This window comes from Diadema antillarum, unplaced genomic scaffold, assembly GCF_040938485.1.
Source record: "Diadema antillarum isolate AM-2024a unplaced genomic scaffold, OU_Dant_1.0 scf00000039, whole genome shotgun sequence".
Lineage (NCBI taxonomy): Eukaryota > Metazoa > Echinodermata > Echinoidea > Diadematoida > Diadematidae > Diadema > Diadema antillarum.
This window is the reverse complement of record NW_027270928.1, coordinates 16,909-289,180: the sequence shown is the minus strand read 5'-3', so window position 1 is coordinate 289,180 and position 272,272 is coordinate 16,909. Positions and strand designations below refer to the sequence as shown.

The window sequence follows — 272,272 nt, the reverse complement described above, 5'->3', positions numbered from 1 at the left end:
GTAATGAGCACAATATTTTCTGGTTCCTTTTACGTAAAAGATGTAAGGGTAGCAATTCTTGCTAGAATTGCACTTTCTCATAGCAGCAACCAATCAGAAAGCAGGATTTTGGTCATTACCACGACACTTGCCATTTTAACGCGATTTGCGATCATTGCTGCAACATTTTCTTTTTTCTCTTTAATGAACTAGGGCTATGGTGTTGCTTGTAATTAGGTCATTTGATAAAGTCATGATCGTGTCTAAATCAAAGGGAATTTTTTTGTACCCCTCAGTCGGATTTACATCAAGGTTTGTATCATTCATTGATTAAATCGTTACCTATAGCTTTTTTTATCCAATAATGCACAGCACTGTACGCCTGTGCCCAGGCATCACTGAAGTCCTGTATGCACATTTTACACGCGAAACTATCGGTTTCGGATTTCTGAATTTATGCCTCAATTTTTCGAGTCAGGTCTTAAAAACAGTCAACCAGACCAGTCGATTACACGTCCCCTTTCATTCAAAGTGTTTGCCTTCATATTCAATGCATTTGCATAGCATACTGCATGGTCTGTGTATTCTTGTACATTATGATATGCCTGTATGTTTCTGTGTATATGTGTGTGTGTGTGTATGTGTGTGTGTGTGTGTGTGTGTTTGAATCATCAATGTAATGTCAGAAAGTACTACTGGTTGCTATGGTAACACAGTCTTGCCATGCATGTTTGTGTGTTTCACTTTGTGTGTGTGTGTTTGTTTGTTTTGGTGTTTGTTTGTTTGTTTTCAGTTGACATTATTTATAAAACAGCTGTGTAATTCAGTTGTTTGCCCAGCAAGATTCTGCAGAGCAAGAACAAGTCAACTTTATTTTGAAGTGAAATTTGATACATTTGTTATGTCTATTCAGTTTTGAAAATTGCTATTTTAAAGAGAGACATGCATATTCTGAGTCCATCATGAAAAAAGACCAACCATAGTGGTCGATCAGAAGGCAAAAGTTTTCCAAAGTAACAATGACAATGACGTAATGATGATAATTGATTCAAAATTAGTTGCCACATTTTCAATTGTTCAATATTCTCACCAAATTCCTGATGCTGAAACATGTGTTTAAGAATATGATAGGAAGTACCACTTGTGAAGTTCAGTGCATTATCCAAGCACAAGAACCAGCCTTTTATTGACTCTGAAGTCTTTTACCACATTCATGAAGAGTTTGCGTACCTAGGCTCCAAGCCACAGTTTGCCAAACATTTTCATTTGCATCTGCTAAACCGTTGAGAGCAGGCTGATTTTGCTTTAGCCTGCATTTTCCAAAGACACTCGCCCACATAAACACAAGACTAGTCTTCAACAGGTTACCCCCCAAAAAAAACAAACAAAAACAAATAATAATAATAATAATAAATAATCATAATAATAATAATAATAATGATAATAAAATGAAATAAAAGGATAATGATAATGAAAATAACTAAGTATTTAAGTAAATAAGTATAAGATAAAAACCAACCTAACTGTTAGTTAGCCAGCCCACTCAATTGTATCAATATGCCTCTGCTGTTCTCCGTGTAGATGTTTTTAATGTGCAAAAATGATATGTTAATAAGCAGTGTCATGTTAAAATTTTGTCAGCTATGTGAGATTTGTAATTTTGTTGCCTGTTTTTGCAAGCTTAAAGAAATATGGTGTTCAAGAAGCTGATACCACAATATTTATTGGGTGTCTAGTATAGCATTCATATTGTAGTAAGTCATTCCAACGGTGCTGTGTACATATTATATATTGATATATTTTACTTTTATTACTTAAAAAGGAGAGTTTTATTCTTGTATGTACGATAATCAGTTGATTTAAGACCATTGTGTTGATGTTGACTGAATTTATGACCTTGCATCACAAAACCAAAAGGATATCGCCATGTGAGTTTGTTAGTTTGTGGTCAAATTCAGGAAGTGGCAGTCCTATTACATCCAGTCATCACTTTTTGGAACAAAAGGGGAAATGTACAACTCTAGGTTTACTACGATCTCATGATATGATCGTAAAAACGGACAAAAAAAAAAACTTTTAAAGTGCTACCAAACTTTCCAAATTTGCAGGGCTGCCAACCTCGAGTGAGAGACTGAAGCGGAACACTGTGAGGGAGGGAGCGACCAAACCCGAGAGAATGAAGCTAAGGTGGTGGGGTTGGGGATGGTTTGGAAGGGGGAATGTCTCCCCTCTCCCCTCCCCCCTTTTTCCGATGGAGGGAGCTTTGACAATTTTACATTTTAAATGGTGCACTGTGGTGCATACTTCAGTGAATATGTCAAAATAGGTATAGAGAGAGTGCAAAAAATCTGGAAAGTTTGGGCTTGGGCATAGTATTGAATGTTAAGATTATCATGGGTTGGGGTGGACATTTGTTTGTTTGGGTTTTTTTTTATTGTTTTTGTGGTTTAGCATGAACATTCTTTCATCACAGTGAGACAGTTACAATTTGATATAATTGCTTTAGTCTCACGCTATTTGCTTGGGAGTTGGCAGCCCTGAACTTGACACAAAAATAAAGGTTGATCAGTCATGGAACAGCCATACCCCACCCCCAAACAAAACAAAACAAAACAAGAGAAGAAGATTACTATTTGAAAATCAGCAGAGTTTCAAAAATATCTATAGGCTTTAAATGCATTACATCAACTTAGGCAACACTTTGTGGTTTTGAGATTCATGGACACATTGATTTTTATGTTCCATTATATCCACTGCCTCTCCCTTACTTCACCAGGATGTATATTTGCCTTACAAAGTAATTTGAAAACCAGTGACTGGTATTGTAGGCTGTTTTTAAATTATTTTATGTTTACTACCTGGGCGTGTTTCATAAAGCTGTTCTTAAAGTCAAAAAACTTTTCAAGTTCTCTACCCTATATTATATTGTCTTGATTTTAATCCCTTGCAAGTCGAATTATCTGTAAGTCGAAGCTATTTCTTCAGTCCAAATAGATTCGACTTAGGCGAGTTTGACTGTATCTGCTGTTAATTCTCACAAGTCATGCAAGATGAGTTGTATAAAGCATAAGGAAGAGATTTTTGGCAGAGTTCCTCCATTTCAAAGGTCAGGTCTGACTGAGCTTTGGCTAAAAATGTCATTTTCTGGCAGTAGCCGGATTTGGGAATGTTCAGTATCATTAGTATTTGAGGGGAACAATAAGAAACACAAAAATGATATTCATTCGACTAAACTGCAAGATGTGTCAAGGGCTCTGAACATTGGCCAAAAAGTTTGTATTCAGCCGTTGCTTCATTTCATACAGTAAGGGTGGGGTCTAAGGGCAACAGGCAAGACTGTAGGCAGTATGTATTTTTTTCTTTATCTTTTGTTGATTTGTTTCTGAATTCAGCTGCACTATAATCTTTGCACATCGTATAATATTCAGATAGAAGCAACATGATGTGACTGTAAATAGAATCTATAGTGGTATAAAGTGAAATGTCATTTTACAAAATAATTACTACATGTATTACATGTATGTTTGCATGCAAACTGTGCAATAGTCATATTAAAATATAAATACACACATTTTCATTATTGTCATTGATTGTGTGTGTGTGTATATATATATATATATATATATATATATATATATATATATATATATATGTATATATATATAATTATTATTAATACTTTTTTTTTTTTTTTGGGGGGGGGGGTTTCATTCACTCTGACTTGTATAGAATATCCTGGACTGGATTTATATCCAGAAGTGTTCTTTTATCACATCATAACTCATTATGAAAACCAATGAACATAACACATTCCCCCATCAATCAATTATGCATATATTATTATAATATGCATATATATATATATATATATATATATATATATATAGAGAGAGAGAGAGAGAGAGAGAGATACTTACACTGTATATACACATTTGCACCAGCACAACAAATGAGTTATTGAAAAGTAAAATGGTACAAAGATAGATGAATGTCATCCACACATTCATATAATATGTATCTATAGATTCAGTTTATTTATTTTTTCATTATGTCATCTGTAGTAAAATACACACAATGGCATTACAACATTCAACTACAGCAGCATGCAGAACAGGATCATTACATTGACATGATTTAGTAAGCAATCTTGAAAAAAAAAATAAAGTGCAGAACTTCAGTAGTAGATAAATATGGCATACGGATACAGTGTACAAAATTAGTATAAAGGAATGGTACTGAAATGTGGATTGAGTTAAAAAATTGTAACTTTCATTCACTTTTATCTACATGATCTAGCAATTATCTGGTGATAGAGTAGCCATCCACATACAGTATAAGATCCTTTTAAAGTTTTTAACTCTCAATAGCAAATTTTGTTCTGAGGATTCCTTATTTTTCAGTTTTTTGAGATGGTACAGTCAACCTTGTTTAAGTCAAATCTATTTGGAGTGAAGAAATAGCTTTGACTTAGAGAAAATTCGACTTACGAGGGATTAAAATCAATAGAATATAAAGAGAAGAGCACTTGAAAAGACCTTCAACTTTGATGATTATTCGACTTCCGCGAGGTCGACATAAGCAAGGTTGACTGTATTTCTCACTGCTTTACAGCACATATGAATTTGCTACATGTACAACATGTGCCTACAACAGTCCTACAGATCTGTGAAACAAAACTGCTAGTCTCAACTCAAGTCCAATTAACAAAAAGACTCGTGTATTATATAGGGAACCTCATATCCAGGACCTAAAAACCACAATTACCTTTTTAAAATAGTTATATCATATCAGGGTACAAAAACAGGGAAGAAAAATAAAAAGCAGTTGGGATCCATAAAATTTAAATAAAAAAGGGTCTTGTATTGATAGCTGATTTCTTTATAACAATTCGTTCCATAATACCACTAATTCTGCAAATGCATTGAAGTTTGAGTTAAAATTATCTGTGGTGACTACAAACAAAAATTTGATGTTCAGAAGCAAGCAACAAATAGACCAAAGGCTTTTAGAACTTAATGAATAAGACATATCACACCAGAAAACCAATCTGAGAGCGCAGACCTCCGCCAAGCAGCTACTTTTCACCGATGATCTTAATCTTCCATAGAGATCAGTGATTCCCACCCATGCATATGCATACGGAAAAATCACCCGATTTCCCAATATGGAAACCTTTGTTACGTCATAAACTCTCAGCTGCGCAGCGCGCCTCGCCCTAGCAGAAACTAGAGCACACGCTTTTAATAGTGCGCGTATGAAAACCTAAAAAATGAGCAGCTTGAACTCCCAAGTTCATTGGCCATACCTGCTAAAATATTGAAAATCCTTCATAAAATCCCTAAAAATTTCCAGATCACTACCAAAATTTAATCATATGTTCCTTGTGTCATACTCAACCTTAAATGCAAGTTTCATCCAAGTCCGGGCACAACTTTTTGAGTTATTTTGCACACGGACAAACAAACAAAAAAGCAAACTAACTGAAACAAATAAACCAACAAACTAATGCCCATGAAAACATAACTTCCTCCCTTGGCAGAAGTAATTTAAAGATGCACCAATGCAGTTTCTGGTTACCTGGAGGGGAATTCTTCAGTAAATCAAGTAGCATTTAGCAAAATCTGTGTGCAAAGATCAATAGATACTGGGAATAATTATACAGCTATACATGTACTCTCACATACCAAGCTTCCTTCACAGTGGTTTAAACAATATTTAAGTTTAAACTGGATTTAATAAAATATTACATTAGAAAGACTGGCAGAGAGACTAGTAAACTAATTAGCATACCACCAAGGGTGACCCAACAGTCAGTGGCTGCTGGGCAAAGCAAATATCACCTACTGGGACAAAATACAGTCTGTAGGTGGCCACTGTACATAAAGGTCTGTAACTCTTTTGTGTTACTGTGTGAACAACTTTCATATGTGCTTGTTACATCTATGTGTTTTTGTTGTTCATGTTCTGTTCTTGTCTCAAAACTGTAAACACTCAGTGTGCCTCCATTATTCCAGTACTCATACATACCTGAGGGAACTTATTTCGTACAAGGCCTGAAGGCTTTTCTCTCGTTCTCTTTTTCATTTTCATGAACTGTTTGATTTGGTAAATATGTAAAACTATAACTTTGCTTGTCTGCATTATGTCATATACTTAATTTCGATTGATTATTATTTTGGGTGTTTTTGTAACCACTGATTTTCCATTGGAATGAATAAACAAACGAAACATCAAGTTTTGCACACGGTTGTGCACAAAAAAATCAACAAATGACTTCTCTGCGGGAGATTGTGTGGTCACACAAAGTATTTGCATTCACTGAAAGATGATTGACACATTTGGAAGCAATAACATGAATCATTGAAAGTGAAAGTATAAAATATTGCTTGAGACACATGAAAGCCCTATACACCACTCCCTCCTGTGTCAAGTTACTTGAACAACACTACTACCTTAAGGAGAAGGTCACCTTCATAAACATGTGGATTGAGGGAATGCACCAATATTAGTTGAACACACCAGTGAAAGTTTGAAGAAAATCTGACAATCCAATCAAAAGTGATGAATTTTTAAGTTTCTGTGAAGTCGTTGCTGGATGAGAAGGCTACTACTTGTACAATTTATGATATCACATGCATAGAATTACAACTGTATATAAGGAAAATATAAAAAGAACTTCACAAACTATCACTTCTTTTTTTTTAAAGTACACACACTTTTGAATTGTCACTGACATACACTGTATGTTAAAGGGTAATATTATTTCCCTTGCTGTTTAAAAGAGGCAATTCAAGTGCTCTTTTATCATGCAAGAAAAATGACAATATGTTGAATTATCTTTATATCTTTTATACAATTATCGTTATACACATGTGACATCACAAGCTTTAGTAGTCTTCTTATCCAGCAGTGACTTTGCCAAAACTTAAAAATCATAACTTTCCAAAAGTTTTGTTCCGATTTTCCTTAAAACTTTCACTGATGTGTTCTATCAAATTAAATTGCTGCATTCTCTAACTTGACATAAATATGAAGGTGGACTTGTTCTTCAAGGACAATAATCAAAAGTTCAAACTGCTCTTCCAAATCTAATGTGAATATTTTAGAACTTAATCTCATGAGGAATATTCCATCATATATAAACACTGTAAAAGTAAATATTTTCGTGTGACGAATTTTTCACGCTCGGCTGGGTAAGAAAATACTGTAAAAGTGGATATTTTCACGCAACTAATTTTTCCCGCTCGGCTGGGTAAGAAGAGATTTGCATGCTTTTAATTCCGCGGAATTAAGACATCAACTACTGAAAAATATGACAAGCAGAAATATTCGTGTGCTCTAACTTATTGTGCTACTTTCTGGTTTAGCAAAATGCACGAAAATTTCAACATCACAAGAAATTTCCACTTTTACAATAAGTAAGTTTCTCCTAGTCTTTGTACAGATTCTCACTTGCAATATTCTTCACACACACACAAGTAGTTGAGGTATCCAGACCTATACTCCCAAAATTTCATAAGACATGTATTTTGTGCATTATAAAACCTACAGCACACTGGGGCCTCCTTTGGGCCTTGCATAGATTGTTTTGTTGTTGTTGTTTTTATCTATTCATCGGTGAGCTTTCAATTTTGCATGAATGATGTGGTCCACGGCAGATCATGCAATTGCCATTGAGATTTTTTTTTTTTTTTTGTGCACCCCATCTGCTGAGGTTAATGACCCTGAAATCTCATTTGTGACAATTCTACTCTGCAAAGTGCACATAAAATGTTTAAAGATGGCGATCGTGGCCATCATGTTTATAGTATCTACATAAAATCATTGCATCTGCCTGTTCCATGGAGATGCCCATGGTCAGCAGATGACATCATTCACACAAACTGAAAGCTGTCAGTTGCACAAATCCAGCCAATAAGAGCACTCTAAATTCTAAATATTGCCGAGGTGCAGACGAGGAGGCGAGTGTTATTTCTGGCGCAGCTCTTCGTCCAGTTGGCACAGCTGCAGTAGAAATCCGTCGTTTGGTCCCACGTCCCGTTTCTTTCGCACCGCGCGGACCGCATCCCGCGCCCGCATCCCCCGCCTCATCATGAGGTAAGCCATCGCCACGGTAGCAGAACGACTGTAGCCAGCAACGCAGTGGACCAAGATTTTTCCTGATGACCAAATAATTAAAGAATACATCAAACAATTAAAAAAAGAAAAAAAAATCACTGATAGCTGGATACCACGGACTGTTTTTTGTTTTTTGTATATACATAGATGAACAGATATAGATGTGACCATGCATCACAAAACGAACACAAAGTCGCAGCCCTTGAGTTTGCGTGAGGACCTCAAAAGGGTGAAACAGGTCAACCAAGTCAATCTTGAGTTTTTCATACTTTCTGCAAAGGCTATACTTCATCCACATTATTCATAAGTTTCGGGTCATAAAACAAAGAGGAAAGTATGTTTTCAAGTGTTTCTACAACCCCTTTTTTGTATAGTGCAATTAGGTACGTCTTCAGAGGTCCCTTTTCATTTCTTTAAAATCCTTAACACACACCCTTCAGTTTCAACTCTAATATAAGCTTTTGAATATTAGATAGTGCTACCACCTTGAAAGTTGGTGGTATTATGGACAGAATTTGTTTATTGAGCATGCTTAATTTCAGCTTAAACTGATAATTCCTTCATTGTTGTTGTTGTTTTTTTCAGTGATCTTTTTATTAATTCCATTTCCTTTGAAAATTTTCAAAAAAATACAAATCTTATACATAACATTTGTCATGAATGTTCATGCGTGTATGAAACATATTCCATGAAAACAAGAATAATCATTGTTGTTACTCTGGTGGTTTACTTCCTGTTTTTTGTCCCATTCATCGCACAGCCAGCACGGTTTCTTTAAAGCGCTTGAATAGACACTGTACTTCAGAGCCTCTTTTCTCAGTTCACACTTTTCTCGAGTTTGTGCTTTCTTTCCAATATTTAGATAGGTTAGGAGAGTCCGTTTGAATCGAGTTATACATCATATTAACACTTAGAGCCTGCTCTTTCAATATCTGCCATTAACTAAAAATCCATATCCAGCGACTTTTTCTTGCTTTTGTCATGCAGGGTCACATATAAATGTATGTATGATTTCATATATATATATATATATATATATATATATACATATATATATATACACATTTATAATTCTTTTTTTTTTAATTATTTCTTTAAGGTACAAAAGGTTTAACATGTAACATACATCTTTTTTTTTCTTCTTCTTCTTTTCAGGAAAGTAAAATTCACATGCAGGCAAGTGTTTTGCAGTAATTTGAATATGTGTTTGCCCAACCTGGCAGGCTGTAATGGGCAAGCGGTAAAAAAAGTTATGTAGCACCCTGATATTCTGGGTCTTTCTTTACTTCAGGGCCACATGGGACCTGCAATATTATCTTGTTATATCAGGCACCTCGCTATATCCAACTTTGACTGTTATGACAAGGTTTCACAGAATGCATTATTTCCCCTACAGGGAGAGTGTGGTTATCTCCCAGGTGGCAAAAGGGATATTCTTACCGTTCTCTTCAGCGAGTGCTTCATCGATGAATCTCACAGCGGTGCCAAAATGTTCCTTGAGGTTGGCACCTTCGATGTCTGCAACCCTCAGGCCACAAAATTTGATCTTAACATCCTGAAATGAACAAACAAAACCAACATACTGATTTTTTTTAAAAGAAAGAAAGAAAGAAAGAAAGAAAGAAAGAAAGAAAGAAAGAAAGAAAGAAAGAAAGAAAGAAGGAAAGAAAAAAAGTTTGTAATGATTTCAGGGGCCTGTTACTATTATGGTAACTTTGCCATCCAATGGTAACTTCCATGGAATTCTTGATTTTGATTGGCTGTTGAGTATTGTTGCCACCAAGGGCGTACCGAGGGGGGGTGTTTTGGGTGTTCAAACACCCCCCTTTGCCAAAAGGGGGGTGTTTAAGGTGTTCAAACACCCCCCTTGGGCAAAAGGGAGGTGTTTGAGCTATTCAACACCCCTCTTCAGCAATGCTTAGATGTTGACAAATGAAACAAAAGCTGTCTTTACCGCTTTTATTTCCGTTTTTAATTCCGCCTTTCCTTTCTTTTGCGTTCACTCTCTCTCTCTCTTTCTCTTCCTTGAATGTTTGTGTGGATGATGATACATTATGGAGTTACATAATATCATACGCACTAAAGAACTCGTGTACAGTACGTGTTCATACTACGTTACTGCACCGCGCGCGAAGTTGACGCGCAAACAGTAGACATGCCCGATCCCTGCTTTGCTTTCTGACCGAATCGCGAAGATACATTGCGCATAATGTTCACCGTTTACCGGTATTATACCGTACGCGGTACCGTAAATTGTGTATGATGTGTGTACAATGCATGCTGCGCTGCAGACTATTATAGGCACATTGCATGCTAAGTCAGTAGTATCACTACCAACAGTGGCGTATCTGGGGGGGGGGGGGGGGCAAGGGGGCACGTGAAAAAAAAGAGAAAAAAGAAGAAGAAGAAGAAGAAAAAAAAAAAAACTCGCCCGGACGGGGGAAGGAGAATGGGGGGGGGGGGGGGCAGAAAACCAAATCAAACAAGATAAAAACAAAACATGAATTCCATGAATTCCATGTTTTGTAACGCTGAAATAGAAAAATTTTCGGCTCGCTCGCTGCGCCCGCTCGCCAAAATTTATCAAAAAAAAAAATAAGAAGAACAAAACGTAATGATGACGTGGAAATATAACAATTTCGGCTCACTCACTCGTAGAAAGTTAAAGTATTTTTCCAAGTCCTTAGTTTGTTGGCATAAATCGTTATCTATGAAGCCGTCACTATATCTTGATTAGAATTGTAAGATTTAATAACCAAAAAGTGACAAGAATTCCATGTTTTGTAAGGTGAAATACAAAAATTGTCGGCTCGCTCGCCAAAATTTATCAAAATTTATCAGATTTTATATCACCCTCAAAAAAAACCCCTTTTAAGTGCTCGAAAAAGCATATCAAGTGGACTTTTTAAAGTCCCTACCGGGATGGGATTGGGGTTGAACACTGTTGGTATAAATCGTTATCTATAAGACCGTCACTATATCTTGATTAGAATTGTCATTCGAAGATTTAATAACCAAAAATGACAAGAATTCCATGTTTTGTAAGCTGAAATACAAAAATTTTCGACTCGCTCGCTGCACTCGCTCGCCAAAATTCTTCAATATCTATTACATTTAAAACACCCTCAAAAGACCCCTTCTATAAGTGCTTGAAAAAGCACATCATGTGGACTTTTTAAGTCCCTACCGGGATGGGGTTGGACACTGTTGGTACAAATCGTTATCTATAAGGCCGTCACTATGATTAGAATTGTAATTCGAAGATTTAATAACCAAAAATAACAAGAATTCCATGTTATGTATAAAGCTGAAATATAAAAATTTTCGGCTCGCTTGCTGCGCTCACTCGCCAAAATATATCAAAATTTAGGGTTGCCTATTACATTTAAATCACCCTCAAAAGACCCCTCTTAAGTGCTTCAAAAAGCATATCATGAGGACTTTTTTTAAGTCCCTACCGGGATGGGGTTGGGGTTGAACACTTTTTCAGAAATTAGGGGCGCAATTTTCGCGCTTGCCACGGGCGCCGTTTTCCCTAGATACGCCACTGACTACCAAGTACAGTCAGTATAGTAGCCTACTGGAAGCAGCAAGCTCTGGAAGCTCTGGGAGTAGCAAGTTACTTGCTACTCAATGTAATTAGTAATAGGTCATGGACTTGGTAATCTTTAGTAATAGTAGATATGAATTTTTTCAATGACTGATAGTTAAAACTGAAAGATAACTGAGTGTGAGTCTACAAATTGTGGTTGGATGACTTTATTGCGCCTAAAATTCATTAGATATCTAGGTCTAGGAACAGTGGCGTAACTACGGGGGCATGGGGGGGGCACGTGCCCCCCCCCCCCCCCCATCCGCTCGTTAAAAAAAAAGAAAAAAAAAGAAAAAAGAAAGAAAAAAAAGGAAATGGTAATTCAAGGGTTAGTAAACTGCTTTTGAAATCGACATGAAAGGATGATCAAGAAAAAAAGATATTTTTCTAAGATTTCTTTTAACCATATAATTAAAGAGGTACACTGTATAACATTGTTTAAAAAGCCCGGAGACGACAAAAGATTGTGATTCAGCGTGATTCCTGGTTGGCATTTTGAATACAAGCAGGATGTGCGCAGCGTACTCAGAATATCGGAATGGCAAAAAGCTTGATCATTGATTTTGCAGTGTTGCTTTACATACTAGTCTATATTAAAATGCCTTGCATTGCCAATAATAAGACTTGACCTTGGCTATTTCCTAACTTTTCCATCTGTATGAAACACACACACTCACAAACACAAACAAATTAGGGGATGCTCTATATAAAGTGCAGATTTTGGACATCCTTCTCCCGCTTGGTCACTTCGACGCCCCGTCGCTGGTCATACCTCCCCCAATCATAAACATAAACCGACACCCTTGACTACCAGTGGCGGATCCAGGGGGCGCACCCGGCGCCCCCTCCCTCCAATGCGAAAAAATATACATGTAGCTACAAACGACAGTTTTTGGACGGTAAAATGTCAAAATTTTCAAGCTCGCTCGCTTCGCTCGCTCGCATTTAACCGTTATATGCCATTCTCCTGATGTTACTGTCAGTAATTGCCAGCAGTTGCACCCGGTGCGCCCCCCCCCCCGAATTTCAGAAGCGAAAAAAAATATAGCTTCAAACGGCAGTTTGGGGACTGTAAAATGTCAAAATTTTCAAGCTCGCTCGCTTCGCTCGCTCGCATTCAATCGTTATGCACTTCTCCTGATGTTGCTGTCAGTAATTGCCAGCAGTTGCGCCCGGTGCGCCCCCTCCCCATAATTTCTAAAGCGAAAAAATATAGCTACAAACGGCAGTTTGAGGACTGTAAAATGTCAAAAATTTCAAGCTCGCTCGCTTCGCTCGCTCGCATTTAATTGTTATGCAATTATCCTGATGTTGCTGTCAGTAAATGCCAGCACTTGCGCCCGGTGCGCCCCCTCCCCTTAATTTCTAAAGCGAAAAAATATAGCTACAAACGACAGTTTTTGGACGGTAAAATGTCAAAATTTTCAAGCTCGCTCGCTTCGCTCGCTCGCATTTAACCGTTATATGCCATTCTCCTGATGTTACTGCCAGTAATTGCCAGCAGTTGCGCCCGGTGCGCCCCCCCCCCCCCCCCCGAATTTCTAAAGCGAAAAAAATATAGCTTCAAACGGCAGTTTGGGGACTGTAAAATGTCAAAATTTTCAAGCTCGCTCGCTTCGCTCGCTCGCATTCAATCGTTATGCATTTCTCCTGATGTTGCTGTCAGTAATTGCCAGCAGTTGCGCCCGGTGCGCCCCCTCCCCATAATTTCTAAAGCGAAAAAATATAGCTACAAACGGCAGTTTGAGGACTGTAAAATGTCAAAAATTTCAAGCTCGCTCGCTTCGCTCGCTCGCATTTAATTGTTATGCAATTATCCTGATGTTGCTGTCAGTAAATGCCAGCACTTGCGCCCGGTGCGCCCCCTCCCCTTAATTTCTAAAGCGAAAAAATATAGCTACAAACGACAGTTTTTGGACGGTAAAATGTCAAAATTTTCAAGCTCGCTCGCTTCGCTCGCTCGCATTTAACCGTTATTTATTTATTTATTTATTAAAACATCTTTATTCAGGATTACATGATCAGCAAATGTACTGATTTTCATCAAGGTCCTGAGATACAAATGTTATATAAAATCATTTACGATATATACAGATACATACTGAAAAAGTTCCAAATCAGCTACAGTTTCATCAGAATAAGGAAAATGCGAATTGAATACATAATAAAAAAATTTCATTTTATTAATTTACAATTAAAAACAAATCAAAAATTTTTGCACTTGAAAGGGGAAACTCTTTTTCAGTTGAGATAAAAAATACCACACATACCTACATACAACACACGTACAAGCACTCATGTACACACACACACACACACACAACACACACATACGCACACACATACGCACACACACAGACACAACACAGACACACACACACACACACACAACACACATACGCATACACAGACATAACACACACACATACACACACAACACACATACCCATACACAGACATAACACACACACACATACACACACACACACAAACACACACACACAAATTGATACATAAAATTCAGAACATATACATACACTGAAAAAGAGGGGAAACCTTTCAAATAATCACCAAACAATGATTAATGCTATAAATAAGGCATATAAATTAAAAACAAGAATCAAAAAGAATAATTCCCTGTAGCTGAGATGTTTACATAGAGAATAATAACAAATCAAAACAATACTACGCGCACAAAAAATATAATCAGTCAAAGAAAAATGGTCAAATTATATATAATTCTGACCATACAGAGATAGTTAAATGTAACAGTCAGTAAGCTGACTATTCACCGAATGGTCAGTTAAGAACGCTAATTTGTTTGGGCAACTGATTAAAATATTTCTTTTTATATAACACTTTAAAACTGGTTAACGACTGAGCATTTTGTAAATCTTCAGATAAATTGTTCCAGACTTGTGCACCTGCATATCTAAAAGATCTTTTAAAACATTCCAGATTTGGTTTTGGAACCGTCACTTTTAAAGAATTTGCATAGCGAGTGTTCAGTTCATGTCGATCAAACACCATTTCAATGTCTTGACAAAGTCGATTAGGGGCAAGACCATGAATACACTTGAACATCAAAGTAGCCAAGAAATAATCCCGTCTTTGTTCAAAAGATTGCCAGAAAAGCTCTTTCACTAAATCTAAACCATGAGTAGTAAGAAAGTCAAAATTCCCGGTAACAAAACGGGCTGCTCTCTTTTGCAATCGAACAAGTCCGGATTTATAGCCAACACAACAATTTCCCCATACAGAGCAACAATAATCAGTACAAGACTGAATGATCGTTTTGTAAAGGATATTCAGCAATTGAGCATTCAGAAATTTACGTAACATACCAAGAGAATGAATCTTAAATGAAAGAGATTTACAAAGTTTGTTGACATGCTGTTTCCACGACAGGTTCTCGTCGACTTCAATACCCAAATATCTTATACTTTTAACTTGTTCAATCTGATGATTTTCAATTGATATATTAAGCTTTTCAGACGAAGAAGATTTCAATAGCATAACTTTAGTCTTATCAACATTAATTTTTAATCTATTATTTTCATACCACTTGCATAGTTCATCTAAACTATTTTGTAATGTAACAGTAACGTGATCAAGATTTTTGTGGGAAACGTACAATTATATACCGTTATATGCCATTCTCCTGATGTTACTGCCAGTAATTGCCAGCAGTTGCGCCCGGTGCGCCCCCCCCCCCCCCCCCGAATTTCTAAAGCGAAAAAAATATAGCTTCAAACGGCAGTTTGGGGACTGTAAAATGTCAAAATTTTCAAGCTCGCTCGCTTCGCTCGCTCGCATTCAATCGTTATGCACTTCTCCTGATGTTGCTGTCAGTAATTGCCGGCAGTTGCGCCCGGTGCGCCCCCTCCCCATAATTTCTAAAGCGAAAAAATATAGCTACAAACGGCAGTTTGGTGACTGTAAAATGTCAAAATTTTCAAGCTCGCTCGCTTCGCTCGCTCGCATTTAATCGTTATGCAATTATCCTGATGTTGCTGTCAGTAAATGCCAGCAGTTGCGCCCGGTGCGCCCCCTCCCCTTAATTTCTAAAGCGAAAAAATATAGCTACAAACGGCAGTTTGGGGACTGTAAAATGTCAAAATTTTCAAGCTCGTTCGCTTCGCTCGCTCGCATTTTATCGTTATGCACTTCTCCTGATGTTGCTGTCAGTAATTGCCAGCAGTTGCGCCCGGTGCGCCCCCTCCCTTTAATTTCTAAGGCGAAAAAAATATAGCTACAAACGGCAGTTTGGTGACTGTAAAATGTCAAAATTTTCAAGCTCGCTCGCTTCGCTCGCTCGCATTTAATCGTTATGCCATTCTCCTGATGTTGCTGTCAGTAATTACCAGCAGTTGCGCCCGGTGCGCCCCCTCCCCTTAATTTCTAAAGCGAAAAAATATAGCTGCCAACGGCATTTTGGGGACTTAAAATGTCAAAATTTTCAAGCTCGCTCGCTTCGCTCGCTCGCATTTAATCGTTATGCCATTCTCCTGATGTTACTGCCAGCAACTGCCAGCAGTTGCACCCGGTGCAACCCCCTTAATTTCCAAAGCAAATATATATGGGTAATTCCATGGGGTTGGGACTGAAATTGTGACATACAAGTTGAAAATTCAAGTTGGGTAAATTGAAATTTTCTTTTTCCCCCTGATTTGTTACTCCCATTCTTCAACTTATTCCACTAGAAATCTGTCTATTACTTTGCACACTTTCAGTCAGCATGGGTAAACAGGTATGACAAATACCTACGTTACATGGACTTCATTTTGTGACATCCTCAATAATTTTGTGTTCTGAAATGATAACAATGAACATATCCCAGTTTTTTTCCACCATAACACATCAACATGTTATCTGACAGGCACACGAGATCATTATTAGTAAGATTGTCCATTCTGATATCAACTGCAAGACACTTTTATTAACATGTTTTTTCTACAAACCATTTACAATTTTAACCAAAGGTTTAACTTTTTCCTCAAGAGTGACACAATAACAATATTCTTTAAAAAACTACAGTCGAGGCAAGTGAGTTGTATGGACATTCAAGTGAAAACATGATTTTATTGTTATCATCAGGGGTTTTCGTACTACAACCTTGTCCACAGTATACTACCTATGTTACACGGACAGTATGTCTTCGTAACATAGGTACATTACGACATATCAACTGATTTCCTTTGTTGTGGTGTCAGATGTTAAAACCTACACACATAGACTTTATGTACAGCCTGTATGTTTCCATGAATAACACTAATGTAACAGTTCTTTGGAATTATACCTGCTGTATACCTTTGGAACAACACCTATGTTACACAGACTTCAATTCTTTGTAACTCTGGTATGAAAGAAGGTAGACTTAATAATAAGAAGAAGAATGATGTCAAGCCTTACACAATTTGACCTTATATACTCTAACAACTTCATCAACTGTCAACTCAACTATGAAAACTAATAAAGAGAAATCATACAAGTTTTCTTGTCTTCTCCATGTTCTTTGTTTGAAGTTAATTTCTGCTCTTTTCTACAATGTCCATTTTCCCTCCGTGCAGTTTTCTTTTTGTCTAGTTTGTTATGTTCGCTCTTCTTTGGTGTTGCTTTGTCAGCTTCCTCTCTCTGTTTGTGGAGTGCTGTGGCTGAGCCCTTTTCACTCTTTCACGTAGTTTAATCACGTAGCGGCGGCAGAGGAGGATCCATGGCAGATTCATTGACAAACTGGACAAAAGGTGTGAAGAGAAATAAAATGAAAGAATTAACAGAAAATTTGTGTCTGTGTACTCTTTATATTCCTGTTGATGTATCTGTGTATATGAATGGAATTAAATAATTTGGACAATTTTGCTTACCTTTCTACCTCTTGTCATACCAGTTGGCTACAGTTCCATGTGTACTATCCACCAAAAAAAAAAAAAGAAAAAAATATGGGTTACGCTTAAAATGATGTACAGCAGTAATGTTAATAATATTAATAATAATATAGCATGTAAAAAATCATTTTCATATTCTACGCTAATTTTTTTTTTCACATCTATGTAAGCTAGCAAGGCCAAGGGCAGGGCGCTGCCCCCAGTGTCATGGCTAGGGTTAGGGATAGGGTTAGGTTTACGGTTACGGTCCTATTCCAAATAGACCTCAAACAAAATACTAGGCCCCCCTTTTTTTTTTACGGTACTCAATCCCCATCAAATTCAAAATTTTTGCCCTCTTTTTAGGATTATAGGATAGACCAATATTATGCCAATTTTGATTGCGGTACACATGGAACTATTTCCTACCAATTACCTACCCAAAATGAATACAAAACTGGCATTTTAGCTTTGAGACTTTACAGTGGGTGAACGTGGAATGGAAACAGTGAACCCATGTACTGCTTCATCAGAGCACCGTAAAGCCATCTAACACTATTAACAGGTCAGTGAAATCTTGAAAGGAAAACAGTGACATTGTAAATCTGTTCAAGAGAAAGAATCTAACAGCTCTTAATTCCCAAAATATCAACAACAAACTTGGGCAAACTCTTTCTTTAGCTCAGACGCAGACTGGACGTCTACGTATTCCAACTTCATAGTACCGTACTAACGTTCAGCACATCTACTTGGTAGATACGAATGACATAAGTAAGGTCCAAAATTCACAAGAATCGGGAGGTAAAATAATGTTATATTGCCTTAAAGATACACCGGACATACTTTTGTACGGTTTTCTAAGAGAGGAACACATGCTCCTTTTGCAGAGACGGGCATAAAAGGGGAAATTTAGCGATCACAATTACGAACATGAACAAGTAACAAATATCTCAGTATGTGGGACTACAGCGTGTTAACAGCATCATCATCCACCGTATATTTGGCCAGTTTAGTGGTTTTAATATCGTTTTTTTCCTCCAATACAGTTTACAAAATGTGACAAAAGTTATTTACTTCGTAAAATAGCGTACAAGCTTACTGATTGACATCGGAAACATTGAAATTCCCGATCGGAAACATCGAAATTCACGTACCGATGTAACACGGACTACAGCAGAAAAACGGGTCTTGCGCCGGCGTCCAGGTAGGTGTGAACGGGCTGTAAGTGGTCTTCCCGCCGTTGGGGAAGTACTGCCAGTGACGTAAATACGATTGCTGAAGTTAGTAGCTCTTCTTTTTGTCGCGAGCGCGACTTTCTTATCCGATGTTACACGAAGAGGCCGGACTTCGGACGGAAGTACGGTAATATGTTCTGTGTTTTCTCTTTTATTTGGAGCTTTTTGATGCTAATTTTTGGACAATAATACTCCTAAAATATGAGTCTAATTATAGAAATCAAGTTTCTGATCATATTATGATTATAAGTGTATGTAAAACCATGCAATACCGATGTTACAACAAAAATCGCCGCGGACTTCGTTTGTAACATCGGTATGAGGTTGCTTCAAGATGCTCTGGTGTTCTTATTTTGTGACACGTGTTTATGTGCCTTATATTCTTTGTAGAAGTCACCTTGCCTCTCTTAATTATGATAGGCATAATGCTGAAAGGTTGTGTATTTCTGTATTACATTGCCATGAAAATGGCATATATTTTTGTCACAACTGGTACCACAAAAAAACCATGAGACATCAACAATGAAACAGTCACAGACAAAATAAATTTGTACACAGGCTTGTTTTTTATTCATCAAATAATTCTTCACACATCTCTCTCCAAGAATAACCACAAACCACAAGCAATTGTTTGATAAAATTTTCAGAATATGACTTTTATTCCCTGCACAACATGAAAATCTAGAGCAGGCCCAACCCCATGGAATGACCCATATATATATATATATATACATATATTATTATATAGCTACAAACGGCAGTTTAGGGACTGTAAAATGTCAACATTTTCAAGCTCGCTCGCTCCACTCGCTCGCATTTAATTGTACAGTTATGCAATTCTGATGTTGCTTCCATGAGGTGCGCCCCCCCCCCCCCCCCCCCCCCAATGTCTTCACCCACGGTACGCCACTGAACACCCCCCTCTAAAAAATCCTGGGTACGCCTATGGTTGCCACGGTAGTTACCATTGGATGGCAAAGTTACCATAATAGTAATTTTTATGCAACGGGCCCCTGGTGTGAAATGTACTTCAGGATTTGAGTTCTCCTCTGCTGAGAAGACCACAGCTGTGAACCCATCATGGTCCTTGTATGATGCACTTTGAGGAACAGGATTGCAGTATAACTGTGTACCGGTACATATTCCTCATATGGCTGACTGCAGTGATTTTAAAAATATGTTCAAAATATCACATTTGATACATATGTGTAGGTCTGTTGTATCACGAAACATCCTACCATATAAAATTTTTGCAATAAAGCCCAAAAACATAAAGAGACATCAATATTTTTCTCATTAAACCATAACTGTAGATGGTTTAGTCTGGAAAGTATTTTCTTATGACTAGATTGTTCACATTTTGCATATTTAACAATCATTTATAATATTGATTATATGGATTCAAATTTTTACAGTGATTGTTTCATCCCTAACTGACATTTTAGAAAGTAAATTTTAAAGCACTTGTGCTGTTTTGTTTTTTTCTGCAAAATAATGGCAAATTATGCCTTTAAATCCTTACTTACACACTCCCTAGTCACTTCACCTCTTCATTTCCTTTTCCTAGGTCTTCTTTCAGGGAATAGCAGTCTTTTGAAGGACTACATACATGTGGTGTTAACATAAATTTCTCTTCCTTATTTAAGTATAACCACAGTCTAACTTTCACACAACACATTTAAAACTCTGCTTCGTTCACTGATTGGAACATCCTATGGAATACTTTCTTCACAAATACTGTAAGTGCCATACATTTATCAAGTCCAATTTTTCAAGAATTGGGACTTTCCGACAATTCTGTGAGTGGTTAAATTTGAGATTGTGGAGTACAGTACTCAGTTTGGAGAAATGTACGCCTGCATGTCACATTCACATCAAGATCACAGTCAATATTTTCACGTGTCTTTAAATTGGCGAATAGCACCTGACTCGCAAAATAAAAAAATAAAAAAACCCTCACAAAATATTTGCCGTTTACAGTAGATACTGACATCAGGAAAATGTTGTGAATGAATAAAGATTACCCAGGGCTGCATGCTAACCCATTTTTTTTTTTACTGGTCCGACAGTAATTTTTACTGGTCAGAGACCATCCGACCGGTGCCAGTGTGTAGCGTTGGATTACCTAATCCCTTTACGGCACTTTCTAAGGTTCCATCATAGTATTCCTGTTGAACTGAAGAACATTCCAACACCCAAATGGCTTTGCTAACGTTACTACTAGAATAAGTTCAGATGAATTAGTGAATACTGGTACTTAAAGAGTTTGGGAGGTTCGAAAGCTAAGGTCAAATATGCCAAACCATTTAAAGGCTAGTCCCTCGTATACTCAGGCAGGCGGCATCTCTACAGGAAATGCCTGATACATAGTAATATCAGATCATCCTCAACGGTTAATGATACTTTTAGTCCTTTTCAATATTAACCCGTTGAGGACGAGTCCCGACTATACTCCGGCAGGTGTCTATGGGAAATGCGTGTTGTAGCAAAATCAATCCATCTTCAACGAGTTAAACAACAGTACAGAAGAGTCACAAGATATTTACACAGTATGGTAACCATTGTCCACAATTCATCTACACGTACTTTAAAACAATTTCAGATATTCAAATCACCTTGAACAGTACTAAATGCAGAAAGACGTCTTGCCTGTCAACTCAATCCCTGGATATGATCACCATCATGCTTGGTACATATTCACATTATTTAGAATATCAATCATTATTCATTGAGTTACCTGGTATGAACATTTGGATTATTCACATGCTTTGTCATTGCTTAGGTCAGCATCCACATCTGTATGACCAATCACAGACCAGCTATTATGGTGTGCACATGAACCTAAAACCAATATTAACCAAAAATGCTTAAAAATAAATGTGGCTATCATCCATACATTTTCAGTTATTGTTCATAATCTGTATTAAAACTTCACACCAATATCATAATAACTGCATGATAAGTTTGGTGAGCAATCATTGTGAATCTACTGTCCAATCACATGCATTGCAACTCTTTGGCTCATGTCCCCTCAGTATAAACTTTGGACCAATCACAAACGTCATATTAACTTCCGACCAATCACATGCCTCTTATCAACTTTGGACCAATCACAAACCTCATAATAACTTTGGACCAATCACAAACCCCAAAATAACTCTGGACCAATCACATGCCTCATAATAACTTTGGACCAATCCCATACCTCATAATAACTTTGGACCAATCACAAACTTCATAATAACTTTGGACCAATCACAAACCTCGTAATAACTTTCATCTGTGTTGACATGGTAGGCTGCAGTCCCCTGCCCACAGTTCAAGACATGTGTGATACCAAGCTTGCCCAGTTTGTCCTTGTTCCTGGCAATACTCCTACAGAAGGAGGATGTGGTTTGAAACTGTCTGAGACTCTGGACACAGCAGAGATATGCCATGTAGTAAGCTAAAATTTTCATGGTGATTTTATTTTCTCAAACTTTGCAAATTTATTCAAATTTCCAAATGAAAACAAAAACTCTGGAGACATTTTCATGCAGGTATCATATGTGACCGTGCACCTCAAAACGAACATAAAGTAGCACACACTGATTTTGCGTGAGGACTGAAAATAAGTGAAGTGGCTCAACCTAGCCGAACTTGAATTTTTCATATTTTCTGAAAGAGAAGGTGTTCTTTCACATTTAATATGCCAGGGCTCGACACTAACGGTGGCCCGGTGGCCCAGGGCCACCAAAAATGAAAGTCGGGCCACCAAATTTCAAAAAAGGGCAAATTTGGTGGCCCACCTCGGGCCACCAAATTTTTTTGAAAAGTATGTCAATAAATTCGTAACTTTTTGCGCCGGAAATTAGCAGTTAAATTTGTTCAAAGGATGGATGAAAAGGACTGAATGAGTGCCTGAGAGTGAGTGTTGCAAGTTTGTTGAAGTTTATTTATGAGTAGATATGTCCAACTTCTAATTCTTACTATCATAAATCTTAAATATTTGACTCATTAAAAGAAAAGGACTTTTAATGTTTTTTATAGTTGTTTTTTTCGGGACACCAAATTTTTCTCTCGGGCCACCAAACAAAAAAGTTAGTGTCGAGCCATGACTATGCTAAAATTTTGTATCATAAAACGGGCAGGAAAGTGTATTTTTTAGCAATTTATCTCGAACATTTTTGGTAGAATAGTGTGATTAGGTGTGTCTTTAGAATCCCTTTTTCATTTCTGAAAAACCTTGTCCACACTCTTCACTTTCAACTCTGGAATAACTTTTGAAAGGATAGTGATACTGCTTTGAAAGTTGGCATTAATCATTGACAGAATGTGTTAATGAGGCAAGCTTGATTTCACTCTAATCTGATAATCCTTTCATTGTTGTTACTCTGGTGGTTTACTTCCTGTTTTTTGTCCCATTCATCGCACAGCCAGCACGGTTTTTCTCAGTTCACACTTTTCCTGAGTTTGTGCTTTCTTTCCAATATTTAGATAGGTTAGGAGAGTCCATTTGATTTGAGTTATACATCATTTTAAAGCTTAAAGTCTGCTTTTTCAGAATATGGTCTTAACTAAAAATTCATGTCTGGCGACTTTTTGTTTGTTTTGAGGTGCAGGGTCACATATACAAAATAAAATAAGGGACAAAGGAATTTTCTGTAGAACTGTTGAAATTTGAAGTTGCCTCTAATAAAAACCATCATATTAAATTGAATAGGAAAACCAATGGCATGGTACACAATAATTTTCAGGTGATCTTAAAATTCAAGATCAACTCTAAATTCTTTGTGAAACAGATTCATGGAGGAATTTAAACTCAAGCGGGAGAGGGGTGGTAGTATATGTTGGAGCGATGCTCAGCTGATGATATCGAAATAATACATTAGGATTAAGGTTAGAGTTTATTCAGTTTATCACCTTAGGACAACAAGATTAATGTTACCCTAACACTAACCCTAACCCTAACCTTCCTACACTGAGGAAACTCTAACCCTAATCCAAAAGCATATAATCCTCGGCTGAGCATCGTTCCAACATATGCTACCAAGAGGGACACGGTTTGCGAAAATTGTCTCACGGCGGGAGAGATGGGGTCACTGACCGAGGGAAGGGTTTCCTAATCTGGCTTGTACTCACTCGTCCCCCACATACACATTGGTGAAGACTTCATCACAGTCATTCCGGAGGCCTCCGAGCGATTCGTCTTCGGACAGCCACAAAAGCCCGTCAAGCTCCTCTACAGTGCAGGGATCAGAGTCAGCAGCCATGGCAACACGATTGAGGCAGGTAGTGTGTCCTATCTGTACAGACAAAAGGTACAAAAGGTGTGTGAATGATTATACAAATTTGTAGAGGGAGACAAACTGAAGAAACTCAAACCTGAGCCTTCACCCCTCTGAATAATATCTTTTTTTCATTTATTATACACATTGTTGGAATTATACATCCTAGAATATCAATTCATGGAGATTGATAGGAACTTTCTGTATTAAAGCGTTCAAATACTTTACGCCATATATGTCGCATGTCTATTTTTTCTTTTTTTTTAAATCAGAACTTGAGGGCAATTGCACAAGTGGTTAAATTCGCAATCGTGAGTACAGTGCTGAACAGAGAAATATATATGGGTGCACATTTATATCTGGATAATCAAGAGTTAACGTTTTAACAAATTTTAATAGCAGCTGACTCACAAAATTCCTGAAAATAAAAATCTTGCAAAATACTATGCTGTAGGGCCTACACTGTATGCTAAATACCAGCTCAACTGAATTCATGAACTGACTGAAATTACAAGACTGGTGCTTGATATATGACATAAATGGTATCCCGGGGTACCAAATAAAAATCAGCCATTTTGTTGAATTTTTTTTTTTTTTTAAAGGTTGTACCCAGGGTGCCAAAAAGTGGGAAAATATATTTTTGTGCTGGAGCTAGCACGCGCTGGCCACTGGCACTGCACTGCACTGCACTGCACTGAAGCACACGCTATATTGCCAGCGCAGCATACAGTACCATGCATGCACAGTATCACATGCAGTGGCATGGGAACGACTGTAGACGCACACACAGGGCAGTGCATGCATTTCTCCGCGGCTGTCCTCAAGTGGACGTGAGGTGGCGCTACACAACGTGGTACCCCGGGGTAACGCGTGATGCATCACATGCATATCATGAGAAAGACACGGAATGTGAATTTCCCCTGGCAGGCATGTAATGTACTATTGTATGTACATTGATCACACTCATCGTACTTTACCACTTCATACCACAAAATAAAGAACATGTAGATTGTTAACATTATTGTTAAGGTATTTTTGCATTCTAACTTCCTCATCAGTTGATAAGCCTATTCTGAACCTGAGCCAAACGTTCAAAGAATCGAACTTGTAACATCAAGGTGCAATGGCTCCGCCCCCTCCCCCTTCCCGGTTCTCCGACCCCTGACTGAGGATCCACATACTTCTCAAAATATAATCCCCATTTCTGATATTACAAAACAGCAATGAGAACATCTCTGTCTTGTGATGGCAGTGATGTTCTACAATTAAGATCCACACTCAGCTTGTACCGTTCCACTGTGAGGCTTTCATCACCAAATCCAGCCAGACCATCCAGAGGTATGAACTCCCAATGTTAACTTCTCCCTCAATTCCAGACTCAACAACACCAAAACTCATTCTTTCATGGAACGGTTAGTTTTCTTTCTTTCTTTTCTTGCATCTTTTTTTTTTTTTTTTTTTTTTTTTTTGAATGCCCTCCTCCTAGTCCCACTAACCAGACAATGTTGCCAGATTGTTGGGCAATGATGGCTTCCTCAGTCAATGCCTTTCGTCTTCGGCTGACGAAAAGCAGCAGGAGCAAATGTCGAGACAGTTTTTACTTGCACTTTGTAACTTCAATATTGGCACACGCACCCTTCCCCTTAGCCCCGGAGACCGCGCCGCCAGGCGCGGTCCTGGCGGCTTCCCCGCAGTTTCGCTTATGTTAGTTCCTAAGTATTCTGTGCGCTTGTGCAAGTGATTGTGAATTCTGTGAACATCGGTGAGCTGCTTATAAGACATCATTTTGTGCATCACAAGCAATGAAATGCATCAAACAGTCGCCGATGATAGTCATTTAGGTTTCATCGACCCATGTAAGTAATCCTAGTAGTTTCTGTTGAAAAATTAAGGAAATATAGCGCCGCAAAGGCACCCGTTTGTTCAACATGAAGATCTTTTATGGGAGCACGGCGCAGCCGCCACACGCAGGTGGCGGCTGTCGCAGTTACCTTCCCCTATGACACACACTGTTACCAAGTTCTGCAAGAATCTTCAACGTTGAAGGAAGCAGCACACTACCGACAGGAAGAAGAAAAACACAAACATCAACTAGCATGTATTGGACTAAGAAAAACACCACTGCCTACTGCCAATTGCTCGTAGTACGAGTCGTACAACGAGACATTTAAACTGCAATAAAGAATCTCTAGCTTCAAAGAAACACTTACCAACGCTGAATTAGATGTAGCTCGGTAAAGTACAGGTAAATGCTGCAGTTCACAGAGTCAAATGGGCGGGACCAGTTCCGTTTCCAGGGTGGGCGTGTATTAATTTGGTGGGCGTGCCTAAAGATTCGAGAGGTTTCACGTGCAACTCGTGAAAATGATTCGAATGAGCATAATTATTGTCGCGGATAACTGCAATGTTGTACTAGGCCTTACCTTGTAATGAAAGTACCAAAACGATGATGATGATGATAACATGACAGCAACATTTAATGCCGATAATAATACAGTAATAGCAATGATACACAATGGCAAAACAATTACCATTAAAAAAAACATATTTTAATTTTTGACCTTATTCTACTCTACTTCTCTTACTACTCTCATCTATTCTAATATGGTATGATTACATCAATAAAAGCGGGGGAAAAGTCAAATATTTTCAAATGTATAAGACATTCGGAACTATACTGAAATAAAAAGTGAATAAATAGGGCAGTTCTAATCATAGTGGGGGAAAAGGACAAAAATGGCCTCATACTCATGGTTGGATTTCACTTGTTTATTCTTTATTATGATTATTTTAGAACAATACGGATCACAGCATTTGCTGGACCATTGATTCTTTGACTGCTCAAAATACTGTAACTTAAGCACACACACACACACACACACACACACACACACAGAGTATCTTTGGAAAATGAAGCAAAGTATATTTTGTGGTTATGGATTGAGTGCAGCAATAGTAGAACACGTTAGTGAATGTTGATGAAAATTGGACAATCCATCGAAAAGTTTTGAAATAATGCAGATTTGGTGCCGCCGCCACTGGATGACAAGACTACAACATTTTGTGTCATGTACACGGTACCATGCATTGACATCGCAAAGCAAATGAATTTAGCAAGAAAATGAAACATACTTTTGATTTCTTAGCTTATTGGAAAGCATATAGGGAATACATGTTACCTTTGATATAATATGTCATTAGCAAGTTATGGGAAGGTGTACTTTTCATTGATAATGACATCTTGTGGAATTCTCTTTATATGATTTTCCATGAATGACGTCACAAACTGCAATAGTCTTCTCATCCAACGATGCCAGCATCAAACTTTCAAAAATCTGATACGTTTGAACAGATGGTCCGATCTTCCGCCAACATCACTGTGTTCTGCTATGTACAGTGAACGTGCTGCTGCATTCACTCAATTGACGCGCGTGCGCCAGTGTATTGTTATCAAAGAGATTATAATCTCTTTGATTGTTATGTAGACACATGTACAGGTAAGCCAGAGCGGGTTGAAACCCGCTCTGAGGTAAGCGCAATAGCGCCAACTAGTGTTCATTGCAATTTATCTGGGACTGGCACTACGGTTGATAATCACGAATAAAACCACTGTTTACATGATCGAAGATTATCATCCAGTATCCTCTTCATAATTGCGGTGAACATTTGGGTTGCATTCCCCTTTTAAAGCTGAACAATATCTTCCCCCATCATATAGCTTACATTTAATTAATGGTTGATATTGGTGTTTGAAGTACTGGAGGTATTCACAGTCAAACTTTAATACTAAAGCGTTTGGGTTGTAAGAACCTGCTCATCCGATAATTAAATGCCATTTTGTCATGTTTTTATCATTTTTGTTAAATTTAAATGATTACATGACTACAAGTATTACTACTACCACTGCTTCCACTACATCTAATGATGACAATAATGATGATGATGATATCGATGATTATGGTATTAATGATAGTAGTACCAATTATTTATATAGCCTATTTCCAATAAAATATCGGTTGATAAATCATACCAGAATCTATGTACTTTTGAGTATTTTTTTTTCCATTAAAGTAGATGCCAGAGTTGAGGGGAGTTCTTTTATTTCATAATACCATGAGTCCAAAAAGAAAATACTGTTTTGTTTAACTGTATTTTTTTTTTTTTTTTGGTCATTGAGACAAAAGAACTCCTCTCATCTTTGACATCTACTTAATGGGAAAAAATACTTTAAAAAAGTACATATGATTCTGGCATAATTGATTGTGTTCAGATATGTTGATTAATGCTTTATTGGACTCCATAGGCTATATGAATGACTGGTATTACTATCATTAATATCATTATCATCAATATCATCATTATCAAAATCATCATTAGTAGCAGTAGTAGCAGTAGTAGCTGTAGCTGTAGTAGTTTTAGTAGTAGTAGTAGTAGTAGTAGTAGCAGTAGTAGGAGTAGTAGCAGAAGTAGCACCTTGGTAGTAAAAGTAGTAGTAGTGTAATAATGAATTGGACAAATGTTAGAAATATGACAAAAGTCCATTTAGTTTTTCAGATGAGCAGTTTCTTACACCTTAGGCTGTTCTCCTTCAACCCAAACTCTTTAGTAGGTTTGACAGAGAATACCTCCAGTACTACTTCAAACACCAATATCAACCATTCATTAAATGTAAGCTGTAGGAAATAAGAGGCTTATTCAGCTTAGGGGATTGGAACTCAAATGTTTATGTTACAATTGTAATTGAGGGTATCACCAATACGTAGGTGCCGTGTGCAGAGCAGTGTTTTAGATGCATTATGGGATAGCTCATGGGGCAAACTTGCCCCGGTTTTGGCTGCACATGCACTTACAACACGCTCTGTCCTTATAAAGAGGTATTTTTTGTTGAAGATTTCTTTGCTTTCCATCATGTGACCAGCACATTGAAGCCATGCAGTAGTGAACCATGACTCTAGTGACCACAAATCAGTAAAGCATAGACACTTTCAACTCTTTTAAGCTGAATTATAGCCAAGAAAAAAAGGGTCAACAACGGAAAAGCAAACAAAGAACTCCATTGAATTGTATGGGAATTGCGACTCGCGTGAGACAACCGGAAGCAAACAATGGACAGAGGAATCCCACAGTGCACCTGTGACAGAGCTCTTTAACATGCACAGGAGTTTTTTTACATCATTGGCGATAGCGAGAATTGAGTCCAAGTAGATGATACTAGGTGTTTTTCTGTTTTTGCTGTATTTTGATGAAAGGAGGGGGTAGGGTCATTGATGGTCTGTCTCATCATTCACGACATGGTTAAAACATAACTTTGTACAATGTGTACACGCCTTTAGAATATTTCCTTCACACGTTTGATACACATACATATGTACATGTATTTCAATTCTGGGCTGTAAAATAAATTCTTAAGAAAACAACAAATTACTTTCATCTCTCATATACCACTTCTCTTTCATCCTTTTAAGACAGAACTCTGATAAAAATGTGAGACACATTAAATAATTTTTTCAGTTTCCAAATACTTATAAGTCACATTGATGCAAAAATACATATCAAAATAATTCACTTGATGATATTAATAACTACATCATATTTGCGCACATAGCATATTGCATACATACATACTTGTGAAATAAAATGTACAATTCTGTAATGTCCACCATGAGAATAAAAATGTAGAAGTTCTGTGCATGATTTCATGCAGACGGCTGTAGTTCAAGAAGAGAGGAATGAGATGTAAAATTTGCACAGAAGACTGACAAACATCAACAATACAATCCAAAACTGTGAAAGACGATGTTTTAGCAAATTTTCGCCCTAAGGGCTTTGTCAAGTCAATGATAGATTCTATTTTGAAAATGGTATGAATCAAAATAAAAGATGTGTCATTAGTGGTAGCATGTCCATAATGATATGTGCACATACCCAAGTAGTGCACTTTTAACACGAAGTCACGAAGAATACTACGAAGGCAGGGAGACTAGAAAACTCTGTGTAATTACATGTCACCAAGGCCGAACTCACAGTCAGGGGCTGCTGTGTAGACCAAAATATCACCTTTCAGGACAAAATATGTGGCCACTGTTAAAAACAGTGTTTAACTCTGTGTGCTACTGTGTCAAAGATCTTTTGTGTGCCACTTCGGTTTGTGCGTGTAGTTGTGCGTTTGAGCAAAACATTCACAGTTGGCAAGATGCCGTGGCCCACAAAGAATCAACAGACGACTTCTCTGCAGGGGATAGTGCAGTCACAAAAAAACAAAACACACATTTTATGTTTGGCAATGATGATTGTCATATGTTTGGAAGCAGTATCATTAGTCAGTCAAAGTCATAGCATAAATTATTACTTGAGACACGTGAAAGCCCTACACACAACATTCTCCTTCCTGTGGCCAAGTTGCTTGGACAATACTACTGACTGAAGGACAGTGATTAATAGCTGAAACTGCTCCAGACCTCCAAATCTGATGTGAAAATTTCAGAACTTAGTCTAGACAGATCTGACAGATATTAAGCATGGAATACAATTATGACAAACTGTCTTTTTTTTAGATCCCATGTGAAATATTCCCCTATTTTTCAATGACTTTGGTTATTTTGACAGGATGAAGTACCTGGCACAATAAAGAAAATTGACTGTTGCCAAGCCACTCTTCACTCTAAAATTCCATCAAACTTTCAATTTACATGAATCCATTTTCTGCCCTCCTTGTCTTTCTACTGGTTTCAACAAACAAGCAGTTGCGGTATCTCTATCAAGATTTCACTACACATACGTGTACATTTTATAAAGTACTTTATAATAGGTACACTGGGGCATCCTTTGAGCATTGCGTAGATTTTCTGGATCTATTCATGGTGAGCTTTCCATTTTGCATGAATGATGTGATCTGAGGTATGAAATGGACATTGAAACTTTTTGTGCACCCCATCTGGTGCCGAGGTCAATGACCCTGAGATCACATAATATGTGATGATTCTACTACGTATGAAATGCACACACAAAATTTTAAGACTGTGATTGTGGGATTGAGGCCATCATGTTACACTATCTCTACATCTTGTTACGTCAAATTAGGGTTCCCAGCATTACAAGAAAACAAAATTCCCTGATTTTTCCCTGATTTTTTCATGATGAAGTCTCAAAATTCCATGATAATTATTTCAACTCATTTCCAGTTTCACATGTTTTCTAGGTTGTTGCAGTGAACTATTTGCAGCATAAAGCACTGTAATGTAAAACTAATTAGTGCTATTACACAGGCATGTAATGACCTCCCTTCGCCCCTTACAGCCATCTTTTTCTCACCTTCTGCAGACAGAGTCTGACTAATTACTTTCGATTTTTGGGCCAATCAAAATTCACCGACTTTTCCCTGATTTGAGGCATTTTCGTCAAATTCCCTGACTTTTCCCTGACTGGGAAAAAGTAAAATAATTTTCTCTGATTTCCCTGCTGGGCTGGGAACCATGCGTCTGCCTGTTCCACGGAAATGCCCATGGTCAGCATATGACATTATTCACACAAACTGAAAGTTGTCAGCTGCACAAATCCAGCCAATAAGAGCACTCTACTAAAATATCGCTGAGGAGTAGACGAGTCGTAGCCCACAAGGCAAGTGTTATTTCTGGCGTAGTTCCTCGTCCAGTTGACAAAGCTGCAGGAGAAATCCGTCATTTGGTCCCACGTGCCGTTTCTCTTTCACCACGCGGACCGCATCGCGTGCCCGCATCCCCCGCCTCATCATGAGGTAAGCCATCGCCACGGTAGCAGAACGACTGTAGCCAGCAACGCAGTGGACCAAGATTTTTCCTGATGACCAAATGATCAAAAAATACATCAAACAATCAAAAAGTCATTGGTATCTAGACATCACTGTTTGAGGGATTTGTTTTTTCATATGACAAAAGGGTTAACCTATGGAAGATGAATAAAGATATAGTAATAATTATGATGTATCATTACATTTTTGGTTTGTGTGCAATTTAAAGACTTTTTGGTCAATTTCTTTATTTGGCAACTCCCATTCTTATTGAGGTGTGGTTTGTCGATACTAATAGTAGCTATTTCTTACTTTGCCACTATTTCCTTTTTTTCCCTTTATGCAAAAAAAAAAGTATGAGTAGATATGTCATTGAGGAGTAAATTCACACAAATTGTTTGATTGTTTGGCAAAAGGATTATCATTCCTAGATTTAACCTTCTCCTCAATCATTCAAAAGAATGCACAGTTGTAATTGCTTCTTCACAAATCAATGTAAAGCTCATTATAGCAGAATCAGGGGCGGGTCCAGGAATTCCGTAAAGAGGGGGCATGTTTACAAAATTAAAGGGGGGCGCACGCATCCCTCCCCCCATTTTTTTTCTTTTTATTTCTTTTGTTTCAACAAAAAAATGAAGGGGGGGGGGGCGTGCGCTGGTTGCGGTCCTCCCTGGATCCGCCCCTGAGAATGGATGTTGGTGCGTACACACTCGGAACCTCTTATCAAGAGGAGAGATAAAACAAAATCTTCTTTATATGTGACCGTGCACCTCAAAACGAACATAAAGTCGCACACACTGATTTTGCGTGAGGACTGAAAATAAGTGAAACGGGTCAACATAGCCGAACTTGACTTTTTCATATTTTCTGAAAGAGCGGGTCTTCTTTTACATTATGCTAAGATTTGGTATCATAAAATGGGCAGGAAAGTGTGTTTTTTAGCAGTTTATCTCAAACATTCTTGGTAGAATAGTGTGATTAGGTGTGTCTATAGAATCCCTTTTTTATTTCTGAAAAACCTTGTCCACACTCTTCACTTTCAACTCTAATAACTTTTGAAAAGATAGAGCTACTGCTTTGAAAGTTGGCATTAATTATGGACAGAATGTGTTAATGGGGCATGCTTAATTTCAGTTTAATCTGATAATCCCTTCATTGTTGTTAATCTGGTGGTTTACTTCCTGTTTTTTGTCCTATTCATCGCACAGCCAGCACAGTTTGGTAAAGATTAAAGGGTGTGTACAGTTCTGGTTGAGGTGTAGATCTAGCTTTTAACATTTTGCGAGATATTTAGAAACCACTCTATGAGCTGTCAAAGAGCATGCAGATCTAAGGGGCATCAAAAGTTTATTCGATGAAAATCGGTTTTGAAATGGCTGAGATATCCAAAAACAAGGTGAAACAAAGAGATCCTAATAAAGTTGGGGCATGTCGCCTTTTATTATTAGCACTTTTTTGGATATCTCAGCCATTTAAAAAGCAATTTTCATCAAATAAACGTTGAATCCTTTTAAAATTACATGCTCTTTCATATTTCGTAAGAGGCTTTTCATTATCTCACTTAGGAATGTTCAAAACATGAATCCCTACCTAAACCAGTACTGTACAGCCCCTTTAAGCTGTACTTCAGAGCCTCTTTTCTCAGTTCACACTTTTCCTGAGTTTGTGCTTTCTTTCTAATATTTAGATAGGTTAGGAGAGTCCATTTGATTTGAGCTATACATCATTTTAAAGCTTAAAGTCTGCTCTTTCAGAATATGGTCTTAATTAAAAATTCATGTCAAGCGACTTTTTGTTTGTTTTGAGGTGCAAGGTCACATATGGTCAGGTGTTTTTTGAATGTCCAACTTTTTATATTACTTTGTTTTTGTATCCTGACATAGTTAGAAACCAGACAGAACAAAGTAGTTGTCATGACCTTTTTTAGATCCTCCTTATGTGGTTCCCTAGGTTATATTCATGTTTCTCCTGGTAGGACAGGTGCAGGGAAACCTAGTTAAGACAAAGGTGCTTGTGATCACAGATTTCTTTCTATTATTCTGGGTATCTCATCATTTTGGGACTACATGGAACCTGCAATATCATCTCATTACATCCCTCACAAATTATTTCTTGTCCTCTGATTGGTCAACAGCATTGAGAGTCACAAATATATATTTCCACCATGAAAACCCTAGTCCAACTATTTCCCTTTAAGGAAAAAGTAATAAAAATTATATCACACTGCCATTGCGATAATAATTTGTTAAGCACATGCACACCACTGTTGTTACAAGCATGTACACAGTGTAGTGCATGAGACAGCACGGTACAATGTAGGCCATAGCTATGCTTCACAAAAAGACAGTAAAGGGTAGCAATGTGAACACTTTACATGTATAATTTTTGGCATGGAAAGAGAAGTAACCTTGGATCTGTCAACCACCCACTTTACTTTGCTGGTACTCTTAAAATTCATTGGGAGGGATGCAAAACAAATATATACCAGGCCATTGTTCAAGGTTCTGGTTAAACCACGAGCCTTCAGTGACTTCAATGCTACTATTTTCTTTGTGCTGTGCCCCTCAGTAGATAGTACTCCAGAAGTCACCTCATGCATGTACAGACTATAGTTTCAATCAGAACCCCTCAGGCCTGGTATATTTCTATTATTATATCAGGCATCTTGTTATATCCAACCTTGACTGTTACTTTTTTCCCCACATGTACATTTCTCCCACAGGGCAAGGGTGGTTATCTTTGAGGTAAGATAAAAGGATATTCTTACCGTTCTCTTCATCAAGTGCTTCATCGATGAATCTCACAGCGGTGCCAAAATGTTCCTTGAGGTTGGCACCTTCGATGTCTGCAACCTTCAGGCCACAAAATTTGATCTTCACATCCTGAAATGAAATAATCAAAGCCATGAAGTGATATAAAGACAAACATTTGCAATGATTTCTGGTGTGAAATGGGATTCAGAATTCCAGTGCCCATCTTCTGAGGAGACCACAGCTGTGAACACATTGAGGTTCGTAACCTGTTCCTCCCACAATTCTCTGACAGCCTTCAACGCCTCCAAATGAGATTCTTTTTGCAGGTCGACGGAGAATGGACAGGTTGGTAATCCACCTGTGTGAAAGCAGTCAAGTGGTACATATTTGTATATCCCCTTTCCACAGTCAACTTCATGTGCCATCACACAATGGAAATTGTTAATAGGGTGCGAGGTATGAATAGAGCGTGCATTGATGGGCTCACAGACTCTTTTGTCGTACACAAAAGAAGCACCTGAATGGGGTCACCATATGTCAGAATCTACTGAGCTCAGCCTTGATTGCTATGGACATCTTCATATGAGTTTTATAGCAAATCAAGTGCATATTTGATTGGAAAAAAAAGGTTTACTGCGATACATGCAGTTTTTTTACAAAACTAAAACAGAAAATGATCAAAGAAACTCTAATCTTTGGATCAATGTCCTTATTCTGGGCAACATTCCATGATCAATTAATATGACTTTAAGCCAGGAATGCAGGCACTCTGCGTACATTTTGGAAACCTGATGTACCAGGTTCCCATCTGGAACGGGTTAAATCTTAACTGTGCTATGAGGACGAGTTTTGCGGTAACACTCTGTATGTAGTCTCTGAAAGGGCAGTCGTAATACACTTTACACACTCCCTAGTTACTATCCTTCCTAACTCTCCTCTATCTAGGGACTTTCACCCAAAAAAAAAAAAAAAAAAAAAAAAAAACAGTCCTTTCAGGACCACATACAGTTGGTGTAACCGAAAAACTTCTCTTCCTTATTTACCATGCAAACTTTCAAACAACACATAAACTCTGCTTTGTTCACTGATTGGGACATCCACAGAAACTCTTTCTATGCAAATAGGCACAGATGTCTGGAAAATGTTTGTCAGTGGATAGAGATTACTAAATCTTAATCTCCACTGTGTCATCATGGATTTCCTGTTAAACTGAGGAACACTGTTATATGTGTACCTGAGTGGGCTTGCTAACTTTACAACTATATCAGGTTTGGATGGATTGGTTAATATGCTAAGGAAAGAGCTTGTCAGGCTCGAAAGCTAAATGCCTGGTCAGATACGTTTAACCAGCTGAAGACTATTCCAGAGTATACTAGGGCAGGTGTCTATAGGGAATGTGATTTATAGCAATATCAGTTTGTCTTCAACCATTTAATATGATGCTTTTACTCCTTTTGAATAACAAAATCCAATGTACAGAAGCTGCACAAGATATTTCCAAAGTTTGGTAGATCTCTCCCAAATGCACAAACATCTCCATTAAAGGGGAATACTAAAGAAATAGAATTATATTTGAAGTCAAAGAGTGGGACCCATAGAACATTTTGTCGTTTACATCGTTTAAAATGGCCTCTTTGAAGTGGAGTTAGAGGATTTTGAAAATTTACACCTGTCACCCCCCTGAAATCTAGGTCACAGCGTAAATTTCGAGGCTTTGCCGATGACGTCATGGGATGAAAGGAATCGCGCAAGGTCTCGAGCGCCGCAGGCCCCGCGCGTATAATGCATGCATTGTATCATACAAGTTGTTGTAGATAGTATTTGCATACAAAGTTTAAAAGTTTGTTTTTCGATAATGCACGACATCGTACGTTAAGGCCATGCAGTGATGATCAGGATGATTTCTTGGTGGAATTTGAATGTGGGAGCGATGATGAGCTGAGTGATACAGTACACTATAGTGATGATAACGATGATGAAACTAGTGATGATGACCCTGGTGAAGTTGGAGAGATAGATGTTGCTGACGAGCCGCACGGCGAGGCGCAAGAGGGAGACGCTACGGGCGAGCTAGTGGGGAAGGCCCAGGGCGGTCCGGTTGAAGCGGACGGACTTAGTGGAGATTGGCAATACGAGCCCTTGCCACACGGCAGGCCAGGGGACAATGTTGGTGACGCAGGACCAATACCAGGTAGACGTCAAAATTTAGATGGGTAAGAGTTTTTTTTAAAATTCTGAACTGAAAATGAACAGAGCTTAGTGCTGACTTGATCTCATACTTCAGAGCAGCAGTAGGCCTAACTGAACACAGCCCAGTTGCTGTAAGTAGCGCAGCGTCTGGTCGGGCTACGTATTATCAATCACATCACACTCACTCCTATACAGCCCAGTCGCTGTACGTATACGTCGCGACAGGTATTCGCACAGCGTACTTACAGCGTCTGGTCGGGCTAACTCACTCCGTACTCCCGTTCACAGCTCATTAGCATTCTATCTAGCAAGAGCTAGGTACTGCACGATCCATTCATTACTTCACCGAGTCCATCAAAGTTTTATCACTATCGATGAAAATCGCAGTGCTCTGTATCGTTTATTTTATCACCAGATAGGCCGGCCGGCCTAGTCAAGACTTCGACTTAGCCGATGCCCGCGCATTGATTGCGTGGTATCCAGCATTAGCGATCCACGTACGCCGAATGTTTCGCGATTTTTTTTTTTTTATTATTATTTTCGCCAATTTCGCGAACCTGGTGCTTTTTGCGAATTTAAAAACACGAGAAAATATAAACTCTCTTTCCGTATATATTTCCTTCTTCCGTGGTGTACTCCACAACCACGAATTTAAGCACTCGCGAAATTATTGGCAAGTCCCGATACGCGAAAAAATAGACTCGCTAAATACATGTAGGCCTACAATATGTATATGGCGTACACAGCTGTAGTACTACCGAGGAACTGCCAATATAATACATTGTACGTATCAAAGAGGTACGAAGCTCACAGGCTTCTCCGCTCTTTGATACACGGAGGCTACTGCACTGCGACATACTAGTACGCGGCCGGTGATGGGCGCATGCATGTGACTGATCGACTACGAAGCACCATCGTACAGGCACTAGGCCTGACAGCTTCTGTATTCGTGGCCTAAATAACACGTAACAGACTCTTTTTAAACGAGGAAATGTGTGATTTCACAGGAGACTTGAAGTAGAAAACGATTTTATTTCATTTTTTTGTGACATTCTGATTAAAAATGTCTTGGGATTTCGGGGTATGAGCCTCGACATCACGCTCTCATCGAGCATACATAGGTAAGCTTAGGCTGTTGTGTGATACTTCCGGGTTTGCCTTTCATCCCATGACGTCATGGACACGCCCCCAAAATAACCACAGATCTTCCGATTGAACATGATTCAGGATACAATTTTTCTAAGCAGCCGTTCTCCAAAACGCAATTTTCTAAATGAATGAATTAAAGGCCACTGTGTTTAACATGCTCTATGCTTGAAATGGGGGAATAATCCAACAAAATATGCGTTTCCTTTAGTATTCTGCTTTAAAACATTCTCAGATATTCCAAATCACCTTAGTAAGAAAATATGTGCACAGTGAACCTTGCTGAAGTCAACCTTTTTAGCTTGGATCAGTCCAATAATTGCCTTAAGTTGAAGGTCTCTTCAAGTCCTATACTCTTTATAATCTATTGATTTTAATCCCTCCTAAGTCAAATTTTCTCTATAAAGTCAAAGCTATTTCTTCAGTCCACATTAGATTCAACTTTGGCAAGGTTAACTGTATCTTGTGTGTCCATTCCATCCCTTGATCACCATTATGCTTTACCAATGGCGCATATTTATGACTTTTTGAGCATCAATCATAACTCATGTGAGTTACCCGGTACTTTAAGTTTGGATTAATCATATGCCTTGTGTTTTTTACTTCGGCTAGTGTCCACAATTTTGACCAATTATAAACCAGATAATAACTTCAATGGTGTGTATATGAACCTAAAACCATTACAATACTTCCAATCCCATGCATTGCCAGTCTTATGCTAATGTCCCCTCACTAACTTTGGACCAATTACATACCTCATGTCAAGAACTTTGGACGAGTTACATACCTAATAATAACTTTGGACCAATCACATACCTCATAATAACTTTGGGCCAATCACATACATTGTACCTCATAGTAACTTTAGACCAATCACAAACCTCATAATAACTTTCATCTGTGTTGACGTGGAAGGCTGCATTCCCCTGCCCACAGTTCAAGACATGGGTGATACCAAGCTTGCCCAATTTGTCCTTGTTCCTGGCAATACTCCTATAGAAGGAGGATATGGTTTGAAACTGCCAATGATTATAATGGGCACAACAGAGATAGAATGTACATTGTATTATACACTACGAGCTAAAACTTTCATGGTGATTTTGTTTTCTTGAACTTTGCGAATTGGTTTTGAATGGTGAAAATAGCAATGCTTGAATGTAAAAATGTGCAATAACAACATGCTAAAAATATCTTCAAAAAATGAAGCCAGCGCTGGACTTTGTGCAACAATAGTACCAGTAGCAACTAACGTAAGTATAGCAAGCTGTGTAGGCCATGATGTAGCGATATCTCGGGCATAACAACATGCTAGTACAGATTCAGATCACATGAGCACGCAAACAATATTATGTGTGTACATCACCAACTAGTCTGAGGGTTATATGTCCCTTGTGGCAGGGTCCAGTTCTGTGTAAGGATTGTAAAAGCTCCAAAGGTTTTATGTGTTCTGATTCTAACAGAAAGTGTTTTGTAAAATCAGAAATTTGGGGTGCTTGAAACTTAAATTGCCAATTCTGTGAGGAGCCAAATTTTGTCAAAGAAAGAGTAAACAAACGTAGTCACATCTTTTTTTTTCCTGCACAATGTACTGTATTAACTACCACTGGAAATAAGTTTCATGCACTGAAAAAGGCTGTCTGCTCAAATCTGTGAAAGTTTCATGGCGTGAATATTTCTGGTTCTACAGTATCTTAGCCTTTTCTGTGAACATTGAACAACATACAAATGTAGTTTGCCAGGAGAATTAAGCAAGATCACTAGTACATCTTTGATAAAGTGAGAGACTTACACCTAGAGCAGGAAAAATTCCAGCTCAAGTGGGAGATCCTAGTCAAAAGGAAGCTTTTGCAAATATCATCTTAAAGTGTGAGAGTTGGAGTCTCTGGCAAAGTGGAGGGTGTTCAAACTGTCTTTATTCAATTGTACTCACTCATCTCCGACATAAACATTGGGGAAGACTTCATCACAGTCGTTCCTCAGGACCCGAAGCAGCCCATCTTCGGAGGACCACAAAATCCTGTCGAGCTCCTCTACAGTGCAGGGATCGCAGTCAGCTGCCATGGCAACACAAATGAGGCAAGTAGTGAGTCTTATCTCTGCAGTCAAAAGATACAAAAACAGAGGCTTCAAAATGCGGCAGCACGCATCATTACACTATCCAAGAAGCATACTCACATCACCCCTATTTTGAGATCACTTCATTGGTTACCAGTCAAAGATCGCTTTATTTTTAAGATTTTACTTCTGACTTTTCATTGCATTCAGGGTGCTGCTCCTCAGTATAACATTGACTTACTCCATAATTACATCCCTGCTAGATCTCTACGTTCATCCAACTCCGGTTCTCTGATAATTCCAAGATTCACCACAATATGGGGCACACATGCCTTTGGCCATGCTGCTCCCACCTTATGGAATAATTTACCTTCAGCCGTAAAAGATTGTTCTTCATCAGACTCCTTTAAAAGCAGTCTAAAAACTCACTTGTTTAAAGCCTCAATTTGACTACTCATTACATGTAATTGATATTTGTATGTTCTTTATCTCCTTCACTTTCTCTTCTTTCCGCGCCTAGAGCACTCTGCAGAGTGGATTTGGCGCTATATAAATCATATCAATTACATGTATTATTAAATTAAAAAAAACGAAAAACAAACACACACTCAGAAAATAAGCTATATACGTGCATATACAGGACAAATAAACATTTTAGAACTATGTAAAATCGCTAATTGATATTCGAGAAGTTCTTGGTATTGAAGGAAGGTATGTGAACAATTCTGCACATTGTTAGAATCATAAGTCCAAGAATAATAATTCATCTGAAAGTGATCTGATAGGAATTTTTGCTATAAAGCATTCTAGCAATTATGCTGAGCACCAGCTAACCAGAAAAAGTTAAACAGACTGAATGAACTGACTGAATGATTGGTGCATGATATGGATGTTATGACAATAAATGACTTGTAAATATGATATTTGAATTTCCCAAGGCAGGACATGTACATCTGTAATGTATGAATGTGTACATTTTACACTAGACGCTCAACTACTGTACTTAACACCACAAAAAAAAAATGAATAGGTTCTAAATAAAATAAAATATTAAACTAGATTGTCAATGTTTTTAATGTTAAGATCTTATATTCAAACAGTATCCCAACTTCCTTTTCGTTTGATATGTGGTTGATAGGTCTACTATTTTCGGGCCTGAGCTGATTCCTACCGTTCTTATAGCAAGTTAAAGAAAACTTGTAACATCAAGGGGCAATTATCACCCCACCTCCCCAGGTCTCCAACCCACCGACTGAGGATCCATGGATCTGGAATTATATTCCTCACAACTTATTTCTGGTTCATTGATTGGTCAAGCATTGAAAGTTTCAAAGAATAGTTCCTTTATGAAAATCAAATTCTCACTATTTTCCCAAGGGAAATAGCACACAAAAGATAATTATATCCTGCTGCCATGGCAATGTTTGCTAAACGCATAGCCTGCTGCACTCATGTCACTAGCGTGTAGTGCATAGGATAATATCACATCACAGTACAATTTTCCACCAAACGCTCGGTATCTACACTTCTTTAAAGAGAAGATGGTACAGTTAAGGCCAAGTAAAAAAAGAAACCAGTTTCTCGTCCTCGCGCGCATCGATTTTGGCCGCCGCGTCGATTTTTTTACTATTTTCAAAATGGCGCTGAAAATACCAAGAAATTCATAATTCTCGTCCCAGCCCGCTCCCCGCTCGCATCGATTTTCAGTTGCCGCATCGACTTTTTTGATATTTTACTATTTTTTCGGCCGCCGAAAAAAAAATCGACAATTCACCTACCAATCGTGATGTCTCATTTCTAATTATGCCTTGCGTCCTCTACTTTATAGCTGTAGTACAGCTGTAGCTTCTGTAGTGCGTATGTAATACTGAGTAACGCATGCATTTCACACTGCGAGCTCGGCAAGAAGGAATGACCCACAAAGCGGTTGAACTGTAATTGGATGGGCGCGGGCGGGCGCGGCCTGGGCTGTGATGTACAGCGCACTCGGTACGTCGTGGTGTAGACAGGACGTTGAGCACCTTCTGTACATTTTTCTCGTGCTGTTGCCGCTTCATGTGCTGCTAGATTGATTGCGCGATGTAACCACATACTAGTCATAGAGGAGACCAGCCAGCCAGCATAGCATGCGCGCGTTCTGGAGCTGGAAAAAAAATCGTGGAGTGCAGTGATGGAGAGAACCGATCTCAAGCGCACGTGTGCACAGCGAACGGCTTTAATACCAGGGCCCCGTTTTATCAAAAGATATAAATCAATTTTAATTGTCCTTACTACACAGTCTGCCATAGACTTACAGTTGAAATCGACTTCATAATCAATTCTAACTCTTCATAAAACGGGGCCCAGAGCTGCCAACCTTTGGAAGCACAAATTAGTACTCAGCAGCTCCAAAATTCATATTTTTCCACCAGAATTCGTATTTTTTCAATCTCCCTCTTTTTGCTATTTTGAATTAAACTCGTCGACTTATGAGGCCTACAGGCTCTAAACATAACGTTATGACACATGCCGAAGCATCGAGCTGGTCACCAGCACGATAAAGATGCCAAACTACGCAATGTTCAGCGTTGATTGATTGCTTTCTCGCAGTGAATGTGTACAAGTGCAAGTATGTACCTCCAAAAACTTGCTGGGATGATTATGGAAGCTTCCACTATCTAGCAGGGGACGTGGAATGCTTTCATCTTCTCAAGAGAGCTTCTTTGTGAGCGGATGCGATACCGGTACTCTGTTCCGTGTTTCCAATTATCGTTTACTATGAAAACATAATCACGCGTTGTTTTCAGGCTTTTTTCATTTCATTAGATTTTAAACATCAGTCTTTTCCGAAGTATTCCAATTCCTTTTCCCCTGACTGGAATCGGAAAGTCTGCTATAACGATGATCGCAAAATGCCGCGCTGTGTGTGGAAGCGCCGATGTACAAACACGTGGCTTCACTTTCAAGTTTAAAGGAATGCGCCATGTGCTCCTGCCTATAAGAGGTTACTGCAAGTTCGATGAATCGAATGCGCCGTAGCTGAGCTGAGCTGAATGGCTTATTTACGGTAAACATGCAGTTTACGTTCGATACGAAGAAATCATTACGTCTTTCACGAGGGAAAAACACACAAAACAAACAAATAAAATACACCCACAAACGAATGTTAATAGCCAAAACTTTGAAAAGTAATAAGCAGTTTTGATGAGCGTGAACTGAAATTGTCATTACACGTTGTATTTTGCTGTTTATATCACTGCTGCTTCTTGGTATCACTGTAATGATGGCCATGGAAGAAATGAAGGGAGAATGTGACTTACCTGCACAGGTACATGTTTTACTACATTTATGTAGTTTTGGTATACAATAATTCATCATCCAAATGATGAGTGATTATCAAATGTCTTTTTAGAACATGAAGAAACATCTTTAAATGTTTAATGCTATAATGCCACATCAGTATCATTTTGACATCCATCTGCAATTGTACAAGCTAGTTTCCAGTTGAATGTGCTACAATTGTACTGTGAAGAACTATACATACCAGCTGTGTGGACTCAAAAAGTCATAAACACAAATGATAAATAAAGCAGTGTTTTGAATATCATGGAATTAATTTCAGTCGTACATTTGTTGAAAGACATGTTTTATACCTGTTTCAATTAATAGCACAATACATCAGAATTGCAAGTACACTGGTATCAGAAATACCCTTGATATCTGTAGTGGAAAGAAAAAGCAAATGCATTTCTGCATGCATGAAGTTTCGTTTCAAGTATGGTACATAATATATCTATTTGTTTGAAAATGCACAGAGTGCAGGCAAGACATACACTTGGGACCTGGTCTCTCATAACACAGCTACCAGAGTGATATTTCATTTCATAAATTGGATATAGAAAATAGTAAACCCTTCTCTCGTTACCTTTCTCAGAATTACCGGACGAGAAACACAGATTACTTTCATTTTGACAATCCTCGAAAAAATAGTAAGATATCAAATAGTAAGGACCTCCCTCATCGCCTTGCTCAAAAAACCCGGACGAGAAACTGCTTTCTTTTTTTACTTGGCCTAAGGGTATCGTGCAGTCAATGCATTCACTTTTACGTGTACATTTGTGCGTGGAAAAAAATAACTTTGAGATCGGTCAACCACCCTCTTTACTTCGCTGTTACTCTTAAAATTCATTGGGAGGGATATGAACCCAGGCCATTGTTCAAGGTTCTGGTTAAACTACAAGACAAGTCTTCAGTGACTTCAATGTACAATATAGTACCATACTTTCTGAGAGAATGTGCCTCTCAGAAAATAGTAATATTGAGTCACCTCATGCATATACATGTACATGTAGTTTCAACCAAAACCTCTCAGCTAGCTCAGGCCTGTGGCTATTTGTGTATTCAATAGACAAGACGATAGTTCCCATTTCCAAGAATATTCTAGCTAGAACTAGTCTTTGAGTCTCATCAAAATATCTTACAAGTTACGGATAAAAATTTTAGTACCGGTATCAAGAGAGGTCCAAAAAACAGTAGAAATTCTATTATCAAGCATCTCGAGCTCGACTTCCATTACTTCTAGAATAAATCTTTAGCGACTTTACGTTAGATCTAGACCTAGATTACACAACTTTTCAGAAATTTTGCTTGGGCATGGCAGTGACTACTAAGTACTACTATAACTAAGGAGCGCCCCAAGGTTATAAGGCAGTGACATGAACTGTTCACAAAAGAAACTCAGGGATCAGGATGCAGGACCACCACATCATAACGGAATAGAATGCCACTTTCGTCATTGCTTGCAAAACAAAACAGTCTGCCATGAAATAGCTTCTTTTTTTTTCTATTCATTGCCATTACTGACAGCGGAAATACTAACGCCGCAGTCCGCAGCTGAAAAAAAAAAAAGAAGAAGAGACAATTTACAAACATCAACGAGCATGTATCGGACTATTAAAGGACACCACTTGCGTGTACCTACTATGATATTTGCTCGTTCAAAGAGAGGAAAAGTTGATGATAAATTGCAACTATGAATCATTTACGACAAATAAACACTTACCGACACCGAATTAGGTAGTTACTAGTAGTACAAGGATCTAACAAGCGCGAGTTATGAGAACACAGCTCTTTCTTCGTCTGAGCTGCGAGCTCTTCCAATATAAGCGTCACTTGATTCGATCACACAATCCACAGTCTCCTAGAAATGGGCGTGGCTTATTCCGTTTCCAGGGTGGGCGTGTCCTGCACTACGATTCGACAGGTGGCACGTGCAACTGAGTGAAAATAAATACAATATCTCCGCGAATAACTGCAATACTGTATAACGAAAATAAAACGATGGTGATAAAACTTATAACAATGATAGTAATGTTAATAATAACAGCAATAGTAACAGTAATAGATAATGATAACATAAGCCACAATAATATCTTTTATCGTTACCACTACTCTCTTCTTCACTTCTGTTCACAGCTCTCATCTTCTAAAACTGAAATCTAATTTGGTATGATTACATCAATAAAAAGCGAGGGAAAATGCCAAATATGTTCAAATGTGTAAGACATTCAACACTATTGCAAAAATGGAAAAGACAATCATAATGTGGAAAAAGGACAAGCTGCCTCAAACTTATAATTGCATTTCACGTGTCTTTTTATTTTCTCTCTTCTCTATCATAATGATCTTTTATGCTTGTGAGATATAACATTTATGCTTGTAAAACAAAAGGAATAATTCCTTGTTTAATTCATGTAAAGATAACATAAGGGAATATTATGATAAGGAAATTTTATTGCAAGAAATAATCACAAGCTTCAAGTGCTTCAGAAAAAAAAAATGTTGTCTGTTTTAATAGTCACCTGTTCTCTTGATATGTATGATATGATGGTCTGAGTCACAATATTTCATTGCCTGTTTTTTCAAAGTACTTTGTTTGAAACATTATGATGTATCATGTATTTAGATGAATATATATGTTTGATGTAGAATAATAAATATCCCAGTGGGGGAAAAGTATTATTGTCCCCGCCGAACGAGTTCGAGCAGGGGACTATGAAACGGGCTCCGTACGTGTGTGTGTCCGTCCGTGTGTCCGTGTGTCCGTCCGTGTGTCCGTCCGTGTGTGCGTCCGTGTGTGATCAAAATGTTCAAAATGCTACTCCTTCGCCATTTCTAACCCGATTTTGATTCTGTTTGCTTTATATGATAGCACTACATGGGAGCTTTGAAACTTCTAAACAGAATTTCAATTGTGACCTTTGACCTTGACCTTTGACCTATATTGTACATTTTGCTTCAAAATGCTACTCCTTCGCCATTTCTAACCCGATTTTGATTCCGTTTGCTTTATATGATGGCACTAGGTGAGGGCTTCAAAACTTCTACACAGAATTTTGACCTTTGACTTCTTTGACCTTTGACCTTGATTTTTGACCTATATTGTACATTTTGCTACAAAATGCTACTCCTTCGCCATTTGTAACCCGATTTCAATTCCGTTTGCTTTAAGTGATGGCACTAGGTGAGGGCTTCAAAACTTCTACACAGAATTTTGACCTTTGACTTCTTTGACCTTTGACCTTGATTTTTGACCTATATTGTACATTGGCTACAAAATGCTACTCCTACGCCATTTCTAACCCGATTTCGATTCCGTTTGCTTTATGTGATGGCACTAGGTGAGGGCTTCAAAACTTCTACACAGAATTTTGACCTTTGACTTCTTTGACCTTTGACCTTGATTTTTGACCTATATTGTACATTTTGCTACAAAATGCTACTCCTTTGCCATTTGTAACCCGATTTCAATTCCGTTTGCTTTAAGTGATGGCACTAGGTGAGGGCTTCAAAACTTCTACACAGAATTTTGACCTTTGACTTCTTTGACCTTTGACCTTCATCTTTTTACCTATATTGTACATTTTGCTACTAAATGCTACTTCCGGCGGGGACATATATTACGCACCGCGTAATTTCTACTTTTCCTTGTTATTTTTTTAACAATAGGGATCACAGCATTTGCTGGACCATTGATTCTTTGACTCTGCTCTAAATACGTAACTTAAACACACACACACACACACACACACACACACATTAACTTAAGTATCTTTGGAGAATAAGGCCAAATATAATGTGTAGTTATGGATTGAGTGAATGCAGCAAGATCAGTAGAACATGTCGGTGAAGAGTTGAGGAAAACTGGACAATCCGTTGCAAGGTTTTGAAATTAATAAAATTTGTTCTTTGCTTTGGTTTGTTTTGTTTTGTCAATGATGGTCTGGTTCATTACTCGAAATGCAATAAAAACATATCTTTTTTTTTCAATCTTATAAAAGCTTTTAAAAATTATTCCTTCATAATCAAGACATGTACAAACATACAGATGATATGTCTTTCAATTCTGCCTAAAAATAAGAGCTACTTTATTTTCAGAGAGTAAAATTACTTTCCTCCCACAATAAACTTCTCTTTCATCCTTTTAACACAGAACTGTGATAGAAACGTGAGACACATTAGATAATTTTTCCACTTTGTGTATACTTATAAGTCATGTTTAATGCAAACATATATATCAAAATATACACATGACAATGTTTACAACACCAACTTTGTGCAGGCAGCATGTTGCATACATATGATATAAATAAATATGTACAATTTTGTAATGTCCATCTCTAGAATAAAACAAAGTTTTGTGCGTCTTTTCATGCAGCAAGCTCTTAATGCATAGTGGAATGAAATGTGAACTTTGCATCACGAATGTACACACATAAACAAGTGTGAAAATATGTTAACCATCATGTTTGTACAATTATTTAAAGACATTCAAATTTTGAAGGAACAAAGACATTTTGCCACGAAGGGAATCACAATAATGCAATAGACTGATTTACATTTCTTTTTCTTTCTTTTTTTAGTTTCATGTCTAAATTATCAAAAATGCTTGTTTTCTGACATCCCAAAATCACAACTGATGCTTGGAAAACACAGCAACATGAAGCAAACTGGACTTGTAAGTACTGAAATTCAGTTGAGAGGAATAAGTGATTAAATTAGCTTATTGTAAAACTTTTTAGGGAAAATAATATTCCAGTACGTATGAATACCCATAATTGCACAACATTAGCAAACTGACACACTACTAACGTGGAATATTACATGTCATGAGAGTTGTAGCGAAATGTATATTTTATTGAACAGCTCAAAAAAGATTGAATATTCAAAGATTCAAAAGGATATCTGAATGTGTACTGAAAATATAAATGCAATATATTAAAGTAGTTTCATCGACAACTTATGAACATGTTGACTTCACTGATATCGCCAAAATCAAACGAAGACATAATAACAATAATTGCACCACAGCTTGAATAGATACATTCAAGTAGATTAGAAATGATTTGTAATATTTCTTATGGCTGCTATGGAGAAAAAAAAGAATACTTGTTAGCAAGCAACCACATGATCAACACTTTAAAGCCCCCTTCAAAAGGACTATGCAATGAACACTTGGTTCTTTATCCTTTGCTCTTTGATCCACAGTCATTGACTGCATTATGTCTTCATACAACAAAAATTGATTTCCAATGACAAACTGCTAGTTATAGACCTATCGTCCTCGCAAAATGAGAGACAACAAATATTAAAAGTTATCAAAGACCATTACCTACAAACGTAGCTTTGTGACAATTATCTTCCATCTTTCATAAATGAAAGTAAGAGCAACAGCAGCAAAATACTTCCAGTGCATTGTTACACAAAAGCTGTAGCAATACAGTGTTTCATTAAAATCACATAATAGGAAATTTGTCATACTTGCTAATTGCATTATGTACAAAGGATGTATGTCTTAAAATTATTACTACACTACTACAGACTGTACTTCTAATTTTACCAATCATCATACTTCTGATCAGGATTTTATTTATAAATATCATAGCACCTTCCTATTGCACATGTGGAGTGGTGCAAATATCCTTTTTGTGCACTCTCTCTACTTCTAAAAACAAATACAGGCAAATATTTACTCTTAACCAATTCCTTAAGCAATATGCAGAGAAACTTGAACACCCTCAAAAGATATTCTGTTTGCCCATCTACAAAGAACAATCAGGTTAATAAATCCACCTGTTCGAAAGCAATCAAGCAGTACATGTTTCCCCTTTCCACGGTCAACTGCATGTGTCATCTAACAATGCACATGATCGATCGGATGTGAGATGTAAATAGAGCATGGGCTGAGGTCTTTTGTTGTACACTATAATGGCATCTGCATGGGATCAGCGAAAATCAAAATCAAGTGAGCTCAGGTTTGATCGCTATGTACATCTTCACACAACTTTTACAGCAAAACAAGTGCACTACCTTATTGGAAAAGGTTGGACAAATATACAGAGTTTTGATACAGAAAAATAACAGATATTGATAAAAGAAGCTATAATTTAAATTCTTTTATCAAAATCATTTTGCTTGTGAGCATAGCACAAATAAACATGAATCTAGGCCACAAAAGCAGGCACTCTTGCATAAGTCTCCACAAAGAATGGTAAAGAATGGTTAACATGTCACAGTTGCTAGTATGTACCAAGTGAGATACATTTATAACGTCAACAAGAGTATGATTCTTCTAGCATGATAATAACAGTTTAAATACATTCTACATGAGTTCTGGGTATAACAATATTGCTAGTGATCACGCAGACAATAATGTCCTGTCTACTCCACAAAGCAGATTAAGTGCATGATGACAATATGAACTATGAGTACACTGTAAACACACCGTGACGCCACCATGAATATTTGATAAATGAGCATGTTTGCAAGACATTCACATTGCACTATTTCAGGTACACCGACGAAGACAATCAAGATTTCAGAATACTATGCAAGATGTCAAGAGACACTTTCAAGAAGACTAAACCATAATCTTGTCTTTTTCTTTTGGCTCATTCCTTTTGTGGATTTTCAGATAACAGAACCAATTCATACAAGAGAATTAGTAAACCCATTACAATCTGTGGTATGAGATTTCTTCTATTTGTCTCCATCTGTACAGATGAACTTTGTAAGATCGCAACTGCTGATCCACATCTTTAACAAACGTGTTGGAACCAGCAGGAATCAAACCTGTCATCTACTGCTTTCCCGGCAGCGACACTTCTACCAGGCTATCCCTGTATGCCAGCAGTGACACAATGAACTTGGAGCAAATAGCCAAGCTCTGAAATTCCAACACTGCTACCCTTTCTACCCCGCTGCTTACTAGCCTGTTGCTTCCATTACGATCTTCTCTTCTTCTTTTTTTCAAATGCAAGGAATACAGCAGTCTTTCCACATAGCCTTTTGCAAGTAATGGAACTTAAAAGCAGCAGTTTACCATAAAAGAAATCATCATCTTTGAATCCCCTTTTAAATATATTAAAAGAAATAACTGTAGTAAATGTTAAAGGAAAAAAAAACTATATTCTCACATTACAGACGTTTTGTCACTACAAGAGAAAAATGAAACAATTGTGCGAATGCAGATATATGCTTTTGTCTCGGAATAGCTCAAAGCAAGAAGGAAAAGAATCGTCATCCCGCTGTGTCATCACTTGTTGTGGAGTTCGTCATTGAGGGCGCACAGCTGTTTCAGGAATCCACTGTTTGGTCCAATCTCCCTCCTCTCCCTGACTGTCTTCACCGCCTCCTGGACCGTCAGGCCGCGGCGGAGCATCAGATACGCCACGGCAACGGAGGCGGAGCGACTGAAGCCCTGCACGCAGTGGACAAGCACCTTCCCTGTGGGGAATCAATGAGGAATTAGCCTTCACAATCATTATTGCACATATCATGCAGTGATTTTAACCCACTGAGGACGGACTGATTTTGCCTCAACATGTATTTCCCATAGACACCTGAGTGAGTATACTCGGGACTCGTTCTCAACAGGTTAATACACCACAATCAGCTCATATTTGCTGATTCATTTTTTTACAAAGTAACTCACACATTCAGGATGAAAAAAAAAAAAAGTGATGAGGTAACACATTTACAGTTTTCTTATTTCTTCTTTTTTTTTCAAGCTCACAATAAATTTGTCAGGCATTTACAAAATGTATCAGTTCATACTTGCTGTGTTAGTTTTTTTACAAAGTGAATCATGCATTCAGGAGGAATAAGAAAATAGTGTTGAGGTAACACATTTCCTTCTTCCTCTTTTGTTTTTAAAGCTCTCAAAAAATTTACCAATCATTTACAAAATGTAATTACACATAATACATGCATTAAGAGTAATAGGAGTGTAGCCTGCTTCTTATTTTGACTCCACACAGGAAAAATTGAATGAAAAATAAGATAAAACGGCAGAAAATTAAAACGAGAACACAGTCATTAAAGGACGCTTTGCATGCTATGTATGCTGATTGACATCAGTGAACACACTGCCCAAAGTCTTGGACACAGAAGATTCCCTTACGTTTCATTGATATACTTTAACCTGTTGAGGATGGGATGATTTTGCTACAACACATATTTCCCATAGACACCTGCCCAAGTATACTCGGGACTCTTCTGCAACGGGTTAAGTTACACAAAGGAGGTACTAGGCAAGCACCTAAAGTACCTCCTTAGTTACACAAGTTCTTTTTTGTTTGCACATGGAACTGACTAGCACTTGGAAGCATTGCTTTTAGATGGTTTTATCATATTTCACACTTATTCACTCTAAATGTGAAATCTGTTTAAAAAAATTACTTTAACATCCCGATGAGTATGATGTACTGTCATATACTAGATTTGATTGTCAAATAAATTGTGTTTGTTTTTTTTCTTTCTTTGTTTTTGTTAGTTCCTGCCTCAACAATTGAAATACCACTGAAAGTCCCATTAACTGCAGTAAGACAGAGTTGGTCCAGGTGATGCTAGGCAGGTACGAGGGAACCATTCTTTATCATGTTGCTTGGGACCGCCAAATTTTCTCAAAATATCTAAGACTTCTCATTTTATCTGGGATAAAAACGAAAAAAAATAGAAAAGGAATGGAACCTTCAAACCTTCCAAAAACATACACTAACCCATTGAGGACGAGTATACCCGGCCATGATCTGAGTCTGGAAATGCGTATTGTAGCAAATCAGGCCATCCTCAACGGGTTAACCCATTCCATACGGGAACCTGGTGGCCTCTGTATTAACCCGTTGAGGATGAGACGGGTTAAGTCAATGGGGATTTTAGAATTTAGGATGGGACAGGGTATATGAGTTAACTAACTACATCCACCCTTGCTATAACAAGGCTCCACTGTGTAAATGTTAAAACATTTTTCTCATTACCATTTTCTTGGGCCAATGCTTCATCAATGAATGAAACAGCTGTGTCGAAATGCTGCTTAATGTCAGACGTAGGGAAGTCGGAGACCATGAGGCCGCAAAATTTGATGTCCACGTCCTGGTAAAAATGAATGATGTAGAGAATAATCTGAATCATTCAGCTCTGACGACCAGTGCTTTGCAATATATCTCTTTAGATAAAATACTAATTTTGTTTTTAAAAAAAACCCTAAACAAAACAATTTAAATCAATGACACTGAAAGACAAACAGCAAAGACTACCGTTTTTAATTTTTCAAAACTGACATCTTTACATAGCTCTGTTTATTGTTGTTGTTGTTTTTTCTCTCAAGCTGACACTTACCACAAGAAAGGATACTTTTGGAAAACAAATCATTAGAATACTTGAAGACAGAAAATAAACATGATTGCACATTCCTTTTGATTCATAATCAACAAGCATTCATCCATCCATCCATCCACTCATATATCCCCCTATCCATTTATTGATTTATTCTTTCATTTCACCAGTAACTCATGGTTCATTCAGTCAATCATCCTATAATCAATCAATTCATCCATCCAGTCATCTGATTTAATTTCAACCCATTCACAAAAAAATCATACAATCTTTTGATAGACTTTGCATCGACATTGCAAGATGTTTAAATTGCAATTGATTGACGTCCATGAAGGGTGAATTATTCTTCTTCTTGCCTCTCATGACGATATCAATATTTTGATGGAATTTTTAAACAAAAATCTTTTTCAAGTATATAATTGTTTTAAGTGCAATATGCTCACTTTGAATATAAGTAAAACGCAATGTGTATTTTTTAAACACGGAGGTGTGCAGTATATTACTGATGATATGATTTTGAAAATTGGTGACATACGTTTGAAATTTTATGAATCTGTAAATTTTTTAGGTGTTGTATAGAACAGTAAGTTGAGTTGGAATGATCATATTGATTCTGTCTGTACAAAAATTTCTCGTTTTATTGGAATTTTAAATTGACTAAAATATGATTTGCCAAGTTACATTTTGTTCGCTCTTTATAATGCTTATATTTTATCTGTTTTATTTGACTGCAATTCTATCTGAGGAAACACATATTCTTGCCAAAGTCAACGACTTTTTATACTACAAAATAAAGCAATTTGAATTTGTACAAAGTCAGATTATAGAGCATCAACATCTAAACTTTTTAAATCATTACACACTCTTAAATTGCAAGATTTGAATAAAATGCAAATATGTTCTTTTATGCAACATTTTCATGCTAAAACTGTCTCACCTTATTTACAAAATATGTTTTCTGTGAACTCTGATGTACATAATTATTATACAAGATCTTCAAATCATTTTCATCGATGGCGTTTTTGAACCGACATATCTAAATATTCATTGCGGCATACTGGTCCCGTTTTATGGAATACTTTAGAACTGAGCAAATTTAATATACAGTTTAATAATATTTTCAAAAAACAGTACAAGAAAATATTGATTAGTAAGTGTTGATACATATTATTCAAATGGGTATATTGGTCTTTCATCTATTTGTATTGTGGTGTTTAGTGGGCTTTTTTTATGATTAACTTGATTTTTTAAGTACTTTTAAAATGATTATAACGCAGGGTATGTGCAACATAACAAGCCTATTCTGGCTTTCTACGTGCATGCCTTTTTCCGATCAAACAAACACACAATGTTAATGAGTTCTGTTCTTTATGTACATTGTACTTGTGATATCTGTGATGCCCGTGTGTGGTTTTTTTTTTAATTCTTTTGTCTTTATCATAATCTCGCTTTGTTTTGTTGACATTTTGTTTTTAAACTCACTTTTTGGACAATTTGCATTATTCACATATATTTTTTATATATTTATATATATATTGAATCAGAAATAAAGATTTAATTGAATTGAACTGAATTAATCAGTGGCAATACACAACAGATTTATTTCATGGTTGACTGAATTATGACTTACGGCATAGTCTTCTGCACTGGTGTCGACGTGAAAGAACTTTGCTCCCTGGGCGCAGTTTAAGATGTGTGTGATCCCCAGCTCCTTAAGCTTGTCTTTGTCTGCTGCTGCAGTTCTGGCACACAAGGGGTTAAACAATGCAATATCAAGGTCCATTATACAATAATGCAATATCTACCTCATCAATTCATATACAGTAGATGATATAGCTGTATATATACCAGTACTTTTTAAATCCATCAACCCTCTGGAAAGGAGTCTGCATTGGCCTTTATCTGCACATGCTTAGATTTTATAAAGTAAAGTCTGTGAACTGGCTGACTGGTCCGAATCTACATAAGTACATGTACATGTTTATTGTTTAAATCAAATTTATTGTTTTTATTTGGTCCATGAACTAAAGAAGTGCAAGAGGTAGTATCTTTCACATGTGGGTGTCAGCTCATTATATAATACATCTGTTGGCAACAGTGTTGCCATACATGACTTGTCGCACACATTTAAGCCAACAAAAAATTTGCATTTAAAATAGTCCTTCTAATGGATCCAAGCAGCTGTTGATCACATAGTTACTGTAAAACAAGGAATGTTCGCGTGCATTTACATTTCGCGAATTTTGCAAGAGCCAAGATTCATGAAATTAAAATGCACATGAAAGTTCTTCTCTACACTATACGCATTGAATGTTAGAGACAACTCGCGAAAATTTCATGCCACAAAAAAGGCAGTCGGCTCCAATTCGCAAAAATTTCACGCGCGAAAATATGTTTTACAGTACTTGCTCTCATTGCTTCCTAAGCATCCATCACAAGTCTACGGCAATTACCCCCTGGGTAATTACCCCAGACCATTCTCCTCCCTGACCCTAACCCTAATCCTAATCCCAAACCTAATCCTAACCCTAATCTAAACTCTAACCCTAAACCTAACCCTAATGCTAATCTTTACTCTGACATTATCACTAACCAGTATTTAGCCGGGGGGGGGGGGGGGGGGGGGGGGGGGTATAACTACCACAAGTACCTCTGTGAATTCCTTTCATTGACTTTTAGCTACATGTTCCTACTGCCTACCAGTTTACTCACCGACATAGAAAGGATAAGGTGTCTTGGCCTAAAGACACAAGATCTGTGGCAAGACTTGAAACCCTGACCTTCCTGTCTCAAGAGCAGTTTGCTATCAACTAAACCAAACATAATTCCCCTCTACCGACTTAGAGAAATTATGCAAGGCAAATGCATCTAAGTGACTAATGATTTACAGTGTTGATACACTCAGCATCACTTCTGTAGCCAAATGAAAATCTGCATGTACCATATATTCTAAAATCAAGTTCTCTACTTTTTTTCTCCAGATTTCTTGGATACACAAACACAAAAAGAATAAATAACCTTCGTTACCAAGATTCTGTCAATGACATCATCTGTCAAATCACTGGCAAAGGTCGGATATGATTTTCAAAATTAAAAGTCTTTGCAATGCACCATCCCATAGACAGAGTATAACTTGCAAGTTTCCATGTAAGTTGTAATATCATGACGAACAAAAAACATCGAAGGAAACGCGTATCATGAATCAATATGAGAATACACTATCACAGTATAGTTTCTTATAACTTTGAAATTAGTTCAACAGGACAATCAGAACACAAACCACTTCAACAGAGAAACTTGGCACCAATCCAGAAGCAAAGGAATTTATGAAGATCATAAAACTCCATGCCATGGACAAATTTGTGGCCATCAATATTTTATTGATATGTGCAAAGTTCTTCTTGTATCAACAAGTTGGAAGCTGGCCTTATCTCCTGCCTGAATCTGGCAGAATAAACAAAGTTACAAAATTGACGGGCCCTAATTTTTCTTGTACATCATCAAAATATGTCATTAAAGGGGAATAAAACCACTATAAACATGTGGATTCAGCAGATCAGCAATAATAGTAGAACACATCAGGAAAGTTTGATATCAGACAATCTTTTTAAAAGTGTAATTTTGAAGTTTCTTTGCTGCCATCGCTGCACAAGGAGATTACAGCAGTTTTTTTTTAACTCTTTAAGTGCCACGTTCGCATGTCCGACTCGGTCGGTGGCGTGCCAGCTTCGCATATTCCGCTCAAACGCACAAACCCGCCCAAACCAATCGATAAATCGCCAACTGCCATAGTACGATGAAAGCGTTTCTCGCGATTCCATTCCTCTCGTCCATAGCTTGCATTTTATGTGGTGATCGACTAACAAGCAGTGTTTCATACTGGATCTGCGTGCAAATTCTAAGTTTCTGTCACTGCTTTGTGTGCAAAAATCATATATTTACAGTAATGTGGCTACTGGGCATTTGAAAGAAAAACGATTGTAAATTTGTCATAGAATTCACATCAATGCAAAGCTTAGCATTTTCTCTACAACTTTGCTCACTTCGTCTATAATTTAGTATAAATCTATAAAAGTTATATACGTTGTAGATGTTAAAAATAGAATGTGTTCTCAATGCATGACTACGTTGGTGTCTCAGAATAATGTGGCACACGGGGGTTTCCACCATGGCACATAAAGAGTTAATGTCTGTAGAACAACATACGATATCGTTTTTTGAATTCACGAAATCGTATTTTCTTCTTTTTACAAATGTATAGATTCCTTTGACTTGTTTCTGTATATGAAAAGGGTAGTATTCCCCTGCTTTCTAAAGAGGTATTTTAAAAGTCAATATGCTCTTTTATCATGCTAAAACGTTAAATTCTGCAGAATTCTCTTGATATTTTCTTTACATCATTGTCCACGCATGACGTTACAAAATGCCATTCTAGTCTTGACACCCTACGATTGGCAGCACTGACAACTTTTAAAACTTGTAACTTCTGAATGGATTGTCTGATTCCTTCATAAGCCACTGATATGTTCTGCTTGTCAGTTATAAAAGGCATACATGTTGTCAGCATTGAATTGAATAGGGAGTTTTAGATTTGCAGCGCGGACGTTTGAGACGACGCTTGAGCTGGACGTTCTCCTCTTTCCTGCGCCATGTTGAAAAGTAGCTTTAGATTAATTTAAATGTAATTGAAATAAAATGGCGCCACCATATGATCGGTGCATGAAGTAGCTCTCTACGTCGTGAATTGTGTGGATGTAAAAATGGTCCGGAACACATAGTGAAAACCCAGGCAAGCAAGCTATGTAGATCGACTTTGATAAGCGATTCTGCATGCTCAGACCAGGGCTTTTTTTCTCTCTGAACATCCCCATTGCGAAAATCTAAAGCTCCCTATTAGTACTTGTACTGCACATACTTTCCACCGACGTACACATTCTCGTAGACTTCATCTATCGGGTTTAGTGGGAGCGAAATGCTCTTTCCTCCTTTCTTCAGCAGCTCCTGCAGCTCTTCCACGTTGCACGAAGAGGATGGGGTGGAGGACTCTGTCGCCATGGTAACTAGATGATCTGTATGAGAAGACACCTGTGGATGCAGCAATGCAAATTTACAGCACAAGTATGAAATCACGAAAATCATTCCTCGAGTTTGTCCGAATGGACATTTTGGCAAAGGGCTATATTGTCACAGGGGTGACAAGACCATTTTAATGAAAATGACTTTTGTAGATTAATGGTCAAATAATGGGTTAAGTGATGTCCTGGCCAAATCCCAACTGTCTTACTCCAAAAATGAAGCCACCACAGCATGTCAAAGGAAAGGCTATCCCATTCACTATAGTACTTTGGCCGCCATGTTTTTTGGCTCTCCTGAACATTTGACATTTTGTAGATATACGAGGTCTTGTCGCCCCAGCGACGATATACACAAAACAGGATAGTGTCAATTCATTTTTTCCCCCAACAAGGAGTAATTTAGTTACCCCATCCAACAGCTATAAAATGGCAAAACATTTCTACATGTTTATACAGCCTCTTTTCCAGCAATGAGTTCAAAGATTTGCGAACTTACAACCCTTTTTATATTATTTGTTTATTTGTATATTTTCATGTTTTGCTTTTGGAGGACCAATAGAATCGCATCTTGAATGAAAATCAATTTCATTTGCTGAATAATTTGCATAAAGCAAAATATACATTGTCCTATCTTATACATGTTACATTGTATGAACATGGCTATTGAAAGCTATGGCTAGCTTTACATAATTTACAAAAGGTACCCGTGATTCAGTTGAAGAGTTAGCTTACAATTTAAACAAACAGAAATGTGTAACTATGTCAATTTTCCAAAAGTTTTGACATCTATTGTTTTGCCATCTCATCATGGCCACCAACTGACCAAGTGGGTACAAGTTTGTGGGTACAAGTTTGTGGCACTCAGATATCTTGGTTTTAAAATTTTGGCACATTTCTACATTTTTCTGCTTCATGAAAAGACAGTCAGTGAGTATAACACAAACACCAAATTATTCAATGCTACGCAGCTTACAGAAATTGACTTTCTATGTATTACCTATAACAGTTATTTGTTATCATGAAACAGCAAAAAAAAAAATGAAAACAAAGCAAATGGGCGTCTGCTTCTTCTTCATCACCCTCTTGTCAAATATCATTTTTAATCATCAATTCTGTGTATAATCATTCTTTGACTTTGTTTTGTTCTGTTTACAAAGTGCAATTCACTAAGTCATACCAAGTTTATGATTAAGAATCTATGCTTTAGGCTATAGCGTAGCAAGTGTGTTGAGAGTTTCAGGGCAGTGCCAGTGAGAGCATCATTCATGATGCTGCTGATGCCGATGATGGTCTAAACAGTAAAATCTCGAGTCAAGGCAAGAGTAAAACCAAGTAGAAGTTGAGAATGACAAGCTACAAGTCATGTTCTTTCTTCTTTACAATTCCCTCCTGCTTACGTACATGACATTCAAACTACGAAGTAGATACTACGTTAGCCATAACAATAATCAATCCCAATCAATACTTTACAAGTTTATGTATCATTCCATTAGGTAACACCGTTCACGGCACTCAGTACCTCGCAAAAACACAACGCGTGGGACTGCAGGTACTTTTAGTAATACATGTAATATTGACAGACCCCGTACAGTACAAAAGTAACTTCTTCGACGGGCTGGTTAATCCCATTCTATCCTCTAGAAGTGTGCATAAACTCGCCCGAGTACTCACACGTTGCAAAAGTCGATGTTTTCAGAGCTTCCGAGTTACCAACGTCGCTGGATGTAGGGTGTTGCACCAACAACAGGCAATGTACTAGTACGGTACTGATCACAACAACCCCAACATCGTCACGCAACACGTCATTCGCTCCACGGGGCAGCGGCGGCGGCGTCAGCTCAGATGAGTGTGCTCTAAAAAACAGGGTGGATTGCGCAACCAGGGCGGTGGGAGGAAACGGGGGGCGTGTCTTACGTACAACGTAATTCACTGAGGGCGGGGCGTTTAGACGTTGACTGTGCAGGTTAGTAGTAAAATAATTCCTTACAGCTGCAAAACTGTCTTCAATTCAATTCAATTCAATTCAATTCAATTCAAATGATTTTATTTTCATATAAAGTAATACAAAGAAAAATATGCATAACGCTTACATGAGTACATAATATTTTAAGGAACTTTGAATCACATAAGTTTCAACAAAACACAATGTATCAACTTTGGTTTTTAGGTACATAATGTAGATAAACAAGTAAGCAATAATATAGTCCTATTTTGTAACTCTATTGTGGAAAAGAGGAATTCGCAAGAGAAGCGTAGCTTGTAAAATTAGTAAATTTACTCTAGGAGATGAGGGCAACTCAACATCCGTTAAGAACTCCATGTGGGATAATTTTGATATCATGACGTCAGGCGAAACGAACAGAAAGAAAGGACTGTGACAAGGACAAGAACGAAAGCAGGGACGGAACAGGCAGGAAAACAAACTTAAGATAACAATAAGAAATAAAAAGAGAGAAACAAATACAAATGTATACAATTCAGTTTTTTGGAAGGGTTACCAAGGCATGAGTGAGAACTTGAAATTCCATACAAATTTACCTAATAATAAAACACAAACTCTTGATATTTTAAGAGTACATTTTTTAAAGAGTAAATCTTATTTGTACTTTTCAGAATACTGTATACTTTTGGTTGTTTTCCTGATAAAAGGTCTCACCTTTTGTTAGGATCATTTTGCTTTGGGATGTCTCCGCCATTTCAAAAGTAATAGATTTTCATCATATAAACTTTGAATTCCTCTTGGAATTGTATGATTGTTCATACCTTATGAGTGGTTTTGAAATGGCTGAGATGTCCCAAAACAAAATGGTCCTAATAAAAGATGGGCCCCGCCTTTTATTCGGACCACAACCAAAACTATACATCCCTTTAAGTTTGTTTCTTCATGTTTGTTTGTTTGTTTGTTTTGTTATTGTTGTTGTTGTTGTTTTGTTTTTATTTCGTTTTCGTCTTCGTTTCTTAGTTTTTTCCACTTTCTTCCTTGGAATTCTTTCATTCATTCTTTCTTCCTTCCTATATATCATATAAGGCTGGTTTAAATTCATTGTTGATGGTCAAGTAGACCCACTTGACTTGAAAACGATGGGCACTGATCTTTCTTGCGTAAAACATTATTGTCATGGCTGTTGTTATTACAGGTTTTCCCAGTCAATTTCACACTTTCGTCATTATGAGTTCATGAATGTGCATTCAAAATTTAATTCACACATAGCACACGCACGCGAAAATATGCGGGCATTCAAATTCAGAATCCGAGCGATCAATTTCATTTATGGGATATTTTTCGTTCCCGTCCTATCAATTTCCAAATGCGAGCATTGCATTTCCCACTCGTGTATTCATTTTATTTATATTTATGTTTTAATAATAATTAGAACAATCATAAAGAATCACATTGTTTACAACGATCTGAGTGATTTAAGTAACAAAATTACAGAAACAAAAAGAAGGGGAGTTAGCGGAGGAAAAATAAAGAAAAGTCCAAAATATTCCCAAATGAGCTTGTTTGGGGCGTTCAATTTCATTTTCATATGATCAAATTTCTACTTCATGCAATCAATAATAAAGGAAATGTAATATTTTTGTGTGTGTTTTTTTTAAAGAAAAGGGTGGGTGAGGATGGGGAGGGGCAGAAAGGGGCGACTATTTCATATAAATGGAACGAACCACGAATTATGTTCATATGAGTTATATGCAAGGCTTCTGTATTATTCTGGATTACTCTCTAAAAAAAATCGAGTGAAAATATTCACTCTTAAAGGAGTGAATTCAAAAAAGAGTGAATTTAGCATGAAATTGGAGTGAATTTTGAGTGAAAATGTTCATTTTCACTCATTTTGGAGTGACCTCAAGGATCACTCGAAGATTTTGGAGTGATCCCTGAGGTCACTCTAAAACGAGTGAAAATGAACATTTTCACTCAAAATTCACTCCAATCTCACTCTAAATTCACTCTTTTTTTAATTCACTCCTTTAAGAGTGAATATTTTCACTCGATTTTTTAAAGAGAGTAAGTATTATTCTTGTGGGGCTTTTTTAAGAGATTTTATATTACAACGCCCAATCAGCAGTGCATCCAAACAACACAACGACAATTAAGCATAAATTATACTCCTTGATGACAATGCATGCACTGAAAAGGACAACGTCCCAACACTAACCACACAATGCACAAGTCAGCTAATTTAAAGTCAAATGTTGCTGACACGCAACGATTTCACATAGTCCCGCAAAAGTAAACGAAAAAGAATCAATAAACAACACATTAAGATGTATATAATTTTCATGTTATCAGTTTCAGTGAAGTCGACATTGTTTTTCTAGAAGGTGCGATATTGTTTTTCTAGAAGGTGCCAATCAACCTCCCCTACTATGCGCTTTTGTATGCAGCGCCAGATATGCCTGTATAATTATGGCTGCATGCATTTCACCCTTGTCATGCACGTAATGTTTAAATTATAGAATAAACAGATGGACCTAATACGGCGAAATAAATGATCTACATCATGAGGCCCTATCCATTCAAAGCTAACTGAAATAGACACACATACACGTCGGCTGCACTCGCACGAATATGAATGACCGACGAGATTCCGTCGCCGGCTTGAAATAAATTTGATCATTGCTGAAATGCGGCGTGCTCCTATCTTTGATTTGGGACCTATCAACTCAGCCGGGTGCTCAGCACGCTCACAAGATACAAAGTTTTCGATGATGATAAGATAACAAAAGAAAAGTTACGAAAAAATGTGTTTTCTATTCGGCGCATTTCCAGTGAAATACTCATCTCTATACTATTTGTACTTTCATCACCATCACGATTTAGTCAGTAGAATGAGCTTTTGAATTTCTTCGTTAAAACTTCATATTGAGGGTATTCAGCTAAGCTAATACTTGATTATGCCTCGCTAAATATTCCACCCTTTTGATTCATAAGCTGTGAATTATTGTTTGCACGTGATGTTTGCACAGGGCGCATTTTTTTTTTTTCGACAATGAAATTTCGTAGCCTATCATTTTATGAAAGTCGATACCGATTTGGGCCGTTCAGTTGGTTAGATTTTACACTATAGGCTTATGTGTGTGTGTGTGTGTGTGTGTGTGTGTGTGTGTGTGTGTGTTTAATGTCAAATTGAAGGTAGGCCTCAACGCAATTTGATTTCAACTTACAAAAATGATTACAAATAAATACCAGCAGCAGCAACAACGAAAAATTAACATTGGACTTTACAATAATCAATGGATGAAATTCATATAATTTTGTAGGTGCTATACCGTAACTTGCGTTATCAAAATTAATGACACTTATAACAATTATCATTGCTGTCGAGTTCAATCTCAAATTTGGGTCAAGTCAGTGGGACTCGTTCCAAAGCAATTCAATGTAGATTTTCTATACCCCCCCCCAACACACACACATATCACGCTCCACTATCTACTAGTATTTGAAGAGTTTGTTAGCAAAAACCGATAAGTCCATTTTTGAAGATTTTGAAGTACGGTCTCTGTCATAAAGTACAAAATAATACCTTTTAAATGATTATATTGGTCACTACATCGATAAGGGTACATTTTTGAAGTTATGGTCAAAAGAAGCAAACATTTTCTTATTATTATCTTTATTTTTCTTGACCTTTAATCGCAAATATCTCCATTTGGCAAATATGGACTTATCGGTTTTTGTGAACAAACTCTTCATTTCACTTGATGAAAATTTAGGCCCGAAAAGAGGAAAGAGAATGATAAAATGCGGCGAGCGAGGGAGAAGCAGATTTTTTTTTTTTTTTTCATAGCGCCATCTATTGCCCAATGACCGTCTTCGTAACAGATTGAGAACGAGTCTTGGTAACATTTGCGGGGCGTCAAAGCGTTAAGGAGCCTAGCTAGATCGAACCCAATAAAGGATAACATTCTGCTCATCTGGGTCCGCATTTGACCTACATGGAATTTTCACAGTGAATGCAGACAGTGCTAATTAATCCTACTGAGGGACCTCCGCCTTCGAAGTCCCGAGGATTTAATATCATCTTGTCCCAAATTGGATTGTTTATATATCTGGATATTTCACATTGCTTGTGTGTGCTGCCAGCCAGTTGATTCTGAAAATGGCTGAAAATGGCTCGGAAGCATCGGACATTAGCCAAAGTTCGGATCCAATAAAGGAGGAAGACAATTCGAGCACGCAGCAGGAACGAGACGATCAGTCAGCGGGAAGCTGCGATCAAGCCGGCCTGCCCCGTCGGTCCAGCCTGATCAAGGATGTCGCTAAGAAGCGCTCTCGGAAGAAGACGGTGTCGTTCTCTAGTTTCCCCGAAGAAAAACCTATATCCAAAGGTAAGTTATCAGAATCTTTGCTGCCACTATGCACTGAATCTTTCCTAGCACATATGAAATGCATTCTCTGTTACGAGTTTGATGAACGGAAGGCGATGGAATGAAAGTAATGAAATGAAACTCATTGAAAGGGCGGACAGGAACTACATGTAAAAATAGACTACGTTGACGGTATTCGTCAGGTGAGCAGCTACAGCATTTACTGCATACGGGACACCGTCGTAATGCTACCCTGGTCCCGGGCCCTGCTCACTACACTACCCAGCATTACTAGGTAACAGGATCTAATGAGGAAAATTAGATACACCAGTGGTGTGGGCTATTTATGGTGTGTGCCTCGATATGTGCGGGTGGAACAGGAGCCTGTTGGCTGTATGTTTGTGCAGGATTACACAGTCTAGTATAAACCTGTGAGTGTGATGGTGTGTGTCTATTCGAACATCTATCTGTTCTATCAAGTGCTACAAACTATTTTGGTATTGTTGTTGTGTGGTGTTGTATCTTTTCCTTCATTTTTTATTCATGGTTTAGTGCATGTCATCAGAACAAAAACTTCTTTATTCATTTCAGATTTTGTTATTGATGAATCAGTTCAACAATTTTGAATTCAAATTCATCATTTGTATTAATGTAGATACATGTATACTTTTTCTGGACAGTTTCCATATTTTTTTTTTTTACATAAGTTCATCAATAGACCTGAAATGCATACAGTATATGGCGTCATAGTCTCATAGCGCCCTCGTTTTAGAGGATATAGGAATATACAGTATTTAATTTTAAACGCAGTTGTCAGAACTGCGGCAACTGCAGATCACTAATGTGTACAAGGCAATGGCTTTAGACTCTAGGATGGCAATGCAGTGACATCGGATTGTAGATCAATGCATAATTTGATAAGGTCTATTGTCCATTGATTCACTTCAGTTGCCAGTTACTTGTACAACAGTAACCCCTTCCCTACGGGAACCTGGCGGCCTGTGTAAATATTAAATCTACGGGGATTTCAGAATTCGGCATGGAACGGGTTAGTGTAAAAAAAAAAAATTCTCTTACCAATAATTCATATTGGAGATGGATTGATTTTCCTATAATAAAGGGATGGTACAGTATTGGTGGAGATGAGAATTGGGCTTTAAACTTTTTGCAAGGATACCAAGAAAACACAATAGTACACAGCATACCATTTTAAGAGGAATTCAAAGTTTATTTAATGAAAATCGGGTTTGGAATGACTGAAATATCCAAAAACAAAGTAAAACAAAGTGATCATAATAAAGTGTTGGTCCCTCTCAGCCATTTCAAAACCAATTTTCATCAAATAAACGTTGAATTCCTCATAGAATTACATGCTCTTTCATATCTCATAAGAGGTTTCTCGTTATCTCACCAAAAAATATCAGAAACCTGAAATTAGGTCTCAACCAAAACTGTACGGTCCCTTTAACATTCTCATTTACCCCAGCCAGAAAGTACAATGAGACTAGTATTGTATGCTGTAAATGCTACCAAGTACAATCCTATACCTTGATAGCTGACTCTTTGGCTGGTAACACACCATATCAAATTCTGAAATGATTGCGATTGTACAGTTCCTGCCTTTTCCTAAAATTAACAAATTTATGTCAACATTTCTCTGATTTTGCATTTTATTAATTTATTGAGTTTAGCCTGATGAATTCATAGACTAACCCCTTGAAGATTAGTCCCGAAAATTCTGTGGCAGGAGTCTATTATTATCATTATTATTATTATCATTTTTATCAGTATTATCATCACAATTATTCATTCGACCAGGTAAAGAATATAGGATACATATAACATTACAAACATGAAACAAAATCAGAATGAACATTATGCACTTGTCAATGTAATGACACACCCCACTACCCCCGGACATGGGTGCGTCATGGTCATTTTTTGACTGACCACACGGGGTTTTTGACGGACACCACAGTCACTTTTTTGACGGACATAACGCTGCAAGTGACGAACACCACAGTCACTTTTATGACGGACAACACGTTGAAAGTGACGCACACCTCGGTCACTTTTTTGACGGACCTCCTCGGTACATTTGACGCACCCCCGTAAATATTGAAATGATTTTTGCATACGTTTCATTCAAGCAATTTCATTTTCTTTCGGTTCGTACACATAATTTTCGGCAAGTTTCCCTTACTATGTAAGCACCGTACCGTCATTCACCGTACATCACGCTGCTGCTACGATATTCCGTACAGTAGTATGTATTCTGTGCATGCAATCCATACATGACAATCACATGTGTGCAGAATGCGCTGTATGTGCGCGGCCATTGCTAGTGCGGTGGATGCATACTGCTGCAGCGCAGGTAGGTACACACCACGCCACGGCATTCATATTCCCGCTCGAGTACTGCGTACTAGTAACTACATACAGCCTAGTCGCTGTACGTAGAGATTCGCACAGCTAACAGCGCGCGTCGCGCGTCTGGTCGGGCTATCCGATCCCGCGAGCAGAAAATGGCATGCGCCCATGCGGCACTCGGCGGCGGCAGGCAGTTCTTCTGCTGCCGTTTCGACAGGAAAGATTGAACTAAGTTGTTACATCGCTGAACAGTCCCTGGTTTGAGATTGAGTATGCATGATTTCATGGGTTTGTTGGAGGGAAAATGTGAGGAGAAAGGGTGGCTTTTAAATTCTTTGCTTGCCAGATTCTGGCAAGCATTTTTTCCTCTTATTCCAAAACGCTTCCCGACTTCGATTTTCACTTGCCGCGGGAAAGCGCTCACTGTAATTTCACTCGCGGTAGTGTGTGTCCGGGACCGGTAGTGTGCAAAAATGCGTGCAGTTTTCCATAGCCAAGTAACGTACCATGACGCACCCCTCGGTTAAAAATAATGCGTGTTATTTTCCATAGCCAAGTGACGTACCATGACGCACCCCTCGGTCAAAATTTTGACCGACAATGATGGGATTTTGACGCACCCCTCGGTCAAAAATTTGACGGACAAAGCTGGTAAAATGACGAACACCTGGGTCACAAATTTGACGGACCAAACGAGGAAATGACGCACCCATGTCCGGGGGTAGTGGGGTGAGTCATTACCTTGACAAGTGCATTACAAAGGGAAGCACTATACTGTCAATGTTATACGAAATAAAAAAATTAATTTAGTAACTTTAGGTCAGAGAATGTCAAATGTGGCGTTGTTAAAATCAAGTCATCTTCAGTTGGGTTATAGGTTTTTTTTTTCAACACTAGTATTATATTTCGATAAAGTTTTGAAAAGCATCAGAGTTACTGTGCAGGAGGCACAGGTAGACTTGTGTAGAGTGTGACATGTACAGTGTATGTGATTATGTGGTAACCTCATCTAATTTTTTCCTTATGACTAGAACCATTGTCTTTGAGCTTTACAATAGAAATGCATAATGTTAGAGCTTTAATAATTTTACACTGTTTCCTTCAAATGAGAAACAAGTCTCATGAATTTTTAAGCCATACTTTTAAATTGAATTAGGCACCCAAAGGGGAAAAATCTCTTCATTATGGAAGAGTGGAAAGAAGAGTTGTTAGTCTTTTTTTATTGCATATTTTCAAGCACTAATTAAAATGCAAATGTTTTAACTTTTTGCTGGAAATGGAGATGTACTCGAGTTTTGTTTTGATTGTGCTTGAACTCACACCATTAATGAGAAATTTAGCTTGGCACAATCATTCCAAGTATCAATTACTTTTCTGAATCATTAAAAAAAAATTATTATTGCTATTTCAAAGATACATGTACAAATGCTGCCAAATGGTATTATGCAAAGTAAACTTTGAACCCATGCTGGGTTTTTGCCCACTGTGTGCAAACATACTAGCGGTATACATTGGTCTGAAACAAGGATGTAAACCATGAAACAGGATGTTAGAGAATTCTGTTTTTGGCAATGTGGATGAATTCTTGGAAGTTGGGAGGTGATGTTTTAATAAACCCATTGATGTTTAATAGTCCTGAGCACACTCAAGCAGGTGTCTATGGGAAATGTAGCAAAATCAGTTCATCCCCAATGGGTTAACTACAAAATATCCTACCTCACCTTGAATTTTTAATTCTTGTATTGGGTACCTGGCATGGCTTTACAGACTCTTCTGTACTGTGCTGTGTTCACTGATTGACACGCCCACTGTTCCTCCATCTCTTAGCTGATTAGCATAGATGCCTGAAAACTAATGATGACAATGAATGGATAATCCCCTTAATCTTTGTTGTGTCACCATGGCCTTCCAGTTTACTGCAGGACAAATTGCTCTGACACCTGAGTTGGTTGGCTAAAAGATTGATGTAAACATGACTCCCTACTACAATGTAGTGTGAGTTTTCAGACTTCACTTTAAGAGACTGAAACAGTTAATGTTTTAAGCTGCAACGGTGTGATTCATTTTTGTTTCTGTTTATACTCAGAATGAAAACTGAATACATTGGATCTGTATAACAACTTGATGGAAACCTGCATTGTCAACTCTTATTGATGCTACATACATAGTAATCATGTTGACTACATGTACAGGTGTATCCCTTCAGTCATGTCTTTAAAATTTAAAGGGATGGTACCGTATCTTGGTGGAGATGAGAATTGGGCTGTTCAGTTTTTGCAAGATACCAAGAAAACACTTATGAAATAGTACAGAACATACCATTTTAAGAGGAATTCAAAGTTTATTTGATGAAAATTGGGTTTGGAATGGCTGAGACATCCAAAAACAAAGTAAAAAATTCATTGTAACACAGAGCAATATAAATATTCATTTTTTGTGAGCACCCCCCTTGCCTGGAATCACCTCCCAGCAACAGTAATCAACAGCCCATCTTCAGAAGTCTTCAGAAGCAAGATAGAAAAAAGTCACCTTCGTTACGATTAATTTAGTTCGCGCCCTCTCTCCCCACCTGGTCCAGCAGCGTATTGATCCAGACCAAGAAAAAAAAAGCGATCGTAATAAAATGTGGGTCCCACACTTCATTAGAATCGCTCTGTTTTGGATATTTCAGGCATTTCAAAGTTGGGCAATTCCGCGGTTAGTAACGTTACATTTGAACAAATTTAGATATTTGTTTTTACTACTAAATTACCATTTATTCATTTCAAGCCAAAATTATGTCAAAAACATGTTCATCATTCCCAGGTTTATGATACAGAAAAGAATGAATACAATCCAAGAAATATTAGAATTTCTATGGCAACTTAAAGGGCTGGTTAGTAACGTTACGAAAAAAGGACATGACAAAAAAATCAATGTCTTGTAACAAAAAGTGTGCAAAAGTTCAAGTTACTTCAAACAAAGTGTTGCATTAATTTCAATTATTGCATCATGACAAATGTTCACACAATGTTTTTTAGCAGTTCGACCAATAATTTCTTAGCTAGACCCCCAAAAGCATGGTTAGTAACGTTACGGTTAGTAACGTTACATTTGTCCGGAGTAATTCCGCAGGTCATTTCACCCTTTTGTAATTGACAAAATGTCACATGACTTCTGGAGTATTTAAATGTATTTATCTTTTACCCTTTAGCAAAACTTTGAGGAAAAAATTTCAAAGGAACCCACTGTAATTTGCATTTAAGTGAATTTCAGCATCCCCAGTCCCACATGTACATTTTAAATGATGGTTTTAGATCTCGCGAAATCAATCAATACGAAAGATAAAATCTACTGAATTTGGAAGACCTTAATGATTGGTGAACATCCATGGCATTAGTTGATACCTAGATTAAAGAGTAAGATAAAGAGGCACATTTCTTTTATCCATGTCATGTCCACCTAACTGCGGAATTGCCCAATTTTCATCAAATAAATGTTGAATTCCTCATGGAATTACATGCTCTTTCATATTTCATAATGAGGTTTCTCATTATCTCCCCCAAAATGTTAGAAACCTGAAATTAGGTCTCAACCACAACTGGGATCCCTTTAAGCTTTGTTTTATAATTTCGGTTACAGCTCGTTATTCCGAAGGTTCGTTATTCCGAAGGCTCTTTAGTCCGAAGATTCGTTATTCCGAATGTTCATTATTCTGAATTTCATTTTTGGATTAACAAATCTCCGGAATAACAAACCTTCGGAATAGCGCCACAAATGTTCGGATTAACGAACCCTTTTTCATTTTCAGATTAATGAACAGGCTCTAGGTATAGGGAATTTGTGTGTTTCGAATTAACGAACTGTCGGAATAACGAACTTTCGGAAAAGAGAATCTTCGGAATAACGAACAGCACCCATAATTTCAGCTCCCACAAGCGGAAATACATCCAAAATAGATCTAGTGCTTCTAAGTCATTCAGAGCCTTTTCACAGAGTTTATTATTTTGATACTTATTCCAAACACAATTTGTAAAATATGGACCCCAGTATACACACAAGGTACAGTATACTCCAGTTAGAACCCTTGCCACAGTTTCTTCCATGTGAAAGAGAGATTTGAGGTAATTGGGTATTTGAGGTTTGTGTGTGTGTGTGTGTGTGTGTGTTCACAATTGAAGATCTTACAATCCATAAATGCTATATTTTTTTCTAAGCTACTTATATGTGTACCCTCAAGTGAACCCAAAGCTGGACACATTTGATGCAAGTGCCCTTTTTTGGATTTTTCATGCAATACAAAAATTATGATTATTTGTTGGTCAGGAGTGAACTCGCACATCACTCTTCTGTATCCGTAAATACTGAAAAATTCAGGAATTGAATAATTCAGTGGGCTGCCTCAAGCAACAGAATTTGCCAGTAAAATCATCCGGTGGCCATCAGTGAGAAAAATATGCATACAAGTTTACAATTGGCATTTGATTCTTTGATAGCTGTTTAGTGTTTGCGATTTGTACTAAATGCTCAAAGCAAATTTGGTCAAATTGTTTCATACATGTACATTATGCTACATTTCTTCATCTAGATCAAAGCATACATTGTACATTGTACGACGAACATTCTTGGGTAGGTAAGCACATCGTACTGTATGCAAATGAAACTGTTATGGTGTACAACACAATTGACAGGGGCACAAAAATAAACAAGCAGACAACAAAGATGCATTTGATTGATCTGTTTGAAAAAACAATAGGCCCTATAGTATCTAAAATATTAAAGTCAATTCTGACATACATTTAAGCTAATACTCCCCCCCCCCCCACCTCTACAAAAAAAAGAAGATAATTCCGGTAACTCATTTATAAAGCTGCTGAAATGTTTATACATCTTGACACATAAATTTGATAATTAAATCTGAGCAGAGTATTAAAACTTGATCAATAGAAATAGGACACTCTACCTTGCCTCTTGACACAAGCAGAAATATTCGCGTGCTTTTATTTTCGCGCTAGTTTCTGATCGCGCGAAATGCGCGAAAATTTCAACACCGCGAAAATTTCCACTTTTACAGTAGTTTGATGAATGTCTACTTTCTTTGTTTGCAATCAGTACAGTGAGAAGGTCTTGCACAAAGGCTAATTCCAGAGATGGTTAACTTGTGGAACGTATCATTCAGTGCCATAATCACTTGAAGTAACCTAAAAATTCTCATCAGTTTTCCTGCCATGAGTATAAAGTCTTCTATCTCTCTACAGTCAAATTCCCTCAGGATGTCATCTGTTAACCTAAGTGATAAATGGTCTCCATGATCGATCTCAGTGAACAAAAGGTGTTTTACTGCATTTGCTCAGCTCTGCAACAATTTCTCCGCTCTCATTTTCTCCCAGGACTTAGGTTAGGGTTAGGGTTATGAAAGGGTTTAGGTTTAGTTTGATTTGAGGATTAGGATTAGGGTTAGGGTTAGGAACGTAGAATTTATGTTTGGCTCAGCGTGATTGGGTATTTGAGGTTTGTGTGTGTGTGTGTGTGTGTGTGTGTTCACAATTGAAGATCTATACAATCCATAAAGGCTATATTTTTTTCTAAGCTACATACATGTGTACCCTCAAGTGAACCCAAAGCTGGACACATCAATGCAAAGTGCCCTTTTTTGGATTTTTCATGCAATACAAAAATTATGATTATTTGTTGGTCAGGAGTGAACTCGCACATCACTCTTCTGTATCCGTAAATACTGAAAAATTCAGGAATTGAATAATTCAGTGGGCTGCCTCAAGCAACAGAATTTGCCAGTAAAATCATCCGGTGGCCATCAGTGAGAAAAATATGCATACAAGTTTACAATTGGCATTGTTGATTCTGTAATAGCTGTTCAGTGTTTGCGATTTGTACTACAAATGCTCAAAGCAAATTTGGTCAAATTGTTTCATACATTATGCTTTATTTCTTCATCTAGATCAAAGCATACATTGTACGATATGCACATGAACATTCTTGGGTTGGTAAGCACATCGTACTGTATGCAAATGAAACTGTTATGGTGTACAACACAATTGACAGGGGCACAAAAATAAACAAGCAGAAAACAAAGATGCATAACTGTTTGAAAAAACAATAGGCCCTATAGTATCTAGAATATTAAAGTCAATTCTGACATACATTTAAGCTAATACTCCCCCCCCCCCCCCCCCCCCACCTCTACAAAAAAAGAAGAAGATAATTCCGGTAACTCATTCATAAAGCTGCTGAAATGTTATACATGTACTCTTGACACATAAATTTGATAATTAAATCTGAGCAGAGTATTAAAACTTGATCAATAGAAATAGGACACACTACCTTGCCTCTTGACACTATTCTCTAATGATGAATCTGTACTTGCTTTGCTTGCAATTAATACAATGAGAAGGTCTCGGACAAAGGTTAATTCCAGAGCTGGCGTAAATATTCGTAGGGGAATGATACACACCAAATAAATTCAAATAACAACAACAACAACAACAACAACAACAACAACAACAACAACAAAAATGATGAATCTCTACTTGCTTTGCTTGCAATTAATACAATGATAACGTCTTGGACAAAGGCTAGTTCCAGAGATACTGTAAAAGTGGATATTTTCGCGCGACTAATTTTTCGCGCTCGTCCGGATAAGAAGAGTTTCGCATGTTTTTAATTCCGCATGTTTTTAATTCCGTGGTATCAAGACATCAACTAATAATACAGGAGCATATGGCAAGCAGAAATATTCGCGTGCTTTTATTTTCGCACTAGTTTCTGATCGCGCGAAATGCGCGAAAATTTCAACACCGCGAAAATGTCCACTTTTACAGTAGTTTGATGAATGTCTACTTTCTTTGTTTGCAATCAATACAGTGAGAAGGTCTTGCACAAAGGCTAATTCCAGAGATGGTTAACTTGTGGAACGTATCATTCAGTGTCATAATCACTTGAAGTAACCTAAAAATTCTCATCAATTTTCCTGCCATGAGTATAAAGTCTTCTATCTCTCTACAGTCAAATTCCCTCAGGATGTCATCTGTTAACCTAACTGTGCTCTAGCACAGTGATAAATGGTCTCCATGATCGATCTCAGTGAACAAAAGGTGTTTTACTGCAGTTGCTCAGCTCTGCAACAATTTCTCCGCTCTCATTTTCTCCCAGGACTTACATGTAGGTTACTTAGGGTTAGGGTTATGAAAGGGTTTAGGTTTAGTTTGATTTGAGGATTAGGATTAGGGTTAGGGTTAGGAACGTAGAATTTATGTTTGGCTCAGCGTGCAGATATTTTATGGGAGCAATGTACACAATTGTTGTAGTCCTGAGCAAATATCCTGGAAGTGAATAAAGAGGCCACTGCGAGAATTATGCAGTCCCAAGTTGAAAGACAAGTGATCCAAAGTTAAAAAAGGATGAGTTGAACAACTTTTATACTTATTATGAGAGTTTCAAAGTCTGAAAGACTGTACCAGATTGAAACCTTTTTAATATTTGACTCTTGGACCATGGCGCTATTCACCTTTCAGGGTTTGGATGCTCTCACCACCTGTAATTTTATGGCCTGTTTTCCTTATAATTGATTTTATGGCAAGTTGATTCTAAAAAAAGCAAAATATAAATTATTGGAAAGCTCTGGGTAGGAAACGTGGATAAACTGTACAATTGTACCTGCAGCTTTTATATCAGAATTTATGTTTTACAGTAGTGCCTCGCTCATTCTTTATAAGATGACAGGTTTATGTGTCATCATAAAAATGATCTAAAATGGCAGAAAAAGAGGGAACAAGTGTGTGTTCTTTGGTACTCTGATACCATTTTTTTTTCTTTTCCTTTCTTGTGTGCTAGAGAATTGATGATTAGCTTTGGTGCAGAATATGAGTTTATTTTGATGATCAATAAAAACCAAACCAAACCAAACCAAACCAAACCAAACCAAACCAAACCAAACCAAACCAAACCAAACCAAACCAAACCAAACCAAACCAAACCAAACCAAACCAAACCAAACCAAACCAAACCAAACCAAACCAAACCAAACCAAACCAAACCAAACCAAACCAAACCAAACCAAACCAAACCAAACCAAACCAAACCAATGTTTGTATGCCAGAGTATTTTGTACCATGCTGTTGACAGTACTGAACACAATCCTCTTTATACAGTGCTCGTTCAGCTCACTGAACAAAATTCAATCTCGAATATCTTAATAGTGAGAAGCTGCAATGTGAAAACAGTGTCATGAAGCATGTATACCATGTCCACTCCGGCGTGGTCAGGGTAAAATCTGGAAAATTGCTGGTACTTGGCAGTACCAGGGCCTTAACCCCTTACAAACTGGCATACCAAATCTTAACTTGATGAACCATTCAGTAAGATCTGGCTAAACTTGACCTAGTGGTAAGTTAGCAAGCCTGTTCAGATGTAGTAATGTTTTTCAGTCCAACAGGAGGCCACAATGACACTAATAGTCAATTAGATTTAATCTCTAGTCATTCGCAATTTGATTTCCAGACACTGATGCCAATTCATCACAGAAAGCATTCTATCATGATTGCCAATCAATGAATAAAGCACAGCATGGGTTAATGCAATATGAAAACGCCGTGGCCATTTTGGCAGATCCGACATATACAGTGTAACATGTTAACACGTATATCAATAGGCAGCTTTGTATAAAATTGCATTGAGTTCCCCCTCTGGTTTTTTGTTTTCTCTTTTCAAGGGCACTTTGGTAACTATATCTCATCGAGCAACATCTGATAACATTGTTTATCAATTCATTCTATGAGGATGGGTTTTGCAATTGAGTCTGTTTCAGGCTCTATTACATGCTTCACCATGTATTTCCATGAAAGAGAATATCACATGTACAATTTTAGTCAGTCTTTGCCTTGATCAAAGGCTAGATCATTTTCAGTCCATTGTTGTCGTGTCATTAGAGCTCTCTCTTTCTTCTTTCCTATAAATATTCACAACCTATGATGAAATTCACCAAGCCTTTTGGTGAAATATTCATATAAAAATTTATGCAACACGGCAGGCAATTTATTTATTTATTTCCTCCAGTTTTAGCAGAATGCGATCATTTTTTTTTTATATATATTAAAAAAAAATGATTGCATTCTGCTAAAACTGGAGGAACCAACAAAGGGTAACTCTGTACAAAATAGTAATCATTTGGAACATTGCCAGTTGGCATGCATTAGCAAGGAGATGGCAACATTTACATTTATGAACACTCAAAGTTGATGAATTTGTAGGTAGGGTTCTATGTGTTATAGGTTTATTTTCCATGATAAGGGAGGAGAACTGAGCATAATCTTCATAAACACTGTACTTCGTTCTCGATGAAGTCCCACTAATAGGATCTTGTTGTAGGTGACGTTCAAAAACAGCAAGATGCATCAATTGCAAACTAGTGCAAAGGCCCTTTGATTTGTAGATCTCAAAATCGTACAGATTTTCAATTACGTGTATTTGCATCAAGGCATTGATTGTTAAGAGAGTGGGCAATGTTGAATTTACTACCAATACCAGCCATGATAGAACCAGTCAGTCATGGGTAATGTGTACAGTTCTGGTTGAGGTGAGGATTTAGCTTTTAACATTTTGCGAGATATTCAGAAACCACTCTATATGAGATGTCAAAGAGCATGCAGTTCAAAGGGATATCAAAAGTTTATTTGATGAAAATCGGTTGTGAAATGGCTGAGATATCCAAAAACAAAGTGAAACAAAGAGATACTGATAAAGTTGGGGCATGTCGCCTTTTATTGTTAGCACTTTTTTGGATATCTCAGCCATTTGAAAACCAATTTTCATCAAATAAATGCTGAATCCTTCTTAAAATTACATGCTCTTTTATATTTCATAAGAGGCTTTTCATTATCTCACTTAGGAATGTTATAAACCTGAATCCCTACCTCAACCAGTACTGTACAGTCCCTCTAATATTGTCCCCAAAGTGTTTGAAGCTGCAACTCATTGCAAATTTTCAGAGTTATTTCCAAACCTTGACCCTTGAGGATGAAATGATTTTGCTTTAACCTGTTGAGGACGGTTTGATTTTGCTACAACACGCATTTCCCACAGACACTTGCCCGAGTATACTCGGGACTCGTCCTCAACGGGTTAACACACACTTCCCATCAACACCTGCGCGGTAACATTTGTATGTACTCAGGACTAGTCTCCAATGGGTTAAATTAATGTCATTGAGACCCAGCGGATAGGTTGCCTTTGCACTTTTTTCTTTTTCTCTAAGAATGTCAGAGATCAACCTGTGATATTTAGGAAGAATCCTGGATTAAGAGACTAATCATAATTCCATCTCAAGACAATAGAGCAATTACTTTTTTTGCTTATTTGTGTTTTGTCTGTCATATTGTTTTCTGCACGCACTCAGCCCTCAGCCCCTGTAGGTACATTTGTATAGGCACTGAAAACTCACTGTTGATGGCAATTATAAAGCAATTATTTCTGACAATGCTGCCAATTATGGAAATGGAGAAGTTAATTTTCCCCAGCCATGGACAACTCCGTCATATCGATAGAGTACATTGCAACCTTGTGCACTGAGTACAAAAGGAGGCAAATTTAGACTGTATGTTGTCTGAAATTTGTCTTGTGATATTGAACATCATTTGCAAACCATTGATCGACTGACAATGAATACGAATTGACAAAAAGGATAAAGGTCAATTCACTTGTAAAACCAGGTCTTTCATGACCACATGATATTGATAAGTGTATTCCATCCTTTACCATTTCTATGTTGTGGCTATCACACTGTGGAGCTGCTTTGTACTTTACATCTGTGGAGCTCATCAAATCCTGGGTATAACATTTTGCTGCAGAAATCATCTTCTTGCCATGATGGTATTAAATTGGCAACTCCAAGTTTTGTTGTTTCACTGCATATCCTCATTTCAAGGGGAGAAAGACTGGCTTGAGGTAGGAAAATTCCATTGAATCAGCACAGAATATTTTTGACAGATTGTCAATGTGTGGGAGAAACAGGGACTTCAGTATTTTGAAATATGTTGCCAATTTGAGAATCAGTTCTAGCCAGATGGCAAGCAAGAGCTTTCTCAAAATTATTCCTGATTTCTAGACAGTATGTTGTTATCTGAAACGGGTCATTCAATATCAATAATAAACTTTCGTTTCAGAGTATGCACACAAGAATGTATTGAAACAAGCTCCGGCACAGAAAGATTAAAGGGGCATAGTCCTGGTAGTGTAGAGGGCGCTGTTGATGATACTGCCGATCACTGTTAGCATTGATATGAAGATTACCGAAGATGAGCTGTCGTCAAGAATAAAGTGCGTAGGTGTTGCTAAGTAACGTTGCCTTCGTTGTCTTCTCTGCGCATCTCGCAGTCTGTAGTAATGCCAAGGTGCGTGCACTAAATGTGCTTGTTATTATGACATCACAAAAGAAGTTTACTAACGCGGTCATCCCCCTCAGCAGAGTCATGAGCCGAACTGTGATCGGACCACTGGCTACAGTGAATCGGACTTCTTCGGACTCGGGAAAATGGTTCACATCGTAAGCGCTAAAGAGGAGTCGATAGCGTAGGTCTCTATAGGAAACTTGCGCCGTGCGCCCGCGTACGCATTTGACTAAAACACCGGGACCATTACGGGGCTCTTATCAGTGCTTACTGACACAGAAAACCTTATAGCATAGTGCACACTGTCCAGAGTCCCTGGCACAGAAGGTGTTAAAGGAAACCAAAGAGCAATGTGGATTGAGTGAAAGCAGCTCTACATTTCAGTGGAACATATCAGTGAAAGTTTGAGGAAAATCGGACTACCGATGCAAAAGTTATGAATTTTTAAAGTTTTGGTGTTGGAACCGCTGGATGAGGAGACTACTGGAGGTTATGGTGTCATGTGTGGACAACAATATAAAGAAGATATAAAAGCAATACCAAAAAAAAAAAAAAACCATTTTTCATGAAAATCACATTGTGTTCTATCAACTGGATACAGTTGACAATATTTAGTTAAGGGTAGCAATTATTCCCCCTGCTTTCTGAAAGCGGTTTAATAGTCAGATGTTCTTTCGTTATGCTAGAAAAGTAAATGTAAAGTACAAGTTAAAACTAATTCTGAGCACAGAAAGTCAGTGAGGACAAATCTTTTTTGGCCAGAAAATCAAAAGTTTGACCTCGATGTGGGGATGGGGCATTACGTGTGACGTCTTTCGAGTCAGTTGTAGTATGGTCCGCATGGGTCATGACTCAACGATATCCTGCGGTGTGGCGGCCAGACAAGGGATGGAAAACACGCCCTGTCCCGTAGTCAACAACCATGGGAAGTGTGAAGTCATGGAGGTCATTGCTCTACGTTACCCACCCTCCTCAATGTAGCTCTTCTGTCTTTCATTAACCGTCAGTAGTCTGCTGTTTTTCGCTCTTAAAACTTTTTAACGATCAACACACATAAACTACAAATTGTCAGTGAATTAAATGGGCAGATCCTCTGAAAAGTTATGCTTGAAATCCCCTGACACAAAGACCCAAATTCACAGAGGTACGTCCAATCCATGGACTTGAGCATGAAATTGGCATAAATTTTTAATACATGGGGCATACAATGTGCATATCAGCGCGCATTCATCATCCGGGACATGTCTGTTGGCGTACGCGATCAATCACAAACATTTGAATGCAGACAAAATGTGTTCCATGGACTATAGATTTAAATTTCCTTCATGAATTTGGGTCATATTTTATTGTCAGAACTAATTCTAAAATGAATTCAATTGCAGTGAGCACTGTATTTTATGTGTGTGTGTGTGTGTGTGTGTGTGTGTGTGTAAAAGGCAATGTAGTTTTAAAGGAAAAAAAAAACAACAACTACCGGTACCCTGAAACAGAACGGAGTAGAAGTTTGCAAATTTGTTTTGATTCTATGTCACGATATGAAATCAAGGAAGTCTTGTACTTATCTTGTTTGTACTTACCTGTATCAACCCGTTGAAGACTAGTCCCGGGCAAGTGTTTAAGGGAAATACATGTTAAAGCAAAACCAGCTCATCCTCAATTTGTTAAATAATTGCTTTTATTGTAAAACTAGCAAAATTTTACCAGGCATTCTTTGTTTGAAATGGCTATGTACGTGTATTCAGTGAGGCATGTGGGCAATCGTTGATTCAAAACAACACACAGATTGTACAAGACCACATGATTCGTGATAATCAGTGTAGAATAGAGAATACACTCCACTCTGCAAAATTCCAGATGGTAGAAATGGGTGTCATGTTTAAAATTTTACTTTCAATACTTACATCGATAATGCCTTTTCGTTATATTAGATTACATTCTGCTCCACCAAGTTTTCAGATCGGTGATTCGATTACAAAAGTTTTAATGGTCTTGCATGCAATTCATGCGCACCTATGGCTTTGTACTTGAAGTTTGGAATATTTTTTTCCTTCTTTTTGAGAGTAAAATAGAGGAAAGAAAATTATGATAAAAGAAATATGTATTCGAGTGGTTTTCTGGATGGACATCAAGGCTTCTAGTGACAAAATATTGCTATGTGTTGCCAGATATACATTACTGCTTTACATCAATTGTGGCTTTGAGGAAAATATCCAGGGTTGTACGGTTAATCTAATGAAGGCGGAGCGGGAGATGTGCGCGGCATTGACAGGGAGTTGAACAATGCCAGAAATTGACGTGGACGATTTCGTGTCAATACCGGATCCTCGGGGGTACAGCAGCGATAGCGAGATTCCATAGTCATCGTCAGCCTTTGGAAGCACTGTGCAGTGGAGAATTCTGTACACATCTCTGAACGTGTTCACCATGGAGTGTATCATGATTGTATTGATTTCAATACACAGTTATTCAGCCAACTCATATATAGATAGAATAGTAAAATTTTGTCATTGAAATTCCAAAAGACATTTTGATATAGTGATGTTGCTTTGAATCAGTCCTTTTTTCCATGATGTGCTCAATTTCAAATAAAAAAAGTACCTTGTTAATAATTTGACTCCACAAAGACACCTATGGCATACCAACATGCGACCTAAAGTTCCTTGTGAATCTGATGTAAAACTGACAGTGGACAAGTACAATAATTCCTTGGGCACTCGCCCACAATGAATAGGGAGCCCTCTACAGCCCAATGTCACATTGGGGCAAGAGATACACTGTAGAAGTTTATCCTCTTTGATTAAAAAAAAAGAGAAAAAAATATATACTTTTGTCAATAGAATATAAACCCTGTTGAACTGGAAGGGTCTTTCCACACCTCTAGTACAAGTGTACGTTTCTAATTTGAAGCAAAATCTCCATTTTAAAGCCAAAGAATTTCACTCTGTCCCTTGTACTAGGTAGATGGCCATTTTACAAGTGAATTCAAATGTATGGATTTATTTTTCCCGAGAGAAACCAGTATTAAATGAAGAGTTATTCGCCCCCACCTCCCCTACTGTACATACTCATTTCAAGTACAGTTGAACCTCTCTTATCCGGCCTCCCTTTATCCGGATCTCTCTATTATACGGACGCAATCTCGCCGTGATTTTTTTTTTAATACAATGTAATTACGGGAGGAAAGGGGGATTCCCAACTCCTTGAGAACTCCTACACAAACACACATGAATTACATATATACTTGATACATTTCTTAATAATTATTTAGGTAAATCATCCCAAGAATTTATAAAAGAAAATGATTTCATTCTTGCAAATACGAACCTCTATTTTGGGGTCTGTTACTGAGTGTAACAATGACAAGGTTGCAGTATACACATTACTACATGTGGTACTACAATGGGCTACATCAGTACATGTGTATGTATGTACATGTATAAAGCATTGAGTCTCCCGTATCCGGCCAAATCCCTTATCTGGATGAGCCCCGGTCCCGACTTGTCCGGATACGAGAGGTTCAACTGTACTGCTCTATTGAATTTCAAGCTGATTTGACGGTAGTGATGTCCGACAAACATCAGACAAGCTGCCTCCAGCATGCCTTCTCTTGTCAGGGAAAGTCATTCTGATATATTAGGGTCTGACAAAATAATGAATATTTTTATGTCGGCAAACTTTATATTTGAGCCTCACATCAATCCAGTTCGTACCTCGAAAGCTATTCTTCATTCCACTTATGAAGTATAGCTGTGTGTAAGGTGTAGAATTCACAGTGTGAAAAGTTCTTCGTTGTCTAGATTCAAATAGACAGGCATTTTTCATATGCAGGATCAGTTGTGGAGGAGTTTACAAAGCATGGGTGATGTGTGTCTCTGTATCAAGTTGTAGTGTCATAATTTTTGCTAATGAGTTTTCCAACGTTCACCTGCACAGATTCTGAGCCTCTGCGTCTCCATATTTTTTTTTCTTTCGTCTGGTTTATTCGGTCTCTTTCCCTGTGATGTACATACCAGCTGGCCTCATTGAAAAGACACTTCCCGTTTAGATGAAGCCATGCATTTCCTTGATTGCCAGAAGGTCGTTAAAGGGTACGTTAACCCCTCCCCCCCCCCAAAAAAAAAGGAAAGAAAAACAAAATAAAGATTGTATATACTGTGTACACACAAACAACTGAGCAACACACCACAAACAACATTAAAACCAGAAGGTAACAATACTGTATTTATAAGCCGTTATTTTCGCATGTTACTAGTAATACTACATATATTTTTGTGAATGATCAAGGTCACAGACATTGTTACAAGATGTTGTTTTCACAAATTGACACCAAGACTATCGTAAAGTGCATAATTACCCTTGCGCATGGCTATATTTTTGTGTGTTGTTAAATTTGCGGTCTAACAATGATTTGTGAAATTTGTGAAAATTAAACCCTCTCAAATACATCGTATATAACAGCTTATAAGTACAGTAGTACCATTCTTATGGCATTCAGAATTATATGTTACTAGGATCGTGATCAGTATCGCAACGTAACGTTTGAAATTGTGTAGTATTGACAAGTTCAGAAACACGTTATTTTATGAGATTTGCATTGTGATCCAAATCCCAATAAACTTGCTTTGTGCAATTTTGTTTCCCTTTTGCGAAAAGAAGTGAGGTCATGAAGTGAAAATGGTGCAGTCCCCCTGCAAAAATTTGAAATTTTATATCCCACAATGCAATGCATGTGTCGCTCCTTGCTATTTTTATCAATCAGCTGTGGTGCGCTTTGATTGAATTGGCCTTGTCACATAGACTACTAAAAGCATACCATTCATAACATAATGTACAAATCTTGTATGTTTAGGACAGCTCTGTGCAAATAATCTCAACCCAAAAAGTTTCAACATCGTCCACAGTGAGAATGCTGCAAAATCAAAAAGATGTGACCTTGATTGTGAACCAAAATTCGAAATTTTGCAATAAGAGGGGTACTAGCATGGACAGAAACCATAACTCACATTCTTGAGAAAACTTAATAGTATATGTAAATGTAAATGTATATATATATATATATATATATAGAGAGAGAGAGAGAGAGACAGACAGAGAGACTTAGAGAGAGATGAAGAGAGGTATAAACACAGAGAAAGACCAAGAAAAAGGGAGGGAAGCATTTTTGCACTTTTTTTTTTTTTTTTTTGTACATCTGAAAGCTCTCATATCCATACACATGTATGTCCTACAAGTAGGCGGGGCTTATTTGCAACACAGGCTTAAGGCTCGACCTCTGCGACAGATGAGTCCAGCACAGATTATAAACATGAAGCGCAAAGCCTGTACAAAGTTCCTACTGCACAACAGAGAGACTCATACATTGTACATTATGAGCTTCCTATGAAAGTTCAACTGAGCTAGAGGTCTGAATGCTCCCAGATACGATTATCGGATAAACGGAGCGTTGCATATGAATGGGGTCATCATTTTGCAGGGAATAATTCTCCAACTCATGTTTGATTAGCAATTTCAGCTGATGAACAATATTTTAAATGGTATCCAGTACACGTCAGTGGAAGAAAACTGCTATACAAAAGTTAATTTGTGTAGCAGTGGTGTAAAAATGAATGGTAAATTGCGATGCGATACCAGGAAAAGACCATTTCCTGTGTTGTATTTCCACACACATGACTATCAACCGTAAGTCGGTACGTCTGAAAGTGCTATCTTGTCTCTATATCGGCTGCATTTTTTTTTTCTCTGTTTTATTGAAGAAAGGGGTTTGGGTGGGATGGGGAAGTGTCTTAGGTCCATATGGCCAAATTATCTTCATTTGTACAGATGGTGCTCTGATCTTTATCGCTGGTACCTGTTTGGCAGGATCTGGTGTACACATGTGTAATGGGATTCCATCCCCAGCTGGTTCAGGAATACTCTGGGTCATGTGGAGAGGGGTATAATTCATCACCAGAGAAATCCAGATATTATATGCTAATGATAGTATGTAGGCCTGTCATGTTCATCACTATATATATACTGCATATAAATAATAACTCTTGCATACAATTATGATAATAGTGTTTGATGGTTGTGATTTGTTGAATGGGTACCACTTGACATTCATTCATTTCATTAAAGTTCACAGTTGTGACGTACTTGTAAAATCAGAAATTTTTGTGGGCATCGTCATTACGTGAGTTTCGTGAGCATCTTAATTTCGCAAACTTTGTGCAAATTTTGTGAGTGCCACGATTTAACTTTCTTGTTTCCACTGTTTACATGCATTGAATGCCAGTGGCAATTTGTGAAAATTTTATGCTGTGAAAATATCTTGCTTTTACTGTATTAGGCTTTTGATTCTTTCATGGGAAAATTTAATACTCCAGCCTTGACAAAGTAATGTTATGAATTCATGCTAACTACGTATAACAACTGGTGTAAGCTGTTTCATGCACTATTCCAGCCAATACTGCATACACTCTAATTCATAATCAGCCCTCATTTAATTACATTTCACCTGGGCGTTTTGCTTTAAATGGTGAAATATACTGCGTGTGGGCTAATTAAATGCATTAATGTCATACATTCATCCTTCATTCAAGATTATGTGCACTTGGCATACTCTAATTTTTTTTTACATTTTATTGTACATGTAGCAGTTCAAAATATATTTTCTTTTTATTTAGTGTAGGTGTAATTTTAATATAGAACTCTGCTTTTGTTTGTAAGGAAAATGACCTTTTAAAGGGATGATACAGTTTCAGTTGAGATGGTGCTACAGGTTTCTATCGTTTGTTGGTGATGATTTTTTGAGAGATATTGAGAAACCTCTTGTGAAATATGAAAGAGCATATAATGCTAAGAGGAATTGGAAGTTTGTTTCATTATAATTGGTTTTGAAATGGCTGAGATATCCAAAACAAAGCAACCCTTTATAAAAGGTGGCACCCACATTTTATCAGGATCGCTTTGTTGTATACTGTTTTTGGATATCTTGGCCTTTTCAAAGTGGATTTTCATCAAGTAAACATTGAATTCTCCTTAGAACTGCTTGCTCTCCAACATTTCATAATTTGGTTTCAAACTCGTATCTTGCAAAAAGTTAAAGACTGAATCCTCACCTCAACCAATATCATACCATCCCTTTAAGTTGCTCTGATCCAGTTGGATCAATAGGCAATGAGCACGCTATCGTGAAAAAAATTTACCGACAGGAAGGAGAAGATATATTGCAAATTACCACATGCCACATTTCAGCCAGCCAATCAACATCACAGTTATTGTTTACCGCTTGCCCGTTAAAAACTTTGTGCGTGTGCACTTTTCCCCGCGACCGCTCAATCACCATGCCTGGAAGCCCGCATTTTACCTCCATTCTGTGTTTAAGGAGTCCCTTTTTTCACATGGGTGCTTTTAACTCACCGCAAGACACAAGTGGTTTTTATGTTTGGTTTTTATGCCTCCGCCACGAAGTGGTGCCGGAGGCATTATGTTTTCGGGTTGTCCGTCCGTCCGTCCGTCCGTCCGTCCGTCCGTCCGTCCTTCCGTCCGTCCGTAATGAATTTTGTGGACAGGGTAACTATCAAAACCTTTTGAGGTATCCTAATGAAACTTGGCATGTATGTGTATTAGGGGGTGAAGTTGTGCCTATCAACTTTTGGGTGCACATGCTCAAGGTCAAAGGTCAAAAGGTCAAGGTCAAATGCTTAAAATTGCACTATTTCCCCCATATCTATGCAATGCCTGAAGATATTTTCTTGAAACTTAGTGTATACATGTATTACCCAATTAAGATTCTTTGGTGAAAGTTTGGGGTCATGAGGTCAAAAGGTCAAAGGTCAAAAGGTCAAGTAAAATGTTAAAATTTTACTTTTTTCTCTGTATCTTGGAAATTGTTCAAAGTATCTTTATGGAACAAAGTATACATGCATGTACTGACTGGCAGTAGTTAGCTAGGGAATTTGGGGTTCATGGGGTCAAAGGTCAGGGGGTCAAAGGTCAAGGGCAATACTTCGAAATTTTACTATTTTCCTTATATTTATGCAATGCCGGCAGGATTATTTTTTTTAAACTTAATGTATGCATGTATATTACCCACTAGAGATTCTCTGGGATTTTTTTTTTGCCAAGAAGGTCAAAGGTCAAAAGGTCAAAGATCAAGCGAAAGTGCTGAACCTACTACTTTCTCCATATCTCGGAAGCAGCTCAAGTAATCTATTAAACTTTTAGTACATATTTATGTATGTTCTGCCTGACAGTGATTCTCTTATGAATCAAAGGCCAGATGAAAAAGGTAACAATTTACTGTTCAATACAGAAATTGCACTTTTTCTCCATACCTTGAAAATTACTCAAGTGCGTAAACTTATGAAAGGGTCAAAGTCGAAGTTAAAGTACATGCTCTCCTATTCATCCAATTAAACATAGGTCAAGGAAGGTAAACATTCGATACATTTGTGACAAACATGTCATTTTGATATTTTGCCAATTTTGTGAAAATGTAATCACACATTGTCCACATGTACTATAGACCTATTAGGAGAATCATGCATTATGGCGGAGGCATACCAGTCGCCATAGCGACATTTCTAGTTATGTTTTTTTTTTTTCAGGTCTTGTTTTATTCTGTATCTGGGAGTAGCTACACTTTATGGTTTACTTGAGATTGCCATACTAGAGTGCATACTTTATCCAGATGTATTTAGAAAGAAAGAGGGAGAGAGAGAGAGAGAGAGAGGTAAATAAAGATACAATCTATGCATTGGATAGAGAGAGAAAGAAAGATTCATAAAGCTATAAAAGTTATAAAGTTATAAAGAGAAAGTTTTATATAATTATATTACACACAGAGATATCTAGATGAAGAACAATATACGTATGGATTATTAAATATACAGTGTATATTATAGAGAGACAGAGAGAGAGAGAGAGATAGAGAAAGAGGAATATATGGAGACACAGAGATAGATAGAGAGGGAGAGAGAGAGAGAGAGAGAGAGATAGAGAAAGAGAAATATATGGAGACACAGAGATAGAAAGAGAGGGAGAGGGAGAGAGAGAATAAAAAGTGAGTTTTGATGACTTCCAGGTGGTTTTTGTGGCAGCCATTGATTGGCTGCCTAGGCTGTCCAACCATTCCTTTTTATAGCTCTCTGTTTGTGCTGTGGTACTAACCCTTTACCCACCAAAGCCTGGTGAATCCTGTGCCTTGTCTATAAGGATATAAGAGGGGATGGGTTAATTTGATGGAACCCTACATATGTTAAAGGGACTGAACAGTACTGGTTGAGGTGAGGAATCCAGTTTATATCATTTTTTGGTCAGATGAGAAACCTCTTGAAAATGAATTATGAAAGGGCATGTAATTTCATGAAGGATTCAATATTTATCTGATGAAAATTGGCTTTGAAATAGCTGAGATATCCTAATAAAGTTGAGCGGACACAGCTTTTATTAACTATCTCTTTGTTTTAACTTTTTTTTTAGAGATATCTCAGTAATTTCAAAACCGATATTCATCAAATAAACTTTTGATTCCCCTTTGATAGAACTGTATGCTCTTTAACATTGTGTGTATCTAGAGTGGTTTCTATTAGGTTAACATCACAAAAAATGTTACAAGCTGAATCCTCACCTCAATCAGTACTGTACAGTCCCTAACTCATACTACAAAAGTGACTATGGTGCTACAGACACTTAAATTGGAATAGATATCTGATTACAGAAACTATGTAAGACATGTTTACTATTTTAGACACATTAGAATAGGCATTAGTGAGATGATAATACCATACATATCATGTATTATTATCCCTTCAATAAAAAAACAGTTGATGACATGCCATTTGCAACCTCTTTTGATTATCTGCACTTTGAACAAAGAGTGTTGGTATTATTCCTTGATGCATTCGTGACATTTCTGGAAATGTATACATTTTTTTCCCTGCGTGTCCAAGGACAAACGGCGAACGCCTACGCTGTTTTAAAAGACAAACAACAGGATGGTATAAATTTCCAGCATTCAGACCAACTTAAGAGATCCAGACCAATCCACACCAGTCGAGATATTGCAATGCTGTACATAATACAGTTATGATTAAAATTATGATCAGAATTTCTGTCAGTACGCACAACAAATGAAAGCTTCGCGAACTCTTTGGTTTCGAATGTTGAAGTGAAGAGATGAGGTGTTACTTCTTTCTGATACCCCTTTCAGGTAATCGCGGTTCAATTATCCGCATCTAAATAATGCGGATGAAGTAATCAAAATCGCGTTCATATATCCCATGAAGTGCGCACTAATTTTACGAGCGCCCGTTCATATAACGGTGCGAAAGACGGGAGTATTTGTCATGGTTACTGCGCACGCCTCTATAATGACGTAATGTTTCCGGTGATATATACTCACGTGTATGCACAGCTCTCGCTCAAGCTCAACAATCAGTGGTTGTGCGGGAAATCGAGTGACCTTTGACCGAACTGTGGAATGTTGGTCCGCATAAGACGTAAAACGCATTCATGTATTCTCGATCAACTCCTCATGCTGCAATAATGCGGGTGTTAATAGCAGCATCAAAATAATGCGGACTTATTTACTCCTCTCCCGTTCATGTAATCAAAATTTTACGACTTAGTGCTCCTATTATCCGCATCCACGATTACCTGAAAGGGGTACGAGTTCCTCTCAATCACTCCTGAGCAGTATTGAAGTACTTAAACCCATCGAGGACAGACTGATTTTACTATCGAGATGTACAACACACATTTCCAATAGACAACTGCCTGCGTATACTTGGGACTCATCCTCAACGGGTTAATAGCGCGCATGTTGACTGTAGTGCAAGCATTTGAGGATTGCAGTTGTTCTGCAGAAGTGGTTGATACTTTACCGTAAGCTCCGCTCCCCAAAATAGGATTTGGAGGTTAATCCCTACACGCAACAACTGTAAAATATGATATTTTGGCAGCATGAAATTTTTGCGAGTTGCCTTTAATAACATTCATTGCGTATATAGTGTAGACAAGAACTTTCATATGCATTTCAATTTCGCAAATCTTGGCTCTCGCGAAATTCACAAAATTAACCCATTGAGGACGGGTTGATTTTGCTCCAACATGCATTTCCCATGGACACTTGCCCGAGGAGTATACTTGGGACTCGTCCTCAATGGGTTGAAATGCACGTGAACATTCCTTGTTTGACAGTATTTTGTTATGTAATCCTGGATAATTGTTATTGGAAAACACCTCCAGACCATGATTAGGATTCAATTAGGATTCAAATTAATGCAGCAAATGTGTTTATATGATTGAGGGAAAAAACAGATAGGAAAAAGCAATAAATGAATGTACATCCTATTTTACATATGATGTGCGGACTTTGAATAAAAAACTAGCCAAACACTCTGAAAGCGCAGACCTCTGCCAAGTTGCTATTAATTTCCACCAATGATCTTGTTCTTCCATAGAGATTATCTTTGTCTTCACTCATACGTATGTACATGCATGCTGAAAGTCAGCCAATTTCCCAATACAGAAGCCTTTTGTTATGTCATAAACTCGCAGCTGCACGGCTCACCTCGCCCTCACTGAAACTAGAGCACGCACTTTAGTGCGCGTATGAAAATCTCTAAAAATGCGTAGCGTGAACTCCCATGTTAATTGACCCAACCTGCCAAAATATCATAAATCCTTTATAAAATCTATAAAAAAATCTGGATCACAACTTAAATTTAATCATCTGTTCCTTGTGTCATTATCAATCTTTCCTGCAAGATTCATCCAAATCCGTGCACAACTTTTTGAGTTATTTTGCACATGGAAAAACCAATAAGCGGTAATGAAAACATTCACCTATTTCCTTGGTGGAGGTAACAACAAAGAAAAGAATATAATATACTCATGATTCATTTCTCATTTGAAGGCTATGAGTTTGTTGATTGTCAAAGTTTGGAATATAAAGAACCAGAAAAACAGAAACCCTTTCTGTGCACCTCTTTGATTTAATCAGCAAATGAACCATAAAGCAATACAGAAGGAGAAGTAGAGGAGGTGTTTCTAGTTACGCTGGCAAACTCGCTTGCAACAGATGTTTGAAATTTGATCAAAATCAGATACTCATAGTGTGACATTGCTGCCGTTCGAAATGCCACATAGTCGTCGGGGTAGTTGCCCGGTGGGTTGGATTGCTGAAAATAGCCGAGCTGAATGTGACATTACCGCCGTACAGGGAGCCCTCGTGTGTTTAAACATTCTCAGTGTGCTGGCTCTCTCTCCATGGATAAATTTTCCTCTTCCCACACTCTATCGAACATGCATACAAATCCACTTCCCACTTTACACACACACACACACACACACACACTCACAAGCACTACGCATGCTGTTGCTTCAATTTCTGTTTGTGCCGGAGTCGACTTCCGCTGTCTCAAAGATGCATAGTAAACAAGCCATTTAGAAAAAAAAAAGAAAAATGTTTTTCAGAAAGCAGAAAGCCATCATAAAACATAGCAAAAAATCAACCCCCCCCCCAATATTATTAAAATTTTACTTTTGGGATAGGATGCAACCACCCATTAAATCGGCAGTAGAATTTTGATTGTGTAATTTTTCTTAAAAATGAATGTTCTCAGAATTCTCCTTATATTTCTTTATATTGTTGTCCATGATGACATCATGAAATCTAATAGTCTTCTATGCTAGGGGATGCCAGTGCCAAAACTTTAAAAATTCCTCACTTTTGAATGGATTTTCCAATTGTGACCCGCTACAAGAAAAGGATGCGAAAGTCGGGGGAGTACAACTTTCTGAAAGTGGCATGATATCACTCCCTTCCTCTTGTACTTTAATTTCATATTTAGCACAACTCATAAAAGTACTCGGTTGCAGAGATATCAATGATTTTATTAGCGCATGTCAAGTGGTTGTGGAAATCAGAGTTTCAAGAAAAACGCCTTCAAAGTTTTCCTTCCGATGCTATCATGATCAAGGGGAGGCGAGACAGTTTTCACCGCTTGACAATAGAAGATATGCTCCTAGCAACCTCCATGATGTTCATTCAAGCTTTATAATAGTGCTGATGGTCTATGCACGACCAGTCAGTAATCAGGATGCCATGCACTGACCAATAAGATCACTCCCTCGTTGCTAGGGGCGGAGTCTAGCTGCGGCGCTAAATCCAAATCTTCGGACACGTTTCTGTTATGTTGAAAGTTGGAAAATCATGGCCCAGAAAAATGCTGATTTCTTGCCTTTCCTTTGATCATTTAGCTTCAAAATTTTGGCAGATGATAGACAAAACATTAGACTACAATATTATGCCAAAAACAGAAATCCATTTTTTTGGACCAATTTTGATGATGTGACTTCACACTCAATTTTCTCGGCTCAGCCGTCAGCAACTTTAGGGTCCTGCTGTTGTAGCGGGTCACAATTTTCCTCAAACTTTCACTGATGTGTTCTACTATGAATATTGCTGCATTTACTCAATCCACATGTATTTGAAGGTGAGGATGGGATTCAGTTGTTTAGAGTCTCCGCAATAGAAGAGGAATGCAATTTGTATCGTTAGGTGCACACACATTTCCCCTCTCACCCACCTGCGTTTGATAGCATACCTCTTCTTGTATGGTGCTTGAAGCAGTTGCCGCGGCAACCCTTTTATTCACGACCAGTCTCTCGGGAGGAAAGCTGCAACACGCGCCATGCGATGTCATGGAATTAGAGTGGTTCGGAGGAGTGAATTTATGATACATGCATGCATAGATCTTGTTGAAGGGGGAAGCAGCGATATGTGAATGCATCATTTGCGCTGAAATAACCAGACTTTCCTTATCATACATGCTAGCATTCCCATATCGAATTCAAATATCCACCTGCTTAGTTTGATGTTCTTTCCCTGATGTTTCACGATCGGTAAAGGTCAAAAGGTCAAAATCTACTTTTTCTTTGCCATATCCTATTGAAAGCATTGCAATAGGCCTGATATGAAAGATTGACACAGTACTGTCTACCCTTTTGTTCTCATTAGGACTTTGATAGAATGATGGAGGTAGAACCTTCTACCTCCATGATAGAATCAAGTCCTCTTCTGAATACTGTCATTATCATAGTTTTTTAAAAATGTATATTACATTTATTTGTTTTGATTATTTTTGTCAAATGAGAGTTTTTAGTAAATGGTGTTTCTGATCTAGCTATAGAAAGCTTACACAATTCTTTGCTACCTATCTAATCACTAACTACTGAAACATTTACAAGTGTCTGCTTTGTTTTGTTTTGTGTTTGTGTTTGTTACAGTGTTATCTGCAAGTGAGTCATTAGTGAACTTGCATTCTTACTTTTCTGTTGTGTCAAAATATGAAATCAGGCTTGAAGTGTAAAAACTTGCCTGGCACACCACACAAAGTATTTAAAAGTCCTAAATTGAGATGTGGGTCCTATAATGTGGCTTCATATAAGTGAGCAATTTGGCAGTCTGTCCTGTTTTGCTGCACTGTTACCAAACTTAATTTTTAATTCTTGTAGTCCAGCTTCTGTGGAAACTTGTTTTATTGCTATGTCAGACAAGTCTCATGCATGAAATCTGGTTACTGTATATGCCATATAGCGAGTCTAAATTTTCACAAATCGAGACTTCCCAACGAATTTGCGAGTGGTTAAATTTGCAATCGTGGAGTCCTGTACTGTACAGAGAAATTATATGTAGTCGTGTGCATCACATTCATATTGGGATGAGAGTCAATATTTTCACGTGTCTTTAATTTCGCAAATTGCAGCTGACTCGCAAAATTTGCTAAAATAATAAACTCACAAATTATTCGTGTATACAGTACGGTATAATAAGGATGGCCATAAAGGCATTATTAGCATAACTGACCCTGTAAATTTTCTGACATTCAAGTTAGTTATGTATACGAGCCTAGTGATTTCTTCCTTGGGTTAGAAATCGAAGAGAATTACAAGATATGTACATGTACCATGTTGCCCCTTTAGTAGTCTTTATTCAGGCTAATGCAAACTACTTTGATATTGATGGTAGTTTTTTTCTTCCTTGGGTTAGAAATCAAAGAGAATTAAAAAATATGTACATTGTACCATGTTGCCCCTTTAGTAGTCTTTATTCAGGCTAATGCAAACTACTTTGATATTGATGGTAGTTTTTTTCTTCCTTGGGTTAGAAATCAAAGAGAATTAAAAGATGCATACATTGTACCATGTTGCCCCTTTAGTAGTCTTTATTCAGGCTAATGCAAACTACTTTGATATTGATGGTAGTTTTTTTCTGCCTGTACCGTAAGGGGACTATTACAGTACTGGTTTAGGTGAGGATTCAGGTTTATAACATTTTTTTTTTTGGTGAGATAATGAGAAACCTCGTATGAAATATGAAAGAGTGTGTAATTTCAAGGAGGATTCTTTAGCATCCATGAATGGAAATCTGTGATCTCTTTCGAAGAACAAGATCAGTGGTGGAAATGAGCAGCAGGCTTGTTGGGGAGGTCTATGGTCCTAGAGTGCATGTCTTATTTATCTTTGAATATAATTCTTTATTCAGCACTGATATGGGACATGTATTTTGAAGAGAGCATTGCTGATAATGATTTCATTTCCACAAAAAAAAAAGAAAAGAAAATGCAGCAGGCTTGTTGGGGAGGTCTATAGTCTTTAGTAGAGTGCATAATTCTAATTCATTTAAAAATTCATTATTCAGCACTGATATACATGTATTTGAAGAGCGCATTGCTGATAATGATTTCATTTCCACAAAAAAAGAAAATAAAAGTTGATCTTCATAATAGCCGGGTTCACACGTACAAAATAGCGGGATGACGATCGCGCTCCATATCTCGAGATTTTTTGCAACCGTTCATACGCCCCAAATTAGCGGGATAGCGATCGCGCTCGGAATCTCGAGTTTTTTGCAAGCGTCCACACGTACAGAATTATCCCGCTAATTGCCGATCAAGATAACAGCAAAGCCTGCAAACTGGGTCACACAGCGCCCTTCTCTATCACTGCCTGTGTGCACTTCCCTTTGTTCTTCGCAGAGGCCTCGCTGTTGTGATGTGCGCATTGCATGATGGGATATAAAAACTTGAGATTCTAATCCCGACCATTCACACGTGCTCGTGCGGGGCGAGTTATCCCGCAAATTGAGGAACTAGCGCAAGATTTCTTGGGATTAGCATCGTGATGCTTATCGTGCTAATTTTTCGGTTTTTTTCATGTGCAAAAAACTCGAGATACCGATCGCGATGCAAATCTCAAGATTTGCATCCCGCTAATTGGTGTACGTGTGAACCCCCCTAATATTTTCAGTCTGTAACTGAATTGATCTTAATTTGCTACCCACTGCTGAGCATGCCAAAACATGCCTCATTGTACTTTTTTGGAATCCATGATAAGCAAAATGATTATGGGGAGCAAAGATTATTACGAGCAAATAGATCAGGCCTACATGACACATCATGGATACTAGTTAGGGAATGAGTTCTGATTGAACCCAGTCATAATTGAGCAGATAGGCACGAGATATGAATATGAAAACTACCATGTACATTGTAGGTACTAGCCCATGGTCTGTTGAAATTCAAATTTTGATTGAGCAAATGTGCATGACGTAAACTGTATGCGAATAAAAGGGGAAGGCATGCCTAACATACAGGGCATTAATAATACGTAAGGATCTATTTCATGTCTCTTGTAGTCCAAGGACTCTATCAAATTATTGATTTCATTCAAACTAGCTATCCAAATAAAGCAAGGGTACCCTGGTATAGTTGTGTTTTCTTTTATTGCCTATTAAAACCTAGCGACATGAATCATTTTCAGGGAGGGAAAAAAGATGAAGGTATGACATAGATGAAAGAGAGAAGGAAGAATCAGGAGATATATGGGATAGATCGAGTGAATAACATCTAGAGTAGAAAGAACAATGCTATTGAAGGAAATGGCAGATACAGAACAACAATAAATAAATGCAACTTTTATGAAAATTTGAGAAGAACAATTAAAGGACAATAAATGTAATGAGGGCACGACGATGGCGAGGAAAGAAGGAATGTGGAAAAAGAGATGAAAAGAAAAAAATTCAGTTGTTTATGAATTTTTAGTGAATTACTGTAAAACCAGAAATTTTTGTATGCTTGAAATCTTTGCGACTTCCTAGAGTGAGAGCAAAGATTTGCGAAAGTAAAATAAACACAAAGTGTTTGCCTTTACAATGCATTGAATGCAAGTGGCATATATCATGAAAAGTTTCATGAGGAACTGTGAAAAAGGCTGTCGACCCCAATTGGACAAAAATAATCATACCAGGAATATTTCTGGTTTTACAGTATTGCAGAGAAAGAGGGAGAGAAGGAGAGAGATGAAGAGAGGGAAAGAGGTGGAGAGAGAGGGATGAGGGATAGAAATATATACATAATATGATAGTATATCTATATATGAAATATATAGATAAATGAATATATTCATATATAACATAAAATGGAGAGAGAGAGAGAGTGAAGTAGAGAGATGAAGATAGAAAGGAGAGAGATGGGTAAATATGGAGATAGATATATAGAGAGAGATGGGTAGATATGGAGAGAGATAGATAGAGAGAGAGATGGGTAGATATGGAGAGGGATAGATAGATAGAGAGAGAGATGGGTAGATATGGAAAGGGATAGATAGAAAGATAGAGAGATGGGTAGATATGGAGAGGGATAGATAAATATATAGAGAGAGAGATGGAAAAGAATAGAAAAGAAGAAGAGGGAGAAGGATAGGAAAGAAGGAGAGAAGAAGGAGAGATGGAGAGATAGAGAGAGAGAGAGATGAAAAGGTTAAAGTCGCATGTCGTCCAGGGGGAATCGAATACTACATGTGATGGATTCCTTCCATTAGCCCAGGACTGCAGCCAGATTCTCCTTTTGCAGGTTGTATACAGGCAAATGATCTTGTCGCCTACATTTTTTGCTGACTGCCAGCCAGCCGATCATATGTCAGAGGAGAAGCGCCGTGAGCGAAAGATGCTCTCAGCCTGCCCGTGCTTTGAGGCCCAGTCGACTTCATTAATTCCCTAACCCATTCATTATTTAGCTCTCAAGAATATGATATAGTTCATCTGTACACTCCTTTGTCGGTGAGCTATACACTATTTGTAATTCATGGCAAATGAGCAACAGCAGTGCCATAATCAAAGACACGCTTGCTCATGTAAAGCAATGTATGATTGACATTTATCATCATTCCATTACAAGGTACGCAGTACTCCTGTTGTTGGTCGTTATTGCTGCACATCAAAGATCTATTGAGTTAACAGTGGAAATTCCTTTGGTTTGTCTTCCAGTTAATACAAAGGAGTTTCCCTTTTCAGAGATGTTGGGATGACTATGAGGAGGATAAAAGAAAGAGAGAGAAAAAAAGTCATTGCCTGACCTTATACATTGACCTTCACACAATGTTGATATCACCCTTGACCTTTGACCCTTACAGTGCCTTTTTTTTTGCCACTTATTGACACACAGCATGCAACACATTCTTCACTGTTGCCTAGAAACTAATTGTCAATGAATATAATCACAGAGATAGGATGATCTCCCAAATTTGCTATATTGTATCAATATGGCTATCCTGGTTAGGTGAGGCACATTTCTACACCTGAGTGGTTTTGCTAACTTTATAACTTTTTTCAAATTTGGATGGATCACTGAATGTGGATGAAAAAAAAAACAAAAAAAAACTTCAGAGCAAAATAAAGCAAAGTGCCTGAGTACATAAGAATAAGGGTTTTTTTTATGATCAGTATCAAACAATTTGGGAATAAGGCTCATTGTACAAAATTGTGAATGGATTTTTGAAGTTTCACATATGTTTTACTGAGGAAAGTGTTATTGGTTTATAGAACCATCATCAAGTGATATTCAATGCAAGTAACGTGATCACATCCCCCCTCCCAGCATCTTGAACACACATTTTTATTCCTTTTTTTTTTTAAATAACTGAACTCATAAAGAATGAATAGTATTCAACATGGTATTTTCTGTATGTGAAACAAGTGAACTGTAATTTTAAACACAGACTATTTGACATAGTACAAACCCTGTACTGGGATGCAAAAATTGATCAGGGTGTAATAGTAATAGTATTAATAATAATAATAATAATGATAATAATAATGATAATAATAATAATAATAATAATAATGATAATAACAATAATAATAAAATAATAATGATATTGTTTAACCCATTGAAATACTATGTCGATTACTGTAAAAGTGGATATTTGTGCGCGACTTTAATTTGTTTGCGCTGTTAAAGGACAAGTTCACCTTCATTAACATAAGGATTGAGATAATGTAGCAATATTAGTAGAACACATCATTGAAAGTTTGAGGAAAATCAGAGTATCCGTTCAAAAGTTATGAATTTTTGAAGTTTTTGTGCAGTATCCGCTGGATGAGGAGACTACTGCAGTGTATGAATAACTTAGATGTCACATGCGTACAACAATATAAGGAAAATATAAAGAGAATTTCACAAAATTCCATCTTTTGAAAAAAGTGGACATTCCCCTGACTCGTTACCGACAAATGTTATGGGTAATATTATTCCCCCTGCCTTTAGAAAGAGGCAAGTCAAGTGCTCTTTTATTATGCAAAAAAAGTGAAAAAATGTTGAATTTTCTTTTACATTTTCTTTATACTGTTGTACGCATATGACTCACAAGCTGTAGTAGTCTCCTCATCCAGCGGTTCCAACACAAAAATTTAAAAAATTCATAACTTTTGCATCGATTGTCCAATTTTCCCCAAACTTTCACTGATGTGTTCTACTAATATTGTTGCATTTTCTCAATCCTTATGTTTATGAAGGTGAACTTGTCCTTTAATAGGCTGGTTAGGAAGAATTTTGTGTGTTTTTGATTCTGCGGAATCAAGACCACATCAACTACTGGAACATATAAAGGCAATAAAAAATATTTGTGTGCTTTTATTTTCGCTAGCTTCTGGTTGTGTGAAATGCACAAAAATGTCAACACCCTGAAAAATTTCCACTTTTACAGTATTGTATTGACTTTTACAGTATTGACAAGTGTCTGTAGAAAAGTGTATGTTGTAGCTAAAAGTCAGCTACAGAGCACTTTGATATTAAATGGTAACTAAATTAGTATTAAATTTGACATATACTGCTTCAAAGGAAACAGGACTTTATGTGTAATTTATCAGACTGTATTTAACAGTTTGTCTGCCTTGAGAGCTAAATGGCACAGAAAATCCCATAGCACTGTACACACTGTCCAAAAGTCCCTGTCACAGAAAGGGTTTAAAATCTATCATTTTAGTTCATCCTTGGCACGACTGCTGTAGAAAGAGACGGAAGTGAAAGAGGAGACTACCAGCAGAGTGAGGAGGAGCTTAAAGGGATCGTATAGTTTTGGTTGAGACCTAATTTCAGGTTTCTAATATTTTTTCGGTGAGATAATGAGAAACCTCTTATGAAATATAAAAGAGCATGTAATTCTACGAGGAATTCAACATTTGTTTGATGAAAATTGGTTTTGAAATGGCTGAGATATCCAAAAAAGAGCGATTCTAATAAGTGGGACCTACTCTTTATTACGATCGCTTTGTTTTACTTTGTTTTTGGATGTTTCAGTCATTCCAAACCCGATTTTCGTCAAATAAACTTTGAATTCCTTCTAAAATGGTATGTTCTGTACTACTGTATACGCTATATATTTAGCGGGGTTTTTATTTTCGCGAATTTTGCGAGTTGGGAGCTATTCGCGAAATTAACAACACGCAAAAATATTACCTTCCAAAGTGAATCCCTTGCCTTGATGATACGAATATTTCAGTACTAGTATACCATGTCACGGCTTACCGTACAGACCATACTGGCTAAGCTTGTTTACGCACGTCCACGTCTACTTATGAATACTGTAGAGAGCCAATCCATTATCGCAAGGGGACCACTCGTCAGAAATCTAGCGTGATGGATTTAACCCTTTCAAAAATGTTGAATTCTAACCTACTAGTTCGCAGAGTTTGGTAAGTTTTTTTCATGCAGTGTATAACTAGTATCATTCTTATTTGCTAGTAAGTTGAAAATTCACACTTTCTTTGTCACTTCATATTTTCTCTGGTCCCCCAATCGCGAATTTAACCACTCGCGAAAATGTGTGACAGCGGCAATTCGCGAAAATTTATGTACGCAAAAATTATAGCGTATACAGTATATCATCAGTGTTTTCTTGGTACAAATGTATCTCGCAATAAGTTAAAAGCCCAATTCTCATCTCCACCAATACTGTACCATCCCTTTAACTCCTTTTCTACCGGGTCAGTAGATTCCCTCCTTGAATTGAAGTAGGAAAGCATCATTGATGAATTAATACTTTTTGAGCCTCAGAGAGTTAAGTCACTTTAATTTGAAAATTGATCGGTGTTTTGTAGTAAGTAAATTGGCAACAGGGAAGTTGAATGCAAGGGTAGTGTGGCATACTCATCATTATGGCCTGACCTTCTGGTCATAAAAATGCATTGGTATCGAGACTGAGATATTAGTTTTGTAGTGTCATTATCATTACTCATGTGTTACTATTATTATAAATACCATTCTTTTTATGGTAACCATGGCTGGTATCCTTATGAGTAGTAGTAGTAGTAGTAGTAGTAGTAGTAGTAGTAGTAGTAGTAGCAATAGTAGTAGTAGTAGTAGTAGTAGTAGTAGTAGTAGTAGTACTGTAGTAGTAGTAGCAGATATAGTAGTAGTATTAGTAGGTGTAGTAGTAGTAGTAGTTGTAGTAGTAGTAGTAGAAGTGGTAGTAGTAGTAGTAGTAGTAGTAGTAGTAGTAGTAGTAGTAGTAGTAGTAGTAGAAGTGGTAGTAGTAGTAGTAGTAGTAGTAGTAGTAGTAGTATTCTTTAACTATCATCATCACCATCATTCAGCAGTAGTAGTTGTATAGTAGTAAATATTTTAGTAGGCAGCAGTTCCTTCTAGAGTGTATTATGTGACCCGCTACAACAACAGGATCCGAGCGTCGGGGGAGGACAATTTTCTGAAAATGTCATGACATTATTCCCTTGTTGCTCTTCCCCTTTATTTTCATATTTAAGATGACTCCTATATAATGTTCTCGGTTGTGGAGTTATCGATTAATTTATTAGCACATGTGAAGTGGTTTAGGAAATCAGCATTTTGAGAAAACCACCTCAATGTTTTCCTTCCAACGCTCTGATGATCAAGCGACTTTACAATGTAGGATCCTTTTGTTGTGGCGGGTCACACATTGTTCCTGGAATGGCAACTTCTTGTACATGTATCTGAATTGCGTGCAAACTCCTCACTACAAGTATGCGCGATAACATCTGTACTGTGTCTATCGCTAGTGATTGCAAGGAGTAAAGGTATCAAATGTACTGCCAGTAAAAACTGAAGCACAGCTCATAACCAATGAAATTGCAGAATTTTCTTCTTCATAAAATGTTTACCCGGTACCTAATTTATGTTTTCAGAGTCATGTTCTTGCAGACTGCAGTTCAAGCAAACGTGAAGCAAAGCTAGACAAGCCACCTCTAGATTGTGATATTTCTTGTGACCTTTTGATTGACCTCTGACACCTAGATGCCTAGCAACTTTCAACACAAGTGTCACCATTCATTGACTGTCAGTGTGAACAGTCCCTATTCTTGGCCATGTGACATGATTCTCTTGAAGTGGTGTTTGTTTTCACTTTACAGCATTTCTCACACATACGATATACATATTGAAAGAAAACAGTTTCGATAACTGGCGGTCAGAACTTCATTTCAAGAGCATTCCTGATGGTCTCATGCTTCAAAAGTGCAAGTCAATAATACACCCACTGAAACTGACATTTGTTATTACTCTAACTGAAAAAGTTTTTGTTTTTGTTTTTCTTTTGTGTATATTTCCCTATGAAAACAAGACATTCCTGTAGAGAGCTTCTTACCTACAGCTTTAGCTTCGTAGAATGTCACATTGAATTTCAGGAACCCGATAAATGTGGTGCATTTGTTTGACTGCATTACTGATGCCAGGATGCCACATTGATGTAGATCATCTACAATTGTAGCTAGCGGTTTCAGAAACAGACTTAGGAACTTTTTCCCCACATGGCTTCCTGTTATCTGAAAACTCTACAGTACATGAGTGGGTTGAGTGCATTTTGCTGGGTACCATGCCATTTTGATGTGATTACATTGCGGCTGTTTTGTTGTGACACGCATGTCCTTGACCACAATGTTTGTGCAAATGGCCGCCTGCAAGTTTACTACAAAATGCAACCTACTGTAACTGACATGGAGGGGGGGGGGGGGTGGGTGGTGATTCCAGTTGCAGGGGTATTGTAATACATTTTTTTTTTTAAATAAAAAAGTCAACGCACTGGTGGTGTGAGGCCTAGGCCTACATGGTATACCATGTGCTAAAGAAACACTTTTTAGCTCACCTGAGCCGAAGGCTCAAGTGAGCTACATGAATTGCGATTGCTCTTCGTCCAGCGTACGCCGTGCGTCGTCTATTGTGCGTTGTGCGTCGTGTGTCATGCGTCATGAGTAAACTTTTTACATTTTCATCTTCTTCTTGCGAACCCCTGGACTGATTTTTACCAAACTTGGCAGGTAGCATTCCTAGGGGGATAGGATCTCAATTTGTTCAAGTGGGCACCATACCCTACCTGGGGGCCCCCAGAGGGGCTCAAACCCCCCCCCCCCCCCAAAAAAAAAAAAAAAAAAAAAAAAAAAAAAAAATCAAGGAATCTTAAAAAATCTTCTTTTCTAGAACCAGAAGTGATGGAGCTAAGTTAAGAGTTAGTACATTGATGACTGTAGTTTCAAGTTTGTTCATAATGGAATCAGGGGTGCCCCCCTTGGGACCCAGGGGGGGGGGGTGGGCGGGGAGGGGTCCTTATAAGTCCCAAATTGTGCATTTTCATATTTTTCTTGAAAATGCCACTATGAATTTTTACCAAACTTGGCAAGTGGCATCCCTAGGGGGAAAGAATCTCATTCCCATCAAATGGGCACCGTGCCCCACCTGGGGGGCCCCAGGGGGCCTAAATTTGGACCTAAATTGTACATTCATCTTTTTCTTGAAAACCCCATCACGAATTTTCACCAAACTTGGCAGGTAGCATCCCGAGGGGGATATAATCTCAATTCCATGAAAAGGGGAACCATGCCCTACCTGGGGACCCCCAGGGGTCCCCCTTGTAAGGAATCTTTACAGATTTTCTCAAGAACCAAAAGTGATTTAGCTACAAGTTAAGACAATAGGTGTGTCTTCATCAGCCCGAAGTTCAAACTAGTGGGACATTTTGCGGTCTTAGAAAATAGCCCAATACAGCGAATGTGCGTCTTCATCAGCTCGAACAGCCTGCTTCGGGAAATTAGTCCGAAAATTGACGCATGCGCACTTTGCAATATTACTCTGCCTGGCTCGCGGTTCGAAAGTGGATTTCCCCGCTCAAAATCTCCTATATCACCGTATGTACGATTCTACAACCAGGGAGGTGAGCAGTACAGCAAATTCTCTCCAAAGGGATATTAATAACGCTACTCTTTCTTCTGTCCAGTGAGGCATCTTATATGAAATTAACGAATTGCAATGTTTAAACAAATCCAAAATGCACACAATCTGCAAGAATCTTCAGCTAAGGTAGAGTGGACCAAAAGAAGAAGTTTACAAAAAAAAACAAAACAAAAAAAAACAGCTAGCATGCACGGAACTGAGTTTTAATAGGGAGGTGAGAGAAATAGCCTCCCTGGTTTTAAAGATGACAACAACAGTAGGCTTATAGTACACAATCCTTAAATACACCGTGCATGTAATGTACTATACACACTTGTACATGCGCTTTCCATTACCAGCTGGCTAACCAGAAGCGATGAGGGATCGAGAAAATTTCGGACTGATGGAGACGCACCCAAAATAGCGCGCTATTTCACGAATTAGCGCTCGAGTTGACGAACTAGACCAAGATTTTTTGGGAAATTTTCCCGATCAAATAGCACGCTATTTGCGTCTTCACTACACAGATAGCGCGCTATTTTGACATTGGACTAGTTTGATAACCGCAAGATAGCGCGCTATTTTGAAACTTCGGGCTGATGAAGACATGCCTAATGAGTCGGTATATTGGTGACTGTTGTTTCAAGTTTGTTCATGGGAGAATCTGGGGTGCCCTCCCCCCCCCCCCCCCCCCCCCCCTTGGGACCCAAGGAAATGGGTGGGATGGGGGGGGGGGGGTCCGAATATGGGCCTAAATTTTCATCTTCTTGCTGAAAACAACATAATTGGATTTTCTTGCTGAAAACAACATAATTGGATTTTCACCAAACTTGGCAAGTAGCATTCCTATGGGGATAAGATCTCAAGTGTTTGAATGGGCACCATGCTTTCTTTGGGGGGCCCAGGGGGTCCAAACCTCCTAAGTTATTAAATGAATATTCAATAATATTTATCTCTAGAATCAAAAGTGGATAGGGCTTTAAGTCTTCTTTTTTTCCAAACTGCATAATCCAACATTCTATAAAGTACAGTGTGCTTTGCAGGTATTTTTACCAGTGTGATGGAATATGTAAATGGACACCATGCCCCTAGCTCTCAAAGCTACCCCCACCATAAGTTTCAAATGTTCTCAGGTAAAAGTCTGCAAAAATGCATGGAAGGTAAATGTGCGATACTCAGGTGAGCTTGAGACCACCCCCCCCCCCCCCCACGGGTCTCTTGTTTTTTGTTTTCATAGTATAGAGATTACTTTTAGGTATAATAATAGCAGAGTTTAGATCTCAATCCTTTAAGAATATGGTGGCCTTTGAACAGGTGGTCCCTGCAAATATTGTAAAAGTGGTTTCTTTCGTATCTAGTGTATAGTGTTAGTGGTCTTCATCTGGAACCAGTTGTGTGTATTTGCAGTGAATGATTTAAGTGGAATCTTGAATACGTGCATGAGTTTTGACTCTCTCACACACGGGACCTCCATTTTATGTCCTATTGAAGGGACAGTGTTTTTGCCTCTGCTAGAGTGGACAGTGTGATTACACACAACATTGCTCATAACCATCTACTGTAAAAGTGAAAATTTTCGCGGTGTTGAAATTTTCGCGCATTTCGCGCAACGAGAAGCTAGCGCGAAAATAAAAGCACGCAAATATTTCGGGATGCCATATAAGTTCCAGTATTTGATGTCTTGATTCCGCGGAATTAAAAACATGCGAAAGTCTACTGACACGGCCAAGCGTGAAAACTTAGTCGCGCGAAAATATCCACTTTTACAGTACATTTGATGGCAAGACTCAAGTATCTGAGTTGCCTTACTGCCTTTTATAAACCCGTTGAGGACGAGTCCCGAGTATACTTGGGCAGGTGTCTATGGGAAATGTGTGTTGTAGCGAAACCAGTCTGTCCTCAACAGGTTAAGCTGTTCAAAAAAAATGATGTCCTTCTGCTTGTTGTGACATGTGTCGGGGGTGCCTCTATGTAAATAACAAAATTTGATCACCTTATAATGGAGAATGGATACAATATACACTTTACATGGTCTTGTGTCTCGGCAGAAGATTGCTGTGACTAATTGACCAAAAATGTCAACTCTGCCGGGCGGTCGTAAATTACCAAGCAACTGATTACTCCCCGCTCGTTACCCGCTCATTTGGTTGCGTAACGCACTGTGCAGCAGCGGTGCCTTGATCATCGTTATAAAGGAAGCTTGCCCTGATGCATTCACAATGGTTACCTGTAGCAAATTTCAATCAAAGCACAGTGTGCACTTTTATCACTCTTTTTTTTTTTTGGTAGTAGTACTTGTAATCAAAGTTTGCCAGGTATCAACACTATTGAGTGCAGACTTTTTTTTAGGGGACATTTTACGGTATCTAAAAGAAAAGAAAATAAATAGATATGGAGTTGAGATTTAGCCCCCAAAAGCCCCCATCAAAACAAAACAAGATCACCTACACATATGTACAGCAATGATTGACAAAAGTGTATTTAGTTGGGCTGATGGTTCCCTTTAAAGCACACACACACACACACACACACACACAAAGAAAATAAAGAAAATAGAGGCATTGTTATCCAGTGGTTACAATTTACACCTGTGCCTGGCCATTTTGTGGTGACAAGCAGTGTAATATGCTCATGAAGACTTTGGTAGTATTACATGGTATTTGAACTTTGACCCTAATACATCACTGTAACATGAAAACTACAGAACTGCCTACCAGTCTACTACCAGTATATTACATTTCACAGTGTCTGATGTATTCAGGAAAATATTTATAGTGTGTCTTGGATTCATTGTTTGACAACAATTTGGAGGATATCTCGCAGAACAGATATCCCATGCCTGGAGATCACACGGGACCTATTGAGCTTATCCCAATTCGTACCAGACTCTGAAACTCCCATCAGGTTTCCATAGGAAGCGAGTTAAAGATAATATAAAGTTTTGGTACCTCAAAAGTTTCCCTGAATTTCCTTGTCTTAGTTTGTGTTTCAGGTTAAAGTACCTTTCTTATAACTAACCCTGTGAGACTTACTCGCCCCAAAGTGCTCTCATGTCTTAGTAATCATGCAATAATGGTTTCGTACCAGAGCAGCCGTAGACGGCGAGGTAGTACACGTATTGTACGAAACCATTATTGCATGATAACTGCGACCAGCAGCGTGCAGCCCCATACGCTTGCATAGCTAACTGCGACCAGCAGCCCCATAAGCTACACTGAATTGACGGCCAGCGCATGCGCACACAAACATCTTATCCATTCATGGATTTGAAATTTGTTCGCATGTGATTCGTGCGTATATGCGCTGGCCATAGTAATCAGTGTATGTAGCTCTCCCAGGGTCCTCTGGACCGAGTCACATTCAGTCATCAATTCGAACAGAAAGGGACTATTGGCAGAACCAAATGTTGCCCGAAGCCTGTTTTCAATACTTCAACTTAATGGGTAAGTCTTCAAATTGAAGAATTTTTTGGATTTTAAGTTGATATTTACCCGTGATACTAAATCTGTCATGATCCTGAATGCTACAATGCGAAGCCACTGCTGGTCGCTATGCGTATGGGGCTGCTGGTCGCAGTTAATTGCATGATTACTAAGAAATGAGAGCACTTTTGGGCGATTAAGTCTCACAGTGTTAGTTATATGAAAGGTACTTTAACCTGAAACACAGAAATTCAGGGAAACTTTTGAGGTACCAAAACTTTTTATTATCTTTAAGCACAGAGGTAATATGGCCACTTGGGTGTGGTAGTCATGGGGAATGGATCGTGATGCGCTCTGCCCGGCAGGCGGCCTCTAGGGTCAGCTGGCTCCCTCTGGGTATGGTAATTTCTTGGTCTGCCTCTGCTTACTCAAGCATGGCAAACAGCAGTCAATCAAAATTCACACAACGTCCAGCCCGATCAGTGGAAAGCCATCCGAGAATTCTCATTATCTCCCACAGTCACCTCTACTCGGTTTGAGGCAGTGTCTTCTTTTCTGTCAAATGGTATCCCACAATTCTTAGTATGGTATCCCAGAATCCTTAGTGTGGTATCCCACAATTCTTAGTGTGGTATCCCACAATCCTTATTATGGTATCCCACAGTCCATAGTATGGTACCCCACGATTCTTAGTTTGGTGTTTGGCAATCCTGAGTATGATATCCCATAATCCTTAGTATGGTATCCCATAATCGTTAGTATGGTATCCCACAATCTTTTACATGCTATCCCCAATCCACCTTTTATTATTGAAAGTTCATATTAGTACACACCCATGTATTCAGCTGTACAAGGTACGACATCTAATTATTCTCTTCTCACACTTTAAGATAATTTGCCGCAAATTCAAATTAGCTGTATCCCACAATTCTTTCTCCTGTCATAAATGTATATCTTGTAATTCTTTCTTAATTTGACTGGTATCTTATTAAACAATCCTTACTTTTCTGTAATGATAAGCTTGCTTCTTTTTATCTTTACCCAGAAAACCTAATTTCAGTCAATTGATACGTATCACAATCTTTAGCTCGTTGAGGACGGGCTGATTTTGCTACAACATGCATTTCCCATAGACACCTGCCCGAGTATACTCGGGACTCATCCTCAACAGGTTACATTTTAACCTGTTGAGGACGAGTCCCGAGTATACTCGGGCAGGTGTCTATGGGAAATGCATGTTGTAGAAAAATCAGTCCGTCCTCAACGGGTTAAGATGTCCAACAATTCTTAAGCAGGTATCAAGATGAATGATATCCCATAATCCTTCAAGTGGTATCCCACAGCCATATTTCCTCCACTTCTTCATCTTCCTCTGACTCTTCTTCCTCCTCCTCCTCTTCAACTTCATCCTTATCCTCTGCTTTCTTTCTAGGGCTATCTGTTTTTCTCTCTCATCAAATATCTCCTCTGCTTTCTCACACTGATGCCATGGAAAGGAAATTTGTTGGATCTTTGTAACCCTTAACAGTTTTTATACTTCTTTTTTTTTGTACTTGTAAACACAATATTTTTGCAGTGTTTCGCGAATTGGAGCCTATGGCCTTGTTCACAGCATGAAATTTTTGCAAGTTGCCTCTAACATTCAATGCGTAAATAGTGTAGACATGAACTTTCACATGCACTTTAATTTCACCAATCTTGGCTCTTGCAAAATTTGCGAAATTAAAATGCATGCAAGCATTCCTTGTTTTACAGTAACCTCCTCCTGTCTTTTCCTTTCTTCATCATAGCTTAGGATGCATGTCCGGTCTTTTTCCTTCTCCATCTAACACTTAGTTCTTTTTTTTTGGCACATGTTACCACTGTATTACATACCTAGCTGTGCAAAATTGATCTTTCGGCATTGTTGGAAAATGTGTTGCCATGGTAACAGCATATTTTGAATGAAAATCATACAATAATGTTGTGAGTTTACCTAACTCCCTCAGCTTTTGAGCATTTGACTTGAAATTTCGCACACGTGACAGCTGTGATATATAGTTGTGCAAACTTCATTTTTTGTTAATGTCAAACATTGTGTTGTCATGGTAACAGTATTTTTTAATGAAAATACTAGAAATTGCCGCTTTATTTACCTTACGCAGTCAGGTTTTGAGCACTGGACTTGAATGACACATGTGACTACCAGTGAGCAAAATATACATTTATTCAATGTTGAACAATACATTGCCATGGTTTCTTCTTTTTTTTTCAATAAAAAACATACAAAGTAATTGGTGGTTGAGCTAACTCCTTCAGTGTTTAATAGATGGGAGTATAAATCACACTGAGTAATAGTTCTTAGACTAGTTTGTTTTTGGTTCCTCTCTCATCTATATCTAGAGTCATGTGATGACCTGGTTTCCGCTTCTTCCAGTTTATCTCCTTCTCATCTCATCTTTCTCCCTCACTTCCTCTTCCTCTCCCTCCTCCTCCACAATCTCCTCCCGCTAATCCATCTCCCTCTCCCATTCTCTTCCATCCATCTCATTACCTCCTCCTCCTCTTCCTCCTCCTCCTCCTCCTCCACAATCTCATCCTGCTAATCCATCTCCCTCTCCCATTCCTCTTCTACCCATCTTGTCACCTCCTCCTCCTCCTCCTCGTGCCCCCTTCATCCCCTCGTCTCTTTATTGCCGGTATGCTGAGTGTGTTTTGATGCCTCGTGGACAGGTGTAAGTGGAAGATGTTTAAGATGGTTGGTCATTAATGTGTAAAACTGAAGAGATAAGGAGTGAGATATTGAGGAAAGGAGGCGGGGGGGGGGGGGGGGGGGGGGAGTAGATGTAGCCTGGGCTAAATTTACCTATGTACACACATACACTGGGACTATGGAGCATTTCAAGGAGTTTCGGAGGCCATTGGAGGATGAGTAGATGGCCGCAGATTGAATGTAAAATAGCAGTGGAATGTGTCGCAGTGACTCATGACTGTATAGAGTAGTACATGCCTGTACAGACATACTGGCATACAGTTGTATAACGCATCTTAATCTTCTAGATCCGACAGTGAACTAGCACCTGTAATTTACTCAATACCGTGATAGACAGACCATGGATATATCGTAGATAGTGGGAAAAAATTGTGATCAGAGGAAATAAATTATTATCAAGGCATTGGCCAAAGTACAGAGTGATAATGAATGACTCTTAACCCATTGAAGACTAATAATAGAGGTATACTCAGGCAGGTGCCTATGGGAAATGTTTGTCATAGCAAAAATCAGCTCATTCGCAATGGGTTAACAGACCAAGAAAGACAGAGACAGGTGTGAGGAAGAAAAATAGAAAGAGAGAAATAGAGAGATAGAGAGAAAGAGAGAGAGAGAGATAGAGAGAAAGAGAGAGAGAGAGAGGGGGGGGGGGAGAAAGCAAATTATATGTTATATACCAGTGAATGAATCAAAGAGGAGCCATGAAAAAGAAGGATTTGATTTGAATGAGTATTTATGAGAAAATATGAAAATGAATATGAAAAGAATGTCAGAAAAGAGTAATTGTGAAAGAATTCAAACTAGTTATAAAAGGAGATTAGAGGGAAAGAGTAAGGAGAGACAGTATGTGATAGCGATAGAGAGAGAGGGAGTGGTTGTGGCATATAAACACGTAATACAAAAAGGAATGCCGCCAGCTGTGTGCAAGTACACACTATTTAAACTTCAGGCCGAGCGCTCTCCCTGCCTACGTCTTGTGCAAACTGGACAGGCCCCCAATGTTAATACGTGATAGCCCTTCTCGAGAAATTGTGCCTATTTCTGATTTCAATCGATGTGGGGGGACCCGTTCGTGACTTGGAATGCCAGCCACGGTGCACTTTTGCTTTTCTTCTCTCGTTTTTAATTTCGGCCGTTGCGCCACTGCGGTGTCCCGGCAGTTGACATCCAATGGAATGAGAGATAGAGTCCGTCTGTGTGTATTTGTATGTGTGGTGTGTGTGTGTGTGTGTGTGTGTGTGTGTATGTATGTGTGGTGTGTGTGTGTGTGTGTATTTGTATGTGGTGTGTGTGTGTGTGTATGTATGTGTGGTGTGTGTATGTGTATGTATGTGTGGTGTGTGTGTGTATGTGTGTGTGGTGTGTGTGTGTGTGTGTATGTATGTGTGGATGTGTGTGTGTATTTGTGTGTGTGTGGGAGAAATAAAGGATGAGGTTGATTGAGAGAGAAAGATAGAGAGAGAGAAAGAGGGAGAGAGGGAGAGAGAGAGAGAGAAGAGTGAGGAGGTGATATTGGGGATGGGGCAAAGATGACACTTTCTACTGCTCGCTGTGGCGCACCTGCCTGAATTGTGTGCATACACACCATCATGACGAGAGAATGAAGGGGAGGAAATCTCGGGGGGGGGGGGGTATGGGAAGGGACAGAAGTTCTGCCCCTGGACAGGGGACAAAGACTGAGGTGATTAAAGGGGTCGTGTAGTTTTCGTTGAGACCCAACTTTAGGTTTCTATGAAGTTTTTGGTGAGATAATGAGAAACCTCTCTCAGGAAATGTGAAACAGCATGTAATTCCAAGAGGAATTCAGTGTTTCCTTGATGAAAATTCATTTAGAAATGGACGAGATATCCAAAACAGAGCAATCCTGATAAAAGGTGGGACCCACCTTTCATTATGATTGCATGTGACTGAGATAGATTGAGACAGGAACTGCCGCGAGACCTTGGGAACCACTTACCTTTTTCTGACTCCAAATTTAATTGGGCGAAATATTGATAGGTAGAGGAAACTGGTAGAATTAAAGAAGACCCAGTACATGTTGAATAGACATATATAGCACATGGGCACTCAGATTTCGTGGAGGGGAGAGGGGTGATTGGACACCGTTGATATCCACACCAAATTATCTTGAGTAGATATGAAATTATCCGCTTGCTTCTTAGAGCTTAGCCTTTACATAGTAGGAAATATGCTAAATAGTGATATATTCTTCCTGTATAAAGATGTTGAAGTGGAATAATCTGTGAAATGTATTATATTATACACAATGAACATTCTCATTATTTTTTATGATTTTTGTGACCAATCGAAATGCTATAAAAACTCAATATTTCTTGTTCTTATATAGGGCCTAGTACTCATATCATCCATATTCTGTATTTTTGAAATAGAACTGTTACTTCTGATTACGATTGAGGACCTTTTTTCATATTAAAGTTTGTTGAATTACTTAGAATATCTATTTTTACCCCTCCCCCCCAAAAACAAACAAAAAACAAACAAAAACAAACAAAAACAAACAAATAAGCTACTCAGTTCAAGAAGGTTGTATTGATTACACCTTTGAGGGCCGACTTCCGAGTATACTCGGGCAGGTGTCCGTGGGAAATGCATGTTGCAGCAAAATCAGTCCATCTTCAACGGGTTAAAAGAAAAATCAGACATGTAGAGATTCACTTTAGTTATAGGCAGGGTTTATTCACATCAGAAATATTGTCAAATTACATACCATCTTATCCCGTTGAGGACGGTTTGATTTTGCTACAACACGCATTTCCCATAGAGGCTTGCCCGAGTATACTCGGGACTCGTCCTCAACGGGTTAAAGGGATAGTACAATATTGGTGGAGATGAGAATTGGGCTTTTAACTTTTTGCGAGATACCAAGAAAACACTTATTATATAGTACAGAGCATACCATTTTAAGAGGAATTCAAAGTTTAATTGATGAAAATCGGGTTTGGAATGACTGAAACATCCAAAAACAAAGTAAAACAAAGCGATCGTGATAAAGTGTGGGTCCCACACTTTTAGTAGAATCGCTCTTTTTTGGATATCTCAGCCATTTCAAAACCAATTTTCATCAAATAAACATTGAATTCCTCTTAAAATGGTGTGCTCTGTACTATATAATAAGTGTTTTCTTGGTATCTCGCAAAAAGTTAAAAGCCCAATTCTCATCTCCACCAATACTGTACTATCCCTTTAATATAGTTACAGGTATGAATATGCTGTGTCTCATATAATGTGATACATATAATTGTATGCTGATGAAAGCAGATCAAGGATTCGGCAACGATGGATAGACTGTGTGAAGGAAAGATAGAAGGAGAGGGCAGTAGAGAAGGAAAAAGGGAGGGATAAGAAGTATGAGAGAGTGGGAGAGATAGAGAGAGAGAGGGAAAGGGAGAGAAGGAAGAGATAAGAGTTATTGCACAGAGAAAACAGGGATAGATGGAGGGAGAGAGGAGGAGAACAGAAAGGAGAGAGAGAGATACGGGGTATGAGGAAGAGATTGAGAGAGAGCTTTTGAGGGAAAGAATAGAGAGAGGGAGAGATAGAAGGATAGATAGAAGGGGAGAATGAGAGAAAGAGGGGGAGAGATAGAGATGGAGGCAATAGGTTAGGAGGAAAGAGAGGGAGGGAGGCAATAGGTGAGGAGGAGGGGGAGGGAGGGAGGCAATAGGTGAGGAGGAGGAGGAGAGAGAGGGAGGGAGGGAGAGATGGGGTGAGAAGCGAGAGTGTACCAACTCTCAAAATTGTTTGTTTTTACCCCCCTCTCTCTCTCTTATTGCAAGCGGAATAATGGCCCAATCCTTCTAAGTCTTGAGTATTACTCCCAAAGAAAACAGAACAACGACAACCACATCAGCTAAAACAATCCCAATACATGAAAATAGATGTCTTCTGTCTTTTTTTGATCTTACAATTGTTGTTTGTCTCAAATTGTTCATGTCGGTGGAGGGATCTTGACTTGACGTTTTTGGTCCGCGAGGCTGATTAATGCCCGTGGGCTAGACATTGAGTCCCGACAACAACACTTCAAATCTGTCTGTCGCATTTAAATCCACACCGAAAATAATAACGCGCCGAGGACGGGAAACAGAGAAAGCGATGGGGCAGAGGTTGGTGTTTGGCTGTACTTGGAAAATTAGAGTGCTTTCTAGCAACCCAAAGCCACACAGTGTAACCGTTAAACACTCAAACACTAAAAGAGGGTTGATTGTGGTGTTGTTTTTTTGTGTGTGTGTGCCATCAATTATCTTATTTAAAAAACCTAGAGGTAGAGTAAGGCATAGATATACATATATGCAATATATGCACATTTTGTTTATATCGACTGTTGTGATTAATGGGCGACAATTTTCAAGCTCCTCAGGAATGGAACGCATCAACCCCTGGAATACAATGCCATGCTGTGTTTTATTTGGCTTAGATGAATATTCAGGAATGAATACAATTGACCACATGAAAGGTGATGCCATCCTTATTTCACATATAATAAAACAGTTCTTAGAATAGTATTGCATTATGTACTACATTGTAAACAAGTCATTTTGCATTCTTACACAAACAGTGATATCTGTACGAACTGAATTGAGGATTACTGGAAATGTACCTTGGGTAAATGGGGAAAGTAATAGATATATACACTGTACTCTATCACATTGTCATGCTATACACAAACTCCATTTTAGTTCACTCCTGATGAACTTAGTCTACAGACACACCTGTGGCATCGCACTTGAAAGATCTACAGTGACAGCTGAAGTCTTATTAAACTTTAATAATTGGCCCCGGAATGCATCGCAAATCAGTGGTGGCATATCATTAGGAGCACATCAGACTGGGACGCAGTCATTGTGACAAGAGTGCAGTGGTCTTTAGCCACTCCTGAGTCCAATAAAAGCAATTGACCATGTCCACCGGGGCAGTTTTTTACAGGCAGAGAAACATGTTTTGTAATGCTGGATTAAAATTATGATTACAATTACAATTAGAATGGTATCATGATTACAATTAGAATTACGATTACAATTAGAATGTTATCAGTATTACAATTAGAATTATGATTACAATTAGAATGTTATCAGGATTGCAATTAGAATTACAATTACAATAGAATGTTATCATGATTACACTTAGAATTACAATTACAATTAGAATTATCATCCATACATGTCGCTGAGGAGGCTATGTGGATTTTGAATGGTTTTGAATTTCATAGTGAGAAGAGGTAGTTGTGGTTTCTTTCTGACTTCACATTAATTACTTGTGAGCAATTATTGCTCACAAGTATCGTAGGCTTTGACTATATTGACAGCATTTTGAGGAGCGTGGTTTCTGCGGAAGTGGTGGAAAGGTCACCGTGAGCTCCGCCCCCGAGACACAATTTAGAGATCAGTCTGTACACTCATTTGTTTTGTTCCATAATTCTTTAGGATCGTGATTGGAAAACACCTCTGTACCGTCATTTGATTTAGATTTGAATTATGATATATTGAAATCACCCTCTGCGATTCCAATTTGCACACACACAGTCCAAGGTGCATCACTTGAATCATGATTCTTATTGATGCATCATTAGAATTGTGATTCAAATTATGCCCACTTGGTTCGTGTGAAAATGACCTATTCAGGCTCCTCAAGAAAAGGAAAGAAGATTTAATAGGTGGTATTTATAGACAGGTTTCGATGCAGGCAGCCATGTTGACGGTGACGCTTTCACAGTTCTCAGGACATTTGCTACTTCTTGTATTCAACCATACTTGCACAGACTGTGTGTACACACATGTACAACAATCTATCCAACGTTCACTGTTGCCTCTATCTACTGTCATAGGCAGATGAGGTAACATCACAAGCACATCAAACAAATTTTTGAATTTACACATATCTTCCATACTTTCCTTGCTGTAGGTCTCTGTTTTAAACTTTCCCCGACAAACTGATTTTGAATTCCTGTCATGAGTTATTTTGTATATTGATAACAAATAAATAACAATCTTTTTGTTATTATTGTCGTTATCATTCTTTTTTTGTGACCACTGCAAAGTATGCATCGTTTATATTCATTTCTTCATATATAGGATTTTCAAAAAAAAATTCACGATTTACATTGCTAATGACTTCTTGACATTGAATGTTAAATACCGGTATTTAAATTGTTAAATGTATACTTTGAACGTGTCAAATTGAATTGACTTGAAAATAATTTTTCCAGTAAAAATAACCATTATGATACATATTTGCTTATATGCGTAGAGAGTTTGTTTGATATATTTTTGTTGTCTATGATAGGTCAAGTTAATGTTTACTTGTTATGTTAGGTTACTGGTTGTTATGACTTTATGAGGTCTTTATGTATCACACAAATCTTAAAGGGATTATTATTAAGTGGCCACTAGGGACAATTGGCCATTAGAGGCTGATGGTCACTCCATGAGGAAGATGTGACTGTCAGGCCGTTCTGCACTGGCCAAAATTTAACAGAATAGCTTTATGCAGTCATGTGTGACGTAAACTTATAAAAGAACACTAACCAAGTCCCACGTATGTAATTTTGTGTTGTTACAAAGTTGCTATCCCCAAGTCGAGATTTTGTTTTGTGCCACAATACACTGAACTACAGGAATCTTGGTTTAATGATAATAATAATTTTACATGCAATTTCTATAGCGTCATTCTCTACTCTGATTAAATGCTTAAGGCGCTTTACATCAAAGCAAAGAGACTGAAAATACAAGTACATACACCGTAATAGAAGAAAATGAAAAAGAAGACGTGAAAGTCTTCTTCAAAAGATCTGATGTTTCTGCTTTTCTGGTTAGGATGAAATACAGATTGACAATGTCTGTTTAATCACCCTTGGATGTCCATCTGTATCCCCCCCGCAATTAGATGCTGCTTTGAGATTGCAAGTGAATGCGAAGGTGACATTTCAAAGGGTTGGTGAGAAGGGGGGGGGGGGGGTGAATGGGAAAGAGCAAACTAACTAGCTTTACGTCAGATGAAACGCAAATACAAAGGTCTATTAGCATGTGTGTGCCGCACCATTAAATCTGTGGTCTTGACGAATGCAAATTGTGGCTATGACAAATTAGAGACATGATTGCATCGTGACGGCTGGAGGCCTGAAACATTCCGTTGGAGCGAGATGAAATTCTAGGAATGTCTGCGTCTCTTTCCACTAAAACCGCAGCAAGTAACACGCTCTATTAGTTACCTCAGAGTCCATTATCTGATGCAATTTTCAGTCAATGAAGACATTAGGACTGCTTGGAAGGAAAAAAAAAACAACCAAACAAACACTATGTCTTCCATCTTTGAAAGAACATGCATCCCTTGTCTATTGATGGATCTACTTTTGTAATGGGTTCATAATAGCCTTGGGTTCTCCATACCTCTTTCCCTGAGTTGCCTGTTAAGGGAATGGTACAATTTTGGTTAAAATGGGACTGCAGGTTTTTAACATTTTGTGTGTGTGTTTGTGAGATAACAAGAAACATGAAATATGAAAGAACATGCAATTCTTAGAGGGATTCACAGTTTATTTGATGAAAATGGGTCTTGAAATGGCTGAGATATCAAAAATGTGATCCTAATAAATTGTGACAGGCCACAATATTTATTAGGATCTCTTTCTTTTTTTTACCTCGTGTTTGGATATCTCAGTCATTTCAAAACCGATTTTCATCAAATAAACTTTCAATTGCCCGTAGAATTGTATGCCCTTTAACATTTCAAAGAATGGTTTCTACTTGTCTCGTTACAAGTTAAAACCTGAATTCCCATTTCAACCAAAACTAAACCATCTCTTTAAGCAGAGCCCCACCACAACTTCTCCACCTCCCACCTCAATCCACCCCCCCTCCCCTTTTATACCCCACCCGCATGCCATTTGTGCCGGTGACGTTCGCGCGATGATGACCGGCATCTGCCGACGATGACTCGGGCCGGTGTTTATATCGCGGTGTGTAAACATGATTACAGATTGTATGCCAGCAAAGTCTACAAGCGGAGAGTAATTACGGAGGGGTGGAATGAACCTTCCCTAACCCCATTAAAGTGGGGTGCCCCCATTCCCACTCATTAAAGGCAGTGCTCGTTCTCAGTCTCACCGGACTTTCAATATTGCCAGCTACTGTCGTCCTTGTGGGATAGAAAGGAATACAAGAGCGTGCTGCTACAATGAAAATACCGAAGGAAAAAAAAATCCCTGCGTAGGGAATTGAAAAAAGGGCAATAGAAAGAAAACATTTAGATTAAAAATAAGATGTTAATGATAACAAGCACACATAATGTGATGTCCTGGTTTCAAAATATGCATTTAGATCATCGAAAACAGATTCTTTCCTTACAACATTCATTACCCTGTGTACATGTACTTTCAACTAGTCGTGAAGAGTCAACACTTAACCCGTTGAGGATGGACTTATTTTGTTATAACACACATTTTCCAAAGACACCTGCCTGAGTACACCTGGGACTCGTCTTCAACAGGGTTAGTCAGGATTCTACTTCGAGAGATAAAAACATGTGATTTAGAGGGCCCAATGAAAGCCATCAACACTTCAAGAAGTTGCTGGGGCTGAGTGGATAAGACTATGGACTATCAATGACAAGGTCCCTGGTCCAAGCCCCCCTGGCTATAGTGGTTGCGCAAGGCACTTCAAATTCATTGTTTTGTACTACAGTTCAGTGGTTGCTTGGAGCAGTGAAGGTTTTATTTGCAGCCGCCCACCCAAATAATAATAATGATAATGATAATGATTTAATCTACATGTATTCATCTTTATTTCCCATTTTCTTTGGAGTGATACTTGTAATGATACTCAGGATGTGCAGATTTCAAATTCAAGACATAAAAATATGGAGCATGAAAATGAAAGGAGAATTTGCTAAAGGTCTTTACGTAAGCTTTGAAGGAGCTTATAGAAGATCTTGCAGATGCGGCTCCTGCAAGAATGCATGGACCCATTTGCTTCATTCGGTTGCATAAGACGACATGTTTGTGTGCTTTTAGGCTGATTGACATTCAATGCAGCACACGCGGTGCCCTCCCCATACCAACCAATGTCTGCTAGACTGTCATTTATACAAACAAATCGTAGAAGATGGATGCTATTCACCTTGCAAATGGGTTCTTTAATCAGATTAATGCGGTGTAGGGCGGTAAAGAGAACGGTTCGTCGCCCCGATGCAGAGCATCCTTTTATGTAAATTTCCTCCATGGTAATTGCGACAACATGAAAGGTTACAGTGATTCCGTTCTCGATGATGAATGCGGGTCATGCATTCTTTCTTTTCAAGCAATTGCGACTCATTGTCGAATCATCAAAGCGACGCTAGCGCTTGGCTGGGATGGTAGCTGGCGACATCGCCCTTCCCCAGAGAAAGACGTCTCAAGAAGGCTGATAGACCATTAAAAAAAAGCACAACTACAGTAAGCTTAACTGTGTGTATGCTGTGGTTGCAAATTGGCAAAGCAAACCTCAAGGCACTGTACACTCTGACCAAAGTTTCTGGCACAGAAACGGTTACATGAGTGCAATGCAGAAGACTGTCAGTACATGTACGTGACTCGAATTAAATAAACATGATATGCTATAAAAGAAAATGGAATTCTCACAGTGTGATCATTTTTGCACATTTTGGGCGACATGACACTTCCGTAAAAATAGTAGAGGTGCATTTTTTTTTTTTTGCTTCTCGTATGTTATACTATTTTATAGTTTGATTCAGCAGGGTGAAAAACATGCAAAATTCATCTTAACCCAGCCCAGCATTTAAAAAAAAATACCTGCGCTAAGATTTTAAATTTACATTAAAATCATATTAGCCAAGACCCTTCATTATAATTTCTATCATCACAGTAATAACCTTTGTCGGCATATCACCATCATGAAAATTAACATCATCATCATGAAAACGTCATCATCATAAAAATTATCATCGATCATCATGAATATGCCATCATTAGGAAAATGTCAGCATCACCATCACATCCCATCTCATCAGAATTCATGGAACATCAACTCCAACGTCATCCTCTCCAACTGAAGCCTTCATTGACATTATCGTCATCACCTTTCTGTGATGTGATTATTATGTGATATAGAATAATGACCAAAAGCCACAACTTTAAAGGGATTGTATAGTTTTGGTTGAGACCTAACTTCAGGTTTCTAACATTTTTTTCGATGAGATAATGAGAAACCTCTTATGAAAGAACATGTAATGCTTAGAGAAATTGAACATTCATTTGATGAAAATTGGTTTTGAAATGGCTGAGATATCCAAAACAAAGCAATATCAATAAACGGTGGGAGTCACCTTTTATAAGGATTGCTTTGTTTTCCTTAGTATTTGAATATCTCGGCTATTCCAAAACCGATTTTCATCTAATAAACTTTGAATTCATCTTTATGGTATGCTGTGTATCATTTCAGAGGTTTCTTGGTATCTCGCAATAAGTTAAAAGCCCAATCTTCATCTCCTCCAATACAATACCTTTAAATGTATCGTCATAGTGATTTAGTATCTCAATGCCATCATCCTCATCAAGCAAGTGTTGCCATCATCAACTCCCCCGCCCTCCACATCTTCCTTCATCTGAACTTGAAATATTAACATCAACATGTATTATTATCCTGACCACAATATTTTAGCATTGGCACTGAATTCTTAAATCCCCATAAATGCAATACGCAGGCCACAATGTTCCTGTAGGGAACAGGTTAACATTGTTGTTTGTTTGTGTGTGTGTATGTGTGTGTGTGTGTGTGTCAAAACCCAAGAATGAATGTAGTTTTTGCATCTTGTTACAAAAATGTACATTCACAATATCCATTAATTGTGGGTAAATGTGAAGGGAACTTGTCTGTTAATCACATCTAGTTGGTTTTGAAATGTGATTATTATAACTAGGAATCCTTTCAGAAGTCCAAAGCTCTCTGTGTGTTTATGCTACTCCCATAAACAGTCACATCGTCCTGCATTATCATGTGTATCATCTCTACCACCGGTGATATATCATTAGCATCGCTGTCATGAAACCACTTTCACTATCATTATACTGTTCAACTATGTAGCAAGGGGGCGTTGCAAAACATTTTATGTAGTCACCGGGCAAGCACTTAAAGGACAAGTTCACCTTCATAGACATGTGGGTTGAGTGAATGCAGCAATATTAGTAGAACACATCAGTGAGAGTTTGAGCAAAATCGGACAATCCGTTAAAAAGTTATGAATTTTTGAAGTTTTTGCTCAGTCACGGCTGAATGAAAAGACTACTATAGCTTGTGATGTCACATGAGTACAACGATATAAAGAAAGAATAAAGAAAATTCAACATATTTCTATTTCTCTCGCATAAAAAAAGAACACTCGACTTCTCTCTTTCAGAAGGCAGGGGGAATAATATTACCCTTAACATACGTCAGTAGCAAGTCGAAGAAATGTGCACTTTATTCAAAAAGTAAAGTTTTGTGAAATTCTCTTTTTATTTTCCTTATATAGTTGTGCGCATGTGACATCATACACTGTAGTAGTCTTCTCTTCCAGCAGTGACTGCGCAGATACTGTACTTAAAATATTCGTAACTTTTGAACGGATTGTCCGATTTTCCTCAAACTTTCACTGATGTGTTCTACTAATATTGCTGCATTCTCTCAATCCTTATGTGTATGAAGGTGGACTTGTCCTTTAGCCCGCTGAGGACGAGTCCCGAGTATACTCAGGCAGGTGTCTATGGGAAATATGCATGTTGTAGCAAAATCAGTCCATCCTCAATGGGTTAATGAAGAAGTTACCATGGGAACAATCAGCTTTAACCCTTTCTCTGCCAGAGACTTTGAGCAGTGTGTGTCCAGCGCTATGGGTTTTTGGTTGCCATTCGGTGTCAACATCAATTAGGTTGGGTTTTTTTTTTTCAATATCTCAGCCATTTTAGAACTGATTTTCAACTAATAGATATTTGATTTCTCTTATATTGTATGCTCTTTGATATTTCATCCAAATGGTTTTAAATTATCTTGTAAGAAGTTAAAACCTAAATCTCCATCAACCAATACTATACCATCCCTTTAATCTATCCACTTCCAACTTGACTCTGTCCGTTACTGGGTCATATTGCAGACTGAGGGTTTTACAGAGCGATCCTTCTAGTTAATACAATGTATCATTCTGGATATTCCTTGAGATCTGATTATCCAGCACTGACAGGTGTCCCTGATTCTTCAGGAGTCTCTCTGAAAACTTTATTTTACATCGTGTCATACCCTGGTAAAAGAGGATAAAAAGACCTCCCTAATTTTGGAAATTATGTTTGCTCATTGGTATATGCGTGCATCGTACAAGTTCCTCCCCAATTGCTGTTTGGAATCCCTGTCTGATTTTGATGTGCCATTGTTGGCAGCTCTGGATTATAATGTGTATGGTACCTGTATAGAGGAAAAGCAAAAGACAAAAACAAAGAATAGAAATAAAAATGGTTTTGCCATTTTAATTGCATCCAGACATGGGCCTGTTTGTATGTTTGTTTGTGGGTCTGTATAGTATGTATCTGCATGTTTGTTCACCTGTGCATTTGTGCTTGGATAACTCTTGAGTGTATGTATCTATCTGCATGGCTATGTTTAGTGTTCATTTTGTCTGTATTTATGGTGTCTGTGTGTCTGTGTGTTTGTATGTCTGTATACCAGTCTGTATCTGTGTGTGTGCATCTGTATATTTGTCTGTCTGTGTCACAGTGTGTCTCCATATCTGTGCGTCTGTGTCTGTGTTGTAGGGGTATAGAACATTGAAAAAGAAAGAGCACTTATTGTGTTTTAAATGTTGCTTTTTTTAAATTCTATTGACTCTTTCGACCCCCTCTCGGGGTATGTGAGTACAACAAAGAATATAAATAACAACTGGTATGACAAACCAGTGAATACAATTCTTGTATAGATCTGTATATTTGTATGTTTCTATATTTGTGTGTTTGTAGATTTCCATGTTAATTGTGTATCTGTGTACACTGTGTATGATACTCTGTATCTGTGTGTAGTAGGGGTGTAGAACATTATGAGGTAAAGAACAGAAAGCCCTATATACCAGAGATTACCTTACACACGGGAGACAGTATAGTGAACCGTGAAGGAAATTCAACCTCAGCTGCACAGTGTGTACCAACACGTGGGCGGGTGGGAGCAAGGTGATCTAGTCTTGGTTTTCCAGTCTTTTCTAGGTTATTTGTGGAATGAGGTGATTAATTTTAGGGGAAATCCCTATCAGGAATCCCAGCTGCGCATCTCTACAGCTAATAGTTGATTATTGTGCAAACAGAGCTCAGACAGTATGTGCTTGATTGACAATGTTTAGACAGGGAAGTCACTTCGAAGGCCAATAATTTCTTTAGGTCACAGGAACCCCTCATTTTTTTCTCTTTTTTTGGCTCTTTATTGAAAAGAGATGTAGCAAGACCACTGAACCAATGTGTCCGTACTTTGTATGTATTTCTGTGTGTCTGTGGGTTTTTTTTTGCCTTTGTCTCTGACTCTGTGTGTTTGTGTATCTGTGTGTTTGTATGTCTGTGTGTCTGTGGCTGTGTGTCAGTATGTTTGTGTTACCTGTGTGTTCGTGTGTTTGTGTTATCTGTGTGTTTGCATGTATTTTTGTCAGTATGTTTGTGTATCTCTATGTTTGCACAACTGTGTGTTGGTATGTTTATCATGTATCTGTGTGTCTACAGGTGTATTTGTATAGATAGATCTGTGTTTGTGTATCTGCAGTAGAAATATTTGACAATAATGACTTGGTCTCAAAAATATGGTTTAGTTAAAATCAGAACTCGCAAGGAAATATGAGGGACTACACCAAGACAGACACAGACATTCTTTGTCTATCTTCTGTGGTTAGTTCATTTTTCATTCATTTATAGAAAATGAATATTTTGATATCAAATTAATATCCCATACATTGCATTTGAATTGAATGGGATTAAATTACAATTTCATTTCTATTTGTTCACTACTGAAGCAATGCATGCTTTAATATCAAGCGAATAGACCAGGGGACAGATTTCTGTATGTCCCATGTGAAGGACTTTATTAATAGGCAATGAGAATAAAGTGCCTTGTGTAGGGGCGGAGCAAAGTGTCTTGCAGGGAACTTGCACTATGGACCTTATGATTGATAGAGCATGGTCTTGACCACTGAACCACTATATAGCATTGATGTGGCCTGATTGAATATTGATGTGAGATGAAAATTACAGTGATAATATTAACCTGTTGAGGATGGACTGATTTTGCTATTTGGGCATTACCAATAGGCACCTGCCCGAGTATTTTTGAGACTTGTCTTCAACGGGTGAAGTTCACAGTGATGCACATTTTTAATTATTGAGTACAATGTAGATATACAGAGGACTTCATCAAAATGAGAAGAATATATACACACACAACAGGTAATACTTACATACAGTGTACACACATGAATGTGTGTGTCATGCTATTCATAAGAGGAGGTAAAGCTTTTAAAAGTATCTTTGATACACTTGTATAGCATTCAGCGTTCCTATACCAGGTGCTTTGGACAGTGTGTAAAAATAAGACTTAAAAAAAAATGTTTTGTGCCGGTTGGCATTCAAAGTTTGTTTGCATTAATTACCTTATATTCTCATAGAAATCTGACCCAACAGGGTTTAGAAATTGAAGCCTAGCAGGATGCATCAGAGATTGTGAATTATCTGTCTTCTTCCGTCCATCCGTTCATCCATTTTGCCCCCCTCCCCTCTCATTTCTGGCCTGGCCGTAATCCTGTTTGCCTGCCAAGGCCGAATGCCGTCCAGACAAGAAGACCAAGAGTCGTCCGTATGAGAAGGACGAATGGGATTGCCAAGTTTAATATGCGGCCACAGATCCGGCTGTTCATCAAGAATTCATAACGACGTAAAGCGCATCAAGTACACTGACCGTCCTCACTGCTTGTGTAGTCTTGATTCCATGCCAGTGCTTTTGCACTCATTCGGTTTTCTTTTATTGATCAATCTTAAAAAAAAATTCTCTGGAATTTGTTTCTGAATAGGTAGCTTATTCAATATTCTTCACATTTTTCATGATTCCATCTTCGTTGCCTTCTTCATTATGAATCATCCTTTAAAGGGCAAGTTCACCCAAATGTATGAGGGAGTAAATGCAGCAATATTAGAACACAGAAGTGAATGTTTGAGGAAAATCAGAAAGTCCATACAAAAGTTAATGATTTTTTTTTTTTTTTAGGTTTTATTGCTGCCGTAGCTGGATGAGAAGACTACTCAGTTTGTGACATCACTGCTGGACAACAGTATGAAGGGAATAAAACAGAATTCAACATATTTTCATATTTCTAGCAAAATGAAAGCACACTTGACTATATTCTTTCATGAAGCAGGGGAAGAATATCACACTTCACAAGTGTCAGCAGTGTGTCAGCAAAAAGTCGAGGGAATGTGCACTTTTCATAAAAATGAAAGAAAAAATGAAATTCTCTTTACATTTTCTTTATAATCACCCTGCAGTAATCTCACAAACTGTTGTAGTCTTTTCATCCAGTGAGGGCACCATTGAAACTTTAAAAATTTATAACCTTTGAACAGATTGTCCGATTTTCCTCAGTCTAGTAGTGTTGATGCACTCATTCAAATCCACGCATTTGATATTAGGGTGAACGTGTCCTTCAACATACTGTCCACGGAAGGGAGAACAAAATCATCTTTTGCAACTAGAACCTGTGATTTTACTCTGTTGATTTCCTTTGTCCTTACCCTTAAATGCTCACACCTTTTGTGCCGTGGCGGATCCAGAGGGGGGCATACCAAGTGTGCACTCCCTCTTTATTTTTTGTTAAAACAAAATAAAAAAAATAAAAAAAATGGGGGTGCGTGTGCATCCCCTTTAATTTTTTAAAGGCGCCTCCCCTTTACGGAATTCCTGGATCCACCCCTGTTGTGGGTGCAAACTATGAAGCTACATAATGTATATCATGAACACTTGGTTGAGCCCCCCCCCCCCCCCCAACACACACACACACACACACACACACACACACACATGCACACCATGCATAACCTCATGCAACCACTTGAACTGTACTCTTGGCCTACTTCAATCTCTGATAAAACCCTCTACACTTGGGGACTGTGTGATCAAGCCATTTTACATTGGCGGAAACCCAACTCAAAAAGCTTCAGGCTTTCTGATGTACTACTTTTCTTGGCTGGAATACATTGAGGAAAGAAGAAAAAGAAATCCCATAAAAGATAGAGGTTTACATACAGATGTGCAATACTTGCCAATGAAGTGTTACAGGTTTTGAATTTTACCATTCGCTGTTCCTTGTAATCTGGCACGCAGAATCTCTAATTAGGTATGAGAGGAAAATGAGAGTAACCAGTTACGTGACACTCGGGCTTGCGTGCGTGCGATTGAGGAGAGTTGCGTGACCAAAACCCGGATTTATTGGTTTTAATGGGAATGACAGTGCGAATACAGACCTGCTGAAAACAAGCAAGGGGTGACTAGAATTTTACAACTTCCATCCCAAAACCTGGATGGAATGGGAAAAAATGATCTGATTTTATATCTATTTGTTTATTTATTTATTCATTTTTCTATTTATTCATTCATTTATTTGTTTATCTCTCTTTATTAAATGCATGTATTTATTTATATATTCGATCATTTATGTATCTATTTTGAATATCTATTTGATACCTTTTAACTTTAATATCTGTCCAGGTGTATGTATTTTATCTATGTAGGTATGTGAGAATTTATCTATGCTTATATCTGGCATTAAAGAGAGAGAGAGAGAGAGAGAGAGAGAGAGAGAGAGAGAGGAAGTGATAAAGTCAGAGACAGTTGAATGAAATAAGCAATAGACTGGTTTTACGATTGTTTCACAGCTACACGTGGAAACCATTCAGTGAAAGCTAATGATTGCAGAATGCTCTCATTAGCTGCATTGCACTTAAAGAAATAGAATTAATGTATTGATGAAATGTAAATTTATTCATAATTTGCTACCTTCATCTGGGGAGACTTTAGAGTATCAAAATAGCAATAGTGATAAAAGAATCATGAAAGATACATTATTAAACTGGAAGTCATTAGATAATTGGTTCCGCAGTGGCTCTCCCTTAATTGATAAAAAAGAAGGAAGCATGACAGTAATCAGATTGATTATTCAGCACTTCATTTTCAAAATTACACACTGGCCGGCTCTGTATTTTATAATCATGATGCAGCTCATTTTCTCAACAGTCGCTCTTTGTAAACATTCTGATTGTCTTTGCATTGACTGTAAAGGACATTTTCTTTTCTTCAGAAAAGAGCTCTAGGGTTTTCATCTCTTTAATAGCTAATGGAGAGCAGACTAATGATTTGAAAAAAAATTAATATCATTTTTTTTTTACCTGAGAAAACTATCATTCCCATCGCACAATATTGCCTGATTACTATAATTATTGCATATGTTTATATTTATTGATTGTCTTATTTTTGTTTTAATGTTGGAGAGTTACAGCCAGTTGATTAATCACTCTCAAAATGCATGAATATCCCAAGGGCCATGAAAGGAAGGACAAAATGCTTGTGTGCAGCCATCAGAGTGAAATTAACTTTTCCTTCCATATGTTGTTGCTGACTGAATTATCGACAAGTTTTTGGAGCAGACGACCGAAAGCTTTGCAAGGTTGCTAAAAGTTTGCTCGGTGCTATTTCATTCCTCGTCTGAGGAGTGTGTCGTCCTTGGGGAAGGTTTGCTCCGGAAAGATGCGCCTAATTTGCACACAGCTGATTCCTCTCCTCCACCCTCACATCTGTCACACACAACAAGAGAGTCAGGCGTGCTCTTAAAGTAGATCATTACCTTCAAAAGTTTTCTTCTTCTTCTTCTTCTCCTCCTCTACAGCCACGGACTGCCTGTCCATCATGGAAGCAGGCAGTGAGCTGGTCAAGATCCGATCGCCGTCCAGACAGTACAACCGATTCTTCGCTCTCAGCGAGGACCGCTCGGAGCTCAGGTGGCACTCTTCCTCCAAGAAACCGGAGAAAGCGCGGAGTAAGTGCTCTCATCCATAGCGACTGTTACCATGGCGATGTTGATAACAAAGACGATGAGGAGTATATAATCTGTGATAATGATGATGGTCATAGTAGTCATGACAAATCCACGTCATAATGTGTATTATAGTAGATGATGGTTCCCATGTTGATGCTCATGTTGATGCTCATGTTGATGTTATGATGCTGCTGCTGCTAAAATTGAGCAACAATAATTATGATCTATGTTTGATATTATGATGGTGATAGTTGATACTCCAGGTATGAGGTAAAAGTAGTACTGAAAGTGATGGTGGTGATTTTGAAGGTAGGGATGATGGAGGTAATGGTGATAGTGGTGATGAAAATGATGATACTGTGATGATGATGGTGTTGATGGTGATGATGGTGGTGATGATGGTGATGCTAGTAATATCTATGATGGTGTTGATGATGACATTGATGATGATAATGGTGATAATGATGATGATGGTGGTGGTGGTATTGGCAGTGATAATTATGATAATGGTGATGATGATGATGATAATGGTGGTGATGTAGATAGTAGTATTAACATTGATATTCATGATGGTGATGATGATGATGATGATGATGAAGATGGTGATATTGCCAATGATAATGATAATGATGATGATGATAATAATAATGGTGATAATGAAGCTGACAGTAATTGGTCATGATAATTATGGTTGGTGGTATTGATAATGGTGATAATGTAAATGATGAAGAAAATGGTGATGATGGTGATGATAATGACCGTGATGATTGTGATGATGATGGTAGTGATGGTGATGATCACGCTGATGACGATGATGATGATGGTTATGATGACCTACTTCTCAGTATAGATGCTCCAACAGCTTAAATTTCTGTAATGTAGCATTTGAACAGTCAGTTTTTCAAGAGTTGATATACAATGTACCATTCTGGGCTTGGGATCTCCACTTTCAAAATTGCCTTTTGCCTTTTATGTGTGCCAAGGAAGTACTGTAATTACAGTACGCGCAATAAGAAACGCCTCCGTCAATTTCGTTTTCCAACGAAAGTTCGTTATCGATCCAGCAGCAACGAAATCTGGACGAAATTTGGACGAAAGTTCGTTATCGATCCAGTAGCAACGATTCTGACGCTTTGTGGACGCAATTTCACGCACGACCGCCCGCTCAATTCCGTTCGGAAAAGCGTTGCTCGTTCGGAAAAGGCGTTTATTCGGAGATCGGCAATTTCGTCCAAATTTCGTTAGAAGCGTCCAAGGCGCGCGCGTACGCGCGCGCCGGCCACATCGAGTCGCCTCTTTTGCTCTCCGATCCCCACCGAGTCGCCGCTGCATGCAGAATGATCACTATACATACATGTATGTACATGCATATAATCGGAATGGAAACAGCAGACAGGCGTGGAAGTCACCAGATACACATGATGATTATTAAAATAGTAACATGTAAACATTTAAATCGATGTCAAAGCTATCTCCACTGGGTGATTAACGAGATTAACGAGGTGATACCGATCTAAATTAACAATCACCAGCTAGTTATTTGGAATCACCGCCAAGTCGTCCACTAGACTTGCACCACGGAAAAGGTGATAGCGTGTGATTACAGTCAAATATTAAAAGATGTAGCCACAACTGCTAAGTTTTGGACACATAGTAAGGAAGACGGATAAAAGTGCCACAAATTTCATCTCTTCTTAAAATCACAGTTACCTTCATGTTGCTTCTAGGCGCAAATTACTACGCCATGCAGCGAGTGTTCGTGTACGTGTTACGAGGGCGACCATTGCATTACCATAGACTTTACACGTAAAACGTGCATCATTATTATCGACGTGAATATGGGTCTCGCACGGCGCGGCAACGCAACACCCATCAATGAACTTGAAATGACGAAAATAATCATCCCTAGCTATAGAGCCTGGGGGCTGTGTTTTCATTAATGGGAAAAAAAAAACACGTAAATCGCTAACACAAACGGATGAACTATATACTAGTAGGTTCTGTAGACGACATTTAACACCGAGCCCAGCACCAATTACCGGAAATACGTCATAATGTTGTGGTCAACTCCCAACACCGACTAAGTTCGGTTTGATTTGCGACTTATGTGAGGTTTTACAGGTCAGTGTATTGTAAAGTAATTGAGCGGTTAGTTTCACAAATTTCATGATTTTGAATAATAATCATTCGTTTCACAGCTGAATATCTTATCCTCGTAATATCCGCACATTATGTTATGAAAATGTTTTATTCTAGTTGAAGTGTAGGAGTGCCATTGTTTGCAGTGTTTTCAAAAATGTGGGGCCCACTTCCGGGTTTCATGAGCTGGCAAGGAAAAAAAAAAAACTCTGCCCGTCCACTTCCGGGTTTCTTCAGCTGACAAGCAAAATAATAATAATAATAATAATAATAATAATAATAATAATAATAATACAGAAAAAAGAGAGAAAAAACATAACCTTACCGCCGCCATACTTCAAGATATTTCTATTTCAGTGCCACTTACATTGTACGTACTTCCGGGTTAAAAAAAAAAAGTCTGGGGGCCCAAAGTGATGGCACCTTATGTATTCCTTTGTATGGTGCACAAAAAGTGTGGGCTATTTTCATTGATCGTCTCGGTACCAGGCAATGGAAACTCCTCGTACTACACATGTATTCGCTTGTGGTCATGAGAGGCAGATTGATAAGCCGACTTGCGAAGTATCAAATAGGCCTAATATTATCACCATGCGCAGGGTTATGTTCCGTAAAGAAACCATTGCGATTTGAGGATTATTCTTACATGATTTTTCCATAGAGCATCGATTGATTTCGATCAAACAATGAAGATCAATAGTAGCTCTACGGAAAATCATGTATATAGAAAACCTGCGATTAACCGCAATGAAACACGGCTCATTTTATGCAGAGCGTGAGTAACTCCATACCCACCTCAGTCACTTGTTAAAACAAGAGGAAATACATCGATTGTCGCAGAGAGGGATATAATTCTGTATATAATGTTACTCGAATTGTGCTTGCCTGATAATCAAGCAGAAATACAATCCTTGTTGTTCTTTGGCGTAAACGTACTGTGAGGCAATATCATTCACTGTGCCGAATATGCGAGTCTTATTATTAATAAGTCTTGTGGTTTTGTTTTGTTTTTTTGTTTTTTTTGGGTTTTTTTTTTGGGGGGGACGACTGCGATAATAATTTAAATCTTTTTTTTTTTTTTGGTTTGTATTATGGAAGAAAATTCTATGCCATCTGATCCTTCCGCCAAAATGCTTACAACCGATCATCTGCTTAATTTCATTAAGCATTTTGTCCAACAAAGTTGTCAGACAAACTTTTGCTCTCAGCTAATCAAATGCTAGGATTTTCATGGCTTGTAACAGTTTGTAAGAGAATACTAGTATCCGACCAAAACGCTTCATTATGCCCATGCCCCTCTGGTCTCTCGGCCCGATGCGCATGCGTTGGCCGTTGGACAAGTTTCTCAGCAGGGAGGCATGCTTGAATAAAGGGAGGCATGCTTGTGAGCATGCGCTAATTCTTACCTGTAGACCCCTCTGGCGCAAGCGGTTTTAAAAGAGCGTTTAGGGAGATGGTGCACAAAATTCTCTTAAACCGATTGTGTGTCAAAACTCAAAATACGAAGAGAAACTTACAAAAATACATACACACATTAATAATGATAATGTTATACTGATAACATAGCTTTTCACTTGTAGTTTATTATACTGAGACAGAGTATAAAATAAAATAAATAACAAGTATATAATAATGGTGAGGAAACTCGTGTGAGTAAATTCAATGAGTTGTCGATTTCTATATTTGCCTATTGTTTTTTCTTTACAATGAGGAGATCTTCAATTTTTTCTTTTTGACCTGCCGCTGGCAAAAGTGCTTAACGTCCTTCTGCATGCTGCACGTCGCGACGTATGATGGCCCGTATTCTCGAAAGTATCTGTGATCTAAACCATGCATGGTTTACATGAAAAGACCGTCGAATGCCCAATTTTTAGATAAATACTTCTGCGTTAAAACTGATGATCAGGGGAAATCCATTCCATGTTAATTCCCTTGTATTGTGTAGTTGAGTGACCAAGAACAACATCTCCATTATCATTGTCATCTTTATGTAAAGTTTGGATCACTAGTAAGATACTTTCAATGTCGCTAGAATGACCAAGATTGATATAGTACATGTTTTTTTCTTGATCTGAAAAATTTTATGATTAACCCAGGATAAAATAATTCTGGCTGCGAGTTCTGACCTGAAAATAGAGAGGTTGTTCCAAAGTTTTTTGTAATCGTTTTTTTTTTTTTTTTTTAACGAGAGAAGAAACGCTGCTGCCATTCCAATTCATTTTGGAGATTTTAGAGTGATCTATTTAGAATGCGTAATCATGGAAGTGTCAATTAATGGACGATTTAGCAGGGTTTTTTGTACCTATGAGGACAACCGAGGTGATCCTGTTTTGATAGTTTGATGAAGGTCAAGTGATATCAAAGCTTTGTGTACACTGAGAAAACTTCCTTGGAAAAAAATAACCAGGACGCGATGTTGCGTGGAGATCAATAGATAATGGCGTTCTTTCTACTCCGTTACTGGTAAATATTACACAGAAATTTTACCAGGCATATCAACTTTCGTTGTCGGGAACATGCATGTACCAAGCGTTCCACCTTCAGGGTTTGAAATGCTATTTCGACTTCTCTGCATGGAATTAAAACCTCCCTCAATATAGCATTTCAAACCCTTCGGGTGGACCATTCGGTTATGTTCCCTCCCCCGCCAGTCATTGGATGATACATTATTACCTGCGCTTTGGTGGGCATTTTGATGAGTTATTATATGTTTAATATACTCATACACATACATAAATGTACATACATACACTTATAAGTGTAAAAACAGTCTTATAAACACCGCAGGAGCCAAAAAAAAAAAAAAAAATGGCTCCTGCGGTGTTTATGACTGTTTTTACACTAACTGATATCTATTTACTACACACCGACGCAGAACTTTCATATTTTGATTATTATGTATATATACATCTCTCTCTCTCTCTCTCTCTCTATATATATATATATATATATATATATAGATATAAATTTATTACAGAAAGAGAGAAAACAGCGAAATCATTCGCTCGAGCAAACACACGAGCGCCACGATATATACGAATAGGCCCTAGTCTTGTTTCATACAAAAAAAAAAAAAAATCACATTTGTCGCAAGATGGAGTGAGATTTCATGTCGTAGCATGCGTGGGTACTCCAAAATAGCAATACCTCATTTTCAATTAAATATAAAGTTTCACCATTAAAAAAAAAACAAAAAAAAAACAAAAAAAAAAAACAAGGTAAAGTAGAACGCAATCTTAGCGTGCGTGTGTGTGTGTGTGTGCGTGGATGTCGATCTCTCTGTCTGGTTGTGTTATATGGATTTATAACCCTATTGCACTCGAGAGTATAGACATTGTCATAATTATGTTTAATATACACATACAGTGTGAGGCCTTTTTAAAGGCGTGCATACAAATTTTGAGTGAAAGGAAAGTGAGAATCCTAGTACAATTAACGACACTATTATGATCACTTCTGCGACCCTCCCCCCCCCCCATTCCTTTTCGCTTGTGTGGACATGCCCGCCATTCCCTTACGAGGGCTACATGCTGTCCACTCGTCAAGTACGCGGTGTATCATCCATTTCGATTTTAAGTGCGCGCTATGACGTGATGGCCCCTTCCCCTCCAACGGGCCGGCGTTTGGTTGCGCCATGTAATGATGTCATCACGGTAGGAATCCGCCGTGGCCGTGAAAACCCTCGGGCACCCGTTCGTGATTCTGGCGTTTGACGTGCTGGAGAACCTTGAGCATGCGCAGTTCCCTAAAATGACGTCATTTCCTTGAAGGCCACGTCCATGGGGTGAAATCGAGAAGACCCTATTATTACTGGGCATCCATGCGTGCATTAGATTTTCAAGCAGTTCGGTAAGCGCTCGTTTAAAAGACAACATTATTATTAGTCTCGCTACTCGTTCTTTTCACACGTATTCCGAATCATAGCTGATACTTCGAGTCGTACATATAGATCAGTCATGCCGCGTTTGTCCATGCAAGATCGTGACAGAGTTGTGGATCTGTGGAGGCATGGCAAGAGTGTGCGGGAAATCATGACGATGCTTCGTGACTTCACCGTCGAAGTCAACATCTCTACGGTGAGGCGATGTATTCGCCGTTTTCAAGAGACTGGAAGCGTAGCAGATCGACGTCGACCTGGCTATCGTCCTAAGCTTTCAGACGAGCATCTTGCCTTCATATCCGCTCTTCTCGAAGAAGATTGTGAGCTCTCTGCTGTCGAGATACAGAGGCGTCTTGAAGCGAGATACGGCGTACAAGTCTGCGTTCGAACGGTTGGCAATGCACGAAGACGGCTTCGTTGGATCCGAACTGGTACCCGTTACGGCCAGTTGATCAGACATGTCAACAAGGCTGCACGACTTGCATTTTGTATCCGAATGGTGGAGAGCGGGGAAACGTTCCACGACGCCATCTTCACTGACGAGAGCACCATCTTCGTCGAAGGTGATCGGCCAGCCTCCGGCTTCTACTGGAGGAAGGAGGATGATCCAGCGAGGAAACGACCGAGGCCTAAACATCCGGACAAGGTACACGTGTGGGCCGGCATCAGCAGGCGAGGACGGACAAGACTGGCGATTTTTACTGGAATTATGAGGAAGGAGTTCTTCGCCGACGAGATTCTCCAGAACTACCTCGTCCCGTTCGTCCGCGACGCGTATCCACACGGCGACTGCAGGCTGCTTCAGGACAACGACCCAAAACACAACAGTCACTACGCCCGGGCACTCCTAGAGAGAGAAGGAATCACTTGGTTTCGAACGCCAGCCGAGTCGCCCGATCTTAACCCCATAGAGCATGTGTGGGCACACATGAAGTGGTACATTCGGAGAGTAAGTATAAATGATCGTTTTTTGCTTTCGCCTTTTTTTTTTTAATACTGAAGTATAAAATTATTGTATGGATCAATCAAGATATTTTTTTTATTGTATCAACTCATGTCTTTTTTCCTTCTTCTTTCTTTCAGCACGTGAAACCTCGTACCCGTGCCCAGCTTGTGGAAGGACTGAAGCGCTACTGGACGGAGAGAGTGGACCAAGCATTCATCAATCGCCAGCTTGACAACCTCCAACATGTCATCCCCGCGGTGATTGCAAGCCGAGGCGACGTGACGAAGTACTGACAAAGTCAAAACACAAACGGTCCTTTTCAGGACCACCACAATTCCAAGAAAGAATAACGAGTATACGCTCAATGATGTAATAAAGATTTCCCCCACCCACAACTCTCTCTCACCTCACACAATGTCATAAACGTAAATGTTTAACCAAGTGAATATACTGACATGACGACTGATGAATACAAATAATCGTTTTCGTAACTCTTTGGGTATTATTATCCCGGATCTATGATTATATAAGATCTCTCGAAAAAACAAAACAACAACAAAGAAACAAAAAATTAAGGTTTGACTTGAAATGAAATGTATACAACCTATACTTCCAGTTATAATACTATGACAAAAGTTATTACAATAAAGGGAGGAGTAGAAAAATATTAAATAAACCCCTTCTTTGGATTGATCTGATTTTTGCGTCATTCAAAATAATATTCTGTAAACGAGCATGTGATTTTATATATTTCTTTTCTTATTTTCGTTTCTGTGTTGGGGTTGTTTGAGAAAAATGAAAGAACGTAATATTTACTGCATACAGTCGATGAATATAAACATATAAATAACAATACGCGCTGAAGGAGACAATGAAAGAGGAGAAAAAAGAAACATACAAGTAATGAGCCAAATATTAAAATTATAACCTTTGAAAGCCTAAAAAAATAACTCTGTAATCATAGAATTTAAATTTTTCGTATGCTTGATTATCCAGTCTCCTTTAGAAACTGAGACAAGAGAAAAAACGAGAGTATGAATGATTACAATGAAGTGTTTTATTAGATCATTCTTATTACAAGTTGGCACAATATAATATACTCAATTTAATTGTTATATATGTATACAATCTGTCATGAGCGCGTGCATTAAGCTTTGTGTGCCTGAATGTTTTCGTATGCGTGACTGTGTCTGCAAATAACATATAAAAATTATCTTAGCTGTGTTTAGATGATACAATTAACATTATTATGCCGACATTAAGACACAACTGACTTACGCGGCTTGAAAATTAATTCAAGTAAATCAATCTCTCCATGAAATGTCATGTTCGCGTATTATTATTCAACAGGTTACTTTTGTGACAGAAATACATGTCTAATTGATTGAGCATGACCACTTCTATTTTTGGGATGTATTAATTTTGATTATCCTCATTCGTGATTCATATATTGATATAGTTCCTATAAAGCAAACACAAGCCATGATTTGCTTAATGATAGAAGCCGCGGTATAGAAAATAAAAAAAAATGATCCTTATAATTGCGTGATTCGTCTGTACGATTACAGCTTGAAAAGAATTGAATCTTTCGAGCCATACACGTTTTGCATGCAAAATTTAGACAGGCCAAAGAAACTCGGCCATATTGTGAAGAAAATACATTGTGTTTTTACTGGTGTTCTTGTTTCTTAATCTTCATTATCGATTAGGGAATTAAAAAGGCACTTGGCTAAAAGAGAAACACCTGTTTTCTGCACCATCTTTTAAGTTCTTTCCCCCTTGAATAGTGCGACAGGGTACGTATTCTTTTGCTCATAATAACACCCTGGCCCTCGCATGCGATGCGGTCGCCTTTTATTCTTAACGTTCTTTCTTTTTCTTAAGCTTTGCTCTTTGAAAGCGCTGTTAGTTGCCCCGACTGTGAGCAGAACAAGCAGCAATAATGCATGGACAATAGAATAGAGTCTTTAGTTGTATGATAGAGATAAGTCGGATACCGACACGCGGCATGACACGCGCCGAAAAGACCTTCACTCGTGTATTGTACTTGAACTTCACTTACAAGTAGCTTTTACTTCATAAAATGTTTGTTTCCTGCACACATAGTTATGTGAACTGAATCATCCCAATAAAGGTTATGGACACACAACATGTATACAAAAAGAGTGTGCATGCGTTCGTTTTATTGTGTGACTGTCTCAACTCTCTCTCTCTCTGTTCGTGGGTGCGCGGGCATATTATAAGTTGACTAAAATACAAAATACTGTTCGTCACTGTGAAAATGACAAAATATATATACAATGATTATGATTTCACTCGTATTGACAATATTACTGTCTCCTGGTATACTCCATTTCATAAAAAGTTGATACGATGACATCTCTTGCTGGAATGGCAATTGTCATGGTAACGACAAGAATCCAGCTTCGTGATTGGCTGTTGCTATTGGAAGTTGCCATTCCAGCAAGAGTTGACATCCTACCATCTTTTTATGAAACCGGGCCCGTAAGATTATAATATAATTAAAAAAAAAATAATGGTGATGGCTAGTAACTGATCAGTGGGAATCAGTGGGAATGCTGGGGGATGATTGTTCCAATCCATGTAGGATTCATTTAAGAGTTCATTGAATCTATTGTTGTGTGAAAATTATTTGCTTCAGAATGGTGTCATATTCAGGTAATGTGCATTTTTGTGTGTCCAGGCGAGCATGCCTATCACTCCGTACACAGTGACGGGGCATCGAACTGCACACTTTATACTTGAATATGAGACCGTTCTGAAGCAAATAATTTTAGTATCATATGCAACTTTTATCAAGAGTCGTAATTAAATAGTGAACACATAGGGCCTAGTACTCGCGAAATTCATTGAATAAAGCATTTATTGTAAGTAACGCCTTCCTCGTTAAAAACTTGCCGCATATCAAATACACACAATATTGAGCCTCAAATTTCAAAAAGTGTCTTTCAAATTTTGCGCAGTATTCAAGACAGATTCCACAGTCAGGTTTTAAGCATTTTAAACAATAGTTATTAGAGTGATAATTGTTTAAAATACTTCACACATGCATGTTAAAATTTCATCCGCTTACATGCAGTTTCGATGCAAAATATAGGCCTATGGTGAATACTTATTGACCATTGGCGGTTCCAGAGGGGGCCGCAACCGGCGCGCGCCCTCGGATCCCTTTATTTTTCGTGAAAAGCAAAAGAAAAAAAAATGAAATGAAACCCGGAAGTGCCATCAGATATATTAGTCACGCACCCCCCCCCCCCACACACACACACACTTTACAGAATTCCTGGATCCGCCCCTGTTACAACACTTTATCACTTTTTATGCCTCCGCCACGAAGTGTCGCCGGAGGCATTATGTTTCCGGGTTGTCCGTCCTTCCTTCCTTCCTTCCGTCCGTCCGTCCGTCCGTCCGTAATCAATTTTGTGGACAGCGTATCTAAAAAAACTGTTAGAGGTATCCTAATTCATTGTTGTGTAATCTTTCAAAAAAAGATGTCACAAAACTTCAACGGTTGCAAAATTCTGCTGCCCGATTGTTAACTTTTACTAATAAGTTTGATTCCATGTCACCAGTTCTCCGTTCCTTACATTGGTTACCTGTAGAAAAAAGGATTATTTTCAAGATTCTGTTATTAGTACATCATTCAGTTCATTCTTTTTCCCCAATATACATAAGTAATTCTGTTCAAAAATACATTCCGGCACGAAGGCTACGTTCATCATCAGATGCATTTTTACTCCAAACACCCAGAGTAAAACATGGGTATGGTGATCGTGCTTTTTCCGTTATGGGACCGAAATTGTGGAATCAGTTACCTCTTCAGTTAAGGGAACTGTCATCCACAGAGTCATTCAAATCCAAACTTAAAACTTATCTGTTCCTTTCATACTGAGGACTGTAATTGCTGTATGTCATTAATATTAGATCAATATTGTATTTTTAATTGGTTTATGTTTTATTCTTTATTTGGTATATATTTGTTTTTGTTTACCAGTTAAGGGAACTGTCATCCACAGAGTCATTCAAATCAAACTTAAAACTTATCTGTTCCTTTCATACTGAGGACTGTAATTGCTGTATGTCATTAATATTGGATCAATATTGTATTTTTAATTGGTATATGTTTTATTCTTTATTTGTTATGTATTTGTTTTTGTTAACCATTTTCTTATTTGTTGTATATGCATGTAAATATATGATATCTTTTCATTTTGAAGCGCCATGAGCACTGAAAACGTGGACCTGTGCGCTATACAAGTAGCCACTATTATTATTATTATCATTATTAATGAAACTTGGCATTGTTATATGTATGCAGTGGGTGAAGTTGTGCCTATCAACTTTTGGGTGCACATGCTCAAGGTCAAAGGTCAAATGTCAAGGTCAAATGCTCAGAATTATACTATTTCCCCTATATCTCTGCAATGCCTGGAGGTATTTTCTTGAAACTTGGTGTATACATGAACTACCAAATAAAGATTCCCGAGAGAGTTTTGGGTCATGAGGTCAAAGGTCAAGTGAAAATGTTAAAATTTCACTTTTTCCCCATATCTCACAGATATTTCAAGGTATCTTCATGGCACTTAGTATATATGCATGTACTGACTGGCAGTGATCAATTTAGGGGTCATGGGTCAAAGAGTCAGGGGTCAAAGGTCGAAGTCAACTCATCAAAATGCCATTATTTCCCTCTTACCTATGCAATGCCAGCAGGATTTTTTTTCTTGAAACTTAGTGTATGCATTACCCAATACAGATTCTCTGGGAAGTTTCTTGTCAAAAGTCAAGGGCCAAAAGGTCAAAGGTCAAGTGAAAGTGTTAAATCTCACTTCTTTTAAACTTATAAAAGGGTCAAAAGTTGGGTACAAACCCCCAAAATACCTGCACTCTTATTAGACAGGTAGTAGCCATTCATCCAAATAAACCTTGTTCAAGGAAAACAAACATTCAATGCATGTGTGACAAACCTGTCATTTTAATATTTTGCCAGTTATGTGAAACTGTCATCACACATTGTCAAGGCATTGCGCTATAGACCTATTCGGAGAACCATGCATTATGGCGGCGGCATACCAGTCGCCATGTAGCGACATTTCTAGTTCACAAATAAATCATGACAACGTGTTGTTTTTATATACTGCAGCCATCTTCATCTTTTGCTCTCAGCATTTCATATCCGATGGGGGGGCCGGGGGTGGAATGCATAGGCCTATGGATTAAAAATGTGGTATCCCCGGATCCCAGGCAGGGCTTGTTCTCTTCACCCGCTTACGGTATACAATTGTAATTTTCTTTTTCCTTGAAGGCTTGAATGGCGCGGTAGGAAACCCAATGCTTTTGTTTACCCTGGCCCTCGACTGCGATGCGGCCGCCCCTTTTAAGGCTTAATTCTTTAAAAGTTTCTTTTATTTTTCGCTTTGCTCTTTGATGATAGCATCAAGTACAAAGTGAACAATAATGCATGAATAGTAGAGACTTTAATACGAAGCGATCGATCGATAAGCCGGGTGCGCGCGCGACATAGAACGTTGTGACACGCGCCGAAGAGACTTTGATTTGTACATTTTACTTGTTGCTTGTCTCGCTTGTTCTATAACGGTTAAATCTAGAGATCGCTGTCTGGTGTATAATTGTAGCGTCATTGTTTCCATGGTATGGCCTCTGCTTGTTCAATTGGTACTTCTAATTCTGCATCTGTTTGACATACTCTAAGCAGTGCGGGTGCGTGAGCGCTCAGGATCAGCTCTTCGTGTCGATCAGGTCAACGTCATCATCCTGCGCAATCATGCCGAAGCGTTCCCGACAAGTCCAGGGTCTTGATCCGCAGAGTGGGAAATGGCTCCGCGCCAACGTGGTGTCAGAGGAAAGCGACTCAATCACTGTGAAGTAAGTGTATAAATACGACTTAACCCGTTAAGGACGGTTTGATTTTGCTAGTGTTACAACACACATTTGCCGTAGACACCTACTACTAGTACCCCGAGTACAGTATAACTCGCGGACTTCGTTTTAAGTCAAATGATATTTGATGCTTGTAACGTTAACAAAAATGTTTTAGGCCTAACACTGTAACAGTAGGACCTACTTTTATTAGTCGCTTCCGGGCTAATATAATGTACCGTTAGATTTTTGTGAAATTTGTGAAATAATAACGCCGAATAACGGCAGGCCGAACAGAGGTTTTTAAATTGTATTATTAGTTTTGTTTGTTTTATACCGGTACGAACTTCAGTGCTTCATGCAGATGCATGCAATGTAACGCGACGCGATGCGATCACATACGCTCGCGTCGTCTTCTATTTTCTAAAACATGAGCCATCTGAGGTCTAAACCCATAACGTTAGTTGTTGTTTTACATGTATAAAACTCTTAGTTGTGCATGATAAGGCACGGTGTCATTAATTGTAAATAAATTTTTGCATGCCATACTCATTCCGTTTATTGAATTTTACGTTCCCCGGTACAAAAAAAAAAAAAAAAAAAAAAAAAACACCGTATAGGTGGTCCGTACCTCGTCATATTCTGGTGAAAAATTTGATTGTAATGTGCGATACACTTACAGTTTCGTAACGCTAGAACTTCAGTTTATCATAAAGTATTCCTATTAGTGCTTCCCGGATTTATCTTGCAGCTAGCACTAAACTCTAACATTAACGTTTTATAAATTATAGGTCTAGAATAAATCAGTAACTAACCTACCAAGACAGCGTAGAATTCAACGCTGCCCCTGTGTCCAACTAACTTCACTCACTTTACGTTCATCCATGCCCTGTCATTTTGTGAAATTTGGTAGAATGTGGAGTGTGGACGGTGAAATTCAAGATATATTTTAACGTTAAGCGGATACGATACTGCATTAGCGCCTGAATTACGAGATGTTCTTTATTTTGGATATGATAAGTACAAGTAGGCCTACATGTAATGTTACTTGCATTTAAAGCGAAGAATTAATAAGAAACAAAAAAATGCAAGCTACGGGCGCGGCGCGGCGCCGCGCGAGAAGCGGCGGGTCACACTTTTGAAAAGAGGCAGCGCAGGGCCGGGGCCGGCCGGCCTCTAGGGGCGGCGCGGGGCCGCGGGGAGCGACACTGTGGTGGTAGACTAGTCGTGTTGCTTCGTGACAGCTTTACAGTATGAGTCTAGGCCAATGACGATGTGAATTCGTCTTTCCTTCCTGTTGGTTTTGTTGTTTTTTTTCACTATTTCTACCTACATGTATACATTAGAATAGAATAAATAGGTCTCTATTGCAAATAACCGACTGCAATATCTTTATTACACTGCAACTCTTTTAATAACATTTGGAAAACGACAATGTAGAATTAGAAATAAAAAGGTAGAGGCGTCTTTGGAAGAAATCTAAAAAAGAAAAAGAAAAAAAAAGACCTGAGTTAGACTTTATTTGTGCCAGACCAAGCATTGCTATGCCCTATTGTAACCACATAATTTTTTTCCCAAAAACTTGTTGAACGACTAATTCCACAATTTCAAGCAATTTTAATCAAATTTGGTATACTTGAGGTATTGGGGTATTTCTAGATAAATGATGTGCAAGTCAGACTCTTGGTTTCAAGGACAAAGCATTGCCATTGTAACTGCAAATTTTTCTTTTTTTAAATGACAAGGAGTTGGATTGCTGGAGCAGGAGTATAATTCACCTTCAGTGATAGTTTGCAGTGTTCGTGTTGACTATCTACACTGCATTGCATTTCAGGCTTTTCAACTGAAAAAAAAAAACCAAACAAACAACCTAATTCTTTAATGAACATTTTGTGTCACAATTTAGAACTGTTAACAGTACATGCAAAACTTGGAACATTTGTGTTCTTTTCATGCATTCTCAGATGGTTGGGATACACCGCCAGCGACAACTCTGTCGAAGGATGAAGTACGTGAAACAGTCCTGAAGCGGCCTCTGCGTCGAGGCTTAAAAACCTCAGACTGGCCTAATTTGGGACATCCCTGGAAACTGCAACGTGGGGACCGAGTAGCCTGGCTGAATCTTGATGGCAGTCGAGGAGACACCTTTGTTGTTGACATCAATGATGAATTCAATTGTTATGTGAGTATACCACTCCCCGCTATCAAATGTATTTTTCTTTGAAATGGAGTAATCTGTAACTAATCATCTGAGATGTTGCCTTGCAGCTATGTCAAGCAGTCTACACGTCATGTCTACTGAACATATTTTTCTATACATAATCATCTACTCATAAAGAGTGGCCCAAGAAGGAACTTAACATCTCTCCTATAAATTTCACCGAGAGCAATCATGTGATATTTGCATGTATTCTTTACTTCATCAAATTAGATTCTCTTTCCATTTTACAATAAGGTTATAATAAACTCTTATAAGTTATAGGGCATTACAGTATGATACTCTGGGATATTTTGGGCCCATTTTGTGATTTATAAAATATTCCTAATTTGTTTCTTTTGCACCAGCAATTTATACTGTCTGTGGTTTATGTGGTGATGAATTTCCAACAAATAGAATCACCATCTATTTATAACTTAAAGGTAAAGCAACTTAAGTAATTTCAGCTATTGCTAATTGCTATACTGCCACACCTGTTATACATTGCACCTGTTTGCATTTGGTTTCTTTGACCAAATGAAGCCCGATAATTTACTTTCCCACAACTTTGGACGGTTACAATTGTGCTGCACAGTATCGCTTCAGTTGTGAACCCCGTTTTTTGTCATTCACTGTGTACATCCAGGGCTACCAAACACTGACCTAACCCTAATCCTACACCTGCTATGTACAGTATATCTCAACTTCTTCTTCTTTTTTTCACCCGGCAGGAGAGAGGGCAACAGTTTCAGAACTCGATTTTCAATTAAATACCAGAATCTTTGATAATACTCTAATATTTCAATCTTTAAAAAAAAATATAAAAAAATCATAATTTCTGCTGAGATTCAAATTTGCCACTTCTCAAACGTGGCTGCCGCCACTGTGTAAAGCACACAGGTAATCTGATTGCACACAGACCTGGCACGTGGAGGTGTTGCTCACATGTTTCGCCCAATTTTATGATATCCTGACAGTGGACTCTTTCATGAATATAATCTATGCCTAGAGTCGTCTTGAAATTTAAATTAGGGTTAGGATTAGGTTTTGGAAGAGTAACATGTAGGGTATGTATTCAGTACCACCTGTGTATAGAATGAATGGTAAAACAGATGGGTGTATATTAGTGTTGTTGTGTTGTAATCATAAAGGCCGCTAAGTCGGTCTCGAGTAGAAAAATTACTTATCCTCAGCCTTGGAATCAATCCTGAAAAAAAAAAAAAACAATGTCAGGTCGCGGCGAGGTAAAAGAAATTAAATATTGTGAGTTTCTCGGGAACAGAATTTTTTGGAAATCATTTCTCAGTGTCGACATGTTCTCCCACCTCTCTGCAAACAAGTATAGTAGAAGGCGAAATTTAAGTAGGCCTACAGCATATTCCATACCCAAATGATTTTATGTAATGGCTTTTCGGTTGGGAATTCCTCTTTGCTTGGAACACAACTTTAAACACATTGTTGATATTCCTGCTCCATTCCAATCTACAAATTTGTAGGTACTTAGTGATGATGGCAGAAAACTGGACTATGAACTGATTGCAGAAGAAACCAGGGAGCATAGACTGCTGCAAGAGGCTTTCCAGGTACAACATGGCAACAACTCAACAGAGTCTGAGTCCGAATCTTCTAGCGATGAGGAGACTGAAGAGGTAAGATACATGTACATGTATTTCCAATCCAGCTTTAAGTTAACCCACCGACTCCTGAATCTCATGATATGTGGCTTGATCACATTTATGTCAACTCACGATAGTAGAAAAGTAAAATAAGAAAGTAAAAATAATAGCTTTAAAGGACAAGTTCACCTTTATAAACATAAGGATTGAGAGAATGTAGCAATATTAGTAGAACACATCATTGAAAGTTTGAGGAAAATCAGACAATCCGTTCAAAAGTTATGAATTTTTAAAATTTTTGTGCAGCAACCGCTGGATGAGAAGACTACTGCAGTGTATGAATAACTTGCGTACAACAATATAAGGAAAATATAAAGAGAATTTCACAAAATTCCATCTTTTGAAAAAAGTACACATTCCCCTGACTCGTTACCGACACAATGTTATGGGGCAATATTATTCCCCCCTGCCTTTAGAAAGAGGCAAGTCAAGAGCTCTTTTATTATGCGAAAAAAGTGAAAATATGTTGAATTTTCTTTTGCATTTTCTTTATACTGTTGTACGCATATGACTCACAAGCTGTAGTAGTCTCCTCATCCAGCGGTTCCAACACAAAAATTTTAAAAATTCATAACTTTTGCATCGATTGTCCAATTTTCCTCAAACTTTCACTGATGTGTACTACTAATATTGTTGCATTCTCTCAATCCTTATGTTTATGAAGGTGAACTTGTCCTTTAAGGACAAGTTCAGCTTCATATACAATGTACAATGTGGATTGAGTGAAGACAACAATGTTAGCAGAACACATCAGTGAAAGTTTAGGGGAAATCCATTCAAAAGTTACGAATTTTTAAAATATCTGTGCAATTACTGCTGGAGGAGAAGACTACTATTGTACAGTGTATGTCACATGCGTACAATGATAATAAGAAAATAAAAAGAGAATTTCACAAAACTTGACTTTTTGAATAAAGAGCACATTTCCCTCAACTTGTTACTTATGTTAGGGGTAATATTATTCCTCCTGACTTCTGAAAGAGAGAAGTTTAGTGTTTGTTTATTATGTTATTATACTTCATAAATTCATAAATTTTTGAACAGATTGTCAGATTTTCCTCGAAACTCTCATTGATGTGTTCAACTAATATTGCTGCATTCACTCAAGTCAACCCACATGTATATGAAGGTGAGTCTGTCAAGATTTAAAAAGAGAAAGGAAAAAAAAAAACCTCCTTCAATGTGAGCCTCTATCTTATGTTTATCATGATTCAATGAACAAGTCGATATTATGACTATGAAAATTACCAAAAAATTCTCAAATTGATGATTCATGTGATTGAATATTTAGTATTTCTAAAGCAAAATGGACCTTTTTTCCCAATCCTCCTAAAAAAAATAAAAATAAAAATAAGTATTTATGTTCTTGATGTCATTTTATTTGAAAAGCATTACACCTCTTTGGAAGTTTCATAAAAAACAAAAACAGAAAAGAAGAGAAATAATGTTGCCAGTTTGATTCGGAAAATGGACACAATTCTCTATGTAATAAGCCCTTGGAGGTGATGGGTTAATTTCAACAATTCACAGACGCAGGTATGCATATGTGGGAATTTGCATAATTTTGCCAAGGGGCAAACACCAATATTTGATGACATTCTGCCAGTCAGCAGAATGGTTCTGTGATAACACTCGCAATTTAGATGGAGAGCAATAAAGCCGTGGAAAGGTGGACACCATACTTGTGAGCAAACGCCTAAACAGTGTAGTTTCTCACGGTAGGTGATGAAGACGCATACAGTAGAGAAAAAAAAATGACAAAACTTGGAAAAAGGGGTGCTCTTTTAATGGCAAAATACTTGTTTAGGGTGGAAATAATGTTATATATTTACTTAGGGAGGGAAAAATCTAGGGATCATTACTTTGTTTAGGATCCATTTTGAAAGTCTATTAATGAGTATAATGGCTTCCACTTTTAAATGTCTGTTGTCACACACATTTTTAGACCAAACTGGCAATGTTCAGACATGTAGTTACAAACATACATACATGTGCACATACCACTTGTGGAAATCAAGCTATATGTTTTGAATTCATTTGATTATACTTAATAAAGAACATTGTCAGGTAATATTTTCTCTTTGTTTGTTTTTTATTTTCTCTTTTCATTCAGCCTCCAGTGAAAAGACCCAGACCCACGAAGTCCCTGCAAGTGCAACAGAAGGTAAACCTGTAGTTATGTCCCCTTTACCTCTCCTGAGCCGAGGGCTCAAGTGAGCTATTGCCTTTGTTTTTGTCCGCTTTGAGTCTTGCAATACCGCGGTATTTTGTTTTTACAATGTATTTTGTTTTTCTTTTTGCATATTGATCATCTTTTCCACAACCGATGGGCACCAAAAAATATATATATTCTAAATATTTTTGTTGTATGGTACCGCATTCCTGTTATGTAAGTGTTTACTGTAGGAATCAAAAAGGCAAGGTTTCAATATTAGCTGAGACTAAGCCGATATCCCACTTCTGCTTTTAATTTTAGGCTTTACTTTACAGTGTGTACATTAGGCCCCCCCAAAAATTGTTGTATTGGCGTAACCCGCCCGACCCTAAAAATTCCGCCGACCCTATGTTTTTTTTATTATTATTATCATTATTATTATTATTTTTTTTTTTGCTATCGATATCAAGTATCTTGTTGACTGCGAGCGCAATCGCAAAAAACCCGGAAGTGGAAACGGCTCTGGGGATATCGGATGTACGAGAGAGAGAGAGATCTCGCTAGCGCCTCACATAGCCTCGCTTGTCAGTACAAAATTTGTACTTCTCTGTTTCCAACACGGAAGCGTACTCTTTATCTTTTAGCATTCAGACTGAAATGTATTGTGCACAGTTTTGCTATAGGTTTCTTATGTGGAGAACTTACACGAATCTGTATATGTGGGACTGTTATAGAGATCGCCGGTGTGCGATGAAAAGATCGTACATATGGGTCAATTTGCATCCATCTTAAGTCAAAATAGTAAAATATGAAGTGAAAAACATTCAGGATAGGGATTTTCAACATCTTTAAATTCTGTGAAGGGGTATAATTCGAGTAAATATCGGCCTCATAAATGATTTGTAGAATAGATGAATCGACAGGGTAATCGTGTAGAAATGCACACCATGCACACCTACCATTTTCTTCCTTAATTTGTTAATGAAAACTTATTGTAGCCATCAGAAATGTCAAGATGGACCATATCTGACAGGTTTCATGAAATTTCATAGTCAATTACAGAAAGAAAAGTATCTAATTTTGACTCAAAAGTACGCCGATCGACGGCTGTGTCAGCGTAGCATGATGGATGATCGATTATGTGGAAGAGCGATATAACGATGATAATCGATCGTTGTAGTCTGTGATACAGACCGCTTGTTTGGTATTTAACCACAATAATTACGTCGGCTCGAGAGTAAAAATGTGGAAGAAAGAAAGTGATCTTGATGCGTCTGTTTTTTTTTTTTATCGTTTTAGTTAATTTTCTCCTGCGTGTGACTATATCTGTCAACATTTTTTGCTGACTAAATGATGGACAGATTAATATGTGTATCAAAATTTCAGTAAACGTGGTAACAGATATATGAAAAAATGGGAATTATCCATCATGAATATTGCACAATCAAATGGATTTTTTATTACAAAACAAAAGCAAATACTGGGGTTGCAGTTTTTGTATACATAATTTAAAAAATGAAATGGAAAAAGTAAATACTATCATAAAGACAATTACTTTCTAGTATAAGTTGAACCTATCAATTAAAAACAAATTACTATTTCAATTTCAATATTCTGTTTCTTTTTAGGTAAAATGAGCACTTTATGAGAAGTCCACAATATTAACGTTAATACATGATTGCATAACATAACATTCACTTTTCGTAATACTATTCTCCTTAATTTATTATTTAAATTAGGCCTATAAAGTATGTAGATTACTAGAAACAAATCCCCTTTGAATTCAATTTCCTTCTCATCTTCTTTTCTCTCTCTTTCTCTCTCCTTTCTAATACCGTAATAAATAGCCTAACCTTTTTCTTCCACTTTTCCTTCAACACTATTCAAATTGAGTTATTATTATCAACTTTTGTCATGATAAAATTAATACTTGCCACAATATTTAAAGAAAGGATCGATGTCTAAATCCTGGTATGAATGATATGTACCTTATCAATAATTTGAATAGTGATAATCATGATAGTGGCAATGAAAACAAAGAACTATCACAATACTAGCTCACTTGAGCCTTCGACTAAGGTGAGCTAACAGTAAAAAAAAAACGAAAAAGAAAGTAGGGGCTACACGTATTGCACAAGTCAAGTTCGATATTGTTATTAAGCGGCTAATTAGAGACTACCAGAATCATTATAATCGTTGACATCGTTCTCGCGAAATCGGTGCACTACTTATCGGAGACTATGTTCGCGACCCACTACTTTCAACTCTGATTTCTCATTTTTCTTACCTTTTCGGCTTCTAATTCCATGAAAACTCTCTGATATGGTTCAATTTAGCATCTCCAATAGCTGCATAAAATTTTATTGACAAACGGCGAAGCGAACGGTAGGTGTGCATTTCTACATGATTACCGAACACACCACATACAGTGCTGCAGTTGTAACTGTTTACTGAGCACGAGTTTACGCGTGAAATGCAGGTAGCGAAAAAAATAAATAAATAAAAAAAATAAAATAAAATAAAAATCCGCCCGACCGACCCTATTTGAAAATCTCATGTTACGCCAGTACAACCTTCTTCTTTTTTTCTTTTTTTTTGGCCTTACTGTATATTGTTCTTGAATTCTTTGTGTCTTTATTAAATCAGGCAATGGTAGTAAATTATAATAATATAAAGGTTTTTTTCTGTGTCTATTTTTTTTTTCTTTGATTTGGATAGGCAGCAGCAATCATCGACTCGGGATTAGCAATGAGATCTCTACCAGAAGAGCGCGTTGACCCAGCCCCAGTTCAAGTGTCTGATGAAGACATATCCTTGGCCACAGCTGCACTTCGTGAACGACTTGCCCAGTCAGACAAACCATGTACATTCCCTTTGCCAGAGTGCATACATCATCCAACCGTTGAAAACGTCAACCCAACCCAAGCGCATGATGCCACTCAAGAAAGCCTGGACAGCGACCTTGCGATGGACATTTTGGAAGAATTGTCAACAGGTGTTCACGCAGACGACTCTTCCATGATTACACGCATCCAACGCCTTGAAGAAGAGAATAAGGACTTGCTCGCCAGAAACGTTGCAATGGAGGTAAAGGTGAATGAGCTAGAATCGCAGATTGAGACTCAGGAGAGAACCATGTCCAATCAGGAGGAAAGGATTAAATCTCTGGAAGACATCGTGCTCTCACTTCCCCAAAGAGACACTCGACAATCAAATCCCCCTTGCACTCCAAGGAACTGCAATCCACTAGCTCCTCGCAACGCTGACTTATCTTCAGACCACAGACGAATGGAGAAAAGAAGCACACCTCATCCAAATCGCCAGGTTGCCAGCAAGGAGAACACTCCAGACTTCATACCAGATCCAGCATACGTCCCATACCTAACCCGGGAAGTGAGGCAAAGATACATCTCCGACAGTCTGTTCATAAGTCTGATGAACTCCTCCAAGAGCCTCAACTACATAGCACGTAGGGTCTCCTCAGCTCTGTTCACCGAAGAAGAACGTCTAAATGCAAAAATCGAACCATGGGGGGACTCACCTGTCCTGGACCAAGAGAGAGTGGCAATCATGAAGGAGTTAATCATGGACATTTGTAAAGTACGTAAGGAGGACCAGCCAGCAGCCTGGAAATATGCTAAAAACACAATATACAAGCAGACGAGGGTTATGCGCCATGAGATGAAAGCAAAAAAGGTGCTTGCTTTCTGAGGAGCAAAGAAACAACTCTATGACATGCCCTTGACTGCTACATGTGTGATGGTGCAGCTCAGATTTGAAAGGTGTTCAGTTCTGATTCACGAACAAAGTAGAGCATGTACTCGTGGCTCAGTGGATAAGTGCATTACATGTACTTAAACATTCAATACAGTAGTACCATATATTTTGTCATGTCAGCAGACAAAGAGGTGGCTTGACAAGAAAATCAATTACAATATTACAATGTACATACCAATGTACTGTATTTGCCATATATTTGGGTGTGTACTTTTGTGAATTTTGGGAGTTGCTTGCTATTCACAAAATTACCAACATGCTGCAATATTTACTCCAATCCCTCTCTGATACCATCATTCCTGTCGCACCATGTGATAGTCATAGTACATGTGACTGCTACAGTATCGTTTTGACACAAGTTCAAAATCTTTACTCTGTAATTTCACTTTTTTTCCCCTGGTTCCAGATCAGGAATATAACCACTAGCAAAAATGTTTGACAGCAGCCATTCACAAAAGAAAGAAATAAATCATGCATGCGGAAATATAGCATACACAGTACCATGTTAAACCATGTCAAGTGACTATTTTTTTCTACCTTGCTTTATAGCTTCACTGCATTGATAACTTCTACAGAGACTTTCCTTACAAGCTGGAAATTTACAAAACCAAATTTTCATGTAAATTAGTAATTAATCTGTATCTCGGATGCGATCATGATTATGTGCACACACGTATATTTAGTTAGTTATTGCCAAAATCACAGTGAAGAGAGGAATTTTGTAATTTTTGCCCTTCACTGGCATTGGTTACACCAAATGCTCAGTGCATGTTGAGTCACTTCTATGAAAAACAAACATGTATACATCACAGGCAGACTTGGGAAAAATTGTACAGACAATCCCTGGTTTACTAGTCAGGCATCATGTCCACTCGGCCAATGAGATTGCCTGATAGCCGTTGTTGGTTCTAATTTACATTTCCATTTCTATTTCAAGACTTTGCTGGTTTCTGAGTACGTTTTGTATTTTTAATCTTGACTTGATATTATTATTGATGTATATTGGAATGCTGGTTCTTTCTGAAAATTTGCCGGAATATGTTTTCGCTTTGTATTCAATTTAAAAGTACTACATGTATTTAAAGCCTACAACACGAGATGTGATGCCAAGTGCCCAATATGAGAGAAATCCCATTTTCATATACATGTAGTAGTACAGTATATACTTTTTAATGTTGCCCAACCTCAAAAAGAAACCTTAGTTCAGTAATTAATGTGTTAAATGTGAAGTAGAGTTGTGTGAAAAACCTGCCTACACTGTTCAATAACTTCTGTGTAAGTAAAAAAAAAATACCTTACATATTACTCATGGACCCTCGAAGGATGTAGCATAATCTGAATACAGGTATTTCAACTACAGCCCTCTCATGATATTGGTTATAATTTTCAATCAAAACATGCTCTAAATTGTGATTGTAAAAATTTGATGATAACATGCAATTTCCTTCTCTAGTAGTAAAAACAGGGAGGTCACAGGTGGGACCAGTTTCCACCTCCCTGGTAAAAAGAAGCATCTCATTTCATTTAAACAAAGTGTACAGAAATAGCTGGTTAGCCCTGCATGCTGCAGACATTATGTCAGGTTTCTGCCTCGTATCCAGTGGCAGTGCTGTCAGTGGATGGATCGATTAATAGTTAATATTTAATATGTATTTAATGACAAATTATGTGAAGCAAATTATGAATTTATACAGGTTTCCAAGTTAAGCACAGAATTAAAAGGACCCTTCTTTGTGTTTGAAATGTATATAAGTTGTAGCTGTCATTTCACTTTTCAAACTACCCTCATACAAAAGTGTGGGGGGTGGGTGGAGAAAAGGGGGCAACTGCCATTGAAAGGTTAATACTTTTATTGTACCATGATACTCAATGATAGGTCTTTGACCCTTAACAAGTTGTGATCGTTTGGATTTCCCACCTAAAAGAAGTATGTTGTGATGTGTATTTCATGGTTAGTGAAATACCCTGAAAGTGTATCGAGCTGCTGAAAAGTATGGTACATGTATATCTCTTTTTTAAAACAATTTTTGGCAATGTTGGTTTTGGGTTGTTGTTTTTTCTGAGCATGGTGCCCACCTTTCAATGACAGTTCCCCCCCCCCCCCACAAGTTTTTGGAAGACTTTTTCTTTTTTTCTTGCTTTTTGTCTGCTGATTAGTGAGGGGGACCATGTACAGATGGGTGGGGGAAAAAGAAACCCAAACATGAATGCAACAATTGTGCATTCGTTACACTCGTAGTCCTAAGAATGGTTGTACACCAATAGGCGTACAATTATTCCAGTGCATACCGGTACCTTGATAGCAGAGACGTCCTTGAGACGCTGGACATTAAAAAACATACAGACGCAATCAACTTCTTATCATTGTACAGTGTATTAGATTTGGACATAGATTTTACTGGTACGTACATCGTGAATGTGTGAGTGATGATGTTTGTGTCCGATGTAGTATACACCCTGTATGTACTGTATTTATTAAGCGTGTGTGTGTGTATTGGTGAAGGAGTGTATGTGGGCCGAGGGTTTGGGTTGTGTGCGGATGGTTGTGTGTGGGAGAGTTGTACATTAAAACACAAGAATGTCATAGCAAGTGCATAAATGTTTAAAGTGCAAACACACATACACACGTACACTACACCCACAGAGCTACCAAGTCTCACGCATTCTGCGTGAGACTCGAGCATTTAGGGTCTGTCTCACGATCTCGCGCATGGCACCCATTTTTCTCACACATCTGAAGTCTGCAATTTGGGCCAAAAATAAGGAGCATAGCTCAAAGGATTAAAGTGATAGTTGCAATTGAAGGTATATTTCCCTATTGCCTTTCAAAATTAGTAAAAAATAGTCACTTAAGTATGCACCAGATCGCATCATTAAGAGCTAATAATTTTAAAAAGCTCCCTACCATGGGAGGGGGACACCCTCCTCGTTCTCGTGCGCATGTGCGCGAACGCCGAGACGCCGAGTCATAAAAATCTCACTCATAAAAGTTTTTTGAACTTGGCATCTCTGCACCCACCACAATTCACAACACAATCCAGCCTCCCTTCACGTATACACACACAGCCATATCGGTGATATCTGACCGACAAGTATGTTTAATTCTGCGAAAAAATTCTCACTCATAGTATTTAGTAATGACATTTGCTAGGTCAGTTTTTTCGCTTCAGCAAAATCGTGAAATAGGCCCCACTGCAGTGCGTGTGCATCCATGCGTTAACAAGCAAGGATAGGTCCTAGCTAGGGTTAGGGTTTTTGTAGGGCTAAGTAGGGTTGTACAACATTGGCCGTCAAATTAGTTGAGGGACATTATTAGGGAGTCCTTCCTACAGGCCCGGCCTACATACCCCGGACCCTTTAATACTGTATTTGCCGGCATATATACTGCCTATACTTTATAGGCTCAAAACACATCATACCGTATTTTCCGGCATATAGGCTGCAGTATTTTTCAAAAAATTAAAATGAACAGTCGGGGTGCGGCCTTTCCGGCGGCAAAACCAAAATTAGTCTCTGCATGAGCGCGACTGAGGTGCGCAATCAACCCGGCAAATCGGGAGTAAAAACTAACACATTTATGCATGTATGGGACTACACAATAGGCAACTAAGGATGCATCCTCCTCCGAGATGAATACGAGTATAGTATACCGGTATTTGTATACTATAAACCTGCATACAACAAGCAAAGCTGCATTCCGCGTTTGTTTCACAACTTGACTTTCCTCATCAATCAGTATGTACCCTTTGTCGTTTCTATGAAATTTTAATGAGGCCAAAATAACCCTTACCGTTTCCCAATACGCTCAAGTAAAAGCGTTGTCATGCCGTAGCGCTATTATATGAGTGTGTGTTTGTCTCTCACACCTCCCCTGGCCTGGTTTGCAATTGCAATGCAACGCAACGAGGAAGACCTGTAGCTAGCTGTCACGAACCTGTATGTCTAGCACTAATACCGTGCACTGTACTAGTATGACTCGACTCGCACAACACAATCAACATGATCAAAGATCGTTGTACATAATCTTCGGCACAACGAACTCAAGGAACACATAATCGTGCTACTAGAGTATTCAATGACGGCACAACGCGACAAGCGTGTGTGCAGAAACGAAGAATGCCCTGCATGCTCGTAACGTGTTCACAATGTATTTTAATGTACATATACAGCGCGCATGTTTCTTTGCTGCCCCACCTATAATGTGCAGTGATGATCTTATATATATCACAAATGTGGTGTGTACGTGTGCCACCCCGTGCGTGACATGTTTACGTACCACCGGCAGAACCGAACCTGTGTCGAATTATACTCACTGGAGCTGTGTCACCCTGCACCATAAAACCGTGGAGCTTCAGCTCCTTGACAAAACGAACAAAAAGTCGCCTGGAGCCGGCCTGTCTTATAAAGACTTGTGATAAAAATCAATCACAAGTTTTTTGAGAGGTGCAATGCAAGTTGCGATTGATTTGGGGACTTGTGATTGATTTGAAGGCTTTATAAGACGGGTCCCATATGGATGTACAGTACTGGTTGAGGTGGGGATTATTGTATTGCACGTTCCTAAGTGAGATAATGAGAAACCTCTTATGAAATATGAAAGAGCATGTACCGTAATTTTAAGAAGGGTTCAACGTTTATTTGATGAAAATTGGTTTTCAAATGGCTGAGATATCCCAAAAAAGTGATAATAATAAAAGGCGACAAGCCATAACTTTATTAGGATCTCTTTGTTTCACCCCCCTTTTTTTTTGATATCTCAGCCATTTCAAAACCGATTTTCATCTAATAAACTTTTGATACCCCATGGAATTGCATACTCTTTGACATCTCATAGAGTACGTGGTTTCTGAATATCTTGCAAAAAGTTAAAAGCTAAATCCTCATCTCAACCAGAACTGTACACACAACGATATCTCATGCAGAATGTAATTATTTTAATGATTGCGTATCCCCACTCCCAACACAACACACACACACAACAAACTATACTAGTACTCGTGGTATAGATTTACGTCGATGATGTTTGAAAGATATCGAGTGACTTTTTGATCCCCGAATGTCAAAGGCCAATTAGTTCTTTCTTTTCCAGCAGTGCCGTGTTGTTTATATCTTTAATTCGCCATGATTATCTAGATAACACTGTCTGTCAAGAATAATGTCACGTGTATATCGTTTTACTCGTGATATGATCATTTAGATTATTCCATGATTGAACTTGAAGAGAAATGAAGTGCGTGTTTCCAAAATCCAAAGTATGGTAATACCTCTTGAAACTTCCTTCTGGACTGTACAAGTTTGATTTTCGTTTTTCTTTTTATTTGGCATTTCAAAGTTGTAATTCAAGTATTCGATGGATGTTCATACAAACGATAATTCAAAAAATGAGAACTAAATATCATTCTTTTCTTTATTCCACTCCCGATTATTACTACTATTATTATCGTCATCATTATCATCATCATCTCACGCACACTTGACATTGTACTATGTGCACTGTATAGACCGTTTGACTATAGATTATTTTACTAGATCATTTGGATATTGTAAATTCGGGACTCTGAAGAACAGTCGTATATACAATATATGTATTTTGTAGATATGATTGAACGGGCCATTCGATCCCCGTTTCTTAAAACTGTTCTACGTAATGAATGTAATGTATATTATACACAACTTGTGTGTACATGTATTTTTCTTTTAATCTGAAGACGAAAATAAAAACAATCAAACTATTCCGAGGCAAAAAGGGGGGGGGGTGGCAGAACGTTACTCGCTTGTAAAAACTTACAATCAAAAACTCACCTGAGCTCTGTTTTTCTTGATAACCCAGCTGTTTTCACGATGTGTCTTATTTTCAATGTTACACCATGTACTTTCGTGCGAACATCCGATGCCCGATACGCCACAACTGCCGTTGATCCCTACCCCCTCAAAGAAAGATAATTGTCGTGTATGTAAACATATTTTTACACTTATAGGCCCGAATTCACGAAGGTGGTACAAATTAAACCACGGTTTAAACCATGGACAAAAACTAGGGAACGCCAAGTGTCGCAGGGAATATTGCGTCACGAAATGGGTCATTTCGTCGACAAAATGGTAGTTTCGTCAACGAAATTTTCAATTAGTTACAAAATTTTGTTATTTCGTTACAAAATAATCATTTCATCGACGAAATGACTGATTTCGTCACGAATATTCCATGCGACACTTATCGCTCCATGGCTTTTGTCCATGGTTTAAACCATGGTTTCATTGTACCACCTTCGTGAATTCGGGCCTAAAGTTGTCCGTCTTGGTTGACAAAAAAAAAAAGATTTGTTTGACCAAAAACAAAACAAAACAAAACAAAACAAAACAAAACACGTCATACCGGAAGTCAATATACGGTATTGTATTTCATATAATAATGTATATATGTATATATATATATATATATATATATATATATATATAATATATAGTTGAATTTAATGACGGGGATCCCGATATAAACACAAAACTGAATTTTTTTCGGGACCGACCAGGAATTTGATCTGTGATAATAACACTATAGTAGTAAGCTTTCATACAATGTATTTCTTTTTTTTTTTAAATTCCAATACAATCTTTACAACGATCTCGAAAATACTGGCGCATCTTTTCGTAATATTTACCAGAATATAGGCGCTGTGAAAACAGTAATAAAAATGTTCGAATTGCTATGCCAAATTACTCTTCAATTCCTGCACGATGCTTTTGTTGGGAACACATAGCTTAAGGTGAAAAAAAAAATATATGAAGTAAACTATAGAACATCAACGAATTATACATGTATTTTGCTCACAAGACTGACTCTCACTGCACATGAATCGTTTATAAACATGCATAATTATACTCTTTGAGGATAATTTTGGCTTCAGAAGATCCGAGATTAGTTCAGATACTGAGTACGTGCGTTAGGGTTACGCCCGCTAAGTTACGGGAAAAAAACAAAAAACAAAACAAAACAAAACAAAACAAAACCAGCAACCGGGCGCTGGCTGCCATTTAGTTTAGATTTTGAACTTTTTTTTTTCTTCAAACCAGTTTACGAGTTTTGCAGCAAGTCCGCGACGCTCCCGTCCAGTGCGCGGATCGTCTGAGATGGGACGGCTGATTCATGGGGCCAGGGCCCTGTTTCATAAAGCTGTTCGCAAAGTTACGAACAACTTACGAATGACTGGTGATCAGTTCTGATAATTCAGCACAAGAACTGATCAACAGTTGCTCGTAAGTCGTTCGTAACTTTACGAACAGCTTTATGAAACACCCCCCAGTGCTTTAACAATTGCGCTAAATACGTAAACATTGTCCTAAATCTAGACTGCCGGTACTTATGCTGGCGATCCGTGATGGAGTAAACTACTACAGATTCTTGTAAAATTCGTCAAATTCGCCTAATTCGTTGTCCTGTGCAATGTGGGAAGCGACCAAAATCAAAGGGTCGGGTCGGCTTACAATGCTGTACATATCCGCCGTAGACGCGCGCAACGCACGCATGACAAAAGCGTTGAAAGCGTTGAAAGCGTTGAAAGCGTTGAAAGCGTCCACATGATCGGAAAAGCGTTCGGGGATTTCGTTGAGTTCGTCCAAATTCCGTCCATGAAGTCTGGACGCAAAAAGCGTTGAAAACGTCCCGGGCAATTTCAACAACGTTAAAAGCGTTGGGACGAAATTTGGACGCACTTTCGTCGGGCGTTTTCTATTGCGCGTACTGTAATGTAGATTCTCTGTCTGAATGCACATTATGGCATTAGCATTGCTTGCATAGATGCAAGATGCATTTGTGATTATGTCGGTGAGAGGAAATCATAAACTTGAGCTATTTAGTGTCATTTTTCTTTCCCCCCAAACAGTTGCTAAACACATCAAAGTGCATGATCAGGTTTGGTGAAGTAATTTCCAGAGAAAGAAATTATGGAGCAAATGATAAGTTATTACTGTTCATTAATGCAGCAGATGTGAGGTTTTCTCATATTTTGCATCTACTTATTCCATGGAGAGAGGTATGCTAGGTTTTGAGAGACAATTTATTAGTAATTTGTACATATTGAACAAGTCAATAGTAATTTTTGTCAAACTGAACAAAAAAAAAAAAAGATCGCTGTCAGACATTATCTTGTCTAGCAGTCAAGAAAAGGCTTTTTCAGCGGCTAAGAGTATTTCTTTTTTTTTTGTCATGTTTTCAGTGATCAGAAGAATATATGTTTTATGGTAGTGGGACTTTTCAGGTATTTGGTACATGTATACGTATGTATAATGTATAATGCATGTTTATGTATACCATAAAGAATGTATGTTTGTATGTATGTGCAGCTGTATGTGAAATCCTCATAAAGATGTAACTAAAAATTCATTTGTGCGGTTGATGTATACGTCTAGAGATATCAATCATTGTTTACATGTAATATGAATTTTACATCTGTCATTCTTGATAGGATTTCATAACATTTATTACCACTACAGTCTAAACAACAGTGACAGTAAAAGCTAGTTGCCGGGAAGAGAAGACCTCGTATCTGAAAAATGTCAAATGTTCAGGAGAGCAAAACAAAACAAAACAAAACAAAACAAAACAAAAAAAAGACATTTGAGCCAAAGCACTACTTATATCAAATGGGATAGCTTTTCCAATGACATGCTGTGTTGGCTTCATTTTTGGGAGAAGACAGCTGGGGATTTGGTCCGGATGTCACTTGACGGATGAACTCACCATTAATCCAAGAAAGTCATTTTCACCAAAATTTGAGAAACGAGCCAGGTCGTGTCACCCCAGTGATGAATGTAGTTATCACTATCTTCCTATCTCTGTCTGTCTCCCTCTCTGTTTTTGTCTGTCTCTCTGTCTCTATATATGCACGCTTTTGTATGAAGAATTTTATCGCAAAACGAGCTAACTCCATTCTTGTTTAAGTTGAGATATTTGTGATTATAGCTGTCAAAAAACAAGGAAAATAATAAGAAAATAATAAGGAAATAAAGGATATTTTTTATGATAACTTCAAGAATATTCCTTGTTATGTCACAAGTGAGGTATTTCTGGAAAGGTTTGATATTTTGCTCTATCTGATGATGGACTCACTTTGAAATGTTTAAAAATGGCACTTAATTAGCTCATTTTGCAATAAAACTCTTTATAACAGATACTGTATATATAACATGTCTTGGATACACATTGTATGGTTTATTTTCACAATATTTGAACTCTGGTAAAGGATACAATCTAACATCTGAAATTGCTTCGGTAATCCTTGAGGTGTCTAGCAGCCTTCGGCTCGGCCTGATAGACACCTCGTTGATTACCTTGGCGATGTAAGATTGTACCATCGCACTCGTAGTCAATTATTATTTGCATACTATCTTCCTATCTCCATCCATCTCATGTCTGTGTGTCTGTCTATATGTCTGTATCCATCAATTTAATGAATATATCTATATGTTTATATTTTCACAATAAATTTGAACTCCTCTGCTCTAACCTATCTGCAGTCTCCGTGGAGAGCATCAAAGAGGTGCGGCTCGGGAAGACGACCGAAAACTTTCGCTCCCAGAACCTGGCCATGGACTTCCCGGAGGACTGCGCGTTCTCTGTCATCTTCGGAGAGGCTTACGAGACTCTGGATCTGGTGGCGGCCACGCCCGACGAGGCCAACATCTGGGTGACCGGTCTCTCCTATCTGATTGGTGGAAACAGGAGTGAGTTTATTCAAACTTTTTTTTTCTTCAATTTTACTTTAACCCATTGAAGACTAGTCCCTGAGTATACTGTAAAACGAGGAATTTTCGTGTGCGCTTTAATTTCGCGAATTTCGCGTGCACTTTAATTTCGCGAATTTCGCGAGCGCCGAAATTCGCGAAATTAAAGTTCACGCGAAAGTTCTTGTTTACACTATATTGATTGAACGCTAGTGGCACTTCGCGAAAATTTCATGCCACGAAAAAGGCTGTCAGCTCCAATTCGCGAAAATTTCATGCCGCGAATATGTATCATGTTTTACAGTACCCGGGCAGGAGTTTATGGGAAATGTGTATTATAGCAAAGTCAGCTAGTCTTCAATGGGTTAACCATGTGGAATGGCTGAATGAATACAAGGATAGGTGTATTGTATAAAACGACATACTTCTATTGCAGAATAGGTAAAAATACTCGTTTTACATGTATTTGAAGCCTGTGTGATGGCTGAGTGAATGGAAGGATAGGTGGGTGGAGAATGACTAAATTACAAAATATATTTGGAATTTATGTGATAGAGATTGAGAGATATGGAGGTGATAAATCAACACACACATATGTGGAAACATATGGGGTTTTTTGTATTGCAGCTGTGTGCTTTATGTCTTCTACGTAATGATGGGTGAAGGGATGAATGGATTTAGGGATTAATGGGTTAATTTAGACTTAGGAGATCTTGAAAAAACAAAGATGACTTTTAATTCATGTAATGTATTGCATGCACTTTATATTTGAACTCTTATAATATATTTTGAATACTTTTTCATGGTGTGTAATCCATTTTCTTCCAACATAATGAATGGAGGATAGATGGATAGACAAAATAAATAAATAAATAGATGGACAAGAGAGATATACCTATTGTATGAATGATGCAAATCATAAATGTCGTCGAGCTTCTATGAAGCAGCGCATTTATGATTGACTCTATATTTATGCATTATCTATAAATAAATGCAGATGGATGGATAGATTCAAAATAGAATAAAAGGTTTTTCTATTGATACACTACTATTTACACTCATGCATCAAAAATGAGTCCATCTTGATGAAAAAAAAATGATAAACAGTTTGTCTTCAGGTGAGTGCGTGTGTGTGTGTGTGTGTGTGTGTGTGTGATTTGCACATGATTAGAAAAGATGTTTTGTTAAATCCCATGATCCAGATCAGCACGCTAAATTTAGATTTGATTCCAGGGTACAAAGGGTCATACTTCGGTCATTGTTAAAAGCAAATGCAGTAGTTCGGAGATTTAAAGTCTTTCGCCAGCAGCCGGGTGAATCTCTTTTGGCAATGTGTGTGTACAGCAGTGAATAAAATCAATTTGTGCATCGTGATCCAAACACAGATACGATTGCCTGTATGTGAATTTGCCTCACGGGGGCGTATCCTATCCAATTATAGGTTTCAGCCAAACATGTCTCATTCCTCTGAATATAGATTACTCATCCGTCTATGGCTGTCTCATATATCCCTTCTGATGAGGAGATCCCGATACATTGGGAATATATTCAAAAAGTTTTATGGCATATAAAGCTAAACTGATGGACATTAAGCCTTGATGTGTCTAGGCACTTGATATACAGTTGAACCTCTATTATCCGGCCTCCCTTTATCCGGATCTCTCTATTATACGGACGCAATCTCGCCGTGATTTTTTTAAAAAAAATAATTACGGGAGGAAAGGGGGATTCCCAACTCCTTGAGAACTCCTACACAAACACACATGAATTACATATTACTTCCAACATGATTAACATACATTACATCAAATTTCCTTCCATATTGCTTACCCTCAGACATTTTAACATCCCCAAACATCCCCAAATGTAACAATGAAAAGGTTGCAGTATACACATTACTACATGTGGTACTACAATGGGCTACATCAGTACATGTGTATACATGTATATGTACATGTATGAAGCATTGAGTCTCCCGTATCTGGCCAAATCCCTTATCCGGATGAGCCCCGGTCCCGACTTGTCCGGATACGAGAGGTTCAACTGTACCTCAAATTGCGAAGCTTTTCTCATCAGCACTCAGCAATCCATCCAAACTTGCCCTCGCTGGAAAGTAAGTGAGCAAACTCAAGTGTAGCAAGGTGCTCTAGTCCAGTAGGAAGGCCATAATAATACTATGAAGATTAGAAGAGGGATTAGCTAATCTCTATCCATTGATAATCACCAGACATCTGTACCAATTATTGAAAAAAAAAAATCCCACTATGACAGTTTTGAAGAGACCACCTTCAAGGATTAAAGTGAAATATGACATTGATGAATTCATCGACTTTGCAATTCGTGTTTTAAAAGGAACCAGTCAGAAGGATTTATCATTCAGTAGAATTGAACATGACTTAAGGAAATTATGGGTTTTATAGTTTTGTATGATTTTATGAAAACTTAATGGTCACAACTTTACATATGAGTATGAAAAATTAAGATGGGGGAGTAACATGGAGTAGTAAATGTCATAGATTCCATGACCAACAAGACAGGGTGGAGATGATAATGCCAAACAGTAATTGTGTGAAGGATTCTTTAGTAGTCACTGCAGAACAAGACTATTAAGCTGTGACTGATCACCATGGGTCTGGGGCAACCTCTATCGATATTTTATTGAGATGCCATGGAGTAAAAATCACCGAGCAAGCAATCAAACAACAAAGCAAAAGAATGAACCCTTTAGAACTACGAGGTAGGATTGTCCAATCCTGACATGCAGCACCTGGGACCCATATATTCACCCCTTTATACTCTGCTAGCTACAAAACTGGCGACGGTTTTTTTTAGCAGCATGCTGTAGCACCTGCTGGGCCGGATCCAATGACATAGCGACACCCGTCTTTCTGGGTCATTCCACCGTCTGATCTTCCTTTGCCCTCTATCTCATGTTTTGTCATCTCTCGTTACTTAATGAATATTTCTAGCTAGCTCTGTTGCACACTTCCCCACCCCCACCCTTTCAAACATTTATGCGCACACCCTGCACCCATACCTACCACTCTCACACACACACACACACACACACACACACACACACACACACACACACATACACACAAGCAGACACAGACATGCCATAGCTGTGAAGCGTAATAGTCAGAAATCCACAGCAAATGCCAGCAGAACACCCAAATATAGATTTCTTCCCACATGCCAGAGGGGGACAATGCATGAGGGGTGAGGGGTATGGTCAGTGTGGGATGTAGATGTTATACCACTTCTGGCGATAAAACCACATTGCTCTCACCCAAGTAGACAGTGCAGTGAGGCAGTGTTGGTGATCAGGAAGAAAATCCTGCAATTATAGCATTAAGCTGAAAATGATATATCTGTATCATATATTTCAAGTTGTAGAGGGTTCCAGGTGGATAATATCTCAAGCAGTTGATGGCAGTGGAAATGGCTGTCCACTGTTAAACGTTTCAGCTTTTTCGTGTGAACTGCTACTTAGCATAAATGCTATCGGAGAAATTTCTTTAATATCAATCTTAAAGGGATTGTACAGTTTTGGTTGAGACCTAATTTCAGGCTTCTAACCTTTTTTGATTAGATAATGAGAAACATCTTATGAAATATGAAAGAGCGTGTAATTCTATGACAAATTCAATGTTTATTTGATGAAAATTGGTTTTGAAATGGCTGAGATACCCAAAAAAGAGTGATTCTAATAAAGTGTGGGACCCACACTTAATTACGATCGCTTCGTTTTACTTTGTTTTTGGATGTTTCAGTCATTCCAAACCCGATTTTCATCAAATAAAGGTTGAATTCCTCTTAAAATGGTATGTTCTGTACTATATCATAAGTGTTTTCTTGGTATCTCGCAAAAAGTTAAAAGCCCAATTCTCATCTTCACCAATACTGTACTATCCCTTTAACCCGTTGAGGACGAGTTCCGAGTAGGCCTATATTCAGGCAGGTGTCTATGGGAAATGTGTGTTGTAGCAAAATCAGTCCGTCCTCAACGGGTTAAATTGTTCTCAGATAAATAAGTCCATTAATGTGCATGATTCAGACTCCTTGATTTAGTCTCCACAGACCCTAACCCAACTGACAAATTTGCTGGAGTTCCTTTTTTTTCTCTTTCTTTCTTTGTTTTTTGGCAATTGTCACAGATCGTTGGAAAATGTTTATCAAAGTATGAAGATTACCCCCTCCATTTGATTGTTTGTTTGTTTGTTTGTTTGTTTTATTTACCATGGCCTTCTTGTTGGACTGAGGGGCATTCATAAGTCTGTCAAGTAGGGTTTACTAATTTTACAATTAGGTGAAAGTTTGCGTGGATTACAAGGTGCTGATGAAAAACGTCAGACAATGAAAGCTTTGATTATCAGGGCATATTAAAGGTAACACACAGTTGACATTGAAAGTGATAGAAAGATTGCTGCTTGGGATGGTGTTCATAAATGAGAGCTTTAAGAATTCAAAGGTACATCTATAAAAAAAAGAAGAATTCATTATGGATATCATGCAAAGAAACATAAACTTAATGATTTTAGAGGAAATGGAATTATCGTGTACATTGCTGTGTATTTGATAGAAGTTCTCAAATTTGCGGTTTAAGAAAAAAAGTCCTTATTCCCCACTCTGACAATTCCAGAGTACACTTTTATACTTGATTTGAATTATATTTTGTCCCATCATGTCCCAAGGAAATTCAGTGGCAGAAGTGACCACCTTGCCACCATGCAGTGTACTAAATACACAAATATATGGCGGTGTTAGGAAGAAATTTTGTGAGGCGGGTGATATTCACAAATTTTAAGAACACATGAAAATATTTTAATTCTGATCACGACAGGAATGTGACATGCACACACACATTTCTCCTTTCAGTACTGTACTCCACAATCGCAAATTTAAAGGACAAGTTCACCTTCATAGACATGTGGGTTGAGTGAATGCAGCAATATCAGTAGAGCACATCAGTGAGAGTTTGAGGAAAATTGGACAATCCGTTTAAAAGTTATGAATTTTTGAAGTTTCTGCTCAGTCATGGCTGGATGAGAAGACTACTGTAGCTTGTGATGTCATATGAGTACAACAATATAAAGAAAGTATAAAGAAAATTCAAGATATTCTCACTTTTCTCGCATAATAAAAGAACACTCGACTTCTCTCTTTCAGAAGTCAGGGGAAATAATATTACCCATAACATAAGTCAGTAACATGTCGAAGAAATGTGCACTTTATTCAAAAAGTCAAGTTTTGTGAAAATCTCTTTTTATTTTCCTTATACTGTTGTACGCATGTGATATCATACATTGTAGTAGTCTTCTCCTCCAGCAGTGATTGTACAGATACTTTAAAAATTCATAACTTTTGAACGGGTTGTCGGATTTTCCCCAAACTTTCACTGATGTGTTCTACTAATATTGTTGCCCTCACTCAATCCACATGTATTATGAAGGTGAACTTGTCCTTTAAAGGGACTGTACAGTACTGGTTGAGGTGAGGATTCAGGTTTATAACATTCCTAAGTGAGATAATGAGAAACCTCTTATGAAATATGAAAGAGAATGTAATTTTAAGAATGATTCAATGTTTATTTGATGAAAATTGGTTTTCAAATGGCTGAGATATAAAAAAAAAAGTGATAATAATAAAAGGCGACAGGCCACGTCTTTTATTAGGATCTCTTTGTTTCACCTTGTTTTTGGATATCTTGGCCATTTCAAAACCGAATTTCATCGAATAAACTTTTGATTCCCCCTAGAATTGCATGCTCTTTGACATCTCATAGAGTGGTTTCTGAATATCTCGCAACACGTTAAAAGCTAAATCCTCACCTCAACCAGAACTGTACAGTCCCTTGAACCACTTGCAAAATTGACAGTCCACTGAAGTCCCGATTCACAAAAAATATGCTGAACTCGGTGAATATATGGTGTATGCAGTAAATTGGTATAGTCTCTGAATGTCACTGTATATTTTATGCTGAGAAAGATGAAATGGAGCTGGTTGATTACATGATAGCAATATATACATACATGTCTATGTGTGCCTGTGTGTACGTAGGTTTGCAACGATTATTCTTCCTTTCCCCCCCTTTTTCCCTCCATTTTGTAAGCCCAAATTTTTGAGGTATGCAAAAAGCTATGCAGAAATAAAATACCAAACTCATTTTTATGTGTGGGCTGTTGAAGTGCAAGTAATCCCAGTATGCCTGAATTTTAATTGTCTTCATATTTCTTGTTTTCATCCCTCTAGCGCCAGAGGCAATCGAGAGAAATCAGGAGCTGAGGGATTCATATCCTTTTATCTTGTTGTTTTTTTTTTCTTTTCAGCATTTTTCAACTTATTTCTGTACAGTTCTTCACACTGGCAGTGACCAAATTTGAATCTTAAAATGTTACGCCTCAGATGGTGATTTTATGGCAGCACTTCTAAAGTGTAATTATTCTGTAGGATTTCAGGGTTACATGTGGTGCTAGGAGAACCGAAGACTGAATGCAGGTAAATAGGAAGAAATGTTTGATAATTATAAGATTTGAATTTAAGTAGTCAGTAGAGTTCCATGATTGAAGTGACTTTAATAGCCAGTGAAGACCAATGGTGCTATGTTTGCAATTTACACAATGGAACATTTTGTTACTTCTAAGAATGTCATTTTTAATGTGTTTGGTCAAAATTAGAAATTTGGATCTGTTGAAACTTGGTAATAGAATAATTTTCAAGGCAAAAATTTGTGTCATCTATTAATGTTATTTTTTTTACTGAAAATGAAATACATAACAGATGTATTAGAAATCAAGTCCATCACAAACTTTAATAGCTAAATGAATATAAGTCAAAAGAATCTTACCTTTCATTCTTCTGCTATTGGCAAAGTAAGATATAAAAATAAACCTTTTTTGAATTTCACACAACTATTTGGAACAGAATATTTCACAGTAAATGAACCTGTTATTACTTACAGGAAATGCTATTTCCATTTTTATGAAACTTTCACATTTTTGTTTGTTTGTGTGTGTGTTTTATTTTAGGAGTTACAAGTTGGAAACATACATTAAAATTCATCTTTTTCACCATCCTGGTCAAGCTTGTGAATATGGAATATGTTTGAATCAATGGAGAATATTAGAATATACTGCACTATATTACAATATATATTTGAATACATTAGAATGTATAGGAGTGTGTTGCAATGTGTTGGAATATATTGGAATATGTTGGAATATGTTGGAATATATTGGAATATATCAAAATATATGGGAAAATATTGGTTTGTGTTCGAATATATTATATAGGACTATACTGGAATATCTTTGAATATACGTGTTGAAATATGTTGGAATATGTTGGAATATGGTGGAATATATTGGAATATATTGGAATGTATTGGAATATTTTAGAATATTTTAGAATATATCTCCTTGACCCTTGCCTTATGGCGCCCTCACATGGTTGCGAGACATGTTCAACAAGGCGGCTGGAGACTCCCTCGGTCAACTGGACGAGTTTGAGGTCATGCAGCTGGTCAAGAAACTAAACAATGGCGTGGCATCCACGAGGATACGGCACAAGTTCAGGGTAAGTTTGGAGTGAACATTAAATTCTATAGATAGGAATGGATATTTGATTAAGTAGATGTGAAAATGGTTCTGCTGAAGAGATCATCGTGTAATTGTGTTTTGGACCAGTGATGGAGCTCTGTGTGTGTGTGTGTGTGTGTGTGTGTGTGTGTGTCTGTGTTTGTCTGTTTTTGTGCGTGGGTTTGTGTGTGTGTGTGTGTAATTTTCTTTTATCGTGTCATGTGCAGGTATTTTCATCATAGGACTGTGTTTGTATTCTTTTTATTTCCTGCCTTCTTGATCTTTCTGTCCTCTTTGACTGTATCTCTCTCATTCTCTATCTCTCTCCCAATATCCATTGATGTCGATCATGGTGCGTGTATAGTAGGGACAAAATGGCGCGGAGGGTTATCAGTAAAATGGGAATAGATCCTCTCATTCGTTGCTCCACGTCTTTGGAGCTCTATACCAATCCAACTTTAGAAGTGTTACAGCCTTGATACATCTAATCCGTTTAGGACGAGTCCCTAGTACATGTATTCTTGAGCAGGTGTCTATGGGAAATGGATGTTGTAGCAAAATCAGTCTGCCCTCAACAGGTTAAATCTGACCTAAAGACCTTTTTTTTTTTAAATTTCAGCAACTGTGTGAGTCATGTGTGAAATATTGTGGGAAATGGGCTCCTTTGATCTTCTCTTTCTTTTTTTTTTAGGGACAAATGGCATTATAATGCTGTTTGTCATCATCATCTCTTTGATAACTTCTCTTAACCCATAGAGGACGGGCTGATTTTGCTACAACACATATTTCCCATAGACACTTGCTTGAGTATACTCGGGACTTGTGCTTAATCCGTTAAGGACGAGTCCCGAGTATACTCGGGCAAGTGTTTATGGGAAATGGGTGTTGTAGCAAAAACAGCCTGTCCTCAACGGGGTAACGGGTTATATCAGACCAACAAAGATGCATTCATAGTTTGTATGTGTAAAGGGACTTTAGGCAGTCTCTCTGTACCAATCAGCATTCACAGCACACCATAGGTTAAAGGTGCATGGTCCCCGTGTTTTAGTCAAATGCATACGCGGGCGCACGGCGCAACTTTCCTATAGAGACCTACGCTATCGACTCCTCTTTAGCGCTTACGCTTTGGCCCACTTCGCCGGGTCCGAAGAAGTCCGATTCACTGTAGTCAGTGGTCGGATCACAGTTCGGCTCATGATTCGGCTGAGGGGTATGACAGCTTTAGCAAACTTCTTTTGTGATGTCATAATAACAAGCACATATGCACGCACCCTGGCATTACTACAGAGTGCGCGATGCGCAGAGAAGACAACGAAGGCAATGTTACTTACCAACAGCTATGCACTTTACTCTTGATGACAGCTCAACTTCGGCAATCTTCGTATCAATGCTAACGGTGATCGGCAGTATCATCAACAGCGCCCTCTACACTACCGGGACCATGCCCCTTTAAGCCCCCATTAGATGTTTTGATAAAGGATGTTGTGATATTCACTCTGCCTCAAGTTCTGCATTCCTATCTGATTTTGCTCAAAACTTGGATCTGATCTCCGGCTCTGATTTCACAGACGTCATGAAAAACAATTTTCCCTTCCGAGAAAAATAATCCTGTGTGCAGTACAGTTGTATCTACTGTAACAACTTTAGGCAAGGTACGTAGGAGGCACACTGTCTCCAGTGTTTAAAGATATCGATTAGTTTGTTATTTTTACCTCCGGCAATGGAGGAGATTACGGTGTCATCCGTATTTGTTTATTTGTGTGTTTGTCCGTGTGCAAAATAACTCCAAAAGTCGTTAACGGACTTGGATGAAACTTGCAGGAAAGGTTAAGAATGACACATGGAACAGATCATAAGGTCTTGGTAGTAATCTGGGAATATTTGTGGATTTTGTGAAGGGTTTTCTATATTTTGGTTGGTAGGGTCAATGAACTAGGGAGGTGAGGGTGCGCATTTTAAAGGTTTTCATACACGCACTTAAGTGCCTGCTCTAGTTTCAGCTAGGGCAAGGCCTGCCACGCAACTGGATATTGATGACATAACAAAAGGTTTCTATATTGGGAAATCGGGCGACTTTCAGCATGCATGTACAATGTATGTACGTGTGGGTGGAAATCATTAATCTCCATGGAAGAACAAGGTAGTGGTGGAAATGAGCTGCTTGGCGGAGGTCTGCGCTCTCAGGGTGCTTTTCTATTCGCTAATTTATATTCCTTTTTTTGAAAGTCTTACGTTCTTTCACTCGTCATTCCTACAGACAGAGATGGCACAATGTGTTTTTTTTTTTTCTGTCAAAGAGAATCACAATAGGATGCATTTGGAATTTATATTTTCTGACACTGGCTTTTACATGTAGCTATTGTGTCTTTGGCCGAAACAAGATATGTTAGGATAAAATGTCTTGAAAGATGACAGATTATTTCTGGTAGAAAACAGGTGTTGGGTTGTTGCCTTAACCTGTTGAGGACGAGTACTGAGAATACTCGGGCAAGTGTCTATGGGAAATGTGTGTTGTAGCAGAATTAGCCCGTCCTTAACGGGTTAATGTGATCAAACTTTTGCCAACACACGAGGTACATACAAGACATCAAGGCATTCCTGCTGTCCAGTTTGGTGACAAAAATGGGGCAGAGACAGGTATGGTAAAAGTTTAACTCCTTGAGGATGGGCTGATTTTGCTACAACACGCATTTCCCGTAGATACTTGCCCGAGTATACTCTGGACTCGTCCTCAACGGGTTAATGACAGTTGTACTCTTTGAATCTCATGAGTAATGATGTATATCAGCAAGAACAGAATACCCCTATTACTTCAAAAGTTTTTTTTTTTTTTCAAAATTGATTTGTTGTTGTTGTTGTTGCACAAAGCCACTTCGAAAGAGATTGCTTCAAAGCAAAAACATTTACAACATGAAACTTTTGCGAATTGGAGCCGATTGCCTTTTACGCAGCATGAAACTTTGCGTATTGCTACTAGCATGCTGTGCATTTTGTAGACAAACATTTTCACATCCATTTAGATTTGACAAATCTTGTCTCCTCATGTGTCATGCATTCATCTTTGTTGTGTATCGTTGCCATTATATCGCTAGTCCAGAATTTTCTAAACACATCCTTGCAGTGAAATGTCAATATCTACCATAGATAGTCTTTTTTGACAAACGGCAGTGTAATGTTACAACTAGTTTGTGAAGTGGCATAAAATTGTTACACCATCTCTTCTTTGAACTACATAATCAAAATTACCAAATTGTAATGTATGTTGTGTATGTAGTCAGTGTGGCATGGATTTTATAATCATAGGCATTACTGAGCACAAAATAAAATGTTAATGCCTTAGTCACCAATATAGATGACTAGATAACATAGATAGCTACAGTGTATGTGAATATATTCCGATAATGAATACTATGTGTAGAAAAACATATAGAACAGTAGATGTATCAATGAAAATATAAATAGATTGATTGATTGTATCAGATATTCCAATAACAGAATGTATTTTATATATAGAGAGAATGAGAGTCTTAGATGATTTATGATGTCAAATTCCCCAAGACTGATAGCGTTTCCACACAACATGTTTTCGATTCTTCATATTTTGCAGACTCATCCGATTACTACAGAGCGGGGGGGGGGGGGGGGGGGGGGGGGAGGGGGAGGGAAAACGAGGGGAGAAATGGATATTAAAGTCGAGATGTATGAATAGATGCAGATATATATAGGAAGAGAAATACAGGTTGATCTCTCCTCTCCTCCCTTTATTCAGATCTCTCTATCATCCAGATGCAATCGCGGCGTGATTTTTTTTTTTTTTTTTTCAATCTAATAATTATGGGGAAAAGAAAGACTTCAAACGTTATTAAAATTTTAACACAAACTCACATAAATCACATATTATTCCCTGAACACAATTATCATACATTTACATCTAATTTTCATCTAAAGATAACATGTACTCAGATGTTCACTACCTCCAAGTCACTATACAGGAAGATGGATAAAAAACTTTTCATAAAAATCTGGGTACAGTACAGGTAATCGCTCGTTGAGAAAATTGTCAGGGAATTCTGAATACAGACCAGCTGACGAGGATGTGACATGTTCACGCAGAAACGATACATACGTACATGCAGCTACAATTAGGTAGACAACTGCATATATATTAAACTTTGGATCTCCCATATTCGGCCAAATCCTGTATCCATTCGTGACATGTTCGGATAGGAGAGGTCGGACTGTAGTTAGACAGGAAGAGACTTGAAAGAAAAAGGATTGAGAGTATTGAGGGAACAACCAACAAGGTGAGGTGAATAGAGAGTAAATATATCATATGAATATATAACCATTTATGTGGATGCAGTCTGACAGTTTAAAGACAGGTGCATTTTCCATTTCATATGGCAGATGTTGATTTATGATCTGCTCTGTGCAATCAAACTGTCATACACATGCACACAATGTGATGTGTACACACAAGTCCAGCACATAGATACTAGTATTCAGTGGCCTTTAAAGCAGTGACCCATTTATTCTCAGTACGTTGTAGCTATTTGTGTGTGTATAGATACAGATACTTGTTGTACTTGTATAATTACCGTGTGTATATTTTTTGTGCATATTGTCTGTGTATATGTGTTTTATCCCACTAAACCAAATATCTAAAGGCCGGACATATTACTGAACACCATCTTCTCCCCGTGTGCACCAATATGCTAAATCTCTGCCCCCATTTCTTCATCCTCCCGCGCTCATTCTGCTACTGTTGATCGTTGATCAGGAATAGATGCCTTTATTAATTTTCATTTTTCCCCCTACATGACCTCTGGTCTATATTACTTATTCTCCATCCAACCAAGGACATCACTCCCAATTACTGGCAGTCCAAGGTTAACAGCCTTTGATTATTCCACCGGCTCAGTCCGTATTCAGAGACATGAAAACCTGCATAAAGGTCGTAATGCATGCCTTGAGATAGACACACACACACACACGCACACACACACTTAGACCTTGGGCTGCCACCATTTGCCCTTAACCCATGGCATATCAGAAACCAGCATTCCCGTTATTTGGTGATGTATATTTTATCAGAACTTCTACAACGAAAAAGTCTCTGATATGTTAAACCTTTTTTTTTTCTATAGTTGTGGTTGCAGAGTTGTAACATTATCTGTACCCATTGAGGACAACTTGATTTGGCTATAATGCACATGTATTTCCTACAAACACCTGCCCTAGGTAGTATTCTCGCGACTAGATTTCAGCGGGTTAATTGCCAAAATCTCTCTTAACCCTTTGGAAATAGCAACATGTTTCAGGAGGACAGGAAAATTCCAGTTTTCTTTCTGAAGTAGGACAATCTTTGTCAAGTTTGTTCAGTTTTTGTATAGATTCAATGAAATTGTATGCTCATGTTCAGTAATATTTAGAGGTGCCAATTTTGTGATGATTAGAGATTAACCCGTTGAGGACGAGTCTTGAGTATACTTGGGCAGGTGTCTATGGAAAATGCATGTTGTAGCAAAATCAGTCCGTCCTCATCGGATGAATTTCTGCAGCCAGATTCCCAGAGAACTAGATGCATGTGTAACCACCTCAAAATGGCTGTAACATTATAGCAGCTTGATGATGATGCCAGGAAAGTTGAAGGATTGCAAAGATCCTGACTTACCTTGCAGAGGTTCCGTTGAAATGATCAGTATCATTATCAACAATACTTTAATTCTATTCATTTACACAATTTTATATGTTAAGGCATGTTTATTGTATATTATTTATACATTTATGTTTAGATTTTGATTATTTTTGTTCAACATTGATTGGTTCATACATTCTTCTCTCTACCTGTTTATCTAGTTCAAGATAATTTGTTAAGGTATTACTTTGTTTATTAATTCATTTATTATTAATATTTTTATTTCATTATTATGATTATTATTGTTATTGTTATTAGTATTATTATTATTATTATACTGCATCATACTTCAATGTTCCTACTTTATTGGCATCTACAATGTGTATGACCTACTGTATGAGCTAAAAGGACATTACTCTCATAACAATTTATGTTTGTCCTTATTTCTCTTCATTCCCTCAAGGCAGTCTTGTTGTCTTTTTTTTTTAGATATCCAACAAATCTATCATCACATTTTTTGCCCTTGATTGAGCTCAGCCAGGGTGTGTATTATTAAGGTTGTAGACTATTTTTCGGGCAATTAATTATGACTGTCGAGTATCCGGTTTCATTTGTGCTTGGTTGCTCTGCTGCAAGAAATGACCTAGGCTAAGAATTGTGCTGGTCTGGGGATAGGCTTCTCATATGTATATATATTTTGTTCTCATGATTGATGAATGACAGATATTTGGATGGCAATTGAGAGAGAGAGAGAAAGAGAGAGAGAGAGAGATAGAGAAATAGGGAGGGAGGTATAGTGTGGCATGTTTTATACAGTTGCACAGAGAGAGAGAGAGAGAGAGAAAGATGGGGTGGTGGAGGTGAAATATATTGTATTTATAATGCAACTTGTATATATTCCAGATACAGAAAGTGGGAAGAAAAAAAATATTTGTCCAGGGAAAGATATTCAATCACATGTGACTTCCCAGGTCAGAACCCATAAAAGGTAGGTCAAATGAATTACCTTTTCTTTTCTTTTTTTATTACATAGTTTAACTGAATAAGCTTTAAACTTTAAAGGGTGTGTACAGTTCTGGTTGAGGTGAGGATGTAGCTTTTAACGTTTTGCAAGATATTCAGAAACCACTCTTTGAGATGTCAAAGAGCATGCAATTCTAAGGGGTATTAAAAATTTATTTGATGAAAATCGGTTTGGAAATGGCTGGGATATCCAAAAAACAATGTGAAACAAAGAGATCCTATTGAAGGTGTGGCCTGTCACCTTTTATTATCATCAATTCTTTGGATATCTCAGCCATTTGGAAACCAATTTTCATAAAAGTAACTTTAATCCTTCTTAAAATTACATGCTCTTTCATATTTCATGAGAGGTTCCTCATTATATCACTTAGGAATGTTGAAAACATGAATCCCCACCTCAACCAATACTGTACAGTCCCTTTAAAATACTACAAATGTACATACCTTGGTAAAAGTTGGCCCATTATAACCCTTTCAAGGAGTGATTGAAAATAAGAGAGAGTGTAATGGAGGTGCAGTTTCATAGAAAATGGAGGAAAGAGGATTTTAGAGTCAATCAGGCGTGCTGTACAAAATTATCAATGGAAAGAAAAATGGTCTAGAAAAAATGCTAATATCTCAATTACGGCTCTGTTTTAAGCTGCTAAATTTAACAGAGAATATGTTACTCTCTCAGGTATAAGGACAAACTTTAACAATTTGATTTGGTCAACCCAAATGACATATTTTGCCCAATTCAGGGGATGATCTGCAACTAATTGTGTGTTTTGTGCTAGGCAGTCACATATGAAAGGTGTAGTAATTCCGACACTAATGCTACAAAGAATTATTCTGATGATAGGTCTTTTAGTTAGGGAAACGTGCTGCCAAGATGAAAATATTTGGAGAATGACAGAACGGGGAATGAGAGACAGAACGTAGCAAAGAATAGACGAGAGAAGGAAGGAGAAGAACAAAGAGGAAGAGAGACAAAGAAACAACAACATGTATGACTATTCAAATTAATGATTCTGTCCTCAATTTTTTTTTCTTTTAAAGGAACTGATTGACAATGTAAATAAATGCAATTGTTTATGATGTTTTTTTTTTCTGGTACAAGTCAAGGATGTATGCCCCTGTTGTCATGGTTAGTACTAAAATGCTGAATTATCTGTATAATTTATTTACATTGATGATGGGCAAATTTTCAGTCAGTTGCAATATATGGCTATGTTAGATCATGATATTATGCATAATATTGGATACTTATTGTTACATTTTGTGTAATTATTTAATTTCACTTAATATTGGATTCTCTCTATTGCATTTATGTAACTATTTAATTTTCACTAATAGGCATTTGTTAAAAGGGAAAGGATGAAGCATAATTGTAAATGTGTGATATACAGAGGACAGATTTTTTTTTTTCCTAATTGTGTTTCTTTCTTTTTTTTCTGGATCATTAGATTGGCATGAGCAATTGTATCAAAGTAGGCTAAAGGTAAAATGTGTGGCTGCATGGAATTCTGTGGTTACAGTTACATTTTTTTTTTTAGTGGCTCCTTGAATATCAGAAATCAAATCCTGCTTCAACCTCAAATCTTGCTTTCACTTCGACCTCAAACCGTGCTCCTGCTCTACTTTGTACATACAGCCAGATTACTTTTCTTGATTGATTGTAATTTCATCTTTCTGATGTGCCCCAAAAACTTTGCACATGCACAAAATATGTCACTTGAGATGGCTGGGAAAAGAAGTGGACATTAGTTCACGCTTACTGCACTTTGTTCACCGTTTTGCACAGTTATCTTGAAACTAATCATCTTGGAAATAAGATTACCTAATCCCCATAATACTTATTGTATCACCTTGGCCTTTCTGTTGCACTTAGGCATATTGCTACCCCTGAGTGGGCTTGCTAACTTTACAACTAGGCTTAACTTTGGATTGATTACTTACTGTATGAACTTGTTAATCCTGCATTTGTGACATATACCATTTTTTTTGGTTTTATTTTGCTTGGTGAGATGACAGTTCTTATATAACCAGATGAATGGGATATTAAGGGTTTCTTCTCTGTAATCAGGAGGGGGAATAGAATGGCTAGACGATGGGGGGGGGGGGGGGGTTAGGAGAGAATAAGGTTTGAATGGAAGAGGGTGAGAAGTAAATCAAATGGAAGAAATTCATTGCTAAAGACAACCCCCCCCCCCCCCCCCCCCCCGAGAATACTGACAGAATCTTACCTTACCTTGTGAGACATACAGTAAGAGAATGTTTCACTAAATGTGAGACTTACCAGCTATGGTAGAAAATATAATTCAATTTCTATTTCATCGTTTTCCCTTTTTCTTTTTTTCTTTTTTTGGAAGAGTGCGGTATTGAAATTCAAAACAGATTTAAATGTTGCTGATCTTTCTAAGATTGCATCTTAGAGACCTGTGTTGTTAAATAAACCAAATTGAGAAGGAAGCACCAGCTAGGAATTTGAACCCATCACCTAGTCTTAGCCAGTGAGGGACAGTACCAGCTGAGGTCAAGCTATTTTGTGGCAAGGATGGAATGAAACTGTGACAAACAGAAAAAAAAAGCCCCTCACCCCACCTACTTTCTTTTATCCTCGTTCGAGTCTGATCTAATTGATAATTCATGAGTCATTGTATATTCCATTTTGTGGATGTATTCCCCCAAGGACAAGCTATGCACCTTTCAGTTCACATGACTGTATTAGATTAATCCATAACTTGGAATATAGATTGCTGACATTACTCCATGCCTGGTTTAGCAAAGGATCTGGCAAGCCTTCTATTTTACCAGGAATATAAAAGGCAGGCATAAAATTCGATTATGATGCTATGTAACCTTTCCACCAGAGACATCCACGCCTGCACATTTAACAAAATATGAAATACATTGCGTGAGAGAATAATGGTCATGATTCTTGGAGGGAAGGACATGTTGTACGGATGGGATGAGGAGGAAAAAGATGAAATAAATACAAATTCAATGGTTGGAATAGATCCAAGTGTAAGGGATATCTTGGAGAAGTATTGGAATGGTGGGATAAAGAGGTGTTTGAGATATTTGAGAGAAATATTTTCTGAGAAAGAAAAAAGATGCAGTTGAGCCGGAAGTATAAGTGATATCTTTAAGAAGTATTGGAATGGTGGGATAAAGAGGTGTTTTAGATATCGGAGAGAAATGTTTTCCGAGAAAAAAAGGTGCAATTGAGCCAGAAGGATGGCATTGTATTCAATGCTTATACCTCAAAAAAATATGGAAAAGGCAGAAACTGAAATGGGATGTGTGAGATACATGCCCAGGGCAGTTTAAGAGAAAGCCACAGAGAGAAATAGATGGAGATAGATGTATTTTCCAGATAAAGATCAATATATCTTGAGATAGGGACAGATATAGGTAAGTAGATAACATATAGAAAGGGATTACAGTCAATATTATAAGTAGATGGAACAGTTGAAGTTAGATCTTGATACAAATCGAGACTAATACACTGAGATAGATAGATAGAGAGAGAGAAAGAGAGAGATAATTTAGAAGTTGAGCTTAATGGATAGATGGAAAGGTACAAATAGAGAAGTAGATGTAAAAAAAAGAGGAAAATATATGATATATAGAGAGGGATTGCAGTAGATATTAACAGTTAATGATAGATAAAGATAGAGACTTATATGTCGAGATAGATAAATAGAAATTGAGGTAAATTGATCGATTAAAAAATAAAAATAGATAGAGGTGTAGATAAATAGATAGATAGATAGATACATTGTAGATAGATAGAAAAATAGATAATATAGAAAGGGATTGAAGTGAATACAAACAATTAGAAGGTAAACAAACATAGAGACTAGATTAACAGAAATTAAGCTAGATGGATAGATGAAATACATTCAAACTTATCTACATTGTATAGCCGCCACCCAAGAGATACAAAAAAGTGGCCATTATAGACAGGTGGCCACTATAATATGCAGTGTCTTGAACATAGCTTAAATGTGTTTTTTAATAGGGGATTTGTTTTTAGTGGCTGGTGACTGCTATAGACAGGTGGTCACTAGGGTAGGTTTGACTGTAGATAGAGAGATGTAGATAGATAGATAGATAGATAGATAGATAGATAGATAGATAGATAGATAGATAGATAGATAGATAGAAAAAGAAATATAGAACGAATTGCAGAAAATATAAACAGAAGATAAAGATAGAGACTCATATGTAGAGATTGTTGAATAGAAATTAAGCTAGATGGATAGATGGAAAGATAGGTGGATGGAGTTAGAGAGATGGAAGAATACTGAGACACAGAAAGATAGAGAAAGAGAAAGAGAGAAGACTTTTGATGACTGTTGTCATGGAAGTAATGAGTTTACAGAGTGAGTGACAAACATATGAAGGGAAGACTGATGGGTAGATCATGAGAGAAAAAAGTGGAATAGATAAACAAAAAAGAAAATGAGGCGGAAGTGAGTGCGAGATGGGACGAGAGGGAATGGGAAATAGATTAGAGACTGAGCCGAGATGGGCTTGGAAAATCAGAAAAGTTTGGCTGATACATCAGAGGCTGATAAGTATACCACTGTGCCCTTTGGAGACAGGGGAAACGTAATGCCAAGGCAGCCGCATTTTACCATTCAGCTCGCCGTGTAGTGAGGATATCATTCCAACCCTGGTAGAAGCTTTCTCCATGCCTCCCAGGCGACACCCGGCAACAGCTACCAGGGCTACCCTACCCCCCCCCCCCCCCACCCCCGCCACCAAAAGAAGAAGAATGAAGAAGAAGAAGGAAAAAAAAAAGCAACCTCGATGCTTCACGCCGGCATCAACAGAGTATCATTTGCAGCCTACTTGATCCTTCTGTGAGAGGCCAGGGGTGCGTGCGACCTCTTGCGCTCTGAAATCGTGTCGGGCAAATTACGGCAAGGGCCGGAGTTGGTCCCTGGATACCAGTGTTCACCCCATATTCTCCCAAGGGAAGATGGAGAGAGAGAGGTGCACACTTGTTACGGGGGAGTCAGCCTTCATCCTAAATGTTATCTAGACGAGCTCTGGGGGGAACACTGCCTGCATCGAAAGCAAAAGGCAAATAAAACCTCTCTCATCAGATATCACTTTCTCGACATTAGATTCTCGAGTCGTTTTGGGGAGTAAATGTTATCACAGAAAGTTCAAGGTTCCAGCCCATATTCACTCATCGAAAGAAGTAGAAAGAGTTTGTTTTTCTCATTGGAAAGACACTCAAAACCCATCAGATTTTGTCGGTCTCTGAGCGCGTGCGTAACAAGAAAATGTTTAAAAAGTCAAGTTGCATTTGATCCAGAGATTTCTATCGTAAGTTTCTTGCCCTTTGATGGAACCCTCGTAGGCTTTTTCATTGCTGTTCAATAAAGTCCCTCAACATGAGGCCTTATGTAGATTGGACAAAACTGGCTCAGATGTTCACCCAAGGCATACCAAAAACAAAAACAAAAACATACAAAGGAACAAAAAACAGGTGTGCCATGTTTAGACTCTATGGTCCGAATTCATGAAGGTGGTACAAATGAAACCATGGTTTAAACCATGGAAAAAAACCATGGAGCGCCAAGTGTCACATGGAATATTTCATTACGAAATTGGTCATTTCTTTGACAAAATGACCGTTTCTTTAACGAAATTATCATTTCGTGGACAAAATGTTCATTTAGTTACAAAATGTTGTCATTTTGTTTCAAAATAATCATTTCATCGACGAAATGACTGATTTCATAACGAAATATTCCATGCGACACCTGGCGCTCCATGGTTTTTGTCCGTGGTTTAAACCATGGTTTCATTTGTACCACCTTTGTGAATTCGGGCCAATGTGAAGATGCTACCTCTTTGGCAAGGGGTTGTTACTGGAGCACTCCAATATAAAGACTATCATTGTTTAACCCACTGAAGACTAATCCAAAGTACATTCAAGCAGGTGTCTATTAGAAGATGTTTTATTGTACAGCAAAATCAGTTCGATCTCATCAATGGGTTAAGGTATTTTCAGGAGCTTTTGACTAGTGGTAGTCAACTTGGAGAACATTATTAATGTTGCTCCGTCGGCCATTCAATCTTCCCTCCGGTAACATTACATTCTTGCTACTGTAGTCCCTGTTCAAGCCTGTAGTACAAGCCAGTCAAGTGCCGCCTCTCCAAACTATCAAAAGTGATTGACGTGCCGGTCATCCATTGAAGTGTCCGTCTGACCAGTGTGCACACAGTTTGAGGGCATGCCCCCCTAATCTCTCACAGGGGGCATTCCCACCAGCTATTGATGGCAGGAATTAACCGTTGAGGACGAGTCCTGAGTGTACTCTGGCAGAGGCCTATGGAAAAAAGCTATTGGAATATCATTGCTCTGTTTTCATCTCGTCAACGTATGCAATGATTATGCTTTCCTCAAAATCTTCCTGTATTTAGGGAACAATCCAAGCTTATAAATGCAAACAATTCTTCCTTGCCAGCTCTGAGCTTGCTTTCCAGTTGTCGCTTTTCTTTTAGTTTGTGGGAATCAGCAAGTAGGATGTTTAAAGCGAGAGAAAATGAATAGTGATTCACAAGCAGGGTGGAATTAAGTTTCAGATATCAGAAGAACAAAGCCTCAAAGGATTTCACCCCAGAATAGTCACATTTCAATCAATTTTTAAATGCATGCACGGACGAAAAATGGTGAAAGACTAAGAATCTGAAGACGAGATAACTGATCAGTTTTCTGCAAACATCCCACATGCCAATTCTCTCAAAGTGTAAACTTTCGCGATATTTTGCTTCAAGTGTGAAAGGCCCTCCCCTCCCCCAATAAAAAGTCATGCATTCAAAATGTGTTGGAAGTTCAATGAGGATACGGAGATGATTCGGGAGTACATCAATTTCAGCTCGCGATAGAGGGGAGCGGACTTGAGATGGAGAATGCCAGGAAATTCAGCAGTTCTCAATCAATGATTGAGTACCTCAGTTTCCCCCCCCCCCAATGTACTCTTTCTTCTCTTTCCCCCAGTCCCTCTATCCTTCTTCTCTTTCTCTCTTCCTTCTCTCTCTCTCTTTCTGAAAATCTCTCCTTTTCTTGCTCCCCTCTCTCTTCTTTCCTCTCCATCTCTCTCTTGCTTCCGCTCTCCCCTCTACCTACCCCCCTCTCTCTCTCATTGACTTGAGTCAAGGTCCTTGAGGAAGCATAATTTCTTCTCTTACAATATATGCTTCTGTTTTAAATATTGATGTGTGTATGTCTGTTTGTGTATGCCCCTGTGTGTGTGTGTGTGTTTTCTCAACCCTCATTTATCTGCTGATTCATGAACTGTCTGATTTCACAAATTTGTCAGAGAAACTGACTCCTCCTCCAAGAGATGGAATTTAAATGCTCTGACGACGATTCTACTGGTTTGGTGTCATTGCTGTATCTGAAACTGTCTGGAAGAGAAGCAGTGGAGGCAAATTCTGGTCAGAACACTGCTTCTTGGGATGACTCTCTGTCAATTGTGGAATATATCCATGAAATGTGAATTTTTCATGAATGTCATGCTCTTGTAGGCCTACAATGGAAAAAAATTCTAGGAAATATGAATTTTAGAGAAGAATGATATGATTTTTTTTTTCTAATTTCATGCCCTTGTACTATTTAGAATATTTCTTGGAAATATCAATTTCAGAGAAGAAAAAAAAAATTACTTCCATCCCTGAAATTGCAAAATAAGGTCACTTGAATTGGGTGACTGTGAAATAATTGATCACTTTAAAATTTCCATTTACATTGGGGATGTGTTTGTTGTGTTGTTTGAAAAAGATGTGAGTAAAATTGAGATAGAACTCTTACTGTACGTTGTTTTCCGATTTGGCGTGGAAGCTGGGAGTGAGCTGTCCTTATTGCCACAGATGTTTTGAAGCTTATTCTTTACGGACAGAGATTTAAAGTAATCCACCTGATATCTACTGTATAACTATGGCCCTCCTGTTGGACTTGAGTGCATTACTCAGAGGCGTATCTAGGAATTCCATGAAGGGGAGGGGTCATTTCAAAATTGAATGGGGGGGGGGGGGTGTTGCACACCCCCTTCCCATTTTTTTCTTTGCATTTCTTTTGTTTAAACAAAAATTAAAGGGGTTGAGGGAGTGCGTGCCCAGTTCAACCCCCTCTGGATCCACCACTGTTACTAAACCTGAGTGGGTTTGCTAGCTTTACAACCAGGTCAATTCGGGTTGATTACTGAATGCTCATGAAAAAGTTTGCCAAGTTGATGCTGGGCACATAGAGGGTCAGTTGAGCCGTTTGGACAAGAAATAGTTTCAGTTAGTTTCATTTTAGATCATACAACTTGAAACAAGTTTGCAAATCACATCCAGGTGATAAACCACAAAGCTTTTTTTTTCACATGTGGCCTACTTTCTGCATTCAGGCTTTGTTGTTGTTGTTGTTGTTAAGATACCATTAATATTTTCTTCATTTGCAGTAAGATATTGCTTTGTTATGGATATCTAATGGGTAGGGAGTTTAAGATGCTGACCCTTTTACCAAAAAAACAACAACAGGATTTGAGGTTTTTCTTTTCATACTCTGATTTTGTTAAAACAGAACTAAGTGTAAGACAGTGATGGAGGGTGTTTGTGAAGCACTTGCTATACATTTATTGTAAATGGTTTTTATGATCGAGTAGCATTAAGGTTTCATTTTAGAACTTAAGCTTTTTACTGTCAACTCCTAATCTCCTATTCTGCCAGATTATGGAATGGACCGTTCTGTCTGTGAAATCAATATCCGTTTAGGAGCCAGAGATATCTGCACAATTCCATGACATTTGGTCCTGCAACAATTGCTGCCATGAAATATTTACTTGCTAAGTCAGTAAACTAAATTCTACCCACCAATATAATCCTAATCCTAATCCTCAAATCAAACTAAACCTAAAACCCTATCACCAACCCTAACCCTAAGTCCTTGGAAAAAAATAAGACCGGAGCAATTGTCGCACAAGCAAATGTCGTGTCCCCATCTGCCACACATCCTTCATCCATATCTACCTTAGATCTCTCCCCGCTCTCTCTCTTTTAATCTTTGTCTCAAACTCTCTCTCTCTCTTTCTGCCTGTCTATCAGTCTTGCTCTTCCATCTCTCTTTCCTCATCATACTCTCATCTTTTTCTTCATCTTCTTTTCTCTCCTTTTCTCTGACTGTCTGTATGCTTCTCTGTGTGTGCCTCCCTCCTCCTCTTCCTTTGCTCTTGCCTATAATTAATGTCATCATCCTGCTTCTTCTCCTCTTCTTCATTCTTTTACCCATCCTTTTTCTCCCCCTCTTCATACCCTCTTCATTTTTTTCTTTCCTTCTGTCGATCTCTTCCTGTGTCTCCTTCTCCCACATTCTTGATGTGTGTGTGCCTGTTCTTTATCTTCTTCTCTGATTGTCTGTTTGTCTGTGTGTGTGGTAGCTTAGTAGAAGTAGTTTATTCTTTATTAAAAATCACACCCGTCACAGGGACGGCTGGCCTAAAAAGGCCTATGAGTGATACATATACATCAAACATTATAAGTAAAACAAAATATATACATGTATCATGTAAGACATACAGACAATAAAAAATAATTGAACATAACAAAAGAGAGGATATGGTGGGCTAGATAATACAAAAAAGAGATATTCAGTTGTGGGAATATGATAAATTTTAGGCTCAACCACATGTTTGCATATCACTGCCTTTCACAAGTCTCCAATTAATCACAGGTACATAAGTCTTTCTTTAGTCTTTTTCCCCCATATTAAGAAGACATCAGTAAGGAAAGAATTTATATCTTTGCATCAAGCAATAGCAGTTGTGTAATAATGTAGCAATGATAATCTTTCGATGGAATGAGTTTGTGGTTGCTAAAAGTTTGACCCGAGACGTGATTTCACTCATCTTTTGTGTACAAACCAATGGAAGACTTGATCACCGCTGTGGTCGTGGCCTTACGATGTTACAAATGTGATTGTCACTCAGTGATCATAATTGAGAAGACCTGTGGAGCTTCAACATTCCTTTACATTTGTGTGTGTGTGTGTGTGTGTGTGTGTGTGTGTGTGTTCCTCCAACTTGGACACATGCTGCAGATTGACACTCTAAAGCCTGTAGGTCTGTGAGTGTGGCAGTAGACAATGCCACGGTTTCCACGACGACAGATTGACAGATTCGGATGACCTTGAAGCCTTGCTCCACCAAAGTCCTCCATGACGTTATTTATGGACACAAGCCGCTTGGTCGTTGAAATTCCAAGGCAATCTAATTTTACACATGATATGCACGTTGTACAGTGCTGTCTAATTTATTTACAAGAGATGTACATTCAAGGTGTATATATTGTACACACACACACAAACACACACACACACACACATTTATGAAAACATGCCTTCTCAAATTCTGACTGTAACAAATGCAATTTTGTGACATGGCTTCCGAGTTGAGCATCTTAAAAGATTTTTTAAAAATCCACATGCAGTCATCGCCGGATGTAGAAATGCTAATGATACATAATGTCACAGCAGACAAACTATATGAAAAAGAAATGTATGGAGAATTTGATAGATTTAAAATTCTACAAAATGTGCACTTTCTCCACATCTTGCCTTACATAATGTTGAAGATGACATCCTTCAGCTTTCTGAACGTGGCAAGTCAAGTGCACTGCTAGGAAAAAAAAGAAATCTGGGAAATGTGGCTGTATTTCAAGTTATTTATAAATACATGTATTATAGTATATTGTATATTGTATTATACTTCTATCATATCTACTCATATATAAAACATGAGATATTTTGAGAACTTGACAGCATTAGGTTCTCGGAATGATTGTGTGTTTGTGTATTTGTTCGGCTCGTTCATTTGAATAGCATCATACAGCTTGTTCAGAAGACTTTGACAGTTGCTCAAAATTGAGCCACTGCTATGTTGAATGTTGTCTTTAAAAGAGGATACTTCAAACTGAACAGACAGTCAAGGGTGTTCAGGGTGAGGGTTGTGGCTTCACGCAGACGATTGCCAATCTACACGTCTAGGCGGCTAATGACAAGTGATTAACCCCAGACATAGAAAAAACAGTTGGAATGAAAAAGTGCATTTTTGTCTTCAGTACAAGGCCATCATTTTTAAGAACACATGCACTGTACTCAAACTAATACGTCTCCTCATTTCTGTCATGTTACTGAACTCTAAGGGAGCAAAAATCATTTATCATGTGACATGTTCGTGGAGCACTCCCTTGTTAGGGCAGGCGGTTGCAGTGGAGCCGTATTTCATCGCAGACATCCTAATCGGCTGCAGTGTGAAAAAACGGTCTTCAGAACTCACCCACTGCTGCTGTCAGGCTTGTGTCTTGCATTTCATGTGTGAAGATATTTCATTTCTCCCTTTTTTTTGATGTGTCGTTCTCCTGTCAATTCCGGCGTCGCCACGGAAACTGGATGAACATGCCAGTATTGATGGGGAGCTGTGGAGGAAGAGTGTGGGTCAAAGGTCAAGTGATGGGTGAGATGAGCCGGGTAGACGGACGAGACTTTGGGGGATGAGGTAGATTGACGTGGATATATAGAGTGAGAGAAAGAGAGATGTAGATACAATAGAAAGATAGAGAGATATATAGAAAAATATATAGATAGATAGAGAGAGAGAGAGATGTGATTAAATATGTAGAAAGATAGAGAGATATAGATAAATATATAGATAGATAGAGAGAGAGAGATGTGATTGAATATGTAGAAAGATAGAGAGATATAGAGAAATAGAAGGAGAGGAAATAGAGATAAAGAGCGACAGAGAGAGAGAGAGAGAGAGGAGGAGGAGGAGATTGAGAGACAGAGGGGAGATTGGATCGGAGATTAACTCTTTCCATTCCAATGAGTCAAATGTGCACACATTTTGCACACAAATCTATGGACTGGTAATAAGCATGGCAAACAGAGGGTTAAAAGACTATTAAAGGAAAAAGAGGGGAAAGAGGGACGGAAATATACAGTGTATATGCCATATATATGCCATATATATACATATATATATATATATATTACATATATCTTATGAATATCAATGGATAAATAGAGATAGAGAGAGATATAGATACGATAGAAAGGTAGAGATAGAGAGAGAGATAAATATATAGAAAGCTAGAGAGATATACATTGTATAGAAAGAGAGGGAGAGAGGATGGAAATTGAATGAGAAGGAAAACTAGATATTGAAAGGTTTACCGCCATATCAGGGCAATAACCCTCAGAGGACAATTACCCCCTGGCTAAATACTGGTTAGTGATGAGGTTAGAGTAAAGATTAGGGTTAGGGTTAGGGTTAGGTTTAGGGTTCGAGTTTGGGTTAGGGTTAGGGTTAGGATTTGGTTCAGGATTGGAATCAGGGTTACAACTTGTAGGGTTAGGGGAAGGGTCTGGGGTAATTTCCCAGGGGGTAATTGCCGCAATCCTATTTACCGCGTCATTACAAATGATAAGCAAACTGTAGTAGATGTCAATGTTAATCTGTCAGTATAGTGTTCTGTGAAGGACAAAGTATAACATTTAAAATCTTAGGATTTTATTTCTGAAGCAACTAGTATGGTGTGGGTAAAGATAGCATCTGTGAGCGTCACCATCTGTGAGCGTCCTTCCCCACTTTCCCTCTGCATCTGAAATATCACAATTTCCTCTGAATTTTGTGCATGCTACACCCGTTGTCCCACAAGCAATAAGATGAACGTGCCCCTCTTCCCATTCTGAACATCAACCCCACTCCCTCCTCCTCCTCCGCCTCCGCCTCCGCACTGGAGGAGCAAAATGTCATCCTAACCCAGGTCTGGTCATTTTCCGGCACATAGATTAATAGAAATACATATAGGCATTGTCTACTGCCGCTGTGTTGTACCTATCTTTTTGCTTTCTTTTTTCATTTGAAGGATTGGGAAAGAGCAAAAGATAGTGAAAGGTGAATAGATATAAGTGTTATATGAGGTAGGGACAAATGCTATATTATTTATACAAGACATCCATATGTATGTATACTAGTATGTAAATATATGAAGAGTTTTATCGCAAAACAAGCTACATCCATTCTTGCTAAGGTGAAATATTTGTGATTAAAGCTGCTAAAAACAAAGAAATTAGTAAGAAAACACTGGATATTTTCAATCATACCTTCTAGAATATTCTGTGTTATATTACGAGTGAGGTATTGCTGGAAAGGTTTAACCCGTTGAGGAAGGTTTGATTTTGCTACAACACACATTTCCCATAGACACCTGCCTGAGTATACTTGTGACTCATCCTCAACGGGTTAATTTTGCTCTACCTGATGATGGAGTTACTTTGAAATGTTTCAAAAAAGGCGCTTAGACTGTATTGCAATTTAACTTTTCATATGTATGTATGTATGTATATAAGAGAGAGAGAGAGATGGGGAAAAGATAGATAGATAAATAAATAGATAGATAGATAGGTAGATAGATAGATAGGTAGATAGATAGGTAGATAGATAGGTAGGTAGATAGGTAGGTAGATAGATAGATAGATATATAGATAGGTAGATATTCAAATAGATAGATAGAGATAGATAGAAAGATAGATGATAGATAGGTGGATAGATAGATAGATAGATAGATAGGTAGATATTCAAATAGATAGAGATAGATAGATAAATAGATATATGATAGATAAAAAGATAGGTAGATAGTAGGTAGATAGATAGGTAGATAGGTAGGTAGGTAGATAGATAGGTAGGTAGATAGGTAGATAGGTAGGTAGGTAGGTAGATAGATAGATAGATAGATAGATAGATAGATAGGTAGATATTCAAATAGATAGATAGAGGTAGATAGATAGATAGATAGATAGATATTCAAATAGATAGATAGAGGTAGATAGATAGATAGAGAGATAGATGACAATGAGAGAGAAAGAAGTGGGAGAGAAGGGGACAGCAAGGGAGAGAGAGCAAAGTTCTCCATTGAATATATTTAGGCTTTTATTTGCTGGGGCGGATCACAGATCAAATCATTTCTAGTGAGGCGTGTGGAAAGAGAGTGCAGGGGGACATCAGTCGTAAAACTTAAAGGGGGTGATCCCTCAAAGCAAGATTTTCCAATGAATATGCCTTTGAAGATGGCAGGGTAGTGTTGATACATTGAAGCATATGTACGTGTACCATTAGGGAAAAAAAAAAAGATTGTAATGTATTCAAATTCTATGCATGCTTTGTTTATGTTGCCCTTAACCCGTTGAGGAAAAGTCCCAAGTATACTCAGGCAAGTGTCTATGGGAAATGCCTGTTGTAGCAAAATCAGTCCGTCCTCAACGGGTTAACAAGCACAAAGCTTGTTTGAGGCTTGCCCTACCTAGCAACAACTAAGTGAATTCCTGCCTCGGGAGCTTAATTAAATTACTGTATATGTTATTATTCTGTGGACTTATGCAAGTAAGTAATGGTGAATGAAGTTCACTATGTACATGTATGCCTTGTTTGCTAGAGTCGAATGCCACTTGGCCTAGAAAACTAGAATACAGCGCTTGCCATTTAAAGCGCAAGTCAGACACGCTAAAGACATAAAGATAATCAAAATATCTTTCTGATATTTATTCTAAAATTGTTCTTCAGTTTCTCTGCACCTGCAATATGTATCTTTTTGCTGATTGTTTGCTACACATTCGGAGGGATGTTGTCCTTTTGAGCTTGAACCAAAAAAACAAAACAACAACAACAAAAAAAAAAAACCCAACAAACAACAAACTACTATTATCTACTAAAGTTTGGTTTGATTTCATTTCATGCCATTCTTTTTTAACCACCTCCACCAAGGAGGGTAATTTATTTTTCAGTGTTGGTTGGTTTGTTGGATGGTTGGTTTCTCTGTCTGTTTGCAAAATAACTCGCCTATCACTGCAATTAAAAAAAAGAAGATAGTGATAGATTGACACAAGTTAATGAATATTTGTTTTGAAGAGTGAGTGCTAAAAGGGAGGCAGGAGGCTATGCATTTCTAAACGACAGGGCAACTTACCCCATTGTAAAGTAATTTTTCACACTTTCAATTACTAATGTGGAAAATTGAGCAAAGAAAATGGGATTCCATCGGGATTCGAACCCGAGACCTCCGGATGCTAGCCCGATGCTCTACCAACTGAGCTATAGAAAGCCCTAGTAAAGTGTTCGTCCCAGAAATGGTAAATTCTCAAGTTAGGTTTGTTGTTGTTGTTGTTGTTGTTTTTTTTTTAGAATTTAGGGTTTCTGGGACGAACACTGAACCAGAGCTTTCTATAGCTCAGTGGGTAGAGCACCGGGCTTGCATCCGGAGGTCTCAGGTTCGAATCCCGATGGAATCCCATTTTCTTTGCTCAATTTTCCACTAATAAATAATATTCATTCTGGTCAGTTTTTCTGTTTGTGTTTGTTACATACTCAAAAAGCTGCATCACTTCGGTGATCCCTCGCATTTATCCCCAAGTTGAATTATCCTTCGGATTTAAGCCAGGTTCAAGTATTTACGTGTGTGTCACACACAGACACACTGCTATAGCTTCTGACCATTCGAGCATTGAGAATTTAGGGTTTCTGGTACAAACACTGAACTAAGGCTTTCTATAGCTCAGTCGGTAGAGCACCGGGGTAGTATCCAGAGGTGTCGGGTTCAAATCCTGATGGAATCCCATTTTCTTTGCTTAATTTTCCACTAATAAATAATATTCATTCTGGTCAGTTTTTCTGTTTGCGTTTGTTACTTTCAATTACTTTTAATTTGGACATGAAGTGTTTGGACGTGAGGGGTTAAGATATGGCCATTTTATTTCTGTACAAATATCACATTTTTTTGTTCCTCCATGAAACTGAACTGTTTTGTTCTGACTAAAGTCAGTAAGATATCAAACTTAAAGGACAAGTTCACCCTCATAAACATAAGGATTGAGAGATTGTAGCAATATCAGTAGAACACATCATTGAAAGTTTGAGGAAAATCGGACAATCCGTTCAAAAGTTATGAATTTTTGAAGTTTTTGTGCAGTAACCGCTGGATAAGAAGACTACTGCAGTGTATGAATAACTTAGATGTCACATGCGTACAACAATATAAGGAAAATATAAAGGGATTTTCACAAAATTTCATCTTTTGAAAAAAGTGCACATTCCCTTGACCCGTTACCGACATATGTTATGGGTAATATTAATTCCCCAGCCCTTAGAAAGAGGCAAGTCAAGTGCTCTTTTATTATGCGAAAAAAGTGAAAATATGTTGAATTTTCTTTACATTTTCTTTATACTGTTGTACGCATATGACTCATAAGCTGTAGTAGTCTCCTCATCCAGCTGTTCCAACACAAAAATTTTAAAAATTCATAACTTTTGCATCGATTGTCCAATTTTCCTCAAACTTTCACTGATGTGTTCTACTAATATTGTTGCATTCTCTCAATCCTTATGTTTATGAAGGTGAACTTGTCCTTTAATTTCTATGTATACTGTAATGAAAGTGTTTGTTTTTTCCTCCAGCCAAATCACTGTTTTGAGTTTTTCTTCTTTATTTATCACTTTGTGGGCAGTAATATACATGTATGTGGATTTAATGAGGTTTGTATTTAAGTTGGTTATACACATATACACACACGCTATGATTAAAGGGATTGTATACTTTTGGTTGAGACCTAACTTCTAACATTTTTTGGTGGGATAATGAGAAATCTCTTGTGAAATGTGAAAGAGCATGCAATTCTAAGAGGAATTCAATGTTTATTTGATGAAAATTTGTTTTGAAATGGCTGAGAAATAAAAAACAGAGCAATCCCAATAAAAGATGGGACCCTTCTTTTATTATGATCGCTTTGTTTTACTTTGTTTTTGGATGTCTCAGCCATTCCAGAACCGATTTTCATCAAATAAACTTTGAATTCCTCATAGAATAGTATGCTCTGTACCATTTCATAGGTGGTTTCTTGGTATCTCGCAAAAAATTGAAAGCCAAATTCTGATCTCCACCAATACTATGCCGTCCCTTTAATATATATTTTACATACAAGCACATAATTTCTGCATGTGTGCATGATTTCTATTTCAGTATCTCTGCTAATTATACTTCAAGGACATCCTGTTATTCCATTTCCTCCAAGACAGAAACTGATTCCTCTTTGCAAATTCAAGATTTTGTCCAGTCTCCTCACTGAAACTTTTCTAAGCATGGCTGTGAAAGTAATCCCCTTGTTTGTGTGACTTTTAGGATGGATGTGTGGAGATCATCAAAGGTATAATGTATACATATAACTGAATGATTTCACCTTAAAGGGATGATATAGTATTGGTGAAGATGAGGATTGGGCTTTTGACTTTTGAGAGATACCAAGACACCACTTATGAAATGGTACAGAGCATGCCATTCTAAGAGCAATTCAAAGTTTATTTGATGAATATCTGTTTTGGAATGGCTGAGACATTCGAAAACAAAGTAAAATGAAGCGATTGTAATAAAAGGTGGGTCCACCTTTTATTAGAATTGCTCTCTTTTGGATATCTCAGCCATTTCAAAACCAATTTTCATCAAATAATCGTTGAACTCCTCATGGTATTACATGCTCTTTCACATTTCATTAGAGGTTTCTCATTATCTCAACAAAAATTGTTAGAAACCTGGAGTTAGGTCTCAACCAAAACTATACAATCCCTTGAAATAATGAAAAAAAAAAGATGTTAAGCATCTGCACAAATTTTGAGGCCACGTGCCGCCTCATAGCGGAAGTGTTTCTGAAAATACCAACATCAAATAAAGTAATATTGAAAGAGAAATAAAGTAGATCAAGTAGAGCCAAAAATAGATACATGCAAAGACCACAACAGCTAAACTGTATTCACACTAATATACCTCCCCTCTATTTCTATATATGTTATTATTTTCCTTCAATAGTTGTATTTCTACCTCCGCCAAGGGAGGTGTTTTCGTTACCGTTGGTTTGTTAGTTCATTTGTTTGTTCGTTCGTTCGTTCATTTGTTTGTGTGCAAAAATAACTCAAAAAGTGTTTAACGGATTGGTATGAAACTTGCAGGAAAGGTTGAGAATGACACAAGTAACATACGATTAACTTTTGGTAATGATCCGACAATTTTGGGGGAATTTATGAAGGATTTTTGATATTTTGGCAGGTAGGGTCAATGAACTTGGGAGTTCAGGCTGCGCGTATTTGAGGTTTGCCTGCGCGCAGTAAAGTGCGTGCTCTAGTTTCTGCTGGGGTGAGGCGCGCTGTGCAGCTGAGGGCTCATGATGTAATAAAGGCTTCTATATCGGGAAATCGGGCGACTTTCAGCATAGATGATGTGTGTACGTATGATATCCCTATGGAAGAACAAGATCAGTGGTGGAAATAAGCTGCATGCTTGGCGGAGGTCTGCGCTCTCAAAATGCTTTTCTAGTTATATAATATATGGACTCTTAACCCATTGGAGACTAGTCCTGAGTATACTCAGGCAGATGTCTATGGGAAATATGTGTTATAGAAAAATGAGTTGTATCTCTCTGCATTATATGTACCATTATATCAAGTGTAGAAATAATATGGACACATACAATTGCATTTATGTATCATTGTTTTGTTTTATAAGTCTCATTTCGTATGATATCAACTTTGAAAAAAAAATCTGTTCCTCATTTTATATATCACTTGTTCTATCTCTCCTTCATGTATTCTCTTTTCTCTCTTTCTCCCTCTATCTCTCACTATCTCTGTCTCTATCTCTCCCTGTCTCTCTCCCTATCTCTCTCTTTCTCCCTGTATCTCTCACTATCTCTCTCTCCATCAAGCTGTCATTTCTTTTTCATCCGTCCGTCATCCATCAAGCCGCTTTTGTTTTATCCATCTCAAAATCTTAAGCTAGCATGGTTCCTCGAGCTTACCTTGTCACATTCACTCTCTGAATGTAGTTTCCCATTCCCATACTTTTTTAGCTCACCTGAGCCAAAGGCTCAAGTGAGCTATTGCGATCGCCCTTCGTCCGGCGTCCGTCGTGCGTCGTGCGTCGTGCGTCGTGCGTCGTGCGTCGTCCGTCGTCCGTCGTCCGTCGTGCGTCGTGCGTAAACTTTTTACATTTTCATCTTCTTCTTGAAAACCCCAAGACCGATTTTCATCAAACTTGGCAGGTAGCATCCCTAGGGGGTTAGGAACTCAATTTGTTAAAATGGGCACCATGCCCCACCCAGGGGGCCCCCAGGGGGGCCCAAACCCCCCAAAATTAAGGAATCTGTAAAAATCTTCTTCTCTAGAACCAGAAGTGATAGAGCTAAGTTAATACTATGAGTTAGTACATTGATGACTGTAGTTTCAAGTTTGTTCATGGCAGAATCAGGGGTGCCCCCCTTGGGACCCAGGGGAGGGGGTGGGGAAGGGTTCTAATGGGGCCTAAATTGTACATTTTCATCTTCTTCTTGAGAACCCCATGACCCATTTTCACCAAACTTGGCAGGTAGCATCCCTAGGGGGTTAGGAACTCAATTTGTTAAAATGGGCACCATGCCCCACCCAGGGGGCCCCCAGGGGGCCCAAACCCCCCAAAATTAAGGAATCCGCAAAAATCTTCTTCTCTAGAACCAGAAGTGATAGAGCTAAGTTAATACTATGAGTTAGTACATTGATGACTGTAGTTTCAAGTTTGTTCATGGCAGAATCAGGGGTGCCCCCCTTGGGACCCAGGGGAGGGGATGAGGAGGGGTCCTAATGGGGCCTAAATTGTACATTTTTATCTTCTTCTTGAAAACCCCATGACCCATTTTCACCAAACTTGGCAGGTAGCATCCCTAGGGGGTTAGGATCTCAATTTGTTAAAATGGGCACCATGCCCAACCCAGGGGGCCCCCAGGTGTCCCAAACCCCCCAAATGAAGGAATCTTTATAAATCTTCTCTAGAATCAGAAGTTATAGAGCTGAGATAATATTATGAGTGAGTACATTAATGACTGTAGTTTCAAGTTTGTTCATAGGAGATCCAGGGGTGCCCCTCTTGGGTGGGGGGGGGGGGGGGGGGGTGGTTGGAAGGGTCCAAATGGGGGCCTGAATTGTACATTTTCATCTTCTTCCTGAAAACCTCATGATGGATTTTTATCAAACTTGGCAGGTAGCATCCCTAGGGGGGTCAGGATCTCAATTTATCAAAATGGGCACCATGCCCCACCCAGAGGGCCCCAGGGGGCCCCAATCCCCCCAAATTAAGGAATCTTAAAAAAATTGGGCCCTTATTGTACATTTTCATCTTCTACTTGAGAATGCCTGGTCAAATTTTGGTAGAGCTGTGAATAATTTAGATTAGTGACTGCGTGAAAGGTGAACTTGCGATACTCAGGTGAGCGCTAGACCCGCGGGTCTCTTGTTTTGTTTTTGTTTTTGTTCTCTCCCATGTTACACATCCTTTCCTCCATCTGCCGGGGGAAAAAACAAAACAAAGAGAGAAATGAAAAGAAGATGAAGAGAAAATGAGACTAGAAACGGGGACGTCAACTTCCGTTGTTTCCTCTGGGGGCGGTGTTCGCGATCCTAATTACCCACGGAATGCTGTTTGTCGTCTGTATTACAGCGAGATGGGCTGCGGCCCCTTGTCGTACGGCATGCGGTCAGGTCGCAAGAACAAGGACAGCGGCCGGGGGGAAAACACAAAAAATGTTTGTGTGATGTTTGGTTTATCTTTGACTATATTTGTCTCTCTCAAAATGAATCATAATATATGAACGCTGTAGCTGTTGTTAGTAAACAGACGAAACCTTACTATTGATAATGTAAAGAGATTGAAGTTTGAAATCTTGTTTTATCTTTGTCATGAGAGTTGAGGCAGAGATTAGATCTTTGATAGAACCCTGTCATATCAATTGTTGATGAAAAGAGATTAACTAATCCATGTAATCCATATTGTGCCAGCATGGCCTTAATGTTGGATGGAGGCATGTTGTTTTGCTTCCAGGATATTTGCTCCTGCAACAATTGCTCCCCTGAAATGTATGCACATTAAGCTAAACATAAGTTTTAAACAAAAACATAACCCTTATCCTAATCCTAATCCTCACATCAGACTAAATCTAAAACCCTATCACAACCCTATCCCTACCCCTAAGTCCTCAGAGAAAATAAGACTGGAGCAGTTGTTGCAGTAACAAATGTTGTATCACCATTTTACACCTGTGTGGGCTGGTTAGCTTTAGATCAAGAGTGGAGGAATTTTGATTTCGAGCATTTTGACATCAAAGTGTGTATTTTTATGTTTGTGTGTGTATGTGCTTGCATATATACAACGTGTATGCATTTACTAGTGTGCTGGGAATAGTTTATGTGCATGAGTGTGGGTGTGTATTTGTATGTATGTGAGCTTGTAGTACAATGGCATTAGTTTGTACACAAGTGTGTGTTTGGGTTTGTTAATGTTTGTTATTTGATTTGTACATTTATACTGCTTTCATGTGTGCGTCTGTGTATGTGCGTGTCTTCCTCTGACAGTGAATAGGAATCATGCTTCTTGATTTCTGCATTACATTTCTGACTGATTTCCAATATCCGCTCTGTCTTGGTTGCGTCAATTTCCAATTTACTGCCCTGCCGGTCCACTTTATTGGCCATCGAGATCATGTTTGAAAGAAGAGATGCCATATAATCATTCTGATCTTTCCAGCTCTGATCTTGCGGAAGATGACAAACGTTAAGATTGGTAGAAAGGGACCCAGCAGACCCACCAGCTACCCACGTGCATCCAGCATACAAGAATAGGGCACCTGAAGGTCAAATCAGTGCAGTGTCTGTTCAGAGTTTCCAGTTATTATATTTATGGTTTTCTTCATCCAGAATAAGAAAAAGATTGATTTTTTTTCTTTGAGATAGATTGAGCATGGTTTCCAACTTCATAAGGTTGAACCAAATTCTATGTACCTTCACATCATGTCCTTCTATCTACCTATCTATCTATCTATATATCTATCTTTCTGTCTATCTATCTGTCTATCTATCTGTCTATCTATCTATCTGTCTATCTATCTGTCTATCTATCTATCTATTTCTATCTATCCATCTACACGTATCTATCTAGTTATTATGTTTCTTGTTTTCTTTGTCTATCTATCTATCGATCTATCTATCTATCTATCTCTATCTATCTATCTATCTATCTATCTATCTATCTATCTATCTATCTATCTATCTATCTATCTATCTATCTATCTATTTCTATATATCTATCTACACGTATCTATCTAGTTATTATGTTTCTAGTTTTCTTCATCCAGAATAAGAAAAAGATAAATTGTTTTTTGGGAATAGATAGATCTAGCATTACTTTCCTCTTTCTAATGTTGAACCAAATTCTATCAATGCCTTCACAACATGTTCTTCTATCTACGTTTTTGTCTATCTTTCTAATTCTATCTATGTATATCAATCAATCCATCTATCTTTCTATCTATCTATCTATCTATCTATCTATCTATCTATCTATCTATCTATCTATCTATCTATATATTGATCTATCTATCTACCTATCTATATCTGCCTATATATTTATTGGTATGATTTTAAAACACAGTACTGTGGCCTGTTGCATAAAACTTACCATTGAATTTCAATGGTAGCTACCGTCAAAATTAGGCGTCACAGCCAATCAGCATCAAGGATTATAGAATTTACCGCTAATTTGAAGACTTACCGCTAGAAAGAAGCAGTAAGTCCAGCGGTAAGGGTTTTACGCAACAGGGACCTGGTATGTTTGTGGTCTGAAAAGGTTGTCCATGAGTATGTTTGCAGAACTCTAATGATACCACCCTGATTGATGATGAGGAGATCTATTTTTTACAACCTACAAGTATCAACTTGAAAATGTGATTGATACTATGCTATCAATTTGAAACTAACAGATAATTATCTCAAGTTGTGATACACTATTGTAGTACAGTGTAGACATTGTATTTGCGTGCCAAGACATAGTCTGTTTCATAGAATTAACAATCGTTACCAAAACTGATTGCTTGAATTCTATGTTTAGAAAATGTAGTGCAGAGTAGATTTTTTTTCTGAAAGATTTTATTTCTGTCGAAGTAATTTCTTAAAAAAATTCAGACTTACTGAATTAGTTATAATATCGCATGGAATTATGGCAGGGTTGTAATAACATGGTAATGATAACTTTTTGTGACAATTAAAGGTTGTAGTTGCCAAATCATTCACTGTGTATCTGGTTTTTATTGTACTTTATGAGTACAAACCAACTGGCACAATGTTGTGTGATGATATTTCCTTTCCATTACTTTTCTATTTTTTCCTTTTGTATAATACCTGGCTTAGTGTTACATTTCTTTTGGTGGTTCTTAGGATGTGAATAGATAAACAGTCCCCACAACTTCCCCATTGTATAATAACAAATTTTAGTCGTTGATTTGCCTCCATTCTTGAGAGTCAACTTGGAGATTGAATGTTATTGCATGTTCATGACAGCTTCCGTTCAGTGCTCACAGTGCATACTCTAAACTTCTTGTTTCCAACGTGCTCCATGTTTAACGAAGCATTGAGACTTTAAAAGAAGTCAGAAAACACACAGTATTCAAACAACATCAACTCATTTTCTTGACACTGTATGGTAGGAAGCCTTTGTGATTGTACAAAGCTCCGGCAGCCTCTAGAGGTGTCACTCTAAATGAACTTTAGATGACATGCGGATTCATATTGCCATGCGTGATTGTTGCCAATGGTAACGCAACCTCCGAGGAAGGAGCGAGGATGGCATCCGTTTTGCAGCCCTTGCCGGATGAAGAGGTAGTTGAGCAGAAAATGTGTGACATTTTACTGAAATCAGCCAGATTAGGAACACGAAGCAAAATGATTGCGAGTGTGTTACTCCATTCACATCTTACCTAGATGGTAGACTCACTTTGGTCTCGTCTGGTTGTCTGTCTGAAGGTCTGCTCAATGACTCAGTCATGTTTGGTCTACATCTTGCTCAAGACCTGTTCTTGGTCTTGGTCAGATCTGATATATAGGTCCTGATAAGATCTGGTCTAGGTCTTGGTAAGCCGTGATCTTGTACTAGGTGAGATCTGGTCTAGGTCCTTCTGCCACACCTGCTCTTACATCTCGCTCTGAACTAGTGTATAGTGTAGGGCTTGACCAAGAGCCTTCTTTGGGCATTTTCAGGCCACACAAAGTCCAGTTTGTTTGTTTGTTTGTTTGGTTGGTTGGTTCGTTTGGTTTGTTTGTTTGTTTGTTTGTATGTTTGTTTGTTTGTTTGTTTGTTTGTTGTTTTTTTTTTTTGGGGGGGGGGGGCAACACCTGGTGTTGTTTTACCTGTAGGTGAAGCCTGGTGTAGGTCAAAGGGTCATGCTTAGTCTAGCCCTTGTTTAGGCTTCCCTTATTGTAGATGTGGCCAACCATTCAAGATAATGTATGTTACATTTATATGCTAGTCACATTGACAATAATATGATAGTCTATACTCTTCTTTGTACATACAGAAAGATAGCTCACAGGTCAGTTGCATGTGAGGCATTTTAATCCTGCATGCTGTGAAAGGCTGCAATGTGAATGGCTACTAAACTCTTTTCTCCCATTTTCAAACAGACAGCTGACGTATTTCAATTTTTGTTAAGTAATGAATGCATTTGCACCCTCAAGCTGAAAGACAAGAAAATGTTTCAAAATTTGATGAAAATTGATGCATGTTGATCACACTGCTCTACAGTAAAATTGTCTCCCCCCCCCCCTCTTTCAGACATTTGGAAAGCTTTATTCTCTTTTTCCATTTTTAATTTGATAAATTCTATTTTCAGACTGTAGCTTGAGGCAGGAACAAAAATATCACATCCTCTTTTGTTCAAGAGTGTGAGAGGAAGAGACCAGTATAGAATAGATGAATATTTGCTTCCAGTAGATTGAATGCATTTCTGTCCAGCTCTTGAGTAGTGTTGTTTTTGTTTTTTTCCTGCATCGGACTAAATAAAGGGTTCAACAACATAATGCAAATTTGAATCATTTCTAGGAAACTAGATGATGGAATCTGCTTGAAATAACAGCTACAACAACAACAACAACAACAACAACAACAACAACAACAAATCATCAATTTGATCCAGGCTCTTTCAGATGCAAAGATGGTTTGAAAGCACGCAATGAATTTGCTGCTTTCATCGTGATGTAGATTGAACTGGCTCCAAAAACAAAATTGAGTGGCCCTGTTTTTTTTTTTGTGTAGCACAAAGAATATGTCATTCTATCTGGCTTTGATGCCAGTACTTCATTACTTTTTTTTTCTTGTAATGTGCTGTAAATGGAAGTAGGTACAAAAGGCTCACGTTTCCGACAGCAGCGTGAAATTCGCTGCCTCTACCACATCCTATCAAGTGGCCGGCTCGCTGGCTGCAAACTCGCCTCGTGTTTGCCGTTCATTCAATTCAGGTTCCTGCGGTGTTTGTCGCTAGCCTTGAACTATCGGCCACCTTTTTTTGTGTGTAAACATGCCATTAGGCCCCCAGGTATGCGCAGTAGTGGCTCATAATCGCTTGTGTGTGTCTCTGTATGTGTGGTGTGTGTATGTGTGTACCTGGTACTTGTCGCGCACACACGGCGGCGCACGTTGGTGCATGCAGCCACAGTGTTCCTGCTGTGTCGGTGCACTGCGGTGCACCTGCCCGATGGATGACGGGTATGGATGCGGATTACCACCGGTCCCTGCACACCAGTCCCTCTGTGGTTTGGAATACTCTGAATACAGAGAAAGAAAGAGGAGGAGACATGAGTGAAAGATAAGGAAACAGAGAGATAGAGAGGGAGAGATAGATAGAGAGGGAGAGAGAGATAGAGAGAGGGAGAGAGAGAGGGGGAGAGAGAGTGGGGATGGTGGATGTAGTCACTGAGACTCGCAGAGAGAAATTATGTTCCAGAGAAGGATGGAGTAACAGATATAGGATGGAAAGAGAGAACAATGGAGAAACAGACAAAATAAAGGAGGGGGAGAGGGAAGGGGCGATAAAATATATCTTCATCAAGACTAACAGAGAAAATGTTTCAGAGAGGGAGAGGAAGAAAGGCGGAGGAACAGATAAAGGAGGGAGAGAGAGAAAAAAACCAGATGAAAACAAGGAGAGAGGATGAGGGAGAGAGAGAGAAGGATATAGAGTTACCGAGACTCAAGGAGAGAATGATCGAGAAAGAGAAACCATCAGATGGAGGGTGTGAGAGATGAAGATATGGAGGAAAAGAAGAGACGAAAAAAGACAGGTATATACTCACCAAGAAAGAATATAGAGGAGGAGGAGTGTGACATGCACAGGTGAACAGACAATGAGACAAAAACACAGATAGAGACACAAAGAGAGAGACAGAGAGAAGGGGGGAGGGAGAGATGGAGGGGGAGGTGGTACATGAAAGAAAGTGACATCAGAGGGAAGATATACAATATGTACTGTATACGCCATATATTTCGCGAGTCTAAATTTTCGCGAATCGGGACTTCCCGACAATTTTGCAAGTGGTTTAATTTGCCATCGTGGAGTCCTGTACTGTATGTATGTATACGCGTATGTCACATTCATATCGGCATTAGAGTCAATGTGTTCGCATGTTTTTAATTTCGTGAATAGCAGCTGACTAGCGATATTCGTGAAAATAAAAACCTCGTGAAATATTTGGCGTATACCGTATACAGGAAAGAAGGATTACAGAGAAGACTACAGTTATTCACTATAAAGTTAATTGTTTTTAATTTTGTATTTGATTTTTTTATTGTATCATACAAAGTAATTTTTGCTGAATGATGATAATAGCATTATAATAGTAATAATAATAAGAATAAGAATATGAATATGAATATGAATACGAATACGAATACGAATACGAATACGAATACGAATACAAATTTGAATACGAGTAAGAATGGTTTTGGCATCCCGATAGATGAAGATATGTGACAGATGAGGAAGAAAAGAATGATTGATAAGGATGAAAAAAGAGGAAGAGGAAAGGGCAAAGGATGAAGATTAGACGGAGGCAGAGGATGAAGAGAACGAGGAGAAGGGATGATGATGATGATTGGAAGGAGGAAGAAAAGGAAGAAAAGGATAGAGAGATTCAAAGAAAACTGGAGAAGTAAATGGTAAACATCAGCAAACAGACAAGAAAACAGAGTGGCATAGACATGAGTGTAAAGATGAGAGAGGATGCAAAAATAGATATACTTTTAGGATGTCAGACATAATAAGAGTGATAAATAGAAACACATACTGACATGTTTTATTTTTCACTTTATTCCCCCCGCCTACACTGAGGAAGCTGAAGGCAGCATTTAGAAGGAAAATGAAAAAACAGAAACAAAGTTTGACTGTACAGTTAAGCTGTTGATTTCATGTGAAACTTTGCAGCGCTGTCGCAAAATAACATTCATATTCTGACCATGACTCTTGTAGAATCGGTATTCCAAAATCATATTGATCAGGAATGTATTTTTGGGTTGCCTGTCCCCGCCCACAATATTTCTTCATGTGGCGAACCACAAAGAAAAACAAGTGTTTATTATCCTACACCCCTTTTTCTCCAATCACCTACACACGCTGCATCCCCCTTGCTGCTGGCCAGTACAGCACCCACGCAGTTTGAGATTACTCCTTTATAGTGCAGTAAAGGTTAATGTCGTGATTATTATTCCCTTTGCTCACTCAACCATGTTTCACTCAGAGCGGAATTTTAAAGACTCTCTGCAATATCAGTGTTAGAAGCTCCCATGTTGCTATATCTTCGCTCGGAAATTCAGGGCCACATCACATTCGTTTCGTTTAACTCTTTATGTGCCACGTTCGCGCCCCCGACTCAGACGACGGCGTGCCAACTTCGCATATTCTGCTCAAACGCACAAACCCGCCCAAACCGATCAATAAATCGCCAAATGCCACTGTACAATGGAAGCGTTTCTCGCGACTCTGTTCCCCTTGCACATAGCTTGCATTTCATGTGGTGAATGACCAGCAGGCGGTGTTCCCTACTGGATTCTGTGTTTAAGTTCTAAGTTTCTGTCAGTGTTTTGTGTACTTGTAAACATCATGCCTTTACAATAAATGTATCTGAGTAGTCATGTGAAAGAAAAACAAGATTTCATAGATTTGTCATACTGTTTACATCAAAGCAAAGCTTGACATTTTCTCTACAACATTGCGCACTACATGTCCAGCTTAACAGAAATCTGTAAAAGTTACATAGATTTGAAAACAGAATCTTTTTCCGTAGCATGACAATCTTTGCTGTCTCAGAATAATGTGGCACAGAGGGAGTTTACACCATGGCACATAAAGAGTTAAATAGCAATGATGAAGTTAAAGGCAAGTCCACCTTCACAGACACGTGGATTGATTGAATGCAGTGCAATATGTAGAACACATCAGTGAAAGTTTGGGGAAAATCGGACAATCCATTCAAAAGTTAGGAATTTTTATGCCTCCGCCACGAAGTGGTGCCGGAGGCATTATGTTTTCGGGTTGTCCGTCCGTCCGTCCGTCCGTCCTTCCGTCCGTCCGTCCTTCCGTCTGTCCGTCCGTCCGTCCTTCCGTCCGTCCGTAATGAATTTTGTGGACAGGGTAACTATCAAAACCTTTTGAGGTATCCTAATGAAACTTGGCATGTATGTGTATTAGGGGGTGAAGTTGTGCCTATCAACTTTTGGGTGCACATGCTCAAGGTCAAAGGTCAAAAGGTCAAGGTCAAATACGTAAAATTTCACTATTTCCACTATATCTATGCAATGCCTAAAGATATTTTCTTGAAACTTAGTGTATACATGTATTACCCAATTAAGATTCTCTGGTGAAAGTTTGGGTCATGAGGTCAAAGGTCAAAGGTCAAAAGGTCAAGTAAAAATATTAAAACTTCACCTTTTTTCTCTGTACCTTGGAAATTGTTCAAGGTATCTTCGTGGAACATAGTATATATACATGTACTGACTGGCAGTGATTATCTTGAAAATTTAAGGTTCATGGGGTCAAAGGTCAGGGGTCAAAGGTCAAGGGAAACACTTCAAAATTTTACTATTTCTGTCATGTTTATGCAATGCTGGCAGGATTTTTTTTTTTTTACACTTGGTGTATGCATGCATAACCTAATAGAGATTCTTTGGAAAAGTTTTTTTTTTCTTTAAATTTGTTTTTGCCTCAAAGGTCAAAAGGTATAAGATCAAGTGAAAGTGCTGAAATAAGCTTTTCCTCCATATCTCGGAAGTGGCTCAAGTTATCTTGAAACATACTACATATTCATGCATGTTCTGCCTGACAGTGATTATTTTATGAATTCTAGGGTCAAAGGCCAGATGAAAATGGTAACAATTTACTATTCAATGCAGAAATTGCACTTTTTCTCCGTACCTTGAAAATAACTCAATGCATAAACATATGAATGGGTCAAAGTCAAGTTAAAGTCCTTAACTCCCAAATACATGCTCTCCTATTCATCCAATTAAACCTACTGTAGGTCAAGGAAGGTGAATATTTAACACATTTGTGACAAACTTGTCGTTTTAATATTTTGCCAATTTTGTGAAAATGTAATCACACATTGTCCACATGTACTATCTGGACCTAGTAGGAGAATCATGCATAATGGCGGAGGCATACCAGTCGCCATAGCGACATTTCTAGTTAAAGTTTATGCTCAGTTACTGCTGGATGAGAAGACTACTACAGCTTGTGATGTCACATGTGTAGAATGATACAAAGGAAATAAAAAGAAAATTCAACAAATTTTCACTTTCCTTGCATAATAAAGAAGGCTGGACTTATGCCTCATTCTGAAGGCAGGGGGAATAATAATGCATAAACATATGTCAGTGACAAGTTGAGAAAATGTGGGGTTTTTTTCTTCAAAAAATACAATTTTGGGAAATCCTCTTTATATTTTTGCTCATATCGTTATATGCTTATCACATCTATACTGTAGTAGTCTTCTCGTCCAGCAATGACTGGACAGATACTTTGAAAAATTCGTAACTTTTGAATGAATTGTCTAATTTCCCCAAACTTTCACTGACGTGTTCTGCCAATATTGCTGCGTTCAATCAATCCACATGTATATGCAGGTGGACTTGTCCTTAAACCCATTGAGGACAAGTCCCAAGTATACTCGGGCAGGTGTCTATGGGAAATGCGTGTTGTAGCAATTCAAACTGTCCTCAACGGGTTTAAAAAACAACAATGATTTACATGATGAATAAATCAAGAATATCCCATTCCTCATTCCAGCACTTCTTATGCTAGAGTCACACACAGCCGGGTCACAAAACAGATTTGATCCAAGTGAAAATGAGCCAGATTAATAGCGGAATAGAGGGTAATTTATGCTACGGTCACACACGGCCGGATTTCGAACCGCGTCCATAAGGAATTAAACCGTATCGACCCGGTTCAAGCCGTAGAGACCTGTATTGACCCGTATCGAACTGTATAAAAATCCACTTAATAAATCCTAAACTGAATCCTTTTCGACTCCTATTGACCCGTGTCAACCCGCTTCGACCCGTACCGTAAACCTTGTCATCATCTGTTGCATGAAGGCAATGCGGTATACGGCAAGGGTCCATACGGTTATACGCTGCGGGTTGCAGCGGGTCGATGCGAGTCAATGTGGTTCGAACATGAATACGGAATTGAAATCCACGAGAATTTTTATTTCGTAATTCTCGCTTCGAGAATTCATGTGAGATCCCGCTCATGCGCATGAGCAGATGTCACTACGTTCAGCGCATTGGGACTTGTGTGATACACGAGGATATTTTTGCGCAGAAAAATTGTCTTTCCCGTCCTATATCGGGGTAATTTAGATCAGAATTTCATCATCAATCTTCGTGAAATTACTTCGTGATTCGTCTCGAAGGAGTTATATGAACTCATTATAAGCGAGAAAGCAATCACAGACGACAAATCTTCGCCGCTCTTAGCAAGTACCAGCGTAGCGGAGACGCTGGATGAAGTGACAGCCGCAGTGCCTGCTGCGGGTGGAAATTTTGAACATGACCAAAAATTTTTCACCGCCGTATCGTAGCCCCCGGAATCCATCAGGAATTGACACGGGTTACGATGTGGGCCAATGCGGGTCTCTGCGGCTCGAACCGGGTCGATACGGTTTTAATTCCTTATGGACCCGGTACGAAATCCGGCCGTGTGTGACTGTAGCATAAGGAACCATATCACTTAGTCGTCTTCAGGGGAATGTCTCAAGCTTAGCATCTGATTGCGGAATGTCAGAACTATAATTGTCTGGGTAACACTTTATCCATTCCCCATGGCGCCAGACTTTGTCCTTGCAAAAATGTCTGCAATAGTACGTAATGAAACAGTGTCAGACCACAGTTAATAAAAAAGTGGGCGGGGCATTGGAGGGGGTCGGGGTTCATGTCTATGGCGTCTTAGTGAGAAAGTGTTCATGCATTATGAACAGTTGGATGCGGTCAGTATTTATTCCTGAGACGCGAGGTAGGATGTTTGTCAGTTCTGTTTTTTTTTTTAATGCCTATGCAGGGAATAATTTTCAAACTCAAATTTGATTGGCAATTTCAGCTGATGAAAAATATCTGCAATGATATCCTGTACACTTTTATGTAAGAAAACTGCTACACAAAAGTTAGTTTGTGTAGCAGTGGTGTAAGAATGCATAGCAAATTGCGATGCGATACCAGGAAAATTATTCCCTGCTATGATGGGTCACTGAGAAAATATTGATATGATCAGTTGGGTGTGGTCACTATATTCCTTAGATATGAGGTAGGAAGGTTTGTCTTGCCTTATTGAGAAAATGGTAATATGAACACATGGGTGTGGTCAGTGTTTATACCTGAGATATGAGGTAAGAAGTTTTGTTAGTTCTTTTTTTTCTACATTCTCATTTGTGTGTCCCATAAAGAGCAAGAAGTATCTATCTTGATGTTAGCAGCAACAATCGTGTTGTTTTCACACGTCTTTATTAGTGACTCAGCAATGCATGTTATGAATGATTTAGAAATACTGGACAAACCCTTCTGCATAATGGTACAAAATGATGAATATGCCGGTTGTGTGTGTGTGTGTGTGTGTGTGTGTGTGTGTGTGTGTGTGTGTGTGTGTGTGTGTGTGTGTGAATACTGAAGATACATACCTGAAATGTATGGTTTGAATAATGGATGAATAGATTGTGAAGTGATGCCTACAATTCAGCATCTGCCTGCATGGTGCTGGAATGGCTGTTGCTGTTTTCTGTGAATCCACATCCATTGCTCAGTCCTCTCCCTAATTGAGAAAAAGGCTTTTTGCCAATCTTTTAATGTTTTACGGCCTGGCATTGATCGAGAGTCAAATCTATTTTCGAGGTGTCAGCCAGGATGCAGGTGGGACGCGAATGAATAAAAGCTGCTGTGACAAGGATCCTCCATTTCGTTTCTGTTTTGTGCTGTATCTTTTTGAATTGTTGAAACTTGCTGCCCGAAATGTGCTGAAAAAAGAAATGATGGCATTCTACTGTTTACCCTTTTTAAACTCCAGGGGATTTTGCTGCTGAAATGATCAAATTATATCAATAACATCCGATTTTGGAGAAAGTTCTTTGTGGAACTGTTTAAATTCAGTAAATCCATACAGAATTTAGAAGAAAATAGGGAACATTTTATTGCCTATCTGAGAGAGAAGTGGGAACTGTAAACTGCTCTGTCCTTTAAGACTCAGATATAAGTGTTGTAGTTGAATTGGCTGAACAAAGGATTTCTTTTCTACTGTTTTCTTTTTTCCATATAACACTGACAGAAATTATTCAAGAATGTGTGAAAAAAACCAAAAAAAGCTACAGCAGTAAACCATAAACCCGTTAGACTTGGCTGGGTTCGTCTGCAGATTTCTAAATTGAGATTTCCACTACCCTGTTTTTTTTTTCTCTCAGTTTCTCTCCCTCTCTCTCTCTCTCTTTTCTCTCACTAAGTTTTTCTCACATAATTTCTCTCTCTTGTATCTCTTTCTCTTCATTTCTCCAACTCTCTCTTAGCATCTTTTTATCTCATTCCCCCGTCCATCTCTTCCTCTCCATATCTCTTTCTTGCTGTATCTTCCTCTCTTCTCTTCATCTATCTCTCTCTCTTCATCTCTTCCTATCTTTCTCACTTTATTTCTCTCTCTCACTATCTTTTCCTCTCTTCATCACTCTGCAGCTTCCTTTCTTGAATTTTCAATCTATCTCTTTCTCTCATTATTTCTCTTTTTTTCTCTCCCTTTCTTCCTCTTAATCTCTTCATCTATTTACTTCTCTACCTCTCTATCTTTCTTTGCATTTCTCTCTTCAGCTCCTCCTCCCTTCATTCTCCATCTCTTATCACTCTCTCTTTATATCTCTTCATATATCTCTCTCTTTATATCTCTTTATATATCTCTCTCTTTATATCTCTTTATACAGCTCTCTCTTCAATTTATCTTTCTGTATATCTTCAACTATTTATTTCAGTCTTTCATTCTTCATTCTCTTTAATACTATCCTTTTTTCTGTTTCCTTCTTAATATAATATATTTGATTCTTCCTTTTTCTTTTTTTTATCTCTCTCTCTCTCTTTATTTCTCTTTATGATACAGGCTGTATGTCTCGTACGTTCTTTTTCTCTAGTTCATCCTTTCATCATCTCTCTCTCTCTTAATTGATAAGCTCCATCTTCCTATTCTTTCTTTCTTTCTCCAACTAGCCAGGAGCAGCTGGAATTTCCCATCCATGGTTTCATAATTGAGTTTGGACTGGACTCTAGTCGATGCATAATTCATTTTTATTTTCTCTCTCTCCCTCTCTAACCAGGGGTGGCTTGAAATTCCACATTGCCACAATGAAATTTTTATGTTTTTTTCTTTCTTTTTTTTAAAGCTGGCAAACAAGTGAATTGAGGAAAAAAGGGGTGATGGAATAGACAACTTGTTTGTTATTTTGTGTCTTATGTGAGCAGTGCAAATCCGTAGAAATATCGATGTGATTATCTTTAGACTGTGTGGGCGGTGATATTCAGCCAAAGTGCTTGACATTGTCGAGGTCACGTACATTTCTGCCACTCCGTGTTTCCTGCCAATAAATTCTTCTTTTGTAGAAAATGCGTCTTTACCATCATTCACTGTTCTCACATAATGGTGGAAGTAACTCATCAAGTCCAATAAACCACTTTTGAATAGTATGAAGCTGGATCTGTTTTATGGTGTTCCGTATGTCACTTGTTGCCAGGATTTCAAAATGGGGAATAAAAAAAAAAAGGCAAATAATGTGAACCCTGTATTGGCCATGATTTCTTTGATTTGCCCAAATTTTCTGTGATATTTCAGTATTGATTCTCCTGTTCATTTTATTTGTTTTTTACATGGTTCAAATGTTTCTGTATAAGCTGTTATTTTCGCGAGGGTTTTATTTTTTGCGAATTTCGCGAATCACAGTTGGATCGTGAATTTAACAACACCCGAAAATGTCGCCAGACGCTAGAGTAATAGTACATTTAATTTGGCGTAGGTGTCAATTCGCGAAAACAACATCTCGCAAAAAAGTCTGTGACCTCATTCGCGAAAATATTTGTACGTGAAAATAACAGCGTATACAGTACTTTGTAGGGCCTAGATCTCACATTTTGCAACATTTGTTCCTGAAAGGTGTATAATATTGATGGTATGAGGGGGGAAAACATTTGAAAAATATTATGCTACAACCACTTTTACACTCTTTTTCTGTTCTCCATTTTTTTTCCTTACTGTAGGAGATGACTCAACCCAAAGTCCAGGAAGGTAGCAGTGGTCGCCCCACACTGTCCAGCACTGAATTCTTGGAACTCTTTAAAGAGATGTCAACGAGACCAGAGATCTACTTCTTGCTCGTACGGTAGGGGTCGAATTTCTCCTTGAAAATTTACAGTAATTTAAAGGGATTGTATAGTTTTGACTGAGACTTAACTTCAGGTTTCTAAATTGTAACATTTTTTGTTGAGATAAATTGAGAAACCTCTTATGAAATGTGAAAGAGCATGTAATTTTAAGAGGAATTCAATGTTTATTTGATGAAAATTAGTTTAGAAATGACCGAGATATCCAAAACAGAGCAATCCTAATAAAAGGTGGGACCCACCTTTTGTTATGGTCACTTTGTTTTACTTTGATTTTGGATGTCTCAGCCATTCTTAAACCGATTTTCATCAAATGAACTTTGAATACCTCTTAGAATAACATGTTTTGTACTATTACATAAAGTGGTTTCTTGGTATCTCGCAAAAAGCTAAAAGTCCAATTCTCATCTCTACCAATACTATATTATCCCTTTAAGGAGGTGTGAAGTGGTAGCAACTATTAAAGTGAAATTGTATGAAACTTGCTTATGGTGCGCAGCAATACCCTGTCATGTTTTTTCCCCCTCTGTTTGTTGAAACATTGGCCACAATAGTATGGAATTTAAAAAGTTACTTGTAAGGTGCTGATCAATTCTCACCCAGAGGGTTTACCAACCATAGCATATAGAAACAGTCACGTGGGAGTGACTAGATAAAAGTGTAAAAAGTTGCTTGTATGGTGTAGAGCGATTCCTGCCACATTTTGCCAAGTGAGTATTCATTAGACCAGTGACGACGACATAGACAACAACGGCAACAATAACAATAACAATAACAATAACAATAACAATAACAATAACAATAACAATAACAATAACAATAACAATAACAATAACAATAACAATAACAATAACAATAACAGCAACAACAACAACCACCACCACAACAACAACAACACCAACAACAATAACAGCAACAACAACAACAACACCACCAACAACAATAATACAATTTTGAGCGGCTGTTTGTATGGTGAGGATCAATTCTCTGCCAAAAAGTTTTACAGCAGGGCACGGGGACAGTTAAAGGACAAGTTCACCTTCATAAACATAAGGATTGAGAGAATGTAGCAATATTAGTAGAACACATCATTGAAAGTTTGAGGAAAATCAGACAATCCGTTCAAAAGTTATGAATTTTTGAAGTTTTTGTGCAGTACCCGCTGGATGAGAAGACTACTGCAGTGTATGAATAACTTAGATGTCACATGCGTACAACAATATAAGGAAAATGTAAAGAAAATTTCACAAAATTCCATCTTTTGAAAAAAGTACACATTCCCCTGACTCGTTACCGATAAATGTTATGGGTAATATTATTCCCCCTGCCTTTAGAAAGAGGCAAGTCAATTGCTCTTTTATTATGCGAAAAAAGTGAAAATATGTTGAATTTTCTTTTATATTTTCTTTATACCGTTGTACGCATATGACTTACAAGCTGTAGTAGTCTCCTCATCCAGCGGTTCCAACACAAAAATTTAAAAAATTCATAACTTTTACATCGATTGTCCAATTTTCCTCAAACTTTCACTGATGTGTTCTACTAAATATTGTTGCATTTTCTCAATCCTTATGTTTATGAAGGTGAACTTGTCCTTTAAGTGGCAGCAACTAAATGCACCTGTTATAAGTTGCTTGTATTGTGGAGTCAGAGCTATTCCCTGTCCAGAATGATTTGGTGCTCTGCCTAGTTTTATCTCTAACAGTATACTAGCATGTAGAATATGCAAAAGTGTATGAATTATTAAACTTTCAGTCATTTTTGTTTTCTGGTCGATGGAATCCCATTTTCTTTGCTCATTTTTCCACTAATAAATTTTTTTGGTTTCTGTGTACATTTTGTAATAGATAGTTAGCAACAAATGAATGGAATTTTAAAGGTGCATGGTCCCTGTGTTTTAGTCAAATGCGTACGCGGGCGCACGGCGCAAGTTTCCTATAGAGACCTACGCTATCGACTTCTTTTGGCGCTTACGCTTTGGCCCACTTTCCCGAGTCCGAAGAAGTCCGATTCACTGTAGTCAGTGGTCCGATCACAGTTCGGCTCATGATTCGGCTGAGGGGGATGACAGCTTTAGCAAACTTCTTTTGTGATGTCATAATAACAAGCACATATGCACGCACCCTGGCATTACTACAGACTGCGCGATGCGCAGAGAAGACAACAAAGGCAACGTTACTTAGCAACACCTACGCACTTTACTCTTGATGACAGCTCTACTTCGGTAATCTTCGGCAGTATCATCAACAGCGCCATCTACACTACCGGGACTATGCCCCTTTAAGAGTTGCTTGTATGGTCTGAATTAATTCTAAATCAGGTCTTACATTAGCACTTGAACTCAGTGGCTACAGTAACAATGTAGTTGAAATATTGATTGTAAGTGGCTAGTATATGGAATGAAGGTGTTCTTTCCCAGCACATTGTTTTGTTTTGTTTTTTAACCTAAGTTCATTGGAACAATGTCAACTGCTAAATTAAATTTTGAAAGGTTGCTTGTATGCTGTGAATCAATTCTCTACTGGTCAGTTTAATCTCAGTGCGTAGGATTGGCAGCAACAACTAAATACAATTTTCAGAAGTTGATTCGATCAAACCCATGGAGGTAATTAACCAGGTCGGGAAATGTAGCATTTGCAAATTGAGTTTAGAGAATTGAGCCTGATGCTGTGTATACAAGAATACCCATATGTCCTTGCAGACACTCGCACCCACCCACCCACACACTCACAAACACACACACACAAACACACACACACTCATAAACACACACACACACACACACACACACACACACACACACACACACACACACACACAGACACACAGACAGACAGACAGACATATAGACACATATTTACTTGTATACACATGCATGTACAATGCTGCCCTGATATTAACCTGTTGAAGACGAGTTCCGAGTATACTCCGGCAAGTGTCTATGGAAGATGCATGTTGTAGCAAAATCAGCCCATCCTCAACGGGTTGATAAACCCTTTAAGTGCCTATTCCTTTTGTTGTTGTTGTTGTTGTTGTTGCTTGTTTATTTTGTGTTTTGGCAGCCATGGCTAAGATGTTTAATAGCCTCCAGTCCCTGGCATAGTGAAGACCTGAGATAATTCACAGGGAGTTAGCTCCAGCAGAAGATGCCTTAAAGGCAAACCAGATGAATTAGAATGCTGGGAATGAACCTGACCGCTAGAGTCAGTCAGGCATACCATCCAATCAGCCAAGATCACCAGCCTTAAGACAACAAGTGCATGCCAGTCACAGGAAAAGCATGCTTGTGACACGGTGGCATGTGACTTCAATATGAGTATTACACATTGAGCATTGAAGGTCAAATGAGGCATTATACGTGTTCTGCTTTTATTCTTCTTTATATTATTTGTGACCGTGCACCTCAAAACGAACATAAAGTCGCACACATTGATTTTGCGCGAGGACTGAAAATAAGTGAAATGGGTCAACCTAGCCGAACTTGACTTTTTCATATTTTCTGAAAGAGCGGGTCTTCTTTTACATTATGCTAAACTTTGGTATCATAAAACGGGCAGGAAAGTGTGTTTTTTGAGCAGTTTATCTAATAGTGTGATTAGGTGTGTCTTTAGAATCCCTTTTTCATTTCTGAAAAACCTTGTCCACACTCTTCACTTTCAACTCTAATAACTTTTGAAAGGATAGTGCTACTGCTTTGAAAGTTGGCTTTAATTGTGGACAGAATGTGTTAATGAGGCATGCTTTAATAATTTCAGTTTGATTTGATAATCCCATCATTGTTGTTACTCTGGTGGTTTACTTCCTGTTTTTTTGTCCCATTCATCGCACAGCCAGCACGGTTTGGTAAAAGATTACGCGCTTGAATAGACACTGTACTTCTGAACCTCTTTTCTCAGTTCACACTTTTCCTGAGTTTGTGCTTTCTTTCAAATATTTAGATAGGTTAGGAGAGTCCATTTGATTTGAGTTATACATCATTTCAAAGCTTAAAGTCTGCTCTTTCAGAATAAGGTCTTAACTAAAAATTCATGTCTGGCAACTTTTTTTTTGTTTTGAGGTGCAGGGTCACATTTTCTCATCCGTCATTTTAATTTGTGCCTCTGTTTTGTCTGACTCTCTAAGGAGCACCCTTTGTGCTTGTGACCCGCCACAACAAATGGATCCGAAAGTTACTGAAGGCAGAGCCTAGAAAATTGAGTTTAAAGTCAGATTATTAACTCTTTATGTGCCACTTTCGCACGCCCGACTCAGTCGACGGCGTGCCAACTTCGCATATTCTGTTCAAACGCACAAACCCGCTCAAACCGATCGATAAAGAGCCAAATATCACAATACGATGTAAACGTTTCTTATGATTCTGTTCCTCTCGCATATAGCTTACACTTTATGTAGTGATTCTCCAGAAAGCTGTGTTCCCTACTGGATTTGGGTATAAATGCTAAGTTTCTGTAACTGTTCTGTGTGCAAAAGTCATGCCTTTACAATAATGTAGCTTCTGGTCTTTAGAAAGAAAAACAATCATAGAGCCGACATACAATTAACACAAAAGCAAAGCTTGGCACTTTCTCTACAACTTTTTTCACTACATTACCAGCTTAACAAAAATCTATAAAAGTAACATAGATTTGAAATTCAGAATATTTTCCCAAAGCATGACTACGTTGGTGTGCCCAGAATAATGTGGCACACAGGGGAATTCCACCATGGCACATAAAGAGTTAAAATTGGTCAAAACTTTCAGATTTCTATTTTCGGTGTTATTTTTTAGTCTGATGTTTCATCTATCATCTGCTGAAATTTTGAAGCCAAATGATCTGAAGGGAAGGCAAGATATGAGTGTTTTTCTGGGCCATGATTTTCTGACTTTCATTGGAACAGAAACGTGTCCGAAGATTTGGATTTAGCGCTGCAGATAGACTCCGCCCCTAGCAAGAAGGGAGTGATCTTCTTGGTCAGTGCGTGGCATCCTGATTACTGATTGGTTGTGTGTAGACCGCTGGTGCTAAGCTTGAATGAACATGGTTGCTAGGAGCATACTTTCTACTGTCAAGAGATGAAAACTGTCTTATGTCCCCTTGATCACAATTGCGTCGGAAGGAAAACTTTGAAGGTAGTTATCTCGAAATGCAATTTTTCCTAGACCACTCGACATGCTCTCCTAAAATCAGCGATATCTCTGCAACCGAGTACTACTTTATGAGTCATGTTGTATGTGAAATTAACATGGAAGAGTAAGGGAATAATGTCATGTCATTTTCAGAAAATCGCCCTCCCTAGACTTTCAGATCCTTTTGTTGAAGCGGGTCACATTTGTACTACCAGAACAACTTCTTGTTCCAACTAATTTCTTTCATTCTAAACCTTCTCTCCATCCACAGGTACTCTAGTAGTGAGTTCATGACCTTGGATGACCTCATGATATTCCTGGAAGCTGAGCAAGGGGTAAGTTTAACTCTTTATGTGCTTTGAGTGCTGATTGACACAGAAAACCCCATAGCATTCTACACACTGTCTAAAGACCCTGGTACAGACAGAGTTACGTACTATTCCACATGTTGTCACTATGAAACTCTATATCAATTCATTTTCTGCATGGATGAAAGGTTTACTTTGTATTGAAACTTTTTTTTTTGGTTATCTATGCATGAGACGAAAGAGTGAAAAACAAATGAACAAACAAAATGAACTCTTAGTCATGCTTTGCCTTCTGCCTCAGGCTTGTCCTTTATCATAGGATTGAAAGTTTTGTCAGTTCCCGGTGATATGCTCTCATTTTGTCATCATTACTATAAATGAACAGGCATGAGATTTCTCTCTGAAATATTATCTATGTTTTGAAGGAAAAATCCGAGGCAGAAAGACATGATCTGACATTTGGTAGTTTAAATTTTCATCAGAAATCATGAAAATAAACAGATGCATTAAGAGGAAAGAGAATGTATGGAGATAAACTTGAAATAGGACCGTCTTGCTTCTTGATGCAGAATTAGCACCAGAGCAGTCACAACGTTTAGAATAATATGTCTTGTGGTTATATTAGAGGTAAAGCTTAAAGTATACAGTGCCGCCTAGCAACTAGTACCCGTCAAGAAATAACCCCAAAATGCCATCAAATAACCAGGGGATAGTGTACTTGTCAGTCAAGACTTAGCAGCGAGAATAAACGAATCCCGCGCCAGCGTCTCGCCGGAATTATACGGGGAGATCGTTTGGGGAGTTACGCCACTCGCGGTGATTAGCATCAAGACTCCCGAAGTTCATTTCCACAAAGCCGATTTGACGTATCTGGAGAATGTTGGCCAATATAAAAGAGAGAAGAAAGAGAAGAGGAGGAGAGAGGGAGAGAAAAAAAAAAAAGGTAGAAGAAGAAAAAGTACAGATCACATGTGGCTCTCCTTTTACCAGTCGGCGGAATCAAATCTTGGATACCTCGCCAGAAACTGCAGATCTCGTCAAACCAAATTACCATCTCGACAAATCTCATTTACTCCACAAAGAATCACAGTAATTGGAAAGAAAAAAAGCAAGTTTCCTCCATACGAGCAGAAAAAACAAAAATAGAACACAGACATGCAAAAAAAAAAAAAAAAAAAAAACCTTGAAAAGCCGAAGGAAGACATTACAGTTATAATCTGTGTAATAGTGTTGTAATGAGTTGCTATATCTTCCCCATCACAATTTTTTTTTTAAAAACTGGTTAAGGACTGGCTGATATTGCTGTAACTAGCATTTCTCTATTAAAGACGCCTGCTGAGTATACTCTGGACTGGTTTACCACGGGTTAAAGTACAACTGACGTCTTGGTGCAGTTCATTCACCTATAAAAATAGCAAAAGAATCTATCAAAAATACACTTTTTCTCTTTCTTTCTGTCTCTGTTCATCTCTCTATCCGTATCTTTTTCTATCATGCTCTCTTTCTCTCTATATACTTCTCTTTTTTTCTATCGCTGTTTTTGTCAATTTTTCTTTCTTTTTTCTTTTTCCTTTGTCTAGCTCGTGGCAGCTGCTTGGTACAGTACACAGAAGGTACCGACATTGGGGGAAAAAAGAAACAGTTCTGCTTTAACAACGTGTCTGGTATCCATCCTAGTAAAAGCAAATTATAACAGCTTTATGAGGAAAATAGTTCCAAAGAATCAGAGAAAAAAAAAAGAAGGTGAAAATACAAAGCCTCATGTGCAGGTGTGATGTCTGCTTTCATGTCTGTATTAGCCTTTTGATGTTATTCATTACTTGTTTCCATCAGCCTGGACATACAATTGTATACTAGCCTTTTACTAGTTTTCATGACAGAAATGGCAAACACACACACACATACACATACACACAATCAAACAAACCAGTATTCACACCTTGTACTGTAATGCTGTTCATATTAACACTTGTCAAAATTAAATGACATCAAAATACCTTTATATCGAGTCATATGATAAGCTAATTATGTCAACAGGAATATGACTACAGACAGACAGGCAGATAGAGAAGAAGGAGATAGAGAAGAGGAGATATAAAGATGTAAATGTTTCTCCATGCTGCATGAATATGATAGTTTTATCTTCTTGCTGTATTTACATTAACTCGCGAATAATCATGATTATAATCTGGCAGGCGTCTATGGAAATTGCATGTTACAGCATAATTAGCTGGTCAAGCAATCAGCTAATGAGATTAAAACCAAATCAAAGCTTCAGAGCCTGTAAGTTCCAATCTGATCTCTGTAGGTAGATTTGGTGGTGGTCAATCTTAAAGGTCAGGATCTTGGACACTACAGTCGTCCAGTCAGTGGTCAACAAATCAATAATGAGTGTCTGGTATCCCTTTTAGCCAGTTTCAAATTCCAGCTAATGCCGTGGCTGATATTGGTTTCAAGAACTTAAAATGTTTTCTTGCATTTCTCTATTTAAAGAACTTTACTACTGTAAAAGTGGAAATTTTCGCGCATTTTGCGTAACCAGAAACTAGCGCGAAAATAAAAGCATGCGAATATTTTTGCTTGCCATATGTTCCTGTGTGTGATGTCTTGATTCCGCGGAATTAAAAACACGCAAAACTCTTCTGACCCGGCCAAGTGCGAAAAATTAGTCGCGCGTAAAAATATCCACTTTTACAGTAGTTTACTTATGTATTTCTTCATTTTTCTTTCATTTTTGCAGTTTAATGCTTCCAGGTTAGCGTCCCTGGTCAGTGACGGAGCATTAATCTGCACATTACTTGAATATGAGACCGTTCTGAAGCAAATCATTTTCACACAACAATAGATATACAATGAACTCTTGAATGAATCCCATAAGGATTGGAAGAATCATCTCCCAGCATTTCCACTGATTCCCACTGATCAGTTACTAGCCATCCCCTTGTAGTTTAAGTTGAGATCTGGCTGTACGTTTCCTTCTTATTTTTGTGAGGTAATGAGAACCTCTCCTGAAATATGAAAGAGCATAAAAGCCTAACAAGAATTGAAAGTTTATTGTATGATAATTGGTTTTTTGGAATGGTTGAGGATCACAAAAAAGCAATCCTTATAAAAGTGGGACCCGCCTTTTATCAGGATTGCTTTCTTTTACTGTGTAACCTCTGCTATTAAAGGGAGGAGGTTGTTTTTATCAGCATTGGTTTGTTTGTTTGTTTGTCCATGTGCAAAATAACTCAAAAAGGTGGTGAACGGATTTGGATGAAACTTACAGGAAAGGTTGAGAGTGACACAAGGAACAGATGATTAAATTTTGCTGGTGATCCAGAAATTTTTAAAAAACGGTCTATGGAGATTGGTAGAATGTCATATGCATGGACTGAAGCCTAAGTTTTCACTACTGTACCTAAAACTGTATTGACCCGCTATTACAGTGTATGAGGGAAAACCAACCACACTGCTCACATGGGCCCGAATTCACGAAGGTGGTACAAATGAAACCATGGTTTAAACCATGGACAAAAAACATGGAGCGCCAAGTGTCGCATGGAATATTTCATTACGAAATTGGTCATTTCGTCAATAAAATGATTATTTTGTAGTGAAATGACAACATTTTGTAACTAATAAGACAAAGATGGAAAAGAGAATGAAGGTATGGAAGCTAGTAGGTCAATGAGATTGTGAAAAGAGATAGTAAAATGAAAGAAGAAATGAAGAAGAAATTATGGAATTGGCAACAGTAAGGCGCAGCTCAAGGGCCGAAAGAGAATTTTTCAAAAATGGAGAAAAAAAGATAAATAGGACCAAATAGAAGTGACATCACAATTAGTGCAGAGAATAGGTGGATTCCTTGGTAAGCACTGTGTATTGCAGAGTGTATGAAAGGCACGTCTTACACTCTGGCTTGCGTATGCGGAAACCCTGTAGTCATGTGCGTGCACAGGAAGATGACGTTCCACCGTCCAAAGAGACGAATTGGACACTCTGCCTAGGAAACGCCATTGGTTCGTCATTTTCAAGTCCTCTTCTTTTGCCGTTTCCGTTTCTCTCACGAAGAGGCGCAAATGCGCTCTCTTTTTGCCTGCAGCCCGTTCAAGTGGGTTTCTTCTCTTTCTTTCTCTCTCTCTCTTTCACTTTTACCTCAGTACGGGAAGGCAGGGTATAGAGCATAGGCCCTCTTGTGGGTTGTGTCCAGACGAAAGCCGCCTCCGTGGCTTGGGAGTTGAGCGATTGATATTTGTTTTGTTTTGTTTCTGTCCTGTGTGGTTTCGCATCCTTCATCCTGCCGTCGCTCTCGAAAAGAATGAGTAATTTTCCACCATCGCAGTGTGGTGGACTTCGCCTCTGGAGGATTGGTGTCCTAAAGCAAACTATCAATAGGGCATAACATATGATTTATCATCTGTATGTAGCGTTCATTCCTTATGCTCGACAAAGGTTTCCAACAGGGTTAAAAAATGCACATACAGTACATCCAACGAAAAGGTTAGAATTATAGAGGGAAACTCTTTACATGCACATATAAGATTGAAATGATATTGAAAGCTCACATTTAAAAAGATAATAGGATACTTTTATCCTTATCTAAGATTTGTCTTTGTGCAATCCAATACCCCGCCTGCCCCCCCCCCCAAAAAAAAGAGTCAAAACAAAGGAAAAGAGCTAGTGTTGACCCCAGTACGTGTCATTGCCATGTTAAGCAAGAGGTCAGAGGTCAAATTGTTGTGCAGTGACATATGCAGTCAAGTTTCATGCTGGAATCTATATTAGATATTAACATAGTGTGTATTCACTTGCATTGAGGTTACTCATGTAGTAGTTTTGCTATAAAGTCTTCCAGAGCCAACCACAGAGTGAGTGCAGTCTATTTATATTTCACATTTAATTCCATGGTATCCAATGAGTTCATCAGTCTCATTATTTGTCATATTTTTTAATTTCTACCTAAATGTGCCATTTACTGAGTAGGTGTGTGTATAATATTTTTTTGTACAAATGTGTGAATGGGTGTGTGCATAGATGTATTGGTAAACACCTAGAATAGAATATTACAACATGTACATTGTATGCAGTATAGTTTCTGTATATTCTTGCTAGTGTGTATTTCACCCTAGACTATCCAAGAAACTATGAGAAGGAGTAAGAAGAATTGTACAATTTTAGAAGTAAATATATGGCATCTTATAGTATCAACTCTGCATCGAATTAACTGTCTTCTGCGGTGTTTGTATTCAGTATCTTTTATGATCTACTCCTGTCCACACTTAAAAGTTGGTGTATTTTTCTTCTTCTTTTGCTTTTAAAATGCAAAAAAGAAAAGGTAGAACTACAAAAAAACAACAACCAAAAACAAACAGGAATGCTGAGTTAAAGTAATTGGTTGTTATAGGTGAATGAACTCGCAGCCCTGTAAATTTAATCGAGTCTGGCTGTCTGTTCCAGTCCAATAAAAATTTGACAGTCCGTGAGATATTGGTAAATCAGGACGATCTTTTTCTTCATAAAATTCAGTCATCATGTAAAGAAATCACCCTCCCTCCCTCCTTGCCCTCTCCCCCCCCCCCCCCCAAAAAAAGTAGGGAAATTCTTTCACCCCGATGGTCTAATTGCCTTCTCATAAATCCTAGCTCCAGCCTGTGTGAATGATTAATGGAGAGTGCCATGGCGCGCAACTCTGTTATCCAATCTCAAGCTCTAACATGCAGATATCATCTGACTCAAAATGTCACACTCTGGAATACCGATTTCAAATCTGTGGTGAATCAATTTCAGAAATTGTCCGACGTTGCTTGCATGGGCTGTAGGATGATGTTCAAATACATGAACAATAAACAAGCACACAAGAATAAAACCCTAGCAGTTTTCGTTTATTTAATTTATTTTTGTTTTCATTGGGGAGGGGCTGTCATTGTCAGTCGATCTTTAACCCGGTGAGGACGGACTGGTTTGATTTAACACACATTTCCCATAGACAACTGCCCGAGTATTCTTGGGACTCGTCTTCAAAGGGTTAATAATAATAATAATTATTAGCATTTTTACCATGCTTAATACATGGTTTCTAAGCGCCTTACACATGTCATAATCATATCAAAACATAATCTTACATATCATTCAACATAACTACAAACTCTACAATAATCAACATTATCATCTATATAGGATGTTTTAGCGGCGCATTAAAAACGCGTATTATAGGCGGCTCAATTTTTACCGTTCAATATCAGAGCATATTGAACGAAACGCATAGGCCAACATATTAATTCTCCATAGGCTACCGTTGTTACTTGCCGTTCAAGATCACACCATATTCAATTTGATCTCGTCTATTGCGCGAGCGCTTGCTACTAGTGCGCGTCATTACAATTCACAAGCGCGCAATTATCTTGCTACAACTGTAGTTGTTTGTTTCAAATGCAGTTTTAGGGGCTTCCCCTTTTCAGCACTGGGATGTGACTGCCGAGTCAACTTCCAAGACGAGTGGAAGCCGAGTAATATTGTGCAGTTTATGCTTGCTCTGCTTGATTGTATAGATGATAATAATTATATCGGATGGCCTTGATTCATGGAATACCAGGGAATATTGCACTCGTTAGGGCCAATATTGCATTCATCTTCGATTCGTGCAATATTGGCCCTAACTCGTGCAATATTCCCTGGTAATCCCATTCATAGCCATCCAATATAATATAATTACTCAATATACTCTGGCAATAATCAAATACTGAAATTAGCATAATTCATACACACAAAAATAGAAAAAAAAAGGTAACATACAGAAACATGAGATCATTGGAAGTTCAAATTATATTGACTTCATTAAATGTGTCTTCAGGAGGGTCTTAAACGTATCTAGTGAGGATCTGATGTTAAGGGTTAAACAATTATGCTGAAAACATTCACTGCCTGTTTTCTTTTAACACTAAAGGACGTTCAGCTAAGAGTCATTTGAAGATGAAACCATTTATTAGAATTGCATCCTTAAGATGTAGCTCAGCGGTTGTTATGCATTATCATGCTGCTCTTGCATACATGTAGCTGCTATTGAAGGAGGCTTTGTGAAAACTTTCTTATTTTTTCGTGTCTAGATTAAAGAATATAAAACCTGTCACTGCTTCAGAAGTAATATTAATTTTCCAATTGAGCTGCATGTGACACATGTGTTTCTCCCTGATTGTACTTTGGAGTCTCCCTCATGTGGAATGAATGTAGGCACTCCTACTGTAAGTTTCTACTGCTGTTTTATGGGGTGCCACCATCATGTAACACTGCCGTAGATATGTGGTTAAGACCACACATGTAAGACCGCAGGCTTCTGTGCATGCATGAGGTCGCAGGTTCAAATCCCAGGTTGGCAGGGATGCCTTTTTATCGTGGCGCTTTAATCTCATCGCCAAGTCCTTAGGAAGACACTTAGAGCTGTCCGTCCCGTGTGTAAAAGAGTCATGTTCAACGCATGTAAACGCACCCACTTGACTTCAGTCATACAGGGTAGGGAGAAATCCCAGTGAAGTGGTCAAGCAGGCTTAAAGTGGCTGTAGCACTCAAGTGGTGAGGCCTACTGGTCATAGTCACTTACAGCTGACTCTTCACAGGCTTAGAAGACTAGGAGATTTTCTTAGAGTTATTGTAAAGCAAGAAATTCGTGTGAAACGGAGATGGCAGCCTCTTTTTTAGAACAGAGTCGGTGGCCTTTTTCGAGGTGTGAAATTATTGCAAATTGCCACTGGCATTCAATGTATAAAGTGTAGACAAGAACCTTTGCTTGCAGTTAACACTTGCAATTTTGCTAATCTAGGCTCTCGCGAAATGATAATGAAAATGTGAATGCTAATTATGATAATAATTCATAAAAATAAAGATGATAAAATACTACTATACTAATCATAATTATAATGATGATGATAATACTTATAATGATAATGAATACCTTGATATGATAATTGAGGAATTCTAGAATGTGTTTCACTCCCACAATTGAATGTTATTATCATCTTTTCAGGAAAAGAACATGCAATAGATATCAGTGTCCATTGATCTCTGTGGATTGTATTTTAAACATACATATATGTCTTTTTTATTTGGCAATTAATCCTTCATTACCCTCAGATTTGCGTCAAACCATTGTTTCACAAGATATGAATTGAGCAGAAGCTTTCTCTAGTTTGTAAATTTTGTATAAAGATGATTTGCATTCTATCAAAAACAGAGCAAAATAGTTCTATCAAAAAGCACACAGGATATTTCCTCTCTTGACAGGGATACCATGCTGCCTCTGCAGTTTCACTTTAGTTTCTTTTGAAATTATTTTGTTGTCTTGTCTAGTGGTTTGCGCTAGTGTTTGGTACAGTAATGCAATTCAAAGACAAAAATCCACCAGGATGGTTTTGTCATCCCGCTTCCCTGGTAGATTGCTGGGAGCAAATTGTCTCAGATGACACTCCAACGGATTCCATTTTTCTATTATCACATAGGAAGATTGTCATTAACATCAGACTTGGTGATATTTCCTAATATTTCTCCTATTTTGTTCTTGTTTTGTCTTTGTCTTTCCCAAGTATGATTTAAAGGGACACTTCAACATAATGTTGAACCCAATGCAGTCACGATCTCATGAGATTTTAGGTAAGAAAGATAAGAAAGCTGTTCGGTGAAGAGTAGTTGGGAAGTTTAAGTGCTTGAAGATTAGTCCTGAATGTGCTCAGGGACAATTCTTGTGAAAATATGTGTTATTGCAAAACTAAGTCTCCTTCAGTGGGTTAAAATAGTGAAAGTGAGCAGAACATCATCACCGATCTACAAAATTTCCTGTAGACATAAGTTTCATCTTTCTTTTTGGATTAGCATCACTTCTTCTTCCTCTCAGAGAAATCTCATTCATTCAGAGGATTTGAAATTTATCAAGTCTTGGCTGGAGTTTACTGCAGACATTCTAATGACATTGATTTGGAACCCTGCATTTCTTGACAAAAATTCTGAGATGGAATTTAGGAAATGTATTAAATCTTCATGATATCAGGAAGGGTTGTACAATAATTTGTCAGTTTTAAAGAGAAAGAAATGATTTGAATTAGTTAGAGAGCTGGTGTCTTTTTAAAAGAATGTAGCTGTAACAAGCAATTATACATTAAAAACCTAGTGGCTCAAATGAAAGGGAATTCATTACCTTCGATATGAAACAGTGACAATGAATGATAATAATTTTAAAAAGATATTTTGAAGATGTATACAGCACTGAACCAGACAAATGTGAGTTTGCTTTTTTTCAAGTTGATGGCATGAATAAAACTAATTTAAATACATTTCCCCTAAGTGGGGGATTCCAACTTATGAAGACACATTTTTTTTCTTTTTTCTTTTTACTGCTTCACTGAGAAGTCTTTCCTTCCCATGTAAACATACATGTTTATTTCATGCCTTACATTTTTTTAAAAAATCAAAACAGTGATGGTATGCACGTCTTTATTGAAAAGGTAGAGTATTAAAGGTAAATGCTTACTGCACTATCTTTGCACACGCTGGAGACCTTTCTTTGTAATCATTGACACATATACCTTGAAGCTAATTGGCAATGAATAGGATTTTACCTAATCTCTGTAATCGTTACTGTGTCAGCACGGCCTTCTTTAAAGCTTATCCTATTGAGGACAGGCTGATTTTGTTACAACACGCATTTCCCATAGACACCTGTCCGAGCATACTCGGGACTCGTCCTCAATGGGTTAAGGGACTGTGCTATACCTGAGTTGGCTTGCTAACCTTACAACTAGGTCAAGTCTGGATTGATTGCAGAATGCTGATGAAAAGAGAAAGAAAAAATGGCGAGTAATCTCCCTGCCTGGGCATGCAGAGGGTTAAAGGAATGCTGCCCTACTTTGGCAAAAGGAAGCAAGTGACAAAAGTGACATTTCTTGTAAAAGAGCAAAATGTGTCTGTCATTTACACTGACGTCAATGGACTATCATGATGTCTTATCTAACATATCTGTCATCTAACATATCTGTTAGTAGGATGAGTGTTTCTGCATGAAATTTGGCCCGGAAAAATAGCTTATTTTGTGAATTATGGAAACATCACTAACTCAAATCCAGCTGGTATGTCACTTGCTTCCTTTTGCCAAAGTAGGGCAGAATGTGCCAAAAGGGGCACAATGGACAGTCGCGACTCTCTACAGAGAGTGGAGCTGACCGGGGAGATCTTTATAGGACAAGTTCACCTTCACAGACATGAGGATTGAGTGAATGCAGCAATATTGATAGAACCCATCAGCAAGAGTTTAAGGAAAATCGGACAATCCATTTAAAAGTTATGAATTTTTGAAGTTTCTGCTTAGTCACTGCTGGATGAGAAGACCACTACAACTTGTGATGTCACAGGTGTACAATGATATAAAGAAAATATAAAGAAAATTCAAGATATTTTCACTTTTCTTGAATAATAAAGGAACACTTGACTTCCCTCTTTCAAAAGGCAAGGGGGAATAATATTACCCTTAACATACGTCAGTGACGAGTCCAGGAAATGTGCACTTTTTTCAAAGAGTAAAAGTTTGTGAAATTCTCTTTTTATTTTCCTTATATCGTTGTACGCATTTGACATCATACACCATAGTAGTCTTCTCATCCAGCAGTGACTGTGCAGATACTTCCAAAATTCTGGAATGTCCAATTTCCCCCAAACTTTCACTGATGTGTTCTAGTATTATTGCTGCGTACACTCAATCCACACGTATATGAAGGTGGACTTGTCCTTTAATGAAAGGGGAAAGCTTAGTGCCCCACTTCCCATCTTGTTGGAGGCTAGTAGTGAGTTGGGGTGGACCCCGTTTCCCCCGGAAGGAGGATAGATCGATATGCAGCGATGGGAGGGTGAGTGATATTTTATGTGTGACCACGGTCTCCACTGGCCTTGTGAAGTATTGGGGGGAGGGGGTTGTTTTTCTTTCATCGAGGGACTAAATTATGCAGTGCTCTTCTTCAAAACCAGGCCACCATTCATCCTGCCAGTTTCTTTGCAGTCAAAACAGCTTTCACTGTAATTCCTGAGCTAGTCTGGAGACAGACGTACACGCATACAAATGAATGATAGACACTTAGAATGAGGCAGTTGCAAACATACACACACACACAGACAGATGGAAAAACATACAAATGTGACATACACCCACACAAACACTCATCCATTTTTGATAGATCTGACCATTATCCAGATTATGCTTAAATAGGAACTGAATCATGATGCAAATAAAACTGCTGTAAAAGAGGAAATTTTTGCTCATTTCATGTGACCACAAAAGTAGTGCAAAGTTAAAACCAAATGAATATTTTCGCCTGTTGTAGCATCGCTATCAAATGCCTTGATTTCACAGAATGGAAAATATGTGAAATTCATCTTACCAGATCGAGCTTTAAAAATTCCTTACATAAAAATATCCACTTTTTCAGTAATTTCAGTACTCATATACAGAGCTGAATTATGAACTTGCTTTACCACCAACTCTGCTTTTTAAACTGCATGCAGGTTGTGCTTGTCCAACTGATGAATTTTTGATTTTTTTTTTTTTTAATGAACTGTATATGTCAAAGTTTAGGCAATACACATGATGAAGTCCTACACAAGAAACTTCTGAGTATATGGCACTCTATCTTTGTGAATACTAAACTTTGTGATTGATTTCTTACCCTGTTGAGGACGGTTTGATTTTGCTACAACACAGATTTCCCATTAGCACTTGCCTGAGTATACTCGGGACTCGTCCTCAACGGGTTAAACCCATAAAAACCAGTTATTATGAGAGATGGTACAGAGATGCAATGCATAGTATTTAGCATATCTTACCATTTGCAGTCAGGAAGTTTTGCCCTATTGATCTCTGTCTGCTGAAGGAAGCAGCACATTTTGAGCCTATCACCACGGGAGATAAAAGGGCCGCAGTCATTTTGAACATTCTGTGTGTGAATGCTCACATGAAAGAATGGCCGGTCTCCTTGGGTGTTTATGTGTTTATGTGCTGTGAACTGAGTTGGGTTAGCAAAATTGTGTTTGTACACACACACACACACACACACACACACACACACACACACACACACACACACACAATGACAACAAAGTGCTATGTCATTTCATTAGACTGCTGTTGAATTTTGTCAGGTGAGAAGCAGAAGGGTGTTGTCACATTCTAAGATTTGAGCTTACTTTACTCAAGGCAATCAATTTTCTTGAAATAAAAAAGTTCACTTAATCAAAAATGGGTAGATTTGTAAGCATTCTTCTAAATATCGAGCAAAATAGGTGCTTTAGTGGTCTTGATTTTTAGCAGGTTACTCCAAATAAAAATGAAATTGTTACTGCTATGTGCAGGAGATCAATCTCTACAACATGATACCAATAACTTAATACTCCCCAAAATTGAGATAACGCCCTTCGTGGTTCCAGGTCGATGAATTCCACTCTCATGTCAATGAAATCTGCTGTGAAGATGATGATGATGATGGCAATGACAATGATGATTTTGATAATGATGATGATGATAATGATAATTATGGTGCAATGCTGATGATGATGATGAGGAAGAGGATGATAATGATTGATGATGATGGTAATAATGATACTAATGATGATGGTGATGGTGGTGATGGTGGTGATGGTGGTGATGGTGGTGATGGTGATGATGGTGATGATGATGGTGATGATGATGATGGTGATGATGATGATGGTGGTGATGATGATGGTGGTGATGATGATGGTGGTGATGATGATGGTGATGATGATGATGGTGATGATGATGATGTTGATGATGATGGTGATGATGGTGATGATGATGATGATGATGATGATGATGTTGATGATGATGGTGATGATGATGATGATGGTGATGATGATGATGGTGATGATGATGATGGTGGTGATGATGATGGTGATGATGATGATGGTGATGATGATGATGACAAAAATAATGATGATGTGTATGAAGATAATGATGATGATTTTGATAATGATAATGATGATGAGGAGGAGAATGAAGATAATGACGATCGCATTGATATTTGTGCGTGGTCAACCTAATGGGGAAAAAAGCACATTGTTATCACTTTCTTCCCCATGTGAAATGGTTCGATGACATTGTACTCAAATTTCCGACCCTCCTTCACCGTCTGGCTAATTCTAAATATAGCTGGATCAAGGAGTGGGCTCCCATGGGTCTAGCTAAGAATCTACATCGAGTCGTCAAGGGATGAATCTAGCTGATACTTCTCTGTCTGATTAGAATACATAATCCACTCTCACAGAGGCTGAACTTCCATCTCACTCAGCTTGTTCAAAATAAACCAGTCCATTTAGTGATTCTTATATTTTTGTCCTTCCTTTGCACCTCTCACTACCTTTTCCTCTTCTTGGCAGCCATTTTTGTTCTTTGAATAAACTTCTCTTTATAATATGTGCAGTTGTTATTTCCTTTCAGTCTTTTTCCCTGTCTTTACATTGATTTTTTTTTTTGTAGTATTTTGTATTTAAATTTATACTTTACTCAGTTTTGATTTGTCACCAGCTTTGCTTTGTTTTGTTTTCCTTTAAACACATTACAGTTTTTTTTTCCTAACTTGACATTTTACTGCAATCAGTTTTTATGGTTCTTTTTTTTTCTTAATACAATCTTTACTTCTGATCTTGATTATTCCTGATATCCTCTGTACTGTGTTCTTTTTATTTTCTTCTTTACAACTAAACATGATGCTTGAAGAGGTAAATTCACACATGATTAACCATGGTATTTAATACCACAATAATTTGTTGTCACTATTTTCATTGGCAAAATATGAACCCGTTGAGGATGGTTTGATTTTGCTACAACATGCATTTCCCATAGACGCTTGCCCGAGTATACTCGGGACTCGTCCTCAATGGGTTAAGGTAATAGATATTGCGGTATTTCAGTCGGTGCAGTTCTCATTCACGAAATACCATGGCATTTCTGGCCAGAAAATACATTTCTTTGAGGTATTCAAGCATAAACATATGTACAGACGTAGCTCCTACTGGGAGAAGACATGAAGTGTGTCAGGTCATGTAAGAAATACACCACTGTACGATGGGTGATATTTTATGACACAATTCTCACTCAAATGTAGCATGCCTGTTTCGGTCAAGTTTGAATTACCATCACCGTAAGTGCCATGCTATTTTGCAATGTGTTTTGCGATCTATATACTTTGTGGAGTATTTACTTTCACATTGCCAATTACCTCGTGAAATACAGTGATATTTCAAGTAGGCCTCCTGTGCATTGAGCTGTACGTGTGAATAGACCTAATGACATATTTTTGCAGCCAAATAAAAACACGCCATTTTTTTTTTATTATTTATTTCTTTGTCAGCGTTGTACCCTGGGTTACCAAAAATGTGTAAAAAGTAATTTTTGCCCTATTTTGTACAAAAATGTTTTCTTGTTTGTGATTATGCAACAATGTATGCATGCTAATAATAAAATTTTGCTCTCATTTACATGCTCTGATGTAATCTTCAATGTTTAAAATTTGACATGGAAGGAATATCGGAATTTGGATCGTTATAATCGCGCCGATATATGCCGGCGCTGATGATGAGAAAATAGTCACCATGACAACATTGCACAACTGTTCGATAATGGACACGAGATGGCGCTACACAGCGACGAACCCCAGGTTACAACGGTACCCCGGTGTACGTCGTGCCGAATCACATAAAAAAACAAAACAACTCCATATCCCCCCACAAAGAATAAGACTCTATCATCAAGAGGCTTACCCTATGCTGCTTGGTATGCTCTTTTGTACCTCCTCTAACTCGGCGTACATTGAACCTCCCCCAGTGTTGGACAGAGGCTTTTACGTCTCATCTTTCTAATTCCAAAATGGTAATATCAAAAGTTCACATAGAAATCAGGGAGAGGTAAGCTGAACCTTGAAGTGCCAAATATGAAGAGACAACTTCAGAAAAAAAAAACTATAAAAAAGAGACACATAAATCAAAGCTCCTGTACTCAGAAGGTTGAATGTAATATATCAATTTGGTATTCATTTGATTGCACTCAAAGGAATACACATGAATATATTCCTTTGCACATTTTCTATCTCCGCCTTTTTCACGTTGTTGTTATGTTCATGCAGCACCAGTGTGCGTTGTCTCATGAGCAATTTTGCAAGATATGGAAAACTGCCTGTCATGTGGACATTGACCCCTTTTCCTCGAGATAAAATCCTGGCTAGCTTCCCACAAAGGATCAGTACGGATAATGTATAACAATTTCAAAATGGAAAGCTTCACTTTTCCCCAAATCACCTGTCACACATTTTCAGGAGGATACTTCCGCATAGTGTGCAGAAATCAAAAACTTTTGAATTGTTCATTTTGTCGGTTCGTTTTACCAAAGTGCTGATATATCCTTTGAGCAGTCAAGTCAAATATGTTTCAGTATTGGGGGAAAAAAAAAGAAGTAGAAAAAGGGAAGAATATGATTGTCAAGCTAGATAGAAAGAGAGAAAGAAAAAAAAAGTTAGATGGAAAGTAAGCAAAATCAAAAACAAAAAAAGAAGAGAGGGAAGTGTGAACAAGAGAGATGCAAATATATATATAGAGAGAAAAAAACAAAACAAAACAGGAAGATGGCATTTTTTCTCTTTCTACTCATTTTCTTTCTTTCTTTGTACTCCCTCACTTCATCTCTTCCTCTTTCTTTGTCTTTGTCTTTCTTTCTTTTTTACTTCCCTTTATCATTCTTTTTATCTTGCTGTCCATTACTGTAAAAGTGGATATTTTTGCATGAGTAATTTTTTTGCGCTCGGCCAGGTAAGATGAATTTTGGGTGTCTTTAATTCCGTGGAATCAGGACATTAACGACAGCAACATGATATGACATGCAAAAAATATTTGTGTGCTTTTATTTTCGCATTAGCTTCTGGTTGCGTGAACTTTGCGAAAATGTCCACTTTTACAGAGTATCTTTCTCTTTTCCTAACAAGGTACCTTTCTCTATGGTGATATCACATAGGGCTAAATATGCAAAAATATCCTTATCACAAACCAAAATCACATACACTGCCAAGATATTCATTTTTATGCCTCCGCCACGAAGTGGTGCCGGAGGCATTATGTTTTCGGGTTGTCCGTCCGTCCGTCCGTCCGTCCTTCCGTCCGTCCGTAATGAATTTTGTGGACAGGGTAACTACCAAAACCTTTTGAGGTATCCTAATGAAACTTGGCATGTATGTGTATTAGGGGGTGAAGTTGTGCCTATCAACTTTTGGGTGCACATGCTCAAGGTCAAAGGTCAAAAGGTCAAGGTCAAATGCTCAAAATTTTACAATTTCCCCCATATCTATGCAATGCCTAAAGATATTTTCTTGAAACTTAGTGTATACATGTACTACCCAATTAAGATTCTCTGGTGAAAGTTTGGGGTCATGAGGTCAAAAGGTCAAAGGTCAAAAGGTCAAGTAAAATGTTAAAATTTCACTTTTTTCTCTGTATCTTGGAAATTGTTCAAGGTATCTTCATGGAACATAGTGTATATGCATCTACTGACTGGCAGTGGTTATCTAGGGAATTTAGGGTTCATGGGGTCAAAGGTCAGGGGTCAAAGGTCAAGGGCAATACTTCAAAATCTTACTATTTTCCTTATATTTATGCAATGCCAGCAGGATTTTTTTTTTTTTAGACTTGATGTATGCATGTCTAACCCAATAGAGCTTCTCTGGGATTTTTTTTTTGCCAAGAAGGTCAAAGGTCAAAAGGTCAAAGATCAAGTGAAAGTGCTGAACTTACTTTTTTCTCCATATCTCGGAAGTGGCTCAAGTTATCTTGAAACTTAGTACATGCTGAATTTATGTATGTTCTGCCTGACAGTGCTTCTCTTATAAATCAAAGGCCAGATGAAAATGATAACAATTTACTGTTCAATACAGAAATTGCGCTTTTTCTCCATACCTTGAAAATTACTCAGTGCGTAAACTTATGAAATGGTCAAAGTCAAGTTAAAGTTCTTAAATCCCCAAATACATGCTCTCCTATTCATCCAATTAAACATAGGTCAAGGAAGGTAACCATTCAATACATTTGTGACAAACATGTCATTTTAATATTTTGCCAATTTTGTGAAAATGTAATCACACATTGTCCACATATACTATAGACCTATTAGGAGAATCATGCATTATGGCGGAGGCATACCAGTCGCCATAGCGACATTTCTAGTTGAATATATTCTTTTGTTCAGATTTTGTCACAAATTTACACAAGATACAAAAATAGCTGTGAGTTAACAACATACAGAGAAGAAGATTATCTGAGATACATGTATATCATAAATCACCCACGAGAGAATGATCTGGGTTCAGCTGAAAAGAAAAAATTTTGAGAAAAATGTCTCTTTCAAAAGACCACAAAACCTCTCAGTCGACACATGCTATTAAAAAGCCAGTTTGTTATCTACGACTGACATTGACATCCAATGAATGAATGTCTTCCTTTAATAGGAGATCTGTGCTCCCTGAAGATTAAGTGCTATCTTCATCAAAAAGAAAAAATCTCTCTTTCAGATGGTTTGAGTATGGGGGTTTTAATCCTCAGTAGTCTGGCCTAAACATTTCATCTCCTTCGTTTCCATGGTGACACAATGAGACTTAACACCTCGCACTGACCACTTGTTTTTTTTTTTTTTCCTATCCTCCCCAGATGACCGGAGTGACCAAGGAGAAGTGTCTGGCGCTGATACAGCGGTACGAGGTGTCCGAGGAAGGACGACAAAAAGGCTACCTGGGCATTGATGGTCAGTCCTGTGTCCAGCAAATATTTTGCCCTGTGTTCATTTCTGTAAATGTCCCATTAAAAGTCAACTGATTTCATGCACAAATGAACAACATGTCATAGTAGTTGCCTTCTGTAACAAACGTGTTCAAGGCAGGGAATTGATAACTTTGGGGTCTCCAGAAGGATTACACCCATTACTTTCTCATCCCCCATGCTGTTTGTTGCTGTTGTACTTTTTGTGTGTGTTCAACTTGGAATTCAACCATTCATCAGATTGCTCAGAAATCCTGATTGGTGGAATATATCATACTTAAAATGTATTTATATTCATTGAAAGTAGGTTTGAGTCGTGCATTTGTCCCCTTTTTTATGATTAACCTGTTCTGTCTACCTGACTTAGAGCATTTATGCTTTTACCATAGCTGATTCAAAGCCTATTTTTGTAAAGCTGTACCTAGTAGAGGTTGGCTATCTTACTATTTATCTAATAGGTTTTAGGAAATATGGTGCATACTATTGACAGGCTTACGAATTTGATTACTTTGAAAAGTATACTCTTACCAGATCAATGTTCAGGGCCTTTTACTGGGCTTTAATATGTGTCAATGAGTCGCTTATATAATGTACCCTCATAATAATGATGATAATAAATGTGACCCGCAACAACAAAAGGATCCTAAAGTCACTGACGGCTGAGCCGAGAAAATCCAGTTTGAAGTCCCATCATCAAAATTGATCAAAACCAGTGAATATCTGTATTTGGCATAATTTTGTAGTCTAATGTTTTGTCTATCATCTGCCGAAATTTCGTAGCTAAATGATCAAAGGAAAAGCAAGTGATCAGCATTTTTCTAAGCCATGATTTTCCACCTTTCAACGAAACAGAAATGTGTCCGAAGATTTGGATTTAGCGCCGCAGCTAGACTTCGCCCCTAGCAATGAGGGAGTGATCTTATTGGTCAGTGCGTGGCATCCTGATTACTGGCGTAGACCGCTGGCGCTAAGCTTGAATGAACATCACGGAGGTTGCTAGGAGCGTGTCTTCTATTGTCAAGCGGTGAAAACTGTCTCGCCTCCCTTGATCATGATAGCGTTGGAAGGAAAACTTTGAAGGCGTTTTTCTCAAAACTCTGATTTCCTCAACCACTTGACATGCGCTAATCAAATCATCAATATCTCCGCAACCGAGTACTTTTATGAGTTGTGCTATATATGAAATTAAAGAAGAAAGAGTAAGGGAATAATGTCATGCCAGTTTCAGGAAATTCGGATCCTTTTGTTGTAGCGGGTCACAAATAATTTGTCGAGGGCTGAAAGTATACACATTATATCCATATATTCTGCTGTGCTACAAGAGCTCCTCCATAGTGCTATTTTGCTGCATTTTCTTAAATAATTGAATTACATAGATAAGATGTCAAATTAGTATGAAGTCCATGACACATGTCAGTCGGTAAAAACTTGCTGAACCCATTGAGCACAGGCTGATATTGCTACAGCACGCATTTCCCATAGACACCTGCCCGAGTATACTTGGGACTCGTCCTCAATAGATTAAAGGGGCATTCCAGACGATTTTCATAATTTCACATCATGGAGTACATAAATCAACAGCTCCATGTATACATTTGTGAAATTTATTGTGGTCCTTGAACAGAGAAACCAATACTTATAAAAACCCAAAACAAATTACACTGAACAAAGATAATGACATAGGAGCCTCACATATTTCGGAAATGTAGCAGTGTAATTCCATTACAATGCCATGTGCTTTACAAGTTTACCTGTGTAAAATTTATTCATGTTTTCTTCTTTTGTTCTGCTTCCTTGAGCCCCTACTTTTGCATTCTTATAGTGAGGCTACCATGTCATCATCCGTGTTCATTGTGATTTGTTATAAATTTTGAAAACATTCTTATTCCACATCCCAATCACTATAAATTCTGAAACTCTGTACCCAGTATAACTAATTTATAGTTGTTCATATGTAAAAGTCTGAAAAACATCCACAGAGATCTCCTTTAAGGTATGCACTGTCTATTCTTCTTTAACCCTGTGTTCCCAATCAGGTTTTACCAGCTACCTGCTCTCCACGGAGTGTGACATCTTCGATCCCCAGCAGAGGGTCGTATGTCAAGATATGACCCAGCCACTCTCCCACTACTTTATTGCAGCCTCCCACAATACGTGAGTGAAACGATGGTGTGCCGATCACCAACAAAACCGCAAGGCCCCTTTGTACCCCCCATTGCCGCAGAATATTCACTGTGGTTTTTAACCAGCCACAATTGGCTTTTATATCCTGTGCTGGTGAACTGCCTTTTTAGTTCAGATTTGCTCAAACTTTTTGAAGTAGATTGTTCTCAACTTGTATTTCCTGCTGTTTGTTGTTGTCGTTGTTGAAAAACCATTCCCAGGCAACTTACGTATGAAGTGTAAGTATTCTTTGGATACAGTCATATACTAATATGTATTATGGATTTTTTTTTCTGTTAATACCTCAAAGGTTAAAGGGACTGTACAGTACTGGTTGAGGTAGGGATTCATGTTTTGAACATTCCTAAGTGAGATAATGAAAAGCCTCTTTAATATGAAATATGAAAACGCATGTAATTTTAAGAAGGATTCAATGTTTATTTGATGAAAATTTGTTTTCAAATGGCTGAGATATCCAAAAAAGTGCTCATAATAAAAGGCGACATGCCCCAACTTTATTAGTATCTCTTTGTTTCACCTTGTTTTTGGATATCTCAGCCATTTCAAAACTGATTTTCATCGAATAAACTTTTGATACCCCTTAGAACTGCATGCTCTTTGTCATCTCATAAAGTGGTTTCTGAATATCTCACAAAATGTTAAAAGCTAAATCTTCACCTCGACCAGAACTGTACACACCCTTTAATGTTTTTCCACTTTACATGTAGGTTTGTAAATGGTGTCGGTAATATACATGTAGCTCCAACCTTCTATTAGGATCGCTTTGTTTTACTTTGTTGTTGGATATCCCAGCCATTTCAAAACCAATTTTCCTCAAATTAATTTGGAATTAAGAATTATATGCCTTTTAACCTTTCATAAAGTGATTTTTAAGTTGAAAGCCGAATTGTCACCTCAACCAATACCATACCATCTCTTTAAAACCACAAAGCTTGCCAGAGACTTGCCCTACCTATCACCAACTTAGTGAATCCCTGCCTATGGGACTTAAAGGAAGGTAACAGGCAAATGAAATACTTTACTATTATGACATAGGAAAAGAAACATCTATAAATTGTAATACATTTGCAGAAATGATTTATTTGCTGACTGGTATCTGACTGTCAAAACCTATAGAATGTGAAGGGTGTGGTCTGCTTGGTGGAGTTATTACCCCCTTCATTTGGTATCCTCCCCCATGGTTTTCCCCATAGGTACCTAACAGAGGACCAGCTGAAAGGACCCTCCAGTGTAGCAGCCTACGTCTCCGCCCTCCAGAAGGGGTGCAGATGGGTGGAGTGTGAGTGTTACCATGGAAACAGGGAAAGGATGAACTGGTTTTGGCTTTAACCGGTTGCAGATGGGATGATGTTACCGTTTTAAACACATATTTTCCATAGACACCGAGTATACTTGGGACTAGTCTTCAATAGGTTAATCAATAGCTCTGTATTTATGAAAAGTGTTGTAACAGCCTGATCCATACTTATGATATGTATTCAAGTTTATAGTGGGTGGATGTATGAGTGCATCCCATTACCACTATTAAAAGTGTGATAAAGTTCAAAATTATCTAGTTACTGATTTCTGGATGCCAAAATTTTGATTTGCCTTTTTGTGACTCTGTAGAAGTACATGTACATGATGATATTAACCAGAGAATGAGATTTATATTAAAAAAATACCCCCCCCCCCCAAAAAAAAAAAAAGAAAAAAAAAAGAAAAAAAAGAAAGAAAGAAAGAAAGATGAGACAATATATGAAACAATAGCAATTGATTTAAATCATAATGAGCTTTCGTTTACCTGATGAGTGATGGTATCGTGGATTCCAAAGTTTTAGAGGGCGTGGCAGTAATGATACCGATACTTGGAAGTCATAGCCCCACCCCGCCATCCTGAAAGACATGCACCTTCACTACAAATTTTGTCTTCCAATGTTGCAAACTAAACTTCACTCCAATGTTTTTCTAACCCTTTGAGTGCTTGTGAGATTTGAGTGGCACAGAAAACTCCATAGTATTGTACATGCTGTCCAAAGTCCCTGGCACAAGAAGGGTTAATGTTTTAATATTTTTGTTTCTCATTCTGTCCAGTGGATGTTTGGGATGGTGCGAATGACGAGCCAATCATCTACCATGGCCACACCCTTACCTCCAAGATCCTCTTCAAGGCTGCCATTGAGGCCATTAACCAGCATGCCTTTGAGACGTCCGAGTGAGTACAGGAGCAACAATAGTCTAGATTCTGGACTCTTTTTTTTTTCATTTTTTAATGATATTCCTATTTGAGCATTAACTGCAGGTACCGTATATCTCACTGTGTGCATATGAGGGGAATGCATATTACGAGCCCTGCTTTTTAGCTTCCCCTTCCGTTTTCAACATCAATCATTAATTATAGTAAATATCATGCATGTTTGCTTTACAAACTATTGCATTGTGATGATTTTGACAAATATATTTAAAATTCTCGTATTGTTGTTCTGTATTTGCATGATATGTTTTGCTCATTTGTTATTGTTTTTTTTTTAATGAAAATGAATAAATGAAATGAAATGACATGAAATGACATGACATGACATGACTTGTATTCAAATATTGCTGCGTTCCCTCAATCCATGCACATGTGTATAGGTTTAATTCTCCCTTAGTAGAAATGTATGAATGTGACATATTTTGACAAAGCTTTGGTATTCCCCCAAAATATTTGTTTACTTTAATAAAAGAGGCAACTGTCGAGTGGAATACCTCGGGGAAAACCTTTGCGTGGAAGAAGCCCTCGGCGCATTGTTTAGCAATCAAGAGTAGAGCCTACCCGTAGGAGGAAGTCCTTGTGTGTTTGGAATAGAAGCGGCTTTTAAAAGGCAGCGCAAAAGATCTGTGAAATTTGAGCGCGCTTGGAGAGCTAGAACAGGAAGGAGTGTGTACTCAAATTGCAAGGAATCAGCCCCAAGGACCTCCGGCTTGTGCGAAAAAAAAAAATAGAGTGAAAAAAAAGAAACAAATATTGGTCACGTTGGATTATATTTCTATTGCTGCGCTTACTTAAAATGCCATGCTTAGGGATATGCTGCCCAGAAGTGGTTTTCTTTTGTCTTTATTTTCATTTTCTGACAGAAAACAGATCCCCTTTGTTTTATATTAAAGAAGTAGTAGTCATACTACGAAATAAAATGCATACATACAAAATACATGTGATTTATTCCTTTCCGTGTGTTGCACAAATCATCATATGATTTAATACATCAAACAATTTTGATAAGGAAGCAATGACACAATGCAACAGCAACTTTAAAAAAAGGGTAACAAAAATGAGTTCATAGGGTATGGAAGATATCAAGAATATAAAAACAGGTGTCAACTATTCATTCAAAAGAACAAAGCAAAACAAAACAAAAAATGTAGCTTGCTTTTATTCTTCAGTGAGGTGAGTTTTCAGACCATCCCAATCATATTTACTATGTCCACGTAATGGTTTTGCATAAATGTCTTCACTGCTCCAGATGGCCCCTTAATAAGTTTTGTTTCTGCAACCCTTGTACAGAAATCATTCTATCTGTAGAATCGTACCAATGTTTAGTTCATAGGCAAGGAGTGAAATAGCAGCAGGCAAATGTGCTTTGTGTATTTATCTTCTTTTCATTTTGTTTTGATTGAAACATGACGAAGAAATGCCTGTGGCTCTCCAGTTGCAAGGAAGGAAAGCAAGAAATGTTTCGATGCAATATTTTCACTTCCCATTTCAAACTACGGAGGGTAGTGCGATCTAAACGTTGGCAGAGTAACTATGATTTCTGACACTTCATTGTGTGTGGCTTTTGTAACAGACCGAGTGCAGTGTAAATGACAGAGGGTCTGAAATGGAGACTACTGATTTGACATCTTTTGCTGTCATGTAGAACAGCTTCCCTTTAGTCCCACTGATATACCTTAATAGTACCAGTGGTCTGGTGTGGAGATCGATGTCAATGCGATGTAATGGATGTAGGGACTTAAATTAAGATGGAATGCCACATCACTGGTGTTGTCATTCACAGCCTAGCAATTGCCCTGGCCAGTATTTCTGTATATCAATTTTCTCAGCTCAGTAGTCATAAAGTGCAGTAACCACTCAATGAACAGTTTTGATTGCATCATCACAGTATGTCAATATAACACAAAGACAATAAAAATGAGGGTAGTAGATGACAAAATATCAGCATTTTCCTGCGTCCTAAATTACATTTCAGTATTTTTATTGAAAAAGCAATAAGATCAATTAATTCGAATTAATTATTAGATTTTGATCAGTTAATGTAAAATGTCTTTCTGTTTGTTTCAGTTTCCCTGTTATAGTGTCGATAGAGAACCATTGCAGTGTAGAGCAGCAGAAGACGATGGCTCACTACATCAAGTCGGTCTTTGGTGACAAGCTCCACCGGGGGCCAGTGGACAGGGGTGCAGGCTCGCTCCCCTCACCCCACGATCTTCAAGAGAAGATTCTTATTAAGGTATGGTGTAGATCCCTCTTTCATGCAAGAGTAAAGTAAGAAGATAGTGTGAGAAGACCATCGGGGCATTTTATGAAGCGTTTTGTCGGATATTTTCTACGACAAACTGTTATAAGCTACCAAAATCTGTGCATCTGAATGGTTGAGAGTAAATTTGTCTGACAAATTGAAGGACAAAATGCTTCATAAAATGCCTCCCCCCCCCCCCCCCTCTTATGCTTGGATACATCTGAGAATTTTTATAATGAATAGTAATAGCAGCTTTATCACTGATGTCTGCGTATAAAGTAGAATTTACACGCAGCTGCAGAATGGAGACTGGAGTATTACCAATGAGTGTGGTTTTCGAATGTACCCCAGTGGGAAGCGGAGGATGATCGATTCAATCAGGCAAAGCTTCTTTCTTCCCACACTGCTTGGTCTTTTACCCCATAGCAAAAGGGAAACAGGGCAGAATAACCCTAAGAAGTCAGTAAGGCAAGCAATTAATTCTGTTAGTACCATCAGTTTATGTGTTTGACCCAATTGATGTCATGCCAACTTTGTATATTTCAAACCGTGCACAAATTGATTGACAAATTGCAATAGGCCGCACAGAATATTGAAACTGTCATAGCATTTTATAGCTTTGTCGTAGAATCAACATCTCACGAAAGCTCACAATTATTTACAACTTAGCTATCTTGCATTTCTAGCAAAATCAATATCTATGAAAATGTTACATGGCTTTTGAAGAAACAGAATTTTTCTTTTTTTAAAACATGCTTATACTTTGTGCTGTCACAGTGATATAGCACACAAGGTGTTTACACCATGGCATACGGAGAGTTAACCCGTTCCATTTAGAATTCTGAAATCCCAATAGACTTAATAATACACAGACCACCAGGTTCCCGTATGGAACGTGGTAATCTACATTGATATGCCAAGGAGAGAGGGGATGGGGGATAGACAAGGGTGAAAAGAAGAATGAATATGAAAAAAAAAATGCAAATGAGAACAAGATGAAGAAGGAAAGAAGACAAGAAGCAGTGGAAACTATGGGTATGACATTAAAAATGAGTAAAGGTGAATGAAGGAATGACAAAGAAAAGAGGAGGAAGATACATATTAAAGAGAAATAGGATGAGAAAAGGAGAGAAAAAGAAAATGACAAGAAAGAGGAGAAGATAGAACCATTTAGACAGTGAAGCAACCAGCAGTACACCAAACAAAGATCACTTGAGTTATTAGCTCCTGTTCATACATCCTTACAGTAACATTCTATCATACCATATGCCTATCGTTTCTACAAAACTGTAGGACAGATTGAAAAGAAAAGAATCGTATGTAGGTAGATATTTTTCTCTTTTTTTCCCCCCTCCAAATGATTTTGATGACAAAGAAGGAGGGCTTCTCCAATTATTCTATCAGTTTATTTCATGGCTGATTGAGACGCAATGTGGCTTTTGCCAGTATTATATACCTTGAGCGACTGTCGCTCCAGAACTGAGTAATCAAGATGGTCCTCCCCCCCCCCCCATATGATTACTCTTCATCAAGTTGCCAGATTTTTTCACCTTCAAAAATTTTTTAGATGTATAGAAGATGGTTTAAAAAACAGACAGTCGGAGGCTGACTACAAATTAAGTTTTCTCCTTAGCATGTGTGAAGGGACGTGTGAGTCTTCTTAATGGTAAATGTTTTGTTGGCCATGGTGGGTAGTATCATGTGTTCTCATCCGAAGTCATCAAATCTATTGATGTCTACCGTAAGTAATTCTCTTTCCCCATCTTTCTTTTCCTTCCTCTTCTCTTGTTTCTTCTCTCTCTCTCTCTCCCTCTCTCTCTTGCTCTTTCTGTCTCTCTTTCTGTCTCTCTCTCTCTCGGCAGGCCAAAAAACTGCCAGACGATTTTGACGGCGAGGAAGGAGAGGTGACTGATGAGGACGAAGGATGCGACACGGACAGAGGAAAGAAAATCAAGAAGGTAAAGTGTTCCTTTCATTCAGTCAACCCACAAGGGTCTGTTCACACTTATGAAATAGGAACAATTGTGACCCTGCATCACAAAACCAACAAAAAGTCGCCAGACATGGATTTTTAGGTAAGAGCATATTCTGAAAGAGCAGACTTTAAGCTATAAAATGATGTATAACTCAAATCAAATGGACTCTCATAACCTACCTAGATATTGGAAAGAAAATTAAGAAGGTAAAGAATCTTCTTTTTCTTTCAGTCAACCTACATGGGTCTGTTCACACTTGTAAAATAGGAGTGATTTATGCCGTGATCATTTACGGCAGTCATCATCACATACTGTAAAACAAGGAATGTTCGCGTGCATTTTGATTTGGCGAATTTTGCAAGAGCCAAGATTCGCGAAATTAAAATGCATGTGAAAGTTCTTGTCTGCACTATATGTATTGAATGTTAGAGGTGACTCGCGAAAATTTCATGCCGCGAAAAAAGCCGTCGGCTCCAGGTCGCGAAAATTTCATGCCGCAAAAATGTAGTGATTTACAGTAGTATGTGTATGTGTTCAATTTCACACAAGCTCAAATTAAGTGAAAGAACTTTGTCATGAATGTGAAAATTGTTTGTGACACGCAAACACCTTTGCATTGGAAAACCCTGTATATATGAAAATAAGAGAGATCCTTGTGGAAACAAAGTCAAACTGGAGAAAAGGTTTACTGTTGTGTGAAGTTGTGAAGAAGTCTAAACAGACCCAATGTCTGTACACAGAGAAAAGTTTAGTGAAAGAGCTCAAGAAATATCAAAACCCTCACTGGTAACTCCCAAGTGAAGCATTTTCCGACGGTTGTGACTTTATTACGATAAGGAATAAGATCAGAAAGTGTCTGGATACATGTTCCCAGTAGTAATATTGTTTGTTCACTTGTATTGTGGAAGGCTCATCAGCCTAATGACTTTTCTTGTTTGAAGGTGAAAGAAGAGAGCGCAAAAAGATACTTTGAAATTTGTTTCCCTTTCTCCACAAGCTTGTATTTCCTTGTGAGCCAAAAGATGACATACAATATCTTGCTTCCTTCATTTTTTTTTTCTTGAGTATCATTTTTCTTTCAGTATAATCAGTATGCAACTCTACACAACTCAAGGCAGGTCAGGTGTAAAAGCCCCTTACTGATTGCAGTGTTGTGATGGTGGAACAAAAAATGCCAAAGTGCCATGGAAATCTTTTTTACTTTGTGTTCAAACATGTCATGATCTTCTGAGCCCAAAGAGGTGATAGGTCGCTCGCTCACACAGCAAGGTTTTCCATTTTTGCTCCGTCCAGGGCCGGCTCTTCTCTCTCGGGAAGAGAGATGAGGGTGACCCCAGGGTCAAGAGGTTAAAGGACAAAGTGACCTCAAACCAACTCATGAGGGCGATAGCCCAGGTAGTACAGTACAGTGAGGTTTTTTTGTGTGTGTTCACTTCCAGCCATGCATCCGGATTCTTGGAAGATTGTGTGTGGGTTAGTCTTGCATCCAGTCATAAGCCTTTTTAACCTGTTGAGGACGAGTCCCGAGTATAATCTGGCAAGTGTCTATGGAAAATGCATGTTGTAGCAAAATCAGCCCGTCCTCAACAGGTTAATGCCCTTTTCTTTAAAGTGCACTAGATTAGCAGCACTTAATGCATACTTAGGATAAACTTCTTTTAAGTACCATTGTAAAGATTATCCGTAGAATGAGGTGATCTTAATTCTGCCGTCATTTTGAGCATTTCAGGGAAACAAAATTGAATTTTATGTAGATGGAAAGAGGTATGGCATTACAAGAATGGAACATTTTTAACCTATTGAGGATGGGCTGATTTTGCTACAACACGCATTTCCCATAGGTACTTGCCAAAGAAGACTCGGGACTCTTTCTTAGCGGGTTAAATACACTAGACTTGGTCCTGTCAAAATGTATCCTCTTTGTTAGAATATCATCTGTTATATTCATTATTTGTGACAGTGCACCTCAAAACAAACAAAAAGTCGCCAGACATGAATTTTTAGTTAAGACCATATTCTGAAAGAGCAGTCTTTAAGCTTTAAAATGATGTATAACTCAAATCAAATGGACTCTCCTAACCTATCTAAATATTGGAAAGAAAGCACAAACTCAGGAAAAGTGTGAACTGAGAAAAGAGGCTCTGAAGTACAATATCTATTCAAGCGCTTAATCTTTACCAAACCGTGCTGGCTGTGCGATGAATGGGACAAAAAACAGGAAGTAAACCACCAGAGTAACAACAATGAAGGGATTATTAGATTAAACTGAAATTAAGCATGCCTCATTAACACATTCTGTCCATAATTAATGCCAACTTTCAAAGCAGTAGCACTATCCTTCCAAAAGTTATTAGAGTTGAAAGCAAAGAGTGTGGACAAGGTTTTTCAGAAATGAAAAAGGGATTCTAAAGACACACCTAATGACACTGTTCTACCAAAAATGTTCAAGATAAACTACTAAAAAACCACACTTTCCTGGCCGTTTTATGATACCAAATTTCAGCATAATGTAAAAGAAGACCCGCTCTATCAGAAAATATGAAAAAGTCGAGTTCGGCTAGGTTGACCCATTTCGCTCATTTTCAGTCCTCATGCAAAATCAGTGTGTGCGACTTTATGTTTGTTTTGAGGTGCACGGTCACATTTGTTCATTTATTTAATGCTGTTTTCATTTTGAGAAAAAGATATGACAAATTGTAAGACTACATGGTGATGATTGATAAGTTCCATACCTCAACAGTATACTCCTTTGACATGGTATTCCTATTGTATTTTTTTTTTCTTTTTGACTTTATTTCTAGCAGTCCTATCATCCAACAAAATTTGATGACATTCACGGGGCATGTAGGAACCAAAAAGGTCATCCATATGGATGGGTCGATCAAATTACTCTGTCTTCTGCTGTCATTTTAATAATGCACACAATTGTATCAATTAGAAAATGGATTTAGGTACCGATAGACTAGCCACCTTTTCATGAAGATTAAATTTTGTGCATGAACAAGCGCAGAGTGAATAAATGAAAAGGAATGAGATGGTGACATTATGAAAATACCGTAGAGTATCATGTAAAGGCAAGAGGACACCAGACAAATATAACGTCCCTTGTGACTGGATGCTAGGCTAAGTATCACTGAAAGGAAACGCATTGACTGAAGTGCCACAGTGTCTTTTCATCATTCTATCATTTTTTATTTTGTTTACATGTTTGTTTCTTTTTTTTGTAGGGGATGGGGTCTGTGTTGAACACCCCTCCCCATGAATGCAGTGTTTGTTTTTCGTTTTTTTATTTAATTCTTTCGGGAAATTTGCATGGTTTGAAGATGTCATGCCGTAAAGTCTGAAAGTTCTCTGCATTAATCCACATTCTTGCCTGCTCCGTCCTTCTAGAATTGTCATTATTCAATGATTTATCTTTTAGTGGTCTGCAAGACTTGATGGTACAGTCTCAAAATAAAGCGGCAACTAGAGTTCTAAATGGACTCCCCTTTTCATATGTAGCCTACATTCAGCAAACAGCTATTTCTTTTTCCTACTCTCTCCCTCTTTCTGTGTAAGTAGTTTCTTTTGGTCTGAATTTGAATCGAGATGTGAGGAGTGTTTGTACATCAGCTGAAATACTGATGGGTAAAGGTGCATTTTTTTTAATTGAGAAGAAATTGTGCAAAACTGCAGAAGGTGGTTAAACAGCTGTAACGACAGACTGTTATTGTTAAAAAAAAAAAAAAAAAATGTGCAGCCTTGAGGCTGAGGCTAAGCGGCACATTTCCATTAACCACAGTGTGGAAGTCAAGTGCCTTCAGACACTCGACTTGTTTACATTCCATCCTCCCAGTGTTTGTTGTTTCAATATTGATGTAGCGCCCTCGCTCACTCCCCCGTCAGAGGTGTGTGTGTGTTTGTTAATGAGAGCTTCATTTTTTTTTGTTTTTTCTGAAACAAGAATAAGGAGAAGACGAAGTCTCTGTAGTCCCAGGTGTTCTATGTCGCCGTGGCGATTCCTGGAAAGTTGGTTTTGACTTGGGACCGTCGTTTGCCTAAATTCCACGGCTTCCCCCTCACCTCGCCCCATTCCATCCTCTCCTCCCCCCTCCTTTTTTTTTTTCTTGCCATGTTTGGATTATGAAGAGAAAATGAAATGGTGGAGAAGATGACAGAGAATAAAGAAGGAGAAGGTGGAATAGAAAGAGACAAGGGAGAGGATGAAGAAGTAAGGAGTGATGGAGGAAAATTAGAGAATGAATAGAATGACAAATTCAAAGATGAGACATGAAAAAGAAGAATTAGACAATGATAAAGATGAAGAAGAAGGATAAGAACCAGCTGAAGACAAAGATAAAAGAAAAGAAAAGAATATGAAGAAGGACAATAATATTGAGAATATGAAAATAAGTAGAAGCAGTTGGAGTATAGGAAGGAAAAGAAGAAGAAAAAAAGAAGATAGAAGAAGGAGAAGGAGAAAAAGAATGAAATGGTAACTAACCAAAAGCATGGAATGAAGAATTCATATAAGTAGGAGACTATCCATGCATAGGAAAATGATTAGGAATTAAAGGAGAAGAAAAAAAAAATAAAGAAAAATAAAAGAAAAAAAGTAAAAGACTCTGAAATGTGTTGTGAAACAGGAGAAAACACTGACAGGGGAAAGGGAAAAACAGGAAGGGTAAATCAAAAAGTATGTGAAGAATATCTGAAAGGGTCAACGACATTACTCTGTTATAACAAAGCATACCTTTGTGAGCTGCATTTTTCATCTGTGAAGTTTCCTTCCATTTGATTTGATTAAACTAACAAGTATGTTTTATCTGCATGCGATTGAGTTGATTTGATGATGATGAACATTTTGATATCTTCTCTTCCATGCATTATGACTGAATGTCTCTTGACTGGCCAGATCTTATGTGATGCAGTAAGGGTTGTGGAGATTAGAGGAAACCAAAACCCAAAGAGAAATGTGGATTGAGTGAAAGCAGCAATTTTAGTAGAACACATCAGTGAAATTCAAATTCATTGCAACATCAGTGAAAGTTTGATGAAAAGTGGACAATGGATGCAAAAGTTATGAATGTTTAAAGTTTTGGTGTTGGAACCGCTGGATAAGGAGCTACTACTTGAGTTTATGACATCAAGTGTGGACAACAATATGTGACCCGCTACAACAAAATGATCCTAAAGTCGCGAACGGTCGAAGCCGTGAAAATCGAGTTTGAATTCAGAGCATCAAAATTGGTCAAAACTTAAGATTTTCTGATTTTGACATATTATTGTAGTCTGACATATCTTCTATCATCTCTCGAAATTTTGAAGCAAACTGGTGAAAGGAAAGACCAAGAAATAGTGTCTTTCGGGCCATGTTTTTTGGCATTTCAACGAAGCAGAATCTGGTTCCAAAATTTGGATTGAGCGCCACAGATAGGCTCCGGCCGTAACAACGCCCAGAGTGATCTCATTGGTCCGATTACTGCTTGCCGCTAACCGAAGCGTGAAGCTCACACACTGCTTAGTCGACTGGTGCATGCAGGTGGGGTGTGCTATGCCCAGCCGCTTCTCCTGGCATCCTGGTCACTGATTGGTCGGTGAGGATACCGCCGACGCTGTGCTTGAATGAGCATTTTGGGAGTTGCTAGGGCTTGCCTTCTATTGTCCGGAGGTGAAAACTGACTTGCGTGTCCCTTGATCGCAATTGCGTCGCAAGGAAAACAGTGATTTCCCAGACGTCTCGACATGCTCTCTTTTAAACATCGATATCTCCGCAGCCGATTATTTTTATAAGATGTGTTATATATTAATTTAAAGCAGAACGATTAGGAAATTATGCCATGCAATTTTCAAATAATTGACCTCACCCGACTTTAGGATCATTTTGTTGTAGAGGGTCACATATAAAGAAAATTCAACATGCTTTCACTTTTCCAGTATAATGAAAGAGCGCTTCACTTACTGCTTTCAGAAAGCAGGGGAATGAATGCTACCCTTTAATTATGTCAGTATTAAGTTGATTGAATGTGTAATTTTCATGAAAAATTGATTTTTGTGGAATTTTCTTTATATTTTCGTTATATTGTTGTCCACACATGACATCACGAACTCTAGTGGTCCCCTTATCCAGTGGTTACAACACCAAAACTTTAAAAATTAATAACTTTTGCATCGATTGTCCTATTTTCCTCAAACTTTCACTGATGTGTTCCTACAGATTGTACTAATGTTGCTGCTTTCACTCAATCCACATTTCTCTTTGGGTTTTGGTCTCCTGTACAGTAATACAATGTACAGTGTATCTACTCCTTGACAGTTAGTTTCCAGACATCGGGTGAAGAAGGCGCCCCGGCGGATTTGCCACTTGGCAAAAGAAATAAGAGTAATGGATGCACTACAGCTAACTCTCAATGAACCAAGCAATCCCGCTTGTGATATGGAATGACATAACGTCGTTGGGGTGACAAGACCTTGTATCTCAAATTTTGGTGAAAATGACTTTTTTGGATTAATGGTCATATAAGCAGTTGAGTGATGTCCTGTCCATATCCTAGCTGTCTTACCCCAAAAATGAAGCCACCACGGCATGTCAAAGGAAAGTCTATCCCATTTGATATAGTGCTTTGGCTGCCATGTTTGTTTGTTTTTTTGCTCTCCTGAACATTTGACATTTTGTAGATACAAAGTTTTGTCACCCCAGCGATGATGAGCTTCTTAGTTTTTGATTCACGCTGTATCTGGTGTACTTTTCTTTGTTCAGGAGGGCACAAAGCGGAGAACACTTATAAAGGAGCTCTCCGATCTCGTCGCGCTATGCAAGTCAGTTCGCTTTCTGGGTTTTAACGAAGCGAGGCAAAAACGTGAGTAGAGGCTACTTTGTATCAAAGATTCTTCCTCTTCTTATATATTACTTTCACTGATGACAGTGCAGTATCATGGTGCTGTTTCATGTAGCTGGGCTAACATTTTTGTGTTAGTATCTAATTTTACGGCTTAATATTTGAGCCCTGTCTTTTTTGTATGTACGTGTAATATCATTTTCAGAATTCTCGAAAGCCTCTTAAAATACAAATTGTATGTGATTCATAACTGATTCTCAAATCATTATCAACATAGTTGGAAGATTAAATTTCCTCGTTACTTTTCAAATGGATTTATGTCTGTTTAACATTTCATTATGAAATGCTGATTAGCACAGAAAAACAAAACAATAAACGTTATACACACTGTCCAAAGTGCCTGGCACAGAAAGGGTCAAATAGATTTACCAATCTCAGTCTTTAGTACGAATTATGGAAGAGTTTTCAATATACTTTTCAAGTTTTGCTTGCACCAAATACATGTACTAAACTGTCCATTATTTGTTTTATAAATTATCTTTGTATGTTTATTGGTATTATTTTGGCCAGAATGCTACTGGGAACTGTGCTCGTTCTGTGAAAGCGTCGCCGACAAATTTGCAAACATGAGTCCCGAGGACTTTGTCAGCCACAACAAGAAATTTCTCTCACGGGTGTACCCGAATCCAAGCCGCGTTGACTCCACAAACATCAACCCTCAGGATATGTGGAATGTGGGCTGTCAAATAGGTTGGTTGGAACTGACACCAACTTGAGTGTGTGGGACTGTATTTACAGCTTACAATGTACTGTATACGCTATAATTTTCGCGTACATAAATTTTCGCGAATTTATGCTCTCACACATTTTCGCGAGTGGTTAAATTCGCGATTGGGGGACCAGAGAAAATATGAAGTGGCAAGGAAAGTGTGAATTTTCAACTAACTAGCAAATAAGAATGATACTAGTTATACACTGCATGAAAAAAAAAAAACTTACCAAACTCTGCCAACTTGTATCACTACTAGTAAGTTAGAATTCAACATTAATTTTTGAAGTGGTTAAGTCCATCGCGCTAGATTTCTGACGAGTGGTCCCCTTGCGATAATGGATTGGCTCTCTACAGTATTCGTAAGTAGACGTGGACGTATGTACGTAAACAAGCTTAGCCAGTATGGTCTGTTCTGTAAGCCATGACATGGTATACTAGTACTGAAATGTTCGTATCATCAAGGCAAGGGATTCATTTTGGAAGGTGATATTTTGGCGTGTTGTTAATTTCGCGAATAGCTCCCGACTCGCGAAATTCGCGAAAATAAAACCCTCGTGAAATATATAGCGTATACAGTGTCTACCCACCACATTCAAGTTGAATGTAAAAGTTCGAATAAATTTTTTTTAAAAAGAGAGAATGGTAGATGTCTCTAATGTACATGTATCAAGCAAGGGTAAGAAAGTTTTTAATTTAAAAGTCTCATTTTTTTTTAAATGAAAAGCATTTAATAGGGTATGCTGCTTGTCATCAAACATACAGATTAATAGGCAACGAAGTCATCAAATCATAACTCACTCATTGGTGCTCTGCTCAAAGATTCCATAAAACTAATAGGTTTTTATTTGATAATCTGTCGACTACAGCAGTATTCCTTCTAAAAGTCATAATTTCTGAGTTTAATATTTCAACATGAAAAAATATGCAGAGCTTATAACTTTTTTTTTTCTTCTTTTTTTTCTGTTCCATTCAGGCAACTTTCACCATATCTTGTTGGATACATTCTTTAACCTGTTGAAGGCTAGTCTAGAGTATGCTTAGACAGGTGTCTATGAAAAGTCAGTGTTAAAGCAAAATCAGTTCGTCCTCAATGGGCTAATGCAGTTTTTGATAAATGATGATGTGTTGTTGAAAAAGTTACACATTGTTTTGCTGCTGTTATGTCCATAATTATTTTTTCTTTGTTCTTTTTCTATTTTATTTATTGTTTATTTTTTACATTTTTTTTTCTCAGTGGCCCTCAACTACCAGACTCCAGGGCTCATGATCGACCTCTACGATGGAAAGTTCCAGATGAATGGCAGCTGTGGGTACATCCTAAAGCCCGCCATCATGCGAGAAGGTTTGTCTTATGTCTATCAGTGGGTGAGGAGGGGGAGAGTGTTGTTTCACAAGGGATTATTTTTTTTTTAAAGGTTGACCTTAAAATTAGGATTAACTCGATACGATGATATCGTTGCCTGCCAAGCAGAAGGACCTAGCAAGCTTCAGAGTATGCAAACCTTAGGGGCCCTGTCATAGCAAGTTTTTGAGTATGCAAACCATAGGGTCCTTCTGCCTTGCAGGCAATGATATCCTGTTTGTGCCTTCAATTATATTCCAACTTCAATTGAAAATGAAAATTTGTAAGGCTTTTTCATGCAGCCATTCTGTACGTGATAAGATACATTGTAATTCACAAAGGAATGTTGGGATTAATTAAAATTTTAATTATTGAGTTTAAACATCCATTAAGTTTTATATAGCAATAAAAAAATAATAATAAAGATCATAGTAAAGATTGTCAGATGAAATGCCAACACACACACAGTAGAGCTCAGTTCTGCTGACTGTGGAGCATGCTGGCCTGGACAAAACATTCCCGAAACGCTGCGAGGCGAGCCGAACTATGTAAATGTGTGAGACGCACTAGCCGATCGCACATGAGACGCTGCACCGTAGCAACACTGGGCACATTGGCGTGACGTTCAAAAGAAGATCGAAACTGACGAGTGCGATCCAATATAGGGTTTTTAAAATTCCATTTTCAATAGGAAAACCTTAGTCTTATGCCATGAAATTTAGTGTACATGTAGAAAACATATTACATTATTCTATTTCTGCAAAAAAACAAAATCGACAAAAATATTAGTCAAAATCTTTGTACCCCGCCAAGGAGGGAATTTGCCCGTGCGACTTTTGCCTGAAACCGTTGTTGCGGGTCACATATAGCTGACTGCATATTGTACCTGATTCTTACATCCTCTGTTTGTCCTTTTCCTGCATTTTCTCTTCACCATTTTTGCAGAGATAGCCTACTTCAGACCAAACTCCTTTGACGTCATACCGGGTGTGTCCCCTCAGATCCTACATATAAAGATCATCAGCGGACAACAGTTCCCAAAGCCAAGGGGGTCTGGATCGAAAGGAGAGGTGAGACTAACAATGAATCGGTCAAGCCAGTCTTGAAATAAGACTACCATATGCATATACCTGTCATATCCAAATAAAAAATATTAAACCAATATGAAATATTAAACCCAAAAAAGAAAAATGAAAGGAATTGGTAATGTGAGATGTGAGACACAGTTGATCAATTGTGAACAAAAGGTCTTATAGGCAATTCACATTTCTGGCAGTTTCAGACAATTTCAGACAATTTTATACAAGCTAAAATTTATGTTTTATTGCCAGATTGTGAATGTCAGTTCCTTGGTACACCTCATTGTAGTTAGTATTTTGGTGAAGCTGCATGATATCAATAGGAATAGATTTTATATATATATATATATATATGTGGATATATATATATATTTTTTTTTTTCTGGAGGCGCATCCAGTCAGTTATTAATTATTGTATCTTTGTATCACATGTACTATTTTTCATTTGTTTGTTTGTTTGTTTTCCCTTTCTTTTCTTTTTTGTTACTGTTATGTTATTTTGGTTTTGCATTGTCCTAGTTTAAATGGTATTGTGTTTTATAGTTTTCTTGTATAAATAGCACCAGTGCGCTTGTTAGAAACACCAGGGTAAAGCGCCATATTAATGTAATTATTATTATTGTTATGTAGGCATTCTCTGTGATCTGCTGATTTGAATTACAAACTTCATTCCTTTCTTTAATTTTTTCTCAGGTAATAGACCCCTACATATCTGTGGAGATATTTGGGATTCCAGCAGACTGCAGAGAAGAGAGAACGAAAACAGTGCCTCACAATGGTAAAGATATTGGGCTGTGTTCCAGTGTATACCGTATAATAACTGTACCCACATCAGAGGAGCACTTGAAAACTCCTAAAGTGTATTATACCCTACCAGTCCAAAAATTCGACTGCTTCCATTTTTCTTGCCTGCTTTGCATTCTGTGCACATACATACAAACAAGGATTAAAGCAGACCCACGACCAGACCATCAAATCTGTTGTTTAAATTTATTCCATGGACTATAGAACGAAGTATTGCTTGATAGGCATATCGTTTACATGCATACATTGTATATCAGCATACACCGGTTCCGTGTATATGACACACTTTTTTTTTGTCGGAAAATATGAAAAATCGTGGGTGCTTCTTATACACGGGTACAGTCGAATCACGAAAAAAATTCTGTCACGTACACTCTATTTTATAAGGTCAACTTGGGGCCATTTACGCCCATCGACGTCTGGAGGGTAATCAATCATTAAAACTTACCGATAAACGAGCAATGTATCAATCGGACACACACAGCAGCTGTGAATATATAGGGGATGTATCATTAAAACTTACAATGGGCCTACCGATGTATCAATCTGGCCATAGACAACTGCTGTACTCTACGCTGTAGAATACGCAATGTATATTAGTCTACCAACAGCCAACCTAGTACCTATTTATTATTCAATGTCTGTTGGCGTATGCAAACTGTCATTCACATTCTATTCCCGGCAGGCAAAATGTGCATACTATGGTCTAGATTTAAAACTAACGATTTGAATTCTGGCCATGGGGTCAGTGGCAACATACTTTTCAGCAGGCAAAGTCATCAATTATTCAAGGAAAAGAGAATGATAATATGTGCATTTTGTGGTTACTCTGTCTTCCAGGCTACAATCCCATCTTTGATGAAAGTTTTGAATTCTCCGTCAACCTCCCGGAGTTGGCTCTAGTGCGGTTCGTCGTCCTTGATGATGACTTCATTGGAGACGAGTTCATCGGCCAGTACACAATCCCATTTGAGTGTTTACAGCCAGGTACGTAGGAGATGCATCAAGTTTGTAATGACAAGAAATAACGATGACTATAATTACATTCGTAGTAATGATGACGAATTGAACTAAGACTGAGTTATCAAACTTTTTTAGTCTTTTTCTAACAAATACAATATAGGGCTCAGCATTATTTTAGCTGTGGCCCAGTGGCCTTGGACCACTAAATTTGATGTTATTCCACCAAATTTCCAAAGAAAGATATCTCTTGGTTGTTTGATCGGGCAGCTAAGATTCAGAATGAATTTTATATATTTCCCCTTATTTCCGGCCACTCTATTTCTTGTTCCGGCCACCCAAATTTCAAATTCAAAGATTTGAGTGGCCCAAATGTGTCACTAGAGAATAAAGTTAGTGTAGAGCCTTGAAATACATCATAATCTTACCTAGTAACTAAATCACCCATCCTATGTCATACTCACAAGTTCAGTCTTCACAAGTCGATCAGGTTCATGTCAAACTTGGCACTGATATTTCACACTGTTGCCTCTTGAATTCCTTTTCCTCTGTTACAATGTACCCCTCATGTGAATATTACATGGTACACATATATGTAGTTTCCAGTGGGGAGTCGCTCTAATAACCTGTTGAAGACTAGTCCTGAGTAGACTCGGGCAGGTGTCTATGGTAAATGTGTGTTATAACAAAATCAGCAGGTTCTCAACTGATTAATATTGATAATTGTCTGGACTTCTCCTACCCCTCTTCCCAGGCTACAGACACATAACTCTGCTATCCAACACTGGTGAGACGTTGGCACCGGCATCGCTCTTCGTTCACGTGGCGGTGACAAACAAGCGAGGAGGAGGAGTAAGAATCTTTTCAACATCTTACCATCTTCAGGCTTAATCAAATTACGTCAAATTATCCATGTTGACACTCTTTCAAGGTGTCCTACTAGTATACTTTGCATAAAAATAGAATGAGTAAATCATATAAAATACCATAATGTGATAATCGTTTGAACAAGGAAAATTCAAACAAAATGACATGTATTTCATAAAGACCCATTAAAAGCCATTTGTAGACTGCCTGCATGGATACTAGCTTTGGGAATTTTGTATTTCTGTGCAGCTGATGAGATTTCTTAGGGAAAAAAGAGTAAGAGAGATGTCATTTGATCATTGTTGTGTTTGTATTGTTGTTATTTACATTGGTTGTTTCTGTCTCTGACTCACATGTGTGAACTATTTTGAAGCACTAAAGCTGCATCTTTGTTTCGTCTGCAAATGGTACTGTAAATTATGCCTTAAAGATCTTTTCCTTGTTACCTTATGCTGTTCTCATAGTGGCTTTCTCCAGCACAGTGGCAGGTGAGATGAACTTTATAGTGCCCCCCTTGAGGGCCAGTTAAAGGGTATCTTGGTCGCACATTTAGTGTTGTTTGAGGCTCACTTCAGAAATACTTGATATCTTTTCAGTATCGCCTATATATGAATTATATACAGTATGAACTTATTATCAACCTACAGATGTAATAATGAATGACTCAAGGAACTTGTGAGAATCACTTGAGGGTCACTTGAGTCTTTCTTAAACATCCCCTTGATTGTCACCGAGGGGTCACTCAGAGTCACATTTGGGTCGCTTAAGGGTTGTTCAACCTGTTGAGGACGAGTCCCGAGTACACTTGGGCAGGTGTCTATGGGAAATCATGTTGTAGCAAAATCAGTCCCTCCTCAACGGGTTAAGATGTCATTTAATGTCATTTTAGAAACCTGTGAGGGTCGTACGAAAGTTGTTTGAGCATCCCTTCAGGAGCATTTGAGGGGCTCTCAGAAATTTCCTTGGGTTCAATCAAGGCCTTGCTCCAGAGTCAGAGAAGGGTCATTGATAGTTCTGTTTATAGAGGTCCTTGAAGAGTTTTACACTTATAACCCATTCCATACTGAATACTAGAATCCCCATTAACTTTAATACACAGGTCACCAGGTTCCCTAAGGAACGCATTAACTTTAGAGTCACTTGAGATTAAAGTAAGGGCTTTTTTTCAGTCATTTCAAAGATGACTCAAGGATCCTTCAGGGGTCTGTTGAGTCGGTAGAGCACCGGCCTAGCAATCCGGAGGTCTCTGGTTCGAATCCCGATGGAATCACATTTTCTTTGCTCATCTTCCCACTAATTGATTATTAATTTGACCCAAAATATTAGCATTAGTCTTTTTTTTTTTCTGCGCAAATCAATGGAGAGGTGTGAACTGATGACATCATAATCCTTCATAGCTTATTATTATGAGGTTTTGACCAACATCAGTATTCGTTTGATGGTTTCAAACATGTGGAACTTTCAAATACATGTCCTCTCACTATCTTATTGTAAGTGTGACTTTCATGAGACTTCTACCATTTATCATTCCTCAGATAATATTCCATTTTACTGAAAGTTAAATTTGGTGTAGAATTCCACTTTGATATCCTTGGTGATTGTGGTTTATTATGAGTTTGATCATGACACCCTCAACTCTACACAGTGAGATGATTCTTTTTGGTGTTTGGAATATTTTTAAGTAATCAGTTGCATATTTTTTTTTTATCTTACATATTTTGCTTATGGATTTTCGTCTTTTCTCCATCAGTATTTTTGTCACTTTGCATACTTTGCATTTTATGATCTCATCATCTACATCCATGCATACATGGAGAGTAGAGTACATGTCCTTTATATCATTGGAAAATACCACAGAAAGAAACTGGATGCTAACTGTATGTACTTTGCCCAGGTTAAACATTCTTCCTACTAGTTGATTGAACGCCCTGAAGAATCTGAGATTCTCTCTTCAGTAATCATGCATCAGAGCTCAACATTTGCAGTGGCCCTTATCCAGTAACAATTGATATGGGTTCACTGAAGTTTGAAATTACAAAAAAAAATTAAAAAAAATATAACAGTATTACATATATATAATTTTATAGATAGATAGATAGATAGATAGATAGATAGATAGATAGATAGATAGATAGATAGATAGATAGATAGATAATTATATACAATATTTATGTGGCCTCATTAGACAACTATGATTGAATATTGATTTATGTTTCTTTTTGTGTTTGCTTTTGTTTTGGGCTACCAACATTTTGGATTTAACCCGTTAAGGATGAGTCCGGAGTGTACATGGGCAGGTGTTTATGGAAAATGTGTGTTGTAGCAAAATCAGTCCGTCTTCAACGGGTTGAAGGTTTTAATGTAGGTGCCACAATGGACCACCAGAGAGAAAAATGTTTGCGTCTAGTCCTGCATAATGACATTGTTACTTTAGATTCTTAAATGATCCATTTCTAGTTCACATTGTGCATGTATATGGTTTCAAACAGGTATCGGCTTATATGTGATATGTAATCTTTCATCATCTTATAATATCAAGAATAATATTTGGAATAAATCTATTCATCGGCATGAACAAAGGACAGGTTTGTATAGGTGGTAACCAATCTTATAATGAATTCAGTATTACTAAACCCATACCCTGTGGCATTCTGAGACTCCCATTGATTTTGCACACAACCTATCAGGCATCAACAGGTGCCGGGTTAAGGTGATCTCCAATTGATAATGAATATTCATAATGGATGAATATGTCATAAATATTCATAACCTCCAATTCCAACTGTGGCTACAAAGCCATACATCAAACAGGGAATTTTTTAAACAATGGAATTATGGAATTAGGAGCATTTACTATGAAAGATGATAGTAAATGGTCAAATATATGTTGTACAATAAACTTTATCTTTCTTGAATTAGATGGAAGTTTGAAAATCATTTCATAGTGTCAGACATCAAGACAACAACCAAGTCTTTGCAGCTGTTTCAGAAACTCACTTCTATCCACTTATTTTTCTGTTTTCACAGAATTGTCCATATTTTCAAGAGCTCACCGACAATGAAAGTGAAATGAAGATTGATTTTCGTGACAAATTATGGAAGTATTACCACATTGAGCCTTATTCATTTGGTACATCATTTTTTTTGTCTGCTTGTCTTCAGAAACCGACACGGCGAGGGATGTCGGTGAAGAAATCCAAGAAGTCGAGGGAGTACACACGCATGAAGTCGATAGGCGTAAAAACTGTTGATGAAGCATTCAGGGTACGTATATGCTCATTTCAGAGGCACAAGATGTGACAACGTTTAGTTCAGTGCTGATATATATATCAAGAAGTTCAGTCATGTTTCAGATAATGCATGTCACGTAGAGGAAAATGCTATTGTGGGTGACAGTGTGCATTCCAGATAGACATCAGATGTATATTGCATTGAAGGACAATGCTTTGGGTATGGTTTGGAGTTATCACTGAGTGCATAGGAAGAATTCTGTATATGTAATAAAGTAGTATTGCACTTTTAGCGTTGTGTAAAGATATGAGGATTCACTCCATCAATTGTGCAAAAAAATGTCACTATTATTTTACAAACGAAATATTCTGGCTATTTGAGAACATTAAGCAAATAATCAGCGTTGGTGAAGGTGATCGGACAAACTATCACTTCCGAGGTGATCTGGATGTAGCTATCTTTCCGAAGCGCAGCTGGGAAAGATAGCTACATCTTTCCGAAGCGGAGCTGGGGAAAGATAGCTACATCCTTCCGAAGCGCAGCTGGGGAAAGATAGCGTACACATTCAGATCACCGAGGAAGTGATAGTTTGTCTCATCGCCTGAAATCAAAAGTTCTTTATTTGATTTATATTCCGCATCTATATTCCCATTTTATTCCGCCATACCATTTTAACTGTCTATAGACAGCTGAAATTATTTTTTAGATAGTACTGTACATGTAGAGGAGAAGTTTCTGGTATATGTAGGGCTAAGTATGTATCACTTGTATAGTACCCTCACTTTCAGCATTGTGTAAAAGAATTTTTTATCAAAGAATATCAATTTTTGATAGCAGCCATAATCCTTAAATGAGGCCTGGCAGGTTAATTCTCGAGAGTGCTTGGGCATCGTAAGGATTTAAGACTGCTATCATCCTTTTACATTTACTTGCTATCTTGCCTGATTTGTCAAAATGCAATCATAGTGAATATCCATTATGGATTTATTTTAGCTGTGATTTTATGTGTCGATCCTCTGCCAATCCAGGCGGCATCTCAGCCCCTCCGAGAGGCCACCGACCTCCGGGAAAACATCCAGTGCGCCAATGTTGGCTTCAAGGAGTCGTGCGGTCTGGCGTCCATGGCTAATCTCAAGCAGTGTGTGAGGGCGCTGTTCAACCGCCTGGCCAAGACGACGGAGCCCGTCAGCATCGCCGTGAGGACGGAAGAAGACGTCACGCTTCTCAAGCTGGAGGGAAACCCGCCGGAGGTGCTAAAGAAGGCAATAGCTGCCTACACCACGGTGAGTGTGTTAACCTGTTCCTCTAGCAATTCTCTCAAAGCCACCAAAGCCCCCAAACGATATTCGTTTTGCTCGTCGACAGAGAATGGACAGGTTGGTAAACTACTGTATACGCTATATATTTCGTGGGGGTTTTATTTTCGCGAATTTCGCGAGTCGAGAGCTATTCGCAAAATTAACAACATGCGAAAATATTACCTTCCAAAATGAATCCCTTGCCTTGATGATACGAACATTTCAGTACTAGTATACCATGTCACGGCTTACCGAACAGACCATACTGGCTAAGCTTGTTTACGCACGTCCACGTCTACTTACGAATACTGTAGAGAGCCAATCCATTATCGCAAGGTTACCACTCGTCAGAAATCTAGCGCGATGGACTTAACCACTTCAAAATGGAACTAACTTACTAGTTCGCAGAGTTTGGCAAGTCTTTTTCATGCAGTGTATAACTAGTATCATTCTTATTTGCTAGTAAGTTGAAATTCACAATTTCTTTACCACTTCATATTTTCTCTGGTCCCCCAGCCAATCGCGAATTTAACCACTCGCGAAAATGTGTGATAGCGGTAATTCGCGAAAATTTATGTACGCGAAAATTATAGCGTATACAGTATATGACCGATTGTGCATGTAGAGAGAGAGAGAGAGAGATGGATACCGCATATCTTTTTGAAGATGATGCACCTGTTAATTGTTCATCTGTCTTTCTGTCTTTTCTCTCACAGCTTGTTGAGGAGTGTAAGAAGCTCTGGGAGCAAGCCGAGGGTGTATCCGTCAGGATCGAGGAGGCTCAAGTCTCCAGTATGCAATACCATGTAAGACTGGCAGCTTGGTGGAGTCTTCTGTTTCTTTTTTCTTCTCTTCTTCTTCTACCTCTCCACCTCCTTTTTCTTTTCCCTTTAATACTTCTTCTACATCTTCTTCTTTTCCCGATTCTTCTACATTTCCTCTCCCTTCATTTTGTTTTTCTGCTACCTTTCTTCATTTTTTCTTTTATTTCTACTTATTCTACCTTTCTGTCATTTTGTTCTTCTTTTACTTGTTTTTCTTTTACAATCGTGTTTTCCTTCTTTTGTTTTTGTTTTTGTCCTTTTCTTCTATATGTACCACTCCTCTTGTTCTTATTCCTCTCCGTTCTCTTCTTTTCTTCTTCCTCTTCTTCTCCTTTATCTTCTTTTCCTCCTACTTCTACCTCATCCCCATCTTCATCTCATCTCCCCCTCCCCCCCCCCCAAAAAAAAAAATAATAATAATAAAAATAAAAATAAGCACCTGTCTAGAAACTTGGACTAAGAGTCCACTCCCAGTACAAACAAGTCCACTCAAAGTGCAGTCTTCCACCTTGGCAAAGTTGATTTTCAAATATATCATAGAGTAAATCAGATAAACACAATAGTAGAATTAAAAAAAAAAGACAAATTCATTCAAGTTGGACAAATATTGAGAAAGTTTTGGATTTAAAAGTTCCAATTGATTTCATCAAAGTTTGATTAAATGGTTGATGATGTTGTTGCTGTTGTTTAAAAATAAAGAAAAGAAAAGAAGAGAGAGAGGAAAAATTGCTCTAGACAATACTGGCATAAAATCAGACAGTAATAAATCTTAAACAAATCAAACATTATTATAATTAGATATAAAATATAATGTCTCCACGAGGGAGCTCACTACAGTTGTACATACGTATTTCCAATGGCCATGGTTAGATGTCATCAGTTTACTAAGAAACTCTAATCGCTTGCAATGCTGTACAGACAGATCGAATTATCTGGAAGAAATAATAAGTTTTAATGTAATAGTTCGCAAGTCATATTGAGGTTGGTGCAGAATTGCACTTTAGATCAATTGACTTAAGTCTAGCAAATATTACCAAAATTGGACCTAAAATATGACAGGCAAAATTTGCAGGTAATGTTTGGTGAAAGAAGAACATCAGCACAGATTGGAAACATCGCCATTTGTTGGTATGCAAAAGATGCTTTTTTACTTTACTTTGAAAATTGATCCGTGGTGGTCAGGTGGTGGAAAATGTGACTAGTATTCCAAGGTTCTTTTTAGTAGTATGATGGAGAATTTACTTACTAAATGCTTGTGAACAAAAATGATAGTTTCATACTGACGAGTTTCTCTGCATTTTTCTGTCTTTGACAGGACAACCTCACACAGCTTCTGACCAAAGAAGGGGTCAAGGGTCGCAAGTTGACAAGGGTATGTATGACGGTGTACAGTATGTCCAAAAAAGAATTACAATCAGATTTGCGCATTGATATATAACAACCAATAGAATTAAACTGTCTAAATGCTACTCCAGGGTCTTAAAATATAACATCATAATACAGTAGCTCTAGTTTGCAGAATACCCCATTCAATTTGGTTAAGCAGTCACAGAGAAATTTGGGTTGTTGTAAAGCATGTCATGAGTTTGATTCTTCCAAGTTTAGCACTTGGATGCTCTTGTGTGTGAACACAATAGACAGAACATGGAGGGAAGAGATTCCTGACATGCTCTACAAAATTCCTCATTTCTCTTTAACAACGGAAGCAAATCGAATGGGGTTTTCTGTAAGATGTGGGCAATGAGTTATAGTTTCATATCCTGAAATTGTATTTGGATTGATTCATTATTTTTAAAGTCTCGGGGACTGCTTTATTTATTTATTTTTTTTGGATTGATTTCACAGTTCGCTCTCTGTTACTTCTCTCATAGGGTGCATTGAGGATGCGAGCCAAAGTGAACCATACCATGCTGTGGCAGAGTTGGAGCGTCCAAGCACTCTGTGGAGAAAGCTTACCTCATGAATTATTTTTTAGAGGGGGTCATGCATTTTGTAGCAAGAGGGTGATTTACCTGGTGTGCTTTAACTACTTCAAGGTGTCTGGAACAAAGAGAATGAACTCTTTGCATTACGACGTGTGTGCGCGTTACGCACATTCGTCACATGCGAACTTTTGATACGCTTTTGGTACCATGTTAGAGCACATTAGGAAGTGGTCCACTTTTTGCTCGGTTCCATGCGATATGTGACCGTGCACCTCAAAACGAACATAAAATCGCACACACTGATTTTGCGTGAGGACTGAAAATAAGTGAAATGGGTCAACCTAGCCGAACATGATTTTTTCATATTTTCTGAAAGAGCGGGTCTTCTTTTACATTATGCTAAAATTTGGTATCACAAAACGGGCAGAAAAGTGGGGTTTTTTTTTAGCAGTTTATCTCGAACATTTTTGGTAGAATAGTGTGATTAGGTGTGTCTCTAGAATTCCTTTTTCATTTCTGAAAAACCTTGTCCACACTCTTCACTTTCAACTCTAATAACTTTTGAAAGGATAGTGCTACTGCTTTGAAAGTTGGCATTAATTATGGACAGAATGTGTTAATGAGGCATGCTTAATTTCAGTTTAATTTGATAATCCCTTCATTGTTGTTACTCTGGTGGTTTACTTCCTATTTTTTGTCCCATTCATGGCACAGCCAGCACGGTTTGGTAAAGATTATAGCGCTTGAATAGACACTGTACTTCAGAGCCTCTTTTCTCAATTCACACTTTTCCTGAGTTTGTGCTTTCTTTCCAATATTTAGATAGGTTAGGAGAGTCTATTTGATTTGATTTATACATCATTTTAAAGCTTAAAGTCTGCTCTTTTAGAATATGGTCTTAACTAAAAATTCATGTCTGGCGACTTTTTGTGTGTTTTGAGGTGCAGAGTCACATATGGTACACTTTCGGAGCATGCAAGCTCCGAGTGGCAAGGGTTCTGTTGGGTTCGGTTCACTAATAGGAGAGTGCTCGAATGTACCCATAGACTCAAATTCACGAAGGAAGTGGTTGTTTGAAATGGCAAGAAGATTGTGAGAGCTATTACTGTCAGAGCTGTGAGGTAATATTGGCCAGCGTTGTTCTCGGGTACAGACACAAATAATAACTGCTGTGATGATGATGATAATGACATTGAATTTGCAAGAGAACATTTAAATACATTTTTATTGAAAGGGTTCTCCACAATGACTGTCACTTTGTTTCTCCTGTCTGTTGCTAGGCAACAGAAAACTTTGCCTGGAACATCCGGGTCATGAAAGGTCAGAGGGAGGTGCTTAGCAGTGCCAAAGAGGAGTGTCATGATTGGATGAGACAGGTAATGAATATTCATGATTTCATGAGTACAGTGTATGTCTAAAAACTCATGACATTAAAGTTGAATTTGATCTGTCTGCACAGCATATTACAACTTCATTATTGTCCCCGCCGAACGAGTTCGAGCAGGGGACTATGAAACGGGCTCTGTACGTGTGTGTGTCCGTCTGTGCGTCCGTGTGTCCGTCCGTCTGTGCGTCCGTGTGTGATCAAAATGTTCAATTTGCTACTTCTCTGTCAAATATGAGCCAATTTTGATTCTGTTTGCTTTATATGATAGCACTACATGGGAGCTTTGAAACTTCTACGCAGAATTTCAGTTGTGACCTTTGACTGTGACCTTTGACCTATATTGTACATTTTGCTTCAAAATGCTACTCCTTCGCCATTTCTAACCCGATTTCGATTCCGTTTGCTTTATGTCATGGCAGTAGGTGAGGGCTTCAAAACTTGTACACAGAATGTTGACCTTTGACTTCTTTGACCTTTGACCTTGATTTTTGACCTGTATTGTACATTTTGCTACAAAATGCTACTCCTTCGCCATTTCTAACCCGATTTCGATTCCGTTTGCTTTATGTGATGGCACTAGGTGAGGGCTTCAAAACTTCTACACAGAATTTTGACCGTTGACTTCTTTGACCTTTGACCTTGATTTTTGACCTATATTGTACATTGGCTACAAAATGCTACTCCTTCCCCATTTCTAAACTGATTTTGATTCCGTTTGGTTTATGTGATGGCACTAGGTGAGGGCTTCAAAACTTCTACACAGAATTTTGACCTTTGACTTCTTTGACCTTTGACCTTGATTTTTGACCTATATTGTACATTGGCTACAAAATGCTACTCCTTCGCCATTTCTAACCCGATTTTGATTCCGTTTGCTTTATGTGATGGCACTAGGTGAGGGCTTCAAAACTTCTACACAGAATTTTGACCTTGACTTCTTGACCTTTGACCTTGATCTTTTTACCTATATTGTACATTTTGCTACTAAATGCTACTTCCGGCGGGGACATATATTACGCACCGCGTAATTTCTACTTTTCCTTGTTTTACTTTTCTTTTGGTGCCAAGGAAGATTGAGAATTTGATCTATTTGCAGTAAAATGGCAACTATGTTTTGTTTTTTATTCTTTTGCTTTGTTCTGTTTATTTTGATATTGTTTTTGTCATCCATTGCCCTTTTTGGAAGATGAGTTAAGCTAACAGTGTTTGCAGGCAAGAGTTGGTATGTTTGAACGGAGACACCAGGTGTTGTTAGGAATGGCAAAATATTATTTGCATGTAGCTAGAGCCAATTGTTTTTAACTCTTTATGTGCCATGGTGGAAACCCCCTGTGTGCCACGTTATTCTGAGACACGAAGGTAGTCATGCTTTGAGAAAGAATTCTGCTTTTCCAATTCGTATAACTTCTACAAATTTCTGTTAAGGTGGACATAATAGTCAGCAAAGTTACAGAGGAATGCCAAACTTTGCTACGATATAAATCGTATGACAAATCTATTTTCTGTTTGTCTTTTGAATGACCAGTTGCTACATTAGTGTAAAGGCATGACTTTTGCACATAAAACCGTAACAGAAACTTACAATGTACATGCAAATCTAGTCGGGAACACCGCTTGATAGTCAATCACCACATAGAATGCAGATAGATTTATCGATCGGTTTTGGTGGCTTTGTTTGTTGAGCAGAATATGCAAAGTTGGCACGGCGTTGACTGAGTCGGACGTGCGAACGTGGCACATAAAGAGTTAAAGGGTATACAATCAGACCTGTGTACAGCAACCACTAGAGGAGAAGGGAACAGGTGGTCTTTACAGTCAGGAGGCCACACCTTGTACAGGTGGACAACCAATCAGCTTTTATCAGTGTCATAGCAAATATCTGCCTCATCTGTTGGCAAAGCTTTGTGTCAGCTGACCTCAATGGATACTATCTTGCACTCAAGAAACTTTTAGATAAGACATTTGCATTTGAACATCTATATTGTTTTTACTGGGTACAGAGTTTCAGAATTTATAGTGGTTGGAATATATGAAGGAATGAGAATGTTTTTTTCAAAATTCATAACGAATCACATAGAACAAGGATGATGACATAGCAGCTTCACATAAGAATGCATGATACGACTGTATGGTCCTCAAGGAAGCAGAATAAAAAGAAGGAAGTATATATTTAATTCTACACAGTTGAGCTTGCTTAGCAAGCAGCAACGTAATGGAATTACATTCATTTGCTACATTAATGGGATATAAATTATGAGCCTCCTTTGTCATCCATCCTCATTGAGTGTATTATGTTTTTAGTTTTTAACAGAATTTGTTTATACACTGTTCAAGGACCACAATCTAATCCACAGATCCGTACATGGTACTGTACCATCGTTCTATACGTACTATGTATGATGTGCAATTATCTATATCTGAAATGCTCCTTTAATCTCAGGTGTTTGAGACGGTGACGTCGCTGAAGCAGGCCCACGAGGGCGACATCATAGAGGAGGACGAGAGCAGGTGATGTTTGGAGTTTACGTTTCCATGGCGACAGAGGGTACTCCTCACAACCTATCCACTATGTCCGGACCTCAGCGAGAGAGAGAGAGACTTTTGGTATACCCCCCTCCCAGCTCCACTTCACCCAACTCCTGCCCACAGGGGGACAAGGAAGTGATTGGTTTCCAACGTCTGTAACAAAAAGAATCTGGTCGTGTATGGTTTGATGATGATTCGTAGAGTTTATACGTGTATCATTATTACTCGGAACATGACGACCCTCTCTTTTAGATGACAATCAAGAGAAATGCCAAATAGACTCAAATTCAAATGTTTGATTTCCTTGTTTTGATTTCAAGTGACTGTATTAATGTGATGATACTAACTGCAAAAATAGGAATACTACACTGTATAACCAGATATCCATGATTTTTTAAGAGCTTGATTAAAATGAAATTTTTCTTCAGTTAAAATAGAATAAATACTAGGTACTCTCAAGATCATGCCAGTTTTTTTATTGTTTTTTGTTGTTGTTTTTTTAGCAATTGCAGAATTTTACTTCATCTGGCATGCATAATACATCGTATTTGTTTCATTCTTGAGATGAGTAGTTTGCATTAATGTGCAAACGGAAATGATGCTTTTCTTTACAATATGCACCTTGTGACGTCTGACATGTTATGGGGCATTTTTTCCTTGTTTGTTTGTTTGTTTTTGTTTCCTTTTTTTGATAAAGTATGTACTAAAAATTGTTTTGATGTAATTCTAGTACAGTGACTGAAACAATAATTTTCTCCTTTTTTTTTCGCTCTTTATATGGGAATATTAAACAACGTGAATAGGAATATGGTCAACGCAAGTTTGGTTTACATTAGGAGGAGAGTGTTGACTGTACAACTTTGTCAAAGATTAGAAGCATTACATGTAAACATTGTGTCAGCAGGGAGAACAATCAAGACTATCGAACGCTAGGCCAAGAAGTGATCTTGTTTCTGCAATGCCAATTTGCAACAACAACAAAAAAAAAAAAGATAAAAAGGACGTCCAACTACTATGAAGTGTTAATTGTTGATATTTAAAGGCATAATTTACCAATTGCAGATGAAAGCATTAGTGCTTTAAAATAGTTCTAAAATGAGAGTTAGGTATAGAAACAACCACTATAAAAATTTGAATCTGACTGTATAATCAATGTTAAGTATTGTTAAATATATGAAATGTGAACTATAGGTATAATAAAAATGTTTCCAGACTAAATCATCTACAGTTATGGTTTATTGGTTAATGGTTTATAAAAATGCTGATATCTCCTTAATATATTTTAGGCTTTATTGTGAAAATTTTATATGGTAGGATGTTTTGTGATATGTACAACAAATCTACTCATATGCATCAAATGTGATATCTTAAATTTTTTAAATCATTGCTCCCAAAGGTGAACAGGAACTTTAATGTGGAATGATAAATGTTGTGCCAAGATTAGCCTCATCCAAAGGCTTGTTGTTGTTTTTTCACCCCTTAACTGTGCCCTGGCAGAATTCAGGTAAATGTGTCTAGCATGAAGAAGACTATCTTTGCTATATTTAGCACCAAACACAACTCACACTTCCTGTCTTTCAGATAATGAAAGCAAGTGAGCAAAATGATCCGTCCTTTTGAGGTGTACGTCTCTGTAGGTCTCTGGCGCTGTTTTCTAGCAGACAATGAAACGAGGCTCTTCATTTCAGTTTGGTTTAATGAGTAAAGTGAAATTCAACAAATTGAATGGTACAGTTGTTTTTTTTCCAAATCAGACATATATTAGAAAGTTATGGAATTTTATAGTTTTGAGTGTTTTCATGGCACATTGATATCAGACTTGACAATACAAGTCAATTTGATGATATGGTGCTAGCATATCAGTTATGGGTTTTACCACAATCAGACATAAGATAAGAAAGTTGTGGAATTTGAAAGTTTTGCCTTTCATAGCACATTGATATCAGAAGTCAATTTCATGATGTGGTGAGTGTGTAACAATGGGTTTGGGTTCAAAAGTTAGCAACTGCAACCTCATTTCCCCAAAAGATTTCCTTTTTTTTCCAAAATGTATTACTACTCTGTAATTGAAGTTGTGCCATCATTTTGTGCAATTTATAAAATTTGCACCTCATGATGTCTGTTACATTTTATTTGTGTTTTTAATATTCAATGAAATTTAATTGAAATTTGACCAATGTGAGACTTCTGGAATGATGACCTCACACGACATTTGCATAATTGACTTGTGACCAATACTACTGTTTGAGATGATGATGAAAACATGCGACTCTTTATTACGAAACTTACTTCAGTACTCGTTCATAATGCATACAGCTTTGATGAAACTCCAACCGTGTTGTTTGTGCAATTTCACTTTTTTAAAAGTTGTCTTAAACATGAAGTATACTTCAACTTTTTTTCTCTAAGAACGCTGAACCAGGAGTGACCTTTAGCTGGGGTGTATGAGATTCTGAATGATCTCACCACTAAATGTAACTTGGCATGTCACGCATCACCCATATAAGGGGCAACAATATGTGGGAACCAAAGAGTTAAATTGACACCCCACATTATCAGGTAAAAACACCTGTTAGCTTTTAACATTTTTGTTGTTTTGTTGAATTAATATAATGAAACAAAAGCCACAGATTGAAGAGCTATGGAAGGCATTTGAAGCCAAGTACATTGTTCATTGTACATTGTACAAGAGTTTGTTATATCAGTGTGCTTGAGCTTTCTGTATTACAACACAAAAATGTAATAGAGAAAGATCTTTATAAGATACAAAATAAAGTTCCAGCCTGATTATGTTTGCGGTCACATAATCCAGATATTGTGACATAAATATCTTGCCTGTCTCTTTATAAACTGGGACATTTTGATCCATTTGCCATCTTCATTAACAGTTCTAAATATCTTTAAAAGATTATATAGATATAGAAATGGATATATTGATTGGATATAATGATAAACAGAAACATTTTTCAGATAATAAGTCTACTCTAAAAGAAAATTTTTAATTCAATATAATTATCATTATAATATTTTTATCTTGCCCTTTCCAACCCTATGGAAGATTGACTGTTTGCCAAATTCATGTTTCATGTACCTTTTAAAGAGCAAGCCAAATCAATTTAAGAGACCTTTTTACATCAGATGTGCTGATATGGTAGGGTTCTGGTTTTGTTCATAATTTTTGTAATTATGTACCTGCATGTCCTTCAAAAGCACTTATGCCACACAATTTTAACAAATACTAGTATTAGGCATATGATCCTGTACTGTGGGCTTTAGTAAAAGTATGTTGCTTTTACAGCCATGTAATTAGAATTGTCAAATACAGTGTTTTTGATTTGTGTTGAGAAATTTTTTTGAGAGTGATCGTCTCAGCAATTTTGTTAATAAAATAATATGATAAATATTAATAATATAGATAATATGAATAATAAAATAAATTGAGTTAATAATAATAATTGTAATTATGATAGAAGAAAAGAAAATTAGCAAACAAAATTGATAAAAACTTGTTCTCTTTCTCTTGTTTATTTTTTTCATTGTTTTACTTTGTGTGCTTTTTTGTTACATTGTCTTTGGTTTGAACTTATCAAATCTAAAGTTTTCCTTTTTATTCTAGAATCTGGAATTTATCAGAAATGAAATGACTTACTTGGGAAGATGTGATTTACAGCTGTTTGTGGAATTACATGGACAAACTTCTATAGCAATCCTTGTAACGTGATGGTACTGTAGATTCTTTATGACTCATACCCCCATTCCACAGAGATTTTTTTCTCATCGGTCACTCGGAAGCAAGGTACAAGTGTATGTTGCTTCCGGCTCCCCACCGAAGTGTATCAGAGTGCAGAGTGATGAATCAGACTTTGTCAAATATCAGGTGAGTGTCAGATGTGTGACACATGATCCTCATTGGACGAACTTGCTTCATCGGATCACCGCCCGACATGAGTTTGACACTTACCTGATAATCAACCAACACTAGTTGGATTCATCAGACTGTGATCTGACACACTTCGATGGGTTGCCAGAAATGATAGACTTTGTTTCCGATGAGTGACCGATGAGAGAAAATTTCTGTGGAATGGTGGTATTAGCGGGACCAGGTCAAATCACACTGCCATATTAGGATTTGAAATATGGTGAAATACAAAGAATTGTTCAGCATTTTAGCATGAAAACTTATTTGTGATAAAGAAAGTTTGTTTCTGATTGCACACTACACAGATACCAAATATCATCTAGAGTGCCCCCACCCTTGGGAGAAAAAAAAAAAGGATACATTGTATGTAAGGATGAAAGTATCCCTACCCCACCCCTGTGTGTTTGTGTTTTATGAAAATCACTAACACAATACTAGTTGTGTGTGATTGTTCTATGCGAGTGCTTATTTTTCCATGTGCAAATGTATGCTTGTGTTGACACCTCAGGCAAACATCAAGCCTGACACAATGTAGAACATTCTTGTTGTGAACATGATTTTTGTTTTCGTTGACATCCTGATTTATATTATGGTGAAATGGTGCAGAGTTGGGGGCTACTTTTTGTTTCCTTTTGTTTTACTTTGTGTTTGCAGATATACTCAACCCCATTTCATTTATGATGAATCTCAAATTGTTTCTCATGTACACAGTGGCAGTTTAATATTGTGTTACATGCAGAAGGGCACAAATCTAATATTGTGTTACATGCAGAAGGGCACAAATCAGTAAAGAATGTGTACTTTGAGGAACTTGTGACAATCGAGAAGAGTTTGTAAACTTATGGACTTAGCGCCAAACTTTTTGCTGCCAGGCTATCTCGAGGGTTGGCTAATACAGGTCAGTAAGTTTTATCATTATTGTGCAATACCCACATCTAATCTTTTTTATTGCCTAGTAATATTTTGTTTTATGTTTTTTTAAATCTTTGATATTCTCGTAATATTATAGCCCTTTTCATTCACAGCTTTGTATGATTATGATTTCAAGGGTCTGCGTCAATGTTAAAAATCAGTTTGCTTATTCACAAACTCATGATTAGCAACCTGAATATAAAGACTATATTAAAGTCTATTTCAGCCTAGTGTAAATGTGTTTTCTTTGCTCAAATTCAGTCTAAATCCCAAGAAGAAATTGGTGATCATTTGCATAGAGATGTGCATGTAATGAAAATATTTCTAAACTTTTGTCTTTTCTCACATATTTGGTAGAAAACAATGTGTGTTTTCAATTTGTGTATAAAAAAAATGTAATAAAGGGTGCTAGGGCAAATACTACAGACAGTTGTGGAAAGGTGATTTACATTGCAGAAAGTGTTTGTTCGCCGATTAACATCAACACTGGAGTGCATTCTTTGGGTGAATATCTGGCAAATGGTTGTCTATGAATAGAGATCACCGACTGTCAACGTTGATATTTTCGCGCGATTTATTTTTCGTGCTGAGCGGCGCAAGAACATAATGGCAGGTTCCTGAATATGTGCTGTGCAATTGTCAACCCATTCAAAAATATGCAGAGAAAATTGCAAAGATAATTGGGGAGGGGGGTTTAGAATTTGTGCTAGCCAAAAGCAGTGCGAGATACGCAAATATTTAAAAAATAATGAAAACTTTCGCATTTTAATACAGTAACCCCATGAATCCCTGCTCTGTCACTATGGCCTTTCTATTGGACTGGTGCACATTATGCTGCACCTGAGTTGGGCTTTAATACTGACTTCACAACCAGATCCAGTTTGGATAGATTGTAGAGTGCTGGTGAAATATGTGGCAAGTTAAAGGGGAAGGCTAGTAACTGATTAGTGGGAATCAATGGAAATGCTGGGAGATGATTGTTTCAATCCTTATGGGATTCATTCAAGAGTTCATTGTATATCTATTGTTGTGTGAAAATGATTTGCTTCAGAATGGTCTCATATTCAAGTAATGTGCAGTTTAATGTTTCCAGGCAAGCGTCCCTGGTCAGTGACGGGACATTAATCTGCACATTACTTGAATATGAGACCGTTCTGAAGCAAATAATTTTCACACAACAGTAGATATATAATGTACTCTTAAATGAATTCCACAAGGATTGGAACAATCATCCCTCAGCATTCCCACTGATTCCCACTGATCGGTTACTAGCCATCCCCTTTTAAGCCGACTGCCTAGGCACAAGAAGAGTTATAAAGATTGTGCTACACTTGTTAATACAGTCTCCCCAGCCATAACGATTATGAAGTACTGTATACGCCATATACTTCGCGAGTCTAAATTTTCGCGAATTGGGAATGCCGGACGATTTCGCGAGTGGTTAAATTCGCGATCGTGGAGTCCTGTACTCAATGGAGAAATGTATATGTGTGCGTCACAATCATATCGGGATCAGAGTCAATATTTTTGTGTGTCTTTAATTTCACGAATAGCACCTGACTCGCGAAATTCGCGAAAATAAAAACCTCGTGAAATATTCGGCGTATACAGCATATTGTACAAAGTAGGCAATTCATTCTCAGAAATTACCTCAAATCATCTTTGATACAATATCTTATTGTCTTCAGTGACTGCCATCGTCTATGCTGGTTTTAGGGCGAGTGATGAAGTTTTCTTTAGTATTCCTTATAATAAAGGCATTTTAACGATTTAACAATAATATTGTGCATATTCTGTGCACTCCAAAGATTCATACACACTCACTACATAAGAGCACTGTGAGTACAGTAATCTCTTTTCTTCAGCAAAATTGACTGTTTATGAGCTTTACTCTTTTTTTTTTTGTACTAGATGTACAAACATCAGTTGTATGTACAGCAGTTGTATGTACATGTAAAGAATGACTGTACATTTGTCTGCATTGGTCAGTGCAATCACTGGGTAAGGACTCTTTGTTTTTCTAGTTGACTGTCACTGAAATTTTCAGGGAAAATAAGTAGAGTATATTACATTTTTGCTAATGTAGTTCCCTGTGTTATAACTAATGATGACATTTTGAAATAGCTTGTGGCTATTTATCATACTATATCAGTAAATTTGTAGCTATTCTCTTTTTTAGTCAATATTTTCCTTGACTTGAGATAACTGTACCTTTTACATGTGCATTGTTTGATGTATTATGATAAATTCTTAAAGTAGTCCATGTGAAATATGGGTTTTGCAGCATTAGTGGAACAGTTTTATCACTGGGGAGAACAAAAGTCTTGAGCTTAGACTAGTCCATCTCAGGCAAGATGTCCAGTGTGGTTGTAACATGATTGTCATTGATACCTAAAAGATGTAGCCTTTTTGCAATGCTTCACGATTTCAAATGTCATTACATATGCAAATTGTTTTTTTAAACAATGGAATGATTGTATGAGTTGTTTTATTGTTGTTAATCTTTGGATAATTACTACAATGTACTGCACATAATTGCAAAGGAAATCAAAACAAATGTGATGATTTTTGCATTAATCATGCTCCCCTAAAACAATGCTGCACAGTGGCACTGGTCCGACGGTCTCTGACCAACAAAAATCACTGTCGGACCAGTACTTTCTTGAGGAATGGACCAGTAAAAGATAGAAAAACTGGGCACCTACTGGTCTGACAAACAGGTCAGACCAGTAGAAAAACTGGGTTAGTGTGCAACCCTGCTAAAACATCCGTCTGCCATTACATTCTGTCATGTACTGGCTGCCAGTCGCGTACTGGTAACCAGCCGACCCACAGGGCAAAAATGGCACAGGGAGCCTTGATTAAAGGCTAATGCAGTGGAAACTTGATATAAAGAGATCTGATAATACCTGATATAACTAAGTAATTTCTTCAGTCCTAGTGAATTTTATTTCCTTTGTTTTGTTATTGTTTTTTGAATACTGATGTAGCAAAATATCTAATATAAAGGACAAATTGTCTTGGTCCCCAAGGATCTCGTTACACTTAGTTTCCACTGCACGTGACTTCAGTAAGTAAGCAGTATGTAGGCCTACACAGCATTACTGTGTGCGAATATTTGTTCTTCTTCTTCTCATTTCATAAGTATTGCAGCTTAACACTGTTAATACCACTGACTGACTCTACACAACATCAATTACATGATTGTACTAACAAGCGGCCAGTGGTGTTATCAGTTTTATAAAGGGGGTGTAGGTGACAAAGAATGCGATGAAATGATGTCCAATGCAACTATGAGTGTGTACTATTGACCTTGTACAAACTGTGTAATATATCATTACTCTTTGAAATTTATGTAGAGCTGATAGTACCACTGTACAAGTGTGTAGAAATAATTTCTATATGTCTGGCAGTATACCTATGACAATGGAAGATTTTTTCTTTGTTTTCTTATCTGGTTTCTGATTGGCTAACATAAGATACTGTTTTGCTCTTTCTTTTTTATGTATGAGGTTTCAAGACTGAATGTATTTATTGTGTATAAATATTAGGCAGAGAGGTACATACTAGGTAATATTTATAACGAGGTTTATACACAATATGCGCTTATGAGATTCGACAATTGGTGTGTGTTTAAGACTTTGATGGATGTAGAACTCAAGCTTCACAGAAGTGGTATTATTATACGATGAGAAATAATATAATGTCGTTTGAGACATGGAAATATACCTGCAAAGATTTCAAAATAAAACG

At 38.0% G+C, this 272,272-nt stretch overlaps 4 protein-coding genes and 1 long non-coding RNA gene across 5 annotated transcripts; 2 read left to right on the top strand and 3 right to left on the bottom strand.

Annotated features, from left to right (window-relative positions):
* Window positions 1–7,947: 7,947 nt before the first annotated feature.
* On the bottom strand, window positions 7,948–24,040 carry LOC139710800 (dual specificity protein phosphatase 3-like). The gene is made up of 4 exons (XM_071622710.1): window positions 23,910–24,040; window positions 22,052–22,163; window positions 9,538–9,652; window positions 7,948–8,138 (listed from the first exon to the last, which is right to left on the bottom strand). The coding sequence occupies exons 1-4, from the start codon at window positions 24,038–24,040 to the stop codon at window positions 7,948–7,950; spliced, it is 549 nt and encodes a 182-aa protein (XP_071478811.1).
* Window positions 24,041–31,679: 7,639 nt separating this feature from the next.
* LOC139710790 (dual specificity protein phosphatase 3-like) lies at window positions 31,680–39,970 on the bottom strand. Its single transcript, XM_071622701.1, has 4 exons — window positions 39,840–39,970; window positions 38,791–38,902; window positions 34,588–34,702; window positions 31,680–31,870 (listed from the first exon to the last, which is right to left on the bottom strand). Exons 1-4 carry the CDS (start codon window positions 39,968–39,970, stop codon window positions 31,680–31,682), a joined length of 549 nt encoding a protein of 182 aa, XP_071478802.1.
* A 10,450-nt stretch (window positions 39,971–50,420) lies between these two features.
* On the bottom strand, window positions 50,421–57,807 carry LOC139710592 (dual specificity protein phosphatase 3-like). Its single transcript, XM_071622519.1, has 4 exons — window positions 57,534–57,807; window positions 54,249–54,360; window positions 52,261–52,375; window positions 50,421–50,728 (listed from the first exon to the last, which is right to left on the bottom strand). The coding sequence occupies exons 1-4, from the start codon at window positions 57,755–57,757 to the stop codon at window positions 50,538–50,540; spliced, it is 642 nt and encodes a 213-aa protein (XP_071478620.1). The 5' UTR covers window positions 57,758–57,807; the 3' UTR covers window positions 50,421–50,537.
* Window positions 57,808–63,667: 5,860 nt separating this feature from the next.
* LOC139711030 (inactive phospholipase C-like protein 2) lies at window positions 63,668–263,857 on the top strand. Its single transcript, XM_071622957.1, has 27 exons — window positions 63,668–64,026; window positions 126,374–126,523; window positions 158,705–158,911; window positions 165,167–165,208; window positions 166,362–166,489; window positions 207,860–207,981; window positions 213,361–213,424; window positions 231,110–231,203; window positions 233,254–233,371; window positions 234,595–234,680; window positions 235,475–235,595; window positions 237,702–237,870; window positions 239,742–239,837; window positions 246,595–246,694; window positions 247,244–247,423; window positions 248,680–248,787; window positions 249,733–249,857; window positions 250,560–250,644; window positions 251,511–251,657; window positions 252,385–252,482; window positions 252,962–252,985; window positions 255,660–255,761; window positions 256,757–257,011; window positions 257,743–257,832; window positions 259,166–259,222; window positions 261,056–261,151; window positions 263,603–263,857. The coding sequence occupies exons 1-27, from the start codon at window positions 63,798–63,800 to the stop codon at window positions 263,672–263,674; spliced, it is 3,165 nt and encodes a 1,054-aa protein (XP_071479058.1). The 5' UTR covers window positions 63,668–63,797; the 3' UTR covers window positions 263,675–263,857.
* Window positions 141,163–145,402, top strand: LOC139711041 (uncharacterized). Its single transcript, XR_011709494.1, has 3 exons — window positions 141,163–141,571; window positions 143,083–143,235; window positions 145,376–145,402. It is a non-coding gene; the product is annotated as an uncharacterized lncRNA (long non-coding RNA).
* Window positions 263,858–272,272: the final 8,415 nt, after the last annotated feature.

Excerpts from the sequence above, each read along its gene's own strand:
- LOC139710592 (XM_071622519.1), bottom strand. The coding sequence starts at position 57,757 with ATGATTTTCGTGATTTCATACTTGTGCTGTAAATTTGCATTGCTGCAT. Across the intron at positions 54,361-57,533 it reads AATGTGTACGTCGGTGGAAA|AACTGCAGCAGCAGACAAAG; the intron begins GTATGTGCAGTA and ends CTTGTGTGCCAG. Across the intron at positions 50,729-52,260 it reads AGCATTGGCCCAAGAAAATG|GGAAGGTGCTTGTCCACTGC; the intron begins GTAATGAGAAAA and ends GATTCCCCACAG.
- LOC139710800 (XM_071622710.1), bottom strand. The coding sequence starts at position 24,040 with ATGGCTGCTGACTCTGATCCCTGCACTGTAGAGGAGCTTGACGGGCTT. Across the intron at positions 9,653-22,051 it reads CAGATGAAAGTTATTACGAG|GATGTTAAGATCAAATTTTG; the intron begins GTTTGTGATTGG and ends TGTTCATTTCAG. Across the intron at positions 8,139-9,537 it reads AGCACTCGCTGAAGAGAACG|GAAAAATCTTGGTCCACTGC; the intron begins GTAAGAATATCC and ends TTTGGTCATCAG.
- LOC139711030 (XM_071622957.1), top strand. The coding sequence starts at position 63,798 with ATGGCTGAAAATGGCTCGGAAGCATCGGACATTAGCCAAAGTTCGGAT. Across the intron at positions 247,424-248,679 it reads GAATGTGGGCTGTCAAATAG|TGGCCCTCAACTACCAGACT; the intron begins GTTGGTTGGAAC and ends TTTTTTTCTCAG. Across the intron at positions 252,483-252,961 it reads CAAACAAGCGAGGAGGAGGA|TGGCTTTCTCCAGCACAGTG; the intron begins GTAAGAATCTTT and ends CTGTTCTCATAG.
- LOC139710790 (XM_071622701.1), bottom strand. The coding sequence starts at position 39,970 with ATGGCAGCTGACTGCGATCCCTGCACTGTAGAGGAGCTCGACAGGATT. Across the intron at positions 38,903-39,839 it reads AATGTTTATGTCGGAGATGA|GAGTATTGCCAGGAACAAGG; the intron begins GTGAGTACAATT and ends CTCCTTCTATAG. Across the intron at positions 31,871-34,587 it reads AGCACTTGATGAAGAGAACG|GAAAAATCTTGGTCCACTGC; the intron begins GTAAGAATATCC and ends TTTGGTCATCAG.